This window comes from Schistocerca gregaria, chromosome 3, assembly GCF_023897955.1.
Source record: "Schistocerca gregaria isolate iqSchGreg1 chromosome 3, iqSchGreg1.2, whole genome shotgun sequence".
In the NCBI taxonomy this organism is placed as follows: Eukaryota; Metazoa; Arthropoda; class Insecta; order Orthoptera; family Acrididae; genus Schistocerca; species Schistocerca gregaria.
The window spans coordinates 816,950,520-817,238,877 of NC_064922.1; the positions used below are offsets into that span (position 1 = coordinate 816,950,520).

A 288,358-nucleotide genomic window follows, 5' to 3' on the forward strand; every position below is an offset into this window, starting at 1 on the left:
CAGACACACAGCAATGAAAATTCTGGCAGTTACAAAGGCGAGTGCAAGGATATCATCCACATTTCGCTCGAGCACACCATTAGAGCGAAATTACGAATATTCTGGAATTTTTTGAACAGACCTCGTATGTGAACCAATGTAAGGAGTGTCAATGACGGAAGCACATACACCTCTGGAGCACCTGGTACCAATTCCAAATGCAGTGGCGACATTCCACTGAATTTGAATTGACCTCTTCGAGAGATTTCCAAATTCGTGAAATGAAAATGATAGATTATAATCTGTACTGTCTACACAACCTACTATGCTGTTGTGGGAATAGGTGATGCCAATTCAGACATGTATGTGCTTTGTAAGTGATTAACACTATATTTATATCAAATACACTTTGCATGGAGTAACCCCCCTGCGTGTTTGGGGGTGAGAATAGGCCTGCGGTATTCCTGCCTGTCGTAAGAGGCGACTAAAAGGAGTCTCAAACGTTTCGGCCTTAATGTGATGATCCCCTAAGGGGTTTGACCACTACCTTTCAAAATTTTCTGTTAGTGCGTACCATTTGGGGAAGGACGCCTTACGTGGCGTATTATATATCCATCTTACCCTAAGATCTGGCCCACCCGATATTGTCATGGAGTTGGACTTCCATCGAGCTTCCGGCCACATCTGCTGCAGTGTGTTCTGGGTAGCGTACATTCCCTCCATAGTGCACTTCCATCTTTGCCCTCATGATATACATGGATATTTTGACACCCGACATCCAGCATGGTAGCCTGTCCGTTGTGGTGGGGTTATCATGTACCCTCTTGGTGGTAGCCCCCTGACTACACAGGGCTCGCACTGCTGATGCCTGAGCTGCTACCTCCCCACGTATGCCGAGGAGTAGATGCCTATCCCTCTGGGGCATCAGGACTACCGGCAAAGGCCATCCTGCCAGGTGGTCTTTGCTGCGGCTGGGTGGCGCCCATGGGGAGAGCCCCATGGAGTGGGTGGCATCAGGGCAGATGACCCACAATGAAGCGTGGTACATCATCTCTCGCTGGTGGGCCTGCACCAGCAGTCTCTAAGCGATCGAGGTCTAACCTCAACCGGAAGAAATTTGATCAGAGATGGTTTCCCTCCCTGGCCACTCCATGGGAGGAACGTATGGCTAAAAAAGGCAGTGGAGATTATTCATCCCGGTACCTCATGTGTATGCAAGTTGATGGGGAATCATTTATGTCGACCAAGCTCCAGTTTTTTGTGTAGCGTTTAGAGGACAAGTTTGGGGAGGGGAGGGCTTGTCCAAAATGCGCTCTGAGTCAGTTCTCATCAAAACAGCATCCTCTGCCCAGTCACGGAAGTTGCTCACTTGTGACAAGTTGGGGGATGTTTCTGTCACCATCACTCCCCATAAAAGTCTAAACATGGTCCAGGGTATTATATTCCACAGGGATCTTCTACTGCAGTCCGACGATGAACTATGGGCCAATCTAGAACGACGGGGTGTTCACTTTGTCCGGCGCGTCCATCGGGGTCCGAGGGATAATCAGGTAGCCACCGGTGCCTTCATCTTGGCCTTTGAAGGTGATGTTTTACCCGAAAAGGTCAAGTGATGGTTTACCGCTGTGATGTGAAGCCATATATTCCTCCTCCGATGCGGTGTTTTAAATGCTGGAAGTTTGGGCACATGTCATCCCGCTGTACTTCCGGCATCACATGTCGAGATTGTGGACGTCCTTTGCATCCCAATACTCCATGTGCTCCACCTCCCATCTGTGTTAACTGCGGAGAACACCATTCCCCCTGCTCGCCGGACTGTAGGATCTTCCAGAAAGAACGGAAGTTAATGGAATATAAAACCTTGGACCGCGTGACCTACTCAGAGGCTAGACAGAAATATGAGAGGCTCCATCCTGTGCCAATGACGTCAACGTATGCCGCTGCTGCAACGACGGTTCTTCCATCTCCTGTGTCGTCCCATACGGTTGGTTCTCTGATTGGTCAGAATCCAACAGCCCCCTTGGTTGTGGGGGGTTTACTTCACACCCTGTTGCTCCTGCTCCATCTTCTTCAGGAGCAACACCCTCCCAACCATCGGGGACATCAGCTCCCCCTTCCCAGCCAGAGAAGTGTAAAAGTTCTTCGGCTACTCTCGCCAGGAAGGGGTCCCTTGGGGACCTCCCTTCGCAAGTTCCGACCAGTGGAAAAGCGGACACCTGCAAGTGGCTAAAACAACTACCAGTCCCTGATCGTCGGGCATCACGGTCGTCGTCCGTCCCTGAGACTGACCCAGTGAAGCCCGTGAAGCCTGAACCACCGAAGGCACAGCGAGAGAAACGGAAGAAGAAATTCCCCAAGGCTACTGACATTGCGGTGGCACCTGTCCCACCGCTTCCCACAAGCTCTGCGTCTGAGGACGAGGTGGAGATTCTGGCGTCCGCTGAGGACCTCGATCTTGCCGGTCCCTCAGACGCCATGGAAAGCATTATCACAGGTGCTCAATCGGAGGCAGCAGGTGACCCAGTCCCGTCACGCCTTTCTCAGCCATGGACAACACCATCCCACAGTGGAACTGCAGCGGTTTCTTCCACCATCTAGCTGAGCTCCGCCAACTTATCAGCCATCACCCTTTCCTCTGCATTGCTCTGCAGGAAACTTGGTTTCCGGCAATGCAAACCCTCGCCCTCCGTGGCTACTGGGGTTATTATACGAACTGGGCAGCTTATGAAAGGGTGTCTGGTGGCATCTGCATATATGTCCTGAACTCTCTTCACAGCGAGTCTGTCCCTCTTCAAACACCTTTAGAGGCTGTCGCTGTTCGGGTGTGGACGCCACAGTCTATTACCATCTGCAGTCTTTATCTTCCACCGGATGGTGATGTCGCGCAGCATGTCCTGGCTGCTCTGATAGCCCAATTGCCGCCATCTTTCTTGCTACTGGGCGACTTGAACGCCCATAACCATCTGTGGGGTGGGTCAGTGGCAACAGGTCGAGGCGCCATCATTGAGCATTTATTGGCGCAGCTCAATCTCTCGATATTAAATGATGGTGCCTTCACACACTTCAGTGTGGCGCATGGCACATACTCCGCCATTGACCTTTCGATCTGTAGCCCTAGCCTCTTACCGTCTGTCCAATGGAGAGTGCATGACGACCTGTGTGGTAGTGACCACTTTCCGATCTTTCTGTCACTGCAACAGCGTCAGTCTTCTGGGCGCCCTAGCAGATGGGCTCTGAATAAGGCTGACTGGGACTTGTTTTCCTCCACTGCCGCTATTGCGCCTCTCTCTAACGATGACCTTGATGCAGTAGTTCAATCGGTCACCACCGGCATCGTTACTGCCGTCGAATCTGCCATTCCCCGTTCTTCTGGGTCCCCTCGGCGGCGGACTGTGCCTTGGTGGTCGCCTGGGATCGCTGAAGCGATTAAAGCTCGCCGGCGGGCGCTCCAGCGTCACAAGCGACATCCCTCAATCGATCACCTTATCGCCTTCAAACGGCTGCTTGCGCGAGCCCGCCGCATTATCCGCCAACGCAAGCAGGAGTGCTGGGAGCGGTATGTGTCCACCATTGGCCTCCATGTCACTCCATCGCAGGTCTGGGCCAAAATTCGACGCCTCTATGGCTATCGGACCCCTGTCAGCGTCCCTGCGCTCTCACTGAATGGAGCAGTTTGTACTGACTCCGACGTCATTGCAAACCACTTGGCAGAGCACTTTGCTCTGAATTCCGCTTCTGCCAACTACTCCTTGCGCTTCCGCTCCATTAAAGAGCGGATAGAACGTCGGAGTCTTTCTTTTCGATCCACCATCCTGAATTGTACAATGTTCCATTCAGTGAGTGGGAATTTCGCAGTGCCCTCGCCGCTTGTCCTGATACCGCTCCTGGGCCAGATAGCATCCACTCTCACATGCTGAAACACCTTTCAGTGGACTGCCAGCGACGCCTCCTCGACCTTTACAACCGTATTTGGGTCGAGGGTGAGTTTCCGTCGCACTGGTGGGAAAGTATTGTTGTCCCCATTCTGAAACCAGGGAAGAACCCTTTGGAGGTGGACAGCTACCGTCCCATTAGCCTCACCAACGTTCTTTGCCAGTTGCTTGAACGGATGGTGAGCCGGTGCTTGAACTGGGTACTGGAGTCTCGGGGCCTTCTGGCTCCATCTCAGGGTGGGTTCCGTAAAGGCCGCTCCGCCGCCGACAATCTGGTGAGCCTGGAGTCGGCCATCCGTACTGCCTTTGCCCGCCGTCACCATCTGGTCGCTGTCTTTTTCGACATGCGGAAGGCGTATGATACGACATGGCGTCATCACATCCTTTCTACGCTTCATGGATGGGGTATTCGGAGCCCTCTGCCGATCTACATCCGCAATTTTCTGTCGTATCGTACCTTCCGCGTGCACGTCGCGGCCTCATATAGTTCCTCCCAAGTCCAGGAGAACGGTGTTCCACAGGGTTCTTTTCTAAGTGTCTGTCTGCTTTTAATAGCCATTAACAGGCTCGCTGCGGCCGTGGGAAATTCTGTCTCCGCTTCCCTGTATGCTGACGACTTCTGCCTGTACTACAGCTCTATTGGCATTGCAGCTGCTGAACGTCAGCTACAGGGCGCAATCCGCAAGGCGCAGTCTTGGGCTGCAGCGCATGGTTTTCAGTTTTCGGCAGCCAAGACCTGCGTTATGCGTTTCTGCCGGCGACGCACTGTTCACCCGGAGCCGCGGCTTTATCTTGACGGCGAGCTTCTTACAGTGGTGGAGTTCCATAGGTTTTTGGGGTGGTTTTTGATGCCCGGTTGACTTGGCTGCCTCATATTCGACAGCTTAAACAGGCGTATTGGCGGCATCTAAATGCTCTGCTATGCCTGAGCCACACCAGTTGGAGCGCCGACCGATTTACTCTCCTACGGCTTTACCAGGCGTTAATCCAGTCCCGTCTGGACTATGGGAGTCTGGCTTATGGCTCAGCATCCCCATCTGCGTTGCGGGTGCTGGACCCAATCCTCCACAGCGGGATACGCCTTGCCACTGGTGCCTTCCGGACTAGCCCTGTGGACAGCATTCTTGTGGAGGCAGGTGGCCCTCCACTGCGGTTACGACGCCAACAATTACTGGCTGCTTATGCTGCCCATGTTTTTAGTTTGCGCGGGCATCCAAATTATCATGTCCTGTTCCCGCAGTCAGTCGTCCATCTGCCAGAACGTCGGCGCCGGTCGGGTTGTTCACCGTATGCGTCAAACAGCTTCTCTGCGGGCTTGGGTGTTTCCCTGTTCCACCTCCTTTCCCGGGAATCTCTCCATACACCCCTGTGGTGTGTGCCTCGCCCTTGCCTTCGGCTCGACTTGGCACAGCGCCCTAAGACTCAGTCCCTCGGGAGGCCTTCCGACGCCACTTTTATTCCATCCTGGCCACGTATCAGGGCTCTGGCGTTGTCTACACCGACGGCTCGATGGTTGCTGTTCGTGTCGGTTATGCACTGACTCTAGGGGACCATTTGAACAACGTTCGTTGCCGGCTGGCTGCAGTGTTTACACTGCTGATCTGGTCGCCATCTTTCGTGCCCTAGAGTATATCCGCTCCTGCTCAGGTGAGTCCTTCGTTATCTGTAGCGATTCCCTGAGCGGTTTACGAGCTCTCGACCAGTGTTTCCCTCGTTCTCGACTGGTGATGGCTATCCAGGAGTCCCTGCATACTCTTGCCCATTGCGGCAGATCTGTGGTCTTTGTTTGGACCCTGGGCCATGTTGGGATACCCGGAAATGAAACTGTTGACCGCCTGGCGAAAGAGGCCACCAGTGCACCACCTCTGGAGATTAGCCTCCCGGCGACTGATTTGCGGGCACTATTACGCCGCAAAGTTTTCGATTTATGGGACACTGATTGGCGCAACCTGCCCGTGCCAAACAAACTCCGCCGTATCAAGGAGACGACTACTGTGTGGCGGTCATCCATGCGAGCCAGCCGCAGGGACTCAGTCGTCCTTTGTCGGCTCCGCATTGGCCACACCTGACTCACGCACAGTTATTTACTGTGTCGTGAGGATCCCCCTCTTTGTCGTTGTGAGGCATCCTTGGCGGTGGTCCATATTCTGTTTTAACTGTGCTCAGGCAGACTTTTGCGCTGCCTGATACGCTCTCTGCGCTTTTATCTGACGACTCTTCCATAGCAGACATAGTTCTGCGTTTTATTCGAGCAGGGGGATTTTATCGCTTAATGTAAGTGTGTGTGTTTTTGTGTTGATTATGGCCTATGGCCTACGATTTGTCTGATTTTTTTTCATGTGTTTCTCGGTGGTTGGCTTTTCCCTTTTTGTTTGTATGGTCGGCCAACCACCGTCACACTCTGTGTGATTTTAGTTCGTCTTGTCTGGTCTTTGTCTACGTTTCTCTTGTTCTGTGTCATCTGTCTTATCGTCTGTTGATCATTTTTATACTCTGTGGGTGTTTTTAGTATTTGGAAAAAGGGACCGATGACTGTAGCAATCTGGTCCTTTTAACCCCTCACAAACCAACCAACCAACCATGGAGTAAAATACTTTAACCACATAACACATCATGACCCACATACAAGTGCCAAAGAAAATAACATACAAAGACAATTCTGCGTGTATCTTGATATTTCAGACTTTTTCTATCAAGGCAGTCACATTAAACCCCCTACCAGCCCTCCACTTTTTGGAGAGCTGTAGCTCTGAAGGTCTTGCACCACATTACAAATTTGGCCAGTGCAGTTGAGGTCCTTAAACTGAACAGAATTATAAAACCCAGGAGCTCCTCTAAACAGCAGGTACCTAGCCTACACGTTACCTGTCTGCCAAACTAAGTGTGTGCTAACTGGTTTTTCGAAGAATCTGGAATAGGAAACCATAATGTCATGTCTGATGCATCGCTCAGTGGCTGAGGTACAGGTCTGATTGGGTTGTTCAGTGTTTTCGACAGATTGTCTTCTGTGTAAGCAGGCTTGAGTTTCTCAACAGATACAGTACCTCCTTTTCCATTTTTCTCAATTACGAATGCATTTATCATTGTGGCCTGTGACCCTTTTTGGAGAGAGTGGTGGTTTAAAGGTGTCATCTCCAATCCACACAAAATCACATCTGAATAAATATTGGTCAAAGAAAATGGCTCTGTCACTGTGTCAAATTGGATTCTTTGGCAAGAAATCGTGCATGTGCAGTTGCAATTTGTGGATGAATGCATTGCATTCCCCCACAGATAGCACAGGCTCAGGTGTGGGTGCCAAAAATTCTTCTGTAACCTGCAATTGCTCACCATAGACTACCTAAGCAGATGATCATGCCAAGTCTTCTTTTAGGACAGTTCATATCCCTAACAGCACTGAAAGCAACATGTCCGGCCAGGCTTCCATATGGCAGACCAAGACTGCCTTCAGTATGCATTGCACATGCTCTACCATGCTGTTACTAGTGGGATGGTAGCTCATGGTTCGAATATGTCTGTAATTGCACATAATCATAGGCTCCTCAAGCAATAGACACAGGAATTTCTTACCCCCGTCCATGGCAATAACTTATGGAATGTCAAATCTCAAGAACCAGCAACTGAGTAACGCCAGGACGACACAGACAGCAGAAATATCAGGTACCACCACGGCCTCAGGCTACATAGTGAATCTGTCTACCATCCTGACAACACTGTGACCAGTGCCAACAATCTTTTTGCATTCCTGGCCCAACCACATTTCTGCAGAAGCTTTGAAGTCAGCATGTGATAAGTTGCAAAATGCATCGAAGACAGGGCATCACCATCTCATGAGAATGAAGGGACAAATCTTGTTGGTTGAAGTGTTTAATCATATCTAGTTGACTCATATCATACATTGGCACACACTCGAGACAGAAGTCTGTCAGTTCAGGATTTGCATGGCAGCATAGAAGGAAAGTAACTGTTTCCTGTTCTACCACTACTGCTACCCGAACAGTTGGAGTGACAGCCACACAGTTTCGGAACAATCAGTCAGCCACAATATTATCCTGACCCATGATGTGCTGAGTGTCCATTGAGAAATGAGCATCTACATTGGCATGGTAAATTAAATTCCATAATATGCTGGAACTTGGACTTGTCCCTCTAGTGCCTGACAGAAATGCTTTACAGCCAAATATGTTCAAAGAAGCTGCCCATAATCCATGTTGTTGCTGAGTAGATAGGTTCTCTGAAAAGAAAACCAAAGGATGCCAGGTCGCAGATATATACCGTTTGGCTCGTGTCAACTATCAAAGCAATTAGGACAGCAGAAACAGGGTCTACAAACATGGTGGCATTAGTAATGTAGTTTTTAGGTCTTGAAATGCATTTTGAGCTTCATGATGAGTCTGAGGAATCTTTTTTTCTGGCAAATGTGTTTTTGCCAGTTATCAGTTTACTTATTAGTTCTTGTACCTTGACTAAAAGTGGTAAGTGCCGCCTATATCTTAACATTCCAAGGAATCTTGTAAGGCTTTCAAATGCTGGAGGTCGAGGTATTTGCACAATGTCATTGACACTCCTAGAAAAAGCTGAAATGCCTGTGTGAGAGACTGTGTAACCTAGAAACTGTACCTCCTCCTTGGCAAAGATATATTTTTCCCAATTACCGTAACTTCATAGCATTCCAACCAGCCTTTTGAATGGTTTACTGTTTATCTTTGGTTTTAGAAAATACCAGGATATGATCCACATAACAGAACATGAACAAAAATCGCTGTAGCACTTCATGCATGAAACATTGCCAAGTCTGGGTAACATTTTGTGCTCCTAAAGACATTGTGCTATATTCAAAGAGCCCAGAATGAGGTAGTCACCACAGTTTTATGCGTATCGTTTCTAGCAATTAGAATTTGTGAGAAAGCCTTTGCACAATCTGTTACACTGAAAAAACATGCATCCATCATGCTGGTTTTAAAGTCAGCAGTCTTAGAAACCAGCTATCTGTCCAGAATGATGTGAGCATTTAGGCCTCTATAATTACCACATATTCTCCACAAGTTTTCCTTCTCCTTTACCATATGTCAAGGTAATGCCCATACACTGTGAGTTATTGTCATAGATTCATCAGAAGAATCAGAATTTTTACTGTCCCGTAACATACAAAGTCAAATCACAGATCTGATGTACTGTGGACTCAATGAACATTACATTTATAGTTCAATTAAATTTGTATATAAAGTATTACAGAAACAATATGTCAACACTCCAGTTTACATGTATTACAAAGTAATATATAACAACAGCATTTATGTAGTGAACATATTTTTACAATCATTTATGTGACACAAAACTTAACACAAGCTTAATTTACAGGTGATGTTTCCTTGCTCAGACTTCCACATCATCATTCATAAATTCTTCTACAGAGTAATAACATTTGTCCACCAACAACTTCTGCAGCTTTGGTTTCGCTCAGACTTCCACATCATCATTCATAAATTCTTCTACAGAGTAATAACATTTGTCCACTAATAACTTCTGCAGCTTTGGTTTCAGTTGCCCTAGCTCCATGCTGTTTATTTGTTTCTTTTTTAGAATGTTGTAGATTTTCATGCCCATATATTCTGCGGTTTGTGCATATAACTTTAACCAATGAGTAGGAAGCATGAAGTTTGTCTTATTCCTAATGCTGTATTGATGCTTAAAATTGTTGTCTGTGAATAACGAAGGGTTACTGTATACAAAAATAATCAGTTCATAGATGTACAAACAGGGAGCACTTAATATTTTTAGATTCCTTTACAGTGGGCGACACAAGATTCTTTTGGTCTTCCGTTACACATATTTCTAACAACTGATTTTTGTAATTTTAATATTCTAATGATTTTGCTTGTATTACCCCAAAAGATCATGCCATACCTTATAACAGCTTCTAAATAGCTGTGATAAACTATGTATCTCATCTTCATGCTAGTTGAATATGACAAAATATTCATAGCAAAGGTCAGGCTGTTTAACTTATTTGCTAAGTATTCTATATGTGAAGACCAGGATAAATTTTAGTCCAAATGTATTCCTAAAAATTTAACACAATCTGTTTCTTTCAGTTCCTGGTTTCTGCAGATACTATGAATTTCATTTATCTCAGAGTTTTTAGTTTTAAACCGTAGTAAATATGTTTTCCTAATATTAAGTTTTAACCCATTTAGTTGGAACCAGTTTTCTACTCTAGTAGATTTGTGACAGTTGAGGCAATTTGTTCTGAGTGATTGCTTTCGATGAGGGTAGACGTATCATCAGCAAATAAATTTATGTTTAGTGGCAAGTCATTTATGTAAAGTAAGAATAAAATTGGACCCAGAATTGAGCCTTGTAGAACGCCTTGTGAAATAATCATCCATTCTGAGAAGAAATTTCCCTTGCTTGATGATATAACTATCTTTGTTTTCTCTTTGTGAGGTATGACTTAAACCACTCTAAAACACGACCTCCAATTCCATACTTTTCCATTTTATACTGGCGCAATTGATGGTTTACACAATCAAATGCTTTTGTGAGGTCACAGAACAATCCTGCAACTTTGCTAGACTTGTCTAAGGCAGAACAATTTTTTTTTTCACAAATTCATTTATAGCGTCTGTTAAACGTTGGACAACTGGAGTTTGAGATGATAATCTCGAACTCTAGTTGTGCAACATATAATGTATCAGGAGATAATAGCCAAGATTTGGCAGCCTCCGGTTGCCCTGGTGTTGTGTGGCTTTGACACTGAGATGAATGGCTTCTTTTGCTCTTCACCAGTACTGGGTCCGTTAGCGCTGTGAATCCTCGCAACAGCTGTTGGGCGAGCTCATTGCCCGCCATTGCCGCAGCGTTGACATCAGTAGCTGCTCGTTCAAGTCTCGTGAAACAGCAGTACAGTGTAATCAGCTCGAAAGTTTTGTTCATCTCATTTTGTGTAGTGGACACTCTACTCTACAGCAGCATCGCTAACTTGTGGCGCTATTAAGGCAAACTGCTCCTCAGCACATAACACATTGTCTTCCATATCATTTCTTTAAGTACTCTGCACAGCCTTAACTCTGAAGCTTTCACAACTCCACACAATGCAGAATGCAAGGTCTTCACACATAACATTAGCATGTGCATTCCACATTTGTTGTTGTGACGCCAAGTATCCTACACCTGTTGCAGAAAATGCAGACAGCTCATAAATCCTCATGCAATGCATATCAGCAGTATCACACAACATATGGCCCGACATGGTAGAGAGGAGGGAGAGGCGTTTTGATTAAACAACAGTTTCACAGAACCTGCGTCACAGAAAAACGACAGAGAAAGTTGGCGCACAGAATCAGACCACTTGTATCCACAATAATAAATGTCCAAGTAGGGCAGAAGTCGTCATCCAACTGTAAAATTAACTCCTCCCCAAATGTCTTAATGACTGAATTGTTAACAGCCATGAGAAGTGGAATTGTTGTAGAGGGGTGGTCGTTTGACCTCTTTAGATATACACTTTTTTCGGATCAGCTGTTGATTAAGAGTCAGTCACCGGATATCCTGTGCTTCACAAATCGTCTAGTTGAGTCTGAAACTGCTGACACCTCTGCATTTCCGCTGCACTTGAAGCACTTTGAGTGTTCTGAATGAGTGTGTGCACCTTCAGACACTCGTCATTTGAGTTTGGGTAAAGTCATGGACTTGTGTATTGTTTTGCTGCATCGCTAAAGTGTCTGTGGTATCAACACAATTTTATAATTTGTCGTTTGCTACTATGGTCTCAAAAACTGCTGTTATCTTCCAGTCTCTGAGCACAGTACTCAGCCTAGTTAATTTGTTCATCAGTTGACTCACAGAAGGCTCTGTCTAACCGCTTACATTTTGGCTGAAGCAAGTCTAGGTTCCCTGCCGCTACAATTGTGTGGATACACTGTTCAGGGCCTCCCATCATAACTTCTTCAATATCTTCACTGGTATGAGTGTGTGTACACATACTGCTACGCCGTCCCCCAGGTGTGCGCTGCTTGGGTTTTCCTACAATGCTATGGACATCGGAATGTGTCCTGAGCCACCGACCTCTCACTGTTGTGGAGAGTTACTTTCATATATCAGTGAATAAAACGGTTTCGAGTAATTATCATACTACTTATTCTGATAAGCCAAAATATTGTGACCACTGTCCACCACAATGTTGGAAACCACCTGGTGGCATTGCGGGCTCATTACATGGTAACAAAAGTATGTAAGCAGAGCAGACACAGATGGGGGTCCACGCTAATGAAGATATGGGCTGCAAATGGGGAAATACATTGAGATAAAGGACAGATTATTATTACACAGAGCCTGTGAACGAATATCTTGAAAACTGCGAAGTTGATTGAAAGTTCATGTGATCCTGTCATTAGCATCTATCGAAAGAGGTAGGACGGTGAAATTACCACTAGGCGCTAAATGGTAGGACATCCATGACTCTTCACATAATATGGGGTTCAGAGGCTTGCCTGTTTGTTGAAGTAGGATAAATGGTGATCTGTGGCATTTCTGCTGAAAGGGCACAATGCTGGTGCATCCACAAGTGTTTCAGAGCAAACCTTTTATCATACATTGTTGATTATGGAGCTCTGCAGCAGACCACCGCTACATGTTCACGTCTTGACCCGATGAGATGGTCAATTACAATTGCAGTGAGTATGGGACCATTGGAATTGACCATCGATCAATGGATATGTGTCGGCTCTTCAAGTGACTCACATTTTTGCTACACTAGGTCTATGGTCGTCTCCATAAATGCTGTCATTGAGGTGCACAGCAGCTTGAGACATGCAGTGCACCACAGACATGGGCTAGTGGGAGTAGTATTATGGTATGGGAGACATTCTTCAGCACTTGGATTGGATTGGATTGTTTGGAGGAAGAGACCAAACAGCGAGGTCATCGGTCTCATCGGATTAGGGAAAGAAGTCGTCCGTGCCCTTTCAAAGGAACCATCCCAGCATTTGCCTGGAGTGATTTAGGGAAATCACGAAAAACCTAATTCAGGATGGCCGGACGCAGGATTGATCTTCAGCACTTGCATGGGACCTGCAGTAGTAGCTGAAGACGTGCTAAAAGCTATGAACCACCTGTATCCCTTCAAGCTTGATGTTTTCCCTGACGGTGATGTCATTTTTCAGCACTATAATTATCCATGTCTCGGAGACAGAACCGTGCTACAGCGATCTGAGGAGCATTGTTGTGAACTCACATTGATGACTTGGCAACTAAATTGGCCTGATGTAAATCCTACGGAATCCGTCTGATTCGCTATCAGGCACCATCACCACTTACGGAAATCAGTGGCCCGTTATTTACGTGAATCACGTGACCTGTGCATAAACATCTAATTTCACAGAAGTGCTGCTACATTTGGTCATTTGATGCTGTCACATTCATAAGCAACCCGGTAATTGACGACATTGTTGAGGAAGTAATTTTCAAAGATTTGTGTGAAATCATAGGTAACGAGTAAAAAATGATAATATGCATATTTAATGATTTTTTTATTTGCTTAACTAAACTTAATTCTTCAGGACTTCTAACAATGCTCCACAAACTTCATGTACCATATGAAATATAGTTTGATTCGAAATCTAAAAAAAATGCGCAAGGCTCTGAAATGAATCTCCCACTTCCAAAAAACCAAGAGTAACAGGAAATCTTTGGCTAACTGGTATTGCTTTCCTGAAAGTTGTTGACTTTTCCTAAAAAAAAAAAAAAAAAAAAAAGCGCAAGCAAATGGTGCTTCTATATTTGGCAGAAATTCAAAATGAGTGTGTGGCACCGAGCAGAAATGTTTGTCATCAGTGTGGGCAGAGACAGAGAACTCGGAAACATGTTGCAAAACGCCGAAGGAAACATGATTGCAACAGAAACATGTTTTCAGTGGTACTGTGTACATTGCCTACTCAACAGTGACGTTGAAATGAGGTGTCAATCGATGCAGCATACGCCATACTGATTGTGCCATATTTCGATGTTTTTCTATTATACCCTGAAGTACGCCATTTTAAGGCAACAGCGCACTGAAGATATATTACGAACACTTCATTCTTTGTCGATGTATCAGCTCATGATGGATCGACAGTAAAAGCCTTCAAGAGATCTAAGATGAGCAACAGTGAAGTTGAGAGTCATATGTCTGTGGTGTAGTATGGTGGTTAAAGACAAAGTTTACGGAATCAGAGAAAGCAGGCTTTTGTTCTTCTACATGCAAGTACTTTCCTTTGATCTTAGACTTTCTAGGACTTTCTTGTGAATGTGAGACAAGTATGTACCATGATGTACGGCATTGACGTATCTCATGTGCTATAATCCATTCACCATAAGAATAAATCTGTTCAATACCGCGTCCGGCCATCCTGATTTAGGTTTTCCGTGATTTCCCTAAATCGCTCCAGGCAAATGCCGGGATGGTTCCTGTGAAAGGGCACGGCCGACTTCCTTCCCCGTCCTTCCTTAATCCGATGAGACCGATGACATCGCTGTCTGGTCTCCTGCCCCAACCAACCAACCAACCAACCAATAAATCTGATGTAAATATTGCATTATGTATTCTTCCGCGTTTGTTGGAACCTAAATTGGATTTCCGTTTCACATGGGACTGCAGCCAAGCTGTCTAGAGTACTGTCAAGTACGATAATAAGGGTACGTTTTATGCTCTGCTTTACTCGCACATCGACTTAGCGATAATACGGGGCAACAGCTTTACCGGCACATTTAACTTGGAGAGCACTGGCCGTTCAGCTGATACAGCTAGCATGCAGTGACGTGGCCAGCTGCAGTTCACGCGGTTCAAATGGCTCTGAGCACTATGGGACTTAACATCTGTGGTCATCAGTCCCCTAGAACTTAGAACTACTTAAACCTAACTAACCTAAGGACATCACACACATCCATGCCCGAGGCAGGATTCGAACCTGCGACCGTAGCAGTCGCGCGGTTCCGGACTGAGCGCCTAGAACCGCTAGACCACCACGGCCGGCAGTTCACACGTAAAAAGAGACGAGCAGAGGAGCAATACAGCTTCGAATGTCATTTAATTTTTTTAAGCAGAATGAAATAATACACTGCGAATCGCCCACAATACGCTCCTTACACAGATAGACGAAAACCGCAACACGTTATCGTTTTTAGCTAATGTACTATTGTAATTAAAATAAGAATGATGAAAATTCCTGACCTAACCACAGGGTAATTTTTCTGCATAAGCTGTGGGTAACGTAAGAAAGTTTTGAAGGATTTCGCCTCATAGTTAAATATTGAAGCCACTGAAAGTATTACTTACAGTCAGTCGTCTGGTAATCTCTTAGCTCCTTCCCTATCCGAAACAAAGAAATACATTTCAGTTCTGGAAGTGTCATTTGCTACGTTGTTAACGAGCCTATCAACAACAGAATCCATGACGAGCTGTTCCCGCCAGCGTTCGGCAGTAACATGTGAAAAAGCTGCGTGCGTTAGTTCCAGTACGTCTGGCAGCGCAACAGTCTTGTTACTTCTCGGGCCAAATCCCACAGCTTGACTTCAGATCAGTTCTGTTGGGTTCATATTGCAATGGTGCAGTAGCAAATGTTAAAATGCACCGTTTGTACAATGTATTCGATGCTGTGGAAATGATTGTTTTTCATGTTTCTACGATACCTCTGTGGTATAAAACGATGGTCATAGTCCAAATAAAGAGGATTTGATTTTTCATTTTTGCTTTAAAAATTAAACGGTTATGTTTTCTTAATTTCAACAACTTTTATGAAAAATCTTTCATAAAACATCGATAATTAAGAATTTGTATTGAAAATGGAAACAGGAATTTCGTCTGCAATATGTAAATAGAAACAAGAAGTCGTGCATTATTCATTAAAAATGATGATGAGTTTTGTAATTATGAGATGCAAGTATTTCAAATTGAACGAGAAAAAAAAGTATTCGGTGGAAGTTTGAACCACAGCACGAACAACCACATTTGGTTTACATTCCATTTCACTACTTACTGCACTGCACTTTCAATGAGAGTTTGATTATCAAGTGCAGTATATACGGCACTGGAAAAACTTCAAAGCTATTATTTTCGTAAACTGATTAAGAGCAGCCTAGCCGGCCGCGGTGGTCTCGCGGTTGTAGGCGCGCAGTCCGGAACCGTGCGACTGCTACGGTCGCAGGTTCGAATCCTGCCTCGGGCATGGATGTGTGTGATGTCCTTAGATTAGTTAGGTTTAAGTAGTTCTAAGTTCTAGGGGACTAATGAGCACAGCAGTTGAGTCCCATAGTGCTCAGAGCCATTTGAACCTTTTTTTTTTTTTTTTTTAAGAACAGCCTATTTCTCGGCACTTTTTGACTGTGTTCCTCGCGCGTGTTTCACTACGGAACAGAAAGAAGCACAGCCATTTCCATACTGTGCATTATCAGCGCGGCCATCAGTGCCCAACGCTGCACAGGCTGTGGCTATACACAATTTTTGAAATAAAAACTATGTAGCTAAAGCGCGATAAGAAAAAAGTTGATGGATGTTAATACATTTGAATATCTTTAAGATTCACTTAATGTAACTTAGTAATAAGATATCTAACACATAAGTAGGATCTACTTCCAAGAGCGTAACAACACCAGTGTACGTGTGCTACGGCTTCTGACCAATCATCGCATTTGTGTTTGTTTACGTCAGATTTATTCTTATGCTGAACGGATTATAGTCATAATTTGATTTATAATTACTACTATCTGAAGTTAATTCCTGTTACTTAGTAAATAGTTAACAATTGTAAAGGTTGGCTGCAGTTACTAACAGGACTAAGCTGTTTGCCTCTATATTCCTCCTCTTTACTGGTGGAGGTTTCACTTGTAATTATCTCCTAGCTCAGTTTAGTGCATGATGAGCCAACCTGGACTGGTCTGACCAGTGACCCTACGATCCCCGTCAGGGTTGCAGCTCAATTCTTCAGAGGACAGCGCAAGACGCAGTGACTGCTAGAAGAAGGTACTGGATGCCAATTATGCTATTGTCAGGGCACGTGATGGGCAGAAACTTCCTGCTGGTTTCTTATAATGCTTCGTCCTCTGCACAAAATGCATCTAGGACTCCTTTCAAGGAAATAGTTGTCAAAGACTGATGAACGCCTATACTCAGTAGAAAGTAGCAGTTTTTACAAGCAGTGGCATCCGAGCCGGAAATACTTCAAAGGAACTTTGTTTCGCATTGAGAACTCGCCTTCTGGGAATGCTATGTGAGGGACAGTTAGTGACAGATACACATTTTGGCATGCCATGTGGATCGCTGGCCTGCTTTGTGGACATGATTTTTTTGTCTCTATGTAGAACGCAAGGTTGACTGTCACCACTCCACATGAGATAGATGACCTCTGACCTAAAAAGTTATAAGAAGCCTCCTCGTTGGCTAACCAAAACAAATAGCACAGTAGGGGAAGTCAAGATGGCACCTCTCGAGAAGTGTGTGCTTGTAGGTGACTGCCTTGGCTAAAACACTGAAATGGCTGAAGGATGGGAGAGGAACTGGCTTGTCAGAAATGTTTAAGAGCTGCTAGGTCAAGTGTGTAATAATTGGTTAATGCTGCAAAAATTTTATATGATGGGGAGATTGTTGATTTGCTGACAAATGTACCACTGGCAACTTCGCGGGTCATTTCCACTGGCACGTGAGAACTGCGCAGACTTACAGAGTGAAGAACAAACTCAGTTTCGATAGAGAGAACACTTCTGGTCAAGGCACAGTACAGGAGAGTTTGGGGTGAGAAGCACAGGAGAAGACATGGATTTGGGAGACAGAAGAGAACTCTTGACTTATAGATTCAACTGGATATTGCAATATGCGGCAGATCACGGCGCCCACTTCACTTCACGCACTGAAGAAATGAATATGGTGAGAGAGCGCACCATAAGCGAGCAGGGAGCGAGAATTCAAGTACGTATATCAGTACTAGCCACAGTTTGGAATCCAATACTTTCACGAGTGTCAGCAGGCTCATTACGAATAAATCGGAAGTGTTAGTTACATGTGCAGTTCTTTCATTCTTTTGGTAGACAGAAGCAATCACTATAGATTTTTTTCTTCATAAATAATTTGTTGATTACAGTCTTGTCCATCCACCTGTATTACCCAATCTTTCCCAAATTATTCACGTTTTAGGTTTGTGTTGATCCATGTTTTCAATTGATGGTTTTCTTAATATCCACATTGCTTTTAATCGAAATGATCTGTTAACGAAGTGTTATTCATATATGACATCAGAGAATTTTGAATTAAGGGGGATCAGTGTGGACAACTGTTTGTTATCTTTTACAAGGTACAGTACCCACTTCTCAGTTTTTCTGTGGCCATCCCTGTCCCTCTAGTTATCTGATGCATGGCACCTTTTTCTTTAAATGATTGTTAGCCCATGGAGAGCGATCTGACTATTGATCAGTCTAACCAGTGCTGAGCATTCTGACATTCACAGAGGTATGTCGAATGCTCGGCTGCCCCTCACACCTGCAATATTCAGTGTTACATATATATGCAGACTCTTTCAGGAATGAGTTTCTTAGATTTTGTGACTTCTGTCTGATTAGAAAACGAAGGAGGAAACTGCTATGTGTGAATCGATCATCAATGACATTCACATTTTTGCTCGACCCAAATATTTAGCCGTTTTCTCCGTATATGTCGAGATTTCGGAGGGTGCAGCTCGACAGGAGCCTGGGAGTACAGCTTAAGGGGACCACACCCTGCAGTAGGAAGGCAGTTCCAAATTATGCTGTTGAAACATTCATAATCCATGTTAATTTAGGTAAGTATTTCACCGATTTTTGAAAAAAAAAACTATTTGATGCAGGACATTAATATTTTTACTCTATGTTACATGATGCCAATAGAGTCAACTGTACTAAAATCTACTTTATCCATTTTATAGTTTTTCAGAAATACTTTTTCAAATTTATTAACAAAAAATATTAAGTTTTTTCCTGCAGAAGATATTTTTTGTGAACTTCCTAACGGGGGAATATTAATGAATGTATTAACAGAGGTGGCTTTTTATGTTATGCAGAGTCTGAAAATTTCATTCACTTAACTATGATAGTTTCTGATATAATGGGGCATATGTACTGAAAATTTTAGTTTGCAGAAAATTGACTTAATGAAAAAAATTTTGAAATTTGTTACTTGCAGTTAATTAAAACTATCCTGCTGCGTTTGATGGCCCTTCTTTGACCTCTAGCAGGTCTTCCAGCTTCTTTTTCACCTTCCTGGGTGTTTGTCTTGCTTTTTTGGCCATATTATATGCAGACCTGTCTGCATCGGCTATCCTCATTTTGTCACAGTGTTGCAGCCCAGTGATCATATTTTCACCAGGATTCATTCCCAGCTTTTTCAGTACCCAACACTTTCCAATATTACCGCAATTGAATGTAATAACAGCATCATGAACTCCTAGTTTCAATGTATGCATGCCTACAAATACAGTTTTAGGAAGGTGGTTCAAAATTATGCTGTTAAAACATTCATTTGGGTTCTGTGTTTGCCCATGTAGACATTTCCTTAGAAGGCAAGAATGAACCAAGTGTCTGAAAATAGGTTTAATTGCTGTAATAATAGCAGCAGGAAGAGAATGCTGGTGAGAATAATATTCTCCAGTTGCCTGAGTCCTATTGTATTTCCACCACGAATTTTCTTCTGATGGACACAATCCATGACATGGCTTATCATCAGTAGAGGACTTATGGAAGAATATGGCCCAAACATCTCTCTTCATTGCTTCCAGATTTTCTTTATTTCTCCTAACTGCCTGCCCGTAGTATTCCTGCAAGTTTGCTGTTTCAGTTTTAGTTAACCAACCCTGTCGATCAACAATTTTCCATCTTCTAATTTTTTTCCTCTCATATCAACAGTTTGTTTTCTCAGCCTTGTTCCCAAACGTTTTTGAACATGGCCTACACATTCTATTTTGCTAATAATGGCACCTCCATATGGCTTAGAGTTGACCACATCGTTGTATGTGTTACTGTCACCATCGCCCAAATATTTGGTATACCATATGCCTCTTGTTTCTACGGAGCAATGAAATATTTGTTGTACTCCATGAACTTCCATACCACCACTTGTTCCTCTAAAATTAGCCACACAGTTGTGTTCTTTATGTTCATTGACTTTACAACATATGCAATATTTAGACATTATCTCCACATCTAACACTTTACCAGTGTCTACACTCGCAGCAGTCACTACTTAATTCAGAGAAGCATGTCCTCTTTTCTGCCAACTTCCATCAAGTGCAACTCAAACATCCGAACATCCATCATTTTCTTCAACTGCTTCCCTAGCAGCCAGTTTCATGCTTTCCTCACTGACCTCACATACGGCTTTCTCTAATATTGCAGTCAGTTTTTCAAATTTATTTGGTGGTTGGTGTAAGTTCATCTCTGAACAAAATGTTCTCCCTGCAGCCATGCTCTTGCCAATGGATCGTAAGGCATGAACTAATGTAGTATTGATTTCATAAGGGCCACTTGCATCTGGTTTTGAAGAACTCACAAATGAATTCACAGCTGAGCATTTAGTGCAAATTCAATCCAAAGCAATTGCTACACCTCTTCTCCCACTGCCACTCTCACAAATTTTCACACTCTGTGACTCACCACAGTGTCTACATTGTACAAATTTAGAAATTACATCTGATAATATTCTTAAATTTATAATAATGTTACTGCACCCCTTGTCATTTACAGTTTATTCGTTGTAACTCTCTTCAAATGGTGAGAGTTTCTTTGATGGTGCACTTGTTGAAGAATTACAATTAGAAACATCTTTGCCAGGTGACATAACCTCTTGTACAGAAAGCTTTCTTAACTTGTTTTCTCTAAATTGTCATTCCTCGAAAATGCCTTTACGTTTCGTCATCTTCAATAAACACGACAAAACACACGTAAACAAGCACTGCAGACTAAGTATAACAGCTACTCGCAATCGCATTTGAACAAAACCAACCGTGTGTTTGAAAGCGTGTTGTTTACAAACAGCAGAAACAAAAGAATACCGACTATTGCATTCCAAGGATAGCCAACACACTCGGGAGTAAAAAAAAACCCTAATGTGCAATGTAGGGGATATAAAGATCTAAAATATAAGCAGAAAAGTGTGTGTGACATATAAACACTTGTGGTAGGAAAATGCTCTTTAAATGCTCGAAAAAAAAGTTTTCAGCAAAATCCTTTTCAGAGTACTTAAATAAAACCTTAATCTATCGAAATATGATGAAAACCGAAACTCGATTTTTTTCGACCTGAACCACCGTGTGGTCCCATTAAATTGCTATGAGTGAAACAAGCAGCAATGATATTTACATTCTTAGTTTGTCACAAATATTTGATTGTTTATTTCTGTATACTGGTGTGTCGCGATTTCCGAGGGTGTGGTTAGGCAGGAATCTTGGCGGATAGCTCAAATTGCTGCAACTGATATATGAAGCTGCTGTTTCTGCAATTTCTGAGGTCTGCTCACCCATGGAAGAATTTGGTTTCACTGTCAAAGTAGCAGTCAATAGCTTAGCTGCATATTCGTGATGCACACACATGGCTTACTCATGATGTCATTTTGATGTCACTTCTGAGTCAGATGTGTGTGTATATGATGGGTACACACATTTCACAAGAGTTCACACAGGGGCCACGAAATATGGGTCTTGCAACGAAATTCTGTCGCCACTCTAGTCGGCTTGTCCAGCACACCTTGTGAGTGCTGCACTCCGTGTGGGGTGCATGGAAAATCCTTAAAGATCATGTTTCCTGATGACAGCAGCATTTTTCAACCACATAATGCGCCGTGTCACAAGGCCAGGAGTGTGACGGAGTGGTCTGAGGAACACAGTGGTGAGTTGCAATTGATGCGCTGGCCCCCCCAACTCTCCAGATCTGAACCCGATAAACCACATCTGGGATATGGCTGAAGGTGGCTCACAGCTTGTTGGTCCCCTCCCCGGAATTTACGAGAATTAGGTGTCTTATGTGTGCAGACGTGGTGCCAACTCCCTCCAGCGACCTACCAGTGCCTCACTGCTTGCATGCCATGATGCATAGCTGCTGTTATCCATGCTAAAGGTTGACATATCGGCTACTAGATAGGTGGTCATAATTTTCTGGCTGATTAGTGTGTTCTCCTTGGCAGTGTTTGTGTGGCACAATGAAGACCAATATACCATTAACTTGTACATCTCGGTGGGAGGTAACAATGTACGATTGGTGTTACAATAAAGCATACACAATCCAGGATGATTTAAAAAGAAATATGACTAATGCATTCAAGGTACACTACAGAAAACTGGTAAAGCTGATGTTCATCAGTACGCATTTGCTTTTGACTGTGTAGCTTGTAGGGGTACTGATATATATACTGATATTTGGGCGAGGTGCCCCTCTCATACATTATAAGGATCAGTACAAGAAAAATCTGAAAAACTTGAACATCGATCCGAGTAAGTGGTCCACAATAGCACAAGATCGAAGTCGCTGGCGCTCAGTTACCTCAAATGCTCTTCAAAACTTTGAGCTGGAACGTCGAAGAATGGAGAATGACAAACGCCGGAGACGTAAATTCCTCCAGGCTCAACCACGTCCTCCACCTTCCATCAGCTGTAATGTCTGTGGCCGCCTGTTCACGCTAGGATTGGATTGCTAAGCCATCAACGACACTTCCACACCTGAACTTTGACGAAGGAAATCTCAGGAGAGAAATGAAAACTCAGATACGAGTTTCAGCCGACGAAGATTTAAGGGGCACTACAGAAAACTGATGAAGCTGATTTCCATCAAAAAGCATTTGCTTTTCACTGTATATCATGTAAGGGTACTGATGTCAGTCCTGTAAGTTACGTATTGAATTTACCCTTACTTATCTCGATCAGGTAATAACAGCACAGATGGAACAAGGATGCCCCCTATTACAAGTGAGGTATGGCTTTGGCGCTTGCCAGTTTTGGTGAACTTGAATGAGTCACTCAGCAGCAAGCAGCTTGTCGCGTCAGGTCGAGATGTCTGTGATATGCTTAATTGATCACAAAAATGTATTAATTGTGAATTGAGATTAATTTTGGACTTGACAGAAGAATATTCAGTACATATCGAACCAAAGGGTGACAGTTAACTCAAAAGAACTGTGAAACCGTGTGAGTGGAACGAATATTTGAATGAAAGTTGGACAGAGTAGGGTCAGCTTTCTTTGAAATTAAAGCACAATAAATTCGTGTTCTTTTAAACTGAGTATAATTTCAAGAGACCTTTTCCCTCATTTGCAGTGTCTTTTTGGGGAATGAGATACAGGAATAATACGAGTTGAAATAGTGCAGCACCATTAGATGCGTGGCTAGAGGCTTTATGGTGTGATATGTGTACCTTGAGTATAAGTCTGTCCTCCAACAATATCAGATGCCAAGTAATGTCGACAGCAAAGTAATGAGAACAAACTTTTAATAAACAATATTTGGGGAGCCTCACAATCATAATATATAGATTTACATATACACTTCGCAAACCACCTTACAATGTGTTGCACAGTGTGCTTGGTGTCTCAGTGTCACCCCCCCCCCCCCCCTGCCCCCTTTCTGTTCCAGCCGTGAATGGTTCGTGGTAAGAATGACTGCTGGTAAGACTGTGTGAGCTTCAATCTTTTCACGAGATATAAGTCGGAGGACGGAACGGGAGGAATGGGAAGGGAAGCTGTATAATAGCCTAGTGTAGCCTAGTGACAGCAGCCAGTCTTTCGGTCTGAATGTCAGTAGGCAGTGGTGAAGTAGTGTTTCAAGATGTTTCACCTTAAAAAAAAAGAAGAAACTCAGTAGACTCTCCACGTTAAAACCACCGCAACACACTTTAACCCAACCAGAAGGCGATTATATGGAATTATTGTTGAAAACTGGACTTACATGTTAAAAGCAAATCGACCTAGCCTGCTGTTTACGTGACTACAACGATGTTGTTGGGTGTGTGACGGGAGTAAGAGCTTCACCAACACCTTAGACTTCAGTGTTCAACAACATCAAAGGGTTACCTTGATAAGTACACCTATGCACTGTTAGGTCATTATACTGTTTTGTGTAAATGTACTTAATCCAATCCTGATAACTGAGGCTCCTCATTAAAAAAAGGTGCATCAGTGACAGGGCTGATACGTTCGTAATGACTGGATACTGGATGTCCATAGCTGCAGAGGTAGAAAGGCTACAGCAGTGTTTGTAAAAATTGCAAGACCAGAAAGAGATTAGGTATACATACCTAAATGATCAGTATTACTGAATTTGGAACGTAATGGACTTTTACATAACTACCATTTTTTCTTGAATAATGTAAATTTTCTTAAATACTAGACCGGTACTTGGAGTGGTCTTACACTTTAACTCGATGTCTGTGTCCAGGAACTTGATTGCTATCTCTACTGCCGGCGAAGGTAGCATATCAACAGGATCAGACAAAAATACCGTCAGGTCTATTTCTGGACTTACGAACTCTAATAACCTCCTGCAGACCACTTTTTAAAGACTTAACGGTATTGACAGCCTTTTTACTTTTTATATACTGTTGCCTCCTTCCCAAGCGACACTGCCTTATCAAAGGTACCTTCAGTACCGTACAGGAGGGTTTGTGTGCTCCAGTGAAGTTGAGGGCTATGCCGGCGCTAGCGTAGCTACTGGCAGGGTCACCGAAGCCAGACAGGCCGCAACGGAAGAGCCAGACGAGATGTGTACCACATCGGGAAGTGGGTCTCTAAGGGCGTCTGAAACCAACCCTCCTAGGGGAGTAAACCCTGATATCAAATCCTGGTCCTCCAAGCTGGGGTTTGGGTCAATATGCCAGTACTCCATTAGCCATAAAAAAGTTCTAGAAGCTTGAGAATCTAAAGCGGACCCTCGGAAATAGTACAGAAACTCTTTACGACAATTATTGGCAAGGAAAAGGAGTCGGTCGGTGTGGCCGAGCGTTTCTAGGCGCTACAGTCTGGAACCGCGCGACCGCTACGGTCGCAGGTTCGAATCCTGCCTCGGGCATGGCTGTGTGTGATGTCCTTAGGTTAGTTAGGTTTAAGTAGTTCTAAGTTCTAGGGGACTGATGACCTCAGAAGTTAAATCCCTTAGTGCTCAGAGCCACTTGAACTAAGGAAAAGGACATTGATAGTTGGTACATGAAATGCTCGAATCCTGATAAATAAACACGCCGAAATCGAGAATGAAATTAGTCAACTGCAAGTGGAGATAATTATTCTGTCAGAAACAAAAAAGAAGTGACAAGGGAATGAGAAATACGGAAATTTCATCCATTTTTGGTCTGGAGTTGATAAACATAAACGAGCAAAAGCAGGCGTTTCCATTCTAAATAACAAAGCTTACATCAAAGGCTCATGCATTTGTATGCGAAAGAATTGTCACTATTACCATCAAGTTATATGGCATTGAAACAGTTATAATAGGGGTCTATTCACCAAACGACGATGCAGCACAGAAAACCAAAGACCATTTCTACCAGAAATTAGACCATCTACTCAACCAAGTCAAAAAGCACCAAGAAGTAATAATAGCAGGAGATTTTAATGTGAGGGTTGGCTCACAAATAAATGATGCAGTAGTAGGAAGATATGGAGAAAATGTCATTATTAGTTCTGGAGAAAATCTTCTAGAATTCTGTAACCAATATGAAAATTCTGAACACACACTATTCACATAAAGATATCCGCAGATATAGATGGGAAAGACCATCATCGCAGCAGAAATCAATAATTGATTATAGCATTACCAAGCAATGGCCAAAAATGGTAGTTCAGGACTCTAGAGCCATGCGGGGATCCAACTGTGGGTCTGATCACTGCTTAGTTTTAGCACAGCTGACATACCCATTTAGGAGAAAACCATCAACAACTGGGCAAGTGGCTGACCACAGCAATCATGAGAAATTAGAGCAGGCAAGGAGTAAGCTCTTTCTCCTAAAGCAGTTCAGCATCAAGGATTTATTTCAACGTGGATTAGAAAACCACTAAAAGCGATTCCAGAAGATGACAATGTTGAAGTAGAATATGAAAATATTAAAAAAGCACTTACAGAAATTTCTCTAGAGGCACTAGAAGCTGAGAGTAAGAGTCTAGGTAAATGGGATACTCCATGGATGTCTGATGACCTGAAGATGTTGATTAAGGAAAAGAAAAATCTCTACAAAAAATGGTTATCAACTAAATCACTACAGGACAGGCAAAACTACCAGACAACAAATTACGAATTAATAAACAGAATTAAATTAGAAAAGAACAAGATGTGTGAACAGAAATGTATTGAAATTGAATGTCTAATAGGTGGATCACAAACAACAGGAGTGTGGAGGACAATTACCAGTATGAAGAAAACACAAGTAAACAAAGCAGTAGCCAACCTAATTCCCTTAAAGGAATGGAAAAAGCATTATGCAGACCTTTTAATGTAAGATAGGCCATATTACACGCAAGGGAATGAAGATAAGATGGAAGTAACTGATTGAAATGTAAACATTACAATAGAGGGAATATTGTGCATTAATTAAAATGAAGAACCGCCGACTACCTGGTCCAGGAAACATTCCTGTTGAGTTATTGATGCTGGAGGAAGATATCTTAAGAAACGAATAACCTGTCTGATGAACAACTGTTGTAAAAGGACTGAATTTCCCTCAGAATGGTAAAAGTCATATATGGTTTCCATTTTCAAGAAAGGGAATAGAAAAGACACAAACTGCTATAGAGCCATTAGTGTCAACTGTACAATGAGCCGGTTATTTGGCAAGATAATGTTTGAAAAAATTAAACAAAATGTGGGCCACCATATTGGGAAAGACAAGATCGGTGTTAGGCAGAACAGATAATGTACAGATAACCTATTTATTTTACAACAACTAATGGAGAAATTTATAGCAGTAGGGAAGGAGCTACACATTGTCTTTGTAGATTTAGCAGAAGCTTACGATACAGTTCGTAGATCTAACGTGCAGGAAGCTATGAAAGATATAGGTATGGATGATCACCTTTTACAAATTGTTATTGAAATGTACAGAGATAATGTGGTACAGATTAAACGAGGTACAAAATTTTCAGAACCTATTACTGTCACTAAAGGTTTGCAGTAAGGCTCTCTGAAATTTGAGGAACAGCTCCAGAGAAATGGGAATCACTGTCAACGATGTACAGGTATTTTCATTAAGTTTTGCTGACAACCAAGCTATTATAGAATAAGGTGAGTATGACCTTGAGTTCATGATACAACGATTATATCAGAAATACAACAGGTGGATACTAAAAAATAAGTCTAACAAAAACAGAGTATCTGGTGGAGAATAGTGATGCTAAGTTTGAAGTACAAATCAATGACAAAGCAGTTATGGGACAGGTAGAGAAATTTAAATATCTCGGGACACATATTGATAAAAATGGCTTGGGCCATACAGAAGTAAAATGTAGAATACAGCAAAGCAGAAAAGTGTTAGGGTGTATGAATTCTTTGTTTTGGGATAAGAATATTTCCAACACTAATAAGAAAAGAGTAGGTAAGACAATGGTTGAATCAGTGCTGAGCTAGGGATCAGAACTATGGATCTTAAATACGTTTCTCAAAAGAAGACTAATAGCTGTGGAAATGGTTGGAGTGCCTTAAGATCAAGAATTGAAAAAAAAACTACTGATGAAGTAAGAGCTAGAATGAAGGAAAATGATACAGTGATAGATAGAATTGAAAGAAAATCATTAAAATGGTATAGACATATGACGAGAATGCCAGATCATCGGTGGCCAAAGAAGGTTTATGAATGGAAACCACTCAGCAGACATAAGCATGGAAGACCTCGACGTTCTTGGACAGCCCACATAAATGGAATACTGGAACATCACAGCATCGACAAGGAAGATGCGCTGGATAAAGAGGCTTGGCGGAGGATAAGAGGAATATAACAAGATGTTGTTATTAATTAATCATTGTATTGATTAATCCTGTAATAATAATAATAATATACTGACGCCTACAAAAGATTAAAGAAAAATTGAACAACTACATGTTAAGTGAAACTGTTCACCAATATAAAACTAGGCAAATGAAGCAGGCAGATATGCCCACAGCTGGAGTAAAGACAATACAATCTAGTTATGAACGCCAGGCATAATATTATGTAATACTTTACCTTTACAATATCATCATGTCTCACTTAATGACCTTCAAAAAAAAAATTGGAAAATAGTTGAAAGAAAAGGTTTTCTACAATATTTCAAAAACTGTTTTAAGGATGACCTGAGATACAAAATTATTTGCAACTGTAAACTATTTTGTTTTTACCTTACTATGTCAATAGTTTGTTTGACGCTTCTGTATATTAATTCTGTGTACTGCAAAATTAAGAAATTGTTCTCTAATGTATATTCTAATGCCTTCTACTATTATTAGTATGTGCACTGTAACTATGTCAGCAGAATGTATTTGTACAGTAACGTAAACTCCCTATGACGACATCGATTGGATAAAAACGCTCAAAGATGGAGCAAAATAAACAAATAAATAAAACCACCACTGTCTTCAAGGTTCTGTGAGGACCTCAACACTGTTCGAGTAGCACTTAACTATTGCAGTAGAAACGAAGCGCAGCGGTGCAACTCCGCCCTCACTTACACATGATTTAATCAGCATTAAACAAATATCGCATAAGATTGGGCCAGGAAAGGGAACAGTTTAGCACTGAATGCCAAAATTAGCAACAAATATCGGTTTTTTACTGGTAAGGCGAGCACTCCTCTCAAAACTGATACATATAAATATAAGAATTTTGCTGTTACAGGTATATTCGACATCTGAGCGCATGAAAGACGTTGATCTCACACATCCAGCATCCCAACGTAGTGTAAAGACATAGTCGAATGCTATGCTTGTAGAATAAAGCATATGGAGCTAAAATAAATGGAGGAAGAGTTAATGTTAGATAGAATTCTAAGGAAAAACTAATGGTACCCTTAACTTGAAATGAACCTGACGCTCAGGACGTTCACTGTTCCAAAAGAATGGAACATGCACATAAGCATTCTACAAGAAGCTTAGGCCCCTCTGCGTATCGTAAAAATATTATCACAATGGGAAACTTAACTTTATCACCTATCCAATAGCTTATCAGCAAATTTGATAACTGACAAATGCAAAGTCAGTCGCAAAAATCGCTCACCAATACTGTCGCTGCAGTGTCGTAATTTAGAAAATGTACTACCGTGATTCTGAATATCTACACTGGTAAAACGGTACTGTATTCCCGTGCAGAAGTCCAATGACCAGTCGACATGTTAAGGACGTGTGTACAGTAGGATCTAATTTCTGTCACTAATCGCAATATGTACAGATCACTTGGCATAAGCTTTGAAGAGTGTTGTAACTCCTCATAACTACCCAGCGATGGGATCAAATGTACATTAAGCATGCAATGATTAGTGCTAGAAGGGGAACCCCCCCATCGCACCCCCTCAGATTTAGTGGTAAGATGTCCCAGGCGACAGCCCCTCAAAAACTGAACACAGAACAAGCATGAAAACAGGAAGAGTATGTATGGTATTGTGTAAAAGAGCGAAATAGAAATAGTGAACGGTCTGACAAGAAGAAGTGCACTATAGAGCACCTGGAGAGACCGTTGACGTGGTTAAGTGCTTACCCTGTTGACCTCCCAAGCAGGATAGTCATGTTCAAATCTTGTTTACACCGATTTTTTTTTTTCGCTGCTTCTCATATTTCAAATTTGTGCCTGTGTCGTCGTGGTGTAACTTCCGTTTGCAACCGCGAGGTTGTAATATGATGACAGTTGATTCTGTACAACTACTGTAATAGCAGCCGAAAAGAAAGTGACTTTCGGATGGGAATTGCAAACATTTGATAAGGCGACAATTCAACCGAATCCTCCACCGAGAAACATGTTTGGTGTGTCACACACGGCATTAGTGACAGTATGTGTGTCATATGATAGGAATCTCTTGTCGACGCACTTAATTTGTATGACTGGTAAGTGAGTGAGATATGCCTCCTCGCCCGATACAGGTGTTCATACGAATGTGATCTCCCCCAAACATAATTGTTTGCCACACAAGCTGCAACAAATGAACGCAACAGTTTCTCAATCTCGCACTTTCTCTGCGTTCTATCAAAACATATGTTTTTAACGTTTCTGAAGTTGTGTTCCACTTTGGAAGTCTTGACTCTTAAATTACTTCGTTGTAACATAGTTCATACCCATTTTTTGTTGTTTTCATCTCTGTGAGACGTCTATGCGGTACCTTGCCTCCTCTCACTGCTCATCACGTTTACTTGTGGACTCATATTCTATAACCAATGTATAGTGCGACAATTGTCAAGACTACAGAAAGAGAAGAGACATTCCAATGACAGGACGGACAGTTCATAATGTTGTGGGGGACAAAAATATATAAATAGCACGACAAAGTGCTATATAAATAGCACGAATATATATATATATATATATATATATATATATATATATATATATATATATATATATATATATATATATCACGAATACGGCTCGAGCGCTTGCCAGACCGACACCTTAACCACTTACTCAAGACGTCGTTGCTGTTCCATCCTACTCTTTGTTGCAGTTCTTGTTCTTGGACCGTCCACTCTGTTTCTATTTTTTTTTTTCATATTTCAATACATCTCCTTCCGATTTTCACGCTTGATCTGTGTTCAGTTTTTGACGGCATATCCACTGGGCCATATTAGCACTAAATCGGAGGGGGTGCGATGAGGAGTTTCCCTTATTAGAGGAGCATAACTCAACACGTCCGTTCGCTGCGATAGCCGTCGAGTTCTCACACCCAGCGCGCCCAAGTATTATCATCCATACCCTCATAACTTCACATTAAGTATTAAAGTGCAGTTGACCTAAGGCACTTGTCCAGATTTCTTGACTTACTATGGATTTACAGAAATGCTAAATTACAGAGCTAGTGAAACAAGAACACTTCTTTATAACATCATTCAGTGACTTGATACCTCACACAGTAGACCTCCAAAAGTGGACGTCCCTATGACTATTCCTTCTCTTGCATCTCTGCTGCTACGAAAGGACCACATTAGCCACGAAGCTTCTAGGACGTTATCGTAACACACAGCTTCCTGCACACTGGACGCTTTACTTCGCCTACCTGGCATGTGTTCCTATGAAGGGCTTGCCGGTCCAAAGTGTCCTACTGCCGTCTCTAGACAAAAGTTCACTGTATGTTTGTCTTACTCAACTGTCCTGTCCATTATGCTGCTCTCTTTGGAGTGAATAAAATCAGACTAAGCTACAACGCTACAATATACTGTTTTAAATTTAGGTGAAGCTTTTTCGAAGACTAGCATTGACAACAAGTCAAGTTAAAGAAAATTATTTAAGCACGTTTGCGGCATAGTAATGTGTAATTCAGTTTTAGTGACAGTTTTGTGCCACTGTAGGTGCTGCCTTGAGAGGGGCTCAGGTGACTGGTTACCACGCAACGCAATACGTGGCCTAGTATGCTGCAGTGAGCAAGAAGCTAAATCACACCCCAAAAATTGAATCTAATTTTATCTCTCTACATAAACTAATGTTATGAAATTTGGTATATATAAATTTCAAGTCCATTCTTTCATAGTTTCGGAGATATGGCAGTCGCCTTGAAACACAAGATTGTCACTAGTTAAAAGCAAATTACAGTTTGCATGTTACTGGAATATGTGTGGAGTGAATGCAAAGTGTATGTGAAGGAAGTAAGAATGTCTGAGCTTGCAAAATAATGTTACACAGTAGTGGAGTGAGTTATGTACACTGAGTGAAAGGAAAAATATGAAAATAGCTTGTGATTATATTGGAGAAGCTATATTTTTATTCCGGTCCTTATGACTAGAAAAGATGTTGTTATTTGAAATTTGTTTGTGATTTTGTAAATAATATTTCGGCAGTTAGCATAATTTCCATTTAAGAGTTATGATTGGTCAGTTAAAAAAAATCCGAGCTTGTGCTTCATCTCTAATTACCTCGTTTTTGACGGGACGCTAACAGCTGCAAAAGTGCGTTCTGATGAGGACAATGAGATCACGGCTAGTCACCAGAGGACATGTTTATGATACGGAGTTTAACTGCCAGTTCTGATAAGTTGTTTTAATGAAAGAAACGGAACTCTCTAACTACATTTCGTAAATCCTCGAGCATAGCAACGTATTGCATATCGAGTGAAATGTAGGCTGTTTGAGACATAACATATCGATGCGCGCCCCGAATTAGCGATAGGCGAGCGCCCAGTGAAAGCGGGCGTGGCTGATTAGCCCAGCAAAGCGTGACGCTGGGAAGTGGAGTGGGTGAGCCTGCGCTGGCAAAGCGCGAGCCGGGCCAGCATGTCCGGTGGAATTCCCAGAAGATTGCCTGACGCGTCATATGGGTAACATTCATTTCACAAGACAAATGACGTCACACACTGTATCGAAGACAGAAAGAGCTGTCTACCGACTTTCGCGATCCTTCGGTTTACAACACGTCAGGTGAACATGACGTTCAAAACAGTAATATTCACCTCAATTAGAGAGAACTGGAGGTTACACTTTTTCTTTACTGCAGAGCGCGTTAGTCTCCAAGTTACGTTATCTACAAATGTATAAAGTTCTGCATTCACATGGACTGGGGTGTGAGTAAGGGAAAGATTGAAGTGTTTGCAAGAATTAATTCAAATGGCTCTGAGCACTATCGGACTTAACATCTGAGGTCATCAGTCCCCTAGAACTTCGAACTACTTAAACCTAACTAACCTAAGGACATCACACACATCCATGCCCGAGGCAGGATTCGAATCTGCGACCGTAGCGGTCTTGCGGTTCCACACTGCAGCGCCTAGAACCGCACGGCCACTTCGGCCGGCTAAGAATTAATTCCGAGACTTATTGAGAAAATTGTAATAACTATTTTTCCTAACACGTCTTCGTCAACCCCGAACGTGAAATGACTTGCTGATTTACCAGCAATATACACTCCTGGAAATGGAAAAAAGAACACATTGACACCGGTGTGTCAGATCCACCATACTTGCTCAGGACACTGCGAGAGAGCTGTACAAGCAATGATCACACGCACGCCACAGCGGACACACCAGGAACCGCGGTGTTGGCCGTCGAATGGCGCTAGCTGCGCAGAATTTGGGCACCGCCGCCGTCAGTGTCAGCCAGTTTGCTGTGGCATACGGAGCTCCATCGCAGTCTTTAACACTGGTAGCATGCCACGACAGCGTGGACGTGAACCGTATGTGCAGTTGACGGACTTTGAGCGAGGGCGTATAGTGGGCATGCGGGAGGCCGGGTGGACGTACCGCCGAATTGCTCAACACGTGGGGCGTGAGGTCTCCACAGTACATCGATGTTGTCGCCAGTGGTCGGCGGAAGGTGCACGTGCCCGTCGACCTGGGACCGGACCGCAGCGACGCACGGATGCACGCCAAGACCGTAGGATCCTACGCAGTGCCGTAGGGGACCGCACCGCCACTTCCCAGCAAATTAGAGACACTGTTGCTCCTGGGGTATCGGTGAGGACCATTCGCAACCGTCTCCATGAAGCTGGGCTACGGTCCCGCACACCGTTAGTCCGTCTTCCGCTCACGCCCCAATATCGTGCAGCCCGCCTCCAGTGGTGTCGCGACAGGCGTGAATGGAGGGACGAATGGAGACGTGTCGTCTTCAGCGATGAGAGTCGCTTCTGCCTTGGTGCCAATTATGGCCGTATGCGTGTTTGGCGCCGTGCAGGTGAGCGCCACAATCAGGACTGCATAAGACCGAGGCACACAGGGCCAACACCCGGCATCATGGTGTGGGGAGCCATCTCCTACACTGGCCGTACACCTCTGGTGATCGTCGAGGGGACACTGAATAGTGCACGGTACATCCAAACCGTCATCGAACCCATCGTTCTACCATTCCTAGACCGGCAAGGGAACTTGCTGTTCCAATAGGACAATGCACGTCCGCATGTATCCCGTGCCACCCAACGTGCTCTAGAAGGTGTAAGTCAACTACCCTGGCCAGCAAGATCTCCGGATCTGTCCCCCATTGAGCATGTTTGGGACTGGATGAAGCGTCGTCTCACGCGGTCTGCACGTCCAGCACGAACGCTGGTCCAACAGAGGCGCCAGGTGGAAATGGCATGGCAAGCCGTTCCACAGGACTACATCCAGCATCTCTACGATCGCCTCAATGGGAGAATAGCAGCCTGCATTGTTGCGAAAGGTGGATATACACTGTACTAGTGCCGACATTGTGCATGCTCTGTTGCCTGTGTCTATGTGCCTGTGGTTCTGTCAGTGTGATCATGTGATGTATCTGGCCCCAGGAATGTGTCAATAAAGTTTCCCCTTCCTGGGACAATGAATTCACGGTGTTCTTATTTCAATTTCCAGGAGTGTACATGGCGAAGACAATCAGCATTGAATCCATTTAACGTACAATATAGATTCAACATCGTTCATTAAGGTGTCTCAACAACGGAAGTTTATTTTTAGAGACTCTCAAGGAGATGTTTCTTAATTAAAAAGTGTGAATAGCCATTTTAGCAGGCGAGTTAAAGCGATAGGTCATTTAATTTAAATACCATGAATAAATTCCGTTTCAAAACACCATCATGTTGACGATCTCTCGAAAATACGTCGGCATTGGTACAATTTGATGTAATAAAATGATGAAAAATGTCATACTGGTGGTTAAAGACGTACTGTAATTGAAGACTTTCTTGGTTGCCCTAAAAGAACTAGCTCGAAAATTTTCCTTCATAATTTATAGATGCCTGAGACTAACTTCCCTTTTAATTCTTTTACAAATGTGTCGGTTTGTTTATGCCTTTTAATCTGAATGGTAGTTTGTTTTACCAAACGATCTACTTGCTTCCAATATTTTCTCAAATTTTCGTTTTTCATGTTTCGTTTGTAAATTATTGACAACTCATGGCTGAGGTATTTGTCTTGCATGAACGCGAGTATAACATCAAATCTTACAGAACACAATTCTGTTGAATTAATAAGGAAGTTACAGCATCTTTCAGAAATGAGAAGGCGAAGAAAAACGGCTCGACGTCATCACGCTACTTTTTACTTAACTACGTTTACAACTCTACACATATTACCACTATACCACGATGAACTCATGCAACTTCAGATTTTATTCTGCAACTTGGATCTCATGACAGTTTTAGCTGCCAATATGTTATTATGTGATGTTTAATGTTGTACAATTCATACCAAGATTGAAGTGTTTTTTATAACTTTTCAATGTGCCATTGCCTTTACTCGGCATACCTTCATAACACGCAAGTTATGATCCGAAATGCAATATGGCACGCCACATGGAACGCTAGGAAAAGTCCACAGCAGTTCCAACAAACATCGCGCGTAAGGACCACGAAGATAAGATACGAGATATTAGGGCCCATATGGAGGCGTACAGCCAGTCGTTTTTCCCTCAATCTATTTGCGAGTGGAACAGTAGTGGTACGTCACAGCACGTGACGCTGCAGGTCTTACGACTGCCAGCAGCAATCTCCGGCGGGGAGCGACTACATACACTCCTGGAAATGGAAAAAAGAACACATTGACACCGGTGTGTCAGACCCACCATACTTGTTCCAGACACTGCGAGAGGGCTGTACAAGCAATGATCACACGCACGGCACAGCGGACACACCAGGAACCGCGGTGTTGGCCGTCGAATGGCGCTAGCTGCGCAGCATTTGTGCACCGCCGCCGTCAGTGTCAGCCAGTTTGCCGTGGCATACGGAGCTCCATCGCAGTCTTTAACACTGGTAGGATGCCGCGACAGCGTGGACGTGAACCGTATGTGCAGTTGACGGACTTTGAGCGAGGGCGTATAGTGGGCATGCGGGAGGCCAGGTGGACGTACCGCCGAATTGCTCAACACGTGGGGCGTGAGGTCTCCACAGTACATCGATGTTGTCGCCAGTGGTCGGCGGAAGGTGCACGTGCCCGTAGACCTGGGACCGGACTGCAGCAACGCACGGATGCACGCCAAGACCGTAGGATCCTAAGCAGTGCCGTAGGGGACCGCACCGCCACTTCCCAGCAAATTAGGGACACTGTTGCTCCTGGGGTATCAGCGAGGACCATTCGCAACCGTCTCCATGAAGCTGGGCTACGGTCCCGCACACCGTTAGGCCGTCTTCCGCTCACGCCCCAACATCGTGCAGCCCGCCTCCAGTGGTGTCGCGACAGGCGTGAATGGAGGGACGAATGGAGACGTGTCTTCTTCAGCGATGAGAGTCGCTTCTGCCTTGGTGCCAATGATGGTCGTATGCGTGTTTGGCGCCGTGCAGGTGAGCGCCACAATCAGGACTGCATACGACCGAGGCACACAGGGCCAACACCCGGCATCATGGTGTGGGGAGCGATCTCCTACACTGGCCGTACACCTCTGGTGATCGTCGAGGGGACACTGAGTAGTGCACGGTACATCCAAACCGTCATCGAACCCATCGTTCTACCATTCCTAGACCGGCAAGGGAACTTGCTGTTCCACCAGGACAATGCACGTCCGCATGTATCCCGTGCCACCCAACGTGCTCTAGAAGGTGTAAGTCAACTACCCTGGCCAGCAAGATCTCCGGATCTGTCCCCCATTGAGCATGTTTGGGACTGGATGAAGCGTCATCTCACGCGGTCTGCACGACCAGCACGAACGCTGGTCCAACTGAGGCGCCAGGTGGAAATGGCATGGCAAGCCGTTCCACAGGACTACATCCAGCATCTCTACGATCGTCTCCATGGGAGAATAGCAGCCTGCATTGCTGCGAAAGGTGGATATACACTGTACTAGTGCCAGCATTGTGCATGCTCTGTTGCCTGTGTCTATGTGCCTGTGGTTCTGTCAGTGTGATCATGTGATATATCTGACCCCAGGAATGTGTCAATAAAGTTTCCCCTTCCTGGGACAATGAATTCACGGTGTTCTTATTTCAATTTCCAGGAGTGTATTTCAGACGAGTTTAGTAATTCTTGACTGCACGTTTAAATGCGTGCAAGCTCTCTATAACACACAACAAAGTTAAGACCTTTTAGTGGGTACCTTCTCAATTACATGTGTACGTCTTCTCCAACCAGTGTACTACACTACTTCACCATGATGGCGCTTTGTATCAGCTCCATTGGACCCATGGATGCCCACGAGGACGTTCCCCAGAACAGAATGGAGCCGCCGCCAGCTTGTCTCCATCCCACAGTACACGTATCAGGGAGCTGTTCAGCTGAAAGACGACATTTTCGTGTCCTTCCATCGACATGATGAACAAGGTACCAGGATTCGTTAGACCATGCAAGGCTCTGCTACTATGGCAACGTCCAGTGCAGATTGCCATGTGCCCAAAATGGTTCAAATGGCTCTGAGCACTATGGGACTTAACTTATGAGGTCATCAGTCCCCTAGAACTTTGAACTACTTAAACCTAACTAACCTAAAGACATCATACACGTCCATGCCCGAGGCAGGATTCGAACCTGCGACCGTAGCGGTCGCGCGGTTCCAGACTGTAGCGCCTAGAACCGTCATCTGCCCATTTCAGTCGCACTAGCCAATGTCATCATGTTAACACTGGCACATGCAAGGGTCACTGGCTGCGGGGTTCGCTCGTTAGGAGCATTCGGTGCACTGTTTGTTCATACATACTTGTAATCTGCTCAGCATTAAAGTCTGACGTTAGTTCCGCCACAGTTTGCCATCTGCCGTGTTTTACCAGTCTGCCAGCACATGACGTCCGACATCTGTAATCAGGGATGGCTGCCCAACCCTATGATGTTTGGACGTGGTTTCGCCTCGAGTGGAAGACACTCACCACACCACTCCTTGAACTCCTCATAAGTTGTCCAGTTTCTGGAATGCTCGTGCTGCACCTCCAGGCCATCACAACCTGTCCTTGGTCAAACTCAAATAGATGCGTCTTCCCCAATCTACACTTGAACAGCATGCTAACTGATACTACATTCACCTTCGCCTGTGTCAGACTATAAGTTAGCCGGCCGTGCTGGCCGAGCGGTTCTAGGCGCTTCAGCCCGGAACCGCGGGACTGCTACGGTCGCAGGTTCGAATCCTGCCTCGGACATGGATGTGTGTGATGTCCTTAGGTTAGTTAGGTTTAAGTAGTTCTAAGTTCTAGGGGCCTGATGACCTCAGATGTTAAGTCCCATAGTGCTCAGAGCCATTTGAACCATTTAGACTATAAGTTATTGTTCGCCTGGTGACGCTGCTATCGCCTAGATGGGTTTATATCGATATAGTTCTGTACCATAATGTTGTGGCTTATCAGTGTAAGCTACATTTTGAATGCTATTAAATGTTCCCCATTTTGTACGGTTTGTTGTAAAATGCTGTATATAGGAAATGTGACCAGCCTGCCAGCGGCCGCCATTTTGATCCCATTACAGTTCTGCTCATGTGATGTATTTAGCTATTTCTGTTAAAGAAGGACCTCAACTACCTCATGTATTGTTAAGATAGGGCACTAGCTTCAACCGGAACAAAACATCAGCAACAAAAAATTTAAGCAAAATATGTCAAGAAATATAAGTAGCGATGAAGAAGGTTCCATTCAAAGGCCGCACAGTCCAGAGTCGGTATCCCAATCAGGCAAAATCGCCGTGAACGTTGAGGCAATCATTCCACTGATGCGCCATGTTGAAGATATCCTTTTGGTAAAACACCATGTCCTGCTGTTTGAAGAAGTCGGTAATTTGCTGCTACACATCCTCATATGACGGAAATCGTCCATCCTCCAAGGCATTTTTTAAGGGACCGAAGGTATGGGGAGAGGCTTGGACTGTAGGATGGCTGCTCGATGGCTGGGGACGTGCATTATCGTGGAGCACCAGTACGGAACTTGGCGCATCATTCCATAATGGTGGTTTTTGACAAACATGCTGTCCCATACACATTCCTCACACTCTGATGGATGTCTACTGGTATTTGTACATTGGCAGCTAAGAAAAGAATAACAGCACGGTGGTCCTGTTTAGACGCATCTGGTAACAATATTGTCGCCATTAGTTCACGTTTCCGTATTTACAGAAAGTACATTGGAAAGGCACAAATACCACACTAATCCCTTGCTTTACATGTCGGTGCATGTATAGACACACCAGAGTCGCGCTTCATTTCACACAAGCGGAAACTTTTGATCGCACTTACATCTTCTTGATGATTTCAAACATCAGTTTTCATGCCATTTAATAACGGCAGTGGTAGGCACATAAGTTCCTCTTACGGTAGCGAGACCAAGAAAACAGTGTTGACGTTAAGTAGCTTTAAAATGACCGATTCGAAACCTCAACAACAGCAGCAGAAAAACGTAACCAATGTTGGGTCACAAAACATCGTTTTTACAAATAAAAATACAAGTTACAGGGCAATGACCAGAATTCTGGAACAATTTTCACTAACAAAACTTAAAATAAATTTACTATAACAGACTATTTACCAGAAAAAACACCGCTTCTCCGGCAGCAAGGTTTATTTACCAAATCAGATTAAAAGCTGTTCCCCAGCGCAGCCTCTTACTGCAGTACTTTTATCAGCCCTCGCGTATTACTGAAGCATTTACGCAGCATGTTGTATGAAGGTTGGGCGAAGAAAATCTGGTCCGGAAAATATTTCATGCACGTTAAATAGAAAACCCAAATGTACACCATCTGTTCCGTGTGTGAATGGTGTAATTTGGGTTGTCTGCTTAAGGTGCTTGATGTTTGGGGTCAAGTTTTATTTTGCTCAACCTGTACTGCATGTGTAGTAACATTGTTGCAGTTTTGCCACAGAATCTTTACTGGAGCAAATTATTGTGCAAAACATAAATGCCTTACAGGCAATAGGCGTGCAATGAACAATGTCTTCTGTACAGTTGCATTACCTCAGAGTGAAACATTGATAATATACTTACTTAACAGTTAACATCGCACAGATGCATATCTCGACTACATGTTATGTCCAGATCACTGTATTTCGGTTCCGAACGTGCTGCAAAATATAGCCGGCCAGAGTGGCCGTGCGGTTCTAGGCGCTGCAGTCTGGAGCCGCGTGACCGCTACGGTCGCAGGTTCGAATCCTGCCTCGGGCATGGATGTGTGTGTTGTCCTTAGGTTAGTTAGGTTTAAGTAGTTCTGACACACATGCTGTACATAGTAACTTCATTTGAAATTGTTTAGTGTGGTACAGAAACAGCTGTAAAACACTGTGGATTAAAAAAGTAGACAGCCCTGTCCAGAGTTCATTTGCATGCCTTTTATGGTTAATAACGTATTGTACTTCTTTGCTCGCTGTAATGATACGCTCAAAGAACATAGAGTAGAAGTCGTAAAGAAAAGGCAAGAAACCGAACGAGAAAAGCGAGCAGCTGTGTTCAAGGCAAGTTAGGTGCTGTACGAGTCGAAACAAAACCATATGGCCAGAACTGCCATTTGACAAGATCTCAGGCACTCATTAATTTCAAACGGTGGCAAGCGTAGAGGAAAAGAATAGCCATATTTACTTTCCCTACACAGAGCTTTACACAGTTGTACAATGCAGCACACTCTCTGTCACAGACTGATCATTTCATGTTCAGATGCGCTTTTTGTTTACAAAACAGAGTTCCCACGGGCGCTCTCCCGCTAGGTAAACAGAATGTGACGTAGCACGTCTATGAGTCACTTCTCTACTCGCGTCACAGCAAAGAGTGTTCCGGTCCCGCGGCCCGCTACGGTTACGCAAGGCGCAAACTGAGGTACCCTTTGGGAGGTCTGCCGCACTCGAGAGGCCTCTAGCGGCTGCGTGTAAAAAAAAGAAAAAAAATGCAAGATGTGCATAGCGTCGTTTACTGTTAGCCGCTATGAATAATGATAACTCGCAAGTAATTTTTCTGAGGATCTTCCTATTCACAAAGACAAAATTGTCGTTGCAGTATCACACATACGTTTTTGCAATGTGGGCCACTGTCATTAAGTTTTATTCCATTGTTTCTGCATTCAGCTTCGAAATTTTGGCACAACGTAAACGAGTTATAATTCATCAAAGAATATTTTATCTAATTTTTCCTCCCTTTCTCGCTGTGTTTGTAGAATTTCTTTTTGTTTGTTGGAAACTAGTACACTCACTGCCTTTTGCTGTTTGGTGATACTTTTCCGTTTCCATGATGTTATGCTGTTCACTGAGGTGACAGGTGTAATACCTCCTAATATCGTGTCGGGCAATTGCGGAAGTGTTGCCGATGCAGGATTTTCTGCACGAACTGACCTCTCTTATTATGTCCCACGAATGTTCGATGGGATTCATGTCGGGCGATTCGGGTGGCCAAATCATTCTCTCGAACTGTCCTGAGTGGTCTTCAAACCAATCGTGAGTATTTGTGGCCCAGTGAAATGGCGCATTGTCATCCATAAAAATCCCATCATGAAGTCCATGGATCGCTGCAAATCTTCTCCAAGTAGCGGAACGTAAATAGATCAGAGAACCTCAACCTCTCCATGGAAACACAGTCACACCATTATGGAGCCACTACAGCTTACACAGTGCCTTGTTGACAACCTGAGTCCATGGTATCGTGCCGTCTGCGCCACACTCGAACCCTACCATCAGCTCTTTCTTACCAGCTGAAATTTGGACACATCTGTACAGTTCGTAGTTTTCCAGTCGCCTAGGGTTCAACCGATATGTTCACGAGCCCAGGGAAGACGCTGCAGGCGATGTCGTGCTGTTAGCAGAGGCGCTCGTGTTGGTTGTCTGCTGCCATAGCCCGTTAACGCTAAATTTCGTAGCACTGTCTTAGTGGATACGTTCGTCGTACGTCTCACATTGATTTCTGCGATTATTTCACGTAGTGTTGCTTGTCTATTAGCAGTGACAGCTTCGCACAAAAGCCATTGCTCTCGGTTATTAAGTGAAGGGCGTCGGTCACTGCGTTGTCCATGGTGAGGTGTAATGCCTGAAATCTGGCGCAGTGGACCTCGGAATGCTGAATTGCCAAATGCTTTTCCAAATGGAATGTCCCATACATCTAGCTAATCTTTTAGTTTCCATCATGCGGTCATAATCACATCAGACACCTTTTTATGTGAATGACCTGAGTAGAAATGACAGAATGTCTTGCTTAGGCGCTGATCAACAGCATGTACAAATTTTAAAAAATGCATGACAATGTGCTGTCTGTAAAAATATAATTTTATTTTGCTATCGGTTTCGGTTCTGAACCATCATCAATGGCAGGAAATTTATCACATATGTATCACACGTCATACAAACTTTAAAATAAGTTATCGCAGGAAACTATAATTGTCAAGATAATATAAAATAGAGAATTGTAACAAGATAACATTATGACGGCACATTGAGACAATGGCAAGTGATGAACAGAAAAACAAGAAAACGAACTTAAAGGTCAAAGATGGCAGTAATCTTTGACTTCGAAGTTCCTTGACTTATTTTGCTATACATCACTTGTTGACCTTGTCTCAGTGTGCCATCATATTTTTATCTTGTTACGGTTCTCGGTTTCATATATCTGGACAATTATGGTTTCCTGTGATAACTTACTTTAAAGCATGTATGACATGTGATACATCTGTGATAAATTTCCTGCCAGTGATGATGGTTTAGAAACGAAACCAGCAACAAAATAAAACAACAGACAGCACAGCGTTATACATTATAAAAGGACAGCTCCACGAATGTACAGCCTTTTGTATATCGTGTACACCATGTTGCCGGCCTCTGTATATGTGCATGTCACTATCCCATGACATTTCTCATCTCATTGTGTGTTCAGATTAGTGTGGCTTGTTGGTTCAGTAGTACTGGGTCTCTTCTGCGACACTTCATTTCTCACCCCGAGAGTTTTGTGTTACTCAGACATAAACACGGAGTTCAGGCATTTGCAGATAATGTCAGCGTCATCCTTGCTGGCAGAGAAGATCTTTGTATCAAACAACCGCTCACACAGGAATGGGAAGAGTATAGTGGCGCCACCCTCAGTAAGCAAAAAATCAGCCCTGCTCCAGGTGGACCATGAACAAGTCATGCACCAATCTCACTGGCTCCGAAATGTCACTCTCTGTAAGCATCTGGCTTCATGCATCTCAGCCAGACACAAGGATATTTTACATAACAAGTGTATGAACAAAATGCAGACCATTTGCTTAACCTTACGTGAGCACCATCTCAGTCATTTTGACAGATTGTAAATGGCATCAACACCTATTCTTTACTTGAGTTGACCACGTCTCGTCAGTATATCCCATCCTGATCAACATGGGGTAACAAATTTGGCAGCCGGTGCTTGGGCAGTATGATCGTCTAACATCTGTGAGTTATCGTTTCTAACGACCGCCACACCCATATCCGAAGGCGGTTTGTGTCTGCACAATCCTCTAATCCATTTCAATATTATTTACGCCACATCTGTTGTTAGTTCCTTATCAGCTACTAGAAATTATATAACTAAAATCTCCTCCGGTGCCTCTAGGCCAGACGACATGCCTCCGTCAGTATTCATGCCTGAAGCAGAATCCCCACTGTGTTATGTGCGGTCGTATTTCATTATGGCAAGTCACATGGAGGAGGAATTATTCCACCGTTCCACAGATTTATTATGACAACACAGATTTCAGCATCCTCCAGTACACCCCCTTTACATAAGATACCCATCGACAGACTAGAGCAAAATCTGGCGAAATATTCCTAAAAGATTCCCACCGTTAGACGTCAAATCCATATGGTTGTATGTAATCTATGGGAAGGTTCCAACTAGAGTGAAGTTGCCCAACATCAATTTAACACCAAATCATCCCTGCAGAAAGTGTCGGTTGTAGGATATCCTCTCACATAGATTCATTTGTTCAGATCAAAATGCAGTTTGGTCTTGGACAAAGAATAAACTGGATTTAGAAACCAGAACGAGCCCAGCACCGCTGACTTGAATGTCATTCTCCAAGAGAATCGGCACATGTTCCCAGAGACGAAACAGTGGTTGTATATTTGGTACGTTGCTCATTTCACTCACCATTCGGTTACCATAGTTACTTCGGACATATTATACTGCCACTATTATCTGCAATAGCAACTTTGTATCATACGACAAAGGTGTGGAATAAAATATTTTGAGCAGTTCCAGAAGTTTCTAATCATCTATTTTGGTTTGCATTGACGAAGAATACAAGTTGGAATTCCCGACCACGCTCTTGGAGTGCTAATGGTCGGTTCTGGTCCAGAACGAGTATTAGAATCCCGGAGAAGGTACTTTTTTTGATTAATTTTTTTCCATTTTTAACATGAAGAATTTTAATTTCCAGAGTTAGGATTAAATAAAGAAAAAGAAGAGGAGAAAAAACGTAAAAATACAGTGGAAAAATATGGCGTGAGAAACTAACCAAAGAAGACAATTTTGGAAGAGACAGGATGGGCTACAAGTGGGGATGGGAAGCCCAATTAAAGAAATAAAGGGTTAAGTTGCACATATGGAATTGAAAGATTCGATCCTCAGTCACTTCCATGTTTTTTTATAAGTCACTTATCGCTTCGTTTACATCGGGTGCCCTTTGTTAAAGTGATAAACGACGAGTTCCACCACGGTTAGGAATCCAAATCAAACTGTAGGAAGCAATGGTACATCACCTCCAATAGAACCATGCATAGCACAGACGTCCACTGAAATTTATTCAGAGGGAGGAGGGGGGGGGAGGGGGCAAGGGCAGCACTCTAAAATTACCATGTATTTATGTAAATGCGGTGGTCAGTATAGGGATGCGTCATACCACAATAACTAAATTTAATAGGTGACATAAAAAAGTTATTATATCCCCGAGAAATGTTCGTTGTCCGTGGTATATAAGACTTATGCCATGAATAAAAACTCTGCATTCCGAATCTAGGCCCTGGGTAGGCAACTAACCCCTCTTGCTCCATCCCTCTCTTCCTTACAGATGCCTACGATGCTTAGTCAAACACTGTACTGTTCAAGCCAAACTTCAAGTTTATGACGGCTTTACCTTTACATTCATAATATAAAAACTTGTTCTTACTGCATCTTCAACTGTCTTGGTCAAGCTATATGATAATCTTATCTGCTGCAATATCTAATCTATGAAATGTTTCGCTGTTAACGTTAGAAAACACTCACTGATCAAAATGTTAACGAGGTCAGACAGGGTATTACACGTGAGCTAGAGATTAGCTTTTAATGCTGTCTGATATCATATCAAATATTTTCAGATTTATCATGCAATAGCACATGCTACACAGGTGCTATGTAGTTCTTACCTTCATAATTCAAAAAATGAAAGAACATTTTTACACCAGTGTATTAGCTCACAAACAGAAAAAGGAATAATAATTACTTGCTCTTAACACAGAGTGCTTGCCTTGTACTATTTTAAGGAACTGAGTTGTTAGGGGCATTATTGTCCATAAAAGGGAAGGAAAAGAATCACAGTTTCCACCACCACGTTGGGTTACGAAACATTAACAGTCTCATACCTGTACTTTGAAAGACTATTTTACATTTCCATGAAGGCGTGGATGTAGATGGCCCATATGTCCACCAATGTTGAGTCCCACTGACACCATCAAACCATTAGCAGAATATTCGCATGGTTCAGGTTCTATTCCGTCCCGGTTGCCCGAATGAGAGATGCACAATGAGGCCCCTTCAATGCTATGTCAGGTGCTGATAACGCTGCCTCATAAAGAGTACACTGCACCTTCCTGTCTCTCACAATGATCACTCAATATCTGACACTATTCACGCCCCTTGTACATCCTACCAGGCCTGGAAATAACACTAAACACGAAAAACACTAAAGCACTCTAGTGTCAGTTCTGCCTGTCCCAGAGAATTCCAATTCTTCCCATTTGCATATGCATGGATGGTGTGTACTGTGTACTTATACGAAGTTGCATTGACATCAGACCATATCTTCTGGGTCTTTTTGTCAGAGATTATGAAATGACAGTACCTTGTCTTTGTCAAAAAGGTATGTAAGACCTAAGGAGGACAATTCACGACCATGAGACAAGAAGTAAGCACATAATTAATGTGGCATATGCCAGGCTGGCAAAGATCCATAAGAGTTGCTAATATCTTTGTCTTGTTTTCCCCACCACATTACGTGAAAACGTCCACACAATGGTAGTAAATAGTTTAGAATTAGTTTTGCGAATTGGATGAAAAGTAATGGATTTTACACTGTTCAAGATTTCCTAAGTGTGTTTCAGATGACTCACATTTCTTATGGGAATGATCTACACTGACAAAAAAAAAAAAAAAATCACGTTACCAAGAAGGCGCTGTGCGACATAAATGAAAGTTGGTAGGCGTGCTTCTGGGAGATGTCTTTTCGCGCCAGTCGCGTAAGAGAGGTTCTAGCAGCGCCACTGTGAAGGTGCAAGTCAGGTTTGTTTAGTTATACGCTATAACAGTCGTGAAGGTTAGTTATCACTGGATATGGTGAGTTGCAAGAATGCCTTTAAGGCGACAAAGACGTCAATGACGACATCTCATTGAGTTTGAACGATGTCGTTTAATAGGGCTACGAGGAACTGGATGTTCCTTCTGCAGAAAGAATTGGCAGGAATGTACCTACTGTACATGATTACTGGCAGCGGTGGTCACAAGACCATTCTGTCCCAAGAAGATTGGGCTTCGGACGCCACTTGGCACTACCGAGAGGGAAGACTGTCGTCGTGTTCAGCGTATGGATGTGGCGCACCGCACTGCTTCTGCAGCAGCAGCAGCTGGAGCGGCACTTGGCACCACACTGGCACAACGAACTGTTACAAACCGATTACTCCTTGAAGCTCCGAGCCAGACACCCTGTAGCGTGCATTCCACTGACACCAAACCACCGCCATCTGCGACTTCGGTGGTGTCAAGCGAAAGCTAATTGGATGGCAGAGTTGTGTTTTCTGACGGAAGCTGGTTCTGTCTCGGTGCCACTGATGGCCGTGTGTTGGTTAGGAGGAGGCCAATTGAGTGCCTGCAAACAACCTGTCTGCGTGCCAGACACACTGGACCTACATCTAGAGTTACAGTCTGGGGTGCAATTTTGTATGACAGCAAGAGCACTCTAGTGATTACACCACGCACCCTGTCTCCAAATTTGTTCGTCAATCTGATGATTCGACTTGTTGTGCTATCATTCATGAACAGCATTCCAAGGAGCGTTGTTGTGACCCAGAATGCTGTACAGGGTATCAGCATTTTGCCTTGGCCCGCTCGGTCACCACATCTGCGTCCAATCAAGCACATATCGGACATCAACGGTCGACAACCCCAGAGTCATTAACAAACAGCATTAACTGCCCCTGTATTGACAAACCAAGTGCAACTGAAATGGAACTCCATGCCACAAACTGACATCCAACATCTGTACAACACAGTTCATGCACGTTTGCATGCTAGCGTTCAACATTCTGGCTGTTACACTGGTTATTAACGTACCGGCGTTTCATATTTGCACTGGCTTTTCTCGCGCTTACATTAACGTGTGATCCTGTTATGCAAAATCACTTAAATATGTTACCTAGACAAATGTGTCCCCGAAATTTCATCACTGTGCATTAATTATGATTTGGTGTTGCAATTTTTTCCATCGGTACATAAATAACCAACAGACTTTACTTTATAAACAAATATATCATGCTCTGTAACTATTTTATTAGTGTCTTGTACTTATTGTCATTTATCTGTTTAATTATTTATTGTCTTCGTCATTCACCCAACTTTGTTCACTTATATTACAATTGCTCTACTCTTTAATTATTTATTGCTATTGTAATTTTCGTAATAATGCCATGTATCTATGTTTCTTGGATTATTTTCTTGTACTTAGAGACATTCATATAAGTCTTTTTTATAATTTAACATTTGACGACACCAACCGTATGTTAAGATGCTCAAAAATTAATAAAGCACTTGTATTTATATTTGGATCTTTCAAGCCTTCAGTCGACAATTATAGAAGCACACCAGCTATAACAAATTCCACTGCTATTAATCCTTTGTAAGGGTGCATAAACAGACTGAAGCGGTGAATGAGAATTTGTGCCAAGGTCTCCTCTTCACTAGACAGACGTGCTAACCTCTTCGCAACCTTCGCACAATGACTTGGCACAACTTCAAGAGCTACCCTAGCATGCCTCCTTCCTCAACCCAAATTCCCATTCACACCTCAGACCACTTGGTATTCCCCCTTCACTCAAACAGCATTGCAAAGGCTCTTCAATTGTATTGCAATGGCTCCTCAACATCGAACGAAACAGGAGATACCGATTGAAACAAATTTTCATTTGTTGCTTCATTCGCTTATTTTAATTATAGATGTTCGAGACTTGAAAAGGCCTCTAGAACCACGTACTTTCATTTGACCATTGTTCAGTGACTGTATGGAAGAATTCCTCGATGGTGTGACTGTAGTCGGTTATAACTTCATAATCATGATATTACAGCGGCCGTCCACACATAAATAAATTGACTTTATGATTGGAGACTGCAAAAATTCTTTTAATAACTTCATACCTTAACGTCACTGCTTCTAAGTAAATTAAATGCAAATATCTTCAGTTTTATATTTGCTTTAATAACCTTTCCTAGTTACTTATATCCCTTGTAGACAAAAGAATCGTTAACCATGGGATTGTCCTATTTGATGTTTTACATCGAGCATTTCATTTCAGCTGCGTGGTTCGATGTCTTACAGCCCTTAACATTCCTCTCGCATCGTGTATTTTCTTCATTAACTCATAACGTTGTCACTATCACGCAAGGGTCTTTGTTGGCATCAGAGGTCACATCACAATCGATTTGCATATGATTTTACAATTTATTTCGGTGTGATCACTCCCAGGTGAAACATCACAACAGTACACTTGCGTGAAGAATTAAAATAATAAGGAGTAATAAAAACACACGTTACGTCTTACTGAATCATTGTGATGCCTCTTGTTACCATTTTATTATACTACATCCATTCAAATGTGGTGCCTTTAGTTCTGCTTTTATTATACTAAATACATTTCTCCAAAATCTCTTTCGAAAAGTTAATGGGTGTGATTCAGCGACGGCAGGGCTTCCCAACGTGTGGTCCGCGGGCCACTTAGGGGTCCGCCGGCTCATTCTAGGAGGTCCGCAGCCACCTTTCACCAAATCGTGTAAAATAATGAGTAAAATTATTGAATAAAAATGTGAAAATAAAATTCATCACTATTTTCTTTCGTGCTTTTACTTCAGGTCGTATTCCCAAGCAGCCTTTGCGGTTCCTAAGTGAAAACGCATACACAGTTTTGTGCCAGAGAGTGCGGCTTCTCTGATCGATTGTTTCGCAACAATACGGGAATCGTCTTCCCCCCATGAACCATGGACCTTGCCGTTGGTGGGGAGGCTTGCGTGCCTCAGCGATACAGATAGCCGTACCTTAGGTTCAACCACAACGGAGGGGTCTCTGTTGAGAGGCCAGACAAACGTGCGATTCCTGAAGAGGGGCAGCAGCCTTTTCAGTAGTTGTAGGGGCAACAGTCTGGATGATTGACTGATCTGACCTTGTAACAATAACCAAAACGGCCTTGCTGCGCTAGTACTGCGAACGGCTGAAAGCAAGGGGAAATTACGGCCGTAATTTTTCCCGGGGGCATGCAGCTTTACTGTATGATTAAATGATGATGACGTCCTCTTGGGTAAAATATTCCGGAGGTAAAATAGTCCCCCATTCGAATCTCCGGGCGGGGACTACTTAAGAGGATGTCGTTATCAGGAGAAAGAAACTGGCGTTCTACGGATCGGAGCGTGGAATGTCAGATCCTTTAATCGGGCAGGTAGGTTAGAAAATTTAAAAAGGGAAATGGACAGGCTAAAGTTAGATATAGTGGGAATTAGTGAAGTTCGGTGACAGGAGAAAAAAGACTTCTGGTCAGGTGACTACAGGATTATAAACACAAAATCAAATAGGGGTAATGCCGGAGTAGGTTTAATAATGAATATGAAAATAGGAATGCGGGAAAGTTACTACAAACAGCATAGTGAACGCATTATTGTGGCCGAGATAGATACGAAGCTCACACCTACTACAGTGGTACAAGTTTATATGCCAACTAGCTCTGCAGATAACGAAGAAATTGAAGAAATGTATGATCAAATAAAAGAAATTATTCAGATAGTGAAGGGTGACGAAAATTTAATAGTCATGGGTGACTGGAATTCGGTAGTAGGAAAAGGGAGAGAAGGAAACGTAGTAGGTGAATATGGACTGGGGCAAAGAAATGAAAGAGGAAGCCACCTGGTAGAATTTTGCACAGAGCACAACTTAATCATAGCTAACACTTGGTTCAAGAATCATAAAAGAAGGCTGTGTACATGGAAGAAGCCTGGAGATACTGACAGGTTTCAGATAGATTATGTAATGGTAAGACAGAGATTTAGGAACCAGGTTTTAAATTGTAAGACATTTCCAGGGGCAGATGTGGACTCTAACCACAATCTATTGGTTATGACCAATAGATTAAAACTGAAGAAACTGCGAAAAGGTGGGAATTTAAGGAGATGGGACCTGGATAAACTAAAAGAACCAGAGGTTGTACATAGTTTCAGGGAGAGCATAAGGGAGCAATTGACAGGAATGGGGGAAAGAAATACAGTAGAAGAAGAATGGGTAGCTTTGAGGGATGAAGGAGTGAAGGCAGCAGGGGATCAAGTAGGTAAAAAGACGAGGGCTAGTAGAAATCCTTGGGTAACAGAAGAAATATTGAATTTAATTGATGAAAGGAGAAAATATAAAAATGCAGTAAATGAAGCAGACAAAAAGGAATACTGACGTCTCAAAAATGAGATCGACAGGAAGTGCAAAATGGCTAAGCAGGGATGGCTAGAGGACAAATGTAAGGATGTAGAGGCTTATCTCACTAGGGGTAAGATAGATACAGCCTACAGGAAAATTAAAGAGACCTTTGGAGATAAGAGAACCACTTGTATGAACATCAAGAGCTCTCATGGAAACCCAGTTCTAAGCAAAGAAGGGAAAGCAGAAAGGTGGAAGGAGTATATAGAGGGTCTATACAAGGGCGATGTACTTGAGGAGAATATTATGGAAATGGAAGAGGATGTAGATGAAGATGAAATGGGAGATACGATACTGCGTGAAGAGTTTGACAGAGCACTGAAAGACCTGAGTCGAAACAAGGTCCCCGGAGTGGACAACATTCCATTGGAACTAGTGACGGCCTTGGGAGAGCCAGTCCTGACAAAACTCTACCATCTGGTGAGCAAGATGTATGAGACAGGCGAAATACCCTCAGACTTCAAGAAGAATATAATAATCCCAATCCCAAAGAAAGCAGGTGTTGACAGGTGTGAAAATTACCGAACTATCAGTTTCATAAACCACAGCTGCAAAATACTAACGCGAATTCTTTACCGACGAATGGAAAAACTAGTAGAAGCCGACCTCGGGGAAGATCAGTTTGGATTCCGTAGAAATATTGGAACATGTGAGGCAATACTGACCCTACAACTTATCTTAGAAGCTAGATTAAGGAAGGGCAAACCTACGTTTCTAGCATTTGTAGACTTAGAGAAAGCTTTTGACAATTTTGACTGAAATACTCTCTTTCAAATTCAGAAGGTGGCAGGGGTAAAATACAGGGAGCGAAAGGCTATTTACAATTTTTGTACAGAAACCAGATGGCAGTTATAAGAGTCGAGGGGACATGAAAGGGAAGCAGTGGTTGGGAAGGGAGTGAGACAGGGTTGTAGTCTCTCCCCGATGTTATTCCATTTGTATATTGAGCAAGCAATAAAGGAAAGAAAAGAAAAGTTCGGAGTAGGAATTAAAATCCACGGAGAAGAAATAAAAACTTTGAGGTTCGCCGATGACATTATAATTCTATCAGAGACAGCAAAGGACTTGGGAGAGCAGTTGAATGGAATGGATAGTGTCTTGAAAGAAGGATATAAGATGAACATCAACAAAAGCAAAACGAGGACAATGGAATGTAGTCGAATTAAGTCGGATGATGCTGAGGGAATTATATTACTAAATGAGACACTTAAAGTAGTAAAGGAGTTTTGCTATTTCGGGAGCAAAATAACTGATGATGGTCGAAGTAGAGAGGATATAAAATGTAGACTGGCAATGGCACGGAAAGCGTTTCTGAAAAAGTGAAATTTGTTAACATCGCGTATAGATTTAAGTGTCAGGAAGTCATTTCTGAAAGTACTTGTATGGAGTGTAGCCATGTATGGAAGTGAAACATGGACGATAAATAGTTTGGACAAGAAGAGAATAGAAGATTTTGAAATGTGGTGCTACAGAAGTATGCTGAAGATTAGATGGGTGGATCACATAACTAATGTGGAAGTATTGAATAGGATTGGGGAGAAGAGAAGTTTGTGGCACAACTTGACCAGAAGAAGGGATTGGTTGGTAGGACATGTTCTGAGGCATCAAGGGATCACCAATTTAGTACAGGAGGGCAGTGTGGAGGGTAAAAATCGTAGAGGGAGACAAAGAGATGAATACAGTAAGCAGATTCAGAAGGATGTAGGTTGCCGTAGGTACTGGGAGATGAAGAAGCTTGCACAGGATAGAGTAGCATGGAGAGCTGCATCAAACCAGTCTCAGGACTGAAGACCACAACAACAAACAAAGGGAATCGTTTGTGCGCCGGCTCACGGCGCTAGATGCGCTGAAGTGCGCGGAGCGAGCTTTGTCGACCAAACTACGCTCGCTGGCACTTATGCGGCCCCAGGCATCATTAAATGTTAAACTTGCTTTGTCAGTGCACTACCTATTTCATAAGTCGATTTTTGACCAGTTTATTACTTCTAACATGAATCGGTGGCTGAAGTCAGGATCATTGAAGAAGGGTGCAGTTTCTCCATCGCCTTCACAACAAGAGAAGTTTCCAGTTGTAATGAAAGAGGAGGAAGGACGACCAAAGGAAGAACAATCACTAGAAGCTCCACCGCCGGATTTATTATGTGAAAACGCTGCAAGTACTCCACTGGCTGCAAAATCCTGTGGAAGTGAAATAACCAAGAAGTATAAGTACAACGAAAGCTATTTAGAAATTGGCTTTATGGAGACGAAGGAGGGTAAAGTTCGGTGTGTAATTTGTGCGCGAGTCCTTCCGAACAGTTCAATGGTTCCAGTTAAATTGCGCCCTCATTTTGAAGGTACTCACCCGGGTTTCCAGGCTAAAGACATCAATTTTTTCAGAAGGAAGAGTGCTGAACTAGCTCCTTCTCAGCATTGCATGAAAACTCTTGAAAAAACAATTAATGAAAATTCATTAAAAGCTTCTTTCTTGGTTAGTTAATGAGTGGATACAACAGGCGAAGCTCATACCATTGCAGAAAATCTCATAAAGCCGTGTGTTAATGATATTGTTTCTTGCATGCTAGACGAAAAGGCCAGCTTGTATCTTCGGTGCCATTATCAAACAATACTGTCAAGAGACGCATTGTTGACATGTCAAGTGATGTGAAAGACTCTTGTTTCTCTCATCCAACACAATTCATTTTCTCTGCAGATAGATTAATCCACTGATGTTGCAGGATTAGCGATTTTATTGGCTTTTGTCCGTTATGAATATTCTGGATGTTTTGAGGAGGACCTCTTATTGCGCTGACAACTACCTTACAACACAACACATCTATTTGATGATTTTTTAAGGACTAACGAAGTTTCATGGTCTAATTGCATAGATGTGTGCGCAAATTGTGCAAAAGCTATGACGGGTCCTACAGTCGGAGCAATACCGAAAATAAAAGAAAACGCCAAGAATTGCAGCAGTAGTCACTGTGCTCTCCACAGATACGCTTTAGCTCTGAAACAAATGCCTGTGTCGTTCAATAAAGTTTTAGACGAATCCATTCAAATTATTAACTACATAAAATCAAGGCCGTTGAAGTAAAGAATTTTCACAATAGTTTGTGAAGATATGGGAAGCCTTCGTCGTTCCCTGCTTCTCCACACAGAAGTGAGGTGGAGGTGGCTTCTCGTGGGAATGCAATCTCTCGGTTGTACGAATTAAGATTGGAAGTCTTAGCTTTCCTTTTACAGCATAACACCAAATTAGCAGACCTTATTAATGACAAAAATTGGCAGTTTATACTTGCCTATTTGTCAGATATTTTCTCCAAAATGAACGAAATGAGTATTTCACTCCAAGGGCAAAGTGAAACAAAGGTCACTGCTATCGACAAAGTTCGAGTATTCAAGACGAAAATCAGTTTTTGGGCAGAGAGTGTCGAGGACGGGGAGGTCGAGTGTTTTTCTCTTCTCAAGGAGTTTTTGAAAAACAAAACATTGGCGCTTGGGAAGAATTTGTTTCATCATATCCTGGAACATCTCCGAAGCTTGGTGTCATTGTTGGAGCATTATTTACCAACAGCGGAAGATGAGAAGCTGCAGAAATGCGAATGGCTGGTCAACCCATTCACTGTATCCAAAAAGTCGAACATTCTATCATCAAATGAAAATGAGTTGTTGATAGAAATTACCATAGACCCTACCTTGAAATCAAGTTTTGACATTGACAGTTACTCTCACTTTTGGATCCGTTTGGATAACAAGAAATACTATCCCCTTGTTGAAAAGGCAAAGTGTGTACTTCTTCCGTTTGCCATAACATACATGTGTGAATCTGGATTCTCGATCTATGCTGCCCACAAAACTAAGTACCGAAGCTGTCTAGATGCGGAACCAGACATCCGTCTCCAGTTGTCAAGAATTGAACCCAACTTTTCAAAATTGTGTCAGGAGAAGCACCCTCGACCATCATATTAGGATTCCATTATTATTCCTACAGGCTCATCTCTAGTAAAGAAGAAAGCATTTTTCTTCGTAGATGCTCAGTGAACGTACCTGAACTATAACTCTGTAGGAATTTTGTTTTCTGTCTTTTGTCATTTACAAAATAATTATTAACTGAATTCTGTTGGCATTGATATTTTTGTTACAAAAATTGAAATGATCTCTAAAGCTAATTTCTTTTCTTTATAATATATTCCGTCCTCTCAGTTAAAAATATGGCCTACCTATACTTCGATTACAATTACTTGCTATAACTCTGACCCATGTTGTGGCAACTGGCTGCGAACGTAAACAAATGAGGACTTTTCACGTGCCACCTTGTAAAAGGTAAAGCACCTCTGCCAGAATTGTTTCCCTTGAGAAAAAAGTCTTACTTTCTGTGAAATGGTTTTTCTTCTTAGATTGAAATAAGAGTATCTGTTTGTTTGTTTTGACTGGCACGATATAGTGCCCAAGTAGTAGTTGAAGTTGTCAGTTGTGACTAAACTGTTGCCACGCCGCCTGCCAGTTGCCATCTACCAACTGACAGTAACACTGCTGCAACGCCGCCTGCTAACTGCCGGCTATGGACTGACAGCTGCCGTTTAGTAGATACGCAACGACGTAAAAATAACTAGACTTTCCGAGCTGTTTACATGGCCACGAAAATCGATTGTGGGATTGGAAAACGGCTTTATAAAAGCAGATTTCCAGAATCGACAGACGACAGACGTCACAATAGTCCTTTAAAGGCAATTCCTTGGCCTCTTTCCTTTCGTGATGTGTGTGTATCCCGAATCTTGGGACTGCCTCTTTTCTTCACAACCGCGTGAAATGGCCGCGCAGTCTAGGGCGCCATGTCGTCGTGAATTGCGCGGCCGCTCCCGTCGTAAGTTCGAGTCCTCCCTCGGGCATGTGTGTGTGTGTGTGTGTGTGTGTGTGTGTGTGTGTGTTGTCCATAGTGGAAGTTAAACTTAGGTTTATAGTGTGTAAGACTAGGGACTGATGACCTCAGCAATTAAGTCCCATAGACTTAATGTACATTTGAACATTTTTCTTCGTATTTAACGAAAACCACACGCACACACACACACACGCACACACACACACACACACACACACACACACACACACACACACACACACACACGACTGTTACGAAATATGCATGCTCCTTACACAACAGTAGCCAAACAGTGGAAGAGAACAGACCACAAACGGCAGCTTGTCAACAGCGAACAGTTTGGATGTGACGTTGATTGCTCTTGGAGGAAGGCAGCTGCAACGTGTGAAATGTCAATTACCAAGTAATTTTAATCAGGCTGTAGTGTGTTGAACAAAGGGAGTAAATCCACCAGTAAGTGTCTGTATACAGTGGGAATTCAAATTGGATCGTTAATTTCAAGTTGTTTACGTTCATCTTTGAACCAAAGACTATTGATACTTCGGGGAGTGTGTGTGTGTGTGTGTGTGTGGGGGGGGGGGGGGCTCATTGAGAACATGGCACTTGTATTAAGAAGCTTTCAACAAAGTTACTGTGATCTTGCCTAACTAGGGGTCCGCCATGGATTTTCGATTGATGAAGGGGTCCGCCAGCTGAAAAGGTTGGGAAGCCCTGAGTACGGTACTGGAAATACACTTTGACGCAAAACGAACGTGAACTGTATGTAAGGAGAAACCTTATACTAAGCTGTCAGTTTCCTCATTACACCCCCAGTCAGTAACCAGTAACACCTTTTCTGCTGCCATGTCTTCTTTCGTTTTCATTTAGCAAACGAAATTATATTGTGGGGCATCTCTTCTGGTGCACAACGTTTATATGGCAAGTAAGAGTAGTTAGGACAATTTCAGAACTAAAGATACTAACAGTCTCTTTCCTGTTTTTCGAAGCCTGTCTTCTTGAATAGAAATTTTGCCTTGCAGAAGCACTGTGATGGCATGAACCCAAACAAAACTTACCACTGACAGGAAGAACTTCAGTTTTCAAATTCTTTTATATGTATCTACAGTACTTGCTAAATAACGTTTGCATGTATAACGTAGAAGAATTTTCTGACACTATGGATTAAATTCACTTGTATTGTAGATCTAACTTTTTACGTCTAGCATAAAAGTCTGCTTGCAAAACCATGCCAATAATCGTTGACAGAGTACTAATAAAGATAATCTTAACTGCTGTTTGTCGTGAAAATAAAATGGTTAAGGTAACTGTCGCGGGAAGACTGTGGTACTGTACCTGCGATAGTTTGGAGAACTGTCTAACGGAAGAGGAGAAACGTTGTTCAAATCAGATAGCGACACCAACCAATGGCATTGTTCGCAAGTGTCACAGTGCTCAAGTAGTTGAAGGTCCAGGAACCGCAAGTGTTGGGAAATAGTGCTCACTTCGATAAGAACGAGATAGAAGGGTCGTTGTCACCGACATAGATGGCAAATGCCATTGAGGTATCCCAAAAAGTGATTTGATTGCTGAGGTATCGTTTCAAAACTAAGACATATATTTGGATATTCTAAGAAGTATGCAGCGAAGTATTATTCGACAACAACAGCCTGAGACGATTGGTATCTTCTGATCACATTCCCTGGAAACAGGTAAGAACCTTAAATGTAGTCAGATTTGCACACATTAACACCTGGTAGAATGTAAATGTAAATCGTCTGCAATTTTCCTCATGAAGGTGGCTTTTATGCGCTTAGGCCCATAACACATCTGACTAACAACTTAAAACTGTAGTTCTCAAAACTTCGCCCAGAGCATGGCGTATGAATTCATAAAGAAGACAGTTGTATTTCTCTCGACCGAACGTAATTTAGTATAGAGTCTCAAAACCGATTTGCTTACATCTGCATGAAGCGAGGAAGGACCTGAATCATGCAGTATCCAAATTTGTAGGGCATTTCGATGTGACAGCAGTCCGATGTTGGACTGCATGGGAATATGAGGACAGACATACTCATCGGCAAGGTTTAAGTCGACTACGTCTGAGCACCATGAGGGAGGATCGCCGTTTTGTGCGTCAAGCACATTGTAATCCTGTCACATGTGCGCCGGCCATCTGTGTCATCTCACACCATTGATCGGAGACAAGCAGGAGCTGGGCTACAGAATTAATGTTCTTGAATAAGCTGCCATTAACATCACAACACTAATGGCTGCATTTGGAGTGTTGCGTTGCCTGGAAAGCTTGGACTACTGCTGAATGGCGTCGCACTGCGTTCTCCGATGAATCGCGATCCTGCACTCCCTGGATGACGGCCGTCAGCGAGTATGGTGGCGGCCAGGGGAGAGATCCGATTATGACAATGTTAAAGAGAGGCACAGTGGTGTTACTCCCGTCGTCATGGTGTGGGGAGCCATCGAATGCGACTTCAATTCTCAACAGGACAATGCTCTTCCACAATGGCACTTGCCTCTATGAACTGCCTGCGTGATGTTAAGGTACTTCCGTGACCAGAAAGATCTTCAGTGCTGTTCCCAATAAATCATATGTGGAGCCATCACGGAGGTAAAGATAGCAAGGACCAATTACAGCAGTTGTGTGGCACCATGCCTCGGGAGATAATACAGTGGCCTATGAACCCTTCCCAACAAAACTAGTCCATGCATCCAGGCCGGAGGTGGTACAACGTCGTAATGATAAGTAGGCTCATACTGCTAACTACTCTCTAAATTTGACTTTGTTTTATACTCACTGCAGTAACATCATAAAAACTCTACCTGTGAAGTTTCATTCCGAGACGACATGTTGATGTGACGATATTCCTTTACTCTCATAACATGACATACAGCACATCCGCACAGTTCAAGCTTCTAAACCAAACGGACTTCTCTCGAGTCCACCCACATATTCCACTCAGCGACGTGTGCCCTCTCGCCAGAGGCGTTATTCGCGCTAGTGTCTCCACAAGACCTTATTCAGAGTAAACAACTTTTTTCTGAAATTTAGAACATGGGAGAATATAGACACTCTGTCGACATTGCCCCATATTGGTCTGGACATATTAATCCACTCAGACATCATGGTGGAGAGTAAACTTCAGTGGCTTTGCTAATGGTCGAAAAGTTACAAAACCTGTGCTAAAAAGTCGCATCAGAAAAAGGACGTTTTGCTTACATTATAATTATTACCGTTGAAAACGTACTGATACGCTTACCTCAATTTAAGCATATACGAAAAGTAACATAAAAATTCAGTTAAAATAAATTTTAGCATGACAGTAAGACTGTCGTTTACAAGCACTCGTCATCTCTGCACCCTACTACTGCCATCATCCGCTTTGCTGCAGCACTATCTTCTACTGGCTACAGCGCAAGTCAACTGAGAAAACGATCGTGCTGGTATTACTTGGTTAGTTGGTATTCCCATCGAGCCTCGTCCGAAATGTGAATCCTGTTAAGGACTGGACAACACGGTTCGTAGGGAGGGAAATAGCCGGTTGGCCTATGTAAGAGGGAGTCCTGATCAACTTCCCCTCACTACGAAAGGCAGTAACTGAAATAATTTCAACAAGAAATGCTTCACACCTAACTTTATGCAGAACCTGTCTCAAATCTTACTCTGCTTGCCCATAGCAAATTGCACCCGCGAAGAGGCCAATTTTTAGTACAGGGATTGTGAATTGGTGACACTGTCCGTCTGCTTTGAAATGAAACTATCCGTATCAACAAATCTCGTGCACACGCTACGACACATACAGTCCCTCAACAATACACTTATGGACTGTAAATTGCACCCGCGAAGAGGCCAATTTTTAGTACAGGGACTGTGAATTGGTGACACTGTCCGTCTGCTTTGAAATGAAACTATCCGTATTAACAAATCTCGTGCACACGCTACGACACATACAGTCCCTCAACAATACACTTATGGACTGTGCGGCTGGTCCTGGCGGAGGTTCGAGTCCTCCCACGGGCATGGGTGTGTGCGTTTGTCCTTAGGATAATTTAGGTTAAGTAGTGTGTAAGCTTAGGGACTGATGACCTTAGCAGTAAAGTCACATAAGATGTTTTTTTTATTTTTTTTATTTTAGATACACTTATGAATTCGTCAACAGTGCCACTAAGGCAGCGACTACTAGCCCTGCCTGGATTCTTCTAACTGATTCCGACTTCTTCTTACATTTGCCCATTTGTGCACTTCTCCGTTCACTCTTCACTCTTCTATACTACTCTGGGAGCTCCTCAGTATTGTTCGGACTTCCACTTCGCCTCCGCTGACATGATGTGCTACCGAAGACGTGTTGCCACCTGACTGGCTCTGATTGTGCACTGTCCTCGATATTTTTCCAGATGCTGAGTGGAGGGAGAGAGGTATATTTCATTACATGGTCATGATCTGCATCCTAATCCAGTCACTGGCTTCTCGTGACGTAAAAATGTCCCTTCCAAAGACTGGAAAACCATGCTGGCCACAGCAACAGTCGAGCGTTTTCTGTACTGAGATAAATCAGGACAACACAGGCAACATATCTTGCGTTATCTTGTTCACAGAAAACGTCTAGTAGGCCTTGAAGGTAGGGCACAGCCACTGGCCTTAACACGTCTGAAATGTAACTGCTGCTGTCGTAATCAACTGTTATGCTACGCAAAGACGACTGTGTTGTGTACCGAGAGAAATCAGATATCATCACGCTGGTTGTTGGGCCTGTATGATGATGACAACTGCAGTCTGGCAACACAGAGCGCGACGGTGCGGTGGCTAGCACAATGGATCGCATTCGGGAGGAAATGTTCTTTTACAACGGTAAATCCAAGAGAACTGCCCTAATTTAATCCATATACCGTTGAAAAGATGAGTGAAGTAAGTGTTAGTGTCAATGGTGCTGAGAAACAATTGAAATAGTTAAACCTGAACAAAGCTCCAGGGCCTAATGGAATCCCTGTCAGATTTTATACTGAATTTTCGGCTGAATTAGCCCTTTTTTAAACTGTAATTGGGAGAAAGCACACGTCACGCCTGTTTGCAAAAAGGTTTGTGGAAGTGGTCCAGAAAACTGCCGTCCAATGTCCTTGAGTGATTTGTGATAGACTCTTAGAATATACTCTGAGCTCAAACATACAGAGATGTCGCGTACAGAATGACTTCCTCCATGCCAGCCAACATAGATTCCGAAAACGTCGCTCATGTGAACGATTTCGCACTTTTCTCACATGACATGTTGAAAGCTGTGGATCAAGGCAATCAAGTGGGTGCAGTATTTCTTGATTTCCGAAAAGCATTTGCCTCAGTCCCACATCAATCCTTATTATAAGAAGTGTGAAAGCGAAATTTGTGACCGGATTAAGGATCTTTTGGCAGGGAGGACACAGCAAGTTACGTTGGATGGAGAGCCAAATAGTTCAAATGGCTCTGAGCACTATGGGACTTAACTACTGTGGTCATCAGTTCCCTAGAACTTAGAACTACTTAAACCTAACTAACCTAAGGACATCACACACATCCATGCCCAAGGCAGGATTAGTACCTGCGACCGTAGCGGTGACGCGGTTCCAGACTGTAGCGCCTAGAACCGCATGGAGAGCCATCGTGAGATGTAGAAGTAACTTAGGGTGTGCCACAAGGAAGTGTGTTAAGACCCTTGCTGTTAAGCTTTCGACTAGTTGGTGAAGCGCTTCTTTGACAAAATTGAGGCAAGCACCCTGCAATTTTTTCAAACGCTGTTACAGAAACTGTTTGGTAAAACAATTTCGTTTTTGCATTCCTTGTAGCTCGACATATCAGATTCAGGATAAAAGTGTCCATCATTTTGTTAGTGGTCATAATTATTGTAATATTTGCATTTATGCAAGACACCGTACAAAATTCAAAGCAGTTCACAAAGAAAAATGGGGATCGCTATGATTTTGTGTTTGGTGTACTGATTATTGTTTTACACTCAGGTTGAGATCTCCATCTGTCACCAGTCTCAAGAAAATTGATTTTATGTAGCGCACTCATTTCCGATTGCGAGCACCAGGGATAAAGTCAGAAATAAATTTCCATAACATTCCTCATAGCTCATAAACAGTTTGAGATATCAGAACGAGATTTTGACAAATGACAGTATGCAAAGAAGATACTGCTTTGCCATATGGGTCATATGCAGGACTTAATTGTCTACTGCGGTATTTAACTAACTACAGAATTTTTTCAATGAAACAATTTAATTTTTAAGGGCCATCGAAACTAGAATTGCTGTGGATTTTGGGACAATGTAAGTGAAGACATTACACATTTATTTTTGTACCAAGGATGTGCTTGACCCTACTTGTCCCGAGTTTCTCACTTAATAAAGTTAATAAACCACTGTCTCTGGATTCTGTCGCAATTCCGTTTGCGCAATATGTTAGTGAGGTGACAGCATGAAACACCACTGCATTTTGACGAAATAAGCAGATTTTAACTTGGTAACAAGAGAAATACAGGTTTTACTAAGAACTCAAAAAAAAATGGTTCAAATGGCTCTGAGCTCTATGGGACTTAACTTCTAAGGTCATCAGTCCCCTAGAACTTAGAACTACTTAAACCTAACTAACCTAAGGACATCACACACATCCATGTCCGAGGCAAGATTCGAACCTGCGACCGTAGCAATCACGCGGTTCCAGACTGTGGGGCCTAGAACCGCTCGGCCACTCCGGCCGGCACTAAGAATTCGCCACTCATGGTGCATCTCGGAAAATTACTAGTGTTTAACAAGTCAGGAGATAATAAATCGTTGCTTTTATTGCGTTTTTAGCGGAGTTCTTTCTAGATACTAACCAAAGCAAAGGTGACAATAAATCTTTGTGGATGGCCACCATTCTGGTGTGGGCGTGGGAGGGTCTCCACCTAATAATCGCAGAAAAATTTGAGAATATGCTTCAGTTTAGAACGGCAATTCCCTCTAGCACTCAGCATTTCCCACACAGTGCACTGACAGCCCACCCTCAACCCCTCGCCACTACCACTCTCCCCGCAATTGCTCAGTTGCTGGCCACATTGTTTTGTGTGCCCTATCATCATATGGCTACACTGCTGAGTAATAATACAGGGTGTCAAAAAAAAGTCCCAGATTCAGTGGTATATTAGAACAGTTTACTTTAGACTATTTACAACAGATAATAAATCAAATCGAAGATACACTAACTTGGTCTTTCTTAAAAATATTCAATATGTGCAGTTTTAGTCATACAGCACACATACAACCTGAAGTCTAATAGTTCCCACTCTTTGGTGAATTATGGAACCAATAGCCTCTTCGATCTTGCGTCAGCTGTGGGATATCATTAGGTAGTACGAAAACGTGGACACGATCTTTCATAAAGCCTAAAAGGGAAGAATTGCGTGGTGTGAGATCAGGTGAACGTGGAGGCCAGCGGAAAACATCTCTTTTGTATTGGACAATCCAACGGTCAGGGACTTGACTTTCAACCACTCTACCACAAAGAGATACCAATGGAGAGGGGCTCCATCTTGTTGCCAAATAAAGTTTTCAGGTTCACATTTTATTTCAGGAAAGGGCCATTCCGGCAGCATATCCAGATAAGCCAACCCTGTTACAGTAGCTTCAGTGAAACAAATGGTCTGTACACTTGACGACGCGACACAGCGCAGACAATGTTTATTTTGGGGAATATCTTTGATATTATATGAGTTCATGAAGATTTTATGAGCCCTGGAGACAGATATTTGCACTTACCTTGCTAAGTTATAACGTACACCACAGTCGTCTGTGCATGTACCAACTGGGTAACCAGTATGGATGCATGTGTAAACGTTTTCTTAAAACTTTCCACAATGCCGTCTCCTTCTGAACAGACTTCTTAAGACTACGAAGGTAAGATTTTCTGACATGGTCAACATCCTCTTCAGATACTACTGGTCGTCTTGCGCTTTTCTCTTCACGGGCACATCCTGTCATTTCAAATTCACTATACCACGTGGGGGATCACAATTAACCTTCAAATTGAAACTTCCTGGCAGATTAAAACTGTGTGCCCGACCGAGACTCGAACTCGGGACCTTTGCCTTTCGCGGGCAAGTGCTCTACCATCTGAGCTACCGAAGCACGACTCACGCCCGGTCTTCACAGCTTTACTTCTACCAGTATCTCGTCTCCTGCCTTCCAAACTTTACAGAAGCTCTCCTGCGAACCTTGCAGAACTAGCACTCCTGAAAGAAAGGATACTGCGGAGACATGGCTTAGCCACAGCCTGGGGGATGTTTCCAGAATGAGATTTTCACTCTGCAGCGGAGTGTGCGCTGATATGAAACTTCCTGACAGATTACAACTGTGTGCCCGACCGAGACTCGAACTCGGGACCTTTGCCTTTCGCGGGCAAGTGCTCTACCATCTGAGCTACCGAAGCACGACTCACGCCCGGTCCTCACAGCGTCCTCACAGGGACCTCACAAGAGTGTCGAAGGGGTTGCCTAACCATCAGGTGCTAGAGCAGCCGCCAGGCTCATTTGGTGGCGAAGTTTCTGGCAGATACATTTGTAATGTGCACAGTAAAGTTTGGTGGGAGGATAGAGGATGCTGCCGAAGAGGGGGGGGGGGGGGTCTAAGAGGGACTCTTTGCCATTTTATTCATGCACATATTAATATTGCACTCCCGTGTGGTCACACCACAGGAGGGTGGGTGGAAAACAGGATATTTGAATAACGTACATAACGTAAGTACCATTTACTGCTTTGGATCACGTTCACATTTCGACGAATGGTTGTGAAAGGTCTCAAGTGGTTCCAACTGCGGTCACACTGCACTCGAAAGTGGTGCGATCACGTTAGATGGGGATGTGGCCTCACAATGCCGTTAGAGAAGTGTGGAAAGATCTGGGGGTGTTAGCAGTGTTAGAGGATGTCAAGAACATCTTCCTGTTGCTCATCACACTGTGAACTGTCGTTTTCAACCAGGAAATGTGTCAGAATCAACGACCCAGGGGCTCTTTATGCCACCCCCTGAAGCCTTTTCGTGTCGATTCTGAAGGGCAGTGTGGCTGGAATGTTTTCCACGGCCACCCATAAGAAAACCGAGTGATTTCAACGCTGGGTGTCGCGGTTCTAACCTCAACGCAGGGATGTCAAAAGAAGGGGTGAAATGTGGGTAAAAGAGGCTGTGATGGCCTTCTCATCGTGTAACACGTCCACGGTGGCGTTGGGCAGAGTTGTGGTGAGATTTGGTGCCACTGAGACATCATTAACCCAACTTACAGCTGGGGCCTTTTTTTCGCATGTGCCGCCACCTTGCTGTTTGAAGCATCCCTGAGCCCGAGGATGACACCACAGGGCGCCACAATTTTGCACAGTTACAGAGGAAGGCTACAAACATGAATATGTCGCAATTGGAAGCAATTATAGCGTTTCGAAATATTGATACTTTAAAACTGTTGTGCAGTGTATTTTACGCGATGTTCCCATTGAGACCCCTTCCCGCATCTTACCCCAGAGTGTGGAGCACTGGAAGACGTGGTACGAGGTCGACATCTTCGAGGAATGGGGGTGCTGGTCGCCGTCATTGACTGTTGCCTGGATATCACGTACAGGTGGTACAGCGAGTTGTGGTAGGAGGCGATGACGTCGGTCGTAGCGTGAGGTAGTGGTGGCTGGAGTTAATACTGAATGTACTGTTGACAGTGATGGATCGTCTGTGGGCGGTGGTGAAGTGGTGGTGTAGTTGCAGCTGATAAGCTGCTTAAAGACGTAGCTGTCAGGATGATTGTGGGTTCACCTGCCAGGGAACACATGAGAACACCACTGGAAAATCCAGTATTGTCAATAGGGAGAACTTCCGGACTAGGCTCGTAGTGATTGTCGTGGTCCTCGAGGTCGGGGTCGCACGTATGGTCTCCACCCAGAGGTTCATGTCAACCAGTTTGACCGCGACTTCGTCTGGTTGAAAGTTGTGTCGGAAAATGTTTTTTTGTGACGAGGTTACGCCCCATTCCCCACACTTTTATGTTGGTCATTCAAGTGTCACCCCTGCTTTGGTTAGTATCTAAAAAGAAATTCGCCGAAAATGCGGCGATTTATTTTCGCCTGGCTTCTTGATCGTATGTAAATTTCAGAGAAACATTATGAGAGGCGAATTTTGAGTAAAACCTACACATTTCTCTGGTTGTCAAGTTAAGAGTTTACACAGTGTCCCTTCACTAACATGTGCAGATGCAGTAGCCAAATAATTTGGAAAAAGTGCTTAAGTTTATTAAGTGACGAACTGAGGAAAGGTAAGGTTAGTAACATCAGAAGCAAAATCATAGATACTTCTATTTTTCGTTGCAAACTTTTTCGGACGCGCAGTGTTTCTTTTCTATGTAAATATCACAATAACTGTGACCATTAACAATATGATGGACACGTCATCATGAACCTGACATATCAAGCTACAAGTAAAGCAAAAATGATTTTTTTACTGAATAGTTTCTGTAAAATCGGTTGAGAAAGATTGCATGCCCCTCGATTCTGTCATCGCCGACCAGCCGAAAGGTTTTAGACACTGTCGGCCTCCCCTTCCGAACAAACGAATGAACTCGCCCAGCGCTTCAGACGAAAATTGGTCACTGTACATTGGCCACAATATTCTGTGTGGGCTTAACGTACGTATTCGCACTTTCTGCTATATTGAACTAGCAGCAAACATTTTACATTGTGTTTTAGCATCAAGAGCTATCCCATGAAAAGTGAAGAGGAAGAATTAATGATACATGGTGTTTCATTAATAATGATTGACGAAATTAACAGACAAAGAAAGCATCGTACTTGTCGCTGGCGGACCGAAACATACTATAGAAGAAGTGGTGGGAACGATATGCTGTACTAGCTGAATTTGGAAGACGGTTATGGTTTTCGTAACTTTACTAGGATGTCGCTGTCAGATTTTGAAATGTTAAGGAACATTATAGGGACAACTGTATCAAAGAAAGACACACATTTTAGATGGGAAGATGTTGCTGTTACTCTTTGTCTTTTGGCGACAGGAGACTCCTAGAAAAGCGTTGCATATTTATTCCAATTTCAAAGCCAGCCATATATGAAATATTTCCTGTAGTTGAACGGCTGAAGGATTGTGTGTAGGTAATTCAGTTAGGTTAAAAGCACTGAAAAATATATTTTATTATATACTTATTTTCATATTCTTGTTATAACTAATTTACATTCTTATTTGAAATAAAGATAATTTTTTCAGCCTCAGCGTCAGTAAGACATCCATCGTATGTGACAGGGTAACATGAAGTTTGTAACCTTACGAGTATGTGGGAGAATTATTCGCCCACCTAGGCCTCCTATTGAGGAGAGATGAATTTGTTGTGCGGCTAAATGTTAGTGGGCCCAGGGCACAAGGTACGCCACGGCCAGCCTGGCCAGTTGACTGTTTCCACCCCAGGCGAGCTCAGGTGCAGAGACAATGAATGAGTCGCCACAAACAAGTAGATCCCAGAGCAGGGAATTTAGATGGTTGATGTTCACATTGCCTTTGCGCGGAATATGCTCCAAACAATGGTGGAGTTTCAGAGACTCTTAAAGATAGCAATAACTCCATCAAATATTAATGCAAATCTGAGTACATTTGTGATCTCAGAAAAATGATGTGCATATAGTGATACAAAAATGCCTCTATATTTTTAAAACCGCAGAAGTTAATATCTCACAGTGAATAAACATTTCACAACAATCCTATGAATTAACAATTTTTAATCGCTTCACCGATTTTAACAAACCATATCTCACATGATAGCATTGTGCTATAGCTATCATCCCTGAAAGCTACTATCTGTATCTATTTTATTCATTGATTATGACGTCTTATACAACTTTATCATTGTGCAAATGTATGTCAGCACATCATATTCTCAACTTTTGCACAGCAAATGAATGCAGCATGAATTCCCCATATTTTGTCATACTTTGTAGTTATTTAATGCATAGTTTACTATTTTGCCAGTAACTTTATTTAAATGTTGATGCAAGTGCTACTAAGAAAATGTGCTGATTTAAAAGTGGTCAATCGCATATGTTAGTGGAAACCACCTTTGTAAAGGAACGCTAAAAGACACTTCTGACAAGCAGGCCTAAATAATTGTTTAAACTATATTTAACGACAATTCGTTGTCATTTAACATGAGAACTCGTGCCCAAAAATGCTGGTTTATTTATTTATGAACCAACTATTACTTAAATTTATTGTAAATGGTCTGAATACAGCTGAATGTTTATAACCTTTCTTTTATTTAAATATTGTAGGAATATATTAGTTAGTGTGGGAAAGTGGCCAAGTGAGTCAAATCATGTCTGTAGAGATTGAGAACGATATACTTTGGATGGAGACTGCCTTCAGCCAACGATAGTTTGACAGTGGTGGAAATCTGCTGGTGTTACTTATGTGTTCCATTGATCAATCTCAGGGTAACAGTTATGTTGTGAAGGGTGTCAAGTGCATAAGAAATACACTCATAAATGCAGTATTTTTTTAAAAAAGCTTTAATTTTTTGTTGCCTACCCCATGCCCTTAAATGGCATTCCATAAAATACATATATTATACCTATAGATTTATTAATTCCTACTCAAAAATCCATCTATGGTATAGAAGGAGTTGTCAAGGAGATATGATTTCAATTAATCGTTCCATCTGGTACTTTATCAAAGAGTTTTACAGCAGCATATTTTACCCCTTTCTGGGCCATATATAGGTTAGGTAGAGGATAGTGTAAGTCTTTCTTTCTTCTGGTATTGTAATCTTGAATGTCACTGTTGTTTTTAAACTGGTCCATGTTGTTGGGAACAAATTTCATTACTGAGTAAATGTACTGTGAAGCTGTTGTAAGAATTCCTAACCTTTTAAATGGGCAACTACTAGGTACACACATTATTCTAACCACTTTCTTTTGGGCAGTGAATACTTTTTGTCTAAGAGTAGAGTTGTCCCAAAATATTATTCTGTATGACGTCAGAGATTGACAATATGCAAATTAAGTTAGGTTTCTAATTTCTATGTCTTCAAAATTAGCAATTATTTTGATTGCAAAAGTTGCTGAACCTAGTCGCTTTAGGAGATCCAAAACATGAATTTTCCAATTAAGATTCTCATCTACACTCCTGGAAATGGAAAAAAGAACACATTGTCACAGGTGTGTCAGACCCACCATACTTGCTCCGGACACTGCGAGAGGGCTGTACAAGCAATGATCACACGCACGGCACAGCGGACACACCAGGAACCGCGGTGTTGGCCGTCGAATGGCGCTAGCTGCGCAGCATTTGTGCACCGCCGCCGTCAGTGTCAGCCAGTTTGCCGTGGCATATGGAGCTCCATCGCAGTCTTTAACACTGGTAGCATGCCGCGACAGCGTGGACGTGAACCGTATGTGCAGTTGACGGACTTTGAGCGAGGGCGTATAGTGGGCATGCGGGAGGCCGGGTGGACGTACCGCCGAATTGTTCAACACGTGGGGCGTGAGGTCACCACAGTACATCGATGTTGTCGCCAGTGGTCGGCGGAAGGTGCACGTGCCCGTCGACCTGGGACCGGACCGCAGCGACGCACGGATGCACGCCAAGACCGTAGGATCCTACGCAGTGCCGTAGGGGACCGCTCCGCCACTTCCCAGCAAATTAGGGACACTGTTGCTCCTGGGGTATCGGCGAGGACCATTCGCAACCGTCTCCATGAAGCTGGGCTACGGTCCCGCACACCGTTAGGCCGTCTTCCGCTCACGCCCCAACATCGTGCAGCCCGCCTCCAGTGGTGTCGCGACAGGCGTGAATGGAGGGACGAATGGAGACGTGTCGTCTTCAGCGATGAGAGTCGCTTCTGCCTTGGTGCCTATGATGGTCGTATGCGTGTTTGGCGCCGTGCAGGTGAGCGCCACAATCAGGACTGCATACGACCGATGCACACAGGGCCAACACCCGGCATCATAGTGTGGGGAGCGATATCCTACACTGGCCGTACACCTCTGGTGATCGTCGAGCGGACACTGGATAGTGCATGGTACATCCAAACCGTCATCGAACCCATCGTTCTACCATTCCTAGACCGGCAAGGGAACTTGCTGTTCCAACAGGACAATGCACGTCCGCATGTATCCCGTGCCACCCAACGTGCTCTAGAAGGTGTAAGTCAACTACCCTGGCCAGCAAGATCTCCGGATCTGTCCCCCATTGAGCATGTTTGGGACTGGATGAATCGTCGTCTCAAGCGGTCTGCACGTCCAGCACGAACACTGGTCCAACTGAGGCGCCAGGTGGAAGTGGCATGGCAAGCCGTTCCACAGGACTACATCCAGCATCTCTACGATCGTCTCCATGGGAGAATAGCAGCCTGCATTGCTGCGAAAGGTGGATATACACTGTACTAGTGCCGACATTGTGCATGCTCTGTTGCCTGTGTCTATGTGCCTGTGGTTCTGTCAGTGTGATCATGTGATGTATCTGACCCCAGGAATGTGTCAATAAAGTTTCTCCTTCCTGGGACAATGAATTCATGGTGTTCTTATTTCAATTTCCAGGAGTGTATATCTACACCTAAAAACTTAGTAATCTCTCCCCTGGCTATTTACTTCTGTTGATATATTTATTGAAGGAACTGTACTCCTTGCAGTAAAAAATTGGAAGAACTGTGTTTTTTCAAAGTTCAGAGTGAGCCCAGTGGCAGAAAACCAAAGACATTATTTGTATCACTTTCTATTGCAGTTTCTTTCACTGGATTAATAATTATGCTTGTATCTCAGCAGTGTCAGTTTAGCTTCTTGTTTCACATAAGAAGGAAGTCATTCACATATATCAAGAACAGAAGGGGACCCATGATCAAATCCTGTGGAACACCTAATGCAAGTTCACCCCAGTTAGATGAAGTGGAAAACTTTCTTAAATCACTTAAACCATGTAAAGAAACTTTTTGCTTCCTGTTCTGTAGATATGACTTAAACCACTCATATGCTGTTCCATTTATACCATAGAATTGTAATTTCTGTAAATAATGATGGTTCACACAGTGAAACACTTAGGATAAGTCACAGAAAATTCCTATTGGTGACATTTTACTGTTTAAAGACTCTATTATATGGGCTGTGAAAATGTATATTGCTGTCTCAGTGGAACAGCATTTTTGAAATCCAAGCTGTGACTGACTAAGGATCCCATTACTGTTGAGTTGACTTTACCTTCTTGACAATCTTCGAAAATGCTGTGAGCAAGGATACTGGCCAATAGTTATTGACATCTGTGGTGTCCCCTTTTTTGTAGAGAGGCTTGACAAAAGCATATTTTAACCTATTTGGAAAATACCTTGAGTTAGTGATACATTACAGATGTGACTCAGAACAACAGCTGTAGCTGCTCCATATTGTTTTAATATCTGGTTGGGGATGTCATCTACTCCAACAGAACATTTACTTTTCAAAGATTTTATGATTTTTCCTTATTTCACAAGAGGTTATTAGAAGAAAATTAATCTGACTAGAATTTCTCAAAACCGACTCTTCCATGCACTGCATGGCTTTTTCTTTTGAACTATTCTCACCAATTTTTTCACCTACACTTAATAAATGGCTGTTAAATACATTAGCTACTTGTGTACTGTTGGTTAAGATGGTCTCATTATCTTTTATAGCAATACTATTTTTATAGTGTAAAATTACTTCTGGGTCTTTACTTATTCTTGGTGCCTCATACAATTTTCTTTTCCTTTCTGAAGACACTTTAATACCTGTAGTGAACCAAGGTTTCTTTGAAAACTGTTTGTTGTTACATTTGGTAATTTTTTGAGGCAGCAGTGTTTAACAATGGATATAAATTTATCAAGAAATATGTTGATTTATCATTGGCATTTGATTCATTATATATAGAGTGGTCCATTGGTCGTGACTGGGCTAATTATCTCACAAAATAAGAGTCAAACGAAAAAACTTCAAAGAACGAGACTTGTCTAGCTTGAAGGGAGAAACCAGATGGTGCTATGGTTGGCCAGCTAGATGGCGCTGCCATAGGTCAAACAGATATCAACTGCGTTTTTTTTAAAAAAAAAAGGAACCCCTTTTTTATTACAATGTAGTACATAAAGAAATATGAATGTTTTACTTGGACCACTTTTTTCACTTTGTGATAGATGGCGCTGTGATAGTCACAAACATATGGTTCACAATTGTAGATGAACAGTTGGTAACAGGTAGGTTTTTTAATTAAAATACAGAACATTTTATTTCGGTTGCTCCAATGTGATACATGTACCTTTGTGAACTTATCATTTCTGAGAACACATTCTGTTACACTGTGATTACCTGTAAATACCACATTAATCCAATAAATGCTCAAAATGATGCCCGTCAACCTCAATGCATTTGGCAATATGTGTATGACATTCCTCTCAACAGCGAGTAGTTCGCCTTCCGTAATGTTCACACATGCATTGACAATGCGCTGACACATGTTGTCAGGCGTTTTCAGTGGATCAAGAAAAAAAATATCCTTCAACTTTCCACACAGAAAGAAATCTGGGGACGTCAGATCCGGTGAACTTGCAGGCCACGATATAGTGCTTCGATGACCAATCCACTTGTCATGAAATATGCTGTACTGCTTTAACTGCATTATGTTGCAAGTACATCGCCATTCTGTCATACATGGAAACATCTTGTAGTAACATCAGTAGAACATTACGTAGGAAATCAGCATACATTGCACCATTTAGATTGCCATAGATAAAATGGGGGCCAATTATCCTTCCTCCCATAATGATCACAGTAGCCATACACCAACACGATATCGACCTATTCTGCAACTGATAAATGGTACATTTTAACATGGTTAATGTATCACGAAGCAAATACCATCAGCATTGGCGGAATGTTACGTGATACCACGTACTTATACGTTTGTGGCTATTACAGCGCCACCTATCACAAAGCGAAAAAAGTGGTCCAACTAAAACATTCATATTTCTTTACGCACTGCACGAATATGTAATAAAAACGGGGGTTCCTATTTTAAAAAACGCAGTTGATATCTGTTTGACCCATGGCAGCGCCATCTAGCAGGCTAAGCATAGCGCCATCTGGTTTCCCCCTTCAAGATAGACAAGTTTCGTTCTTTGTAGTTTTTTCGTTTGACGCTTATTTCGTGAGATATTTGGCCCGGTCACGATCAATGGAACACCCTGTATTTATCACCCCAATTAACAGATAATCGGTTGACCAGCCTTACACTTTCACTTAATGGTTTCTGAACTGTACACCCTGCTAAACTTTGTTAAGTTAATCAGTTGCGCATTATGGTCTGATAATCCATATATCACAGAGAAAGCATGTGTTAGTTTTACATCCTCTTGCTGCATAAATACATTATCTATTAGAGGGCTACTGTCTTGAGCTATACTTGTATGGTAATTGATCACTGATTCTAAGTTATATGTCATCAATAACACTTCTAGCTCACTTTTCCTATCAAAATTGCTTTGAAAGTTTACCTTAAAATCACCACAGATTAATAACTTGTTCTGGGATTTTTCGAATGAAGAATTCTAGGGAGCGATTCTTGACATTTTTATGCAAGTTTTAGAAGGAGGCAGGCCTGACTGTTCTAATGAGTGGTATTTGTTGTCCTGAATTGTTCCAGTTTAGCACTCTTAACTTTGGCTGCTTGATTTTTGGAACTGAGAATAGACACGGTATGAGTTACTATTCTGTGAATCGTATGAATATCTGTTATCTAATAACTATTTTGAGCTCATGAATATTTCGTTTATTGTGAGCACGAAATAGACTTAGTTTTAGCGTATCTTTGATGACTATTTAGTCTGGGAATTTTGCTACCATTCTTGTAACGCTCTGAATGTTACTCCACTGCGTTTGATAAGCATATTTTCTGTCTGTATTTTAACTGAATATTGTAGGACCACTTGCCATTTATTTGAATTGTTTTTCTTGAACAAACTGTGGTATCGATAGCTACGATGCCACGGCATAGACACAAGTTCTTAGGTTGGCACTACAATACAGACACGACATCAGCGCCCTCTAGCCAGCGCTATGCAGCTCTACGAGCGCCGCTCCAGATTCTGCCCATTTGATTCCGAGTAGACGACCAAGCAACATCGTTTCTATTTCATAGTAGGTGAGCCACTACAGATTTTGCCTTTGTAACTTCTGGCCAATGTTAGAGTTGATCGATGTACGACTTTGCACCTGCGTGCTCATCTCAGCCAGAGTTAAGTATTATCAGTTGTATATACCCATACACCAGTAAAAGAGCTATAACCTATATGCAGTACCAAAGCATTTCATCTTTTCCTGCTCCTACTCACTTCCTACATTCGGCCTACCCTTCAGTTTACAGGTGTAGAACCACGCGTCACCTTCCAAGTATGATACAATATAAACATTATTTAGCATAATTCTCTGTCATTGTCATCAATTACAGACGTTAGAATAGAACCCTTTTTATTAAATTATTCGTTTATCTTTTATTTTACCTATCTGTGTACTGTGTCTCACTGTTCAGAGGCACAAAACTCGTGGGTGTTTTATCTAGTTACTAAATGCAATTAAGTAGGAGGCCGAGTTGATAGGAGCTGAAGGAGCCCAGGTTGTACTAATATGGGGTATGGCACACTGTTAGAGAGAAGAATTATTATTCAAGAAACACATAGTACAATGAAAATTACTTATCTTCAGTAGTTTGTAGGACTCCAGCGGTGCCTATGAACTAACACAACATATTCTCAGTGACTAGGCCTGATGGGTCTGTGCAGCTGCGGGTGGAATTAATTGTTATTAAATGTTATTAATGTTCCTATTATTTATTTAACGCTGTTGTTTGCCATTCTCAACACTGGCTCTCTAACTACAATATTGGCAACCAGAAAGTGATTAGCAAAACGTGAAGCCTGTAATTAGAATTCCTAGTGCCCACTTCATCTGAGAAATACATTTATAGCTAGAGCTTATAGCTCTGGGGAATTAGGAGATTGTCTGGGATTCATAATCAAAAACTATTCTCTCTATAATGTTCACTATATTCTGAAAGTCACAGACCAAAAAGAATCCACACAATCCAACTACCAGAGCAGTTCAGAGTCTAATGCAGTGTTGCAACTATAACTGATCAAATTAAATGTTTAAGTGAATGCTCGCCATAATTAGATGACAATTTCATCAAACGCCACGCTAAATAATGGTAGAATGTCTGTCCTGGGGCGGCACGTGAAAATACGATATATGCAAACTGAAGATAGATAATTAAACTCATCCCAGAATTAACACTTCACTATAAAACGATTTCATGGTTACGCATATCACTAGTAACTTATTACGGCATCCGAGGCTGTTTATAGCAATGATACCGACATGACGCGACGCGACTCCAGGCACAGGTGGTGCGCTAATCAGCATCTGGAGAGAACTGGGGCATTTCTTTCTCACGCAGCGTACTTATATATAAAGCTGCGGTGCGGACGGCTAAGGGAACGCCTGATCAAATCCGCTCTCCCGACTAGCCGCTTGGCTAGTAATGCATCACTTTAAGTTATTGAATAAATCATTGCTTCCTTTGCTGATGGCCGGTGAAGCTCTCAATTTAAATGTGCAATCAGCCCACAGGTAAGTAATCATAATAAAAGTCTGACGTGGCTAAGTCATATATTTTGGGTGAGAGAATTAATTTAATTACACTTCATGCAGTAATGAGCTCTGAACTTGCCCTTTGGAGATACGCTATCGCTATAGTTTTATAGATATTCATTTGAAACTTCTCACATATTTATGATTATAGCGGATCTACCTTCTACTTAAATTTAAACATCCTAGCCTTATTTATTCGCCTACTTAATCTATCTTGCTTCCTTAATTTTTAAGACAAAACCAGAAAATCATAAATTTCAACAAAAATTTTAATTTGTGAGATCCAGAATACTGCTTCTACTAAATTATTATGCAAAAGGAATCTAAATATAAATTTTTAAGTTTCTAGCTCTTTTCTGTTGCGCCAATGATTTTTACAGAAAAACGTCCAAATTTCGAAAATGGTTAAAGTTATTGAACTGATATTCAACACATATTGATTTAGTATTACTCCTGACATGCTAGAAACGTTTCAGGTTATTTACTTGATTTTTAAAGTATTGCGCAACATGTATGACGTCAGAGCTAGTTACAGCGGACTAGGCTGGCACACAATGGAAAGAGTAATGTGAATTTTATAAGGCGTGAGTAGGTTGCTTCCCTACAGGCCCCACCTCAGAGAATCAATGCAAACAGAACTAGCTCAGGGCCTATTATGAATTTGTGTCTGCCTAGGTTGAAATATAGCTAAGAACTCAACGAGGCACACTCCAGCTCCATCGAGCTGCACAACCCACTAGAGTACATTGTGCTAGGCAGACGATGGGCTGCCAACCTTACGTTGGCTCGGCGTTGTAGTAGTACCTGTACTAAACTGTGTACTTTATTAACTCGCAATTCTAGCCAACACATAGACTATTTGACTGCAGGACCTCAGCTACAAGTTATTATTTGCAGCGAATTAGCTGTAGAGCATGAAAGAAGATGTGCACGGCTCGACTATATGACTACATCGAGCTATTTTTTTTTTTTTTTTTTTTTTTTTTTTGTAACAGAGCCTTGCATAGCCACAGTCAATATCAGGCAAAGTCACAAGTGATTTCCTCTTTTGGGATGCTGTTTGGAAGAGTGGACACTCAGTTACTGCTCTCTGTTGCCTCCTAATAGCATTTATTTTGGCTTCATATAGTGTACCACGAATTTTTTCCGATCACTGCTCTTTCGTAGTTTGGACGCTCCCATAGTTTGGTGGCAACAGATTTTCCAAACTCACATGCTGAGACTCGTTGTTGTTGTTGTTGTTGCTCAGCATATACTGCAACATTTCTGAGGTCTTGTTTAATAAACAGGGTCTTACACCCCCTTCTCCCTCTTCGCCCGCTTTTGTGAAGGTGGTGTACTTCACCTTTCATCTTCATTTGCAGAATCTTCCACATCTTCTGCAGGTTGTGGTAGCTCTTGTGGAACTTGAAGTCAAATTTACTTGTTTCAGATGTTACGACTGAAAATGAATGACATGCACAAGAAAGTGTTTTCAGCCATGTAGTCCCACTTCCGCCACTGATGGTAGCAGTTGATGGGAAGCATATTGTTCTACAGCGCCCTGTTGCTAGTAGGAGAGAATTTTAGGATTGTAAAGGGCCATTATCATTGTGTTGCTGTTGCTGATGTTAACTGCAGCTTCTTATATGTTGATGTTGATTGTCGAAGATGGATTTCAGATGGAGCAGTTTTTAAGAATGCCTCTATAAGTGAACCTAATTCACAAAAACACAGAATTTGCCACCTCACGAATGTTTTCCTGGAGGTGCAAAGCCGCTACCCTATATACTCTGAGTAGATGATGCTTTTCCGTTACAGAAAAACATAATGAAGCCATATCCAGAGAGGCACACAATAAAGAATTTTTGATTACCAACTGTGTAGGGCAAAGATGGTGGTAAAATATACTTTTAGAATTAGGGCCTCATTGTTTTGTGTGTTACAAAGACAATATTTTTAAGGAGAAATGCCGAGTCAAGGATCTATGACAGCCAACAAGGGAGCTACGATTATTACTGGCAACATACAGGTGAGGTGATCTCAAGTGCATGGGGACGATAATATGCTGCTGCATCATCTATTTCTGCACTTGCAAATACACCATGGGGAACTTCAACACATACAAAAAAATATTTGACAAATTTGCAGAATAGTTTGTAAATCCATCTCGATCTGCACCATTGCAAAATAATTACAGCTAAAAACTGTTGTAGAGCACTGAATGAAAATAAACATAAGTAAGCAAAACCTTATTTATCTCTTCACCCGTGTCTCTTGTTTCGTTTGGTTCCTGAATATCGTTCAGGAAACTCATACATCGAAAAGAAAATCACTTCGATTTGCAAATAAAATCTCTGCTACTCCCAGATCCCTTAATTTCGTCAGTTTTACGTTTCTCGTGTCTATGCTGCAAGGATTCACAATATCCCCACTTGATAGGTATCAGTGTACAAAAGAATATCTGGACTATATGTCAAGTAATCATCGCCATACTTACTTTCTGAACTTCCTGAAAAGTATACAACGAACATTGTTTGACATATACAGTATACGTAGTAACTGGATTTGAAATTGTTTATTGTGGCATAGAAACAGCAATAAAACATTGTGGATTAAAAAAGTCGACAGCACTGTTCCAGTTGCTTTCGCATGCGTTTTCTGTTTTTTATCTTATTTTATTTCCTTGTTCACTGTAATGAGACGCGCACAGTGCATAGAATACATTATATGCAAGTGTATCAGCGAGAAAAAACGCGCATCTACGTTAACACCAATATTATCTATGTGTCGAAATAAAACAATGTGGTCATAAGTGGCACTTGACGAGACTTCGGCCAACCACTAACTGCAAAAGACGGCAAGTGTGGAGGATAAGAACCACTATTTTTTTCCATACACAGTGCTTCAACACAGTTTACAACTAAAATTAACAGCCTTGAAACACTATAAGGCAAACAAATGCAACTTTTTGGTAGCAGTAGCAATGCTAAAACTCCAAGCAACTAACCTGCAGTAACAGAAGAACGACACCACACATAATGAGAATTTTCTATTTTTTATACTGTTATTTGCAGATTTCCTAGACAATAAACGTAGTAGAGATTTTTATAATACTGGAACATAGCTGACTCCCTTTCGACAATGAAATTTATATGGTTTACCAGCCTGATGTTAATTAGAATAAAACCTGCCAAAAACAAACCTTCATGAATAGTCAAACAGACAGTGTTTTGAGTGATGCAGTGGGGGCTGTATACATCGCAGGACGCTGAAACATAAATTCATTAATTAATTAGTATGCTCATGGAGTATGCTACCAAACTTTGTAGTTCCACTTTCCTCCACAATGTGAAAATATGGCACTGTAAGCAATCAGAATGTGGTGTAGGTGCATGATAAAGGGAGAAACGATCAAACACATGATGTGGTACTGGTAATTTCATTAGGATAGGATCACATGTTACAACATGTGTTCCATATGGTCTCCTGCCTCAGCAACAGGCTGTGTCCTTTACATGGCACGGCCAACTGGTGCTTGCAGCATGACCAGTGTAATCAGAGCGATTGTCATCATATGCTACCCTTCAGATCAGGAAGAGCCCAGATACAGCCCTGATGAACACGATCTTTCATATATCCTCACAATCAGAAGTCACAAGGATTTCGGTCTGGAGGATGAGGAAGACCAAACATCACAAAATTGCCTAGAGATGACACAGTCGTTTCCAAATTTTTCTTGAAGCAAATCTTTCACCTGACAAGCGGCAAATGGTGTTGTCCCATCTTGTATGAAAATAGTGGCCTGGACAGAGTTGCGTTCTTGCAAAGCTGGAATCACATGTTGCACAGGGAGATCCTTATAACATGCAGAGAATATATAAGATTGTGAAACCACACTACACAGCCACATAAATTGAATGTAATGGATGTTTCGGCACAATATGTGCTGGTTCAGAAGCCCATATGCAGCAGTTCTGTGCACTCACGGCACTGTCTGTAGTAAAATGTGTCATGTTTGTCCAAAGAGTATTCCCCAGCCACATGTCATCCATTTCCACGTGTTCCAACAAATGAAGGGCAAAGTCATAGCATTGTAGCCTATCTTGGGGCAAAATTTGTTGCACAATGTCATTCTTATAGGGATATCAGAGTAAGATGTGCCGCAAGGTCTTTTGAACTGTTGACTATGAGAGAGACAATTGCCATGACACAGCCGGAGCACTGGCTGCAGATTTTGAGGTATGTATTACATGGTCGTCTACAGCTACAGCAACTTCATCAACAGCTACCTCCCTCTCCTTGGTGCACCTGTTTCTTCAAATTTCTTGATAATATTCTTTTACCCCGTTTATTAAAATGGGGCCTCTTCTTCTCAGCTGTTTCTGTCAGTGAGTTTTCCACAGTGAAGCACTGCTACTGCTTCTGTTCTCATACAAGAACTTTCAAGTAGTGTACAGTGTTTATTCTCAATAGGCATTGCATTTCATACGGAAAACTTAAAACTGTCTTAACCCTTTAACCAACAGTCATTTCACACAAACAATCAACATGTGACATCAAGTGACAAACATCATACTGACATCGAAACAGGACACTTCACATTCTCAGTGTTTACAGCGCCATATCTTCGTCTGGTGGCAGAAAATGGAACTATCATTTTTTTCAGCATATTCTGTGAGTGCACAATTAGTGTAGATACCTACGACATTTCAGCATCCTGCGATGTATGCAGCCCACACTGCGCCATTCAGAACACCATCAGCTTAGTTATAATCACATGGTACATCGGTTTACACCACGAGGAAGAACCACTCAAAAACTCAGTTCTGCAATGTAATATTAAACAAACTGGGACTGTAAGAAGTGATTATATTAAATTAGATTAGTACTTGTTCCATAGATCATGAGTGCGACACTTTGTAAAGATGTGGAACATGTCAGGTTAATGAAAGGTATACTAGATATTACATTACACAAAATATTACACGCCATTCAATTTTTTTAATATTTTTATATTATATTATTTTACCTTTTTTATTTTTTTGTGAGGGTTGGGAAATTACTTACTTACTACACTCCTGGAAATTGAAATAAGAACACCGTGAATTCATTGTCCCAGGAAGGGGAAACTTTATTGACACATTCCTGGGGTCAGATACATCACATGATCACACTGACAGAACCACAGGCACATAGACACAGGCAACAGAGCATGCACAATGTCGGCACTAGTACAGTGTATATCCACCTTTCGCAGCAATGCAGGCTGCTATTCTCCCATGGAGACGATCGTAGAGATGCTAGATGTAGTCCTGTGGAACGGCTTGCCATGCCATTTCCACCTGGCGCCTCAGTTGGACCAGCGTTCGTGCTGGACGTGCAGACCGCTTGAGACGACGATTCATCCAGTCCCAAAAATGCTCAATGGGGGACAGATTCGGAGATCTTGCTGGCCAGGGTCGTTGACTTACACCTTCTAGAGCACGTTGGGTGGCACGGGATACATGCGGACGTGCATTGTCCTGTTGGAACAGCAAGTTCCCTTGCCGGTCTAGGAATGGTAGAACGATGGGTTCGATGACGGTTTGGATGTACCGTGCACTATTCAGTGTCCGCTCGACGATCACCAGAGGTGTACGGCCAGTGTAGGAGATCGCTCCCCACACCATGATGCCGGGTGTTGGCCCTGTGTGCCTCGGTCGTATGCAGTCCTGATTGTGGCGCTCACCTGCACGGCGCCAAACTCGCATACGACCATCATTGGCACCAAGGCAGAAGCGACTCTCATCGCTGAAGAAGACACCTCTCCATTCGTCCCTCCATTCACGCCTGTCGCGACACCACTGGAGACGGGCTGCACGATGTTGGGGCGTGAGCGGAAGACGGCCTAACGGTGTGCGCGACCGTAGCCCAGCTTCATGGAGACGGTTGCGAATGGTCCTCGCCGATACCCCAGGAGCAACAGTGTCCCTAATTTGCTGGGAAGTGGCGGTGTGGTCCCCTACGGCACTGCTTAGGATCCTACGGTCTTCGCGTGCATCCGTGCATCGCTGCGGTCAGGTCCCAGGTCGACGGGCACGTGCACCTTCCGCCGACCACTGGCGACAACATCGATGTACTGTGGAGACCTCACGCCCCACGTGTTGAGCAATTGAGCAATTCGGCGGTACGTCCACCTGGCCTCCCGCATGCCCACTATACGCCCTCGCTCAAAGTCCGTCAACTGCACATACGGTTCACGTCCACGCTGTCGCGGCATGCTACCACTGTTAAAGACTGCGATGGAGCTCCGTATGCCACGGCAAACTGGCTGACACTGACGGCGGCGGTGCACAAATGCTGCGCAGCTAGCGCCATTCGACGGCCAACACCGCGGTTCCTGGTGTGTCCACTGTGCCGTGCGTGTGATCATTGCTTGTACAACCCTCTCGCAGTGTCCGGAGCAAGTATGGTGGGTCTGACACCCCGGTGTCAATGCGTTCTTTTTTCCATTTCCAGGAGTGTATATACAAATATTCATCTAATGAGTAGAAGGAGTTGCCATTAAGAAATTCTTTAATTTCCTTTTAAATGCTATATGGCTATCTGTCAGACTTTTGATGCTATTAGGTAAGTGACCAAAGACTTTGTGGCAGGATAATTTACCCCTTCTGAGCCAAAGTTAGATTTAACCTTCAGTAGTGAAGATCATCCTTTACTCCTCGTGTTGTAGCAATGTACACTGCTATTACTTTTGAATTCGTTCAGATTGTTAATAATAAATTTCATAAGTGAATATATATATATTGTGAGGCCACAGTGAATATTTCTAGCTCTGTAAATAAGTGTCTAAGAATGATTTTGGATGAGCTCCAGCAATTATTATGATTACACACTTTTGTGCAATGAACACTCTTTTACTCAATGATGAGTTACCCAACAATATCATGCCATACGAAAACAGAGAATGAAAATACGCATGGTACGCTAATTTACTCAGATGTATATCGCCAAAATTTGCAATGGCCCTAATAGCATAAGAAGCTGAACTCAAACGTTACAGCAGATCTTCAGTGTGTTTTTTCCAGTTCAACCCCTCATCAATGCTTACACCTAGAAATTTTGAATAGCCTACCTTAGCTACCGATTTCTGATCGAAGTCTATGTTTATTAATGGTGTCATTCCATTTACTATGTGGAACTGTATGTACTGTGTTTTGTCAAAATTTAATGAGAGCCCATTTGCAGAGAACAACTTAATGATCTTCTGAAAAACATCGTTTACAATTTAACCAGTTAATTCTTGTCTGTTGGGTGTGATAACTATACTTGTATCATCAGCAAAAAGTACCAGATTTGCATCTTCGTGAATATATTATGGCAAGTCATTAATATATATTAAGAACAGCAGAGGACCCAAGACTGAACCTTGCGCCACCCCATTCTTGGTTGTTCCCCAGTTTGAGAAATCAGCAGTTTTTTGCCTATTATCTAAACTGTTTCTTTCAACTTTCTGCAGTCTTCCATTTAGGTATGATTTAAACTATTTCAGCTCTGTCCCATTCATACCACAGTACTTGAGCTTACCTAGAAGTATTCCATACTTTACACAATCAAAAGCCTTTGATAGATCACAAAAAATCCCAACATGTGACTTCCGGTTACTTACAGCATATAATATTTCATTAGTGAAAGTATATATAGCATTTTCCATTGAAAAACCCTTCTGGAAACCAAACTGACATATTGTTAAAACTTTACTTTTACAGACGTGTGAAGCTACTCTACAATACATTACTTTTTCAGGAATTTTGGATAAGACAGTCAGAAAGAGATTGCGCGGTAGTTGTTGACATCAGACGTATCCTCTTTTTTATGTAGTGGTTTAACAATGGCATACTTCAGTCTATCTGGGAAAATACCCTGCTTCAGAGAGCTATTACATATGTGGCTAAGAATCCCACTTATTTCTTGGGAACAAGCTTTTATTATCCTGCTGGAAATATCATCAATTCCATGTGATCTTTTATTCTTGAGAGAGTAGATCATGAATACGACACTTCGTAATGATGTGGAACGTGTCAGGTTAATGAAAGATGTCTGTACAAGATATTACTTTACACAAAATATTGCATGACACTAATGCTTAAGTTAGTTCTTTCCCCTCCCTTAATTTATATCTAAAAATTCAGCCAATGAGTAGAAGGAGTTGTCATCTAGAAATTCTTTTAATTTATTTTTAAATGTTGGTTGACTATCTGTCAGGCTTTTGATACTGTTTGGTAGGTGACCAAAGACTTTTGTGGCAGCATAATTTACCCCCTTCTGTGCCAAAGTCAGATTTAACCCTGCATAGTGAAGATCATCCTTTCTCCTTGTGTTATAGCTATGCACACTGCTATTACTTTTGAACTAGGCTGGATTATTAACAACAAATTTCATAAGTGAATATATATACTGTGAGGTTACTGTGAGGCTCCCTAGATCCTTAAATAGATGTCTGCAAGATGACCGTGGGTTATCTTCCTAATTTCAGAAGGAGAGGTGGGTGGAATTTCAGTTGTATCAAATGGTGTGGGTAAGGCCTCTTCCATTAACTGCCTTTTTTCTTCTAATGAACATTTAGATCTAATTTTCTCTACAACATTTAAAAAATGATTATTCAAAATGTTTTCGACTTCCAGCTTGTTGTTTATCAAGTTTTCATTTGCTTTGATGGTGTTCATCCTGTACTCTTGGTTGCCCTGTCTCCCTTGTAATAATATTCCAAATTGTTTTTATTTTATTATCAGAGGTATTAATCTCAGACATGATGAACATGCTTCTGGACTTTTTAATAACCTTTCTTAATGTAGCACATTAGTTTTTACAATATTTGGCTGTTGCTCCGTCATTACTTTTTCTTGTTGTTAGATACAGTTACCTTTTGTGGTTACAAGATATTTTTATTCCTTTAGTAAGCCAAGGTTTCTTGCACAGTTTCTTGTAATTAGATTTAACTACTTTCTTGGGTAAACAGTTTTCAAATTCTCTTACCGGCATATCAGGAAATATGTTATATTTTTAATTAGCGTCGGGTTCCTTGTACACCTCATCCCAATCTAACTGCTGAAGATTTTCTGTGAAATTTCTAATTGTTGAGACATTAATTGAACACACAACTTTGGAGGGTAGTTTTGAATTACTGAATGGAGCTATGTCGTATACTGTAACTAGCTGAGCATCATGATCAGAAAGCCCATTCTCAACAGGACAAGAATTTATGTTTTTAAACCTATCTTGGTCCATAAAAGTGTTATCTACCAATGTGCTGCTTTCCTTTACTACTCGAGTAGGTAAATTAATGCTTCTATATGTTGCTCTAGACAAAACTTTTTTGTATCTAATCATTCTACGGTGATAACTTTTGACGTATATGGCAACTCCTGCTCCCACCTTATCTTCTCTACTCATATGTGCAGCTAGTTTATAACCACTGATATTTACCTTTCCCATATCAGATGCAATGTGATGCTCAGACAGGAATAGTATATCTATTACAGTATCAGATTAGTGTCATCTAAACAAACCAGGAGCTCATCTACTTTATTCTTCAATTTCGGAATGTTTTGATGAAAAATAGTAACATAATTTTTTACTTTACTTTTGTGAGAATCTACTTATTTCTTTAATCCACTAATATTTTGGTTAATTATGGTAACATGATTATTTACCTTCCTATTGTCAGAATCTTGTGAGTTTTGGCACTCTTTAGCACCTGCCTGCCTGAACTTCTCATTGGATACTGATATTAGTCTAAAAAAGAGGTACATACATGAGTACTAGTGTGCCCCCTTCTGGAATTCGCTAAGAACCCTGCCAGTTTACCCTTCCATTTCTTATTGAGATGTAAGCCATGCCTTGTGAAATCCCCCCTATCAATGGCCTCTAAAGGCACCAATCCAATGCCTGACAGAGTTGCCGCCCTACACAACTGATCCAACTCCATATTTACCCTCGTGACAGAGCGGTGCAACTGGGGCTGATCATGCTACACCAAAGCAGGCACCAGCCCAACATTGGTATAGGTAGTTGCCGAGGCTATTTTCACTAGGTCACACTCAATACTGTAGCCCTGATTCCTATCAATACTGTTTCCCACTCCACCCACTATCATCACATGATCCTGCTTTGTGAATCCCTTGCACAAGGAACCTATATCCTCTACCACCTGGCTAAGACTTGCACTTGGCTAACAGAGATGCATGACTTAGCTACAGCACAGACCTACCTCCAAATGCTGTGTACATGAAGTATAGCCACACATTCTAGACCTCTTAGACCTACTTGTCCTTACTTATAATGCAGTTGTGCTTATGATACACTCCAATATGTGCATGTAATTGAACCCTGCATGACTACAAAGACACTTAAAAAGGGGTCAATATACCATTCAAGAAAGAACAAACTGATGTGGTAAAATGAAATATATTGTCAAGGCCCTTTATCCTCAAATTAAGCTGGTGTACATATGTTACAAGATTTATGCAAAGTTGACTATAACACCTATCAGAACTTAGGAAGCTTACAAGACAGTAACTAATTCCGTCTGCCAAGACAAATCCGCCATACCAAATTAGCTACTCACACATAACCTTACAATCACTTTGTGCTCTGGCTTGTGGAACTTTAATACGAACTGTCAGAATGGTTTTGGAATTTGGCAGCAGTAAGACACTTGATTTCTGCGAGACATATGCTATACTAATCCCACAGTCACGACTAGAAGGCCATAATCAAGAATCTGTAGCAATGCAGTGCCAGTATACAAATGTATAATTAGCCTCATCCACCTTACCAACATTTGGATGAGTCATGACACATGACATTCCATAAGCATTGTGCAGTTAACCTATGTTTTCTAAGTCTGTAGATATTGTCATATCTCAGATATTGCCACATTTCAGTACAAATAAGAAACTGCAATTAAACCAATATCCCACCTGCTACTCGTGTTAACATATAATAATAAAATCTGAGAAATGACCTTTTACCAGACGTGTTTAAGACAAAAAGGAACTGATTTCGTGTATATTTGTGTGTTAGTTATGTACTTTATAATGTTTTGCGCTGATTATACTTCGTTTCACGAGTTCCTTTCCAGATTTCAGATGTACCCATTCAAAAGTATGTGTAGTCTTTACATTGTTGGACTGTAGATGCTCTTTATTGTTATAAAAACTCTTTTGCCCTTCTACTTCATCATATGCCTTGTGTGTGCCTTTGATGTTTCATCTATCCGCTCTTAAAATATATCTTTCATGATTGTAACATTTAGTCCTCCAAAAAGTCCACCAGTGCAATTTTTTTCTTCTTTATATTCACATCTTAGCCTGCAGGTAGGGCATGTTCCATTACATTTAGCACAAAACCAAATTCCTGTTCACTTTCAGCTGACACTCTGCATCATCAATGAATCAATGCTAATTTTCTGTCTCTGACAAACTTCCGTCATTTTCTTTTCAAAGTACAATATAAACATCAATGGTGACAATGAACTTGTCTATAATATATTTCCTGATTTTGACTTCTTACACAAATCACTCAGTACAGATTATTCTAATTCGCTTTGAAGAAAGAGAGTGGGTTTCATCTCTCTATGTTATTGATACCACAATGGTTAAAAACATTATTTCATCCCATATTATAATACGAGTTTACAAATTTATAGCGCCGTAATAAATCGGGAATACCAGTACCTCATTTGTATTTTGAATGAGCTTCTCCACTCAGTATACACAATTGTTTTGCAGCGTTTTTATAAATGACAAGCTGCTTGGAGGTACTGCAGTAGCGAAGGTGCAGGAAAGCAGTGCTTGTTTCGTGACTCCTTGTCTTGGACCCCGCCTTACGCTAGTTGTATACAGGAGAGTGAAACACATACATAGACTTTCTGTAACACGTCCTTGGTTCGTTGTCAGACCACATGGAGCACTGCAAGTTCATCCTTTCTCAAGTCATTTTGTGGGCGATTTAAAGTCTTCTATACTGGTTTTCGTTTTGTTGACGGGAGGAGCTGGTTTCATCGTACCATGTTCCTGATTCCGACTTCGTGTGTGTTTTGCACTCTCTGAATTGCAATGAATAATGTTGATCAGTTTCTGCTTGATTTTTGCTCACATTCGTAATATTGAGTGTAGTAAATGATTTCATATTTGTTTTTGTTTCGTATAAACCAGAAGCTGGTTTCATCACATGGTGCTTTCTTCCTGCTTGTGGATGCATGTGTGATCTGCTCGATTTAAATACATTGTAAGTATATTGTCTATACTCTACCTTTTTTGCATGTTTCCCGACTTTCTAGCATTTTATGGAGAACCCTATGTTAACAGCTTCTGCAGAATTGGTATGCAACTTTATTACATCATGTCCATTGTAATTTTGCTTAGAACGATGTTGTTCCTTGCCACTGACTAGGCTTAATAGTCTTAGTGACTAGAGCGTTCTTTCTTGCAAATACTGAAAATACAACAAGAGTTAACAAAATGTGTTTCACAGCATTACAAGTACTACAAACAAAACATTTTAGCAGGAATCAATGTGCTCATCCTCCTACACCAATGAAAATTCGAAGTTCTCCATTAAATGCGAGAAAATACTGAAAGCAGGTGCGAACAAAAATAAAGTAGAATTTGGGAATTATGCTTACATCATATTTAAATCAAGCTGGATTCGTAATCAGGGCAATATAAGCGTTAAGTACACAGAACACCATGTGATGAAACCAGCTTCTGTTTTCTGTGTAACGAAAACAAATACATACCAATGTACTACACTCAATATTACAGATGCAAGTAAAAATTGAGCAGAATATGAGCAACATACTGACAGTCCAATGCAGGGACTGACATACACGCAAAGGGTCTTAAAGTGGAACACTAATGCGCTGAAACCAGCTACTGCATCATGTAATGGCAGATGTTTCTAGTTTGGAGATGTATTAAAATGCAACTATTTCACTTGATAATGATCACAACGTCGAAAATTGCAGTATTGGGTTTTACAAATAAACTATTTTACAGGTGACCATGACGTCATTTATAAAACTCCACATTAATGTGAACCCCAGCTATTCTTAGTTTTTGATCGAGATTTCTAGGATCTTACTTTGCAGGGTCACAAAAACGATTCCAGCCACTTTACAACTAGCTTGTAAGGCCCACCTGTAAAGTACAAATGGAAAATGTTGTCATCTGATACTCGAATTTCGTTAAGCAATAATATGGATTTTCGCGCTATATTTGTTGCATTCAGGATTTACTGCCAGGCAACTAGAAGCGCTACTGTATTTCTCTGCTCCCATTAACATAAACAATGCAGTACTTATATTTTGGTGTTCTGTGGTTGAACATTGCGCGCACTCTGAGTCGCAGAGTGGAAGTTTGATTCTCATAACGAGTTCTGTTTACAAATAAAGTTTCTCCCTGACTCAGGCACGTTACGTAAACACGATGTGACGCACCACGCCGACGTGTCACTTCTATACGCCTCACAACAAAGGTAATTCCGGTTCGGTGGCCGGCTGCACTTGCGCAAGACGCCGTGTCCTGATCTCGCCCCGTTGAAGGGTTGTGTGAATGCTGCCATTTGAAATGTATTGTGGAATGTTTTGACGTTCCATTCGGTTCCGTCAAGTGTGAATAGATCGTTATAGCAAAAAATATTCAAGTCGTCGTTTGATCATAGTAGCGTGTCACGAAAACAAATCAAGCAATAAAATAAAGATTAAGAAGAAAAAAAACACAAAATCCAGTGCTATACATGAGTGAGTGCGGCAAAATTAGTTTTAAGTTCCGGTATAGGTGGCACCCCATCAACATCAACGTCAAAATTTTTGTCTCGTTTAACACTGACGTACGGTTCTTTTAATAGCCTTTGTGAATTCCGCTGTAGAGCACTATGAAAGTTTTTGACGTTCCGTTCAGTCAGTTAGGAATTCGCCCTTCTTCTACCGAAAGTGATGAGGTTGCCTGAAAGGTGGATCGAATGCTAATCGATCTGAAGATGTACATAAAATTTTATTTGTTTTTAATTTTTCTCGTCTTTCGAAATATTGTAAGTTATGTTGACGACAAGTAAAATATATGTTGTTTTGTTTCACCGATGAACAGTCATGTTTCATTGTTAAAAATTTATTCCTGGTCATACTTGACATAAGTGCGAACTAAATTGTTTCAGTGGAGTAGTGTGTGCTTTTGTTAACGATGCACGATGAAGACGATAGACATTCTAAATAAGAAAGTAGCCTATAAGAAGTGAATCTAACTGCAAGGTTCGGAACTGAAGACTACCAAAATCAGTGAGATGGTATGGCTTATTCAGTACCTTTTTTCTATTTTTGTAATACTCATGAAAGGAGTCGATATGGAAACAGCACTCTGGAAATGATACCAATCGCTTTGTTATACTACACTCGAATAGTTTAATGTAGAAAGAACCCGAACGAGCCTTACCCGTTAATGAAATTACAGTGTACCGGCCCTCAAATATTATCTACAAAACTTTTTTCATATAGATTTCAGTTTTTGGACTGGACATCTGAATTTATCACTAACCTGGTATTTGCTTTCCAATAATGCCGCTATCACGGTACTTAGATGAATTAGCAAGTTTTATGCACCAAATGCCTAGCCACTTCTCATTTTTTTTAATTTAGTAGATTAATTACTGATAGTGTTCTAAGTTACTTTGTAATGAACAAAGCAACTATTGTTGAATTGCATGCATGAACAATGTCTTTTGATGTCTTTTGGTGTCAAGTTATTAATTTAACATATTGTTGGAACGACTTAACTTCTAAACGAGAGACTATTTGATGAGAATCCAGAACCAAAGTTATTTATTCAAGAAAAATAGTAGTAACGTACAATGTATATGATGAATCTACCAAAAACTGAAATCATTTACAACATACATTTACATAACATTATAGCACTGCTTATTTTTGTTTGTATATAGGCATCGGGCATTTCAGTAATAACAACAGATTTGAGGTGCTGTATTGAGGTGTTGTGCACCATCCCCTATTTGGCGTTTTCCGATTAGAGGCAGTTGTATATAATTATTCTCATCAGTCAATGCCAAGGGTTCACATCCGCGAAATAGCCTTCTGGAGGGCTTGAATATATTGTACGCAAAATACTTAGTGATACAGCTTTCAAGAGATCATTTATCCTGCAGCTAGCGTGCTTCCTAAATCATTTGTTATATTATGACATTCGTTTTTACCATTTTCCATGTGCCGTTGACACAGCACTATTTTCGCTCGTGGGCCGCGAGACGTACTGATATGAGCTTTCCCGAGCTGCTGCAGGAGGAGGCAATTGAGAAAGTCAAACTCCCTAGAGAACTATTTTTGAGATAAGTAAATACTTGCCCAAGGTACCATAGCACTTCACGTATTGCTATTAAATGCATATTATATTGTGGTAGTGCAGAATGACACAATAGTATGTAATTTCCTGTACTTATTGTGCAAGACCGAGCGTTCGTTTTATAAGGTTGGCAGTACTGTGTGTTTCGCATATAGCCTTGACTGTTTACTGACTCTACGCAGTGGATTGAAAGGTTTTGTGTTTACGTTGGTGGAGAAGTAAATCGATTTCAATGTTTGGTGAGTACCGAATTACTTTTTTTATGTGACAGTTTGTTTACGTCATTTAATAACGTATCGAACACGGAGTTACCGTTTTAACCCTCGCCACATTCGAATTGTTTTCTGACCTCTAGTTAACATGTCCAGAAGACATTAGATATGGCTTGTGCATAAATGCTATTGCGGTTGTTTCAGTAATTAAACTTCTTATTTACTCTGAATAGCCATTATATGTGTAGTTACGCCCCACTGAAGACTTTCGTCGCTACGTTGAACGTATTAAGAATGTCCAGTTAAGTATTAGTTGTCGGGTATCTCGTGTCCTACAATTTTAGGGGTTGTGGAAGTATGTTTTTGGAGAAAGGCACAAAGAATTTAGCACTACCAATATCTTACTACTTTGCCGTGCCCTGCGTATATGTGATACAAACGAACCGAAAATACCTGAACTCTTTCAACAGCGCCAGGTTTCAAAATATGATCCAGTGCTAGAGTGTCTTAGTTTTCTTTTGTAATATTAGTTGAGTTGCCCATTATCGAAAACACACACACACACGGTTAAATCATTAACATTGAATTGCAGGATCTTTCATATGAAGACCTGGTTGCTGTGTTACCTTGCTTGCTTTGTTTGTCTGTACATTTCATCTCTAATGTTAAAAACGACGGGCCCGTCTAAACCGCTAGTGCGGAGTTGTGAGGGCAGTATCTATTTAAGTAAACTGTCGAATTGCCTAGTTGAGTTTTACAAAACCATCAGCCAAAAATTTCTTGTCACTGTGCGTTATTTCACATATAACCATATAATGAATTCAAAACTTCAGCATTGCACACTGTCAGTTCTTGCCGAGCAACTGATAAGGGTCACCAATGTGCTATCATTTTTGTGTATTTTTGCAGGTGCATGTTGTAAGTTCAGGTGGTCCCATTGAACACAGGCCACAAAAGATTTACAATATTTCCTCTAGTAATGATATTGCTCAGGTACTTTTTTACTGGCTGGAATATGGTTTCCAGAATCCTTCCTAATTTTGATCCTTGCCAGAGAGCTATTCCTTTTGTGGATCTATCACATTGGCTTCTGATGTTCCTAATACCTCTGTTTATTCAAATTTGTGACACAGAACCACTGACTTGGCTGAGGTGCGATTATTTATGTGCCTTTATGATGTAGATGCCCATACTGTGTGTACATCCACAACAGAGGTGTATCTGCAGAGTGGCAAGACAAACATCAGGTTCCTGAAGAGGGCAGCAGCTTCTTTGATAGTTGCAGGGTGCAACAGTGTGGCTGATAGACTGATTTGGCCTCGGAACATAAGTCAACGGGGTCGATTTGTGCTGGTACTGGAGATTGCTGAAACAAGGGAGGCATGCAGGTTTACTGTATGGTTAAATCATGGTGACATTCTCATGGGGAAAAATATATTCTGGGGATAAAATAGTCCCACATTCTGATCTCCAGGCTGGCACTACCCAGGAGTATGTGTCACCAGGAAAAATAAAACAACATTCTACAGGTCTGAAAGTGGAATGATAGATCCCTTGTTTGGGGAAGCAGATTGGAAAAGTTAAAAAGAGAAATGGGTAGGTTGATGTTAGTTATAAGGGAATTAGTGATTTTTGGTGGCAGGAGGAACAGGTAAGTGCAGGGTGATAACTAGAAATTCAGATGGGGTAATTGAATTTTATTTGATTCTTTAGGATGACAGGGTTCACAGTAGGCGTAGATGTAAATGTAACATAGAAAATGTCAAAAACAGAGAGCATTTATTATCATGTACTCCGTTGCCATATCTCTTACGTTTGATCATAATTGATTATAAATAATAATATATACAAATTTAATGCAATAAGTACTCTTCAAAAGTGTAAAGTTCCTTTTCCAACAGATAGTCTTTGAGGCTCTTTGGAAAATTGGTGTCATATACACTCGTGCATGCTTTTAGGGAGACTTCTTAGTAATTTGATACCAGAGAACTGAGGTTCTTTTTCAGGTATTGTTAGTCAGTGGAGTATGCTTTGTACGTCATTCTTCCTCTGTGTGTTCTGAGTGTGTACACTGTAGCATTTGTAATCCACACCACATTGTATTTTGTGATGTGTATTATTGTTTTGTATCTGTCCCAAGTTGTAATAGTTAAGATGCTTAGATTTTTGAAGCAGTTTCTGCATGTTTCAAAAGTCTTTCTTCATAAAATAATAGCTTATTTTGTAACGTGAATACTCTTTTTGTTTCTTGAATGTGAATTTCCTCAAACTGTCTCTCCATACTGCAGGTATTGTTAAGAGTATGCACGTAAGCCGTTTGTCTGCATACTGTGATAGCTGGATCATTATGAACATGGTGCAGTTTAGTTTCTTATATATAGAATTAATGTTTTTCCATTTCATTATCCACAGTAATACCTAAGAAACTAGTGGGTTCTACTCCTCCAGCCTTGTTTCACGCCCCCCCCCCCCCAATAAACCCATGTGCACACCCTTCTCTCTTTTTTCTGAACACTGCATATGTAGCCTTTTTTAGCTTATAGCCAGTCAAGTTTCCAAGAGCCGTTGATCTGTGATGCTTGCACCAATGTATGCTCTTCTTTCAAGCTGTTCTCCATTTTGGTCACTGTTCAATTAAATAGCAGAGGCCCTCTTACCAGCCTCTGTGACACTCCATATTTGATGGCTTTCGTTTCTTACTGATAACATTCCCTATTGATAATATATTGTTTCCTGTTTGCTCATTTCATTTAAAATCACCCAAAATAAAGAAATCTCATTGCCATCATGTCACCGATATTTTGAAACTTTGGTGTAAGAAGGCACATAAATAGAAAGTGATAAAATAATTACTTTCAGATTTTTTTAGAGCGAAACTGTAGTCAGGGGGCTATTTTGAAATGTCTAGATTTTTCTCCATCTGGTGTCAGTACGAAAGGTAGGTTGAAAGTTCTTAACTACTGTAACTCACCTTATTTGTAAATAAATTTTATTCACTTTGGTATCATTAGAAAGATAAAATGACCAACTACATCATTAAACTATAAAAATGCTGCCAACTGTGCATATAAATATGTGTGAATCTGTAATTAAAGTCATTTTTCAATTTTTTTTTACTTCATGATTTTTTTTCATCAAAATCACAAATTCACCATTTTAAATTTTGTCTCAAAGAATTCCTCTTGTCATTCATTTCAACATTAAAAAAATCAGAAAAGTGTTTGTTCTGTTTAATCATTTCAAACAGAAAGAACATTTAAAAATAATAATAATAATAATAATAATAATAATATTATACACATTTCATTCTGGAACTCTTACCTACTGGTCACAAGTGATGATCAGTTCTCACAAAACACGTTCATAAAATTCTAAAAAGCATTCATTCTTTCAAACAAGTTTTCAATGGACAATATATGTCTGATTCAAAAGTATATAAACGACCATTACTTTTGTTTGCACTAGGAGTAGGCAAAGTCATTAAAATGTTTTCATAAGGTATCCAGAAAACATGAGTGTGAAGTGGCCATGAATAACTTGAAGGGCCACTTGGACTCATGAACTTAACTTTTGCATCTCCATGTTCTTCACTTATCTCTAGAATTTTTCCAAGCCACCACTGGTTATCGTAGATGGCTGCGACAAATGTTTCTTCTTTAATTGTGTTAGAGGCAATGTTTTGAATTCCAAGAGGAAATTCAATGAATTTAGTAGATGATGAAACATCCTTTATTAGCAACTTGTTTTCATTCAGTGGTTTGAAAAAATGATTCACTCTTGCCCCAGGAATGGTGGAACCAGTCTCATATCGTTTTTGTAACATGTTTGTGAACTTTATCTCCTCTGTTGTAAAATAGAATGTTTCTATTCCTGGAACATGGGTTTTGGCAAATGTAAACAGATCTTTTGGACTTGAGTCTGATTATCATATGGACACTGTAAACTTGCTCTTGTTGCTAAGCATTCAATGGTACCATCAACATGCATTTTTGCCTTGACTAATAGCAAAAAAATTCCATTCTGTAGTTCGTCCATGATCTTGCTTGTGATGGCACAAATTTAAAAAGTTCTTAAAGTTTTTATATTGTGCAGAACTGCAATCACTGAAGTACGTAACATGATGGATGTGTGGTAATTGTTCCAGTATATAAGTGAAAGCAGTTTTCTGGAAATTATAGAATGTGTTTGTATCATGCTGCAACCAGTCACTCATACAACACAGTGACATTGACTTAAAGCAATAATCTGTTTTAAAGTACACCACAAAAAGATGTAGGGCGACTTGAAAGTTCTCTGCAAAATCCACTATGGTGATGCATGTAGTATCATGGAGGGCTTTTTTGCTTGATTTGAAGTAGTGACTGTTAGATTTTGATACATAGTGATGTTGTATTAAGTTTTGAAGTTTTTGCATGAGATACTCAACAAATTCATTGGTCGTCTTCATTAATGTCTCCAATGTAGGTCGATCAGTTTGCATCCACTGTTTGTATACAACATTTTCACAGTTTTGTAAGGAATCCAGCTCCATTAAAAAATTGCACAGTGCATATTTGTAAGAACACCGAGAACAGCAATGAAGCATGCACTCCTCATTTTCCAGATTGCACACAAGTTTCTCTATAAGTTCAGTGTGCTGTTCTTTCACATGTGCAGCATGCATTAACAGTTTTACGTTTTGGTGATACGTGCTTACACATGTTACATATTCCACGACTGTTTACAGCAACAAATTCTTTTGTCTTAAGTTCACAAAATTTAGTAAAACTAATTTTATCTTCAGGGTATTTTTCTCTTAAAGCTAAGTATACATCTTTCAGATTATGTAAAATTAGTCTTTTTCTTTTATGCACTCTTTTGCCATTTTCTGAAGGGGCAGACCGGCAGTCTTTTTTAATAGCTGAAATGCGACTTATATCATCTTCCCAGTAAAAATTCTGGACACACTTTTCCACATCCTTACCTATTCTGTTTCCCACTTTGTAACTCCCTTTTGACAAAATACCATCTTCTTTTAGCAATACTCTCAATTTCTTTACCATGTATTTGGTAGTGTTAAAAAAGTTTGGATTTTTTTTTTTTCTTTACTCCATGAAGCTGGTGCTAAAGTAAGTATTTGTAATTTATCTTGAACAGAACTTCTGCTGAATTTCTCTTTATATAAGTTTTTGCTTTAAAATATTACAGTCTGTACACTCAGCACTGCCAGTTTCTTCAGGCACATTTTTCACTGGAACATGTAGCACTTCTGATGCTGTTTGCTGGAATTTTAAAGCTAAGCAAAGGGACTTGGATCGATTGTATTCCGGACGCCTGTCTTGTGCTTTCTTAAATGGTGAAATTTCAAGTAATTCACAACTTTCATCAAGTTTTTGAAGAGCTGTAGACGGATCTGGTGTACATTCTTGATCTTCAACTTCACATTCATCCATCCGCCATAGGAGATACAATGTCCATACGGCATGTTATGCACAGCTTGGTACTTAGTATAAGGGTTTTATATTTCCTTGCAATGGTTAAAGAAATAGGTTTCAAAGATGTCTTAGCAGTCTTTTTACCATGCTTCTTAAAAGGGTCACAGCAAATTCTTTGTCTATCTTCAAATGTTCCCAAATAGAACCTTTTGTGAGAAAAACAAACACTCTTAATATTTTCACAGGTGCTTCTTAGCTTCTTAGCTTCAATAATTCAATATCAGCTTGATTCAGGCTTGAAATATCTATTAAGTCAATCTCTTCACTGCTACTACTTTTATTCTGACACACAACCTAAAGAACATTTGTTTTCCATTGTGATTTTTTAATCAACTGCGTATGTTGTTGAAAAGAACTGTATGGTTTGACACTTTTTCTTGTTCTCTAATTAGTCAAGAATGTACTATGAAGAATTGTAAGGGGGAAATGAGAAAGAGCTAATGACCACTTTATTAAATGATCCCTAATATTCACATTATGGAACAACTTTGTATTACAGTCGGATCCCTCAGTATGTAACCCCTCGATATGATATTCTGAAACCCCTCAACGTGATAGTGTGACGTATTTTATAACAATCAGATGCTACTATAGGGCCGTAATAAGATTCATAATACATAAAACCTCCTATTGTGGCATTGAATTATGTTTGTTATAATTTGTTTTATTTATTTTATTGAAATTATCGTACGTAAGTAATAAATATTGTATAAGTAAAGAAAATATTTGTTTTGTTTAAATTCTGTGAAAATGTGTAAAACACCTATAACCTTAAAAATGTTGTATTGATAATGTCTTAACAGCCTTTAAAATGAAATACCTAAAAATTAACTTACAACTGTCAAGAACAAAATCAGTGGCAAAAGTAATTAATAATTATTTATATATTACTTGGTTATATATTGTTAAAATTGAGTGGATTAGTGATTGGTTTGAAGGTAGTATATATATATTTCAAGTATATAAATTATGTTTAGTAAATAAATTAATATACAAATCTCGAATTTTTAAAAAAAAAATTATAATTAAATTGATGATATCATACAGTGGATAAATAATAATTTAAAGAGTAATAACTAATTATAAAATATGTATAATGATAATTGATATGAAATGTGACAAAAACAATGTTAAATAAATTGTGATCTTTGTTTGCTCATTATAATATTTGATAAATAAAATTCACTAAAGCATCTGATAGAAAGTCTTAATTAAACAAAGCATATACTGCAACAACCGTTTGTAGGTCATAATATGATTGGGTGGTCTAGCGTTGCTTTATAAAAATTATACATCAGAGGGCACTGTAACTGTTGAAAAAATACAACCCATTGCGCTTATGGAAGTTAAATTAAGTCTCCCTGGTTATACATTACTTCACAACTTCGCATGGATTAGATGAATTCTTTCACTTTAATAATTTTTATGTTATAGCTCTATTCTTTTACTTTCCAGTGAAACCAAATTAAATAAAATTAATTCATAAATAAAAAAGTTATAATGGTTACAAACTTACAAGGCACTTTGTTTCTCGACGCCAGTTGGTAGAAGGGACCCACATTTCAAAATGGTATCCTAATTACAATTTTGGTCAAATTCCAGAAAAAATAACTCATTATGTACATTCTTATGCCAAATTTTCAGAAAAATCTGTGACATAAGGGCAACGGCCACTGGATGATTTCACATGAAATTACTCTGTTGCATAAATATGATTGTCAACTCCTCTGTTTTGCCTCGAGTACATTAGTGTCCCAATTTCAGTAGCAGTATTTCTTGGTCTGTGGCGTCAATTGCTCTGGATAGGTCCAGAAAAATTGCAGTTACAACTTTTTTTTTTCTTCATCTAAGGACTGAGTAATGTATTGTCAGGCAGACAGTTGCTGAGTCTGTAGATTTGTCCTTTCTGAAACCATGCTGTTATGGTAAGAATGTTCTCTTTGTGCTGGAAAATCAACAAATGTGTTATATGTAAGCCTTTCCAGGATTTTTGAGAAACCCGATATCAGTGAAATGTGTCTGTAGTTGTTAGGGCCATCCTTATCTCCTTTCTTGCTCACTGGCACCACCCAGCTTATCTTCAGATTTTCGGGAAAAATTCTTTTTGTGAAAGAGCTGTCGGCTGTGTCCAGCAATGGTCTGATTATTTGCTCACTTGCTAGTTTTATTATGTAATTCAATATTGCATCACCACCATCTGGTTTCTTGGACTTTAGTTTGCGCTCAGTTTTTCTCAGTTCATCTTCTGTTTTAGTATCAAGAACATGTTTCAGCTTCTTCTTCTTCTTCTTCTTCTTCTTCTCCCCTCTTCTTCTATCTTTTAACCTCTCTCTCTCTCTCTCTCTCTCTCTCTCTCTCATAAACCTTCTTTTGAGTATGATTTCATTCCAGTTTTAAATTCTATACCATGTGTAACCCTATTTTCATGGACCTGATCTGTTCCTTTCTTTCACCAGTTAGACTCCAGTCTGTCTGTATGTTGTTTTTTTGAGATTCTTATGGTGGTAATTACCCCCTTGCTTATGCCTCTCTTCTGACCTTTCTGTACTTCTTTTTACTATCATATGATTTTCGGCTGTGCCCCTCTACCTCAGAACCTGCAACTTCTTATGCAGTTCAGTTATTTCACTGGTAATCTTTTGTATTTGATCCTGTGTTGATTGCTCAACACAAGTTTTGTCTCAAGTACAGATAGTGTTGAGGATCCGTGTACAAAGTTCAAAACCATCGTACAATATGTGTTAGATGAGTAAGTGCCAAGCAAGATCGTAAGAGATAGAAAAGATCCACCGTGGTACAACAACCGAGTTAGAAAACTGCTGGGGAAGCAAAGGGAACTTCACAGCAAACATAATCATAGCCAAAGCCTTGCAGACAAACAAAAATTATGCCGAGCGAAATGTAGTGTGAGGGGGGGGGGGGGGGGTTTATGCAGAGGCATTCAATGAATTCGAAAGTAAAGTTCTATGTACTGACTTAGCAGAAAATCCTAAGAAATTTTGCTCTTACGTCAAGGTGGTAGGTGGATCAAAACAGAATGTCCAGACACTGTGAGACCAAAAAGATACTGAAACAGAGGATGACAGACTAAAGGCTGAAATACTAAATGTCTTTTTCCAAAGCTGTTTCACAGAGGAAGACTGCACTGCAGTTCCTTCTCTAGATTGTCGCACAGATGAAAAAATGGTAGATATCGAAATAAACGACAGAGGGATAGAGAAACGATTAAAATCACTCAAAAGAGGAAAGGCCGCTGGACTTGATGGGATACCAGTTCGATTTTACACAGAGTACGCGAAGGAACTTGCCCCCATTCATGCAGCAGTGTACCGTAGGTCCTTAAAAGAGCATAGCGTTCCAAAGGATTGGAAAAGGGCACAGGTCATCCCTGTTTTCAAGAAGGGACATCGAACAGATCTGCAGAACTATAGACCTATATCTGTAACATCTGTCAGTTGTAGAATTTTGGAACACTTATTATGTTAGAATATAATGACTTTTCTGGAGACTACTCTGTAGGAATCAGCATGGGTTTCGAAAAGGACGATTGTGTGAAACCCAGCTCCCGCTATTCGTCCACGAGACGCAGAGGGCCATAGATACGGGTTCCCAGGTAGATGCCGTGTTTCTTGACTTCCGCAAGGCGTTCGATACAGTTCCCCACAGTCGTTTAGTGAGCTAAGTGAGAGCATATGGACTATCAGACCAATTGTGTGATTGGATTGAAGAGTTCGTAGATAACAGAATGCAGCATGTCATTCTCAGTGGAGAGAAGTCTTCCAAAGTCAAAGTGATTTCAGGTGTGCTGCAGGGGAATGTCGTAGGACCGTTGCTATTCACAATATACATAAATGACCTTGTGGATGACATCAGAAGTTCACTGAGGCTTTTTTATCGAGAGGTTGTAACAGTGGAAAATTGTACTGAAATGCAAGAGGATCTGCAGCGAATTGACGCATGGTGCAGGGAATGGCAATTGAATCTCAGTGTACACAAGTGTAATGTGCTGCAAATACATAGAAAGAAAGATCCCTTATCATTTAGCTACAACATAGCAGGTCAGCAACTGGAAGCAGTTAATTTCATAAATTGTCTGGGAGTACACATTAGGAGTGATTTAAAATGGAATGATCATATAAAGTTGATCGTCGGTAAAGTGGATGCTAGACTGAGATTCATTGGAAGAATCCTAAGGAAATGCAATCCGAAAACAAAGGAAGTAGGTTACAGTACACTTGTTCGCCCACTGCTTGAATACTGCTCAGCAGTGTGGGATGCGTACCAGATAGGGTTGATAGAAGAGAGAGAGAAGATCCAACAGAGAGCAGCGCTCTTTTACAGGATCATTTAGTAATCGAGGAAGCGTTACGGAGATGATAGATAAACTCCAGTGGAAGACTCTGTAGGAGAGATGTTCAGTAGCTCGGTACTGGCTTTTGTTGAAGTTTCGAGAACATACCTTCACCGAGGAGTCAAGCAGTATATTGCTCCCTTCTACCTATCTCTCGCAGAGAGACCATGAGGATAAAATCAGAGATATTAGAGCCCACACAGATGCATAGCGACAATCCTTGTTTCCATGAACAATACAAGACTGGAATAGAACGGAGAACCGATAGAGGTACTCAAGGTACCCTCCGCCACGGAGCATGGATGTAGATGTAAATGAAGCTGTGTTGTGTCTTTCCTTTGGGAAAGTGCTACATTACATTGGTATTTAATTGTTGCAATAAATGAATCATTGTTTACATTATGCACCTGTAAGGTTTCATTCCAGGTTTCCCTACTTAACCCATGCTATACCAATGAGGGGGTGGGTTACTTTATGCTCACCTTTTGAAAATATTGCAATATAGCTAGATACTTCATATTTTAAAATATCAAAAAACTATTTTTAATGAGTTCTTTTACCAGATTCCAGAATTTTTTTAAATTTTCTGTTAAACTTAACCAAAAATTTTTAGTCTTAGTAAATGTCATTTTTCACAGTTAATGTCGTATTCAGTATTTTCAGGTTCAGGACTGTACTTACACATCAGTATTTCTTTAAAAAGTATGTTGTGAGTAAATGTTAACAACAGTTAATGAAAATAGCATTGAATTTTTTTGAGATCGTAAAGTATCTCCCCCCTCCTCACCACTTGGTTCTGCGTATTAAGGAAAATGTGTTGGTATTGGTAAGGTTAATATTCTTTTAAAGATGTTAATATTTTGCCCTCTGATGGTCCTGATTTCTTTGGTTGTTCATTTTGATTCTAATACTATGTCATTACTTCTGCAGAAGCAATCAGCTATGTGTGATGATCAATATGTCCGTTTAGGCTACATGTGACACATACTCCTCCTATCATCAGTAATGATGTTATTAGTAACTGTTTTTAAGAACTCACTGTTGTTCTTGCAGATATTGTTGCCTTCATGTTATATTCTAATGACAATTCTTCAAAATCTTGAAACTTCATGGCAGATTAAAACTGTGTGCCGGACCGAGACTTGAACTCGGGACCTATGCCTTTCGCGGGCAAGTGCTCTACCAACGGAGCTACCCAAGCACTACACATGCCCCGTCCTCGCAGCTTTACTTCTGCCAGTACCTTGTCTCCTACCTTCCAAACTTTACAGAAGCTCTCCTGCGAACCTAGCAGAACTAGCACTCCTGAAAGAAAGGATATTGCGGAGACATGGCTTAGCCACAGCCTGGGGGATGTTTCCAGAATGAGATTTTCACTCTGCAGCGGAATGTGCGCTGATATGAATAAGAGATTGAAAAAAATGTATGCTGAGATACAAGAAACTATTCATAGAAATAATGCAGAGGAAAATTTAATTTTAATGGGGGTGGGAATTCAACAGTGGGAAAATATAGAGAAGGAAAAATAGTAGAGGAAATAAACTGGGTGGAGAGGGTGGGTTGGGGGGAGGGGAGGGCAGAGCATCATGTGTGACACTGGGGCTGAGAATTGTGAAAGAAAGAGCCCTGTATATGGAACAGACCTGGAGACGATAATTTATAGGCTATGATCTTTAGATTAAAACTGAAGAAACTGCAAAAAGATATGGTTAGTTAAAAGATCCAGATGTTGCCGAGAGTTTAAAAGCGAGCGTGAGACAACGATTGAATGAATGAATAGGTAAAGATACAAGGCCTAGTAGAAATCCTTGGATATTACTGTAGGTACTGAATTTAATTGGTAAAGCATGTATAATCAGGGAAAAGATAGATACTGCCTATAAAAAAAATTAAAAAGACCTTCGGAGGAAAGAGAAGCAGTTGTATTAATATCAACATCTCAGACAGAAAACCTCTACTAAGCAAACAAGAGAAATGAAAGGTGGAAGGAATATATAGAGGGGCTCTGCAAGGAAACAATCTTGAAGGCAATATTATAGAAAAGGAAAAGGGTGTAGATGAAGATGAGATGGAAGATATAATACTGTAAGAAGAATTTCACAGAACACTGAAAGTCCTATGTCGAAACAAGGCACCTGCAACAGATGACATTCCCGGGGCGCCTCCACGTCCGAAGTATGTATCCTTCAGAGAGTTAGCTATGGTGAAACTGTTACGCCCATTGCACACAATGTGATACAGGTGAAGTACCATTAGACTTAAAGTAAAATGCAATAATTCCAGTTTCTGAGAAAACAGGTGCTGCCAGTTGTGAATATTACTGAAATATCTGTTTAATAAGTCATGGTTGCAAAATAGTGACGTGAATTATTTGCAGAAGAATGGAAAAACTGGTAGAAGTCGACCTCGGGAAAGGTCGTGAGACAATGATGACACTGACTTCTTAAAGAAATAGGTTACAGAAAGGCAAATCTACATTTATAGCATTTGTACACTTAGCGAAAGCTAGTAATGATGATCACTGGATTCCACTCTTTGAAATTCTGAAAGTAACTGGGTGATAAACAAGAAGTGAAAGATTATTTACAACTTGTGCAGAATCCTGATGGCAGTTACATATGTTACAGGATATGAAAGGGAACCAGTGGTTGAGAAGAGTGAGACAGGGTTGTAGCCTATTCTTTATGATGATCAGTGTGTACATTGAGTGAGCAGTAAAGAAAACTAGACAAAAATTTGGAGACTGAAATAAAGTTTAGGGAGGAGGAATAAAAACTTTGATCTTTGCTGATGACATTGTAATTTTGTCAGAGACAACGAAGGACTTGGAAGACCAGTTGGATGGAATGAACAGTGTCTTGAAGGGAGATATAAGATGAATACCAATAAAAGCAAAGCAGTGGTAATGGAATGTTTTTGAACTAATTTGGGTGATGCTTTGGGAATTAGATTAGGAAATGTAACATTAAAAGTAGTAAATGAGTTTTGCTATTTAGGCAGTAAAATAACTTATGGTTACTGAAGTAGACAGGATAAAATGTAGACTGGCAGTGCTAGAGGAGAGTTTCTGAAGAAGAGAAATTTGTTAACATTGATTATATTCTATATGTTAGGAAGTCTTTTCTGAAGGTATTTGTATGGAGCGTGGCGTGTGCGTGCAAGTGAAACGTGGATGGTAAGCAGTTCAGACAAGAAGAGAAAAGAAACTTTTGAAATGTGGTGCTACAGAATAATACCGAAGATCAGATGGATGTAACTTATGATGAGGTACTGAATAGAACTGGGGAGAAAAGGAATTTATGGCACAGTGTGACTAAAAGGTGTTAGTTGATAAGACATCAAAGAATCATAATTTAGTATTAGAGGAGAGTGTGGTGGATAAAAATTGTAGATTAAGTAGAAGAGATGAATACAGTAAATAGGTTCAGATGGGTGTAGGTTATACAAGTTATTTGGAGATGAAGAGGCTTCCACAGGGTAGAGCAGAGTGGAGAGTTTACCCAGAAAAGTCTTTTGACTGAAGACAGCAACGATACACATGTTAGGCTTCTGAATTACTTTGATAGTTTTCACTTAAAACGAATGAAACTATGGTTGAATGACACTAGTGACACTGGAAGGTGTCAGCTGTGTTAGAAAAATACTTCAGGAACCATATGATAGTCAGAAAATCATATAACCAAAATTCCATCTGAAAAATGCTTCTTTTCTTTTATCTCTTCTTTGTTTATTTTCTGTCCACAACTTTCCATTGACATTCTCTCTCTCTCTCTCTCTCTCTCTCTCTCTCTCTCTCTCTCTCTCTTCCCCCTCCCCCTTTCTTTTTTCTTTTTATGCAGATATTAACTTGTCTATTTTGTGTCAGTATGACAGATATATGGGTTCATCTGTTTCCTTTTTGGAAGGAAAAAAAAAGTATGGTTAGCGCCATGCTGTAGCTCCCCTATATGTTTCAAGACATTAACATACTGTATATGTGGATAATATGCACAAAAATACTCATCAGTGATTTGTCCCTGTAACATAGCTCTCCCTTCCCTTCCCTTGAAATCAAGATTGTGATGGCAGAATAATCTGTAACATAGTCAGAGATTTAGGGTAAGTAAAAAAAGTGATAGTGTGATGTGTGTTTGCAAAACCAACAAATGTGCATAAGAAATATGGATCATGGTATCCGATTGATCTGTGGCATAGGTAAAGGTCTAAATTGGCTCAATATTTTAATGCACTTTCTCTTAAAAGTACCAAATACTGTGAGGGAATGGACTTTCAGAAAATTATTATTATACCCAAGTTTCTGATGAGGGTTTTGGTGCACATTGTGTAGATAAATTACACATTGAGTGTGAAGGACTTAGTGGGGAAACGTGCTGTGGAATTCTTACGTCCGAAGTGCACATTAACTTCTTGTGGTTGGGGTTCACAACGACGTGGAATTTTGTCATATTCGTCATTTACTGTGGGAATATTTATTTCACAATTGAAATTTCAGCATTTGGGCCATTTTAAAGTGGTACTGCCAAAACTTTTGCAGTACCACTTGAAAATAGCTCAATGGCTGAAACTGCAATTGTGAATTACTTAATTTCTTCAGTCAATGGTGAATACAAAAAAATACATTTTGTACAACAGCCTTAACATGTCAGAATTTGTGGGAGCTGTTTTGGATAACATGCTTTAAGACCTTCCTACATCTGCAGATTATCCACAAGGGTCTATTATCAGAAGAGAATCGAAGCATTTGAGATGTGGTGCTATAGACGAATGTTGAAAATTAGGTGGACTGATAGGGTAAGGAATTAGGAGATTCTACGCAGCATTGGCGAGGAAAGGAATATGTGGAAAACACTGATAAGTAGAAGGGACAGTATGATAGGACATCTGCTAAGACATGAGGGAATGACTTCCATGGTACTAGAGGGAGCTGTAGAGGGCAAAAACTGTGGAGGAAGACAGAGATTGGAATACGTCAAGAAAATAATTGAGGACGTAGGTTGCAAGTGTTACTCTGAGATGAAGAGGTTAGCACAGGAAAGGAATTCATGGCGGCCCTCATCAAACCAGTCAGTAGATTGATGACAAAAAAAAAAAAAAAGACCTCATAAAGCCATTGCATGTCAGAACATAGGTGCTAAAATGGAAGAAAACTCAACTTAAATTATGGTTGCCAATACTGATGTTGACAACCTTTAATGCTCACTACATGCATAAACACCTTTTTCCAAAGCTGTTTCACAGAGGAAGACCGCGCTGCAGTTCCTTCTCTAAATCCTAACACAAATGAAAAATGGCTGAAATGGAAAGCGTTCAAGGAATAGAAAAGCAACTGAAATCGCTCAACAGAGGAAAGTCCACTGGACCTGACGGTATACCGGTTCGACTCTACACAGAGTACACGAAAGAACTTGCCTCCCCCCCCCCCCTCCCCCTCTACTAACAGCCGTATACCGCAAGTCGCTAGAGGAACGGAAGGTTCACCGAGCGAGGTGGCGCAGTGGTTAGCACACTGGACTCTCATTCGGGAGGATGACGGTTCAATCCCGCGTCCAGCCATCCTGATTTAGGTTTTCCGTTATTTCCCTAAATCGCTCCAAGCAAATGCTGGGATGGTTCCTCTCAAAGGGCGCGGCCGACTACCTTCCCTAATCCGATGAGACTGATGACCTCGCTGTTTGGTCTCTTCCCCCCAAAACCAACCAACCGACGGAAGGTTCCAAATGATTGGAAAAGAGCACAGGTAGTTCCAGTCTTCAAGAAGGGTCGTTGAGCAGATGCGCAAAACTATAGACCTATATCTCTGACATCGATCTGTTGTAGAATTTTAGAACATGTTTTTTGCTTGTGTATCATATCATTTCTGGAAACCCGGAATCTACTCTGTAGGAATCAACATGGATTCCGGAAACAGCGATCGTGAGAGACCCAACTCGCTTTATTTGTTCATGAGACCCAGAAAATATTAGATATAGGCTCCCAGGTGGATGCCATTTTCCTGGACTTCCGGAAGGCGTTCAATACAGTTCCGCACTGTCGCCTGATAAACAAAGTAAGAGCCTACGGAATATTAGACCTGCTGTGTGGCTGGATTGAGGAGTTTTTAGCAAACAGGACACAGCATGTTGTTGTCAATGGAGAGATGTCTACAGACATTACAGTAGCCTCTGGCATGCCACAGGGGAGTGTTACGGGAATTGCTTTTCACAATATATATATAAATGACCTAGTAGATAGTGTCGGAAGCTCAATGCGGCTTTTTGTGGATGATGCTGTAGTATACAGAGAGGTTGCAGCATTAGGGGATTGCAGCGAAATGCAGGAAGATCTGCAGCGGATGGGCACGTGGTGCAGCGAGTGGCAACTGACCCTTAACATAGTCAAATGTAATGTATTGTGAATACATAGAAAGAAGAGTACTTTATCGTATGATTATATGATAGCGAAACAAACACTGGTAGCAGTTACTTCTGTAAAATATCTGGGAGTATGTGTGCGGAATGATTTGAAGTGGAATGATTATATAAAATTAATTGTTGGTAAGGGTGGCGCCAGGTTGAGATTCATTGGGAGAGTCCTTAGAAAATGTAGTCCATCAACAAAGGAGGTGGCTTACAAAACACTCGTTTGACCTATACTTGAGTACTGCTTATCAGTGTGGGATCTGTACCAGGTCGGGTTGACGGAGAAGATAGAGAAGATCCAAAGAATAGCGGCGTGTTTCGTCTCAGGGTTATTTGGTAAGCGTGATAGTATTACGGAGATGTTTAGCAAACTCAAGTGGCAGACTCTGCAAGAGAGGCGCTCTGCATCGCGGTGTAGCTTGCTGTCCAGGTTTCTAGAGGGTGTGTTTCTGGATGAGGTGTCGAATATATTGCTTCCCCCTACTTACACCTCCCGAGGAGATCACGAATGTAAAATTAGAGAGAGATTCGAGTGCGCACGGAGGCTTTCAGCAGTCGTTCTTCCTGCGAACAATACACGACTGGAACAGGAAAGGGAGGTAATGACAGTGGCACGTAAAGTGCCCTCCGCCACACACCATTGGGTGGCTTGCGGAGTATGGATGTAGATGTAGATGAAACATATGCTTTCTATTTAAGACATTACAGGAATTTTAGCTCTCCATTTTGTTTACCAATACAATGAATTTCCATCCTTCCTGAAGCAGAAAGTAGTTTCAGAATGGAAAACTGTGCAGAAATTAAAGTGTAGCACTGCTGCTCTGAATGAGAGAAAAGGTGGAAATGGGAGTTACTTGATGTTAAAACAATTTTATTTGAGTTCCCATCTGTGAAGTTCAGACCTCAAAAGTACCAATCGTATTGAAATATAAAGATATCTTCATGAGAGACTAGTGAGTCAAATGAAAGGGAACTTTAATGTTGACTGCTGACATATCTAGTAATAGTTTTTAATGATGATGCAATTTGTTGGGAGGTAGTGTTGAAACTGCTGAAGGGAGACAGAAGAAAGACCAGTGTTTGGAATACACTGCAATAAGAGACTTTTAATTCAAACAATCTAATGATTAAAAGAATACATTTTCCTTGGATGGGAGAAGAGAAATAATGAATAGAGACATGTATTTCCAATGGACCATGTGTTGCAGACTTGAGCAAAATGAAGAGAAAGTAACCAGCTCAAAACTGAAGACCATATTAAACCAGAGTAAAAACAAGAAGGTGACAGTCTTAGTCTTGGTCTTGTCATACTCTGGCTTGAAGAAATTGTTTGCAGATGCTAATTCGTATGCCAGTGTTAATAGTTACCAGAATCATTATTATGTATTAGTCCAATCAGAAGGGCAGATGCTGAGGCGACCATTACTGTCACAGGAAGGGAAAAATTATAGAATTCTTAAGTCCATTAAAAAAAAAATCTGTTGTCATCTTTTATGTTATCACCATTCTATAGATTCAGTATGTGGCCAAGTCTGATTTGCATCTCTCAGCTCTTCCTTTTAGCAGGCTGTTTTCAAATTTAATTGTCAGCAACCACGGAAAACATTGTTTCATTAATCAAAATTTCGGGCATTTGCAAGTGCCTGAATGTGTGTCTGCAAAAGTGGAAGATCCAGCATATCGTGAAAATGTGTTAGTGATTCTGATACAGCTTTGTGCAGTAATATATCTTAGAATGAGATGATGTGGATGTAGTTACAAGGAAATTAATTTATTTTCTACAAAAGCTTCACAAGATGTTGAGAACATTTATGATCCTCAGTATCTGCCAGGTTAGGATGTTTTACTCTCTATTGGTCTTTCAAACTGTGATCTCTCTTTTTAGGATATTGATAAGAAGAAGAAGAAATGTTCCAGAATATAAAACCAACTTTTGGTGAGTCTATTATTTGCATTTTGTAGTGGGATCAGTTCTTAGTGAATAACACTTGGGTGCAATGAGTTTGTTAATCTCATGTGATTTTGTAGCTCTCCTGAACCATGTATACATACCTTTATGTTGCACATTATTTTACTATGGACGAATGTCTTGTGATATAGTGTGGACTGTCTCACTTGTTGAAATAGCTGCACTTACAAACATTAAAGGGGGGTAAGTGAAGTGCCAGGAATTCTTTGGGTTGGTGAATTGAAATTTCCAGTTATACACAAATTGAAAAATGTGTAGTCAGGGAAAAGATCCATAAAATGTTAGGAAGAAGTGTTAGGCTAATGAGACCTTAGGTTAAGACCAGAAAAAGCACACTGTTAAGGTGTAAATTAATAGTTCATTGTGTTTGCAGCAAGAGTGATTGTAATTCTTGAGAGCTTAACGAAGTTCTGCACAGAAAGCATTTGTTACGTCAGAAAATTAAGACATGTATTGTGGCAAGAAGTGAGCACAGAACATGAGTGCAAGGTATGTAAGTGAAATTAGAGGTAATGTTTAGCCCTCTCGTGTGAAAGTTGATGTATGAAGTGTAGCAGCGTACAGTCCCTTTAGATTTCATTACATAATAAGCCATGAAAGCTATTGTCAGTTGTTTGTATCACAAAAGAGATGGACCATGCTGTGAATGATAAACCAGTATTCAGGTAGTGACTATGGTGTCCATGGTTACTAAATAGTTCCTTGAAGTAAGTCAAATCGTCTTTGTAATATGTTTTACTTGACTATATATGTTTTGTTTTATTCATTTAAAACACCAAAAATGTTTTAAATGAATAAAATGAAATGCATGCAGTAAACTGCAAAGTAGTTGCAGAGGCAGATTTGAAATACAGTATCTTATTTTTACGTAACATTGTTACTGTCCTCATTGAGCTGATTGAAGCAGTGATGAAAATTAGATCATCGTATTGCTTATCTGGAAAATGGCTCGGGAATAAGCCACCAGCAGCTACAAACATACATAAACTGATTCACTGTGCCGTGCAGAGTGAAGAATACTTCTTAGTTATGCTCGTCCCTGGTCCATGTATGAATGGATCATTTGAAGAACAACTATATGATTTCTCAGGTGACATGGTCTCACTTATTTTGCTCTATGGTTCTTAGTGAAACGCCTAGTTAAGACAGGAGACACAAAATTTGTACCTGTTGTCGTCTTTGTTTCATGATCTCCTTTCTTCCTACAGTTGCAGTTATACAAATTATATGGGTTATTGCTGTCTTTTGTGACTGTAACAAAGGTCTTATTAAGACCAGACACATTTCATGTATTTTAAATCCTCTTTAGTGGTCACTGAAACAATGTGGCTTTCCGTAATTTTTTTGGTGCTAGGATCATGAACAGTTCTCATGCTTTCACTTACAGAGTGAAAGCATGCAAACTGTTCATGATACTAGCAAACAAAATTGTAAGAAAAGCCATGTTGTTATAGTGGCCATTGGAGATACTTTAAAATAGGAGCAATCTGACGAATTCAAGACTTGTACACACACACACACACACACACACACACACACACACACACACACACACACACACACACATACACACACACACAATAAGTAATATCACCGCTTTGTAATTTAACACTCTGTAATATTATTGAAGAAGGATAACAAAATTATCACTGAATGTGTTTCTTGATGATAAATGTATTAAATGTTCAAGCTTTTTCAGTGGAAAAAGGGAGAACGAAAGCTTTATTGTCAGATGTAGTACCATTTGGGACAGGCTATAGTTTTCTATTCTGCTCCTTTCTTTATCTACTTGCACATGACTGCATTACTATGAACATAAAATTGACTTAATTAAAGATGTAAGAAGTTATATTTACAATCAAATTTATTCCTTCCCTGATAACTCTCTCCTAACTCTCAAGTAGCTTTTTCATTCTGGTTACCCAACCACTAAAGAAGCAATGTTGCAATACATCTTCTCCAATACAAAATATCAACTTAAATTTTTTTTTATGGAGAAAATATATAAATGTCTGGACATTTATGAATCTTGGCCATTTGCCCAGTCATTTATCTTGCCCATTTGCCTTGACTTATAAATGCCCTGGCATTTTACACCACTAGATGTCGATCAGATAGGATTGATGGAGGACATTGAAAAAGTCGAAAGAAAGGAAGCTCGTTTCGTATTATTGTGAAATAGGAGAAACAGTGATGGATTTGATAAGCAAGTTGGAGTGGTAGTCAATTAAAACTAAGGCCTTTTTCTTTGGAGTGAGATCTTTTCACAAAATTTCTGTAGTATTGTACATAGATACCACCCCACTGCTATTCCACAGTAAGTAATGGAATAGCAAGTTTCCATTTGATGGTGATAACCACCTTGTGGGATCTGGCAGATCCAGTGGAGCATGCCTGCTGAGCCACAGCTCTAGTAGCCCTGCAGTTAGTGTCCTCTGCCACAACAATATAGGATGGCCAGATGCAGTGGCTCATCCCCCTTCACACTCAAGAGCCACATCGCTGCACAAAGCTACGCATATGGCGCGTAGTTGTGGTTCCATTGTCACTGTTGTTGCTGTTGTATGGGCTGTACTCTAGTTCTTGCTGCTTTTTGTATTAAGTCTTTGTTCGTTTGGAGAAGTACAAGTTAAGTAAATCTTCTGTTTTTCTGTTTGCTGTGTTACTTGTTTCCTAATCTTTTCTGCACCTGTCCACCTTTTCTAAGACGTCAGTTGCTGCACCACTCTGTAGCCCACCTCTTCTTGCCGTTCATATTAAGTTGTACACAATTTTGATCATATCGTTTCTCCCCTGAATGCGCAAATATTTTGTTGCAGCTGGCCTATGTAGGAGGAAATGATCGTCATAATCAAATAAGAAATCAGAGCTCATAAGGAAGGATTTTTGTGTTCGTTTTTCCCACATGCTTTAGAGAGTAGAAAGGTAGAGTAGTAGTCTGAAGGTGGTTTGAAGAATCATCTGACAGGCATTTAAGTTCAAATTGTGGAATGGTCATGAATATGAAGTGAAATGAGTTTGGTCTTAATAAGACTTTCTACAGATGCAAAAGATGTTATTAACCTATATAATTTGTCAAAATTTCTTTCTCCCAGTGATTATTATTCAGAATCCATGACCGTCTATGTAAAACCAAAGTTAGGTCTTGTCTACATGTTCAAAATTACTGCAGCATTTATTATTGAATTCTTGTACTGGTAACGGAACGGTTTACTACTACAAATTGTGAAACCTCTGAACAATGTGTACTTAATCATTTGTACAGATACTTGATGCATTCCTGGTTTCCATTCCTGGTTATTTCTCTTTCTCGCAACCATTATTTTTGTACTGGAAGCTAATCAGTTGACACTGACACCAAAGCATAGGAAGTAGATCACCACTTGCTGAAGTAAATTTTTACAATTGTATATGAGACAAAGGAAAAAAAAAATTGTTTCATGGGAGATACATTCTGTGTATTCATGGGAAAGTTTTTATCAACTAATATGAAGTACTGGAAAAACACAACTAATGTTAACCAAGCAGCTGATAAATATATGGAACTACATTACAGTTTATAATGGCTCACTTTGTGACTGAAAGAACACAAAGACTTACCAAAGTGCTTAGCTTGAAAAAAAATCACCTGAACTGTAGAATTGATATTTCTTTGTGGATTTGTTTTGAATCTTCTCCTTGACTCTTGATTAAGTGTGGGTGATGGAACATTTTCTTGTAAAGTTATTCCTTTGGCCACAAAATACCAAATGGAAAAGGTTGTATGGTAAGCTGTGTAAAATAAGGGACCACGATGATTTGTGAGATTCGCGCTGAGCAGCAATGCTTCAATTTTGTTCCATAGGCAGTGGTGGCTTCAGCAGTGGCACAACGGCGACGCCTTTTGGGCAGTCCCCGTTTGGAAAACCAGCTGGCGGTGGGTTTGCCACCCCTGCATTTGGTTCAACGCCATCCTCGTTGTTTGGCAGTACTGCAACATCTGCTGGAGGTGGTGTGTTTGGTGCTGCAACAACTACCCCTGTATTTGGCCAGGCTGCTACCACACAGTCTACAGGATTTGGTAAGTTGGGTGAAATTATCTCAGGTTCATACATTATTGTAATTTGGAAGCTGTATATTTAATACTTAGTACAATACAGAGAAGTATTTCTTTTCTTTTCATGATTGTTTTGTGGCTGTGAAAATGATTTCTGTGTTTTAACGAATAAATTTTGTCTGCCTGACTAAAATTTCCAATTTTTAAATAGATGAAAAAGAGAAAAAGATATGCTGTTGCTTTCACTTTAGGTTTTGGCGCAAATACTACAGGTACTACAAACCTCTTTGGCAGTCCACAGACATCTGTGGGTGGGACTGGTCTTTTTGGTTCCACATCATCTTCTGCTTTTGGTCAGAATAAACCCTCAGCATTTGGTGGCTTTGGTACATCAACAGGCACCACAGGGGGTGGGTTGTTTGGACAGACACAACCCAGCCTCTTTTCACAACCTGCATCAACTGGGAACACCCTCTTCAGTTCAGGTAAATAAGGAATGGTCGAAGACTGATATTGTTTGCCTTCTTGTTGTTTTGTCCTCTCTCACTGAGCCCTGATTATTGATACATCTGTTCTCATAACTATCATGCTGGTACTAGTAGTAGTAGTAGTAGTAGTAGTAGTGAAATTGTGAATATCTTGTGTACCATCAGTGTGCATTAAAATGTTTCTTAGATCTGAAACTCATAGCCAAAATGTGAATCAAAAGTTCAAGGATAAACGGGGCAGCTGTGCCCATAGAAATGTGTTTTAAATAGAATAATTTATACAATCTTGTGATGTGATACAAATTTCCCACTTACGACAATCGAGGAGAAAGGGGAGTTATTGGCAGTACAGTAATCGGTAAAAAAGGAGGAGGTGGAAAATAACTGAATAAATCATGTGGCCAGCTAAAGAAATGCACAAGATAAAGGTTGAAACAAATGTCATTGCTCTGTGCTAATTTTTTTTGTTTGTGCATTGTTTATTGGTATTGACCAGAGGTTCTGAGTGATATCATCTTTGTGTTTCATCTCTGACTGCTTCAGTCTGTCATGATTAACTTTTTTAAGAGCATGGTGAACCAATTTTTAGTTCCAAACTTGGATCAATACTTAACTGTTCTTGGATTAATACTTAATTACTTTCCATTGATTGTAGTCTTATTTCAGTATGTAAAAACCATCATGTTCTGTTAATATGAACTTCAGGACAGTTTCTTGTTTAGATTTTCATAGATTATGAATGCTTCAAAAGAATTGTTTCATGGCTTTCATACACCATGTGTTATATGAATAAGGAAAGTAAGGAGAGTGGTGTTATTTTTCTACATTCTCCATTGCAGTTCATTCTCTTCTTATTGATTCTTTACACAGTATTAGTTTTTTTTAATAATCGCGTGTCATTATTTGTTCATGTGTAACATTCACACATTAGTCATCTGAATTTGATGGACTTTTGATGTTGCATTCTTGTCATTCCATTAAAAAGGCCCTTCCCCAGGTTATTTTTCTCTTTCGGTGTCAGTGTAAGTTTTATTTGTTCTTCTTGTGTCTCATTTTATTTGTTGGGCACATTTTGACATTGGTACTATGTTTGCTCCATTCACTCAACACCTCCAGTATTCTAGTCTCTTCCTTCTTAGTTCAGGAACATCCTCAGTTTTTGTTTTAATGTTGCAGTTATAGAAATTATCAAAGCCCTTTGATTTGCTGACACGAGATTATACATGCATTTTATCTCCAGAATCTGTGACTTTTTTTAATAGTTGTGTGTTAGCTATATTGATTTTCTTAAATTACTTTTTTATGTCTGCTTTATTTGTGGTGTGCAGGGAATATCAACCAGAAATGGTAATCCCATATCTCAATTTCATTGGAATGATTGCTTGATATTTACTTCAGTTAAGTTAACTATTTTAGCTTGCCTAATTTGTCTTTATAGTTATAGTATATCGGTCTTTGTGGAACTTGATTCACACTTTCTGTTTTCTCCCAAAATTCCTTTTTGAAGAAATTTATCAATTATAAAATTTAATGATACTTTAGTACTTATACTGACAAATTTGTCTTCTTGACAGACTTGACATTCAGCATGGTGTAACAAACAGAAAATATATGGTGATAATTAGCAAAATTATCTGTTACCATAATATTAATTTAAATGTCGGCTAAGTGTTTTAACAAGGCAGTCCCATGTTTTCTTTATTGTGTTCTAATTACTGTTGTAGATGCCTCATTTTTTCATCATGAACTGTAATTTGCAGGGTTTGGCAGTTCGACTTCAAATACTGGAACTGCCATGGTGAAGTTCACTCCTGTTACTGGTTCTGATACCATGATGAAAGGTGGAGTAACTCAAACCATCAACACGAGGCATCATTGTATCACATTTATGAAGGAGTATGAGAACAAAAGCTTGGAGGAACTGCGTTATGAAGATTACATAGCAGGTCGTAAAGGTCCTCAAGGCACTGGAACAGGTGTAGCAACTGGCGGTGGGCTCTTCCAGCAGCCAGGAACAGCCTGGGGAAATGCCGGTGCAACAGCTACAGGAACAGGCATATTTGGGTCACAGACTGACAAGCCATCTCTCTTCTCTGCTCCGTCTACAGGTACCTTTTTGATCAGACACCCATCAGTTGATGACTATTGTGCTTCTGCAGTCACGGATTTTGTAACTTGAAGAGACATGCTCTTGATATTCAGTTGTAATTCCAGTGTAGTGTACAAGATTTTTCCTTAGGCCAAGTATCTTAATTGTAGCAATCTTTGTCTCTCACATGTGTACTTGCGTGTCCCACTCTGAAATTAAAGTAGTTAGTAAGAGGGAGATAAAAGTCCTTATGAGATTTCATCAGGCAGGGACTATGTTACATTGTACATATAAATATGTATACACTCAGGTCACTTACATTGCACAGTGGAATACATTTTGTACCATTATTAGTGGTTTTCTGCCTTACTTCATTATCATATGGAGAGGAGGGTCTTCCTTGGCTATCATTTCACAGATTTACCCAGTAATGTTTCACTAGAACAGTATCAGCTTTTTGAAAAGAACATTTTCTCACTATTTCGTCAGGCCTGTACTCACCCTTTTTGTGAGTCTATTAATCTATGCCTGAATTAATTTGATGTCTGTTTTCGTACCTTATTCGTAAGTGTGCTAAATACTGAGCAGTACAGGAGAATTGCACATTTTAACCTCCTGTGTGTGGTTTCATTTACAGATACCCACACTTTCCTAGAACCCTCCCACCGAATTAGTGTTTTGTTTGCCTTCCCTACTACTGGTTTTAAACTTTTATCTTATTTCATATTGCTTTTTAGTGATTGTGTGACCCACAATTAATGTCCGTTGCTATTCATTATACCAAGTGAAAGCAGTGTAAAACCTACCTCCCCCTCCCCCCCCCCCCCCTCTCTCTCTCTCTCTCTCTCTCTCTCACACACACACACACACACACACACACACACACACACACATTTTTAGTATTTCTGAATATCTTCCTTTGTTTTGCAGGTTTTGGTACTGGTACAGGTATTTTTGGTGCCCAACCAGCGCAGCAGACTGGACTCTTCGGCAAACCAACAGGTTTTGGTGCTGCTACTACTAGCTCGGGAACGGGTTTTGGATTTAATACCACTACCAGCTCAAATCCATTTGTATCCCAATCAAAACCATTTGGCTGTGAGTATATTTAATTTTTTGCAAATATCTTGCAGTTTAAGAAGTGATGGGCAGTGACATATTTGTGATGTGGCGAAATGTATTTTTTTCTTACTATGTATTCATGAAGATACCTCTAGGCAGATTTAATTTTAATAACACTTACTACAGGACTGACTGTTCATAATTGCCATTCTTACATGTGCCTCCAAAGTATTTTTCCGACTCTCAGGCTCTGGTAGCTCCTGCCCTAATGCTGCCTTTGTGTGTCATTGTGACACTCTTCCCACATTCGTGTATCAGTCTTATTTCATTTTAAATTGTAAATGGTTAGTAGCATATGTAAATCTAATTTTCTGTCAGACTGTGTAAACATATTTGGTGATTCTCATAACAGACTGACTTGAGACATCTTGAAGTATAAAACAACTTGTAAGGCTCTTTGCTGTTTGTCAAGGGTAACAAGATAAACAGGCTCAAATTTGGTACTTTTTTTTTTTTTTTTTTTTTTTTTTTTTTTTTTTTTTTTTTAAAGTCTTTGTTTGGCAACAAATGCTTTGTTTACAGTTCATAAAGGCTTACATGACTGAGGGCCATAGGCTCTTTCACTTTATATGTGATTAGACTGTAAACTGAATTTCATAAGTTGCCACATACCTGTTGGGAATAAATTGTTGTTTTATTATTGACCACGTCTGTTCATCATTTCATACAGTCCACAAATCTTTCCTCTGGTAGGACACTTGCGTAAGTAATGGGCAGGCTTAGTGGTGTTATTTGTGCCAGAAATTTAAATTCCTATCTGGTCTGTTGCACGGTACTAGTATAATTTTTAAGAGAATGATACATTCTGTAGGTGTCTTAAGATTGCAAGGATAGCTTTACTCATTGTTGTTGTAAATATATCCATGTTTTATGCATCCATGTAAAAATTTCCTGGGCACTTGGCTCCCTTATTTTAAATATGTAGCAGTTTGTGAAGACATTGGGCTGCTAATATTTTGAGTCTGCCATCATTCAATACAGTGAGCACTAACACTGTAGTGCTGTCGTTAAATGCAGTGTTTTATTTTACTTTGCTGTATTTGGGCTGGTTGTACTAGAATGAATGGTTTAGCAGGTACTGGTCTTGCAAATCCTTCAAAAGAGATTGCAATCCACAGGAACAATAGATATTAGGTGCAAAACATGAGACATGTATTTTGTAGCTACCTTGCATGATGGAGCAGGGTTTGTTTGTGTGCACTTACCATCCACAAAGTAGTCAAGATGATAGGCATATTTGCTACTACTACTACCTGTAATCCCTGTCTTTTTTATATGTTTTTGTAGGAAGTCTTTTCTGGGGTTCAGGATGGGTGTTTAGCTCTTGTGGAAGATATATATTGTGAACTCACATTGCTATTAAGCTATTCTTTTAATACCAGAGTATTCTCCAGCACGTTCACTACAATAGAACAGGTTTACTTTAGATACTTCCATTTTTTTGAAGTCGCATGGTGCAACGTAGTTTTGGCACAAAAGATAATTCCCATTCAAAAGTGTGCCATTCGCAACGTGTTTTTTTAATTTACAGATATCATGTAAACAATAATTTAATAAGCTCATAATTATTTGTCACACAGCATTTCTAATTGAACACCACATATGATCTGTCAGTAGATTTGTTGATTTGACAACGTTCCCTTGTTTGAAAGGGTTAGCCGCATAAATCCAACCATTCAGAAAAACAGAGTTTAACTTCGTAGTGTACATATTCAATGGGCTTCTACTAGAATTTTGGTGGTAAGGGAGCAATCGATTTATTTACAAGCTCAAACTGAGGTTTTCTCTCTTTGCAAACTTCATATACCTAACGTGAATAAGAATACCTAACGTGTATTAAGACGATGGAAAGTTCAGGATGGAATAACAACAATATTATGAAAATATAGATTGCTACACACCACTAAGAGGAAACATTGAGTAACAGACAGGGACAACAAAAAGAATGCTGCACGTGCCTGAGACCCTGGTCATTTGTGTATGATTTTTGCTTTGTGTGTGTGTGTGTGTGTGTGTGTGTGCGCGTGTGTGTGCGTGCTTCTCTATTTCGGAAGAAGACCCTTGGCCTAAAACTTAAATGTGTAGCAGTCTTTTCCGTGAGCCTATTTGAAAATCTAAAGCCATCATTTATATGATGAGTAGCAATCAATACTTTGTAGTATTATTGTTAAGATCTATTAAACAGGCAGTTACCAAGAAGAGTGAACTATAGAGAAATGTAGGGTTTGTGACGAAAACTCAGGATTAGCTGGATCTTAATCCTCCATTGCTAGTGTGGAGATGCTCGTCACTACATGATTTTCACACACTATTTTGTCTCATTGGGCTGGAGTGAGTTGGTGTCATTTTCAGTACCTTTCCGTTAGCTCTCCATCCCTTAGATTCAGTCATTATTGGCTTTCAGTTACACAGGGTTGCATTGTTTATAAAACATTATTATAGCTTGGAGGACTCTGCTCATCTGCACAAGCACTACTGCTGGAATCTGAAACAAAGTTGATGTGAGTGTTACTTTACTGCTTTCCTATTTTCAGACTAACTTTCATGTGCATGATTTTAGGCATATTGAAACAAATTGCAATTAATTTGCTTTTTACCTAGAAGATTTACCTACAAGAAGCTAATATTCCCTGCACTTTAGTTATGGAATAAATGTCAAAGGTGGAGAAAAGCTTAGGACAAAATTTAGCAGAGCTCTTGATGTATGCTGGAATGGTTCCATGAGCTGAGTGATGAAGAACCTGATAATGATATTGCTGACTCGGAGAATGAGAATTGTGTACATGAAAGTGGTCATGATTCAGGAACGAAACAAGAAGTGTCAGAAAATGATGAATGTCAGCCACAGGAAGAAGTAATTTAAGAGGATGTGTATCTCTTAGGAAAAATAGAATAGCTAAATGGAGGAAAAGTGTGAGGCATGTTTTTTAAGGAAGGTCCGTTTGAACATAAGTACACAACGAAAGGTTATTTCAAAAAAGTAAATTTATTTTCACTCTATTTTTCGACATGGTTGACAAGTTTGTTGAAACACGTATCATACCTCTCAACCAATTTTAACATACCCTCTTCATAAAAACTTGCCGCCTGCTCCGATAACTAAGAGTTCACTGCCGTTTTCACATTGTCATCTTTGTGATGGTTACCACTGAGGTGTTTTTTGAGATAGAGGAACAGATGGTAATCGCCCGGCGCAAGTTCAGGACTGTAGGGTGGGTGGTCTAAAACTTCCCAGCTAAAATTGTCCAGTAAATCGCGGGTCTGACCTGCCGTGTGAGGTCTCACATTGTCGTGGAGAAGGACAATTCCCTTTGCCAGCAAGCCATGTCTTTTGTTTTGAATTGCTCTGCGTAGGTTTCTCAGGGTTTGACAGTGTGCTTCTACATTGATAGTGGTTCCTCAATGCATGAAGTTGACCAACAAACCACCATACCTATCCAAAAACGACGACGCCACGATTTTGTGCTGGGACGGAGTCTGTTTGGCCTTCCCCTTTACAGACGTGTGTGTGTGTGTGTGTGTGTGTGTGTGTGTGTGTGTGTGTTCATTCCATGCTCCGTTGCTTTGATACAGGCATGATATGCAAAACCATATTTTATCAAACCCACGTTTCATCTCCAGTTATGATCTGACTCTAGAAGCCATCACTTTCGTGATAACGAATCAAGAACTTCATCACTCACTCAGGTCTTTGGTTTTTGTGGTCCTCTGTTAAGAGTTTTGGGATCCAATGGGAGCACAGTTTCCTAAACTTTAGGTGTTCAGAAACAATGTTGTAAAGCACTGATTTTGACACTTCAGGAAATTCGTTTGAGATACCTGTTGTTGTGAAGTGCTTCTTCTCACGAATCCTTGCTTCAACTGAAGCCACCAAATAGTCTGTAGTCAAAGAAGGGCGACTGGAGTGGTCCTCATCATGGGCGTTGTCATGGCAATTTTTGAATTCTCATACCCACTTCGCATTTGGCGTTCAACCATAACAGTATCACTGTACACTTCACAATGAATTTCTGCAGCAGACAGGTGCCTTGCTGACAAAAAACGTATCACTGAGCGAACCTCACACGCAGCGGGCGAGTTGATAATCTTAAACATTTTGAAAGCACAGAACAAAACCGTACAGGTTAGCTACAGAGCTGAAACTCATTAAAAAATCAACTCTTTGATGATGAACCATTTAGAAGAATTTCGAGCCCAGAAGATCAGAGTGATTTATGTCAGTTTTAAAAATTTTACTTGCATATTTGTGTGAAGTATCTTAAAGTGTAACATGCGCTAAACAGATCAACATTATGTGTGAAAGCTTAGCTTCTCTTGTAGCTTATTAATCTCTGAGACAAATATTGTATGTGAAAGCTTTTGTTTTCTTGTAACAACACTATGTATATTAACTTAAACCATTAACTTTTCCTGTTGGTGCGATTCGAATTTATACTTTCGTAATACGAAAATATTCAGCGTAGATGTTGCTGCACATGAAAGATATTTCCAAAACGTGTTTTTTTCCCCCCTGAATTTTGTTTTCTAAAGTGCTGAGAAACTCTACGCTGCTGTATAAAATCATATCTGTTCAAAGGATTGATAAGTTTTACAGTTCTGATGGAAAGTATGCTGTCACTTAACATGCAAAAAGTTTATATTCACTTAGGAGAAAAGGTATTTTTAACTGGGAGGTCTGGGAAAAGTCCGGGAATTTTTTTTCCTTGTCTGTGTATACACCCTGACATGTCAAATATACATGGCAAATAGGGCTAAAAACTAATATCCAACTATTCATCATTTTGATGTGCAGCTCCTTGTATTGGCCGTGTTTGCAGTTAAAAATATTTTGGATTTGAGGTCCGCCAGTTATGCAAAAACACCGTTTTTCTTTAACACCCAAACATGTTTCGGTACCACTGTGCCATCATCAGTGGGTTTCCTTTTTATTTTGCACTGTAATATGAACATTTATGTTAGAAGTTTGTAAGGTTATGTTAATATTTAGTAGAAACAATCGATCGCTTTTTTGTATATACCTTTACATTTGATGAATGTGAAATTTACAGATCCTTTTTATGTTGTAGCTTGTCATCTGTAACCAAACAATGTTGTTTAGAACGTTTTTTGGTGGGAATTAACCTATCTTCTAGAATGTAATTTAGTTACTCGCGATGTTTTCGCGCCTATATTCGGTTATTACTTACAGTTTTCTGTGGCCAGCACTCTCATTTCCCGCATTATGTTGACGTGTAGTGATGCACACGCAAGTATAGCCGGTTTTATCACAAATATCTTGATGAAAACACTTTTCCACCTCGCCAAAACACAGTATGATCGCGGTTTGTTGTGTGTCCCAGCCCAGTCGATGTTCATTTGTTCACTAAAGAGTTCGGCGCTAAATTTGAATCTTGTTTGTGTTTTATCTTTGTGTGTGCGTGCGTGCGTGCGTGCGTGTGTGTGTGTGTGTGTGTGTGTGTGTGTGTGTGTTTTCTGTACGCTTCTTTAGCTTTTTTGCGTTGTCATTTTTATGTGGTATTTCTTTTGTGTGTGAATGGTGCGTCTTTGTGATTTTTTTTTTGGTCTACTTTTCGTGTGTGTGTGTGTGTGTGTGTGTGTGTGTGTGTGTGTGTGTGGACTTTATCTGTTTGTGCAGTCTTTATTTGTAAAGTTCCTTTAATGTGTTGAATAGTGTGCCCTTGCAGAGTGTAGTGTATTCGTTTAAGACCTGTTTTCCCTCTGCTATTGCCTTTTGTATATGGAAGTTTTCTTCAATGGTCAGTTTGCTGTATAGGCTGTGGCTGGGTTTTAGTATTCTTAAGTCTGTTTCTATTGTGGTTGGGTGGTGATTGTGGGCTACAAGGTGGTCAGCGAATGTACTATGGGAGCTGTTGCTTTTTAAAGCTCTGAGATGTTCTGAATATCTAGTTTTGAAGTTTCTGCATGTTTGTCCTATGTACACTGACTGGCAAGTGTTGCATGTGAGTTCATATATTCCTGATCTGCTGAATTTATCCATGGGTGTTTCTTGTGTTCTGATCTTTTTCTGTGTTGTGTTCTCCGTCCGGTATCCTAATATCCAACATTTGCTATTAGGAAACCTGTTAAATACCGCATAGCAAAAATGACTGAAGAAGAGGCTTGCCTAAATGCACACAAAGTTTATGCTCATATCCTGAAAGAACATATTGCGCTGTATAAGAGAGAGCATCATACCGATTAATCTTACCTCTCCATTGCTGACTCTGTGGACAGATTTCTTGCCATGTGCTATGCAGCTCTCAAAGTGTTCCCAAAAATGGACAATTTTCGTAATGTCTCCTCATTGAGCAATGTGCAATTAAGAGATTTCAAAGTGCAGAAAGTCTCAATTTCCTCAAGGAGATTGAGATATCTGCCTTTTTCTTCCTGTGCGGCAATTTAAGTTGTGATGTCAAGTGAGGAGGAGCATGACCCGTATCAATCAAATGTGCCGCAGAGTTGGATCTATTGGTAATATCTCTCCTATCCAGTGCAACATGCTCATGATATCCTACTTAAAGTTTCATATCTGTCTGCCCAACATAAATTACATTATAACTGGCACACTGTAATCTGTAACCCCCAAACTCTTAGAAAAAATTAAATTTATGTATATTATTAAGTTTACGGAGCGTACCTTCAGTTAAAAATCACACCCACACCAAATTTTTCGATAATCATAGCAATTCTCATACTAAAAAACCCAGGGTAAATTAAAGAAAAAAATTTTTTTGTGTCCATTACTGTTCGTGACTGGCACACGTTTCCTACTCAGTGGTCTTCATCGTTTTGTTACAAATATTTCTCACAATATTATCATAGTACTTATTCACTCTAGCTATGTACAATGTAGTTAGAAGACCAGTTCTGAAATCTGCTTGTGATAATGGCAATCTAGGCATTATAATGAGACATCTAAAAATTTAGGTAGTGGCATTTGTTTGTAGTACTTATACCTTAATGTGCTTTGTATCCCTCTTTGTCTTTTTCTTGTGCCTTTGTCTCACACCAGTGCAGGATCGGCATGGATATGAACAGATTTGGCATGGTTAGTTAAAGTGGTGGCTGAATGCATTTCCTGTCACCACCGTATTACCCCAGACTGGAATAAGTGCACCCCAACTGTACGTGTGTGGTGTTACTCATGTGTAAGTGAGTGAATATTTTCTAAATATTTGCGAATGTGTAACTGATGTGGGACGTGGATACCATCCTCTGTATTCAGCTAGTGGGGGGTGTGAAAAGTGCCTCAAAAGCACATTCAGACAAGATGCCAAACAGATCCTCATCGTTAATCTGCTGGGTGGCAGATGCCCAGGGCTGGCATGGCACCCCCCCCCCCCCCCTCCCCCAATCCTGGAAGTGGCACTTCCATACACATGACTATCTGAATGGGTGTGCTTTGTCTTCCTCCCACTTCCTCTCATCTCAGAAAATGATATGAAGTATTGTTATACCAGTAAAATTAAAAAAAAAAAAATCTGTGTAGACTTCAAGGAATTATTGTTAAATGCAGAAAGGAATCACACGTGAGTCTACATAAATCCGTAAGTTTTGTAGTGCATATTTTCTTGTGGGGAAATATATTGAAATAGAACTGGAGTTAACAAGCCTATTGCTCTGCAATTGTTTCTCTCATCACTTTGCTAGTATCTGCCGTAATTCACTGAAAGATCTTCAGAACTGTCCACAACAGCTGCTTTCAGTTGAAGCTGCCGCTTCTGTTATTGTGGCTTTTGACATCATTCTTACAAACCCTTCATCAAGAATTATAGAATACCTTATGACTCATATTATAATTTAACTAATTAATGGAAAATCTCATATAAAGATATGAAACAATTACTAACAAAGAGATAGAGGGGCTGGCCAGTACTTACCTCAGCTCAGTACAGCCGATAGAAACACAAAAAACAACCGAAAATTTAAATTCCTAGCTTTCGGAATAAATGTTCCTTCATCAGGGAGGAGAGAGGGGAAAGAAAGGGAAGAAGGGAAAGTGGATTTAGTTACTCACAACCCAGGTTATGAAGCAACAGGGAAAGGAAAACAGGGAAGGTAGCAAGGATGGAGGCATGGTTGTCAGAGGGAAGCCAAAGATATTCTACTGCAGGTACTGTGCCAGCTTCAAACCAAAGAGGATGCATACAGAAGTAAATAGGTGTATAGTATAAAGAAGTAGGATGGAAAGATGCATGAATGGCTAAAGAGGAAAGGGAAAGAGGAGAAGACTGAAAAGTAAATGGGAGTGAGGTTGTTTAACGTAGGTTCAGTCCAGGGGGATGGCGGGATGAAAGGATGTGCTGGAGTGCAAGTTCCCATCTCCGCAGTTCAGAGGGACTGGTGTTGGGTGGGAGAAGCCAAATGGCACATACAGTGTAGCAGGTTCCTAGGTCCCTAGAATTATGCTGGAGGGCATGCTCCGCTACTGGGTATTGGACATCCCCTAGGCGGACAGTTCGTCTGTGTCCGTTCATGCGCGCAGCCAGTTTAGTTGTTGTCATACCAATGTAAAAGGCTGTGCAGTGCAGGCATGTCAGCTGATAAATGACATGTGTAGTCTCACACGTGGCCCTGCCTTGAATTGTGTATGTTTTCCTAGTAGCGGGGCTGGAGTAGGTGGTTGTGGCGGGATGCATGGGGCAGGTTTTGCAGCGGGGTCGGTTACAGGGGTAGGAACCGCTGGGTGGAGAAGGTAGTCTGGGAATATTGCAGGGTTTAACAAGGATGTTGCGGAGGTTAGGGGGACGACGAAAGGCAACTTTGGGTGGTGTGGGGAGAATTTTGTCAAGGGAAGATCTCATTTCAGGGGTTGACTTGAGAAAGTCATATCCCTGGCGGAGTAATTTATTGATGTATGGATGGGGAGGAATCAACAATATTCCTACCCTCAGACCACACAGAAGCATCCCCCTTGTCACCCAATATTATCCTGGCCTCGAATACATCAATAAATTACTCCGCCAGGGATATGACTTTCTCAAGTCAACCCCTGAAATGAGATCATCCCTTGACAAAATTCTCCCCACACCACCCAAAGTTGCCTTTCGTCGTCCCCCTAACCTCCGCAACATCCTTGTTAAACCCTGCAATATTCCCAGACTACCTTCTCTACCCAGCGGTTCCTACCCCTGTAACCGACCCCGCTGCAAAACCTGCCCCATGCATCCCCCCACAACCACCTACTCCAGCCCCGCTACTAGGAAACCATACACAATTCAAGGCAGGGCCACGTGTGAGACTACACATGTCATTTATCAGCTGACATGCCTGCACTGCACAGCCTTTTACATTGGTATGACAACAACTAAACTGGCTGAGCGCACGAACGGACACAGACGAACTGTCCGCCTAGGAGATGTCCAATACCCAGTAGCGGAGCATGCCCTCCAGCATAATTCTAGGGACCTAGGAACCTGCTACACTGTATGTGCCATTTGGCTTCTCCCACCCAACACCAGTCCCTCTGAACTGCGGAGATGGGAACTTGCACTCCAGCACATCCTTTCATCCCGCCATCCCCCTGGACTGAACCTACGTTAAACAACCTCACTCCCATTTACTTTTCAGTCTTCTTCTCTTTCCCTTTCCTCTTTAGCCATTCATGCATCTTTCCATCCTACTTCTTTATACTATACACCTATTTACTTCTGTATGCATCCTCTTTGGTTTGAAGCTGGCACAGTACCTGCAGTAGAATATCTTTGGCTTCCCTCTGACAACCATGCCTCCATCCTTGCTACCTTCCCTGTTTTCCTTTCCCTGTTGCTTCATAACCTGGGTTGTGAGTAACTAAATCCACTTTCCCTTCTTCCCTTTCTTTCCCCTCTCTCCTCCCTGATGAAGGAACATTTATTCCGAAAGCTAGGAATTTAAATTTTCGGTTGTTTTTTGTGTTTCTATCGGCTGTACTGAGCTGAGGTAAGTACTGGCCAGCCCCTCTATCTCTTTGTTAGTAATTGTTTCACATCATATTATAATTTGTACAATTGACATAAACAGGCGCACAGTTAACATGTCATATAGCCTTTGACCAAAATTTGGCCACTTCCTGTCCATTTTCTGCTGCTTGATCGAGGTCTTCTGCGCTACAGACGGCTGGAATGTTCAACAGTGAAGCATTTGCTGGACGGTCTGGAATTCTCCACAATCACACTTAATATTGTTTTCTCTGCTGTAGCCCCACCTTGCTAGATGAAACCTTGATACACCCTCTCCTGATCTCAGACTATTCAGAGATCTCCAGGTCATCCATTCCTCATCATGCCCTGGAGGCAGAGTTTCAGAAACTCTTTTCCAACCAGAGGGAAGGGAAGTCTTCTTACTTCAAAGCTGACCCTTAGGTTTCCAGCAGTAGTAGTAAGTATTGTTGATGTTCTAAGGAACTCTTCCTTGACCTCAATTGCTGTGAATGCGGTTTATGCCCTTACAGGGGATGGGTTTGTTCTTGTTCAACTTTCTTTCATTTCTTATTCGCCGCAGTTTCTCTATGAATAGGAGGTGGTTGCTACGCCTACAAGGTGGCAAATCCATTTGACAGGATTAGATTTCGGACAACCTGGTGTAATTGTGCAGGTGTTGTTGAGAGTTACTCTACCTGTCCGGCATGTGATGAACTATACCAAACAGGACAAGTGTACTCTGCTTCAGAATAGACTAATGAAAAGTGCAGAGGTTTGAATGGTTTCAGGGTGACTGCCCCACTGCTATCCAGCCAATTTTCTTAACAGATTATTTCTGGAGGAAACTTTCAACTCGTGATTCATGCAGTTTCTCTTGGAAGTAAGAGGTGTGTCCAGCATCACTCCTAGGTATTTCGGAGTGTAGCAGTGTTGTAACTCAACTCCTGACCATAGTTTCATCAAATAATGACTAGCTTTCTTAGGTCTCAAATGAAAAGCACACACTTGAGTCTTTTTAGGAGTTTGCTTTAAGCTGATTTGTGCTATAGTATCTTGATCTTCAAGCAGTTCAAAATGAAATTGGAAGATGTTTACGGACTATGGGATATTTTGCATGCAAATCATGGCTAGAAGAGCTAAAAAAGAAAATCGGTGCAAAAAGCTTGAATATCCCCTAAAGAGGTAAAGGAAATAATCAATTCTTTGAAGAACAAAAAGTCTCCAGGGGAAGATGAAATCATAGCAGAAGTATGGAAATTAAATGACAATAATCTCACACAAGCAACCTACAGAATTATATCAAATATTTGGGAAACTGAACAAATACCTGCAGAGTGGAAATGTGCATTAATTCACCCTCTCCACAAAAAAAGGGGCACAAACTGATCCAAATAATTACAGGGGAATTGCACTGCTCCCTGTAATGTACAAAATTCTTTCAAAGGCCCTGTTGAACAGACTAAAAGGAACCAGCAGACCAGTTAATAGGGGTGTATCAGGCAGGGTTTTGCAAAGGTCGATCTTGCATCGAACAGATATGGAACTTAAAAACAATTTTGCAAATGAGATGATGTAGAAGTACTGTGGTAACTTTTGTCGATTTTAAAAAGGCTTGTGATTCAATAGATAGACAAACGTTATTTCACACCTTAGAGGAGTTCAGGATTGACAGGAAAACAAGGTCAATTATTCAGCAGGCATTAACAGACACAACCTCCAAAGTTAAATTCATGGGAGAAACATCAGAAGCATTTCATATCAATACTGGTGTTTGCCAGGGAGATGAAATGTCCCCCCCCCCCCCCCTCCCTTCTGTTTAACATGGTTCTGAAAAAAATTGTGAGGATATGGAAAAAAGAAATAAAAGGAATTCAGCTTGGGATTAAAAAAGAGCAGAGAATTAGGGTGAAGTGTCTGGCTTTTGCAGACGATCTTACCATTTTAACAAACAATAGAGTGGAACCCAGTCTTGCATTGGAAAAACTACACGAAATCTCACAGAAAACTGGGCTACATTGATGAAGAGGCCAACTAGAGAGATTTACAAAGACATAGAAACAATAACAGACACCATTAGAAAGAGAAGGATGAAATTTTATGGATATATCAGCAGGATGAACAAAAGCAGGCTCACAAGACAAATCTCTGGAGATAGTAAACAAGAGCAAACACAAGACAAAGTGGATCACTGAAGCAGAAGAAGACATTAAAGATCTGGGGATCACACAGGACAACAAAACAACAGAACAGTTTAGAAACATCATACAGAAACACACACTTAAACAAGAACATACTGAGAACAGAATGGGAGAAAGATGGTCGGAAGAACGCAAGAGAGAACACAGTGAATGTATGAAGAGAATTTGGGAAGAACGAAGAAAGAAGAAGAAATCATGGCTACTCAATTTCAATCACCCTCTCAAAATGAAATAATTGAAAATAATAATAATAATAATAAATGTAGCAAAATGATGAACTTATGTCATAGTTGTAATCAGTTAATATTGATTAAAAAATTGCCTTGTATCTGAAACAAGTTAAGCGTACTAAGGTTAGCTGTGCTATAATATCAGGTTTTGTGGGGTTAGTTTGCAGAAGCTATCCACCATAAAACCCGTTTTGTCAGTACGGTTGTTCCAATTCACAATAAATGTCAATAATACTGAGGATAATTTCTTCAAGGGAATCCAAATGCAAAAATCTGAATCTTGCGAAGAATGCTGATAAAGTAGATAGAAATGAAAGAAATGGGCAACTTTGTTATAGCCAAAAGTGTCTGTTGTGGTACAGCAGCAACAATGTTTATTGCACAGAAATTTAGGTTATGATGAACAAAGAGTTTTCCTTCTGGAACAGTCAATTAGGTATAGGTGCATTGCTAGTGCTCTCAGTAACACTCTCTCTCACTCACTCTCTCTCTCTCTCTCTCTCTCTCTCTCTCTCTCTCTCTCTCTCTCTCTCTCTCTCAGCATGTATTTTTCATGCAAATGTTTGCCATCTTATAGACAAATTGAAAATTTCTGTTATTACAGCTGTTGCTCCACAAACTGGTTTATTTGGCACTGCTACCTCACAGCCATCTACAGGATTTGGAACTCCAGCAGCTACTGGTTTTGGAGCCTTCGGAACACAGCAGAATCAAGGACAGGTAAGACTTGAAGTTAACTGAAGAGTGCGTGAAGTTTAGTAAATAAATTGTTACAACCTAACAACATGCTATTAAATAAATGGTGTCCACCAACTTCCATATACATTTATAGACAGAATTATAAATTGTTAAGGACAGAGGGTTATAATATAGGCAATTCTTCTTCGCATATGTCTTTACAAAAAATATTAATGCTTTATATCAGAGATTTGCCACTGCCTTTGTGCACAGTCCAGCAGAATAAAGCCCAGTGTGCATGGTGCTCTGTTCGACATCTCCTCTGTTGTCAGTTCAGTAAATGCAGTAGATATAGTTTTATACACTGTGGGCATAGTGGAATGAGGCATCATTGAACACGAACAATGGGCATAGTGGAATTAGGCATCATTGAACACGAACAATGAGTCTATGTTGTCCAGTTCGTTTATCAGTCAGTCACTCAGCCGTATCAGATTATCAGATACTTTAGACCATCCATACCCTATTATATAAAGTACAGAACAATGATATGGTTATTTCACATACTGCACTGCAACATAACTTGCTGAGGGCTTCTGTAATAAATTCATAGTAGTGGAGGCTATCTTTGGACCAATAATGCAAATTATTTCTATTGGCCTTATAGCCTCATGACAAAACAGTATATCTGAGAAAATGTAGAACCCCTTTGCATCTTCTTGCAGAGTGAAGCAGATAGTATTTATTGAAGCACAAGAATCTTATTGTCTTTCCACAAAGATATGGGGCTGATAACAAAATGTCAAATATACAGTAAAACAGGTACATAAAGCTAAGGCACATGCAGCAGCAGCAGCAGCAGCAGCAGCAGCAGCAGCAATGGCAAAAAAGATTTAGTATTTGCAAGAATAAAACTACCATTTACCTTAAACAGCACTGGTTATCTGGTCACTATACGTGAAATGATGTCGATTGTGTAAATTTTATTAAAATGCTTTCACTAATGTTTACTCCGAAATACTTATTACGTGGTCAGTCAGGCAGCAGAAGCTTAGTAATGTTTACTCCGACGTATTTATTACGTGATTCCACAGGCAGCAGAAGCTTGGGAACTCGCACCTCTCAGATAGCCAGTGTCCAGTGTTGTCATCCAGAATGTGCTTCACAGACGGAATGAAACATTGGGCCCCTGACAATGCAAAATCATTAAATGCAGGTCCATTGAATTCAACTAAGCAGTCTTAGCCAGATGGTAAAGACAGTCAGAATTTCACTTTACCTGGGCTACAGACTTCAGGTTTTCAGCTAACATTACAACAGACATGAAGTGCCAATTCATTGCAATCTCTTAGCTTTCTTTTCTGATTTAAAGTGTGAAAGCTACAACTATTGATGAAATTTTTCTTCCTACATAGAAATTGTAGCAAATACCAATATGCTCAATAGCCATTTTTTAAAAATTTTCGGTCATACTAGACATTTTTAAATTTCTACCGTCTTTCCAAATGAGATTGTTTGGCTTTGGTGGCAACATTTCACTGTAAGTAATATTAACCCCCAAATATTCCCCCTGGAAAGTAATGTTTTATTCCTGGCATGCTGCCCTCCCCTTCGCTCCCACACTTATGTGATGAGTGGATTGTACTTTCACTTTATTCATTTGAATGATATGCTTTTGTAATACAGGGTGATTCAAAAAGAATACCACAACTTTAAAAATGTGTATTTAATGAAAGAAACATAATATAAACTTCTGTTATACATCATTACAAAGAGTATTTAAAAAGGTTTTTTTTTTTTCACTCAAAAACAAGTTCAGAGATGTTCAATATGGCCCCCTCCAGACACTCGAGCAATATCAACCGATACTCCAACTCGTTCCACACTCTCTGTAGCATATCAGGTGTAACAGTTTGGATAGCTGCTGTTATTTCTTGTTTCAAATCATAAATGGTGGCTGGGAGAGGTGGCCAAAACACCATATCCTTAACATGCCCCCATAAGAAAAAATCGCAGGGGGTAAAATCAGGGCTTCTTGGAGGCCAGTGATGAAGTGCTCTGTCACGGGCTGCCTGGCGGCCGATCCATCGCCTCGGGTAGTTAACGTTCAGGTAGTTACGGACAGATAAGTGCCAATGTGGTGGCGCTCCATCCTGCTGAAATATGAATTGTTGTGCTTCTTGTTCGAGCTGAGGGAACAGCCAATTCTCTAACATCTCCAGATACTGTAGTCCAGTTACAGTAGCACCTTCGAAGAAAAAGGGACCAAAAACTTTATTGGCTGAAATGGCACAGAAAACGTTCACCTTAGGCGAGTCACGTTCATACTGAGTTGTTTCCCGCGGATTCTCAGTGCCCCATATACAGACATTGTGACGGTTGACTTTCCCGTTAGTGTGGAAAGTTGCTTCATCACTAAACACAATCTTTGAAACGAAAGATTCATCTGTTTCCATTTGAGCAAGGATAAAATCACAGAAATCGATTCTTTTAATCTTATCAGCTGCAGACAGTGCTTGAACCAATTTCAGACGATAAGGTTTCATAACTAACCTTTTTGTAGGACTCTCCATACAGTTGATTGTGGAATTTGCAGCTCTCTGCTAGCTCTGCGAGTCAATTTTCCTGGGCTGCGAACAAATGCTTGCTGGATGCGTGCTACATTTTTTTCATCACTCGTTCTCAGCCGTCCAGAACTTTTCCCTTTGCACAAACACCCATTCTCTGTAAACTGTTTATACCAACGTTTAATACACCACCTATCAGGAGGTTTAACACCGTACTTCATTCGAAATGCACGCTGAACATTTGTTATTGAGTACGGCAGAAGTGAATCAACAACACAAAAAGGTTTCTGTTGAGCGGTCGCCATCTTAGCATCAACTGACGCTGACGCCTAGTCAACAGCGCCTCAAGCGAAGAAATGTATAACTAAATGAAACTTTATAGCTCCCTTAATTCGCCGGCAAATAGTGCTTAGCTCTGCCTTTTGTTGTTGCAGAGTTCTAAATTCCTAAAGTTGTGGTATTCTTTTTGAATCACCCTGTATAACAATATCATGAAAAGGATAGTTGCTACCTATCCTATAGTGGAGATGCCAAGCTGCAGATAGACACAACAAAAAAACGGGCAGAAAATGAGCTTTCGCCCCACAAGGCCTTTGTTGGAAAACACACACACACACACACACACACACACACACACACACACACACAAATGACAGTGTCAATCTTATTAAAAATATTATTAGCTGTGTGTGCTTTTCTTTTGTGTCAAGTTTTAATCATCAAAACAATTTTTACTATCACCATTCAGACAGGCTAGTTTTGGTATAAGCATCACTTTACTTTTACTACTAGACTCATAACAGATGTTTGTTGTGCGCAGTGAAAAATATTTGCTAAAAAATGAATGATTTTAGATTGAATTGTGACTGAATTCATAACAGGTTCCAAGTATTTATTAGTGAGTTTTTTTGCCATAAGTATCAGTTTTTAAAATAGTTCACTTTACTTTTGTTTTCTTTTAGGGTATTGGCATCTTCAGTCAGAACAAAGCTCCATTTAATACTGCTCCTACAAGCACTGGCTTTTCATTTGGTCAAAATACAACACAGTCAAATCTCTTTGCAAAACCTGCTGTGCAGACTTTCGGGGGGTTTGGCACATCAACATCCAATTTTGGTAATGCTGGCAGTACAGGACTTTTTAACAACACCAGCACTACGGGATCTACACCTCTATTTGGCCAGGGCAACACTTTCAAGCCCAGTACAACAGGATTTGGATTTCCAACGTCTACAAGCAACGCACTAGGTAAGTTTGGTGTGAGTAATATGTGTGCAATAATTGCTTGGAAATGAAACTGCTGATGTTCATTAACTGACAGTCTCACCCTCTATTATTTGCAAGTTGTAATCCAAACTGGACTTGCCTTATTAAGAATGTGGAAACCTACCAACGTTTATGGTTTATCTGTAAAATTTCTAGAAATTGCAGTATTTTACGGGTTTACAGATGGACGGTGTCATTTTACGTCTTTGTGGACCAAAATTTGAAACATGTTCAATCGATAATCAACCCCCCTGCCGTACAGTCGATTGTTTGTGTGGGTCAGAGGCAAGTCTACTATAGTCAATAATTCGTTTTTTGATATGATTGGCACTTTTAACTGTCTGATGTTTGTGTCGTCATTGGGACTGAATTTAAAGCTGGGTTGACAGTTCTTCCATATGAATCTTACATGTCGACAGGTTATGCATCACAATTTCTTTGTTCCCCTCTGTTCACTTGTGATTTAACCCATATTCTTTGACAACATGTGGACTAACTGCTTTCGTTCCAGGTGTGTGTGTGTGTGTGTGTGTGTGTGTGTGTGTGTGTGTGTGTGTGTGTGTTTTTTTGAAAAGACAATACCATGTACATATTCTTTGTTCAGAAGGTTGACATTGTGTTCATTCAGTCGCTGACATTGTGTTCATTCAGTCATTTAAGACTTTTTGTGTTTTGACATTTTTCAACGAAGTGTTTGACTGTCTTGCATATTTGTATAACAATTTCATGAGACGTTCAGTGATCCAGTTTCCTTTCAGTGTTTCAATACATATAGAGACATTTGTTCTCGGACATTTTGATACACTGTATTCCTATTGTAAGATCCGTGAATAAATCCAACAAGAAACAGTACTTCCAGACATTTAAAGAATCATATTCTGCTGATTTTCCATGCATTCTAAAAAATAGAAAGGAAGAAAAATTTGCCTTCTGCATGGTATGTGGGTGTGATATTAATATTGCACATGGTGGAAGACACAATTTAAATAATGATGTGAAGTGCATAAGTTATGTTAAATCAAAGGAAGATAACAAGAAAACACCATTTCTACCAAGTTTGGAAACATTGACAGTTATGTAATTAGGGCCGAGTCTTCTGTTTATATCCATTTTGGTGGAACACAGTGTGCCCGCAAGTGTTAGTGATCGTGCTGGTGCTTTATTTAAGAAGATATTTCCCACATCAGAAGTTGCAAAGAAATATAGTTGTGGTCGCAGGAAAATGACATGCATTGCAGAAAAAACAGCATGATATGAAGCTGTTAAGTGCCTTCAGAAGGGACCAGGGGGGCAACATATGGAAGCAATGATATGAATGCCATGTTGTAACCTATTGTTACATTCTATGATAATCTGCAGGGAAAAGTAGTGAGCACATAGGTAACTTGGTGTTGTCTCAGCTGAATTCTCATAACATACCAATTGAAAACGGTGTGTCTTTCTGCTCTGACAATGCTCCTATTATGATAGGACACACAAATGAGGTTTCAGCAGTTCTGAAGCAAGTTCAGCCAGATACTGCGATCATAGGTTGCAGTTGCCATCTGATTAATCTAGCAGCTGAGGAAGGTGCTGGAAGATTACCACTTAAAGTGGATGAGATCCTATTGATATATGCTATTTCTTAGAGAAGGGTGTGAAAAGAAAAGAACTCCTTCAGAATTTTCAGAACTTTCACAATAGAGGCAAAGAAAATTCTGTAGCTTGTATGTACTAAGTGGTTATCTTTAGGCAGATGTTTGAATAGACTACTGGAGCAGTGGGATCCACTTCTTTCTTTCTTCAAGGAGGAAGTAATATTATGTAACCAAAACATTTCCACAATCGTTCAGAATACCTTGAGATGAACAAAGTGGATCCAAAGAGTATCAGAAGGAGAGAATTCTTGATTTTGCTACTACACATGCCCATAAAAGAATAGCATAGTCTTTCAAATGTGACAAACCCATTCTAAAAAGTAAGACTTCTGCTACAACATGGGAGGAAAAATGGTTTGTGTTCCTGTCTTCAAACTTGAACAATGCCTTTTGCTCTTTTCTTCATCTGATTATAACCGTGTTTGACAAATTCAGTGTTGCCTTACCTGTGTTTCACAAATTGAATGTTGCCCTTCAGACTTCTTCCCCACAAGTTCACTTTTTATTAGAACTTCTAATGGATTTGCTAAAGCACTTGTTCGCTAAGTTTGTTAAGTTCAAAATCGAGAAAAGCTTCTCATTGCTTGAAGTTGAGCACAACATGATTCAAAATCAAAGAAATGATGATGGATTAGTTGTTGGCATTCAGAGTTCGAACATAGTAAATGATTTCCAGGATACAGATAAATCCCTTTTCTTTTCTTCAGTGAGAAACTATGTTTGTACTGCATGTGACTGCATCAGCAACAAGTTTCCACTCAAGGATGATGTGTTAAAGCATGCCGAGGTTGCTGGGTTAGACAAAATGAAAGATGCACAGTTTCCTTTCATTCATTTTTTCTTAGAAAAGTGTTCTATCATGTTATGCAAGGAAGAGAATCAAATTATAGATGAGTTGGTGAATGAGCTTCAGAGCTCTTTAGGTAAATGACACTTTGGTTGCAAATCAAGATGCTGCAAATGATTCCAGTTGGGCACAAATATCAAGAATTCATGGAACCGATCTGTAGAGTAATGCTGTCTATTCTCACCATACCCCATACCAATGCAGAATGTGAACTTGTTTTCAGAAAAGAAAAAGGGAGCAGAGTTCAGATCATCCATGTCCAGTGAATCTCTGGAGTCTTATTTCTATTTTGAAGGCCAGGAGTTCTGGTCCCTGTCATGACAAAACATTTTCTCAAGACTTTATAAGAAAGCTTAAAAGGCTACAACTATGACTTAGAAACTGAACTAGACAGTGATTTGCAGTATGTATTAAATTGTTTCTTGTCCATATTAAATTAAACAAGTTTTACTGTATAAAGCCGTTTCCAGTTATTGCATTTCTGCTTAATTTGTCAAGGAAGTCATGTTATGTACACTCAAAACCAATATTCACCAAGCCTGCTGCTGTTTAACGTGGATTTCTTCTTGATTATTGTGTTCCTCTACAAATCATTGGCCTATGATGTAAGGAGATGTGATTTCATTGAAGTATCCTGTGTAAAGCATTAATTATTTTGTAGCCCAGAAGTATTATTATTTTCATGATGTCAGGGTATATTGAAAATCATTAGATTTTTTGTTGTGCGCAAGTTTGACTGATTAGACCTTTTCAAAAGTTGGCAGGTATGCATGTGATATTAGATACCTTACCACAGTTGTACCACATCTGATAAGCTTACATATCTGACGACAGTGAAATCATTTGGATCCAAAGAACATCGAACTTCATCTAATATTGCATAAAATGCAGCCATAACATTTTATACCTACAACATTGCACCATGTATAGTATTGAAATTTGAAATTGCTAATTTCTGCTGAGATTTTAAGATGGTGTTATAGGTTGAGGTTACAATATTTCTCAGATATAATATTATTTCATCTGTATCCATATCAGGCATGCTCAGTCAAAGTGTGTGGCAGAAGATAACTCTTACAGATTACTATATTTACCGGGCTGTAAGACAAGATCTTTATCCACGAATTCGCCATCAGAAAATATAAGATTGTCTTACATTCTCAGATTAGATTATTGCTACTGAGGTCACTTTTATGTTGCGTAATAAATTAATATAGTGGTCATCTGAGATGAAGCTTTGGCAGTTGAAATGTTGTGTAGATTCAGTTTGAAGAATTTGGAGTGATTGGAGGAGTTTCGGTGAAATCAGCTTAGCCGAACAGTATGACAAACATGGTGAGAGGCGTTGTGAGGGACAGCAAAATTCATTGTGCTGCCAGCCATTGGAATGTATAGCACATCACGAATGTCATGCAGTTTTCCTGAATCTGAATGTGATCGAACTGAATTGACTTTAAAAATGGACATTTCTACATGATTATTATTATTTCTTTCTTTGCTCAGACATTATGTCTGGTCAAAAATGGAAAGTGACGTGGACCTTGATCAAGCGTGACTTCCTTTTAACTGTATGGTATGTGTTACATTGCATTTAGGAACTTTCGGGTAATTGAACATGTATCAATAATTACAGATTTCTGTAGTTGTATATATAAGTTTGGATGTAGCTGTATTGAATTGACGTACTGGTGGATATTGTGTGGTATGACTCCTGTAGTTGACAGTATAATTGGTATAATGTCAGCTTTATCCTGATGCCACATATCCTTGACTTCCTCAGCCAGTTGGATGTATTTTTCAATTTTTTCTCCTGTTTTCTTTTGTATATTTGTTGTATTGGGTATGGATATTTCGATTAGTTGTGTTAATTTCTTCTTTTTATTGGTGAGTATGATGTCAGGTTTGTTATGTGATGTTGTTTTATCTGTTGTTATGGTTCTGTTCCAGTATAATTTGTATTCATCACTCTCCAGTAAATTTTGTGGTGCATACTTGTATGTGGGAACTTGTTTTATAAGTTTATGTTCTAAGGCAAGCTGTTGATGTATTATTTTTGCTACATTGTCATGTCGTCTGGGGTATTCTGTATTTGCTAATATTGTACATCCACTTGTGATGTGATCTACTGTTTCTATTTGTTGTTTGCAAAGTCTGCATTTATCTGTTGTGGTATTGGGATCTTTAATAATATGCTTGCTGTAATATCTGGTGTTTATTGTTTGATTCTGTATTGCAATCATGAATCCTTCCGTCTCACTGTATATATTGCCTTTTCTTAGCCATGTGTTGGATGCGTCTTGATCGATGAGTGGCTGTGTTAGATGATACGGGTGCTTGCCATGTAGTGTTTTCTTTTTCCAATTTACTTTCTTTGTATCTGCTGATGTTACGTGATCTAAAGGGTCGTAGAAGTGGTTATGAAATTGCAGTGGTGTAGCCGATGTATTTATATGAGCGATTGCTTTGTGTATTTTGTTAGTTTCTGCTCGTTCTAGAAAGAATTTTCTTAAATTGTCTACCTGTCCATAATATAGATAAAATAGAAAGAAACTTCCACATGGGAAAAATATATTAAAAACAAAGATTCCAAGACTTACGAAGCGGGAAAGCGCTGGCAGACAGGCACATGAACAAAAAACACACACACACACACACACACACACACACAGAATTACTAGCTTTCGCAACTGGCGGTTACTTTGTCAGGAAAGAGGGAAGGAGAAGGAAAGATGAAAGGATGTGGGTTTTAAGGGAGAGGGTAAGGAGCCATTCCAATCCTGGGAGCGGAAAGACTTACCTTAGGGGGAAAAAAGGATAGGTGTACACTCGCGCGCGCGCGCGCACACACACACACACACACACACACGCACACACACACACACACACACACACACACCTGCACATACCTGTGTGTGTGTGTGTGTGTGTGTGTGTGTGTGTGTGTGTGTGTGTGTGTGTGTGCGCGCGCACCTGTCCCGACCTGGTACAGAAGCAAATAACCAGAGCCACTTCCTCATCCCCTCAAACCCAGAACCTCTCACAGAAGAACCCCAAAAGTGCCCCACTTGTGACAGGATACTTCCCGGGACTGGATCAGACTCTGAATGTGGCTCTCCAGCAGGGATACGACTTCCTAAAATCCCGCCCCGAAATGAGATCCATCCTTCATGAAATCCTCCCCACTCCACCAAGAGTGTCCTTCCGCCGTCCACCTAACCTTTGTAACCTCTTGGTTCATCCCTATGAAATCTCCAAACCACCTTCCCTACCCTCTGGTTCCTACCCTTGTAACTGCCCCCGGTGTAAAACTTGTCCTGTGCACCCTCCCACCACCACCTACTCCAGTCCTGTAACCCGGAAGGTGTACACGATCAAAGGCAGAGCCACGTGTGAAAGCACCCACGTGATTTACCAACTGACCTGGCTACACTGTGACGCTTTCTATATGGGAATGACCAGCAACAAACTGTCCATTCGCATGAATGGACACAGGCAGACAGTGTTTGTTGGTAATGAGGATCACCCTGTGGCTAAACTTGCCTTGGTGCACGGCCAGCACATCTTGGCACAGTGTTACACCGTCCGGGTTATCTGGATACTTCCCACCAACACCAACCTATCCGAACTCCGAAGATGGGAACTTGCCCTTCAATATATCCTCTCTTCTCGTTATCCACCAGGCCTCAATCTCCGCTAATTTCAAGTTGCTGCCACTCATACCTCACCTGTCATTCAACATCATCTTTGCCTCTGCACTTCCGCCTCGACTGACATCTCTGCCCAAACTCTTTGCCTTTAAGTGTGTGTGTGTGTGTGTGTGTGTGTGTGTGTGTGTGTGTGTGTGTGTGTGCGCGTGCGTGCGTGTGTGTGAGTATATACCCATCCTTTTTTCCCCCTAAGGTAAGTCTTTCCGCTCCGGGGATTGGAATGGCTCCTTACCCTCTCCGTTAAAACCCACATCCTTTCATCTTTCCTTCTCCTTCCCTCTTTCCTGACAAAGCAACCGCCAGTTGCGAAAGTTCGTAATTTTGTGTGTGTGTTTGTGCGTTATTTTATTGTGCCTGTCTACCGGCACTTTCCCACTTGGTAAGTCTTGGAATCTTTATTTTTAATTTGTTCATAATGTAGGTTTTTTATGTCGATAAATTCCCTTCCTCCTTCGTTTCTGCTTAATGTGAATCTTTCTGTTGCTGGATGTATTCTATATTTGTGGCATTGTGATCGTGTAAGAGTATTGAGTGCTTCTAGGTATGTGTTACTCCATTTCACTACTCCAAATGAGTAGGTCAGTATTGGTATAGCATAAGTATTTATAGCTTTTGTTTTGTTTCTTGCTGTCAATTCTGTTTCCAGTATTTTTGTTAGTCTTTTTCTATATTTTTCTTTTGGTTCTTCTTTAATATTTGTATTATCTATTTCCATTTTTTGTCTGTATCCTAGATATTTATAGGCATCTGTTTTTTCCATCGCTTCTATGCAGTCGGTGTGGTTATCCAATATGTAATCTTCTTGTTTAGTGTGTTTTCCCTTGACTATGCTATTTTTCTTAAATTTGTCTGTTCCAAAAGCCATATTTATATCATTGCTGAATACTTCTGTTATCTTAAGTAATTGGCTGAGATGCTGATTTGTTGCTGCCAGTAGTTTTAGATCATCTATGTATAGCAAATGTGTGATTTTGTATGGGTATGTTCCAGTAATATTGTATCGATAATTTGTATTATTTAGCATGTTGGATAGTGGGTTCAGAGCAAGGCAGAACCAGAAAGGACTTAATCAGTCTCCGTGGTATATTCTACGCTTAATCTGTATTGGCTGTGATGTGATATTATTTGAATTTGTTTGGATATTAAGTGTGGTTTTCCAATTTTTCATTACTATGTTTAGGAACTGTATCAATTTAGGATCTACTTTGTATATTTACAATATTTGTAGTAACCATGAGTGGGGTACACTATCAAAAGCTTTTCGGTAATCAATGTATGCGTAGTGTAGCGACCTTTCTTTAGTTTTAGCTTGATATGTTACCTTTGCATCTATTATCAGTTGCTCTTTACATCCTCGTGCTCCTTTGCAACAGCCTTTTTGTTCTTCATTTATAATTTTGTTCTGTGTTGTATGTGTTATTAATTTCTGTGTAATGACTGAAGTTAATATTTTGTATATTGTTGGTAGGCATGTTATGGGGCGGTATTGAGCTGGGTTTGCTGTGTCTGCTTGATCTTTAGGTTTCATATAAGTTATTCCATGTGTAAGTGTATCGGGGAATGTGTATGGGTCTGCAATGTAACTGTTAAATAATTTAGTTAGATGTGAATGTGTTGAGACGAACTTCTTTAGCCAGAAATTTGCTATTTTATCTTTTCCAGGGGCTTTCCAATTGTGAGTAGAATTAATTGCTTTGGTGACTTCATGCTGCAAAATTATCACTTCAGGCATTTGTGGTATCATCTTGTATGTGTCTGTTTCTGCTGCTATCCACCGTGCATACCTGTTATGTTGTACCAGGTTTGACCATATGTTGCTCCAGAAGTGTTCCATGTCTGTTATGTTTGGTGGATTGTCTATTTTAATGTGTGTGTTATCTATTGTCTGGTAAAATTTATTTTGGTTTGTGTTGAGTGTTTGGTTTTGTTTCCTTCTATTTTCACTTTTTTTGTATCTTCTAAGTCGTTTGGCCAATGCTTGTAATTTCTGCTTCTTTTCATCTAATTGCTGTATCACTTCTTGTTGCGAGATTTTACTTAACCCTTTTTTTCCCCTGCCATTTAATGTCTTATAAATTGTGTTAGCTGTCCAATGTCTTTTCTCAGTTTTTCTATTCTGATCTGTAGCCTGTGTTGCCATGCTGGTTTTCTGGATTTCTTCTGTGTGTTGGTTGGTTCTGATCTCTGCCTAGTGTGTATATTTAGTGTAGTGAGTGCTGCTCTATAAACCAGTAGTTGTAACTCTTCCATAGTTGTGTTTTCATTTATTTTGTTGTGTATGATTGTGTTGTTAGTTTTTATTGTTGTTTCGACTTGTGGGTTATTTGGCGGTCTATGCAAGAATGGTCTAATGTCTGTATTTGTGTCTTTGTATTCTATATATGTCAGCTGAAAATTTTCTTCTATATCTGACATGTGTCTCACTTGGTGTTCTATTTGTACTTGTTCTGGTGGCAGTCTTAAGATATCATTTTCCTCTGATTGTTTAATTGATGCGTGTTGTTCTTTGTCTGTTTGCTCTGGGATGTGTGAGTCCATTACTGTATTTTCTTCTTCTTCTGATTGCACATTATTTTGTTCCAGTATTTGTTGTATTTGTTGTTTGATGTTTTCTAATTCTGACTGGGGTATCCTGTTATTTTTGATTAGTACACGGATCTGATCAGATAGTCGTTGTTCTGTTAAAAATTTTAATTCTGGGTATCTGGTAATAAATGTTGTGTATACTTGTGATCTGTATCCAGTTGTGTTGGTTCCCAGGTTTGTTGCTTGGTAATAACAGAACATGAGGTGTCGATTAACTTCATCTGACCATCTCATCCTCTGTCTTTGTTTTCCTTCTAGGGTGGTTGCAGGAAGCATATCCTGCAAAACACCTCTATTTGGATTTAAATCATTTTCCAGTTGGCTGGCAGTGTCGTTACCATTGTGGGCGGGGATAGGGTTCAAGCGTCGTCCCCGACCATGACGGCGCTTGTCCGAGGCTTCTTTAGTTGTGTCCTGAACCAACTAATAACACTAAAAGGGGGGTTAGCCCTATCAGTGGTTTGTTCTTTTCGTCGCCTTTTAAGACTGGCAGAACATACCGGAGGCCTATTCTTTTCCCTGGCCTCCATGGGGAAATTATTATTATTATTCATGTATGGGGCCAGTGTGTGTGTGTGTGTGTGTGTGTGTGTGTGTGTGTGTGTGTGTGTGTGTGCCAGTAGGACTACGTGAGGTACAATCTATCAATTTCTGTTTTGATGGTTGGCCTTCCTTTGTGCCCAAATTTGTTTTATGCTTTCAGAATGAAGTTCCTTTCTTTCATCAGACCATGGTGTTTCAGTCTGTTTTCTAATTTCCCTCTGACCAACTTTGCAAGCAAATATCTTTGGCCTGAATGTTTCTCTATCTGTAACATGTGCCTGAGTTACCGTATTTACTCAAATCTAAGCCGCACTTTTTTTACGGTTTATGTAATCCATAAAACCGCCTGCGGCTTAGAATAGAGTGCAAAGTAAATGGAAGTTCTGAAAAATATTGGTAGGTACCACCACAACTAACTTCTGCCGTCGAATATATGTAGCGCTTCACAGACATGCTTTGCACTGCAGGCACAATGTTAAATACTGGCGCCAAAACCTCTGCGTCAGTAAATAAATTGAAAAAAAGAAAGGTGGAAGACGAGCTTTTTTTCTCTGCCCCGAGTTTCGACCACTGCATTTTCATACATTATCCAATGAAGTAAATACAAATTCCTTATTGTCCATCTTCGAATGTAGCAGCATTTCAATGTACTACGAAAATCCGCCTGGAAAGACTGTTTGGGATGTTTGTCAATATGGCCAACTCTACGTTCTGAATTTTTTCCTACCTGTGAGAAGAGATGGTTGCTAATCAGAACTTTTATGAATTGTGAATCATATGCAGTATTTTCTTCACCATAAGAATTATACGAATATAAACATTTTGCCATGTATTCTTTTGTGTTTGCTGCTATCTCATTTAAATCCTGTCTGCCTAATAAACTGCAAAACTAGTGTGAGAAAACAGCAAACGCGGAATAGTATACATATCATGTCATGTTATGACTCTAATTTCTGTGCAGAGTGTAATGTACAAAAGAGGTGTCTGCAAAGATTTTCAAACAGAGTAAAATTTTAGCTAAACTCTCGTTCAGAACATCTTCTGTCATACGCAGTCTGTTATTTGGTTCTTGTTGATCATTATCAAAGCAAGCAGCAGTGTAAGTAACAACAAATAGCAGTATCTTGCCATTGTTTTGCTAATGAGACAATTCCTCTCTCTTTTTTTTTTTTTAAATTTTAAACGACGGTAGCGCACACAAAAGCAACCCATGCCGCGAGCAGTGACAGGTTGTAAACACACAATATCAGAATGCGTCAAACAATGCCCGACACAGTACAATAATGCATTTTCTGCTTAGAGTGACGTGAACACCTATAGCAAGGAGAACGACACTTGTCAGATCAAAGAAAAATAAGCAACTGATTCAAATTAGACAAAGCACGTGAAAAAGGAAGGGTACCGTATAAATACGGACAGAGCGCCTGACGCATAGCAATGGCTACCTGGTAAAGCTTAAATGCTAAGCTTACAACTCGAACTAAACTGCTGTAGCTGTATCGTCATTCATTCGACCTAAATTGTGTTTCATCTTACAATGGACCTACTTTGTTTCGATTTGGAGGTGCGGCCTAATACTTTTCTCTCCCTTGAATTTAGAGTATCAAATTTCAGTTCCAGCTTAGATTCGGGAAAATTTTTTTTCTTGATTTCGAGTCTCATTTTTTCAGGTGCGGTTTAGATTTGAGTAAATACGGTATAGCGGATTTGTTAAGATTCACCTTAATCACAGTGATACATTTAATTGGCTCAGTTTTCACCTTACTTATGTTTTCATAGAATTCTGCTATTTCTTTTCTCAACCTCGTGGGTGCCATTCCTTTAATGTGCCCATAAAATTTAAATATTCATTTTCTCATGTCACCATGTATGTCCATATATTCTTTTATTTCCTTGTTATTTCGTGGCCTATAAGTTTCTCCATCAGTAATTTTGGGGTCTAATATTTTCCAAATCATCTTTCTTTTTTTCTTTCTTTCTTTCTTTCCAATTTCTTCAGTATCCCTCTTTCCATTTAAAAGTAAAGTTTTTGCTCCATAAAGACCTTAGGGTTTGATTACAGAGCTATAATGCCTAAGTTGACTGAATTTAGGAAGTGATTTTTTATTGTAAATATTGTGTTTTAATCTGAATGCAGTTGTCATTTTTTATAGCAATCTTTGTTTGCAGCTTTTTCCAGACCAATTTCTTGTATGATTTCCCCCAAGTATTTAAGCTGAGGAACCCTTTCTGTTTTTCCGTGTTTTGTGTTCAGAAACTTTGGTGCTTGTTTGTTGCATGTCATATATTCAATTTCTTTGAATGGGATTTGTAGTCCTATTTTGGCTGCAACTTCTTTAAGAATTTCAATTTGCTTTTGAGCTGTGGTAATATCCCTAGTTAAAATTGCCATATCATGTGCAAAGGCGAGGCAATCTTCTCTAATATTACAACAACTTCATTGATCGATCGATCTGTATTTTGACTCTACATCTGCTCTCGCCATTCTTAATCACCTTTTCCAAAACACAGTTAAACATTAATGGGTAGAGTCCATCTCCCTGTCTAACGCCAGCCTGTATATCAAATTTAGAACTAGTGTCAGTTAATATTTCCTTAATCAGTGTTAGAATTTCATTATCTAGCCCTTGCTTCTTTAAAATTTGGAAAAGATCCATGATCAACTGGGTTGTAGGCCTTTTTAAAATCCACAGGTGTCCATACAACATTGTTACCAGAAATCTTATGGTGTGTAAGGATTAGTTTTAATTTAAGGATTTGTTATGGACAGGATTGTTGTGGTGTAAGTCTGCTTGGTATTCACCAATTTTAGGTTCTAACTGTTCTTGGGGTCAATCAAGTAAACGCTGCAAGAAGATTTTGCGTGTGACTGGGAGAGGGGGGATTCCTTGGTAATAAACATATGTTCTATCCCCGTTTTTATGCAATAGACAAATTAAGGCCGTTTTCCAGTCCTCATGTGTTTTCTCAGTTTGCCATGTATGTCCTCTTAGTTGAGTGATCTCTTTGATAGTGTTTGGACCAGCTGAGTTTAGTTGTTCTGCAGTTACACTGTCTTCTCCGAATGCTCTACTGTTTTTATGTCTGTTAATTTGTTTAGTTATTGCAATTTTGTCAGGTTCTTTAGAGTTAGGTTTGGTGTTATTAGTTTGGTGTGGTTGGAATTTATTTTCGGTTCTGGGCAGTTTAATAGTTTTTCAAAATAATTAGCAAGTACCTTAAAATTTTCTTGGTTGTTAAGATTCAAATAGCCATTTTCATTTTTGAAGCAAAGACTTTGAAGTTGATAACCAGTTATTTTTGTTTTGAATGCTTTATAAAAGTTTTTTGTATTGTTCTTTTGGAAGTCTTTTTCAATTTCTACAAGTTGGGCATTTTCATAGTTTCTTTTAGTCTCTCGGATTAATTTAGATGTTTCTTTTCTTACTGTTATGTATTCTTACTGTTGTACGTATTTTCAGTTTTGTTGCTATTCCAATTTTTGAATGCCTCATGTCTAGACTTAACTGCTGTTTCACAATTCGCTTTCCACATAGGGTGTTTTTGTTTCTCTTGAAGCGGGATTAAATTTTATGCTGTTGTAATGAACTTTTCATTTTGGATTTGCCAATTGTTGGATTGTTTCTTGTCAAGTTCACTTTTTAGAGTTGGGGTTATTTTAGCAGTGTCAAATTTTGGTATAATTTTTTATTTTTATTTTGAAGAGTTTTTGAGGTTGAAGTTTTAATTTTATTCACATTAAATAATGGTTAGAATCTTTATTAGACCTTTTCTTAACTTTGACATTTAAAATTTCTTTGTAGTTAAGGTATGAAATTGCTACATGATTGATTTGAAATTACCATTAAATGTGTTGGGTGCACGCCAAGATTTTTTGTTTAGAAGGGTTCTTTTTCAAATGTATTGGCATGATTTTAAGATTAAAGTTTTTGCATGTTTCAACAAGTCTTTAGCCATTTTGGTTTGTTGATTATGTTTAGGAAATCCACCCACCATTTTCTTATACTTTTTCTCTTTACCTAATTGAACATTAAAATAACCCATTAAAATTTTAACATCTTTTGAGGGAATTTTTGAGATAATGCTTTATAACGTTTCCCATGCTTCATTACCTATTTCAGGTTTTTTGGTGGTTATTCTCATTGATTAAAGTGTATGCTTTATTTGTGCATTTAAGAGAAGTTGTCATTTGTCTATTATTAATGGGTTTTACCTCAGTTACTGAATTTAAAATATTTTTAGAGACTGCAAAAGAAGCTCCCAGATGTGGTGTATTATTAAGTATCCTTTTATCAATTTTATTTTTATTAAGATGATAATTGCAGAGATTGATGGTGTTATTTCTGTCATTCATGTTTCTTGAAGTGCCAAAATTTGAATCTTCCATTCTTTTAATGTATTTTCCAGTTTATGAAGTTTACTTGGTTGCAAAAATGTTTGTATGCTAAGTGTTACAAAAAAGGAATTTGTTTTGGTTTTAAGTTGGCCAGAGGACTCAAGACGTCATTTGTTGAATCACACTGCATTTTAACCTGGCTGCCCCAGAATCCGAAAGACCAGTTGCACCAGTAATATTGGTGATGGATTGACTAACTGGGGTAATATTGTGATTATCAAAATGGTCCATGATGATTGTACCTGGAATCAGATGGGGTTGAGTAGACTCATTGAGTGAACTCCAGTGTTAAGACTGGAAGGGTTAGTTCCAGAATATAAATTTCAGCTGCACCGGTGATGAACACACACTGACCACTTCGCCGTTTGCTACAAGAGAGAGGCAAAGTGGATTTGGTTTTATTTTTCCTTGGTCCGGGACCGCTTATTCTGTATTCGCCATCCAATTCCCCTAGGCTAGGTCATCTTTTTAGACATTTAGTTACAATGTCTTGAAGCCTGGAGGAGAAAAATTAATACTAACAAAATGAATTCTCACGAAACACTCGAAACAGTATAACAAAAGAAATTGGAGCTTCAACTATGACACTAAAGCTGCTACTGCTCCTAGAGCACTTTTGATTTTCACGATTGGCTACAGTGTCAGCCTGAAGTGGTAAGATTTCTGCCAGTTCATATGTAGAGAACTTCAAGGACAATGTCTTATCATTCAGCTTGTAACCCTCCCACACCATTTGGTACTTCCAGTAAACATTGTTAAGTGTACCTACTTATTGGGAAAGGCATGAGTTCAGAAGAACATAAACTGCAGTATTTTGAAAAGTGTTCAACAAACCCTTAGTACAACACATGGGTATGTTGACCTAATAACAATTTAGTGCAACATGAGTAATTCCAAAGATTAATTTTGATCAGGTAGGTGAATTGTTATTCATTAAGAAACTGCAATTTTAGTGAAGTTTGGTCATAGAAGTAAATAATAGTCACCATTCCTAAAATGGGCAATAATTTTTTGTACTAATTTGGTCAGTTTGAATTTTAACTTGTGTAACAGTTAAGGATATGTGCACGGATGATAATGGTCATTACTTATGTGGGAGCTCAGTTGAATATGCAAGCTGTTACAAAATGTGATTGATAAATTACCATTATATTTAACATATTAGGAATATTTAAATTAAATAGAGATTAATTTATTGTTTCACGCAATGTGGTGATAAATACATAGCTTGACCTCGCGGAAATATTCACTATTCCTGAGTTTAATAACCACTTTCTCCAAATAGCCACAATTCATCACCAAAAACATAAATATTTAAGTATAAATGACATCAGAAATAACTATAATATACTAAGGCAACACGGAAATACAACAGCTTTGAAGGCAATACATGAAATTACTGAACACACAGAATGAGTAATATATTTAACTGAAATGATAAATCACTATTGGTTTGCCAGATTCAGTAATTTCAAAAGTTAATAAACCTTACTTTCAGAAGTTAATGAAGATCATTGCTGTAAAAAAAAAAAGTGCATAATGACTTCGATTAAGGAGCCAGAAGGGCTTGTGCTTACTCCTTCCATTCGCCTTCACTGGTAGCAGTAGACAACAGACTGCGCTCACCAAAAACCAGCGATCAGTGAAGTGCCTGCTGGACAAGGTACCACTGTATTCCCCTAGCACTCTGCTGATCACTTCTGCCAGAGGTAGAGCTTAGACTGCCACACTTTATGGCCACCACACACACCAAACCATCGATCGAGCAGTCTCTTCTGCTCCAACCTCATATTCCGCTCCATCATCATCATCCTCCATCTCCCAGCTGCACTCTCGGCAGCTTGTGTTCCACTACATCACGTGGCTCTTGTCTTCATCTGCTGCACTTTGTTCGAGTACATGTGGACAGCAGGATTTTGTTCTGCATCCAGTGTAAGTGTCTTGTCATGGTACAGTTAACGAGAGGAGTGCTGCCGTGTCTTCTGCGCCGACTTGCCGAGCCATGTTCCCTCGAGGGGTTTCCCTTGACTGGAACTGTACCAGGCCTGATATCGGCTGCCTGGTACATCCCTCCCCAGTATCAGCACCGAGAGTACTGTATGCAGTGTGTTGTAAATAGTGTGGTGAAGTGCAGTGTACCCAAGGAGTACCAGGTGGGTTAATTACTGCTCCATTTCCAGCCGTTTTGGCAGCTCATTCCCACCAAGCACACCACAGAAGTTAGTTTCCCTGCCCTGCCCGATGCTTCTGAACAAAATATTGTGAACCATTGATTGTCCACCCTTTTCAGAGACTCCACCATGAGCAAGGACCCCCCTTGATTAAGAGGTAATAACTCATTAAACTTTATTGTAGTTGCTAGCTTTTAGGAATAATGTCTCCAAACCAGCTCATATGCCTCTACCAGAACGCCCCATTATTTATTGTTGTATTTATTAATTAGCATGTCTCTATTGACATGTATGACCATGAGGAGCATAGAATGTAACCTAAATCATTCCTTCACTGGTGACCCCCTCTTAACCAAAGTGTCGAGTCTGGTTTTTCTTTATTATTCTAATTAGCACACCGCCATGTGTTCACAAAATCAGTTTCTGTTAGCTGGGCTCGACGCACCCCGCTTGTGTCTCCACTAGCCCCGTGCCTCCTCAATTCCCATCCCACATTACTCCATGTGTGCCCTCCCTCCACATGCACCACCGCTCCCATCCTCGCATGCGTTCCACCTTGTGCACCCATACCTCTCAACCCATACCATCTCTCCATGCGCAGCACTGCTCACCTCCACACATGCTCTCCCTTCGCGTGCACCACCATGTACCTTTGCACCCCACCCGCAGCTGACGGCCAGGCGCCCAGACAAGTCATAGTTTTACCATGTGGCACACTGAGTAGTCCTTTCCATAGCAACACACAACAGTGATTATATAGTAGGCCTGACTGTCAGCACTACAGAACTGCTTGACTCAGCTGACCACTGGAACACAATGCTCAGCAAGCAGGCCCCTAACCTACACCAGATTCTGCTGTGCTTGAGCTCTGCAATTGCAGCACTTACCACCAGCTTCACCCGCCTTGCACGTCACACATCTGCCGCCAGGTGCTGACCACCCTCACCCAGGTTAAAACAGCCACCTCTGCAGAACTCTTGTTTCCTGGTACCAAAAGCCCGGCAGCCTTTACCAGTTGGGGTGTTCAGTTTCTGTACCACTTCACAGCGCCAATTCATGTGACATTTGAGTGATACTAGTTCCCCTGTCCACTACCTCATTGACATCAGCTCTGATTTATCCATATTTTCCCCTCCCCTTCTCTCCTCATCACTGCTGCCAACAATTCGGCCATCCCTACTTATGGGGTGCAATACCTGCTTGCTTGATTTAGGCCTTCAGTGCAAACTTGTGTGGATCTTCATTGTTATAGAAATTATTGACCCCATTCTGGGTGCCAACTTCCTTGTTTATTACTGTCTACTGGCTGATGTAGTGAAGTATTGTTTAGTTGATGCCACCTCTGGTAGGTCATTTGCTGCAGCACCCATCCTGCCATGTGTTTTGCTGTGAAACAGATGGCGTTTTCAGGCCCATATGCTCAGCTCCTTGCAGGATTCCCACTCCTCATCCAGCCATTTAGCACTTCCTGGAATTTTCAGTATGGTATTCTGCATTACATTGCAGCTACCCCTGGGCCCCTGGTTTTCTGCTGTGCCTGCCCCCTAACAAGCACAAAATCACAAAGGAGTTCGAAGAGCTGCTCATTGCCGACATATTTGCCCTTCCAAAACCCCTGGGCTCCAGCTCTTCACCTCACCCCAAGAAGGATGGTTCTCGGCGCCCTTACAGCGATTACTGTAAACTCAATGCCTGCACCATCCCTGATTACTGTCCTGTCCCACTAATCTGCTATTCAGTAAGATTGATTATGCCAAAGTCTACACACAAATCCCAGTCACCTTGTAGGACATTGAGAAAAACAGCCATTCTGGGGGCAACTGCTCGCCTTATTTTCAACCAAGCTATCAGATGCACGACACCACTGGGGCGCACATGATCGTGAGCTGCTCGTATGCCACGGAGTTGTCCTTTCTTTCTGACCTTTACAGATGACCGCCTCCTTGCCTCTGGTTTTTGCAGGAAAGATATAGACCAGATCTCATCCCGACAGCTTCAAGGTCGGACAGCACACTCACACTCTTGCCCCTGCAGCCACCTTCACTCGAACCCCCACAACTCTGGTTCAGGCACGAACACCTTGACATTTTTGGTTCACTACCCTCCTGCAATGGATGACAATACCTGCTGACAATTACTGACAAATTTATGCACTGGCCAGAAACCACTCGTTTCATTTACATCTACATCATACCCTGCAAGCCACCTAATGGAGTGTGGCAGAGGATACCTTGGACCACTAACTGAGCCTTGCAACACTTTTTTACTAGCCAATAGTGCGAGGGAAGGATGATTGCTTGTAAGCCTCTGTATTGGCTCCAACTTCTTGAATTTTCTCGTCGTCGTCATTATGCGAGATGTATGTGGGGGGAAGTAATATGCTGTCTGATGCCTCCTGGAAAGTGTTCTCTTGAAGTTTCAAAAGTAAATGTCTCCATATTGCACAGTGCCTCTCTTGTAATGTGTGCCAATTGGGCATCTCTATAACACTCTCGCACCAGCTAAACAATCCCGTTACGAAACACGCCACTCTTTGTTGGATCTTCCCTATCTCTTTTATCAGTCTTACCCCCTAGGGATCCCAGATAGATAAACAGTACTTTTATGCAGTCATTCCACTTGAGTTACTCATAGATATTTTACGTTACATACTGTTTCCAACAGTTTATTAGCAGTAGTGTAGCTATACAGTAGTGGATTTCTTTTCCCATATCTGCACAGTATGTTACATTTATTTACGTTCAGGATCAACTGCCAGAGCCTGCACCATTCATTGATTCTCTGGAGGTCATTCTGCAAATTGTTATTATCTTCTGGCAGCCACATCATCTGCGAACAGCCTTAAAGAGGAGCGAACTCTATTAAATTGTTAATATTTATTTTGTAGACACTAATGGTCCTTTTGCACTTCCTTGGGATACTCCATGAATCACTTTTACATCTGTCGACTGATCAACCTCCCGTATGTTGTCATTGTGAGCCGGGTGCGATAACCTTCTATCCTCTCCTTGCACATGTGCAGGAATTTTTGGGCAAGACATACAGAACAGTGTCACACAAATCCCTGTCTCTGGCATCAGTTTTGATAGCATGATACTTTTGATATATACTTGGCAAATTGAAGTCTTCTCCTATTACAACAGCGTGATCAGGAAAACTATTAACAGTATTCTGTAAATTCTGTCTCAAGCGCATTACCACAAGAGCTCCTGACCCAGGCAATCCCTAAAAGCACCAGATTACCAGTTTTGACCTATCTTTGATACTTTGACTTCACCCAGATTAATTCACAATTGGAATCCGTGATAACATCACTAGATTCTATCAAATTCTTTCCTTCAATAAACATGCCACTACCATTGGCGAATAACCCATCATTATGATAAGTATTCCAATCTGAACTTAGAATTTGTCATTAAAATCTGGTTTCAACCCTTACAGCCATTACTACATTACAAACTTCTGTAAGCGATGCTAATTCTGGGACCTTTTCTCGGATGCTCCTGCAATTTACCAAAATCATGTTAGCCTTTTCTATTTCTGATCTGTGATAATGAACATTCTCTGAGGACATTGTGTCTTATTTGTGAAGCAAATGGTCTTTGATCCCAAGGTAGGGTTTCAAATTCCCGACACTTCAGTCAAAACTGTGGTGGCAGCCTCCAGACGGACCTGGGTGTCCTGCTTTTGATGCCCCTGTGACATCGCCTCAGATTGCGGGTGCGTTTCCTTCGGCTCTCTTCTGATCTGTGACAGCCAGCTATGGCTCCAGTTTCCACTATACCACCAGCTACTTTCCTGCAGCTAATGGCATGGTGGAGCAATTCCACTCCACACTTCAAACTGCCAGTACGTGCCATTCTTCCAAGTGGTCTGCTGCTCTACCCCCAGTACTTCTAGTCCTGTGGATCACACGCAAAACCGACCTGCTAGCTGACTGCTAGCTCTCTATAGTCATGTGCCGTGCACGCTTGCCCTCTAGCGCTGGGCTGTGAACTTCCACAATCTGGTCGGAACCACACGTTATTACACAGGCAATGATATTACCCTCCTGTCGCCAGTTTGTGCACTCCAGCTCTTTTCTTTTTGAACACCCCATATAGTTGTAAAAGGCACCCTCTGCCATATACCATATTGAGGCTGGTGGAGTCTGTATGTAGATGTAGAGATGTGAGTGGCCAGCACCACACGTGAAACTGATCCCATCACATGCACTCATTGCCTTGATTAAATTTATTACAGTTTGAAAAATCAGGACCTTAATAATAAAAAATCCAGTATAGAATAATCACATTATTAGGAAAACAATAGATTCATGCTCACCATACAACAGAGATGTTGAGTCACAGACAGGCATAACAGATATGCTATTAAACGCACCAAGTTTCAGCCAGAAGGCCTTCTTTAGAAAGAGGCAACATACACCCACACATTCACGCAAACACAGCTCACTGATACCTGACCACTGTCTCTGGCTGTCGAGGTCGGACTGCAAGCAACAATACATGCTGTGAGAAGCAATCTGGAGCAGTGGCGGTAAGGAGGTGGCTGGGGCAGTTACGAAGAGGGAGAGCAGGGTATGGGTGAGAGATGGTAGAGTGTTCTTTGTGGGAGCATTTGGGGACTAAGTTAAGAGGGTAGTGCAGCTAGGTGCAGTCAGTAGGTTAGGCAGAGGGCAGGGTGGCGGTGGGAAAGGAGAGACGTAAAAAGACTGTGGGTGTGTTTATGGAACAGAAGGCTGTGGTGTGGGAACAGGAATAGGTGGGTGAAGGAGAATGACTGACAAAGGTTGAGACCAGGAGAGTTAAGAGAAAGTAGCACAAATTGCAGGGAGAGGTCCCACCTGTGCAATTCAGAAAGGCTGGTGTTGGTGGGAAGGATACAGATGGCACAGTCAGTGAAGCAGCCATTAGACTGAAGAACATTGTGATAGGCAGTGTGCTCAGTAACTGGGTGGTCTGGTTGTTTCTTGGCCACAATTTGTCAGTGGTCATTCATGTGGAGACAGACAGATTGCTGGGTGTCATGCTCATACAGAACAAAGCACAGTGGTTGCAGCTTAGCTTGTAGGCACATGACTGATTTCACTGGTAGCCCTGCCTTTGATGGGATGGGTGACACTTGTGACCAGACTGGAGCAGATGGTGGTGGCAGGATGTATGGGACCAGTCTTGCATCTAGGTCTATTATAGTGCTATGAGCGATGAGGCAAGGGGATTGGGAGCAGGGGTTGTGTAGGGATGGATGAGGATATTGTGATAGGCAAAATATCATTATGGGGGGGGGAAGAAGAATGGTGGGTAGTGGTATTCCGCCACCCACCAAACCTACACAATATCTTCATCTGTCCGTACACAACCCTTGCTCCCAACCCCTGGCCTCATGGCTCATATTCCTGTAATAGATGTAGATGCAAGACCTGTCCCATCAATGCTCCCACCACCAATCACTCCAGTCCAATCACAAGTGTCACCTATCCCAGCAAAGGCAGGGCTATCTGTGAAATCAGACATGTGATCTACAAGCTGAGGTGCAGTGACTGTGCTTTGTTCTGTGTGGTCATAACAATCAGCAAGCTGTCTGCCTGCATGAATGGCCATCAACAAACTGTGGGGCAAGAAGCACCTGGACCACACAGTTACTGAGCATGCAGCCCATCACAACATTCTTCATTTTAATCATTGTTTCACGTGCTGTGCCATCTGGATTCTTCCTACCAACACCAGCATTTCTGAATTGTGCAGGTGGGAATTCTCCCTGCAATTTATTCTACTTTCTCTAACCTCCCTGGTAATAACCTTCATTAGCCATTGTCCTTCACTCACCTATTTCATTCCCTGTCCCCACTGCACAGCCTTCTATTCCGCAAGCTCACCCACAGTCTTTTTACTTCTCTCCTTTTTTACTACCTCCCCGTTCTCTGTCTAACCTTCTGATTGCACCTAGCTGCACTACCCTGTCTCAGCCTCGTCCCTGTTTGCTCCCACAAACAACACTCCACCATCCACCATCTGTACCCTGATCTCTCTGCCTCAGCCTTTTCCTTGCTCCCACCTGTCAGATTGCGTCTCCCATCGTGCGCAGTTGCTCGCAGTCTGGCCTTGGCAGTGAGAGACAGTGGCCGTGTGTGTGTGTGTGTGTGTGTGTGTGTGTGTGTGTGTGTGTGTGATGAAGGCCTTCTGGCTGAAAACTTGCATAGTCTCTGTGTTGTCCTGTGTGACTCAACATTTCCAGTATATGGTCAGTAGCAACCTATCCTTTTTATGATATTGTAATTAAATTATAATAATTTAAGTGCTATTAATCAGGCATTTAAAATGCAGCACAGTCAGTAGCATTGGCACATCATCTGTCTTTCAACTATTGTTACCATGTATTGAAGCTGTTTGCTTGGTAACAGTGTTGCTGTCATGGATGTTGTTCTGCCATTGTTAATGGGGTCTTTTGATGATAGTTTTTAGGTGGAGGACCCTTACTAAACATTTTCATTTTGGGTAAGAAGTCCTACATTATATGCACGTTAATCCTGTGGGTTTGTGGAGGTGTGCTGATCACAATTGAATCAGCTTGGCAGATTAACGACGGAGGCCAATGTGCTGGCCTGCCTGGATGTGGTTTTTAAGTGGTTTCACACATCTGACTAAGTGAATATCAGGGGGTCCTCAGTTACATGATACGCCAACATTTTGAAAACTTTCTCGCACTCATATGTAGAGCAGTAGACACTAAACAGGTAGGGTACACAGTTGATCCTGTGAAGATGTGGGATAAAGGCCGGGAAGAACAACAATAAATGTTACGCATGTTCCCTTTGTCACTTTTAGAAAAGGGAAATGGGGAGTGGTGCAAAATGGGATCAGAATACTATTATTTGTACTTGTAGCTTAACTTAAATTTGTGAGTTTCTTCCATGTAGAACGCACATACTGATACCTGAGGTAGACCAGAAATCACTTAATAACTATTTTTGCACACAGTGCTCAATATAGAACTCGAAAGATGGAACACAATATTTAATAACATAACTAAATCTTTATTTGATTGCAAAGATTAGGAGAAAGTTGAAGAAAACATATTGTTGGTCTAATTTCTTTGCTTGGAGGTGGGTTATTATTCCTTATGCTTGTGACCAAGGAGCTGCAGAGGAAAATGAAAGTGTGAGAATGGCAGTGGCAGAAAGAAGCTCTGGTCGGATGTAGCAAGGTTTACCCTATATGAACAGTGTTCTGCCTACCAGGAAATCTGAAAGTGAGTCTTAATTTAAGTCAGGTCTACCAAGTAAAAGGTTTTCCACTCCATGGCATGATGGTGTAGCAACCAGTATGTACAGTGAGGAGGAGAAAACAGTCTGGGTCGTGTTGAAATTACGATTTATTTAATTACCAATGATACGTGCTTCGCCTAATTCAAGACATTCTCAGATTGGCTTACATTAAAAAAAAAATCGAATTAAAAAGGCTTGACCCTACCTTGAGATTGGACGCAGTTAGAAAAATTAAAAATGGGATTACTGATAAATGTTGATAACGAAGTATATCAATGATAAAACACCTGCAAAAATAAATTGCCCTCATCATGTGCAAGAAAGTTGGTTGAGGCAATATATGATCCTGTCGTGTATTAAAAGCATAACATAACCTTGACATAAACAGAATGATTTTAAAAAGAGGCAAAAAACAGCAACTGGTTATTCTCATGAAATTTTGGTGCACAAAGTGAAGGCCTATACAGTCTGTCAGATGTAAACATGGTGGAAGCATCGTTCTACATCCTGTGACCACATACACAATACTGAATGCCAAGGCACTTCATGCCTGTGGTGAGTGTGCTTTGACCACAGTAGATAGTGTTAGTTGACTGATTTATGAAGTGTTATTTTTAAGAAAACTATTGAGAAATTTTTACAAATAACTAGCCACATCATGTTGAAATAAAGAGTTTGGAGAACATAAGTTATTTACAGAATGAATTTTCTTAGTAAAAATGTGTAAAAGTGGAAACACAGAAGTTAAAATTATGTGAAAGTAACTAAGGACTTAGTTATTGGGAATTTCTCACCAAAAAACAGACACTAGATAAAAACGGAAGATAAATACTAGGTGCAAATGGTCATATAGTATAGAAGCTGGTCCTTATGTTAAATGTGTTAAATGATAGTGCTAAAACAAGGGCACACAAATTAAAATCTATCATAAAGTTATGCTAAAAGCAAACTACTTTATAATAAACTAATGAAATTGTGAGATGTAGCCTAGGGACATTTATATCATGGATGCTTTTTCTATCAAAACAGCAGAAGATGGATACAAAGTACAGTTAGAATGGGTACACGGTACAGTTAGAATTGTGTATGGAAGGGCACACACCATAGAAACTAGTCCATGAATAAACGTATTTAAATGCTCGATAACTAGCAGTATATATACAGAAGCACATAGATTTAGATATATGGGGCTGTCTTGTAGTGCTGATAAAGAGGCACACTGAATTAATCCTGGATTACTCTGAAATAGTGTAATTTGTGCTAGAGGCCAGACATGTATAATAGTTGCTAGGGGCCTGACATATGCAGAACATACAATTGACACGACTTGCATAGCACAGTATGAGAGAATGAGAACTAGTCAAATAAGTGGCAGAACTAGTTAAATGCTTATTAAGCAAGTATCTTATAGCATCAAGCAGTACAAACTTAGCTTTTTTAAAATGTGTGATTCACTGAAGAGCCAAAGAAACTGGTACTGTTGCCTAATATCGTGTAGGACCGCCACGAGCAGGCAGAGGTGCTGCAACACAGTGTGGAACGGTCTCAACTAATGCCTGAAGTGCTGGAGGGAATTGACACTATGTTTCCTGTAGTGCAACCCAGAAGAGTGTTCCTGGAACCCCTCTGTCGCAGTTCTGGACTTGTTGGGTGTTGCACTGCCCTGCTGGAATTCCCCAAGTCCATCAGAATGCATAATGGACATGAGTGGATGCAGGTGATCAGACTGGGTGCTTATGTTTCACCTGCCAGAGTCATATTTAGACATATCAGAGATCACATATCACTCCAACTGCACACACCCCATACCATTACAGAGCCTCCACCATCTTGGACAGTCCCCTGCCGACATGGAGGTCCTTGGATTGATGACGTTATCTCCATACCTGTACATATCCATATGCTCGATACAATTTGAAATGGGATTCGTCCAACCAGCCATCAGTAGTCCAATGTCAGTGTTGATGGGCTCAGGCGAGGTGTAAAGCTTTGTGTCATGCAGTCATCACAGGTACACAAGTGGGCCTTCAGCTGTGAAAACAACTACTCACCACACTCCAGTTCTACAGAATTTGAAAATCCTACATAAACTTAATATGCTCAAGGAAACTGAAATTGTAAAGCACGCAGGAGGAACAAACAAATGTGTCCTAAATGATCGGCTTTTTAGTACAAACATAAGTGTCTTTTGATGCTGTAATATCCTTGTTTAATGATGTGGAACAAAATTTATGATGCCATGTTCTTGATAGTATTGTCCTGTACCAGAAGAGACACACTAATTGCCCCAAAGCAGCATTGTTAGCTTACTCTGTGTTCATCCATTGTCAGTTCCATAAAAATAACCCCTATACATATTTAACTAGTATCGATTCACTCATATTGTACTATGCAAGTCCTCTCAGTCTTTTGTTTTGTATATGTCTGCCTCTAGAGCCTCTTAAACCATTTCAGCATAAACCAGGATTTAATTTGTGAGCCTCCGTATCAGCACTATGAGTCGGCCGATGAATCTGTATCTAGATCTGTGTGCCCCTGACACTATATTGCCAATTATCTGGCATTTAAATACTATAGTTTTATTCATGGACTAGTTTCTACTGTGTGTGCCCTTCTGTACACAATTCTAACTGTACTCTGCATTTATTCTTCTGGTGTTTCAATTTTTTTTTTTAATGTGACTATTTGCATTTAGTATTTATCTTCTGTTTTTTACCTGTTTTCTGTTTTTTGATAAGAAATTCCCAATAACTTTATGCCCTTATGACTTTATGCCCTTAATTAGCTTTTACATTATTTTATCTTGCTGTATTTCAGCTTTTACACATTTTTACTATGAAAACTCTTGCTTTGAATAACATACATTCTCCAGACACTCAGTTTCAATGTGATGTTGTTAGTTATTTACAAAAGTATCCAAATAATATTCTTAAAAATAACACTTCATATTTCATGTATGTTGTCACAGGATTTAGAATGATGCTTCTGGCATGTTTACTCTTTGACTGATTGTATGGATCTGATCCTCCCTTGTATTTACTGGACCAGATTGTGTGATAATTACTTCACATCACTTTCCATGTTTTTTTTCCCCCTCCTTCATTTTATGGACTATAACTTTCATGGAAATGACCAATTGCAATTCTTGTGCTTTCTTAAATTCATGCCATTCATATCAAGATTATCATACGTTATGCTTTTAATACATGACAGGAGTGTGTACTTGCCTCTCCTAATTTTATTGCACATAATGTGGGCAATTTATTTTTGCTGGTGTTACATAACTGATATCGTCCACTTCCTTATCAACATTTATCAGGACCTGCAATTTTTAATTTTGATACTTTCATCCAGTCCCAAGGTAGGGTTTGTATTTTGATGTAGGCCAGCCTGAAGATTGCTGAATTACATGTACATACGTACTCCGCAATCCACCATATGGTGCGTGGCGGAGAGTACCAAACAGAATGAGGGAAAAATGACTGCCTATATGCATGTGTACGAGCCCTAATCTCTCTTATATTTCATGGAAAGACCACAAAGATAAGATAAGTTGGCGGCAGTAAAATTGTACTGCAGTCAGCCTCAAATGCTGGTTCTCTAAATTTACTCAGTAGCGATTCAGAAAAAGAATGCATCCTTTCCTCCAGAGACTCCCACCCGAGATCCTGAAGCGTTTCCGTAACACTCGCATGATGATCAAACCCACCAGTAACAAATCGAGCAGCCCACCTCTGAATTGCTTCTATGTCCTCCCTCAATCCAACCTGATAGGGATCCCAAACGCTCGAGCAGCACTCAAGAATAGGTTGTATTAGTGCTTTGTAAGCGGTCTCCTTTACAGATGAACATCTCCCCCAAATTCTACCAATGAACCGAAGACGACTATCAGCCTTCCCCACAACTGCCATTACATGCTTGTCCCACTTCATATCGCTCTGCAATGTTACGCCCAAATATTTAATCAACGTGACTGTGTCAAGCGCTACACTACTAATGGAGTATTCAAACATTACGCGATTCTTTTTCCTATTCATCTGCATTAACTATATTTAGAGTTAACTGCCATTCTTTACACCAATCACAAATCCTGTCCAAGTCATCTTCAATCCTCCTACAGTCACTCAACGATGACACCTTCCCGTAGACCACAGCATCATCAGCAAACAGCCACACATTGCGATCCACCCTATCCAAAAGATCATTTATGTAGACAGAAAACAGCGGACCTACCACACTTACCTGGGGCACTCCAGATGATACCCTCCGATGAACACTCACCATAGAGGACAACATACTGGGTTCTATTACTTAAGAAGTCAGGTGAAACATGCATCATTAATAATTAAATAAACAGTAATTTAACATTGCAAATAAGCCTGTTTTCTTCTCCTCAAGCATACTAAGTAGTTCTAAACAGCAGTAATTTTTTTTACCTAGCAAATATAGCAATAAAAAAGGTCCCGAGTTCGAGTCTCGGTCGGGCACACAGTTTTAATCTGCCAGGAAGTTTCATATCGGCGCACACTCCGCTGCAGAGTGAAAATCTCATTCTGGAAATATAGCAATATCTTATAAAATAATAATAAACACACACACACACAAAAACACACACACACACACACACACACACACACACACACACACGCCTCTCTCATTTCGTGATAGTCTTTTTGTTGTGCCTATCTGCGACTTTGCATCTCTGCTTTATGGTGAGTAGCAACTGTCCTTTTCATAATATCGTTACATTCCAGTTGTTTATAAGAAATTTGGCTGCTCTTGTTTAGGATTTGAGAGAGATGTATAATTTTTGTGTTGCAGGTACTGGTCTAGGTCTTGGGACGGGACAGTCTCTATTTGGACAGTCAACCAAACCAACAGGTCTGTTTGGTTCTGGCACAGGAACATTTGGATCTTCTGGTTTTGGCAGCAACACTGGCATTGGACTTGGATCAGCATTGTCTAATCCTCTGCTCAGTGGCGCCAACAATACAACGTAAGTAGCATTGTGAGTTACTTCTAATTCACGGGTTAGTTGACTCCTGTATTTGTCAAAATATGAAAGATCTTTCATACAGCCACTGAAATGCCAAGTGCAACTTTTTTCCCGATATGCTGAAGATCTGTTTGATGCAACTGAAGAAATTGTGTAGAAATAAAAAGCATTAGCTTCTGTCCCAGAATAATGTTAAAGGGGAATGTGTGTGTAAGTATGTTAAATATAAACTATGTGATCAAAAGTATCCAGACACCCCCAAAAACATATGCTTTTCATATTAGGTGCATTGTGGTGCCACCTACTGCCAGGTACTCCACATCAGCCACCTCAGTAGTCATTAGACATCGTGAGAGAGCAGAATGGGGCACTCTATGTAACTCAGACTTTCAAACACGGTCAGGTGATTGGGTGTCACTTGTGTCATACATCTGTACTGGCGATTACCACACTCGTAAACATTCATAGGTCCCAGAATGAGATTTTCACTCTGCAGCGGAGTGTGCGCTGATATGAAACTTCCTGGTAGATTAAAACTGTGTGCCGGACCGAGACTCGAACTTGGGACCTTTGCCTAGAGCACTTGCCCGCGAAAGGCAAAGGTCCTGAGTTCGAGTCTCGGTTTGGCACACAGTTTTAATCTGCCAGGAAGTTTCATCCATAGGTCCACTGTTTCCAATGTGATAGTGAAATGGAGACATGAAGGGACACGTACAGCACAGAAGGGTACAGGCCGACCTCGTCTGTTGAGTGACAGAGACCGCTGACAGTTGAGGATTATCGTAATATGTAATAGGCAAATATCTATACAGATCATCACACAGGAATTCCAAACTTCATCAGGATCCACTGCTAGTACTATGACAGTTAGGTGGGAGGTGAGAAAACTTGCGTTTCATGGTTGAGCAGCTGCTCATAAGCCACACATCACGCCGGTAAAGGCCAAACGACACCTCACTTGTTGTAAGGAGCATAAACATTTGAAGATTGAACAGTGGCAAAATGTTGTGCGGAGTGATGATTCACATGCGGAGTGATGAATCTTGGTGCACAAAGTGGTGATCCTATGGCAGTGTGTGGGTATAGCAAATGTCCAGTGAAAATTATCTGCCAGCCTGTGTAGTGCCCACAGTAAAATTTGGAGGTGGTAGTGTTATGGTGTGGTCATGTTTTTCATGGAGTGGGCTTGCACCCCTTGTGGTTTTGTGTGGCACTATCACAGCAGAGGCCTACATTGATAATTTAAGAACCTTCTTGCTTCCCTCTGTTGAAGAGCAATTTGAGGATGGTGTTGCATCTTTCAACACGATCGAGCACCTGCTCATAATGCACGGCCTGTAGCGGAGTGGTTACACAATAGTAACGTTCCTGTAACGGACTGGCACAGAGTCCTGACCTGAATCCTGTAGAACACCTTTGGGGTGTTTTGGAACGCCGACTTCAGGCCAGGCCTCACCTACGACATTGATACCTCTCAGTGCAACACACTGTAAAGAATAGGCTGCCATCCCCCAAGAAACCTTCTAGCACCTGATTGAATGTATGCTTGCGAGAGTGGAAGCTGTCATCTAGGCTAAGGGTGGGCCAACACCATATGGAATTCCAGCATTACCAATGGAGGGTGCCACACACTTGTAAGTCATTTTTAGTCAGGTGTCCAGATACTTCTGATCACACAGTGTATAACATAGGTATGAAGAGGAAGTTGAATTGTGTTTGCAGTAACTTTAGTGCTGGAAATATGTGATGAATGGGAGAAGCATCAAGAAATGGGAGCTAATATTGTTGTATATGCTCTGATTGAAGATCTAAAAGCTGCATAAATATTCAGTCAGCTCTTGATAAGATTTCAATATGATGCAGAGATCGACAATTTGCTCTAAATAGAAATGTAAAATTTTGTTCTTAACAAAATGAAAAAAATGTAGTATCCTATTACTATAATATTAATGAGTCACAGTTGGAATCAGCCAGTTAATACAAATACCCAGGTGCAACATTTTGTAGGGATATGAACTGGAATGATCATGTGGGTTCAGTTTTCTGTAAAGCACGTGATAGACTACGGTTTACTGGTAGAATGTTGGGCAAGTGCAGTCAGTCTACAAATGGAATTGCTCACAAATCAATGGTGCGACAGTTTTAGAATATTTGAGCAATATTCTCGAACTCTGAGGGACCTGTGTCAGGTAGGACTAAAAGGGGATATTGAACATATACACAGAGAAGGGCAGCATGAGTGGTCACAGGTTTGCTTAATCATGGGAGAGTGTGACAGAGATACTGAAGGAGTTGGACTAGAATACTTTTGAAGATAGTTGTAAACTATCCCTAGAAAGTGTATGAACAAAGTTTCAAGAATCCCCTTTAAATGATAACTCAAGGAATATACTACAACCTCCTATGTATTCAAATGGGGATTGTGATGATAAGATTAGGTTAATTATTGCATGTGTAGAGGCATTCAGACATTCATTCTTCCTGCACTCCATATGTGAATGGAATTGGAAGGAGCCGTTACAATGGGACATATCTTCTGCCAGCGCGCGCGCGCGCGCGCACACACACACACACACACACACACACACACACACACACACACACACACACACACACACACACATCTGCACATACCTGAGGATGGATATGTGTGTGTGTGTGTGCGCGAGTGTACACCTGTCCTCTTTTCCCCCCAAGGTAAGTCTTTCCGCTCCCGGGATTGGAATGACTCCTTATCCTTTCCCTTAAAACCCACATCCTTACGTCTTTCCCTCTCCTTCCCTCTTTCCTGAAGAAGCAACCGTCGGTTGCGAAAGCAGAAATTCTGTGTGTGTGTTTTATTTATTGTGCCTGTCTACCGGCGCTTTCCCGCTTGGTAAGTCTTGGAATCTTTGTTTTTAATATATTTTTCCCGTGTGAAAGTTTCTTTCTATTATATATATATCCTGCAGAGCAACTGGAGAAATAGAACTCTGCTGCTTTGATAGTATTCTTGAAAACCTTCCAATATTAATTCCATCCAAGTTGAGAAATGTGGTTTTGCGCACTTAAACTATACTGGACCCTAGAGTAAAAAAATACCAGCAAAACTAAATAACATACTGGTAATACCATTTCATATGATCACAGATGAAACTTGACTGTAAACCAGTGTCTGGCTTTTGAAGCAGTTGCTAAATTCATTGAGAGAGATTCCATATTGAAATAATTGTTGTTTATAAATTTTTAGTCTTCAAAATATTTGTAAATTTATGCTATTTGCCTTTAATTTGATATAATAAACATGTGACTTTTGTTTATGACATTCTTCTTAATTAGTAATTCCATAATCTTATCTTTTGTATTTGTTACATGAACCATTCCTGAAAAATGTCCATTTTGCTGGTTAAAATTACCGGTGGACCAGAATGTGCTGTGCGCATTTCATTCGCATTGCGCAAACGTTCTAAATATTGCAAAGCCGCATTGATGTTCTTCTCTGTGTGTATTGTGATGTACTTTTGACTCTCATTTCTTTTCCTTTTTCTAGTATTTTTTGTACACTGGTTACTGTTCTACAGAAGTTTCCTTGTTTTTTCTTATATGTCAGCAATATTGAATGTTTACATCATGTGGTATGAGTCGTTCCTTGTGATTGGCTGCTTGGATATGGCCCACTACAGCTCTTAAGGAAACTGTAATTTGATAGTTTTTTTACTCTTTTGTTTTATCGCATTATGAGGGATTTTGACCAAACCAACCTTTTTGGGAAGTACGTAATTCAGATACTGTCCACATACGGACTCCGCTCCAAAAACATGAAAACTGAATTCGGCCACTGTGGCTCTCAGCCCTAGTTCATTCTAAGTGACAGTCACAGTCAAATGCTGTAAGGAGAAAACTCCTCAAGTTTTAATCTTGTTGAAATTAAGTGGGGTTCACTTAGAAAACATATAGAGCTAGGTCATTACCTCTCATGACTGCCACAGTCAGAGATCCTCTTTTGAGGAGTGGCAGTATGTAACTTAGGTACTTCTCAGTAATCTCATTGAATTTGTCCTGAGCAGATGATAGTAGTAGTGGTTGTTAAAATGAATGCACAATAGTGCAGCTGTCCCTCTTGGTGGGAATTATAGAATCAAGAAACACCAAAAATCTGAATTGACAAATCCCAGCACCTTACATTAAATTTCTAATACCTTCAGTCTGTTACTATACAACAGAGTGAATTACAGCATTATCTCCACATATTAGTGTCCCTAATCTTTTGATCAGTGTATATTACTTGTCATGATCATAGAGGTGGCTGTAGCTGTTACTGTCTTCGGTTTCAAAGACTGGGTTGTTGCAGCTCTCCACCCTATTCTGTTTAGTGTAAACCACTTAATCTTGGTGTAACTGCTGCGACCATCACCAAGTTGATCATGACTTAATGTTTTAGGATGTATCTTGTCAACTAATTCCTTCATTTAGTGAAGTTGAACCATAAATTTTAGTTTTTCATTGGTTTGTTTCAGTACCTCTTCATTATCTTATCTATCCACATAATCACTAGCACTCTCCTCTATGCTATTCTAGTCTATTATATTCTTGTTGGAACTGTTTGTCGTCTATATTTCACTTCCGCACAAGGCTGCACTCCAGTCTAGACATGTCTTAAAAAAACTTTAACATTTGAATTTATATTCAATGTTAATGAATTTCCTGTCTTTCAGAAATCATTTCACACTATTGTCAGTTTGCATTTTATATCCCTTCTCCTTCAGCCATTGTAAGTTATTTTATTCCCAAAATAACAAAACTGCTGTACCACTTTTAGTGCCTCATTTTGTTTTTCAGTATTGCCAACTGATACGTTCTGTGACTAGTCTCTGGCTGCTGAGACTGGTCTGGCCTCAGCAGCCAGGGACTGTGTGTGTGTGTGTGTGTGTGTGTGTGTGTGTGTGTGTGTGTGTTTCTATTTCCTACTAAGGCCTTGTTGGCCGGAAGCTCACTATCTGATAATCTTTTCGTTGTGCCTGCATTTCCGCTATTTGATAAGTAGCAGCTATCCTCTTTAGAATATTGTTACATTCCATCCTGGATTTTCAATTGTTCATGACTAGTATATAATATTTTTCAAGCTTCTACAAATAATATTCTTGAATGTTAATGGATGTTTTTAGATATTCTATAATATTCTATATATAATGCAGTAAATGGAGCAGGCAAAAAGGAATACAAAAGTCTCAAAAATAAGATCAACAGGAAGTGCAAAATGGCTAAGCAGGGATGGCTAGAAGACAAATGTAAGGATGTAGAGGCTTATCTCACTAGGGGGTAAGATAGATACTGCCTACAGGAAAGTTAAAGAGACCTTTGGAGAAAAGAGAACGACTTGTATGAACATCAAGAGCTCAGATGGAAACCCAGTTCTAACCAAAGAAGGGAAAGCAGAAAGATGGAAGGAGTATATAGAGGATCTCTACAAGGGTGATGTACTTGAGGACAATATTATAGAAATGGAAGAGGATGTGGATGAAGATGAAATGGGAGATTGACAGAGCACTGAAAGACCTGACCCGAAACAAGGCCCTGGGAGAAATCAACATTCCATTATAATTACTGACAGCCTTGGGAGAGCCAGTCCTGACAAAACTCTACCATCTGGTGAGCAAGATGTATGACACAGGCCATGTACCCTCAGACTTCAAGAAGAGTATAATAATTCCAATCCCAAAGAAAGCAGGTGTTGACAGATGTGAAAATTACTGAACTATCAGTTAAGTAAGTCACAGCTGCAATATACTAACACGAATTCTTTACAGACAAATGGAAAAAGTGGTAGAAGCCGACATCAGGGAAGATCAGTTTGGATTCTGTAGAAATATTGGAACATGTGAGGCAATACTGACCTTAAGACTTATCTTAGAAGAAAGATTAAGGAAAGGCAAACCTACGTTTCTAGCATTTGTAGACTTAGAGAAAGCTTTTGACAATGTTGACTAGAATACTCTCTTTCAAATTCTAAAGGTGGCAGGGGTAAAATACAGGAAGCGAAAGTCTATTTACAATTTGTACAGAAACCAGATGGCAGTTATAAGAGTCGAGGGGCATGAAAGGGTAAACAGTGATTGGGAAGGGAGTGAGACAGGGCTGTATTCTCTCCCCGATGTTATTCAATGTATATTGAGCAAGCAGTAGAGGAGACAAAAGAAATATTTGGAGTAGGTATTAAAATCCATGGAGAAGAAATAAAAACTTTAAGGTTCGCTGATAACATTGTAATTCTGTTAGAGATAGCAAAGGACTTGGAAGAGCAGTTGAACGGAATGGACATTGTCTTGAAAGGAGGATACAAGATAAACATCAACCAAAGCAAAATGAGGATAATGGAAAGGATTCAAATTAAATCGGGTGATGCTGAGGTAATTAGATTAGCAAATGAGACACTTAAAGTAGTAAAGGAGTTTTGCTATTTGGGGAGCAAAATAATTGATGATGATTGAAGTAGAGAAGATATAAAATGTAAACTGGCAATGGCAAGGAAAGTGTTTCTGAAGAAGAGAAATTTGTTAACATCGAGTATGGATTTAAGTGTCAGGAAGTCGTTTCTGAAAGTATTTGTATGGAGTTTGTATGGAAGTGAAACTTGGACGATAAATAGTTTGGACAGGAAGAGAATAGAAGCTTTCGAAATGTGGTGCTACAGAAGAATGCTGTAGATTAGATGGGTAGATCACGTAACTAGTGAGGAGGTATTGAATAGGATTGGGGAGAAGAGAAGTTTGTGGCACAACTTGACCAGAAGAAGGGATCAGTTGGTAGGAGATGTTCTGAGGCATCAAGGGATCACTAGTTTAGTATTGGAGGGCAGCGTGGAGGGTAAAAATCGTAGAGGGAGACCAAGAGATGAATATACTAAGCAGATTCAGAAGGACGTAGGTTGCAGAAGGTACTGGGAGATGAAGAAACTTGCACAGGATAGGGTAGCATGGAGAGCTGCATCAAAGCAGTCTCAGGACTGAAGACCATAACAACAAACATAATATTCTTGATGTTCTAGAAAGCAACGTACAAATGGCATGTATCACATTGATCAGCACTTTCTGCAAATAGACTATCAATGAGTTTAGGTAAAATGCAATACATTCATTCTGGTACTACTTGATGCCTGACCACATCATTTGTAATAATGCATGAGGGTAAATTAATAAATGGAAAAAATATTCAAATTTATTAAACGATGGAAATCCGGGATGGAATAATGACAGTGTTATGAAAAGGGTAAATTGGTTCTCACCCTATAGAGGAGATATTGAGTCACAGATAAGTACAACAAAAAGGCTGCTATTCACACCAGCTTTCTGACAAAAGGTTTCCTTTAAAAATAGAAGAGACACACACACACACACACACACACACACACACACACACACACACACACACACACATATTCATGCAGTCACAACTCGCACACATATGAGCACTGTCTCTGGGCAATGAGTCTGGCTACAGTGACTGAAGACATTGGTCATAAGTGTGAGGTGTGATTGCATGAATGTGTGTGTGTGTTTTTTTAGAAGATGGTCTTTTGGTGGAAGCTCACTTGTATTTGTCTGTGACTCAATGTCTCCTCTACATGGTGAGTTGCAATCTATCCGTTTCATAATATTGTTGTTATTCCATTCTGAATTTGTTAATTGTTTTTAGTTTTCCTTCTTAGTATTGAAGATGCTAGAAGTTGTTGTATTGGGTAGTAGACTCTGTTATCATTTTGAATTCTTATTTTCACTTGTATGTGTCTTGGTTTTTGTTTACCAATCATTGCACCCATAAATTGGAACTGTTCGGTGCTTTTGGGCTTGTGTTTGCTGATTATTATTAGATGCAATTAATTGTCTTGTTTTGTCCTTATCTGTGAATTATCATGCCTTTTGTCTTCTAAATGTTTACTTTTAGGCTACATATTTTGTATTATGTATAATATTTTGGAGATGAAAATGTCAAAAAGTCTATTTGTTTTTCCTATTTTCATTCCCTAATACCTTGTAGTATCATATTCTGGGGTTACTCATCATTGATGGAAAAAACTGATCGTTGCACAGAAGCGTGTAAGAAAGATGATATGCAGTGTCCACTGTAGAATCTCATTCAACTGGTTTTCCAAGTGCTTTGCTTTCTCTGACTGAATTAGTGTCATTGCAAACCTCAAAGTATTAACTTTTTCTTCCTAAAAATTAATACATTTTCCGACTTTCTCCTTAGTTTCCTTCACAGCTTACTCAATGTAGTGATTGAACAACATTGGGAATAGGTTACAACTCTTTTGGGGTAAGAGTGTGGAAAGGGATCTTGCTGTACTGTTAATTTACAATTTTTATTGCAGTTTCGGGCAAACACCAGCTGCGCGGGAGTTTCCAGATCTTCAGGATAAGATACTGGCTTTAACACAAATGCCGTATGGTAATCAGCCACTGTTCAGAAACACAATGCCGGTAAGTATTATTGCTTATGATGTTGTTGTTTTGTGTAGTGTTGTGTTGGAAAGGGTGGAAGGAAATTAACTAATAAACTTTGCAAGTGTGACATATGATAACAGAAAATTTCGGACAGGCTTGTGGAACTATGACAGCTTTATATCCTTGGCCACCTGTGCTAGGTTTTTTGGTTGAGGATCCCAGGTGCAACTAGCCTGATCGAGGTGGTCCCACAGATTCTTGATTGAGTTTACATCCGAGGATTTTGGTTGCCATAGGAGTATAGTAAACTCGTTTAGCGCTCTTTGAAACATGCACATACAGTGCGAACTGTGTGACATGTTGCATTGTTCTGCTGGTAGATGCTATCGTGCCGAGGAAAAACAAACTACATGTAGAGGTGGTCATGGTCCCAAAGGATAGAAGCATACTTGTGTTGATCGATTGTGCCTTCCTGAATGACTAGATCATTCAGGGAATGCCAGAAAATCATTCATAGACCCTAATTCTCCTTGCTCCAGCCTGAGCTTTCTGATGTTGTTGAAATGTGTTTGCCTTCATATTGAAATGTGTTTGCCTTCATATGGCCATCTGTCCAGTGGAACATAAAATATGATTATTCTGAAAAGGCTACCGGTTGATGCACAGTGAATGTCCAGTTGCAATATTCGTGTGCAAACTGTCATTGATTAACAGTGGTCAGCATGGGTGCATGAACTGGGTGCCTGTTGCACAGGTCCATAAGCAGCAATGTTTACTGGTCAGTCACTGAGGAGACACTGTTGGTAGCCCTTTGGTTCATCTGGGCAGTCAGTTGCTCAACAGTTGGATGTCTATTTGCCCATACACATCTGCACAGCTTTTCATTAGCCCTTGTCATCTACATCTTGTGGTGCACCACACTTGCCTCTGCCCTGGTTTTAGATAGCACCTTTTTGCCATCCATTGTATTCTTTAACCACAGTGGCATGCTAACAGTATACAAATTTAACCATTTTGGAGATGCTTCCTCCCTTGGCCTGAAGGCTAATGATTTTGTTGTTTTGAACATCAGATAAATCACTCCATTTGTGCATTATGAAAATGACTGCACTATTCTCAGGATCCCCTGGTCACGCTCTATACAGTTTCCACTGCTAGTGGTGCTACCTATAGTCTGCGAGTGATTATTGCATGTTGACATCAAACACAGGTGGTGGTCACATTAATATGAGTGGACCATGTAACTTACTTACGCACATCTTATCACCACCCCTGAACAGTATGCATTTATTGGTGGATGTCTTGCTTTATTATTATTTGATATCGGTTGAAGGAGTGAACATTTGGAAGGGGACTGATGGCGGTTCTTAATTGACTTGCTGGTGGAAATGTTGATGACAATACTTTGCTATGAGTTGAGTCTGCGTATAAAGTCAGACCAAAGACGAGCAGAAATAGAACTGATGCCTTCGATAGATGAGTTGTTTATGTGAATTAAAATGTGTAAGCGATTGTGCAGTAGATGTTAGTACAATCTTGAAGATCAGGGCGTAACCCACCAAAGGTATACCTACCTTGTGAAACTTCATGGCAGATTAAAACTGTATGCCGGACCGAGAATCTAACTCGGGACCTTTGCCTTATATCTACCTTAGTTGATCAACAACTGCAATCTGTAGTACAGAGGCTCCCGTCCTACATTAAAGACAGTAACCGTTTCCTAAGATTGTTTGAAATCCAAGTCCGTTCCACTCCCATCACCCACTTTGCTTGTCACCATTGATGGTACCTCCCTCTGCACTAACAGTCCCCATGTACGTGGTCGATCTGCTGCTGAACATAACCTCAGCCAGTGCCCACCTGATTCCAGCCCTATGGCTTCCTTGCTCTCACCTTCACCAATTTTTATACTTACCAGTACCTGCTTTACCTTGGAGGGGCAGACTTACAAACAGATGAGGGGCATAGCCATGGGAACCAGGATGGCTTCGTCGTATGCCAACCTTTTCGTGGATCCCTTGGAGGGAGCCTTTCTGGGATCCATAAGCCGTCAGCCCCCGCTTTGGTTTAGACACCTTGATGACATCTGTGCCGTATGACTCATGATGAGGCTGACCTGTTAAATTGGGATCTCTTAACGGGTTCTTCCAATTAAATTTCCCATGGTCCTATTCTGAATATCATGCCAGTTTCCTCGATGTTGGTTTCATCCTGACTGAGGATCAACTACACACTTCTCTTCATATTAAACCTACTAACAAACAACAGTACTTACATTTTGACAGTTTCCATCCTTTCCATGTCAAACAATCCTTCCTGTGCAGCCTTGGCATTTGAGGCAAATGTATTTGTTGAGGTGCAAACTATATGCAGCAATGCACCATCATTCTCATTTCTGCCTGTACTGGTCATGATTGCCTCGCCAGTCTAGTTCAAAAGCAGATTTCCCATACCATCACGTCCAATTCATGTATTGCTGATCCCTCCAAAACACAATTCAGGAGTACACCTCTTGTCACTCAGTTTTATCCTTGTCTTGAATATATTAATCAGCTACTTAGACAAGGATGTAGGTTGCAGTAGGTACTGGGAGATGAATAAGCTTGCACAGGATAGAGTAGCATGGAGAGCTGCATCAAACCAGTCTCAGGACTGAAGACAACAACAACTTAGACAAGGCTATGACTTTCTAAAATTGTTCCCTGAAATCAGTCCCACTGTGTCAGACATTTTGTTTTCCACACCAAGAATAGTTTTTTGCCCCCCACCCAACCTCAAGAAAATCAAAAGGAGAGCCAAGTGTGAAAAAATGTTTCCTGTACCAGCTTTTATGTAAACACTGTTTGGCCTCTTTACATTGTCATGACTACCACCACCAAGTTATCAATTAGGATAATGGGCATAGACAGAAAGTGTATATGGGCACTCACACTATCCTTTTGCAGAGCATGCTGTACAACATAATGTCATGACCTTGGTGCTTGTTTCACCACACACGCCATCTGGATTCTTCCTCCAGACACCAGTTTCTCATACTCGGCAGGCGGGAACTGGCGTTACTGTTTCATGAACCAGTGGGTAATTCAGTTCGTGGATCATGACCTGTATAAGGTATAGACTTGTGTAGGAGATATAGATAACAATAAACATTAAAAATTGAAGTGCTGTAAGAAAAAAATTCAGTAGTAGTGAACTGGAAATGTGTTGTTTCTTAATAGATGCCAATTGTGCTGTTCAGCTCTTAATGTGAACAGTTATTCAGAACAAGATGGAGTTCATTTTGCTCTTGGCAAAATACACCTTTTTTTGTTATGTAACTATTTACTTGGAATGTTATGTGGTGTTAAGATTCCAGAAAAACGGACATTTTTAAGGACAGGTTGAACTATCTTAATTTGCAAATGAAGTAAATGGTGGTGACTTCAAACCTCAGCCATATTAAGAAAATTGCCTCCAACTTCTTCCTGAATAACTCTCATACATGCAATTGTCATTTGGTTCTTGGTGCTTTTATCATCATTTCTATGCCCAGACTAAAAATTATATTTTACCTATTCTGTGTGTATGCACTTCTGAAAGGGTGAACAAAAGATATTCATCTAGCAGCTGATCTGCTAAAAGAAAAAATGCTGGAGAGAAACTGCACAGTTTTAAACCTCAGAGAAGCTGTATTTTCCTACTGTAACTCTGTTTCCCCCATTTATGTTTGGTAAAGGAATCCATTATATTGTTAACATTTGTGTTGCTCTATAGTAAAATGTCATTACTTGATTTTTGTTTTGCAGGCCACTGGAAAAGCTGATGAAATTTTGAAGCCTATAAAGCACAATCCAGAACGTGAGGCACAGTTTAATCAATTCAAGGTTGGAGGAGCAAACAAAATACGTGTTAGACCTTGGGGCCAGGCTAAGGTAAGCCATGTGTTTGTTTATAGAAGTAATTTATTTGTTTCTGATCCCTGTTGACCTATCCCACACTTCCCCTCGCGCGTGCGCGTGTGTGTGCAGCTTTGCATGGCCATTGTCATAGTAGGTAAAATCTGAGTTAGGCCACAACATATATCTTCTACATGATCGATATTTCAAGACCTCAGCCAGGGATTTTTTTCAGAATCCTGTGGTGTTCATGGTTAACTGAATCCTTGGATCACTTTCTTCTTCTTCTTCCTCCTCTTCTTTTTTTCTGTTCAACTAATGGTGAACACCAGAAGATCCTGATGAAGATCCATAACATGACCTAACAACCTATTGAGCAAGCAGTAAAGAAAACAAAAGAAAAATTTGGAGTAGGTATTAAAATCCATGGAGAAGAAATAAAAACTTTAAGGTTCACTGATGACATTGTAATTCTGTCAGAGATAGCAAAGGACTTGGAAGAGCAGTTGAACGGAATGGACATTGTCTTGAAAGGAGGATACAAGATGAACATCAACCAAAGCAAAATGAGGATAATGGAATGTAGTCAAATTAAATCGGGTGATGCTGAAGGAATTAGATTAGGAAATGAGACACTTAAAGTAGTAAAGGAGTTTTGCTATTTGGGGAGCAGAATAACTGATGATGGTCGAAGTAGAGAGGATATGAAATGTAGACTGGCAACGTCAAGGAAAGCCTTCCTGAAGAAGAGAAATTTGTTAACATCGAGTATAGATTTAAATGTTAGGAAGCCGTTTCTGAAAGTATTTGTATGGAGTGTAGCCATGTATGGAAGTGAAACATGGATGATAAATAGTTTGGACAGGAAGACAATAGAACCTTTCGAAATGTGGTGCTACAGAAGAATGCTGATGGGTAGATCACATAACTAATGTGGAGGTACTGAATAAAATTGGGGAGAAGAGGAGTTTGTGGCACAACTTGACAAGAACAACATATGGTGTTTGAATAAGTATTATTACATGTCTCTTGCACTGTACTTGTCTTTTTGAGGTTATCAAGTACTGTTCCTCGTCAGTTATGTAGAAAACCACACACACGCAAACTGTCACTCACATTGTTTGTTTGTGTAACAGCACAAAAAATACATAATAAATATTGCACTTGACAACGAGAATAAATTCTCGAAACATGTTTTGCTCAGCATGAATAAAACATGTTACCGACACTGTGTTTAAACTAAAAAACGTTTGAGCAATGCAAAGTAAATGACTGTGTCAACTAGCTCTCCAAGTGGCCACACTAAATATGGTTTGACGAAGGTGTCATGATGATCACAACAATCGCGAAACTGTGTTTGCGCAATAGAGACAGTTTGGAAATGGTTGTGATTGGTCATGATGTCTTCATTCAAATGAACCTGATACCCACATTCTGGGCATAGGAAATTTGGTGTGACTGAGAAAAAATGTCGTAAATGGTGGGAAAGCATTAATTCTGGGAACGTAAAAGCAGGGTTCTACTATGTTAAGTGGGGTGTCCTTATCACTGGAATTTTTCCATTTGAGTAGAAATGTTTTACAGAAGTTATTTTACCCTAAGGACTAGAAATGGTACAGACATTCTCTTCACAGCACCAGAGTCCTACATCTTCAAGCACTTCATTCGTTAGTTCACTGGGCACATCACCCTTTGCTAAACCCTTTCTGGCTCCCTCACCTGTTCATAGTGTAGGCCTAGCCAATGTAATAGTTCCATCCAAACAGCAAGATGATGTCTTGGATTCAAGGACACAATTGCATGCCATACATCAAAAGCAGCCTATCAAAGACAAGTCCATTTTCACTCCTAAAAGTCTTGTAGATTTGTTACACGAAACTGTTCAAAGTGCCACAAAATCAACTTCCACTCACACTGCAAGAAAAGTCAGTCTTCATTTGTGACAGCTTTATTCTGGAGAAGTGTTAATAAATGAAACAATTGCCTTTTGGCTGAAGGAAACCAAACAGAAGAAACGGGAAAAAAAGGAGTACAAGGCCAGCAAGAAGAGAAATGAAGATTAGGAGCAATTGCATTGCACGATGACTATGAACTTATGACCAGGATCAGATTGATTATTCTGTCCCAACTCAATCTTCAATTAAAGCTGGAGCATATGTACCAGTCAGTTAGTTCTCAAAATGGCAATCTGTCAACTACTGTGGTGCGAGAGGTGAAGCACCAGGAAATCAAAGTTATGGTCTGCAGATCTGTGAACAGAATTGAGCACAGCAAGAGGATGTATTTGGTGTTGATAGGAACAATATTTTAGCAATTTTGCCAGAAGTAGCTCTCCAAAAATGAGGATGCTGAATGAAATACTTTTTGCAGAAATCCATTGATGTCTCTGAGGCTTAGCCACATATTTTTGTGTTTATGTGAACTGACAAGGAACATGTTACCTACTTCCTCAATTTTAATATTATTTGATAGATTCCTTACATAAATTGCTTATTTTGTGGCTTGAACAGTCCACAGGTATACTGCCGGTTCATAGTGTCTAACGGGTACAATATTTTGGCGATCAGACATTTCGCCATCTTCAGGTGCGCTGATGAACTGAGCTCCTGAGGGCGGGCGGCTGATTTAATCCCCTTCCCCAGTGGGCCACTCTCTTCTCTGTCTACGCCCGCGGTCGCTAAGACGTGGGCGTCGGAATCTGTCGTAGTGTCGATGTGCTTGATATGTCTGCCCTGGTCACCAGTTTGTACTTCTTGCTGAGAGTCTTCTTAATTACATTCAATGCCGGGTCCCAAGCCTTGCTGAGATTGTAGCCGCAATTTTGGTTGATAAGATCTTCCCTGGTGCAAATTTTGATAGCCTTCCTTACAACGCTGTCTTAATATTTAGAGTTATGAGCCAGGATCTTGGTACGCTCATAATCCATCTCGTGGTTCGTGGACAGACAGTGCTCTGCTACCACCGACTTATTTGGATATTTCAGTCGAGTGTGCCTTTGATGTTCTCGGCATAGATCCTCGATGGTGCATACTGTATGTCAGATATAAGTCTTCCCACACTCGCAGGGAATTCGGTATATGCCGGCCTTCCTCAAACCGAGGTAATGCCCGTGTTTTATTGGGCAGGCAGAAGACGTTTTGAACTCGGTGTTTCTTTAATATATGGCTGATTTTCCCTGATAGTGCGCCATTGTATGGAATAAAGGCAGTGGCTACCTCTTCTTCCGTGACTGCATCCATTTCCACAGGTAATGCTGTGGTGGTGGGACGGAGAGCGCGTCTAATCTGCCACTCCGAGTACCCGTTTTTTCGGAACACTGTTTTGAGGTTTTTCAATTCCTGGGGCAGATTCCCTGTGTCTGAAATTGTATGTTCACTCTCAGGAGCTCAATTCGTCAGTGCACCTGACAATGACGACATGTCTGATGCCGAAATATTGTGTCCGTTGGACACTATGAACTGGCAGTATACCCGTGGACTGTTCGAGCAACAAATACGCTGGGAGAAACTGAAGAATCGCAACTGCTTACTTTGTGATTTTCCTACATGTTGATTGGGGATAGCTGTAAACACTGTTACAATCACTCAGGAAAATGTTTATGGTTTACTGTTACCTCTGCTGACAAACTGTTACTCAGTCCACACTTTGAGATTGCAGTTTCCGCTTACACCTGACCTAAAAGGGTAAATATAAACACATGGGTAAATGTAAACTTGATGTCAGGTAGAATCAACATATAAATTAATCCTGGAGCAGAGTTTGTAAAATTACAAAAATAACTGATTTAAATTAAGCAAGCTAGCAATTGCTGAGTCGCAGTCAGAACTTTTAGACTGTTTCCAATTATCCCACTTGACCAACCTTGTTATGTACTGACTTCCACCTAACGATACCTCAGTCTACACACACCTTGTTCATTGTCTTTTCAAAATTATTTTCTTTAAGGACAATTACGGCTCCTTATGTGCATGCAATTGTTAATCTTAAACAACTTGAACCTGACACAACTTCCTTCACAACTTGTTATTCTGTTACCTTTTACTGGTATTATTCAATTAATTTTTTAATCGCACCTCCACTTTTTACTTTCCATTCACATTATCCTACTTTTAGTGAGTGTTCTACATGTTTCACTGTCAGTTCTCACTGCTTACTCTTGTGTAACACTTCTATACTTGATGCCTGGCTCCTATTTTCTGAGTCATACTGACTACATGAAAATGAGAGTAAAACACACAGAACTAGCATTGTCAACACGACAATACACAATGGATGTCCATCTGGCAAAAACTGAGTACTCTGGTTGTTGTGGTATCCTTACAGTACATTATTACACAAACTCCCTCTCCCCACTTTTTCCGTTTCTCCCTTACACATTCACCTCTCCCTGACACAGGAAAAATGTGTAAGCAAATTCAATTGTTCAAAGGCCTTTTTCTGTGTAAATTATTAATATATTTCAGTCCATATTGCAACTCTTCATTGTTTACAACTGCTCTGGAGATAAGTTTCTGTCTTTTTTTCTTGTCGTTTTCAGACCCGTACAAAACTGCAGTATGAACACTATGTTTGCTGTCCCTTCAGTTGATGCAATGTGTGTAACTGTGGATTCTGATTAAATCTCTTTAGGTGAACTTATTATTAGTGAAATGTCTTTAACATTTTGCGTGTATTATTAACACATAGTAGTAGTTCCCCAGTGTGCAGACAAATAATCAACATGAGAAAAATGGAACTTTTGACAACTAATGAGAAGTCATTGTACACCAGTGATATATATTGTATTTGAAGACTATGATGCAAGATGTGTTAGAATGCGCAGTTGCAAAAGTATAGCAGGTTAGCCCAAATCTTTATGGTGTGCTGTGCTCTTGGTATTTTTATCCATTTTTAACCTGATTTGAAGTTATTTTTGCCTCAGCATTGATGAATTTTCAGTTTCTGTATCATAAAAAGTAACTAGATTACATTCTATTACTCTATTTATTTTGTTGCTTTCTTATGCTCTCCATGTGGGAAGCTATAAGGAGTACAGGGTTTATCATCATTGAATATTGAGTAGTCATAGCACAGCCAACTGCAAAACATTTAAATAAGATAATTTTTCTTTTTTGTTTCAGGCACTACTACAATTAATTATTAATTAGCAGCAGACATTCACCACTCACTCACTCACACCCTCCCCAACATTTCACTGCTGGTTTAGTCCATAAGTTTTGTTTGATACATAATGTCTCTCCCCTACCCTCCTTCCCCCCACATTTTACTGCAACTTTAGTCCATAAGTGTTGTTTGATCCATAACGTTACAATATACATGTTGTTAACAGTAGTATGTTTTGAACTTTTTACAGAAGTCACTTTTTGAAGGACTGGATGATGATTCTGGAAACTTATCATTCACACTTCGACCATCACCAAAAAGATTGTTGCTGAGTGAGAAATTGCTCGAGACACAAGTGACGTCCACAACAGAGCATGGACCTCTTTTTGACAGATCAGGAAATGATAATGTTGGTAACAGATCAGACAGACATTCTGATGTTGCCTCACCTATTATCACTGCAGGAAATCGTGATAGTTCAAGTTCAGACAAGGAAAATGTACCCCGGTAACTATAATTTTTAATTTTAATTAAAGCTTATGCACTTAAAGCATATGCAAGTAAGGAGCTATCATTTCTGCAGTCCATGAGTGATCACTCATCTAAATTCAGCAAATGTTGTTACACAAAACAAACCTAGTTTGGAATTTACCATCTAGTTGCTCAAGTGCTATTATTTTCTGAAGGTATGCTCTGAAAAGAGGCCTTTCCACCTGATATAATTCTGGAACTGGTGAGAGTCACTTTACATCAGCTTTCCAGCTTGGACAGTATTGACCAGATTCTATACCATTAATGATAATCCTTTCTTGCAAATGTGATTTGCATTTTCTTGCCTGACATTGCAAAACTTGTTATAAGCATCCTACTACTCCAGTTCCACTTCTGGTAAACTGTTTCATCTCCTGTGAGGCAGTCCACAATAGTATTCCAGCTCACTTCCAACCAAAATTTAAATTTCTGTGGAAATTAAATGATTACTGTATTTACCCAATTATAAGATGTGGTTTTCTCCCAGATTTGCAGGGTCATGTTATATCCTCAGATTAAACTTTTGCTGCTGAGGTCAGTGTTTTTATGTTGTTTAATAGATTAATAAACAGGTCGTCTTACATTTACAGATAAAGCTTTGGCTATTGAGGTTACATAAAATTTATTTTGAATAATCACGACAGGTAAGGTAGTCAAACAACACTTAGCGTTCGAATAGGCTTGAGATTTCCTGCTACGTTAAAGCGTTTGATACAATATCGATCTTGCTCTTAAGTGATATTTGACTTGCAGTGTTATGGTAAGAGATACAGTGAGAAACTGTGAACTGGCCACTACAACAGTCTAATGTTCTGCTTAAAAATTGACAGTTTTGTGAAACATAGGAGGAAGTAATAATGATTCTAAACCAAAGTCAGTATTTTATTCGATTATGAGAAACTAATGATTCACCATGTGGGTTGCAGATGAGAAATTTGGTCTCTCTTTACATATTAGAATACTGGAGAAAATCGTTACCAGCTTTTAATTAACTTTAGAACAAGATGAAGACATTCAGATGAAATAAGAAAGAAAGTTAATCCAGAATGAAATATGTAATAAATGAGATAAATGATATTAAACAGAATGTACTTGTTGTCGCTACAAAAAAATTACGGCGAAAATACCCATTGTGGAGACAATACAAACAGACGTCACTAGACCGAAGTACACGCGAAAGTTCAAGAATTTGACTGAATAGTGACTGTGATCTTTTATGTGTTGGTTTCTATTTTTACTATGACCTGCACGTAAGAAAATATTAGTGTCCAAGTTTCACTGATGCTGAAGGATAGCACTACGGAAAGTTGGATGTGTAACAGTGATCCAGCTTGGCTGAGAACTACAGTGAGTGCAGGGAGAGGAACGTTGGAACAGGGAGAAATTTTGCCATACAGTTGACCATGGGAATGTAGACAGCACTTTTTAGGAACGTCTGCCATGGCCATTTCTATTTGGAATCAAACTGACTTTAAAATTGGACTAATGCTCAACACAGCATCCATTGCTGCAGGAGATACCAGCTATAAGTCAACACAACCCATTCCGCCTCAACAGGACTTACTCTCCCTCCCTTTCCCACCTCACATTTCCTTATGTACCCCCCCCCCCCCCCCCCTCTCTCTATCTGCCTTTCTTACCACACCCACCTTTTCCCAACAACTATTAGTCACCAATCCCCCCTCCCCCCACCAGTCTATTCACCCCCCTCTTCTGTCCCAACAGCCACTCCGACCTCATTGTTGCCGTAACTCATTGCTGCCATGCACCAGTCCTCCATTTTTATACCACCAGTCTTATACTCCTCACTGGCCAACCTTCCTTCATTCAACAGGCTCCCTGTCTCAGGGCAAGTGCTTCCAGTTTTTAGTGACACAAAAGTGCTTCTTGTAAATATCAGTGTTTTGACATAATGTTTTAAATGTAGTCCTATTGCTTTTGATTTTAACTTTTATCATTATTGTTTCTAATTACCAGTGCAAGAAGTTAAATCTATAGTATATTTAAAAATCTCCCCTATCTGTTCATATCATTTAATTTTTGTTCTTAATTGTCTTTTTAATTTTCATTGTCAATGGCTTGAAGAGTGGGTGGCTTGAACCGCTGACAGCCCCCCCCCCCCCCCCCCACCAGCTCAATCCCCCCCGCTATCCGTATGGGGTGCAGGGGGATTAAATAACAATAAATAGAAACAAAAAGTTCTGCAGGACAGGAGACACTAAAAGTTTAGATGGGGTTCAGTGTTATATTTATGTTCATGCAGCAATGTGCTCACTGTGAGAAGCCCTGGGAGCGTATTCATGCTGACTTTAAGGAACCTTTTTTTAGGTACTTATTGGCTTCTCGTTATTGACATCTACTCTAACTTTCCTTTCATTGTCCGTTGCACGTCGCCTCCCACTGCTTCAACCACCAATGCTCTAGCTCGCATTTTCTCTTTGGGAGCCCTTCCCTCTAGTTACTGATAATGGTCCGCAATTTGCCTCTTCCGATTTCGCGGATTTTTGTGCCTGTCACGGCGTCGTGCATGTCACGGCCCCTCCATTCCATCTGCACTCAAATGGTAAGGCTGAACGACTGGTCCGCACATTTAAGGCTCAGATGAGGAAACTCCTGACTTCTGCTGCTGATGATGCGCTTCTCCAATTTCTGGCTTCTTTCCATTTCACCCCCATGGGCGACCACAGCCCGACTGAGCTCTTACATGGCTGACAGCCCTGCACGCTACTTCATCTTCTGCGGCCTTTCACCTCACGGCCGCTGGTGCCTTGGCTTGGTCAGTTCACTGCCGACGACCTTGTATGGGTACAAGGATATGGCAGGCGGCCAAAATGGAGTCCTGGCCACATCTTACGACACTGTGGCCAATGCCTGTATGAAATCCAGATGGACAAAGGTGTTGCAGTGCGTCATTTGGACCAGCTTCGGCTTCGTGTGCCTGCAACGCCTGTTCCGGATGCTGCTGCACCATCTTTGGCTCTACCTGACGCTTGGGATACTGGAATCTCTCATTCCTCACAACGCAGTCCTCTCACTATGATGTCGGTGCCAGCACAAGAACTGACGCCACCAGGAGACGTGCCCATGCAGGAACCGGATGACCATCATCTGTCGGAGCAACTCTACTCGCCTCCTTCTCCTACGGATGCGAACACATTGCCCATGTCTCCTGTTATAACAACTGGACTTGCCGCAATGGGCAGATTGGTGCATGCGGCCCCAGCAGATTCGACCCCCACGTCTCCTGTCATCTCGACCCGTTATCATCGGGGACACTTCAGTACGTACGGGAAGCCTCCTGCTCGAGACTTTACGGCCAGTCAATCAACACCTATGGACATTAGCAATCTACAGGCCACCTCCATCAAGACCTGTGCAAAAAATGCAAAGGGGGGAAAGGTGTTATGACTCACCAATCTTTCAAAGTGCTGCTGCGCAGTTACGTGCATCCTCTACATGCGGCGTTGTCTGCCAGCCACGCAGCAGCAGCGCCACCTAAGTGGCCAGCCAACCAGCGGCTCGGCTGCTAGACTTGGACTCAGTTATGATTTTACTGTTAAAGTGTGCACACATCTTACTCTGTTTATATGACCTGTGACTTTCATGTATTGTGTCTTCCTTGAAATATATTTGTTCAACTTGAAGTTATAACAATTCTCATGTCAGTATCGAAGTGAAATCTGCTGTGTGTTCAGGGGGAGGGGGGCACAAACAGCTGTGTTCTTGGATCTCAAAGTAACCCCACAACCTCAATATTCAGAAGAAACAACCAAATATTTGTGATAACAAAGATGATAATTCAACACCTGTGTCATCAGGATGATGGTGATGATTAAAAATAATGATGCCACAGACAGGCTTAGTAAGCAAGAAAGGTAGTGAAGATAAAAATTAATTTAAACCCTTTCTTTTGGTTTATTTTGTTTCTCTTTGCATTATCAAAATGTTAACAATCAATAAATGGTACAAAATTTACAATAGGTGCAATGTTAACCTTTTAGACATATGCTGTACATCAATAAAAGTTTATAATTTTAGCTAGTCAGAATGTGTTAAAAAATAAAAAATAAAAAAAAACAAAAAAATATGGGCTCATCTTACATCCAGAATATACTTACGCACATACGGTAGTAAGAATGAAGGGTCATGATTTTTGCTGTTATTTCGTAGTAATCTGTTGAAAAGTCTGGAAATTAGTTGTGGCTCAGAACTTTGTAGATAGAAATTTGCTTTAGAGTGAGTGAGAGCTTGCTTGTTGTCACCCATCTGGGTCCCGCGTGCATTTGTATCTCCTGTTTTGGACACCTAGTGATTGCGAGTATACTCAGGGAAGGTTTTGTCGCTAGTAACATTGAGTTTAATTAGCTAATAAAGTTTGTTTGTTTGGTTTGTTTAATCTGCATATTTTAACACTGTTGCCAGTGAGAATGATAATGGTAAACAAAATTGCTGGTTACTAGACTAGATACAGAATTATTGGTGCATGTGCTCAGCAGTGAACTGAATCATGACACACGCTGATTGTTGGTGTCCTCCCCCCCCCCCCCCCCCCCCCCAAAACAAGTTTTTTTGATTGTGATTTGTGCTGTCTCCCAAATCATCTGCAACATGATCTTCGTCATTGTCATGAGAACTCTTCATTTTCATGTCATCTGGATGCTATTGAGCCTGCAGAAATTTGCCATTGAAAAGATTTTCAAAAAGGACAAAATACACCATTTCCAGCATACACACACATGTCGTGAAGAATACTAAAATCACATTCTTCATGGTATAATTCAAAAATGCTTTAATTGGTAGATCCTATAAAAGAACAAAGCAGACGTGTAGTAATAAAATTATGCAGGACAGGTTGTAACTTTCAGGAAGGCCAACAGTGCCCAGGTTTTACAGATGATTTACCCAAAGTGTTAATGGCGAAAGCAAGGAGAATTGCTGGGACACAGAATTTCTCACTTTATTGTAATATGTGCTTTAAAATTATTGGCATTCCTCAGTTTGGAATGAAAGAAGTACAAGCAACTGATAGGTCGTCATAATTTTCTAGGTCTTCGTGATAATGGATTCACTGCAACTGAAAGTTTGTCAAGCACTTGTAAAGGATTATTTTTGAAATTCTGTATATGGAGTCCTCAATTAGAAATCCAGATAATATAATAATAACAAGACAAAATATGTTGATTTACACCTATTGTGTGAGAAATTATCATGGTGTTGACTACAGCAATCTAGATCTAAATCTTGTCAGTGGTAGTTTGTACGACAGCACTAAAAGACCCTCCTGTTTGGGTTGTATGGTCCCTTCTTCTTCACTATGATGAGCATTGAAAGTAACCCCACCCATGAAGCTGTATGATCATTAAGCAGATCTTCAGTTAAAAAGTTATAAGCTCCAACATCGATCTGTGCCTCAGGCCTGTAGTAGGACTTCATACAGGGGGCATGGATGATGATCCCATGCTTTGCCTTTCTTATGTGACATCCAATGAACAACAAAGGTAGTTACGATACGGCCCAAAGTAGCCTTTTAGTAACTATTTAAAGTCTCCACACATGTATGAAAATCCATACAAAGTCTCCTGGTGCTTGTCGTAACACTCTGTCCTTCTCTTGTATGTCCAGGTACCATATGTGAGCCAGCTGTTCCTCATGATGAGATGTTTCAAATTGCCATCCTAAGTAAATTTTGTTACATGTGCTTATTGGAATAGCTTGGTCACTCCGGAGCTCTAATCTTCCCCAGTCGGACTACTTGTGATTCCTGCAAGAGTTGATGGTACCTCTGTATAGCAATGGGAGTGGCTAAGGCGTGTTGGGGAGCAATCTCATTCAAGGTAAAGTGTCGAGCTTTATCCCATAGGTAGACTATAACTGTCCGCAGTCGACTGGCACGAATAGGACCATTGCTATGGTTGACATTTTGCAGCATAGTAGTCATCAGACATGACAGTAGCATAAAATGTGTCCAGGGCGCCCACATTTGAAACGTACCGGAATGTATTTCTGGCTGGCATAAACTGCTCTCTCTTTTCTTTCTACGTACATACAGGGTGTTTCAAAAATGACCGGTGTATTTGAAACGGCAATAAAAACTAAACGAGCAGCGATAGAAATACACCGTTTGTTGCAATATGCTTGGGACAACAGTACATTTTCAGGCGGACTAACTTACGAAATTACAGTAGTTACAATTTTCAACAACAGATGGTGCTGCAAGTGATGTGAAAGATATAGAAGACAACGTAGTCTGTGGGTGCGCCATTCTGTAGGTCGTCTTTCTGCTGTAAGCGTGTGCTGTTCACAACGTGCAAGTGTGCTGTGGACAACATGGTTTATTCCTTAGAACAGAGGATTTTTCTGGTGTTGTAATTCCACCGCCTAGAACACAGTGTTGTTGCAACAAGACAAAGTTTTCAAAGGAGGTTTAATGTAACCAAAGGACCGAAAAGCGATACAATAAAGGATCTGTTTGAAAAATTTCAACGGACTGGGAATGTGACGGATGAACGTGCTGGAAAGGTAGGGCGACCGCGTACGGCAACCACAGAGGACAACACGCAGCTAGTGCAGCAGGTGATCCAACAGCGGCCTCGGGTTTCCGTTCGCCGTGTTGCAGCTGCGGTCCAAATGATGCCAACGTCCACGTATCGTCTCATGTGCCAGAGTTTACACCTCTATCCATACAAAATTCAAACACGGCAACCCCTCAGCGCTGCTACCATTTCTGCACGAGAGACATTCGCTAACGATATAGTGCACAGGATTGATGACGGCGATATGCATGTGGGCAGCATTTGGTTTACTGACGATGCTTATTTTTACCTGGACGGCTTCGTCAATAAACAGAACTGGCGCATATGGGGAACCGAAAAGCCCCATGTTGCAGTCCCATCGTCCCTGCATCCTCAAAAAGTACTAGTCTGGGCCGCCATTTCTTCTAAAGGAATCATTGGCCCATTTTTCAGATCCGAAACGATTACTGCATCACGCTACCAGGACATTCTTCGTGAATTTGTGGAGGTACAAACTGCCTTAGACGACACTGCGAACACCTTGTGGTTTAGCAAGATGGTGTCCAGCCACATCGCACGGCCGACGTCTTTAATTTCCTGAATGAATATTTCGATGATCGTGTGATTGCTTTGGGCTATCCGAAACATACAGGAGGCGGCGTGGATTGGCCTCCCTATTCGCCAGACATGAACCCCTGTGACTTTTTTCTCTGGGGACACTTGAAAGACCAGGTGTACCGCCAGAATCCAGAAACAATTGAACAGCTGAAGCAGTACATCTCATCTGCATGTGAAGCCATTCCGCCAAACACATTGTCAAAGGTTTCGGGTAATTTCATTCAGAGACTATGCCATATTATTGCTACGCATGGTCGATATGTGGAAAATATCGTACTATAGAGTTTCCCAGACCGCAGCGCCATCTGTTGTTGACAATTGTAACTACTGTAATTTCGAAAGTTTGTCTGCCTGAAAATGTACTCTTCTCCCAAGCATATTGCAACAAACGGTGTATTTCTATCGCTGCTCGTTTAGTTTGTATTGCCGTTTCAAATATACCGGTCATTTTTGAAACACCCTGTATGAACAACAGTGTAGGAAAAGATAGATTGTCCCTGGCTGTAAATATGACATGTTAAGTTGCAGACAGCCACGATTAAAATACACTTACACAAAGCTTTCGATCACAGCCTTCATCAGAAAAAGAAACGCACACCATTTGTACACACAAGCAAGTACACCTCACGTGCTCATGACCGCCAACTCTGGCATCTCAGACCAGAATGCTGGAATGTTGGCCCGACTTGCTATAGTTTGCAGTCCTGTGTGTGTGTTTTTCCGTGATTATTTGTGTGAATGGAGTGTGTTTCTCTTTTTCTGATGAAGGCTGTGGCTGAAAGCTTTGTGTAAGGGTCTTTTAATTGTGCCTTTCTACAATTTAACGTGTCACCTTTTCGGTAAGTAGCAATCAATCTTTTCCTATATTGTTCAGATTCCTACCTGGGGTTTATATTACACGGCATATGAGAGAGGTAAGGGTGTGGTGATCTTCCACAAATGGCATGGGGAGCACATTTAGTGAAGGTTGCCGGATGTGCAGTTGACTGACTACTGTTTTGGTATCAACTGGGCTCCTGAATGTACGAACATTAGAAATGATGTACTGCTTGCATTCCATTTTGTGTCTATGTAGAAGATAGCTTTTATGTTGCATAATTGGAGCCATGGTGCTTAGATGGTTTCAGGTGCCTGGTGTCTCAAGTACCACCAGTGTTGTCATAATTATGATCAAGCCCAAATCCAAAAGCAGAGGGCACTTAGCTCTGAAAGTGTGTTTATTTCATACATCAACTAGCAGACAGAGTAGAAGTACACTCTGACCAAGTGTGCCGTTACTTATACAGATATTAATTATTCCAGAATATGTAAACATTAAAGACACTTCTAGAAGTGATAAATTCTAAATAACAAATTTCTGGTGGTGATTAGATTTGAAATGGTGTCACGTAGCGTGCCAACCACAGACACTAACTGTTACTCCACCTTGCATGCTACACAACTTGTGGCATGATCTTAAACTGGTATTTTTAAACTAAGAGTTGTGCATGTTATATATGGCAGATAGTGGATGTTATGTGTTTTAAAACTGATGAAAGTAAAGGACCTGACACTGTTCATGCAAAAATGAGTAGGAGTGTCATGTATGAGGATGTAACAAGTGTTGGTGAGTGTACTGCTGAGGACAGCTGTATCTGTATATACTCCTTTGGCATAAGTGGATTCCCATGTAGGCTTGGATGTGTATAGGGACAACTTGGACCATCATACTATGGTAAAAAATTTAGTAGCAAAGGTGGCAGTTCTCAAATAGTGGAGATGGTGTTGTTCACTGCGACAGAAACAAAACAAGATTGTTTATTCACCTGGTGTGTTGTAGCTGTACAGGTGTGCTTGCATGTAGGAAGACACATTCAGAATGGCCATCATTGAATTTTTCTCTGCTGATCTGTTGTACTGACTAGTATATTTTTGCACGGTGTTGTCCTCGCTTCCATAGTGTCCTATTCTGTTGCACATACTGAATCAGTATTTTAGCATCAGGTTCAGGTTCATATATCATAAAACTGACTTTAAATGGTGTAATTGTTAAGGTATAGAGAACAAAGAAATCCTGATTTTTGCTTAATGTTAGAATAGCAGCAGTTTTGTTTTAGTCGACTATGCACCCCGCAGGCAGTAGTAATATTGTAATACAGACCTAGCCAACATTTGCACTTGTGGTGCACAATTGTGCCATGGCAGCACAGCTGCATCTTGGCATCATTCTGACTTAACTATTCTGGAGACAGTGGGACTATTTCTAGGAGAGACACGTTACAGCTCATATTTGTAACTGCGTTTTACTATTGTGTTAATCTTTCTGGGAAAGCAATAAACCTATTTCTTAATTGACTAAATATATTTGTTGTTTGTTAATGGTAATACGATGAGCAGAACTAGAAAATTTATTTGTTAGACAAAACACTTTAAATACAGACATCCAAAATTGAGACAGGATGTCGAAAAGTACATAATTTAGAAAATCAACCAGATAAGGCCAGAGCAGTGTAGGAGACCATAGGATGTTGAAAAGTAGAAGACATCGAAATAAGCAAAATTTACTGGACATCCCTGGATTGGAAATGCAACATTATGGAGCTATGACCATAAAACATAAGCCAATAGTGGCAAGCATATGGAAGTATGTGCATTTAAACCAACTTACCCCAGCTAATAACTGTTATGGTAAAGAACGTTGTTAGTAATTAAGACGGTTGTTTCAGCTAAATAGTCAAAGACAGGCAATCTTTGAATTCCCATCTAGGCTGATTATGTTAGGTGCAAATTTTCTGTGATAAAGCTCAATTATTAAATCAACTACGCCATTATCTTATTGATAGAATTAGCTTTACTTTGCGAACAGCACTGCAGTAAGACAGTACACACATGATACTGTAAGGAGCAATATTGTTAATAATTAAATGACCCCTGTTTTAATGAACTTCTATGCTAAAAAGTATAGTACATCAATAAGGATGAAGAAAGACAGTGGTAAAAAAGAACACAAATTTTTAAGTGTATCGTGACAAATGCTCAAAATTGTGCACCACAAAATTGTCATTGTTGAAGAAATGATTGGCACACCCTCTTAAAAATTGCTGGCATTTTGCAAATGGTTATCATGACCTCAAAAATTTTTGCAGCCAGCTCTTCGTGAGAGTTGACCGATGCCTGGTAGATGTGGATTTTCAAAAAAAAAACCTCACAACAGAACCTTCCCATCGCGTCCTTTCAGATTTAATGGTAAGATGACCCATTGAATAACTGTAAAGCTGAACATAGGTAAAGCATGAAAACAGGAAGAAGGTGTACTGAACTACAAAAAAGCAAAATAGAGACAATGGACAGTCCAAGCTTAAAAGTGCAACATTGAGGAGACTTATAAGAACCATGGTGTTGGACTGTGAAGCAGTCGAGCCAGGTTCTGAATCCCTTGTGCCACTTATTTTTATTAACTGTTTGTCCAGTCATTGACATGTTTGATCTCTTGTAGTCTTGGCAGTTGTCATACTATACACTGATAATAAAATAAAACTCATGTAAGAAGACATTACTGTCGCAAGTAAACGTGATGAATAGTGAGAGCAGGTGAGATACCACATAGATGTCTCTCAGCAATGAAAACAACAAATAAACGGATGTGAACTATGTTACAACAAAGGAATTCAAGAGCCAAATCTTCCAAAATGGAATGCAACTTCAAAAACATTAAAGACATATGTTTTGACAGAGCGTAGAGGAACTACGTGATTTTGAAGCTGTTGTTGCAGCGTATGTAACAAATTATTTTGTATTCATAATTTCCTTGAGAGTGACCACATTCACGTTCGTATGAACACCTATATCAGGCGAGGAGACATATCTCACTCACTCACTCACTCACCAGATGTACGAATTAGGTGTGTCGATAAGAGATTCGTATGTTATGACACATATATTGTCACGAATGCTGTGTTTGACACACCATATATATTTTCTGGTGAAGGATTCGGTTGACTTGCCGCCTTGTCATCTTGTCATCAAACGTTTGAAGTTCCTATTAGGAAGCCACTTTTTTTTTGGCTGCTAATAAAACAGTTGTGCAGAATCAACTTTCATTATACCTGTCCCTTAACTACACGTTGCTTTTTCTAACAGTCGCTACACAACAACAACAACAACAACAACAACAACAACTACTACTACTACTACTACTACTACTCACACACACACACACACACACACACACACACACACACACACACGAGAGAGAGCTTTTAACATGGCTTGCCCACTTTGCAATCCAACACCATGACCACCCCACCACGACATTGTCACTTCTCTTCTTAATTCAATGTTGCACTTGGTAAGCTTGGACTGTTCACTGTTTCTATTTTGGTTATTTTCGCAGTTCAGTATACCTTCTTCCTGTTCAATCTTGATCTGTGTTCCCTTTTTCGACAAGAGAGTGACAACAACCACACACACACACACACACACACACACACACACACACACACACACACACACACACACGCTGGGCCCTCTTGTCACTAAATCTGAGAGAGGTACGATGGGGAGTTTCCCTTGTCAGTAAAAAAGATCAATCTGATAATCAGGGCGGCCACTGTTGCGGTGTGCCGTTTCCAAACCTGCCTCCAAACATCTTATTGAAATGTTACTTAACTGCCAGAGCAATTCCACTTGCAAAAATTGTAAAAAAAATGTTTTGAGTTGCTCAAAGTCTTGGAACTTCTTTGAAAACTCTTCATGAATTTTTTCTCTGTCTTCTCCCTGGGCTATGGAACATTTCCTGGTTTGAATATGGAACTGATGTTTTTAAACAAAAATTAAATCTAGGAAGAATTGTGTCTGCAGTATATGTGATTGAATTCTCTTGCATTGAGGGGTTTAAGGAACTGAAATACCAGAGCCAGTGATCACCGTGGGTCATGGAAATACTTCTCTTCTGTCAATCTGCAGGAGTCTTCCAACACTGTCAGAAGAAAAGTGCATCATTTCATCTTTGTGGCAGGTATTCTCATGAGATTCCAGTCATAGTGTTTTTCCCAGTACATAATTCTAGTGACATATTAAGCACTTTTTATGGCCCTCAAAAGATATGAAAAAATAAAGCAACTTGTGCTCTGCATCAAACAGTGTGGTTTCTTCATTTCTTTGCTTTTCAATAAGTGCGTACACAATATAGTGAATCTAATGCAGAATCTTCAGTAAAACAATTCATGTTCTGGCCAAACTAGTGTGTGTGATAAGGCTGGGAAGTCTCATTTGTCAGACTGACACATTGAATGTGCTACTCTTGCCAGAACCAGCTGAAACCTGCCGTTTCCTCCTAGCTGCTACGCCCCACTCTCCTCTGCTTTTGATACATTAGCAGGAGTACGCTGACAGTACGTGTATCCGCAGAGGGCTGTTTGGACAGGTTTCCTATAACATGTAACATTCCTCATGATGTTGTAGCTTTCTGTTCCTCACATATATCTCTTATTCTGCCCTTAATGTGACAGCTCAGGGCCCTTACCAGTTCCTTTTGTATGGAAATCTGTTTGAGATACTTAACGTGCACTGATGTGTAAACATTGTAGTTCACTGATGTGTAAACATTGTAGTTCGTCAGTTAGTATGTAAGGCATTTCTCTTCAAAACTTTTGGTTATTTTTTCAGATAACGTGCTTCTTGCCTGGTGTATATGTTCAGCATGATTATAGATCAGCCAAATGGTATTTGAAATGTTAGGTTTTTTCATGTTTGTTAGTGTATGATGTAGTACTAACAATAACACATATTTTTCTTTCAGATTAATTAATACCAACGTGAATGTTGCTGAAACTCCCAATAGAAGCAGTTCATTGGATAGAGAAAGGTAATGAGCTGTAGGTTCATAAGAAAATTTTTACATTTGTGTCATCAGTTTTACATACATTTTCACTTTTGTCTTCAATCTTAAAGAGTTAAAATTTTTAGAGTTTTGCTCTCTTTGAACATGTAGCTGTCATAGCAGTGCCTGAAGAACTTGTTTACTTTGTGAAACAGAAGTGAACTTACATTTTATAGTAATGGGTGAAGACTCTGCTATTTCAGAAAGGCTATAAAAATATATAACTTATATTGTAGACATGCTGTTAATATCTAATAGCCAAACAACTTTGTGCAGGGGGTATTATTGGAAGGTAATCTGCTGATTTACAACTTCCACTCTTAAAGACTTTAGGCGTAATGTCTTGAGAATTTAAGTGACTGAACATCAGACACTAATCTCGACATAGTCCAGGTCACTTTGTCATTATTGGCAAATCCGTATCACTTCAGGCAGGGGCTTAGTCTCGGATGTTATTGAATTAAACATATGTTAAAATTCAGGAGTAAGTAAGAAACACTCATTTTTTTGCTTTCTCCAAAAAAAATTCCTGCCCCAAGGTACAGGCCTCCAAAGACGACACTGCGAACACCATTTTGAAGATGTGAATTTTGGAATTTTTTTTAAAATGCTGTATCTCTGTAACAGTTCTAGATATTTTGTTACAGTTTTTTTATTTGAAAGATAATTGCTTTATGATTACAATGGCATCCTGCCTTTGGAAATATCTGTCAAAATTCTTTTACTGTTGCCTTTTGAATTTTTTAAAGTAATTTACAGCAACTTCTTTTTTTCAAAAATGCCATAGCAGAAAAGTTAGATATCTCTCCTGTTGATTAGTACCATGTGGTACTATATTGTCTGTAAAGGAGAGCTTCCACTGTTAAATTGGACAGGTTTTGTTTTAAAAAATCATTTTTTTAAACTTTCAAGGGTAATGTGTGTCTTCGCTGAAGCTGTTTCTTACTAATTTCTTTGTTACAATGTTTATTTTTATTGTCTTTGTTGCAGATATTTTTCACTTTGTTGTAGTTTCTTGTCAGTTTTTTTGTCATGGGTGTTCATTTCACGTTTCTGTATTGTAGTTGTTCAGTGCTAATTTGTGTACTGAAGAGGCTTCTAAGAAATCAGAGACCATCCAGCGAGTTCTGTGTTTTCGTGAGGAATTTGCTAGCTGACACAGTTGCAGTGTGTTTTGTGAAAAGGACTGTTTGAAATGGCTTGTGACTGAGGCTACAGGAGAGTGAAGTGTGCTGACTATTTGCATATATATATATATATATATATATATATATATATATATATATATATATATATATATATATATATTAAAAATAAAGATTCCAAGACTTACCAAGCGGGAAAGCGCCGGCAGACAGGCACATGAACAAAACACACAAACACACACACAAAATTACTAGCTTTCGCAACCGGCGGCTGCTTCGTCAGGAAAGAGGGAAGGAAAAGGGAAAGATGAAAGGATGTGGGTTTTAAGGGAGAGGGTAAGGAGTCAATCCAGTCCCGGGAGCGGAAAGACTTACCTTGGGGGAAAAAAGGATAGGTATATACTCGCGCGCGCGCGCGCACACACACACACACACACACACACACACACACACACACACACACACACACACACATATCCATTCATACATACACAGACACAAGCAGACATATTTAAAGGCAAAGAGTATGGGCAGAGATGTAAGTCGAAGCGGAAGTGTGGAGGCAAAGATGATGTTGAATGACAGGTGAGGTATGAGTGGCGGCAACTTGAAATTAGTGGAGATTGAGGCCCGGTGGATAACGAGAAGAGAGGATATATTGAAGGGCAAGTTCCCATCTCCGGAGTTCGGATAGGTTGGTGTTGGTGGGAAGTATCCAGATAACTCGGACGGTGTAACACTGTGCCAAGATGTGCTGGCCGTGCACCAAGGCATGTTTAGCCACAGGGTGATCCTCATTACCAACAAACACTGTCTGCCTGTGTCCATTCATGCGAATGGACAGTTTGTTGCTGGTCATTCCCACATAGAAAGCATCACAGTGTAGGCAGGTCAGTTGGTAAATCACGTGGGTGCTTTCACACGTGGTTCTGCCTTTGATCGTGTACACCTTCCGGGTTACAGGACTGGAGTAGGTGGTGGTGGGAGGGTGCATAGGACAGGTTTTACAGGTTTTACACCGGTGCTTTCCCGCTTGGCAAGTCCTGGAATCCCTGTTCCAATATATTTTTCCCATGTGGAATTACCAAGCGGGAAAGCGCCGGCAGACAGGCACAATGATTTGCGGATGGATATGTGCGTGTGTGCAAGTGCACACCCGTCCCCCTCCTCCCCCAAGGGAAGTCTTTCCGCTCCCGGGACCGGAACGACTCCCCACCCTCCACCTCAAAACCCACATCCCCTCACTCCCCCCCCCCCCCGCCCCCCCCCCCCCCCCCCCCGACGAAGCAACCGCCAGCCGCGAAAGCCCGCAATTCCGTGTGTGCGCCCGTGCGCCCCGCTCATGCGCCCGTCCGCCGGCGCCCCCCCCGCCTGGCAAGCCCCGGAATCCCCGCCTCTAATATACCTTTCCCATGTGGAAGCCTCCCTCTGCCTCACACATATATATATATATATATGAAACAGAAAGAAACCTCCACATGGGAAAAACATATTAAAATATATTAAAATATATATTAAAATATATTAATATATATATATATATATATATATATATATACAAAACAGAAAGAAACCTCCACATGGGAAAAATATATCAAAAACAAAGATTCCAAGACCCACCAAGCGGGAAAGCGCCGGCAGACAGGCACACGAACAAAACACACAAACACACACACAAAACCACGAGCCCTCGCAACCGGCAGCCGCCCCGTCAGGAAGGAAGGAAGGAGAGGGAAAAATGAAAGGGTGTGGGCTCCAAGGGAGAGGGCAAGGAGTCACTCCAATCCCGGGAGCAGAAAGACCTCCCTTAGGGGAAAAAAAGGACAGGTGCACACTCGCACACACACACACATATCCATCCGCACATACACAGACACAAGCAGACATATTTACAGGCAAAGAGTTAAGGGCAGAGATGTCAGTCGAGGCGGAAGTACAGAGGCAAAGAAGTTGTTGAAAGACAGGTGAGGTATGAGCGGCGGCAACTTGAAATTAGCGGAGGTTGAGGCCTGGCGGATATCGAGAAGAGAGGATATACTGAAGGGCGAGTTCCCATCTCCGGAGTTCGGATAGGTTGGTGTTGGTGGGAAGTATCCAGATAACTCGGACGGTGTAACACTGTGCTAAGATGTGCTGGCCGTGCATCAAGGCATGTTTAGCCACAGGGTGATCCTCATTACCAACAAACACTGTCTGCCTGTGTCCATTCATGCGAATGGACAGTTTGTTGCTGGTCATTCCCACATAGAAAGCATCACAGTGCAGGCAGGTCAGTTGGTAAATCACGTGGGTGCTTTCACATGTGGCTCTCCCTTTGATTGTGTACACCTTCCGGGTTACAGGACTGGAGTAGGTGGTGGTGGGAGGGTGCATAGTACAGGTTTTACACCGGGGGCGGTTGCAAGGGTAGGAGCCAGAGGGTAGGGGAGGTGGTTTGGGGATTTCATAGGGATGAACCAAGAGGTTACGAAGGTTAGGTGGATGGCGGAAAGACACTCTTGGTGGAGTGGGGAGGATTTCATGAAGGATGGATCTCATTTCCCTTTAATTTATATATTATATATTATATATTATGGACACAGGCAGACAGTGTTTGTTGGTAATGAGGATCACCCTGTGGCTAAACATATTATATATATATATATATAAAGAAACTTCCACATGGGAAAAATATATTAAAAACAAAGATTCCAAGACTTACCAAGCGGGAAAGCGCTGGCAGACAGGCACATGAACAAAACACACAAACACACACACACAGAATTACTAGCTTTCGCAACCGATGGTTGCTTCTTCAGGAAGGAGAGGGAAAGACGAAAGGATGTGGGTTTTAAGGGAGAGGGTAAGGAGTCATTCCAATCCCGGGAGCGGAAAGACTTCCCTTAGGGGAAAAAAAGGACAGGTGTACACTCGCACACACACACACACACACACACACACACACACACACACACACACACATCCATCCGCACATACACAGACACAAGCAGACCAGTATATATAAATATATATATATATATATATAATATATATATATATATATATATATATATATATATGGGGGGGGGGGGGGCAGACTTTGTTCAGGTTGGGAATAAGTGTTCTCATTTGAAGACTCTGAAAGTGAAGATGTGAAGATGTTTCTGGTACGACTTTTTGTGTTTTAAATTTTTTTGACTGCATAACAATGTTAGTATCTGAACAAAGTGAAGCCTCCCATGGTGCAGATGTTGCAGATTTTGCATCAACAGAGGAAGAATTAAATACCCTAAACCAGTCAACTACAGAGGTAGGTGTTAGTCTGGTTAAGAAACCGTGGTCAGTGAAATCAAGACATAAGCTCTATGCATCAAGAAAGAACAGACAAATTGCTAAAGCTATGGATGAATACACTGCAGCAAAACTGACCACTCTCTTCAAAGTAGAAATTCCACCTTCAGAAGAAAATGAACCAAAGCACTCTTGCACCTCTTGCCAGGAATTTTTCACAAATATCAATTCAGCTGTTGAATATTTGCATCTTACAGAGAAAAGGTGTAAGTTGTAACTATCATTCCCAGTGACATTTCAAAGAAAACAATTTTGAACCACATTCCATTGGTATCAAAGTGCATAGTAGACAAATCAAGAAATGTGAGGTCTGTAAAAGGAGTCTTTCGAAGGTCAGATTCCTGTTATAGTCATCCTGTAGAAGCAGCTCAAGTTTAAATAGTGCAGTCATTTTATCTGGAAGATAAATAGGACTGTTCTCGCCAGAGTGCCAACAAAAAAAGACACTATAACTAACAGTTTTTTTGAAGGTCAAAAAGTATTAAAGAAACATTCGCAATTTATAAGTGCAACTATACAACTTCGCACATTGGAAGATTAAAATTTTATGCACTATGACCTAAGTGGATAGTTCCACACCTATCTAGAGATATCTGTTCGTGTATGTACTGTGCGAATTTTGTACTTCGTGTGGTAACTTTGAAGAACTTACTGGGGCACTTGACATGTGACACCTTGGTTGGGTGTATGAAGTCATTGGTACTCTGTCATGTAAAGTGAGAGACTTGTTTGTTTCAAGAATGTAATGACTGCCCTGGAAAGGGAAGACTGTCTTTACAGACACTTGGTCTGGAAGACATAGCAGATAACTCTGCAGAAATTACATATGCGACATGGGAGGAAAATAAACTAATTAAGAAAACTGTTGCCTTTGACAGTTTCATTGATGGCCTTGTTAAATGGTCAGGGAAAGCAGTAACACACCAGCATCTGAAGAAATTGCAATAACAACACATTTGAGAAGTGAAAGGGTGTGTACTGGCTGAGGAACTATGTTTAGTGCTTCGCTGTTATTTTGTTGAGAATTGGTCTGCAATTCTCCCACAAGAAGTACAAGTGTATCACTGGAATAATGACCAGGTTTCAATTTTTGCAGGAGTGACATATTTTCAAAACAAGACCACAAGTGTTGCAGTTGTAAGTGATGACACAGGACATGACTCAGCTTATGCTTTGCTAGCAATGTGCAAAATTCTTCAAATGCAAAAGGGTAGAAAGATCACCATCATTTTTGATGGTGCTCTTAGTCATTTTAAAATTCGTTACCAGCTGTTTGAATTGAGTACATTACTTGTGCCAGCTGACTGGGTATGCTGTGCTACTGGTCACAGGAAGGAGCCTTGTGATGGTCTAGGAGGCCTGCTGAAGCACCACGCTACAAAACGTAATCTTTCCAGACCAAATACAGCTGCAATGCAGAATGCTGAGGATTTTATGAGAGTTGCGAAATCTTACGTATTTTTCATAAATTATAAAGTAAGTTCAGAACACTATAGTAAAAGAACTTTGACAGATAAGTCCAAATGGAGGATTTCTTTGTAATTATAAAGCAATTATCTTTCAAATGAGAGAGAGAGAGAGAGAGAGAGAGAGAGAGAGAGAGAGAGAGAGAGAGAGAGAGAGAGAGAGAGAGAGAATATCTAGAACTGTTCCTGATATACAGCATGTTAAATTTTTTTCCAAAATTCACATTTTCAAAAAGGTTTGCACAGTGTCATCTTTGGAGGACTGTATCTCAGAACAGTTTTTTTTTTTTTTTAGACAACAAAAAATACTTGTTTCTTACTTAGTCCTTCATTTTAACATATGCTAAATTCAATAACATCTGATAGTATGAAGGTAAGATTCTTTCCTAGCCTGTGTGAATTGATATGGACTATGCCTATTTAATATTTTATTTTCTGGTAACCAGTTGAAGTTATGCTGTCTACAGATAAGTCTGTTGTTGCAGTGATGTGCAGATGACATAGAAGTAGTAATGCCCAGTATAGGACATTTCTGCCTCAATGTTGCCTGCACTATCACTGTAATAATAGTGTTGTGTAAAAGTGGCATAACGTAAACTGGTTACCGGAAAATAATAAAATAATGAAAAATTGTTTTAGACTTTGTCATTGTTAGTGTCTCCCCATTAAATTTGGAAGAGAAATAAATATTCGATTTTAACATTTACCCTCCTAGCTTAACTAAACACAATAGTTTGCATAGAAGTACTGTAATTCCCTGGTCTGGCTGCTGATAGTCCCTCTCCAGTGGTTCGAGGCAACACACAGTGTTGCAGGGAGTCTTACTATTTGTTCTCGGATGACATGCGCAGATGAGAAGGGGTTGCAATGTTTTTGGTGCACAATATGGCAATTGTCCCATGTGGTGGTCTTAGGTGGTAGCTGGAACCTAGACAATCTTTTTGTGAGCCATGTGCAGGAAACCTTCATAGTGTCCCAAAACCCGAAACCAGAGTTCATTGATGATACCTTCATGACCTGGACTCGTGGCTAAGCCATACTACCCTTATTCTTCTACATCTTCAACACTTCCGTTTCTATCAGCTTCACCTGGTCCTCATAAACCCAACTTGCCATCTTCCTGGACCTCTCTGATGGCTCCATTTACACCTCCTTAGGAGTTATTAGACATGGTGAGACAGCAGAATGGGGTACTACGCGAAACTAGTGGACTTCAAACTTGGTCAGGTGATTGGGTGTCACTTGTGTCATACATCTGGGCGCAAGATTTCCACACTCTTTAACATCCCTAGGTCCATTGTTTCCGATGTGTGAAGTGGAAATGTACAGGGGCGCGTATAGGCCGATCTTGTCTGTTGACTGACAGAGACTGCTGACAAAGGAATTCCAAACTGCATCAGGATCCACTGCAAGTATAATGACGTTTAGGCGGGAGATGGAAAAAAACTCAGATTTCATGGTTGAGCAGCTGCTCAAAGCCACACATCGCACCGGTAAATGCGAAATGATGCCTTGCCTTGTGTAAGAATGTAAACATTGGACAATTGAACAGTGGAGAAACGTGTGGAGTGATGCATCAGAGCACACAGTGTGACGATTCGGTGGCAGGGTGTGGGTATGGCGAATGCCAGGTGAACGTCATCTGCCAGCCTGCATAGTGCCCACAGTAAAAATAGGAGGCTATGGTGATATCGGGTGGTGCGTTTTTCATGGAGGGGGCTTGCATCCTTTGTGGTTTTGCGTGGCGTGATCACAGCACAGGCCTACATTGATGTTGAGCATCTTTCAACATGATCGAGCACCTGTCCGCAATGCATGACCTGTGTAATGGACTGGTCTACACAGAGTCCTGACCTGAATCCTATGGAACTCCTTTGGGATGTTTTGGAACACCGGCTTCGCTCCAGGCCTCACAGACCAACATTGACACCTCTCCTCAGTGCAGCACTCTGTGAAGAATGGGCTGCCATTCCCCAAGAAATGTTCCAGCACCTGATTGATCATATGTCTGCGAGAGTGGAAGCTATCATCAGGGTTAAGGGTGGGCCAACACCATATTGAATTCCAGCATTACAAATGGTGGTGCCATGAACTTGTAAGTCATTTTCAGCCAGGTGCCCCAACACTTTTCATCTCACAGTTTATTAAACCCACTAACCACCAACAGTAACTGCGTTTTGACAACTGTCATCCTTTCCACACCAAAAAATCCCTAGAATATGATCTTGCCATCAGTAGAGGTTATATCTGTAGTGGTGAGAACTATGCTGAGACAGTCACTACCACCCCCTTTCAAACCTAATCTGCAAACAGATTTCCTGCGCCGTACCCTCATACACGCCTTATCCTCCCAACACCCTCAAGAATCAACTACATAGGAGTGCCCCCAGTAGCCACCCAATATCACCCTGGACTGGAACAAATGAACCATGTTTTTAGTCGGGTTTCAATTGTCTATCATTGTTTCCTGAAGTGAGGGACATCCTATGCAAGATTATTCCCACCCCTCCTTAAGTGGTATTCTGTCACCCAACTAATCTACACAACATCCTAGTTCATCCCTATGCCACTCCAACTCCCGTCTTCTTGCTTTGGGATTCATATCCCTGTAGAACACCCAGATACAAGACCTGCCCAATCCATCCACCCAGCACTTTGTTCTCTACATCTATATACGTACACTGCAAGCCACTTCACAATTCATGGTGGAGGGCACCCTGTAGAACTGTTATTTTGTTTCGTGTTCCATTCACAAATCGAGCAAGGGAAAAGCGAAGCCTATATGCCTCCGCATGAGGCCTAATTTCTCTTCTCTTCTCTTGTCTTGGTTTGCTGGGCCTTAAGTGAAATGTGTGTTGGTGGCAGTAGAAACATTCTGGAATTGGCTTCAAATGCCTGTCCTCTAAATTTTCATAGCTCAGAATCATCATCATCATCTCTCCAAGGATTCCCATTGGAATTCTCAAAGCACCTGTGTAACACGTGCATGCTGTTTGAATCTACCAGTAAGAAATCTAGCAGATGCTTCTTAATTTGCTTCAATCTGACCCGGTGCCAATCTGAAACATTTGAGTAGTACTCAAGTAAGGGTCACGCTAGTGTCCTGTTGCAGTCTCCTTTACAGATGAGTCACACTTACTAAAATTTTCCCAATAAACTGAAGTCAGCCATTTGCCTTGCCTACTACAATCCTTACGTGCTCATTCCATTTCATATTGCTTTGCAATATTACACCTAGATATTTTATCGAGATGACTGTGTGAAGTGACACATGACTAATGCTGTATTCAAACGTTACAGACTTGTTTTTCCCATCATCTGTATTAACTTATATTTTTCTCTTTTTAGAGCTAGGTGTCATACATTACACCAACTAGAAATTTTGTCTGTCATTTTGTATCCTCCTACAGTCACTCGGTGACAATGGCTTCCTGTACACCACTACAAACCACTACAAATCACTGCTTACCCTGTCTGCCAGATCATTTAAATACATAGAAAATAACAGCAATCCTATCGCACTTCCCTGGGTCACTCCTGACAACACTCCTGTCTCTGATGTACACTTGCCATAGAGAGCAACATACTGGGTTCTGTTACTTCAGAAGTCTTCCCCAGCATAGTACAGTCCTATCCCATCAGAGGCAGGACCACCTGTGAGAACAGCCAAGCCATATACCAACTCTTGCTGCAATCACTGCACAGCTTTTTATGTTGGTATGACAACAAACCAACTGTCATCAGAATGAATGGCCACCCTCGAACTGAGGGCAGAAACAAAGTTGATCACCCAGTGACTCAACATGCAGCTGAGCACAATGTGCTAGATTTCAGTGGCTGCTTCACAACCCGGCCATCTGGATCCTTACCTCTACTACAAGCCTTTCTGAACTACACAGATGGAAGTTTACCTTCCAACGTACCAATCGTTTCCATAAACGTCCTGGCCTCTGTCTCTGTTAACCCTCTGCACGCACACTCTCCACCCAACAGCTCTTCCTTGCTCTGTCCTGTCATCCACTCCCAGTTCACATAAGCTGTATAAATGAACTATTGCATAGATCAAGTTGACACTTAATTTATTGTGTTATTTATTAGTATGTCAATAACTTGTCAGTTCCAGGTTGAGAAATTTCCTTCTTGATTACCTATGTTTATGCTACACTCTTTTTAATCAATCTTAGTGTATGTAAAATCCTTCCTTAAACTGACTGTGAAATGCAGCTTAGTGACTAAGACTCTGGACTCACATTTTGGAGGGGGAGGGTTCAAATCCCTGAGTGACTAGGGGGAATTAGATTAGTTTTTGTGATAAGCGTATGGTGAATGCTGGTATTACTATTAAAAAGGTGACTGGCAGTTTCTTTCCCCTCCTTGGCCAGTCTGAGCTGGTGCTCAGTCTCTATTGACCTCATCATCAGCTAGACTAACATTTCATTCCTTATTTCCTCTCCAAACTAAAATCCAGATCTGATGATTCACTACTTTGTAAACTTATCTGTGCAGTGCTCAAAATCAATACATTATGTTTGGTGTGGTAATGTTTGTGTTAACACAGTTACTTCTTTGCAACATTTTGGAATAGACCATATCCGTTGACAAAATTGCCCCCACCCTCTCCCCCCAGTATATTGTGCATTTTTCCCTAAATCGCCTTTAGTGTGAATGTGACATTTGGAGATACTGTCTTGCACAACTGTGTAAAAAGAAATAAATAAATTGGAATCTTGTTATTTAGCACTCCTGTTCGGCCACGGAATAGTGCAGAAATGGAAGCAAGAGAACAACAGCCAGTGGAGCCATTGAGTGATAGGTTGCAACAATCTTCTATATCTGCAGGGACTGGAGCTAATGAAGAATTACCTGGTATGTATTATGCTTGTAATGATTAACATTAAGTGTTTCATAGTCGTTTACTTCCTCCTGTATTGGTTAAGAACTAGTAATTTGTAAGAGCTGTAAATAAGTGCTATATGGTCTTTCCTGTATTGAAGTGTTTGCTTAGAGCGTTTTTGTGAAGTATGTTGATTTATGTTAATTAGTTTGCTAAAAATAATAGTGATGTATATCGGGGCAACTGAAACATGTAACTTAAAGGTAATTCGCCAAATGCCATAATGTTGGCAGTATGATTGATAAAGAAATGAGGAATGTGAGATGAGATGTGGCAACTTCTGAACCAGTTACAGCACAGCAACATGCGTTAGTTCCAACATTGATTTTCCTCTATAGCTATTGGTGTGTATGCATTGGGAGCAAGAGTGTGACCACTTGCTTCTGTATAGTTGTGTTATATTACTGCTTGACAAAGTTTTTGTTTGTTGAAAAATGACATCAAAGAGATGTCATTTACCTAGTGATAATCCATTGTGTTGTGGATTTCCTTTAAATAGTCAGGCTACGAAGGACGTGTGAGTTTCACCAACAAGAAAAAGAATTTGTTTCTGTTCATGAGCATCCATCAGTTCCTGCTGATAAAGTTTTAGGGCATACCTTGACAACTCTAGGACTCAATAAAAGTACTGTAATAAGGGAAGGGGTGTTGTTTCGAGACTTACGAAACACTGTAATAAATCGTGTGGAGCCAAACCCCTGTGGGGAAAACTGTATTTTTCAGTACCTGTGGGGGAGGAGCCTTGCCTATTTGCAGACCCCAATTTATCCAAAACCGATGCAATTTGTTGGCACGTTTATGGAGATTTTATATAGGAAAGAATCCCCCACAATAACAAAGTTGTTACAAGGTATAGGCTTTTACTTTTAAAAGTTAGATGGACAAAAACTGTTGTGTGAAAAAGCTCGTGTTGTTATGGTTCATTAAATCTTTGTACATAAAATTATAGGAACAGATTTCCTTTCAATTATATGATTAAGGAAATGTCGTTCAGCTCTAAAGAAGCAGTTGATAAGTGGTGGACAGATGATATACCAAAGAGCAGCAGTCATCAGCCAATATGAAGAGGAGCCTGGTTAGTTGCTGCCGATGTAGGTTCCTCAAATGAGCATGTGCATGAAGAACTTTTAGTTTGTCAGTAAGAAAACATGACTGCAATGAGGACATGGACCACCCACGATTTCTGCAGTGGTTAAAATTCTTTTGCTTTAGTTCAGTGTTCAGGCAATATTTGTAGTGGATAATGCATGTTACCATTCAGTGATATTAGATAAAAACTCCTACAACTAATGACAACAGGGTAACTGTTGCAGTGGTTGCTGGTCTGACAGAGCTGTTGGTATATTCACTTGTGAGGCTAAGTAAGCCTGTGATGTGTACGTATGTTGTGGATGAAGTTACAAGGGAACAGGGTCAAATAGTTATTTTGTCTGCCACCTTATCGCTCCCATTTCAACCCAACGGAATTGGCTGGGAGTGATGTTAAGACCTACATTAGAAATAATAATAAGTCTTTTACCATAACACAAGCAGAAAGCCTATCCCGTCAAGGTCTTACATCTGTAGGTGCCATCTTACGGAGGAAGAAAGTAGACCATATTGATAAGCTTATGAGATAAGCAAGGACTACAGATGATGATATAAATGACAATGAACAATTAACGATTTCTCATGATGATGGCGGTTTTCTCACCATTTCAGATGATGGTAGAGAACTGTATGAACTTGCACCATTGACTTTGTAAATTGTATAATGTAAATGTTTCCAGAATTAATTATTTTACTCTGCAGCAGAGTATGTACCTGTTTTCTAATTGTTGATAGTGTGTTCTTTTTAATGCTTAGGTTTACATTATTATGGGATATTTTATATGCAGCTCTTACAACAACAATTTGGAACAACTTCTCATGGACACTCATTAATATTGGTTGTAATGTATTTATTTCACAGTTTCATATATTATCAAACTCTCTTTCTCTGTATCTGTTTTCTCCATAATCCAAAATATGTGCAATGTACATTTACAAAATATATTTGGGGTAATCAGTGGTGGTGTGTGCAGTGGCAACCACACAAATGCAGTACAGCCAACTACACGTGCACTGTCAACTGACATGTTTCAGCGGCTCAGGTATACCTACTGGCATGAGCTAAATGTTTAATTATAGTGAAAGGTACATCACCTTAAAATCCTTTTGCTGTAGTTTACAATTCCAGCAAATATGACAAATGTCTGCTTGTGTCTGTGTATGTGCGGATGGATATATGTGTGTGTATACGCGAGTGTATACCTGTCCTTTTTCCCCCTTAAGGTAAGTCTTTCTGCTCCCGGGATTGGAATGACTCCTTACCCTCTCCCTTAAAACCCACATCCTTTCGTCTCTCCCTCTCCTTCCCTCTTTCCTGAAGAAGCAACCGTTGGTTGCGAAAGCTTGAATTTTGTGTGTGTGTTTGTGTCATCTGCCAGCACTTTTGTTTGGTAAGGCACATCAACTTTGTTTATATAAAAACAAAGATGATGTGACTTACCAAATGAAAGCGCTGGCAGGTCAATAGACACACAAACAAATAGATTAGATTAGATTAATACTTGTTCCATAGATCATGAATACGACACTTCGTAATGATGTGGAACGTGTCAGGTTAATGAAAGATGTCTGTACAAGATATTACATTACACAAAATATTGCATGACACTAATGCTTAAGTTAGATTTTTCCCTCCCTTAATTTATATCTAAAAATTCAGCCAATGAGTAAAAGGAGTTGTCATCTAGAAATTCTTTTAATTTATTTTTAAATGTTGGTTGACTATCTGTCAGGCTTTTGATGCTGTTTGGTAGGTGACCAAAGACTTTTGTGGCAGCATAATTTACCCCCTTCTGTGCCAAAGTCAGATTTAACCCTGCATAGTGAAGATCATTCTTTTTCCTGGTGTTACAGCTATGCGCACTGCTATTACTTTTGAATTGGGCTGGATTATTAACTACAAATTTCATAAGTGAATATATATACTGTTAGGTTACTGTGAGGATCCCTAGATCCTTAAATAGATGTCTGCAAGATGACCGTGGGTGGGCTCCAGCAATTATTCTGATTACACGTTTTTGAGCAATGAATACTTTTCTACTCAACGATGAATTACCCCAGAATATGATACCATACGAAAGCAGTGAATGAAAGTAGGCATAGTAAGCTAATTTACTGAGATTCTTATCACCAAAATTTGCAATAACCCTAATAGCATACGTAGCCGAACTCAGACGTTTCAGCAGACCATCAATGTGTTGCTTCCAGTTTAACCTCTCATCAATGGACACACCTAAAAATTTTGAAAATTCTACCTTAGCTACAGACTTCTGTTCAAAGTCTATATTTATTACTGGAGTTGTGCCATTTACTGTACGGAACTGTATATACTGTGTTTTATCAAAATTTAGAGAGAGTCCGTTTGCTGAGAACCACTTAATAATTTTGTGAGAAACATCATTTACAATTACATCACTTAATTCTTGGTTTTTGGATGTTATTACTATTACATCAGCAAAAAGAACTAACTTTGCATCTTCATCAATATGGAATGATAAGTCATTAATGTATATCAAGAACAGTAAAGAACCTAAGCCCGAACCATGTGGGACCCCGTGCTTGATAGCCCCCCCCCCCCCCCCCCTCCCAGTTTGAGGAATCAGAGGAATCAGCTGTATTATTAACATAACATGAACCACTTATTTCAACTTTCTGCATTCTTCCAGTTAAGTATGAATTAAACCATTTGTGCACTGCCCCCCTCAAACCATAATGATTTAGCTTATCTAAAAGAATTCCATGATTTACACAGTCAAAGGCCTTTGAGAGATCACAAAAAATACCAATGGGTGATGTCCGGTTATTCAGAGCATTTAATATTTGATCAGTGAAAGCGTATATAGCATTTTCTGTTGAAAAGCCTTTCTGAAAACCAAACTGACATTTTGTTAGTACTTTATTTTTACAAATATGGGAGGCTACTCTTGAATACATTACTTTCTCAAAAATTTTTGATAGAGCTGTCAGAAGAGAGATTGGGTGATAGTTGTTGACATCCGACGTATCCCCCTTTTTATGCAATGGTTTTACAATGGCATATTTCAGTCTATAAGGGAAAACACCCTGCTCCAAAGAGGTATTACATACGTGGCTGAGAATCCTAGTTATCTGTGGGGAACAAGCTTTAAGTATCTTGCTGGAAATAAAAACATACACACGAAATTCAAGCTTTCGCAACCAACAGTTGCTTCATCAGGAAGAGGGAAGGAGAGGGAAAGACGAAAGGATGTGGGTTTTAAGGGAGAGGGTAAGGAGTCATTCCAGTCCCGGGAGCAGAAAGACTTACCTTAGGGGAAAAACAAAGATGAAAGTGCTGGCAGGTCGATAGACACACAAACGCACACACAAAATTCAAGCTTTCGCAAGCAACAGTTGCTTCATCAGGAAAGAGGGAAGGAGGTGTGTGTGTGTGTGTGTGTGTGTGTGTGTGTACCTGTCCTTTTTTTCCCCGTAAGGTAAGTCTTTCCGCTCTCGGGATTGGAATGACTCCTTACCCTCTCCTTCCCTCTTTCCTGATGAAGCAACCGTTGGTTGCGAAAGCTTGAATTTTGTGTGTATGTTTGTGTTCGTTGGTGTGTCTATTGACCTGCCAGCGCTTTCGTTTGGTAAGTCACATCATCTTTGTTTTTAGATATATTTTTCCCACGTGGAATGTTTCCCTCTAGTATTATGAAAAGGATAGATTGCCACCCACCATATAGAGGAGACATTGAGTCACAGGCAGGCACAAGGAAGAGACTGCTTTAGAATAAAGCTTTTGGACAAAAGACATCCTTTTGAAGTAGAAAAATGCACACCTTCAAACAAGCACATGACCACTGTCTGTATCTACATCTATGTATAGATAGTTAAATACTATACATAAGTTACATTTTGTTGTTGTAAGGAGACTGTGATTGGTTTGCCAGTTTGTTTAGCATTGAGTAAATCAATTTCCTTCCTTCATGTGGTGCCAGGTGGAGACTGCTTAGCTCTTGAACTGATCAGTTACTTAGTGACAAGGATATATCTTAGGAGGGATTTGTTCCGAAACTGGTTATACTTGAAAAAACTTCTCTATTCCTGACTGCTTAAAGAAAGAAAGAGAGAGAGAGAGAGAGAGAGAGAGAGAGAGAGAGAGAGAGGTGTTATGGGTACATTGGTTGGTAGTTTTAAAATTTTGCGTTCCAGATGTGTTACATTTTAAACGATTATTGTAAATTATCTTCCAGATTTACACTTCATCAACCTTGTTTTAAGATAAAATCAAACAATGGAAGCTCTATGTGGAAATGTCAGCTATGTAGGAAAAGCTGGATTGCTACTTACTGTAAAGAAGACACGTAAACATTAATGGTACTGAAACACTAAATTTGCACTAATAAAGTAGTTAATCTGAGGCATTAAATAATAATTCTAATTGAAGTACTACTTAGGGAGCACACTTATTCCAAGAATAAAACAGCATTTGGCGTGCTTATTACTTCAGAAAAGTGTTCTGTAGAAGATGTTATCAACGGAACTGTTGCAAAACACACACACACACACACACACACACACACACACACACACACACACACTATCTCCGGTTGCTCTAACAGGACTGAAACTGTTGTGTTGAACAAAAGCAGCCATCAGGAGTGGGGCAGGGAAGGGGGAGGGATAGCAAAGTGTAGGACGAGGGAGAGAATAATGCAGTCTAGCAGAGCATGCAGGGACTAGGAGGAGGCAAGACAACACTAACCCCCCCCCCCCCCCCCCCCCCCCCCGGAGGTGGCAGAAAAGATCAGCAGAGAGGGGAAATGATTAGTGGTTGGTGGATGCATTGGCAGAGAGTGAACACAGTGAGGGTAAGGAGATGTAAATTGGAAGGAGGTTATAGGACAGAGAGGACGAAACAGTTCGATGGAGGGTACAGAGACAGTAGATTATCATAGGTTTGAGGCTGGGATAATATCGTGAGTAGAGAATGTGTTGTAAGGCTAACTCCCATCTTTGCAGTTCAGAAAAGTAGATGATGGAGAGGAGGATCCAGATGGCTCAGGTTGTGAAACAGCCATTAAAATCAAATGTGTTATGTTCATCTGGATGTTGTGCCACAGGGTAGTCCACTCTGCACTTGGCCACAGTATGGCAGCAGCCGTTTATCCTGGTGGGCAACTGATTGGTAGTCATACCAATTAAAAAGCTGTGCAGTGAAAGCAGAAGAGCTAGTACATGACATCTGCTATTGCAGATGGCCCGGCTTCTGCTGGGGTGGGATAAGCCTGTGACAGGACTGGGATAGCAAGTGCTATGTGGGGGGGGGGGAATGGGTAAGTGGGTCTTCCACAGGGATGGGCTAGGATATTGTGAAGGTTAAGTGGGTGACAGAACACCGCTTTAGGAGGGGTGCGAAGGATCTTGGGTGGGATGTCCCTCATTTCGGGGCATGATGATAGGTCATCAATGCCCTGATGAAGGATGTAATTTAGTTGTTCCAGTCCAGACAGGTATTGGGTGACAAAGAGCGCGCTTCTTTACAGCTGGTTCTTGGGGATGTGTAGGGATATCTCCCCCCCCCCCCCCCCCCCCCCCCCCCCCCGGACATTCTTGGCTCCCAAAATTATCCCAGCCTCAGCGTATGATAACCTACTGCCCCACACCCTCCACCCAACAGTTTCCACCCCCTCTGTCCTATAACCTGCACTCAATTCATGTCTCCTTGCCCACACTGTGCTTGCTCTCTGCCAGTGCACCCACTGGAGTCTTCTCCTTTCTGATCCTCTCCTTATCCACCTATCTCCCCCAACCCCTCCCAAAAAAAGGAAAAAAAAACACACACACACACAGTGTCCTGACACTGCCCCTGGCAGCCTTGTCTTCTGGTCCCTGCAGGCTGCATGTTACTCTCTCCCCCTGTACTGTGCTATCCTTACTCTGCTATCCTTCCCCTTTCACTGTCCCAAAAGTGGGATTGCTGCTTTCATACAACACAACAGTTACAGTCCGACTGGAGTGGTGTGACATGTGCCTGCTTGTGTGAATGTGTGCTTTTTTTCTCCTTTGTCTTCTGAAAAAGGCTTTGGCTGAAAGCTTAGTGTGTAACATTCTTTCCATTGTGCCTGTCTGTAACTAGTGTCATCGTTATGTTGAGTAGAAGTCTATCCTTTTCATTACTGTCAATGTTAATATTAGAGTGCAGCACTGTACTTTCCAGTTTTTATTTATTCAAAAGACTGAAACTACGTTTCTTGGTTTAATCTTTGTTTTAACTAGCTTATCATCTGATAATTAGTTTCTGTCTTGACACAGTTTTTGTGAATTTTGTGTTTATATTGGGATTACCAATTTAATATACATGTATGTGTCTCCATAACTTTACAAGTGTCATCGTAACATTAATTCTTTTTTCTGTTTGTTTCTCAAAATTACATCTGTTTGTCTTTGCTTGCCTTCTGTGAATTTTAACTGGCAAACTGTGTTGATTGCGGGCCAGCACACACAACAGTTATTCTCCTAGGGTTCATATTTTGTCTAGCCTTTGGATATTAATGAGTTAAACTTTGTAACGATGTTGTTATGGTTAACACTGCCCTTAGATACCAATTAAAGTGTAAACATGGTAGGTTTTTAATGTGGAACAGTGCAACTTCTGATCTCTCTTCGCAGTCTTGGCTCAGGTCTTTGTAATAATCTGGCATGTTTTTGCACCAACTTGGATATTTGTTAAAGAGAAATTGTGGTATAATCTTGGAGAGTTTGTCTGCTGGGGAGTGGTTACTTGTCCTTATGAGTTTCAACAGAATGGTTGCCTACCTCATATGAGTTATAGGGCAGTAGTTCTTTCTGTTGGATTTAATACTTCACAAACTTGTTACAGGAGAGAGGAATAATGATGCAGAAACAGGTGGTCCTGTGGAACCGCACCCTGCAAAAATTGTCTTGACACGTGCTGGATATTATACAATTCCCTCACTAGATGAACTGGCAAGTTGTGTCGAGTCTGATGGTAGCTGTATTGTTGATAACTTTACTGTTGGGCGAGAAGGTTACGGAAACGTGTTCTTCCCAGATCAGATGGATGTTGCTGGTCTCAATTTAGATGAAATAGGTAAGTATTTCATTGGAAAAGATGTATTATTCTTCATGAGGCTGTGTTTGCTTCAGCATTAAGAAACTTTTCTTTTAAGTGACTTGCTGCTGGCAAATTTTGGATTGGCCTTTTTTTGTTTTCATTGGTAAAAATAAATGTTGCATATTGCTTCATTATCAATACTGAATGTAACAGGAAACAGAACTGATTGTGTTCAGCCAGGTACAGTCATCAGAAAACAAAAATTAAGAAGATAAACACTTTTCCACTTGATGGACACCAAAAAACCCTTACAAACGATTCCACTGCAAATACTAGTTTCCTCTCATTGTCAGCTTGCATGATGCATTGTTTATGAATTTATTGGCTCTCATAACAATGGCCAACAGTGAAAATGTAACTGGTATGAAGTAAGTGTTTGTTTACTATATTGACAACACTGATAATGAAAATGGCAGCTTCCAAGGTGAAGGGTGGACATTTAATTGTAATTATATTTTATTAGCATTCATTGTCAATCCCTTCCCATACAGGTTTTAAAATACCAATAATGGCAGACAGAGTGATGAAGTTTCACGCAACAATACCTGTGTCTTTTTGGTACTATTTTTAGCCTGGGCTCCTAGTGAGAAGAGAAGGGGAAGGGGAAGAGAGGAACAGAACATGTTTCATTTAAGCATAGATTCAATCTGTACAAGCTGTGTTCTGTTCTTGTGCTGGGTGAACATTTTACTGAAGTGTAGTTAGTGTAAATAGTGCCAACAACTTACACTTCGTTTGCAGACAGGCTACACTGAGATCGCAAAGGAGGCCAGTCATGCCATGTATTAGGAAGGCATACAGACTGTACTTTGGATGTGAAATTGGGCAAGGACAAGCTTCATTCATGGTTGAATTGTAAAAGATTTTCCATGGGTTGTGTTATACCCATGATCTGGGGAGAACCATCGAACCGTGTGAATGATTGTTACTTTTGTATGAGAACTCCATTAACACATAGTATTTCCAAGAGGAAAGTCTTCCTTGACGTATATCATAACATCCTGCCGAACATGGGACCTGAGCCTCATGGAAACGGACTGCCTGTTTCAACTTATTGTGATAGTGATGAGGGCAGTAGTGAAACTAGTGCTACACCATCACCTGCAAAATCAGTTCTTTGAAAGATCCTGATTTTGTGTGTAATGATGAGTCTACAGAGACTTACAAAATAACTCTGTGTAAACATAATGAACTAGTGGGAGATCTGGAATTGCTGAAAGGTAAAGCCAAACTGTTGGTGTCAGAACTGGAAGAGTAGAACTGTCTCGATAAGACGGTAAATGTGACTGCATGCCATTGCTTCTGTTTTTCAAAAATGAAAAGGACTTAATATTTTGTAGTGATGCACAGGGACTAAAGACAGCTATGGGTGTTGGATATAAAAGTGATTAGTGGAGATCATTCATCGACTCCTCCATTGTAAGTCTCAAGTGTGTACTACTGCATAACGGCAATGTGTTAAGATTGATTCCAATTGCGTATGCATGTTACATGAAAGAAACATATGATAAGATGAAACAGTTGCCACTGCTATTGAACTGTGATCAGTTTAAATGACAGATTTCTTAGGGTCTGAAAGTAATAGGCGCATTATGTGGACTACAACATGGCTACACCAAATTCTGTTGCATCCGCGTCTCTGGGACAGCCATGCCAAAACACTTCATTATAAAGAGAAAGAAAGATTTGTCTAAGGTGCAGTCTCTTGAACCAGAATCTCTCAATATTATGCATGAAATACTAGTCAAATCCAATAACATAATTCTCCTCGCTCTTCATGTAAAATTGGGCCTAATGAAAAAAAAATGTTAAGGCTATGGACAATACTGGAAAAGCATTTGTTTGTCTGTGCAAGAAATTTCCATATCTCAGCGAGGCGAGAATAAAAGAGGGGATTTTCATGGGTCTCCAGATATGCAGACTATACAAAAATAAACATCCCAGCACCATCGTGACAGATGATGAAAAGTTAGTATGGGATACCTTTGTTCAAGTGTAACAAACTAGGGGCATAACTTCAAAACAAGAGCTAATCTTGCATTTTCATTATCAGTGCACCCAAAAACATAAAGATCATCTTTTTTCATGCCAGTTACAGAAAAGAAGTAAACTTTGTTGACTAATGGCCCCTCATGGGAAAGGATGATTGCAAACCTCTGGTTTTAGCATGGCCTATGCATTCTCAGTGCAGTTAAGATGTGGAGAGTACGGAGGCCATTCCTTCCAACTGATTCTGTGCTTTACCAGGAAAGTATTCACAGGGTTGTGACAGTGGTGGCACACATTGCCATCCATCAGCTTGAATTGCAGTCCAGTACTCCCACCAAATGGAGCCACAATGCACACAAGGATGTGATTCCAGTTCTTCACACTCCAAAACTCCAACAGAGACCTGGCCCCCCTACCTAATGCAGAAGTACATGAACATGATAGCATTCAGAACTGAACACTCAAAGAATCAACTTCATTTATTGACAGCTTCTCCTAGGAGATGTCAGCTACCTTTTCTCTCTTGTTTCAGCAGGTATTTCAAATATCATTTTTGCAGTGTTTGGCTGGGGCTAGCCCATACAAATACTGCTCATCATGTCTATTATGCGATGGCCGGTGTCAATGGAAAGTGATGATATGTTTCCAGTTACAAACAAAATGATTTCTTAAAGTGGAATTTTACGTAACAGTTTGATAGAGTAGTCCCAAATAAGTCGAGAGCGATATTTCTTTTATTGATATGTATTAAGAGTGACAGTAAAATTAGAATAACCTGTATTCCATTAGTAACTGAACAGTGCTGCATTGTAGTAACAGTCAATGCAAGGCATCTTGATACGTGTGGCGGTCTGCGATACCATTAGGTTATAAAAGTGATCCATGTTGCCACCACACATGAATATCAGTATTGTCAGGGTTGAGACTGATATTTTCATCAGAAAAGAGCGTTGTATCACACTGCTGCCTAGTCACCTGCAAGTGGTTTCGTGCACATGCGACACAAGACCCCCCCCCCCCCCCCCCTCCCTACTTACCTTCCAGACTCGATTTACAGGAAGAGCTGTGAGTGGAGTCTGTTCCGTATCATTTGTGTTAACACCTGCACTTCTTTGGCTGTTTGCACTGCTTCCGTAAAGATGTAGCATTGTGTAGAGGGTTTCTGCTTGCTGTTAAATGCACATATCGGTCCTTAAAACCTATTCCATTTTCTTCCACAGCCATTTCTGTGACGATCTTCAACTGATTGTGTCGCTAGAAACTTGTTCCAGATACTGGACACATCGCTTTGATTCACAGCAACATTCACTGCATTGTCCACTTGTCTCATTCCCTTCACCATTAGAGTGACTATAAATAGTTTCTGATCATACATTGTTGTTATCTGAACTATTCTAAAGCAACACAACTATTGTAATGACACACAGCACTAGTACTGCAGGCCTTCCAGGTGAAACAGTTGCCATAGATTGCTTGTACTGCACCCCCGTGGTAGAGAAAAGGACTGTTTCTGATAGAACTACATTTGAAACAAACTAATGTATTGCTATCATATTTTTGAATCAGAACATTCAATATTAAAATTTCCTCAGTATGCAACATTTATTTTGGCTGCTGTATTTACAGGTAAAGTTTGTAATAATTGTGTAATATGAGTCCAAGAAATGTGTTGTTTCTGTAATGACACCAAAGCTAAAGCTCTGGTTGCTCGTTACCTAGTAGTGAAATAAATCTGCTGCAAAAACATTTGCAGCCTTTCAGCTGAACGAAACACACATATTTAGTTCAGGAAATGCTTTCTGAGGATGACCTTTTGATGACTAGAATTTAAATACAATTAGGAAAAAAAAAATACTGTAAATGTAGTGCAGTGTTTGAACATATTCCAGGAATTTGTACAGAATGAAAGGAAACAGTTGCATTGGGCACTTTACAGTATACCTAATTTTCATTATTTAAAAGCATGGGGCAGTAATTTCCAAAAATGGCTTTTTCACTCATTGGCATAAGAAGAAAGAAATAATGAAGGGAATGCAATCTCTGGGATTAAATACATTGTTCTAATCTAATGAATACCACATTTAACAGAAAATTCATTAGAGATGGAGTATCCCGTGGGTGTCATTTTTGTGAATCAAATGAATCTTAAGATTTAGTTTTGTGCGAGATTGAAAGAGATGTTAAAAATATATTTTGAGTTCACTTTATGTGATGATTGCCTTTACTGAATATTTCAGTCCATTTTCGCCATAAGGAAGTACTGCTTTATCCTGATGACAACGTCAAGCCACCTTTTGGTGAGGGACTGAACCGGCGTGCTCAAGTGACTTTGGATCGTGTGTGGCCTCAAGACAAGTCCAGCCATGAGCTAATACGTGATCCAGACACTCTTGTTGCTCTTGGGTTTGAAGAGAAACTAAGGCGTGTTTGCTCTCGCATGGGCGCTAGATTTGTCGAATATCGTCCACAAACTGGGTCGTGGGTGTTCAAGGTATGTATAAATATTGATTCTAGGAAGTGTTTGTGTGTTCTTACTTCTCATGATGTATCATTGTATCATACAAATGTTGTGTTGCTTGTTTATATTGATTTTTTTGACATCAGAATGAATTAAGTTATTGTTTCTGTGTACATATTAATTACAGATTGTTTACTTTACAATACGAGGATTGTAAAATTTTACAGAACTAAAGTTTTGCTTCTTTTCATGTCATATATCTTACTGATGACTGTTAATTTAAAAAAATTGTTTAACTGGTTACATTTCTAATAGATGAATCTGCACTGGTTATTGTTCATAAACTATTGCCAAGTTTAGATATGAACCATTAAAATTCAACAACAGTATGTAAAGGATAGATTGCTACTCACCACATAGAGGTGGTGCTGAGTCACAGACAAGTAGAGGTGGTGCTGAGTCACAGACAAGCCCAAAGAATGTTGTCTGTACACACATTATAGTATTCTTTTTCTGTGTGTCTGTCTTTGACTTGATGCCTCCAGTTTGTGGTGAGTAGCAATCTTTCCTTTTTCTATTGCTGTTATTCCATCCAGGATTTTCCATTGTTTAGTTGTTAGAATTCTGCACACTAGTGTCACTGAAGCTTAATGTTTTGTGTTGATCCATCAAACATGTAAGTATCTGGATCTGTTATCATACCGTAAGACTATAATGCAAATTACCGACTGCACAAAGTCAGTACTGCTATAACTTATACAGAAGAGGAAGATTAAATGTGAAAGAGCTTTTTTGTAGAAACATTTTATTTTTTACATTGGATTGAAACTTAGATTTGGCTCAACAAGTTAGTATAAGCTCCAAGTTTGACAGTGTGACAAATGAGGGAAATTAAACTGTGGGAACCACTCACCAACTACATTTCTTTGATGGGCTAAATTTCACTATGCCAATACCTTTTAATTTCCAGTATTGCTGTGATACTGTAATTCCCCGTACTTTCATTTTTTATTTCTTTTAAAATCCATAATTCCTTCATAGTATATCTACAGTTCTTGAAAGTATTTTAATCAATTTATTTTATCCTTGAAATGAATACCTTTCTTGAAATGAATACCTTGGCAAGTCCGTAAACAGTCATTGTTGATACTGCCACTTATGGTAATCTTTTTTTGAAGAGACCTGGCCCCCCTACCTAATGCAGAAGTACATGAACATGATAGCATTCAGAACTGAACACTCAAAAAATCAACTTCATTTATTGACAGCTCCTCCTAGGAGATGTCAGCTGCCTTTTCTCTCTTGTTTCAGCAGGTATTTCAAATATCATTTTTGCAGTGTTTGGCTGGAGCTAGCCCATACAAATACTGCTCATCATGTCTATTATGCGATAGCCGGTGTCAACGGAAAGTGATGATATGTTTCCAGTTACAAATAAAATGATTTTTTAAAGTGGAATTTTACATAACAGTTTGATAGAGTAGTCCCAAATAAGTCGAGAGCGATATTTCTTTTATTGATATGTATTAAGAGTGACAGTAAAATTAGAATAACCTGTATTCCAGTAGTAACTGAACAGTGCTGCATTGTAGTAACAGTCAATGCAGGCCAGGGCAGTACTGTTGCTGCTGGAGTACTGGTTATTCTTAATGTTTTACTGCCCCTGTTAATATATATTACCATCATACTTATTACGCTAGGGACTGCTCTATCAGAAGGGTGTGTAAAATACCATTATCAAAACTATTTTGTTTGTAATGGGTAAACATATACTTTCTATTGACACTTGCACATTGCTTGAAAGACATGAGCACTGTTTGTTTGGACAGGCTCCAGTTACACGCTCTCAGAATGAAATTGGAAATATTTTCCGAAACACCAGAAAAAATGCGTATGACGACTCGTAGGAGGGACACACTGTATATTGTACTCCTGTAATTTACCTCATTATCTGTCCACTACTGTCATTTTAATAGGTGAACCTAATCACTGACTTGATCACAGAAATTAAGAGGAACTATTACTGTAGGATTCAATGTATGTAATTTCAAATTCTTGCCAAATTTTGAGAGAATGGCATAGTCCAGATACCATTTTACATTGTTTTAATCTGCTCTCACATTGATGACATCTGTCTCCTCTGCACGGAAGAAGATGATCATATTGTGTGTATACACGTTAAGAGCACTGATTCTTAGACTTATGTATGTGTATGTGCAGGTGCTTTGATATAAATATCCTTAGTAGGAAGTGCAAAGTTTGTCACATCCAAACTGCAGTAAAATTGCCTTCATTGTACTTCAACAGAATTGAGAAGCAATTTGAACCCTGAAATATGTTTCCCATTATGTGAGAGAACAAAAATGTACTGATGGACAGGAACAGACAAACAAAACAATAAAAACAGATGATTCACTTATGATTATTTGACTTGAGCAACAACTTCCCCAGCAACAACCAAAAGAATTTGCCAAAATTTGCCATTGGCTTTGTAGTGAAGTCGACTATATTTGAGTTGTGTATATGTATGTCACTACTTACCACAATAGTACTGATATATGTGCCTGCTAACTCCACGAATGAAGAAGGAATTGGACAAATATGTAATGACGTAAAAGAAATTATTCAGTATTTTCAGACAGAAATTTAGTAGGAAATGGAATTTGATAGTAGGGACAGGAGGTGAAGGAAAAGTAGTTGAACACAGACTAGGAGAAGAGAATGAGAAGGTAAATGAACAAGTAGAAGTTTGCCCAGAACACAAGTTGATGCTTGCTATCACACTTGGTTTAGAAATCATGAAAGATAGTTGTAAATGTGAAAGAGGCATGGAGACACTGGAAGGTTCCACCCAAATAGAGATTTTGAACTGAAAAATATTTCAGTGGGAAAATATGCACTCTGATCATAATTTACTAGTTATGAACTGCAGGACAAAATTTGAGAAGTAGCAGAAAGTGAACAAATTTTGGAAATTGGATCTGGATAAGTTCAAACAGCCAGAAGTTGTTGAGAGTTTCAAAGAGAGCATTGGGTAACAATTGACTGAAATACATGAAATTAATATAAGAAAAGATGAAAGAGTGAAGGCATCAGAGGAACAATAGACAATGTCTTAGTAAACTGTCTACATTCAGGTTCCATCTTCTTGTCTGGAGTCAATTCTACATACTGCTAGAATAGCATCAGATTTAAGAGAAGAGTAAGAGACTGCAGTTGAATTCAATTTTGTGATACTGAGGGAGTTAATTCAGGAAATGAGACACTGGAAATAGTAGCTAAGCTTTGCTATTTGAGCAGCAAAATAACTGACATTAGCAGAAGTAAGGATGGTATAAAATCCAGACTTGAAATAGCAAGAAAACCATTCCTGAAAAAGAAAAATGTTTGGGTGAAAGGTACAAATTTTAAGTGTTCAGAAGTATTTGTTTTTAAAAGCATTTGTCTGGAGTGTAGCCTTAATAATAGTGGAACTCGGATGTTTACCAAAAATGCAAGAGAAAAATAGAAAGGATTTGAAATGGTGCTACTGAAGAACGCTGAATATGAAGTGATTAGATTGGATAACTAATTATGAGGGAGGACATTAATTTATGGCACAACTAGACTGAAATAGGAGATTGGTTGTTAGGACATGTGAGGCATCAACAGGTAGTAAATTAGGTATTGGAGAGACTGTGTGTGTGTGTGTGTGTGTGTGTGTGTGTGTGTGTGTGTGTGTGTGTGTGGTAGGGGGTATTGACTGCAGTAAGTCGGTTCTAATGGATGCAGTTTGCAACATAACAGACAAATGCCCCCAAAATACTGTTATGTTGCTTGATGATATGGGAAAAGAGAGCAGTGACCTGCAGGTTTAAAACTAACTGTTACGTAGGTAAGCTTCCTACTTTTGCACTACAAAAGGAAGAGCTATAAAAGGCCAAGGAGAATTTATGAAATTCATTAATTGCTTCATTCCACATGAAAAATGGGGCAGTTTCAAATCTGTTTCTGTTTTTGAAAAATCATATAGTAGTAGTGTTCACGTGACCACCCATGAAAGCACTGACTATAGCTGAGAAATTTTCTAAGATATCGTCTCTTTGAAGGATAGGACACTGCATTTCAGCTCTGTTGCAAAGATGGCAGCTGCATTTTGAATGTGTGTACTCCTTAATGTATATACATACAAACATAAAAAAAAAAATGCATCACCTCGGTTCTGAGAGTTCCAGAACATGTACAGAAAATTAGAATAGAGATGCACATAAACACCATTTCTGCCCTTTTTATTGCTCATGAAAACCACACATTGTATGTTGTACCACCATACAGCGAAACCTTCAAAGTTGGTGGTCCAGATTGCTGTACAGACCAGTACCTCTTATACCCCGTAGAACGCCCTCTTGCATAGATGCATGCCTGTATTCATCATAGCATACTATTCACAAGTTCATCAATGCACTGCTGGTTCAGATTGTCCCACTCCTCAACAGTGATTCGTCGTAGATCCCTCAGATTGGTTAGTGGGTCACGTTGTCCATAAACAGTCCTTTTCGATCTATGCCAGATATGTTAGATAGGCTTCATGTCTGGAGAACATTCTGGCGACTCTAGGCGAGCGATGTCGTTATTGTGAAGGAAGACATTCACAAGATGTGCATGATGGGGTCATGAATTGTCATCCATGAAGACTAATGCCTCACCAATATACTGCCGATACAGTTGCACTGTTGGTTGGAGGGTGGCATTCATGTATCGTATAGCCATTACAGCGCCTTCCATGACCATCAGCGGTGTATGCCGGCCCCACATAATGCCGCCCCAAAGCAGCAGAGAACCTAGACATTGCTGCACTCGCTGGACAGTGTGTCCAAGGCATGTAGCCTGACCGGGTTGCCTCCAAACATGTCTCCGACAATTGTCTGGTTGAAGGTATATGCGACACTCATTGGTGAAGAGAACCTGATGCCAATCCTGAACGATCAATTTGGCATGTTGTTGGGCCCATCTATACGGCACTGCGTGGAGTCGTTGCAAAGATGCCATGGACATCGGGAGTGAAGTTGCACATCGTGCAGCCTATTGCGCACAGTTTGAGTCGTAACATGATGTCCTGTGGCTGCACGAAAAGCATTATTCAACATGATGATGTTGCTGTCAGGGTTGTGCAAAGTATTTCAACAGTTTGGAACCAATCTTTGAATGTGACTTTACTGAACCACCCAGACTTCGACCAGTTATATCTCGTTCCTGGAAGCTGTCCTTGTGTCCAGTATCCCACAGATGTTTGCATTTATAAATGAGGTATGCAGGCAGGGTTTTGTCATAGGCTGTACGAGCAAACATCATAGTACCTGGTGTAGAAGAGTTAATTTTTCTCTCTTGGATAATTGGTTCCTCTTTGGAAAATACAAACTTTTCCGCCAAGTGCATCAGCTATACTGGCTTTGCTGTAATTTTGGATGTTGGAAGGCCTGTTGCCCTTTTGAATCTTTTTCAAGGGTTGCAAAACAGTTCTTAACTGTGTTGATATCAATAAAAAAACATAAATAACAGTAAAAAACAATGTTGAACAGAGAAAATAAAAATTAAGTCATAAAACAGAAAAAAAACATAAAAATGTGTTACCAGCTTTTTAAAATTACTGTATCTTTATCTCATAGCAGAGAAATTTCTTAAAATTCTTGTTGACAGCATGGCATTTTGAGGGAAATTGTTTTTGAACACTTCTGCATTTGGTTGACTTTAATCAAGATAATGTTTTGCTAATACCTGAAAGTCAGATTTTGAAAATGGAATTCTCCACTTACACGGTATTCTAATACATGAACAGCAACTGAATTTCTTCTTTGCAACTGACTTGGTAAGTTAATACAGTGTCTCATAACCAAATAAAATCTTGACTTATGCTCAGAGTTAAATAATGTTTTTTGAAAGATAACATTTTCGCCTTTGAATGTTAAATGTCAGATTTCAGACTTCAAGCAGAGCAGTAGATTATTGTAGTGGCTGATTCATAGTTCTTCTCATGTATCCCTTGCACGAATGCTAAGAGTCAAATGTCACATGATTGTTCGAGCAAGGTCAATACTGTGTCGAGTGCTTCAGTGTATCAGGAAAACATATCGAACCTCTTAAAGCACGAGTACATTTGCTCTACCAACCCTTCTGAATTCTACAAAATAAATCTATATGTGACCTCAATAGCCCAAATTTCACCTGTAAAAGTAATGCAATCTGTGTCTCAACCTATTAAACAAAGTAGCAGTATTTCAGTGTGCGAGTGTAAGATGACCTTGTACTTTTTGAATGAGAAATTTGGGATGGAACCTGGTCTTATAATCAAGTAAATAAGGTGTATAGGATGTCCCAGGAGGAATGGTCGATATTCAGTGATATGACAGGAATGATAATTTGAAGATAAAAAGTGTAGTTAACATGGGGTATAAAATGGATACCTTAAGAGCTATGAGCATTTTGTTTTCAAAACTGTGAAACACACCTCTTTTGTTGAATGATTGCTCATAGCTCTTAAAGTATGTTTTCAGGAGACAATGTTTACTAGAATTTTTTTATTTTGAATTGTCGTTCCTGGTTTATCACTGAATAATAGCTTTTTCTCCTGGGACACGGTATAAAAAATTTATGGCTTGGCCGTGGGCACTCATATGGCAGCCTCCTATGCCAAGCCATTTATGAGCCAGCTAGAAGAAACCTTCATAACCTCCAAAAAACCCAAACTCCTTGTCTGACTCCTTGGTTAATTATGTCTTCATGATCTGGACACAGAGCCAAGACACCCTAGTATCATTCCTCAACACCTTCTCTCCCATCTGCTTCATATGGTCCTCCTCAGCCCAACATGCCACCTTATCGGACGTTGACCTCCATCTTTCTATCTTTGTACATTAAATAAATGAAGCTAATGACAATAAAACCTTCAATTTAAAAATGCAAATATTTTAACTGTATCTGTTCAGTGAGTGCATGCCACATTCCATCATCGTAGAATCATTAGATGTGTAAGCATATTCATTGTTCTGAAACGTAGTACATACATTTCTTGAGACACATCCTTGAAAACGCAATTTTAAACGTAATTATTTGAAAACTATTGTGAACGCAAGGGAGGTATTTTTAATGCAAAGGTAGACCGTGTAAACCAACATATACCTGTATACCACATTTAAGTAAAATATGACACTTAGTTGCCACAGTCTATTTTGACGTAGAATGAGCCTACATTCAAGTTTCTCAAGGACACACACTCAACACAAGTCAGTTGCAATTTGATAGCAGTTACATCTCCACATCAGTGAGCACAAATCAGTGCAGGCCTTGTTGCTGAAAATTTTAGATTCAGTCACTAGACATATACTATAACGATTATCTGTGCTGGTGATGCAGTCACCAATAGCCATGTATGACAATTCTTCATGACATTGCATGCCCAAAAGTTTCAGTTGCTGCAACCATCACCTGATATTTGAATCTGTTGCATGTCTACCAGTGGAGTGTGTATACTGAACTACCTGAGAATGACCGGGTCGTTTGGTATATAATCAAGCAGTATCTAATGGATTTAGGCATGATAAACCTAGCTGAATTGACTTGGGCAGGAGCAATCTTCACACTCTCAGAATTTGTTGGTACCATGGTCGTAGTAGTTGAGTTCAAATTGTGACATTTTTAATGAATCTTGTGATTTAAAGGATGTGTTTACAAACAATTTTAAGTGAAGGGTTTGGAGTTGTCTTTCCGGGTTACATTTTCAAGACCTATCTACCAAGTGAATTTATTTATCTTTGATAATGAATATGAGCAATTCTGAAAGTACAAAGTTCTGTAACCACAACAGCAGAGGAAGGTAATATCATTGATTGCTGCACCACCAAGATACACAATAGCTGAGAAAGCTTGCAGGAAAGTACGACAGTGGCAATTATTTCAGTGTTAAGTGCAAGTGTCTTCTTGTCTGCAGAACATTGAGCTACAGGATGTGAGAGGAGCTAAACGATTTTACTGAATTTACTCTTGTGAAATCTCAAAGACCTTTGTTGTCTGAACATTTTTGTCACAGATTAGTTTTCATTTGCTTTTCCTCATGCAAATGAATACTTTTAATTTTATTATGTTGCTTGCAAGTTGATCTTTGTGCTGTCAGCTTTTATTTCATGATTCTGTTGTCACATTTCAAAACATGGTCTTCTAGTGTAAGCCGAATTATTTTATATCTGTAATGTGATGTTATCACTTATATTTCACCCACTGGCACCAAAGGAGTGTTTTTCATGTATGTTGTGTTTATAGTAATGTTGTATTAGACATGTCAGATTGTTTCTAAGGATTAGCATTCAGTGTGACTGATTAATTACCTACTTTCCTTCTAGTTTCCTATATTTGTATATTAAGAGAAGTCATATATGAGATATTTTATGTAGTGATGCCTTTCACATAGCTTTCTAATGCGGCATGTAAAATTTGTCCTTTCAGGTTGATCATTTCTGAGCAGAATTAAAGTGTCAGTTGCAACTTGGAGTTTCAACTAACAAGAAGTATTCAGCAAGCAACTTGTGATGTCTTACAGCATGGAAAATAAATGTACGTAGCAGGATCTCATGCTGTTAGTTACCTTTCCTCCAGCATTAAACTGATATTGCTTTAAAAATTTTCTAAGAAATGTATCCATCCATAAGAGATGTATCTAGATGTGAAAGTGCTTAAGAAATTCAGACTTTTATTGTAACTTTCTGATATTGATTTCTGAATCAGTTGTTTCTAGCAACCATGTCATCCCTGTAGTATTCTGAAGCATGGCAATGAGGCTCATCAGACTATTTTATAATGCCTTGTGCTTGAGTTCTTGCAGCCTGCACTGTTAATGTGTAACTGTATTATCAACAGTTGATTAGCACATATATAGTTTGTCAGTAATGTATGCATCATTGTCATTTGAAGATTTAAAAAAAAATGAAATTTATTGTGTATTACAGCTTTCTTATTTCTGCTATAGGACAAGGTCAGATAATTTGCAGCCCATTAATGGCTTACCTGTTATCATTGTATTGAAAACAATTGTTTAACACATGCTGAAAATGAAGCATACAGGCACTGACAATTTTATGGACAAAGCTGTTATTATTACTGTATGAATCATTATTTAGGACTGACGTGATAGAAATAGAAATAATAATGGTAGTTTCTGGGTATGTTGTACTTTACTGTGTAATTTTTTCCCCCTATGATAAGTGTATTTAAGCTGTACATTATTGTTATTCAAGTTTGTTTATAATATCTGTTCAAATAACTCATTATTACTGTTAAATAAATCTTTTTTGAAGAACATTTTAGTTTATAGATCAGTTCATATAGGTAAATGAGAGAAATACATGTTTTTCTGTTTTACTGTAGTTTTAAATATGTCTTGTGCAACATAATACAGCTAAGTTAGAATGCACATTGTTGTTTCATTCCTCTTTCATTAATTGTAAATCATTAGCTAAGTTTTAGGATCTTGTTCCTGGCTTGAGTTTGCTGATTTTATTCTGAACGACTGAGCGTGTTCACCATTCTGGTATTATGTTCATTTTTAGACTGTGTTTTTTTTTTTCAGTACCGGATGTGACAATTTAAAAAACTTATTCACGCCATATAATTTGTGACATGTTTGCATTTCATTTTCATGCTTTCCAGAAGCCGCAGCAATATCAAAATTCTGTTAAAGTGACCTGTGGGTCTTCCAAGTGTACAATTTGAATAATATTCTTGCTTTGGATGTCAAATCTTTGTATATGCTTTACTTTATTATTATGATTATTAGTGTTGTTGCTCTTTTGTTAATTGTCATTTAGGAATGACGAGAAACTTAATTTAGCACTCTTGACAGTTCTCTCTTCTGGACCCAGCTTCTTTCCATAAACAGTGTGTATAGCATTTATTATTATTATTATTATTATTATAAATCTCTTGTGCAGAGGAATGCTGTTTTCCCACCGTATGTGGTGCTGTATCAGTACTTCTAAGGATTTGTCTCAGGTGTGACAATCACATGTGGCATCTGTTTTAAACAGCTGTGTTTGCTCACATCTTATCTCTAAAGTGATAGACATCTTCATTCTTCTTTGCAGTTGTTGCAAGTGCCCAGTTTCGCCTTTCTAAATCGATGATTTTCATAGATATTTGATTCTTTATTTTGTGTGTGTGTGTGTGTGTGTGTGTGTGTGTGTGTGTGTGTGTGATAGGGAGACTGACTGATCTTTAGCTAAAATTTCTAGATGCAATAATTTACCAACAGCCGTATGTCAGTACATGCAGCTGTTGGTAAATTATTGCATCAAGAAGTTCATGCCAACCAACGTCCCGTGATCCATAATGGATCAACGAAGATTTAGCGAAAATGTTTATTTTGTTACATTTTAGGGTTTATTTACAATTTTAATTTAATAAGAACCATTGTATCAGTGGATTTTGTGATATATGAGGATTTTACTAGTTGCTTGGTGCAGCATTTGTGTGTTGATGCTATTGAATTCAAAGGTATCTTGTAATTTTTTTTTGTGTTGTGTGCGTGCTGCAACTTTTATGCATAGGAATATTACCTTTGCTGGAAAAGCTAAATGTTATTTAGACCCGTACTGTTTCTGTAATGAAATTAAACAGTTGCTGAAAAAAATACGAGAATTCTATTAATAAGCACAATTACATAGTGCATAAGTTACCAAAAAATTATCAATTTTTTGTAGATATCATTTGGTATTTTCTTATTTGGTGAATGTTCTCCTACCCATATACAGCAATTAATGTGAGTGAAACTAAATTTTTGTTTATGAACATGCAGTGAAGAATAACTCAACACAGCTGATTTTGAGTTTGCCATTAGTTAATATTTCAGTGTTGCGGATAATATTTTATTAGTTGTTGTGTCTGGGTAACTTGAGCTTTATGGTATCATTGTGTAGTTTAGAATTGAGATAAAAGTAAGTTAAGCTCCTAATTAAGTGATGTGTAATGACACATGTTTTATTGGTTGTGTAAAGTAAAAATTAAATTACCTAGATTTGAAGAAGTTAAGTGAATTGCAGTTATAGACCTGTAATAACTCATAATGTATGTAAATATTTTTAAAAAAATGGGCATCAAGGTGGTGTTGCTATTAAGAAACAGTAAGTTTACTACTCATTTTACGTATTGATTAGTTGCAGTAAAATGGTCTGGTTGAAATACCTGTATGGCTCATTGTTTACTATACTGTTTTATAAAACATACAACCATTTTTCCCTTCTTCTGAAGTAACTTTACAATTAAAAGTTTTCATGTATTTTGCTTGTCTTCAAAATTTTAGTGTAACTTTTAAATTAGTGTGTCTGTGCTGTGCAGTTGATAGCCCAGAAGCAGTGAAAAGAACATCATGTGAATACATGCTGAATGTGAGTATTAAAACATATATCAGTGGACTGCAGAGACAAATTGTTGATTTAAAAATTAAAAAGTAGAGTAACGGGATGATGTATTAAAATTTTTAAATTTGTTTATGGTTATTTACAAGATAAAAATGATAGATATGTTGTACAGCTGTTTGCATACATACACAACTAGATAAAGACCCTCTGTTATTCCAGCCTTGAATTAAATTAATTCGTGTGCTTTAAGTGTTGGGAGAATAATTCGGTGCTTGATTTGAACCATGGCCCCAGCATTGTCAGTGTACAAAAGTAGCTCGGAACTAAATTGTGCTACATTTGTGTTAACAATCTCCTCCAAGCGATGGTTATCCAAAAATTGTCTGTTGTACATCCATTGTAAACTTTCTTATATTGTTCTTTTTCGGTTATTATAAAAACAAATTTTTATTAATGATTCTGACTAGCTCTGGATGGCAGATGTAAAATGTGGGGTGGAAAGCGAAAATTTAGGAATTTGAGTTTTTGTAGTTTCTACATTCAGCATTAAATTCTGAACAACTTGTAAAAAAAAAAAAAATTATTTCCATCTCTAAATTTGAGGAAGTTATGGCAAGTTGAATATTTATGACATAAAAAAGGTGTTTTGAGATACAGGCTTTTAAAGTTTCACTTTATTATCATTGCTTAACTTTTCATATTTAAGAAACAAATTCTGGATATATATTACACTTAAAATGTCCTTTGTCAAGTTGTTTGGAGTTTTTTAAATTAACAAGTCGCAATAAGTGGATTACTCCCTCAGACCTATATCACATCAGTGTGTAAATACATTTGAAACCAAATAAATTTGCCCCTTGTTGAGAAGAATATAGCAAGCCCTGTGCTTATTTTTTTGGCCTAATATTTATATTTTTACAGTATGTTATGGCATCTTTTGGATCAAATTTTGATCCTGGAGCAATTAATGGGACTAGAACCACAAGAAATTGGGATTCACAAATCCTCCAAAATAGATTACTGAGATCCCATATTTTGTAGTTGCCAAAGAGCATTTTCGCCTCTTCTTTGGTTCTGGAATATTTGTTTGGTCAGGTTCTTCTTCAGGATCTTCACTGTCGCTGACTTGAGTTTCTGGTTCACGTTCTGAGCCTACTTCAGGACACAGAATGTCTTTGTAGTTCTCTTTGCAATGGGTTCCGATGTTTTTAAAAAAGGTACTCTTTTCGTTGTCTTGTCATCTCCAGATTACTGCAGCAGGAAACCCAGTGGGTGCATTGTCATTGGGGAAGATGCGGTACACAAATTCATTTCTGTCAATTTCCAGTTTGCAATATACCTCAATGCAGTCAGCGAATTCTTGTATGGAAGAGATATAGGTGACCATAAATCTTTTCTTTAAAAGTCCAAATGCCCAGTCACATGCAAATTTCGTGTGACCTATTGGCATGAATGACAAAACAATTCTCTTATTTTTGTTATTACTGATTCTCCAAGCAGGATATCCTAATAAGATATTGTTCTTGTTCTGAGCTACACAATTGTCAGCATGAATGAACATTGTGTCTTCTCCATAACTGTAGTTTTCCAAGTAATTGTGGAAAAGACTGACAAGAACGTTGGATCCCTTTTGTTGTTCCTACACTTTCTGGGAGTATATAGGTTACTTGTTTGTTCACAGTCTCACACATAACCCCAAATATTCCTATTCTTAATGGTACCAAGAAATAAATAGGTCCAGGCTTCAACGGGTTACTGGGTATGTGAACCTGCTGGGCCATGTCAAAACTGTGGTGTACAGAACTTCTATCACCGTCATTTTGATAATTCCCTTATAAAACTCTTTCTTTTGCAACAAGTTGTAGATGGGACCTCATTTTTTTTTCGGTAGTTTCCATTTTAGTTTCTTCAGGCACTGAAGCCATTGCAGTTCCTGAAGTGAAATGCCTTTGGCAAAATGCACAAAGATCTGATTTGGGCTTCATGACAACTATTTCTGGGCATATCTCCTTCCAAATATTACAAAACATTCTACTTGATACTGGCATTATGGGCATAACATTTGTAAAGGAAGCTATGTAAGTTTCAAAAATTTTAGCTTTATTATCACTTGAAGGTAGAAGTTTGAAATTTGCATTATACTGAGTGCTACGTCTCCCAGGTAGAAGTATGGCATGTTGTTCTGTGTAATTGTGTAAAAACCTTACAATAAACTCTGAATCAGAAAAAGAAGTCACATTCTTAGGAAGTGTTCTTCCAGTACCATGAGCTTTGACAATCAATCCTGTACCATTATACATTTTTGTTAGGCACTTTAGTCTTTTAATTTTAATATTGTTGGTAAACATGTAAGTGTTTTTATAAACATGTTGACCTTTAACTAAGTATTTACTTCGTGGTTTTTTCCTCTCAGTTTGTACTTCATATTTATGAGCTGTCAAAGAAGAATCTGAAGTTACACACTGCAATTGGCCTAAAATTTCTTGATCTAATGTGTTGACATTGTTCTCATAATGATCAATCTCAGCACATTCATGACACATTTCCAAATATTCATCGACTGAATAGTAATTGCAACATTCTACTTTGCACCCGCAACCTGCTTTTAAAAACTCTGAAACAAGAGCATGGTCTCTGTCAGCATCAAGAGAGTCAATTAAATTAATGCAGGTCAAAGTCTTCAACACCATCATTCTCATCTACAACTTGATCACTGTTAACATTTCGTTCTGTTTCAATAATAACATTATCGTTGTTACCTAAGGCTTCATAAAACCTCAGAATGTCTTGTAATAAAGAAATATCAGATAGGTTAACTGACTCATCACCTTGCGGTTCCAGTCCCTCATCACTTGATTTGTCACTACTTGGCATTCCTTCAGAAAAATAATCTTGAAATACTTCAGAATCTATATCGTTTAGTGCTTTCACAATCCTATCTTCACACATTGCGTACTTTAAACTGAGCAAGCTGTATACGCGAATTTGTAATGTCAGCTGTTCTTTAAGAGCTACCAACTATACACTGGCAACATCTGTAGGCATTCGCAAAAATAGGACCATGTGTGGTGTTTGGCATTATTGAAATCACAAAACGGTTTTCTTTTATATGAAATTACTCTGACCTCCTTAAAATGCTTCTAAAATTTAAGAGATGCTATTTTGAGTAGTACTGTATGTATAGCTGCGACATTTAGAAAAGGGACCTCTTGTCGAACCAATGTTATTTCCCCATAATGGCAAGAGGTCCCTTTTCCGAAAACTGACATTGATTGCTTTTAATGATATAATTGACTTTTGTTCATATATATAGAAAGAAACTTCCACATGGGGAAAATGTATTAAAAACAAAGATACCAAGACTTACCAAGCGGGAAAGCGCCGGCAGACAGGCACAATGAACAAAACACACAAACACACACACAGAATTACTAGCTTTCGCAACCGATGGTTGCTTCTTCAGGAAGGAGAGGGAAAGACGAAAGGAAGTGGGTTTTAAGGGAGAGGGTAAGGAGTCATTCCAATCCCGGGAGCGGAAAGACTTCCCTTGGGGGGAAAAAAAGGACAGGTGTACACACACACACACACACACACACACACACACACACACACACACACACACACACACACACACATATCCATTCGCACATACACAGACACAAGCAGACATATTTAAAGGCAAAGAGTAAGGGCAGAGATGTCAGTCGAGGCGGAAGTACAGAGGCAAAGAGGTTGTTGAAAGACAGGTGAGGTATGAGCGGCGGCAACTTGAAATTAGCGGAGGTTGAGGCCTGGCGGATATCGAGAAGAGAGGATATACTGAAGAGCGAGTTCCCATCTCCGGAGTTCGGATAGGTTGGTGTTGGTGGGAAGTATCCAGATAACACGGACGGTGTAACACTGTGCCAAGATGTGCTGGCCGTGCACCAAGGCATGTTTAGCCACAGGGTGATCCTCATTACCAACAAACACTGTCTGTCTGTGTCCATTCATGCGAATGGACAGTTTGTTGCTGGTCATTCCCACATGTGGGAATGACACCTTACCCTCTCCCTTAAAACCCACTTCCTTTCGTCTTTCCCTCTCCTTCCTGAAGAAGCAACCATCGGTTGCGAAAGCTAGTAATTCTGTGTGTGTGTGTTTGTGTGTTTTGTTCATTGTGCCTGTCTGCCGGCGCTTTCCCGCTTGGTAAGTCTTGGAATCTTTGTTTTTAATATATTTTTCCCATGTGGAAATATATAAGAAACGAAAATCAATATTTTACACATTATTGAATGTTTTTGCTTGTACTAAATTTACTCTTCCTACAAGAGGTCCCTTTTCGCTTTCCGCCTCACAAATAGAAACGAAAATAAAATGATCATATGGCATTTTTTTTTTTTTAATGTTGATGCCATTTCAGCAATTTGCATGTCAATGAGGATGAAAATGATGGACACACAACACCCAGTCCCCTGCCGGGAGTCGAACGTGGGCTGCCTTGCGTGGTAGGTGATAATGCTACTGCTGCACTATGGAGGTGGACTATGAAATAGAGAGCATGGTTATTTCAGTGCTTCTGTGAGTGTAATGTAGCTGGTTTTGTTGCAACTGAGTTAGTGTAGAAGTCTTCGATGAAACTAACCAGCAAGCATAACAATGTGAAAGTGATTGTTTTGTGATAACAAAACAGTTTAGGTTGTACTGTTACAACCACTGCTCTTTAGTGAAACTTTCAGTTAATTTTATAATTATGCACAGATGTTACAGGCATTGTGCAATGTTGCTTATTTAAGCTGATAATAGAGTACCAATGCTAAACAAAATGTAAATTATCTGTGAAATAGACATACTGAGTTATATGATTTTCTCTTGTTTTGTAGCCGAGGAACCAAATTTAGCTTTCAGAAATACTAGGTACGTACACACACACACACACACACACACACACACACACACACACACACACACACATTACATTGTGCTGGCAGTGCGCCTCAGCTGGAGTGAGGGGCTGTTTCGGGTGGAATGGGTGAGGGGAGAAAGGAGGCAAGTTATGTTAATTTGTTTGAAACCATTTAAATTCTCGATTTCGCAAACAGCTTCTAACTTATCACGTCATTACTGAAAAACTATTGGTGTTACAACAAAATATTTTTTTCCATTCATTACCAAAATAATGCACTCGGCAAAGAATCCTTAAAAGTTTTGGTAGTGCATCACGTTTCCTGTATATAAATTTCTGAAAACAGCATTTTTAAGCAACCTTATCAGTACTGAACTTGAAACAAGTATGACGTTGAAAATCTCTATCTCCTATAAATATTATGTAAATATTTTCAAATTTACGTATAGTATCGGTCTCAGTGGTATCTATAAGCAAATCAAATATCTTTTCTTAATTTTAATTAGGGCCGTTGTTACATTAACTATTGAAGTGTGAGAAATTTTCGCATCCGGAAAAGTTTTCTTCTTTAGATTGAAAATCTCGAAAACTATTACACACATTGAATAACATCTTGGTGTATATACAAAATGAAATAGAATTAAAATTCAGTCTAACTTACCGTAAGGAGATGACGAGAGCTGGCCAAACAGTATTTCTTAGTCTCACAATAAAAATAATTAATCGAAATAAATTCGCAAACACAATATTTAATGGCAGTAAGAACACTACACACTAATCAGACAATGCGAAAACACCGCTTAATTCAGTCAGAGTCAGTGGAACTATCCATCTCGCTGCTCGTATTGACAGATATAATCAAATCTTCGACACTTCGTTGTAAGATACCTTCATTGTTCCATGCGTCCTGTATCACTCCTTTCACGTGATGCACTACCTCCTGCCAGTCTTCTGAGGTCACAATTTCAACTTCAAAAGGCGTTCCACTTCGGTTAATGTGAATTTCTTATTTTCTGCAGCAATATGCCGTTTAACCTGAGCCCAAATCAGCTCTATTGCGTTGATATGGCAATGGTAAGGAGGCAATCTGAGCACTTTATGCCTCTCTCTCTCTCTATCTCTCTCTCTCTCTCTATCTCTCTCTCTCTCTCTCTCTCTCTCTCTCTCTCTCTCTCTCTCTCTCTCTCTCTCTCTCCTTTTTTTTTTTTTTCTCTTCATCCACAATATCAATCGGGTTCTTCAGCTTGTGATGCGATACATGTTCTAATAATTCTGCCCTTGTGAAATTACTGCACCTTACGTTTCTGTAAGGCCTTTGTGAGTGCCTTGTCTTGTATTACTGAATGATAAGGAACATTATCCATAACAATGATAGAATTTTTTGTTAAGTTCTGGAGCACACAGTCTTCAACCCATTTCACAAAAGTATTGTGGTTCATCTCTTCGTGGTAGCGGAGGTCTTGTTTGAACTGAATAGCAGCAGACAATTTGGAATGAAACCTTTTGAATTTCCGGCATGTGCTACAATTATCCTTTTTCCTCTGCCGATAGGAGCTGCCATACTTCCGCTGATGGTGCCGTCTGTCCAGCCTTTTTTTAATTGTATCCTCCATTCACCCATGTTTCATCAAGCCAAACGAATCAAAATTTGTCCCCACTAATTCTCTAAGAAAGCGGCATCGCCAGGCTGCAATATCTTGGCGTTCCATTAGTAACTTTCTGCCAGAGACGGATTTATAGCGGAATCCTAACATTTTAACGACTCATAACAAAGACGATTTACTACCCTGAAACAGGTCAGCCGCTGTGAGGGTAGCATGTAGTTTTTTGAGTGTTGGATACTCCTTCCTCAAATAAAATGCGTATATTTGGCGACGGATGGCATCTTCCTGAAAAGAGTCAAGTTTTGTGACTCTCTTCTCTAGTTGCCTCTTTTTCCCAGGTGTATCCAATTTAGATGATTCACTTTAGCCTTCTTTCATGAATTTCTCCTTGCAGATTCTTCTAACTTGCAGAGCAGCTGCGGTTCGCTTCACCACCTTATCCAAAGGAACGAGAGGCCCTCCTGCATCCCTCTCTCTCTCTCTCTCTCTCTCTCTCTCTCTCTCTCTCTCTCTCTCTCTCTCTCTCTCTCTCAAAATACTCCCTTAAGGAACACACGTCTTCACGCACCTGACTGCGTATAACGACACCATGTCTGCCACTTTTGGAGCTTTCCGAGGAGTGTGCAGCCTCGGCCTCCCTCTCTTGCGACTGCTTTCATCAGACATCGTAAACACGCGAAGTTAAGTCACTCAAATCTCTCACCCGCACGTCTACAATGGCTCGCTGAAGACTGGCGGGCACAATGCCTTAGTCAACTCAGCAGAGCGAAGTGGCAACACAGTGGCAGCCGACAGCGCCGGCTGCCATTGGTTTATTGGTGGCGGGAGCCCTGCAGCCTGTTGCCTGTCAAGTGACAACTACTTTAAATCAGACTCTAACAGTACTGGAGCATCACTCTGGAATGACACTATAATACCTGGTGTAAGTTTTCAGCATGAGATCCTTAAAGTGTAAACTTTTTCAGTTGCTTGCACCACATTTTATGTTTATTTCAACACACAAAAATGTAGACACACACAAATATTAGTTAAGAGGTGCCATAAGGACAGAGACTACTGTGGGCATACATCTTTATTAGACAGGCTTTGTAAGAGTGATTCTCATGATAAAAACAAAAAGGCAGTGACTCACTTTAATGTATTTTAAGCTTAATTATACCATTGATATTGATAGCAAAAAAAGGTACCATTGTGAGGTAATACATACATCCAGATGAACATTTGGCAGCCAAGCTCAATTATCTGGCAACTCTGTGTACACTTCAAAACTTAACTGGTCTCTACTTGAATTTCCGCAGTATCACTGTGTTATACCACAAACATACTAGGCAGATGAAACTCCACTAAATGGACGGTTTATAAAGCTAAGGTGACATGTATTTACAAACAATTATTGTACAGCTGTAAGTAAATAATGCATATTTATTTTTTAAACAAGAGTAGCACTTTTTTTAAAAAAAGAGTAGCACTTTTTTAGAGTTGTGAACACATTTTTCACAGGCTTGATTTTTCAGCTTTTTTTTTGTTTTACCCTCCACGGATGTAGGTGACTTCTGTGTAATTATATAAATTTTTTTCTTGTTCAAGACATAAAATATCTATCACATTCTGGAGTACTGCAGTGTTAGAACAACTTCTCAACAGTTTCAGGTGGATCGAGAGTTTCCTCCTGGCATATTTCACTTCGTACATTTACATACATGGCATTTGTGTGCACATTCTAAAAGAGTTTGAAGAGTTGTCAATCTAAATGGGGCTCTTCTACACCATAGCCTAGTCCATCCTTACATACCATCCACTCCCAATGACCTCGCCTTAATGGAAGATCCTGGTATAAGATCTGTCTGGTACAGCCACCCAACACATCCATCACCCGTCTCATCACAGGCATATCCTATCCTACTTAGAGACAAGACCACCTGTGAGAGAAATTGTGTCACATACCAGCCCTTCTGTAATTTCTGCACAGAATAATATGTGGGCATGTCCACCAACCAGCTGTCCACCCAAATGAATTGCCACTACGAAACTGTGGCCAGGAGTAGAGTTGACCACACATTGGTGGGACCTGCTGTTGAATATGAAATTCTAGATATCACTGGCTGCTTCACAATCAATGCCATTTTGATTCTTTCAATCAACCCCATCTTCTCTGGATTACCTGGATGGGAGGTGCCCTTGTTACATGGATGTAGTAAACCACCTGATCTCAATCTCTACTAACACCACACCCACCACCACTTCTACCTCAGAACACTTAACTTCACTCATCTTCCACCCAAACCCTCTTACTCACAGTACCTCTTTCCTCTGTTCTATCTCCCCCTCTCTCCACTGACATATATTGTACCTTGTGAACAAGTTCCCTGCCTGCACCTAGAATGAGTGATATCACTGGCACTCTTGCCAGTGCCACATTCCTTTCCTGTGCCCCCTGCTGCATCGCCCTCCCAGCTGTCAGCCACCATTCCCCAATCCTCTGTCCCACATCCCACCTCCTTTCTCCCCTTGTCTACTTGCCTCGGTGTAACCCCTCACCACAGTTAAGCTGCAGTGTTGGCGCAATGTGTTCAGCAGACACATTGTACAAATAAGTTAGGGGAATGCAGCCAGCTTACATTGTTGAAAACTGCTGATATTTCGACAGGTGACCACCTTGTCATTTTCAAGGATAAACTGCAGCAAGTAAGTGCTGTGTAAAATTTGATTCTTTGTTTGCAGAGCTGAGAACTTATTCGCTGTGTGTGTGTGTGTGTGTGTGTGTGTGTGTGTGTGTGTGTGTGTGTGTGTGTGTGTTTACTTACTGTTTTTGGAGGTAAGTGCACAGTAGCCAAATTAAAAAGATTTTGTTGAAACTCTTCAAATATCGGAATTCTAGGTTTGTGGGGTGAGGTGATGCTCTACATTGGAAAGCTCCAGCAGCTGTAATGGTAAAGTAGAATTGCTGAAAAATTGTGGCTTCTTAAAGATTTTCATCTTTAAGGTGGTGCGTTACAAGATTTTAAATATATTAACTTTCTTATAACAGTTTATACTTTCTGCATCTGTTAAAATAAAATGTTTCATAAAATGATGTCCCATTGACATCGAGTCATGGTGTGCTGAACCATATTTTGTGACATGTAATTTCTACCACAAATTGAGACCTTATTTATTCCCATCACTATTATTCTGTTCAAAAGATGCAGAATTTCTCCAGCACCATTTGAATTATATGGGGAATTTCACTACGTGATATCTAAATTGTGTCTTCTGCAATCACCAGTCAGACAAACCAGCAACTAAGGTTTGTTATAATCCACCACTTACATTTAGTTTGACTTTGTCCCCTCTTAATATAAACATAACCATCTCTGTAGAATGCTTTGTGCTAATTATTTGACTGTTGTGATTGCTCTTCCAGCTCAGACCCACCTGTCTGAAAATTCTCTGTTGTGAGCTTGCGATAAATACAGCCTTGGACAGTTGTGGGTTTTTTTTTTTTTTTTTTTTTTTTTTTTTTTTTTTTTTTTTTTTTTTGTAACGGTTTTTACAGCTCCCAGTTCTGCAGCAAGGAATGGAATGTGTAAACGCTATCTCCAATGATTATCACAATTTCTAAATCAATGGGTGTTTTTACCTGCTCCTGTGTCAGAGCTCTTATTTGTGCAATATTGATGTAGGTGATGTGTGTTATAACAAAGTTATTTGGTTTTTGTGGCGTGTGTGAAATAATCATGCGTGTCTTGATAAGTACAAAATATTAACCATAAATTGGATGACACGAAAACATCCTGGAATCAGAATTCCTAAAGAAAAGTTTCCACACTAATCTTCATAAAGGTCCTCATACCCAGAAAGTACCATACTCCAAACAAAGGAAGTCCCTCCCATTTTATTATTATGCTTGTACATGAGACAGGTCTTGTGCTCTGTGGATATCTTTTACTCTGGTGGGCATGCAATTGTTTGTTCCTTTGTGTTATTTCAAAAAATATATAAAAAATCCAGACACACACTATTTTCAGCTGAAGCTTTTATGTCATAGCACAAGATTTTTAAAAATTTATGAAGAAGATATCAGTATCTGCCATAAGTCATTGTTAGGTTTGTCCCTCGGAACTGATCTCTAACATTTGGCTTAAAAGTTTTCACTGTTAATCGCACTTGCTATTCAGGTGTAATTTCCATATGGAATGACCTAGGTATTGTTGAAGTCACTATTTTTCATGTTAATTATAAATGAAGTTACATTATACAGGTTTTTTCATAAGAATCAAAATACAGTTTGTGGAGAATTTAATAATCTTGCAAAACGAAATGGCGCCACTGCTGAACTACAGAGCCCACATTGCAAATTATTTTGATACACAGATACAAAGGGAGAACAAAATAAACGCACAGCATTTTGCACAACTATACAATTTAGCAGCTGTTGCTAATACGAGGTGCTATCCAAAATTTTTAGGGACTGGTGCTGCCATCTATCGAAAATCTCACCTTTGGACTAATGGTCACCATCATCCTCGAAAAACATTTTCTGGAAGTCCTGTTCTTTGAGGGTGTTCACCACCGCCAGCGATGCTTCTTGAATCCTCTCTCGTGTTGAACCAACAGCCTTTCAACTTCAAGTTTTGGTTTTCGGAATAGCACGAAGTCGCAAGGTGCCAAATCTGGCAAGTACAATGGGTGGGGTACAACCGCCATGTTGTTTTTTGCCAAAAAAGGTCCTGGTGAGCAAGGACGTGTCATAAGGTGTGTTGTCGTGATGCAGCAGCCAGTTCCTTTGACGCCAGAGCTTGAGCTATCGTCACCACACGTTTTCATGAAGCCATCCCAAAACATCACAGTAGTACAAGGAATTCACGGTTTGGTTGGGTGGGATGAATTGTTTGTGCACAATTCACTTTGCTCTTCACCTGTCTAGCTGTTTTGACACTCTAAGACCTAAGAGCCTGGGCTCTTCCACTGGGACGATTGTTGCTTTGTCTCTGGGTTGTGAGCCCTGTCCCCCAAACACTTGCTGAATCATTGCAAGGGTCTTTGAAGCACTTTACTTGAGATTCGTACAGCATTTGATACACACATGCTGTTCTGTTCGCAGATCCATCGAAAAATCTCCACACACCAAACACAGAGTATTACGGAAATCACTGTGGACACGCAACACATCCTCCCAGCTGAATGCCAGATTTGCAGCTCTCGCCACCTAGCGGTGCAAATATCTACTACTTCTACTTCCAGATAGCAGCACCAGTCGCGAAAATTTTGGATTCCACATCATATGGAAAATGAAAGTGTAATGTCATGGCATAAGACATAAAACAGGGTGGGACTCTGCGTTATATAAATCTTAGACTGATAATTGTGAAGTTTGAATATTATAGGCAAAGGTCAGAATGAGGAAGAACCTAGAAAGTCATATCTGATGATATGTGAGGATCTTGCTTCTGAAAGATTAAAATATTTGAGAACCACTGTCTCCAAGTTTGTGTTATACAACACATTGTCGGATGATGGCAGGATAATGGCGAGTGCAATCGTTTATTTTTATCTGTGTGTTTATATCATTAGGTGTAATTAACTAACATTAATTGATCCACTACACTAAATTAGTCTTATAATTGGTGTAACGTATCATTAGTGCTGCTAACATTAATAGTACACACTGTTCTGATGGCATGCACATGCATGTGTGAGAAAAGTAGTGAGACTGACAACACAGCAATTTGGCAGTGCTGTGTTGTTCTACTTGTGTATACTAATATGTTCATCCCTTCCAAATGCTCCGTCAGAGTTCAGCTCCAAACAGCCATCATTATGAAACTTCCTGGCAGATTAAAACTGTGTGCCGGACCGAGACTTGAACTCGGGACATTTGCCTTTTGCGGGCAAGTGCTCTACCATCTGCGCCGTATGATCATGCCAGACAGTCCTCACAGCTTTACTTCCACCAGTAACTCGTCTCCTACCGTCTAATGTTCACAGAAGCTCTTTTGCGAATCTCGCAGAACTAACATGCTTGGAAGAATGGATAGCCTGGGGGACGTTTCCACGATGATTTTTGAGAGTGCCATCAGTGAAGTTTTGTTTTTGTTGTCTGTTATGAAAATGAAACACCAGAATTTAGAGCAACATTATGCTATCAAGTTTTGCATTAAACTTAGGGAATCCACAAGTGTGACCTTTGAAAAGTTGAAACAGGCCTATGGGGAACATTCTTCTCAAGTGCACAAGTTTTTCAGTGGTACAAATCATATTTGGAAGGCCGGTGTACATTGAAGGTGAACCTCACTCAAAAACCGAAGAATAAGTCAAACGTAAGCATGCTCTTGTTAGATCAGACGAAAGTTTAACGATAAGGATGATTGGTGATCTGATAAACACTTTAATCATATACCAAATTTTGACTGATGTTTAGCCCATGCAAAAGGTTTATGCCAAGATGATGTCAAAAAACCTCACAATGACAAAAGAAACGTGTGTTGATCGTTTCGAACTGATTGCCAATGACAATGAGCGATTTAAACATTTGACCACAGGTGATGAATCGTGGAGTTTTTAGAATGATCTTGAGACAAAGTGGCAAAGTGAGCAGTGGCACACTGAGTCATCTCCTTGACTGAAAAAAGCTCAAATGAGCAAATTTAAGATAAAAACCGTATGATGATTGGCTTTTTTGACAGTAAGGGTACTATGTATAAATAATTTGTTTCTCCTGAACAAACTGTCAATCAAGTGTTTTACAAAGATGTCCTTGAAAGGCTGGTGAAAAGGGTGACTCAAGTGAGGCCAGACATTGCAGACTAGTGGATACTGCATCATGACAATATGCCATGCCACAACCACTTCCATCATGGAATTTTTAACCTATAAAGGCATTCCTATTGTTCCATAGCTCCTGCTATTCACCTGATCTGAGCCCATGTAACTTTTTCTGAAATTGAAAAATATCTTAAAAGGATGTCATTTTGGGACTCCGGAGACCATTCAAAAGAACGTACCAGGCCCTACCACTTGAAGCCTTTCGGTGGTGCTAACAAGACTGGAAATGGTGACTCATCCAGGTTATATGCCCCAAAGGAAACTATTTTGAAGGGGACAATATTGCTTGCAAAAATTAAAACTTTGATTGATCAATAGTCAGTCTCATTATTTTTCTCGCACACCTTGTGTTATTTTTCTTGTATTTAGCAAGATTGGTGTACCCTCCACTCCTTCATTTGTGGTATGGCCATTGCAAAAACCAACTAGTGCTAGTGGCAACATCCCACTTGCTACCTGCATCAGTTTGATCTACTTCGACCTTTTACACCCATCAGAGCATTCCATATGCATTGTTACTGGGCAGGTGTTGACCCAGGTGTTGTTCCTACCAGTGATTTCCTCACACAAACTGCACTGAGTAAATGTTATGCTTCCTCTAGAGACCTGGGTCAAGCCAATCATTCCCTTCTGTTGTGTAAATCTAAATGCTATGTCTTTCCAAGGCATGGCTGTGTAGCAGAAAAGGGGTTCACAAACAACTGTAATGAAGATAAGTTGAATGTTTTTTCATGAAGATCAAAGCCCTTAACAGATGTTCCAGACTTTTATCCCCAAAATAGGTGGAATGGCCTGTTTAGAACCTGCACTGTAAAGTCCTCAATTGACCTGTGTGTATGTGATTGTTGCCAGCAACACTGACCTAAATTTTCTGTACAACAGTCTCTTTGCCCGATCTATAATGGTAAACCCCTCCCCTGTCTAAAAAAACTACATCATCACAAGGAAGCCTACCAATTTCATAAAGGTGGAGGGAGATAAATTCTTCTCCAGAGCAATGATTAAAGACATGTTACTGCTGTACCTTTGATTATAGTGTGCTTAGTAGTGCCTGCATGGTATCAAATTTTGAACGGAGTAGAGTATACCTCACTCCAACATGGAAACTACACAAACTCGTCCACCTTTCGTTGCTTGGTAGTGCACTGTGCGATTTGCGGTATAGATGTTTTGTTTGCTCAAAAGTACCTAGATACCTATGTACGTTTTGTAGGAACTGAAACAGGACCATAGAAGAAATACATCAGCTTTGTGAGATGTTCTTAGTGTCTTATACGGAGACTATATTGAGAAATCAAATCCGTACCACCCAAATTTCATCTTATGGTGTGTGGTGGAGGAGTTTTTTCTCAACAGTAGAATCCTCTCCATGATGCACAACACCTGTATGTCTACCACAGAGGTCATTGCTGACACTGAGTTCTGCTGAATGATCCTGTAACACTGGATGCACTGCCGAAACTGTGGTCCCTGAAGTGATGGACTTCATATCCAGATATCTAATGGCCCTTCATCTTATGATTTCATCACGACTTGCAGAAGATTCAGAGACTTGAGTTGATAGCACCACTTGGGCATGACTGGAAGAGAGAGAATGACACATCATATGTGACTGGAAAATTTCATCACTTCAGAGGACAGTTTCCACAAGAAGAAATTTTAGAAGATAAACTTCATAGACGGCTTTGTGCACCGTTATGGTCAAACACCACCCTGATGTGGTGGTTTAAGTTTAGGAGAAGGGGCTGAACTTCATGCTCACTCTGAGGGCTCCAACCATTTTGAAAATAATTATCTCTGGTGAACAGGGAATCCTGAAATTGGCCAAGAATTCTGTCAAGAAAACTAGGTGGGAGACTTGCCATGCTCTGATGTGGGCACCAGTGCCTCAGAATATCATCTTGGCTGCAGAGAGGTCAGTGCTGTGATCTCTACATGATGATCCTAATATTGTGATGTTTCCAGCAGGTAAAGACAGTGAAACTGTCATCCACCCAAGACCAATGTACTTGGGCATGATGAATCATTTATTGAAAGACACTGCATATCATTGTCTGAACAAGGGCCCCTGTGACCAAAATACAATGAACAACTTTAGAGCTTCTGAAAATTAGACTAGTTTAGATTAAATTAGATTAGATTCAGTTTTCATTCCATAGACCCAAGTTTTCATTCCATAGACCCAAAAATGAGATGATTCTTATGAGTGTGGAACATGTCGGAGAGTATAACATAAAAAACATAAAATATTTGGATATAATAATCACTACCCTGATTATTTGTCAGGAGATTCTCAAAATAGGTGGATATGTTACAGTAAACTGGAACTGCTAATATTTAGAGAATTAATGCAATCTCGGAATGAAAAACTCTGTTTAACCTGTGGTGTACCTGAAACCAAGTTTTTAATGGTTGCTGGAAATTTATTGAAAATGTGTGTTCCTGAATGTTGGACGCCTTTTTGGACCAAGGAAAGTGGTTTTAGGTCTTTGTGCAGACTTGTTATTCCTAGTATTGATTGTTCTTATTCCTAGTATTGATTGTTCTTATTCCTAGTATTGATACTAGGTACTGAATTGTTGATTGGAATTAAAGATATATTACGTGAAACAAATTTCATTAAGAAAGAAATACACTGAGAAGCAGTGGTTAGAATACAAAATTCCTTGAACAGATTTGTACATGATATTCTTAAATATACGCCACAAATGATTCTTATTACACAGTGTGCATGTAAAAACTTTTGGTCATTTTGATGAGCTACCCCAAAATGTGAATCTGTATGACATAATAGAATGAAAGTAAGCAAAGTATGCAAGTTTTTTAAATATGTATATCTCCTACATTTGACATCATTCCCAATGCAATTACAGACTTATTTATGCACTTCAGCAATTCTGTGGTATACCTTTCCCAACTGAATGTATTATCGTTGTAATCCCAGAAATGTAACACTGTCAATCTCTTCAATCTGCAAGTGTTCACATATTATACACATGCTGGAAGGAAATTTTGTTATAAGTTCTGAAGTGCATATGGTGGGTCTTTTCAAAGTTTAATGATAGGGAATTGATCCTAGATGGAACCTTAAGGAACGCCACATGTCATTAATTTCAAATCAGATGAAGACTTACTGATTATTGCACAGATATTTTGCAATGGCACCCTTTTTTCCTGTTAGATAAGACTCAAACCATTTCACAGCACTGCTTGTGACCTAATAGTATTGTAATTTACTTAAAAGGCTACTGTGATTCACACAGTCAAAGGCTTATGATAGGCAACAAAAAATACCAGTAGCCTCTAATTTGTTGTCTAATGAATTAAGTACATTCTCACTGCATATGTAAATAGCATCCTCTATATCAGAAACCTTAGGAATCCCATAAGAAACCCAAATTGTGACTTGTACAATATATTATTTGCAGTCAGATGCTTAAGTAGACACCTGAATATGTTTGAAAAGGCTAGCAAAAGGGAAATTGGTGAATAGTTTGATAGTATCTCTTTATCCCCCTTCTTGTAAAGAGGCTTAACTTGCATATATTAGGCAGTCTGGAAATGTTCCACTGATAACTATGCAAATAACATACAAGGGAACTCAACTCGCATGAGCACTCATTGGTTAAGTTCGTTGATATGTGATCATAACTACTAGAATACTTAGATTTTGAGGATTTTATGGATTATTTGCTTCAGTTTTGCAGTATTCTTTGTAAAGCATTACAATGCTAACATCAGATCTGATCCTAGAGAGTAGACACAGTCTCCTTTTTGTCACACATGATATCTTTATTCTTTGTGTAATCCATTGTTTATTTTTAGACTTCGTTTGATTTGCATTACCTTTAGAGGAAAACCATCTTCAAAAGAGGAAGTAAACATCCATCCAGTCCATGTTTCTGAGAAATCTCCTAAAATCTCAATTTTTGACTGATTTATTATCACTCTGAGCACAGATTTAATAGGTTTTTCTATCCTGACAAGGTTCAAGATTTAACACAAGATGCTGCATGTCGTGATCAGATAGTCCATTTACTATTGGTTTTGTGATAAGACTCTTTTTTTCCCAAGAATTATCTACAGATACTATCAGTAGCAGCCGCAGAGCATTTGCATACCCTAGTTGCAAAATTGACAGTAGCAATTAAATTGAATGACATTCTTACTGAATGCAAGAACAGCATGATCTTTGATGTTTTGGCCAAGAGAGTTCATACACAGGCACCTATTTCTCCCAGAATACATCAATTTCCCTGAGGTTGGACAATTGTTTATAATATTGGTGAATCAACATACAATCTGGCAGAGCATCTAGCAGTGCAGTTGAGCCATTTAGTGGTAAAATGTGAGCACCACATTTGCATCTCGGAACTTTTTGTCCATTGGCTTAAGAGTTTTTGACTTAAACCAGCATTCTCATTAGTTTCAACAAGGTCTCACTTTTCACTCGAGTGTCGTAGTAGGAATCACTATTGCTCATTGGCAAGTAGCTGGAAGGGTAACTTTTTGATGTGTTTGAGCATCTACTCACCTTAACTTATTTTGAATGAATGACCAATACTTTGCACATACTTGCAGTGTCACAGTTGTTAGTTCCTTGTCATCCATTGCAGCCAATCTATGTATGGAGGATTTTGAGGAGAGAGCACTCCAGTCAGTAGAGTTGAAACCTACATACTTTTGGCAATATGTGGATGACATTTTTGTTACCTGGCCCATGGCACTGCATTGATGAATGTTACAACTTCTAAATTCTCCTAATTTAAACGTCAGGTTTACAATGGTGATGGAGAGAGATGGCGAATTACTGTTCCTGGACTTGGTGTGGAGGAAAGAGGATGGATGTTATCTTCGGTCGTGTAACATGTAAACCTACACTCAAGAACTTTTACTTGCAAGCCACCATTTGTCACCATGCTTCACAATGAAGTGGCATCCTTAGAACAATGGGCCACGGAGCATGAGACACATCAGATTCAGACAGTTTATCTGATTAACTACACCATCTCCATATCATATTTTCAGAGTAGATATTCTGAACAAAAGATTCACTGTGCCTTAAGGCCATATATGTTAGACAAAGTAACGAGATGGAAGAAAGTGAAGTACAAAGAGGAATGGTCATACTGCCATATGTCAGCAGTGTTTCTCTGAAGATAGGAAGGTTATTGGAGAAACATAGTTAAATATGTCTTTCATATTGTTGAAGTTGAATATGGATAAGACAAAATACCTCGTAGTTAGCAGAGAAAATGAGACAGACCCCTAAAGGTGGAGGGCAAAGTCTTTGAAACAGTAAAGTACTAAATGTCTTGAGGTTATACTCCATGAAAGGAATGAGATAGACAAGGAAATTACCGCACAAATACAAGCAGGAAACAGGTCAAGATTTGCTCTAGGAAAGCTGTTTGTCTTGGCTTCTATCGAGATCCTCAAAGACCAAGATCTACAAGGCCACAATACAACCTGTAGTCTCATATGGAGCAGAGACCTGGACCATCACCCAAAAGAGCGAAAGAAAACATGACATTTGAGAGTGCCTTCCTCAGACAATTCCTGGGCCAGTGAAGGATGGAGATGAATGGAGGAAAAGAAATAGCTGTGAATTGCAGGAGCTGTACAAGTCGATGGACATTGTGGCAGTGATCAAAGAAAGAAGACTGAAGTGGTATGGACATGTAATGCATCGAGAAGGCCAGATCATTAGGCAGGTAGTGGAAGAAGATATTAGCAAAAGACGATGACTGATGGACAGATCATGTCAGAGAGGATATGAGTACGCTGGGGCTGTCGGAAGAAGAATACGTCGACCGAGGAGGTTGATTGGTGAGGTCAAAGAATAACTGCGGTTTGTGTGGCCAAAGCAGTAAGTATGTATCTGCCAATGAAACTCGTAGCTCTTTTAGGCTCAGTGAAAGATTATCTTAGTTTAAAAAGTCCTGATGTTTATAAGATCCTGTTTAGCTGTGGGATGTATATTGGACAAACTTGTCGCACCATGGAAGACGGATGCGTCTTGGTACAGGGGACAGTATGGAATACAAAAACACTAAAATTCTCTTGTTGACATTTTCGTAATGGGACAGCATTATTAAAGAAACAGTAGCAATTCACAGCTCAACTAACATGTTATCAGGAACACAGGATACCAACTTAACACAATACGGGATCCAGTGCTGCCCATGTCAAAATCACAGCGACCATAAACAGGAAGTGTTGGTCCTACAAAGGATGACACTGCGATGGTGACATAGGTATTCTGATGACAATGGCAGGAATGGGGACATGCCAGTGCAGACATGTATATTGGCAGGTGTCTCCCTGACAGGGCACTCGGGTGGCCGATGGCAATGCACAACATAATGAACAGCAACTGCGTTTATCGAAGTTGTTTGTTCGTTACCTGGCTGGCATAAATATGAGTCTTTGGTCAGAGCCTCAGCAGTGTGTTTGCTGCACCTGAAGACGTTGGTTAACTGCACTGGTGGAAAAATTGTGGAGTCTGGAGATGGTGCCCCTGGCCCTCTGCCGCTGAGGAGGGTCAGTGAGATGGTGCAGGACCTGTTCCACTGCTGCCACTGCCATGCCCCCTCACTGCTGTGATCACATCAGAAGCCCATGGCTCCACCTGATGCTGTAGGACCAAGCAAGACTGTAGTGTATTCCAGTAATGCCAGTGCAGCTACAGTCGCCACAGCGGATGCACATGTGAGCATCTGCAAGCCATCTTAGTTGCTGCCAAGAATGTTAAGAGGAAAGCAAACCTTGCCCAGATGGCCAAGATCAATGTATAGCAGTCGATCAATAAATTTTGCTATTCTGTTATCAGGAGCCATTTGTGGACACATCACCACTATCCTCTTTCTCACACCTAGCAGAGACCCCCCTGCAGGTCCGGGGGTTAGAATAGGCCTTAGGTATTCCTCCCTGTCGTAAGAGGTGACTAAAAGAAGTCTCACACGTTTAGGGCCTTATGTGAGTTTCCCCTGTCAGGTTTACCTCCATCTTCCTAAATTTTCCCGAAGAGCGAGCCAATTGTGGAAGGGCGCCTCACATGGTGAATGTCCATTGTGCATTGAGATATTAAGCCCACTTTCTCAGTGGCGCATTGCAATCCCACTCATTCTCCATCTCTTGAGTGAGAACACCTTCCTGGGTGTGTTTTCCACACTACACCATGCAGTGTTGCCTTCTGTGCTGACAATGACCATTGACTTCTTAGCACCTCGTATGCAGCACGGTAGCCAGCCCATTGTGGGGCCACCATGTACCCTGTTGGTTGTAGCCCCCGACAACACAAGGATCCCTCTGCTGATGCGTGCACCATCAACTCGCCACTTATGCCATGGAGTAGATGCCTATCTCCCTGGGGCATTGAGACTCACAGCAATGACCACCCTGCCTGGTGGCCCTTGCTGAGGCTGGGTGGCGCCCATGGGGAGGGCCCCTGGTTGGAGTGGGTGGCATCAGGGCTGATCACACGCCATGAAGTGTTGTACATCTCTTGCTGGTAGTCCGCCATCAGCAGTCTCTAAGCAGTCAAAGTCTGACTTCAGTGCTAAGAAATATGATCCCAAGTCGTTCTCCCTGGTCATACCATGGGAGAAACATCAGTCCAAGGATGGCAGTGATGCTTATTCGCCCCAGTACCTCGTATGTACAAGAGTTGATAGGGAATCTTTCATGTCCATGAAGCCTCAGTTTTTTGTGGAGTATTTGGAGGACAAGTTTGGGCAGGTGGAGCTCTTGTCCAAAATGTGCTCTGGGTCAGTCTTGATGAAAACAGAATCCTCTGCCCAGTCACGGGCATTTCTTGCTTGTGACAAATTGGGGGATGTTACTGTTACCATCCCGTCCCATAAGAGCTTAAATATGGTCCAGGGTATTATATTCCACAGGGACCTTCATTTGCAATCTGACGATGAGCTGCGGGCCAATTTCGAGTTGCGATGTGTTCATTTCGTCTTGTGCGCCCACCAGGGTCTGAAGGATAATCAGGTTTCCATCAATGCCTTCATGTTGGCCTTTGAGGTCAAAGTGGTGGTGTACAGTTGTGACATCAAGCCATAAATCCCTCCCCTGATGCGGTACTTTTAAGTGATGGAAGTTCGGGCATACGTCTTCCTGCTGTACTTCCAGCATCACATACTGAGATTGTGGACACTCATCCCTTTCCAATACTCCATGTGCCCTGCCTCCCATCTGTGTCAGCTGCAGAGAGCATCATTCTCCTTGCTTGCCAGACTTGAGGATTTTACAGAAAGGGGGGAAAATCATGGAATATAAGACCCTGGACTGACTGACCTACACTGAGGCTGAGATTAAATTTGAGCGCCTACATCCTGTGGCTAAGACCACCTCTTACGCCCCCACTACGAGAACAGTTGTCGCCCCCATCAGTTCCTCACATTCCTGTCGCCTCTCAGAACCAGAAGACTACACCTGCCCCCTTGATAGTGGGGACATTTCCCTCCCTGTTGCTCCTGCACCACCTACTTCAGGAGCAACACGCCCCCAACCATCGGGGATATTGGTCTCCACTTCTGAGCCGGAGAAGTGTAAGTCTTCTTCAGCTACTCTCGCTATGAAGGTGTCCTTTGGGTCACTCCCTTCCCAGGTTTCTGTTAGTGGGAGAGATGACACCAAGCAGTGGCTGAAGAGCTCAAAAGCAGCGTTTTGTAGGGCTTCACGCTCATCCTTGGTCCCAGAGACTGAAACAGTGAAGTCCTCTCAGCAGGCGAAACCCAAGGAGCAACGAGAGAAATCCAAAAATAAGGTCCCCCAAGAACAAGAGAATTGCGGTGGTACCCACACAATCACTACTTACAAGCTCTGTGTCTGCGGTTGAGCTTGAGATTCTGGCATCCACAGAAGATCTAGATCTCTCTGGACCCTCAGACAAAATGGATATAGATTGCTCAGGCAAAAAGTCGGTGGCAGTAGGTCACCATGAGGCGCAAAATGCCTCATTGAATGTTCCATGCCTTTCCAGTCCCACAAACCCCTCAGGGGACTCAGAATTTAGTTGCTGGGTATGGGCTTCGTGACCCCGGGGTCCCTGAGCTGGGGACTGGGAAGTGCCACCGGGCCTCAGTACTGTAAGCTCTGACCGTGCTTCAACGACTGCCGTAAGGCTCGACGGTTGAATTTTGTATGGCATAGAGCCCGGGGATCTTGGCTTAACTGCCTGAGGGCGCGAGGATGGTATAAACCGCTATAAAAAAGACCTTAATTTCAAGGTGTGCTGTGTGCCGAGGAGACGCATGGCTGTTGAGGTAGGACAGTTGCTAGCGGGCGACCTCTTAGGAACCTGCCGCCTCCCAGTTGTATTAGGCTTACTGAGGGAAACAGGGCTCTGTCTAGGTGGACATTCCTTTCCCTAGCTGCTTGTGGGACCATGAAACGAAATACGAATAGTGCGCAAGCACGAGTCTAAGAAAGGATAGTTTAATGCTTTAAAGTATGGCCCCCAATCGTTCCCTTCCCTGCCCACACCAGGGGAGGAACAGCAGTCTAAATTACCTGGTGAGACGTATTCTCCTCGATTTCTGGTTTGCAGCCGAACAGATGGGGACTCATTTCTGACCACAAAGCCTCAGTTTTTTGTGGAAATTTAGAGGACAAGTTTGGAGAAATTGAGGGCATGTCTAAAATGAGGTCTGGAGCAGTCATACAGACAGCATCCCCAGCACAGTCACGGACGTTGCTTGCTTGTGACAAGCTCGGTGATGTTGCAGTCTCCATTACGGCTCATAAGAGCCTCAATATGGTTCACGAACTTATTTTTCCTCGTGGCTTGTTGTTGCAGTCTTACGACAAGCACCGTTCAAATCTGAAACGCCGTGGTGTCCACTTTGTACAACATGTTTTCAGGGGACCTAAAGATAGTAGGGTCGCCACTGGCGCCTTCATCTTGGCTTTTGAGGATGACACCCTGCCTGAGAAGGTCAAGGGGATGATACATCAATGTCATGTTAAGCCTAAGGTCCCTCCTCCCATGTGCTGCTTTAAGTGCTGGAGGTTTGGTCATATGTCATCGAGATGTGATGCCAACCTTACCTGTCAGGATAGTGAACGTACCTCCCACCCCAACATTCCATGTTTGCCACCCCGTTTGTGTCATCTGTGGACAGAAAGATTTACCTTGCTCGTCAGACTGCGCGATTTATGAAAAAGTACAGAAGATTGTGGAGTATTAAACCTTGGACTGGCTCACTTACACAGAGGCTAAACGCAAGTATGATCGACTTCACCCTGTGCACATTTCATCGCCGTATGCTGCAGCATCTTCGATGTCGCCATTCCTGGCAAAGTGCCCCCAAGCTCGCTGCTTTTTGTGGGCCCTCCAGCCCGGTCGTCTATTCCTGCCCCCCTGACAGTTAGGGGACACCCTCTTCCATTGCTCCACTGTTTTCAACATCTGGAGTAACCACCCCTCCTCCATTGGGGACTTCAGTCCCATCTCTGCGCCGGAGAAGTGCCCGCCCCCTCCAGCTACCCTCGTGGGGAAGGGATCGCTTGGTGCCCTCCCTTCCACGATTACTGCCACTCCAGATGTCAGCCAGTGGCTGGGAAAGCCACAGCACAGAATTCTATGCCATTAAAGAGCAGGCTGAGCATATGAAGTTGCGTTCCACACGCACCATTGGGAATGATACAATGCCCCGTTTAGTGAGTGGGAGTTCCAGACTTGCCTTACAGCTCGCACTGATACTTCTCCAGGTCCAGACCGAATTCACAATCAGTTTCTTTGCCATATCTCGGCGCACTGTCAGGGTGAATTACTCGCCCTGTTTAACCGCATCTGGATGGAGGGCATTTTCCCCGACTCGTTGGCAGGATAGTGTTACCATCCCGATGCTGAAACCTGGTGCACATCAGCTGGTGGTTGATAGCTATCGCCCTATCAGCCTTACCAACGTTATGTGCAAACTTCTGGAATGGATGGTGAGTCGGCGGCTCATGTGGATCCTCGAAGCTTGGGGCCTACTAGCGCAGCAACAGGGGGCCTTCCATCAGGGCCACTCAGCGATCGACAATTTAGTCGCGCTAGAGTCGGCTATTTGTACAGCTTTTACTTGGCGAGAACATCTAGTTGCTGTTTTCTTTGATCTTCGGAAGGCATACGAAACCACCTGTCGCCATCATATCCTTTTTATGCTGCTCGAATGGGGCTTACAGGGTCCACTTCCGATTTTTCTACGGAATTTTCTCTCCAATCGCTCCTTTCGGGTTAGAGTTGGCACTTATTTTAGCTCTGCTCATATTCAGGAGAACGGTGTCCTGTAGGGCTCAGTTCTCAGTGTTCCCCTATTTTGGTGGCGATTAATGGTGTTGCGACTGCGGTGGGCTCATCAGTCTGTCTTTATTATATTTACCCAAGCATCAGTGTCGCTGAATGGCGGCTGCAGGGAGCTATCCATAAGGCACATTTTTGGGCATCCAACCATGAGTTTTAGTTCTCAGCCTCTAAGACCCAAGTGATGCACCTCTGTCGTCGTCAAATGACCCACCTCCATCCAGAGCTCTACCTTGCCAATGATCTCCGTATTGAGGAGACGCATTGCTTTCTTGGCATGCTGTTTGATGCTCAGCTCACTTGGGCACCTCATCTACATGAGCTTAAACAATGGTGCTGGTGGCACCTCAACATCCTTCAGTGCTTCAGCCACACCGTTTGGGGTACTGCACGAACCCTCCTACAGCTCTATAAGGCTTTAGTCCAGTCCCATCTCGGCTACGGGAACGTGGTGTATGACTCAGCAGCACCTTCAGCGTTGCAAATTTTTGACCTGATTCTCCATTGTGGCGTCAGACTGGCGACAGGTGCCTTCTGTACTAGTCTGGTGACTAGTCTTCTTGTGGAAGCTGGAATCCCTCCCCTATGTTTCTGCCGACAATAGTTGCTTGCGCCATACATCGCTTGCGTCCATGCCTTGCCTGACCACCCAAACTGCAGGCTCCTTTTTCCATCTTTGCACTCCCCTCCCCACGACAGCGGCTTAGGTTGGGTCTCCCGATCGTGGTCCTGGTTCGTTCCCTTCTCTCCTCACTCGAGTCCTTTCTCCTTCCTCCATGCTTCCGACCCTCTTCTTCTACCCCTCCTTGGTCCCTCCCTCGCTTTCAGCTTTGCTTGGATTTGTCCTGTGGCTCCAAGTCCTCCATTCTACCTGCCTAGTCTTCGTCAATAATTCCTGGCTCTTCTTGCCTCGTTTCGGGATGCAGATGTAGTCTACACCGATAGTTCTGTGGTCGATGGACGCACTGGGTTTGCTTTCATCCACAGCGACTATGTTGAGCAGCATTCCCGTCCTTGTGGGAGCCGTGTTTTCACTGCGGAGCTGGCTGCTCTTTATTGTGCACTCGCTCACCTTTCCTCCTGCCCTGCGGAGTCATTTGTCACATGCAGTGATTCCCTGAGTGGATTGCACGCACTCGTCCAGTGTTTTTCTTGGGACTCTTTGGTGTGCAGTATTCGAGATGCTGTTTTTGCTCTCGCCGAGTGTGGGCGTTCAGCGACCTTTGTGGTGACCCCGGGCCACATCAGCATTCCAGGAAACGAACGTGTCTATCGGTTGGCCGAGAGCAGACCACCCCTGGAGCTTGGTCTCGTGGAAAGAGACCTCTGGTCGGCCCTACATCGCAAGGTCCGCGATGTCTGGAGCTCTGAATGGTCTGTATTGAACACGCCAAAAAAGCGCTGCATGGTAAAGTCGTCCACGGCCGTATGGAACTCATCCTTGAGGAGAACGCATAGGGACTCAGTTGTTCTCTGCCGTCTCCGAATTGGACATACACGGTTGACCCACAGCTATCTCCTTCGCCATGAGAAACCACCCAAGTGTTGCTGTGATGCAGGGCTGATAGTGGTCCATCTTCTGATGGACTGCCGCCTTTCAGCACCTTGCGGCAGTCCTTTAATTTACCAGCTGCACTTCCTTCACTTCTAGGTGTCGATGCCTCTATCGCTGACTCAGTTTTACGTCTTATCCGTGCAGCTGGGTTTTATCACTCACTCTAGTGTGAGCGCTCTCGCATGATTTCTCAGGCTACACCCACTCCAGCGACTTTTAATTGTGACGTGGATACCAAAATAGTTCTTTTATGGTAACAAGTTGTTACCATCCAGCTGGAGGTTCTTTGTTTGTAGTTCAGGTGTTGACCTTTTACCTCACGCATCAACCACTGTAGTCTGTTTTACTCTAGTCAACTATTTGCTCTGCTCCTTTAAAGTGTCCTCAATTTTGTGTTATTGTGGTGTTCATTTTAGCTCTGTATCCTTGGTGTTCCACTCTCCCACTGGGTGCAGAGGTTACGCTTTTACTATATAGGCCTTTTACGAGTTTGTCTGTTTGGAACAGGGGACTGATGACCTCGATGTTTAGCCCCCATCAAATCCAAAAACCAACCGAAAAGCCTTACAAAGACGTTCTCCTCCAGTGGAATTGTGGCTTTTTTTTTCCACCGCCTGGCTGTGCTATGGCAACTGTTTAACTGTACACCTGCTTTTTCCATTACCTTTCAGGAAACCTGGTTCCTGGCAATGTGGACCTCTGCCCTCTGTGGCTATAAGGGGTACTACAGGAACCATAGCGACTATAATCGAGCATCAGGTGGAGTTTGCATTTAGGTCCTGAACTCAGTCTGTAGTGAATGACACAGGAAATAATTGTCTGCAATGTATATCTTCCCCCAGATGGTGCAGTATCCCAGATTGTATTAACTGCACTGATTGATCAACTCCCTAAACCTAATACTTTAATGCCCATAACCCCTTGTGGGGTGGTACCGCGCTTACTGGCAGAGGCAGAGATGTCGAAATTTTACTGTATCAGTTCGCCCTATGCCTCTTAAATACTGGGGCGCCACACATTTCAGTGTGGCTTGTGGTAGTTACTTAGCCATTGATTTATTGATTTTCAGCCCAGGACTTGTCCCATCTATCCACTGGAGAGCACATGACGACCCTTGTGGTAGTGACCACTTCCCCATCTTCCTGTCATTGCCCCGGCGTCAGGCCCACAGACGCATACCCAGATGGGCTTTCAACAAACGGACTGGGAAACTTTCACCTCTGCTGTCATTATTGAATCTCCCCCACACGGTAACATCGATGTGATGATTGAGCAGGTGACTACAACAATCGTTTCTGTGGCAGAAAACACGATCCCTCGCTCTTTGGGGTGCCCCTGGCGGTCTCAAGCGATTAAGGAGCGTTGGTGAGCTCTACAGCAGCATAAGCGGCACCTTCCCTGGAGCACCTGACAGCCTTTAAATGGCTCCGTGCCTGCGTTCGCCAACTTATCAAACAACGGAAGCAGTAGTGTTGGGAGAGATAAGTCTCGACCATTGGGTGCCATATGTCACTTTCCCAAGTCTGGACAAAGATCAAACGTGTTTTTGGGTACCAAATCCCAACAGATGTTCCCAGTGTTAACATAAATGGCGTGTTATCTACTGATGCAAACGAAATTGCTGAGCACTTTCATGATCACTATACTCGAGCCTCTGCATCGAAGTATAACCCCCCCCCCCCCCCCCCCCCCAGCCTTTTGCACTCTCAGACGGCAGCTGAAAGGGAAAGTCCTCTCGTTCGCCACATGCCACAGTGAACTCCTCAGTGCCCTTGCACATTAACCTGACACAGCTCCAGGTCAAGATTGGATCCACAGTCAGATGATTAAACACCTCTCATCTGACTGAAAGTGACATCTCGTCTTCTTCAGCCGGATCTGGTGCGATGGAGTCTTTCGATCGCAATGGTGGGAGAGCACCATCATTCCAGTGCTCAAACCCAGTAAAAACCCATTTTATGTGGATAGATATCGGCCCATCAAGCTCACCAACCTTCTTTGTAAGCTGCTGGAATGTGTGGTGAGTCAACAGTTGGGTTGGGCCCTGGAGTCACATGACCTACTGGCTCCATGTCAGGGCGGCTACCGCCATGGTCACTCTGAAACAGATAATCTTGTGTCCCTCGAGTCTGCCATCCGAACAGCCTTTTCCAAACGCCAACACTTGGTTACCATCTTTTTTGATTTACGAAAAGTGTATGAAACGACCTGGTGACATATCCTCTCTGAGGCCCACTCCCAATTTTTATCCAAAATTTCCTGTCACTTCATACTTTCCGTGTCCAAGTTGGTGCCTCCCATAGTTCCCCCCACATCCAGGAGAATGAGGTCCGACATGGCTCTATATTGAGTGTTTCTCTATTTTTAGTGGTCATTAATAGTCTAGCCGCAGCTGTAGAGCCGTCTGTCTCACCTTCTCTGCATGCAGACGACTGCTGCGTTTTGTACTGCTCCAACAGTACTGGTGTTGCTGAGGGGCGCCTACAGGGAGCCATCCACAAGGCGCAGTCCTGGGCTCTAGCCCACAGTTTCCAGTTTTCTACTCACTGTAGTGGAGACATATCGATTCTTAGGACTGGTTTTTGACGCCCAATTGACTTGGCTTCCTCACCTTCATCAGCTTAAGTGGAAGTGCTAGCAGCACATCAATGCCCTCTGCTGCCTGAGCAACACCAACTGGGGTGCAGATCGCTCTACACTACTGCAGCTCCACAGAGCCCTTGTTCAATCCTGCATTGGCTAAAAGTCTGGTGGCCATCATCCTTGTGGCGGTTGGAGTCCCTCCATTGCAGGTTAGATGTGCACAACTGCTGGCCAGTTACATTGTGCACACATTCGTAGTTCTCATGTGCATCCAAATCACCATCTCCTTTTGCACCCACGGCGATTCATCTCCGGCATTGGAGGCCCAGGTCAGGGCTTCCAATTCCAGGTCATGTCCAATCCCTTTCTTCCGAACTGAAGTCCTTGCCTTTACCACCTATACGTGAGGTCCAATTACGTACACCTCCATGGTGTACACCTAGTCCGTGGCTTCACCTGGACCTTTGACATGGCCCTAAGGGCTCAGTTAACTTGCAGCTCTCCACTCCCCTTCCTCCTTATTCTTGAGATGTACCAAGGCCATGAAGTGGTTTACACTGATGGCTCGATAGCTTATGGTCACGTCGGCTTCGTGTATGTCCTTGGAGGACAAACTGAATAGCATTTCTTGCCCAATGGCGGCAGTGTTTTCACTGCCGAGCTGGTGGCTATGTCTCCTACTCTTGAGCACATTCGTTCATGCTCTAGGGAGTCGTTTCCTGTATGTACTGATTCCTTGACCAGCCTACAAGCTATAGACCAGTCCTAACCTCGTCATCCTTTGGTAGCGACCATCCAGGAGTCTATTTATGCCCTGGAATGGTCTGGTCGTTCAGTCGTGTTTATTTTGTCCCCAGGTCACGTCGGAATCCCAGGCTACATGGAAACTGGTTATGGAGATCGGCTTCTGTGCAACTGACATGTGTTCAGTACTATGCCACAAGGTTTTGCAGCTTTGGGAGATGAAACAGAATAACGTCAGCATGCACAACAAACTGCGTGCCATTAAGAAGACTAAGAGTGTGTGGCAGTTCTCCATGCGGGCCTCTCGTAGGGATTCTGTGGTTCTCTGCCGGCTCTGCATTGGTCACGCTTGGTTGACACACGGCTACCTCCTGTGCTGTGATGGCCCACCTCAGGGCCAGTGCAGCGCCTGGCTGACAGTGGCCCTTATCTTGGTAAGCTATCCTTATTTGGCTGCCCTGTAATGGACTCTTCAGTAACTGAGCTTGTTGCCATTAATTTTAGCTGACAATGCCTCATCGGCTAATTTAGTTTTATGTTTTATACATGTCAGTGGGTTTTATCCTTTGATATAAGCCTTAGCACATGTCCTTTGTCCCCCAGTGTTCTCCACTCGAATGGTTTTAGGGTGGATGTTTTAATGTGTCGCAGAGTTAGTGGCTTCTCCTTTTTATTCTCGTGGTCAGCAAGCCACAGTCATCTGCTCTCTTGTTTTGACCACTTCCAGCTGTTTCTCGCTGTGGTTTTCTTTTCCTCTTTTGTCCATAGAAGTGCTGGTTGTTCTTTCTCCTGTTATTGTGCTGTATGTCTTCTTTTCTTGTTTCCCTTGTGTACTTATTTTACCAGGAACAAGGAACCAATGACCTCCCAGTTTGGTCCCTCCCCCTCCCCCCCCCCCCCGTTTTTAAACCAACCAACCTAGCAGAGAACCCATGTTCAAATCTGGTGATGGGCAGTGGAGTCTTGTGCCTGATTACAATGGTGCCGGGAAGACTGCTGAGGCATCATGGAGGTCAGACCTGGTGAAGTTAGGAGTCAGCAGTATGGAGCACCTACAGCAGTGGTGTGCCATGTGGCCAAGGAAGTAAGTGCTGATTTCTGTTATTTTGGTTTTGAGCCTGTTTGGTAGCCCTATTTCCTGTCTTTTTCCTGGATCATAATCGTCGTCTTTGGTATAATTTGCTGTTGATTAAATTGTAATCACGGTGTTGGAACATTCAGCTGCTGAGGCTACTGAGCAACTTTGGGATCAGGTAGATATATTACAGGTAGAAGTAAATGTGTTCAGAGCAGCAGAGGGGGAACAATTATATCCACAGACCCTGTTTTCCACTCGACACGTGCCCAGGACCCTGCAATCGATACGGGCTCCAGATCACCAAACGATAATCGATATTTTTTATATTGAAAAAGATTTATTTTGAAAAAAATCGAATGATAATGACTGACTATAACACACATGTGCTTATTAACTTTGCGCAGTGCACTGTTCTGCACACAATGAATAGCAACGAAAAATTAAATGTGACCGACCGACTTAAATAAACCAATTCGACGGTCGGGAATTCCCCTGTATTTGTCTGTGGTGTTGTGACGTTTGTTTTGTTTGTAGTTGTTACTGACTATGCTCTGAGATATTCTTTGATTAAATCGTCGTTTGCCTGTTTTGTTTTACATTAATGACTATTTTCGGTGTAAAAATAAGTACTGAATTGTAATATAAAATACTGAAACAGTCGTATCCTAGTGGATCTGCAAAAAGGGTAATAGCTGTACATCAGAAGAAAGTAATTGAAAACTTACCAAAATTAACATCATGTTTTACTACTACTACAATTACTACTACTGGAGAAGGTCTGTATGCAGCAATCAAAAATAAATCTTTCACATAATGAATCGTGTCGATCACAAATTGGGGGAATTTCTGAATGTTCATTCTCTACATCAGTTTCAGGTTTTTGTCAATTTAGGAAAAAGAGATTGAATCAGAAAGTGACCGTCCCTATGACGAAAGTGCAACAACTTCGGTGACTTCACCAACACTGACAGCTGTATCAGTTGAACAAAAGTTTTCCAACCCAGAAGAAATATCAGACGATCCTGCAGATAATTTTCATGAACATTTTACAGAAATTAGTCGCAAAATCTAGATTCGTAAGGGACCTGTATCTTTTCAAAATAAAGATTCTGACTTTCCTGAGGCATCCAGAACCTAGAAAGATGATGATGAATCAGTAACTAGGTATTTCAACAAAGCATTATTTATTCACAAATTAAAGAACAGTGAAAGTATCGAAATAAAATGGTTGTTGTACTTGCCTTCCAAAAACATTATATTTTGTTTTTATGCTGCTTATTTAACCCTTCTGATGTAAATCTATGCTCTCAGAGTGAATATAATGATTGGAAGCACATTAATCACATAATTTTAACACATGGAAACAGCCCTGCACATACGTAATCTATGACGAGTTAACATCAAAACGAAGTGGATTATTGGAGAAATGTACTTAAACGGATTGTAGCTGTTGTAAAATTTTTGATGTCAAGAGGGTTTACATTTCACTGTGACAATGAAGTCCTAGGATCTCCCAACAGTGGAAATTACTTGAGATGTGTGGAGTCATTGAATGAATTTGATCCATTTATGGCAGATCACTTACAAAAATTTGGGAATCCTCGAAAAGGTAACACTTGTTATCAGCAAATATCTGTAATGAGTTTATTGATGTAATGGGATTCTGTTCCTAAAATTATTCTAAATGAAGTTAAAAAGTGTTGACATTACGCCCAATCCGCCTCCTGTTAACCAGATAACTTTTATAATTCGATATGTAAAAGACAATGTTCCTGTTTAAAGGTTCCTGAAATTTATACCTATTAGTGACCACAAATCAGCATTTTTCCAGAAACCATCTTGAATTTTTTAGAGATCCATGATATTGCCACAAGAGATTGCAGAGGACAAAGCTATGACAATGCTTCAAATATGTTGGGGAAGTATACTGGTGTAGAACCAAGGAGAAATGTGAATTTGCTACATTTGTAACTTGCGCAGGAGATTCAGTTAACTTGGTAGGTGTCGGAGCTGCTGGGTGTGTATAAGAGGCAACAAGGTTTTTTTGAAATAGTTCCGAAAGAATAAAACTTATTTGTAGAGCTATACCCACTGATGGAATTTATTGACAGAAAAGTTTGGTCCAAAAAATGTTAAAAGCTTTTCAGAAACCAGATGGATAGCCTGAACTGATGCAATAAGCGCCTTGCATGAAGGTCATAAACAAATTATTGAAACTCCGATGTCCATTGCAGAAGATACAGAACAGGCAAGAGATATCTCCATCCAGAAAAATGGGAAGCTAGAATTTATTGTACTAACGGAAATTTGGTGCTCTGTATTGGAAATAATAGACATAAGTATCTTCAGGAAGAAACAGTAACACTGCACATTGCAACTAATTTGTTCGCTTCACTTGATGATTGTATCATTAACCTCAGGGATAAATTTGATGGACTTCAAATCATCTGCCAAAGAAAGAAATCCGGAAACTGATTACAAAGGACCTGTGTTAAAGACCAGAACATAGCTCACGCCAGAGTTTTTCCTGATAGCTCTGCACTGTCAGTCCAACTGAATGGAAAAGAGAAATTCAAAGTACAAACCTTTATTCCCATAATTGATACCCTGAGCGTTAATCTAAAACAGTGATAAAGTTTGTATGACAACATTAGTGTACGTTTTGGTTTAGTTTTTCGCTTGAAAACTCTGAATTCTGAAGAGGTGAGACGAGGTTGTAAAGAAATTGCTGAATTTTGTTATGAAGACGTTAACGAGCAAGAGTTGGGAACGGAATGTCTGCATTTAACAGAATACTTGAAAACTGTTCATAGTAAAAATGGGAGAACTAACAGTATACTCGAAATGTGTCACCCTTTCAAAGGAAATAAAATTAAGACACTTTTCCGAATATATAAATTGCGTTTAGAATGTGAATCTTTAAGCATTGGGAATCTTTTTAAGCATGAGGGTAACCAACTGCAGTGTGGGATACTCCTCTAAACGTAAAACAATAAAAAATGAATTAATAAGTACAGTGCTTCCAGAGAGACTAACCTGTTTATCGCTGATGTCCAAAAAAATGTGAGATGCTGAAAAAATACAGATTTTGAGAGAGTGATAACGATTTTGCCCATCTCAAATCCAGAAGGGTACCTCTTCAATCAACATAGACTTTAAGACAACTAATCTATGAATGCTAAGAGAGGTACTTTCTTGGGTTATGTTATACACTACTGGCCATTAAAATTGCTACACCGAGAAGAAATGCGGATGATAAATGGGTATTCATTGGACAAATATATTATACTAGAACTGACATGTGATTACATTTTCACGCAGTTTTGGTGCATGGATGCTGAGAAATCAGTACCCAGAACAACCACCTCTGGCCGTAATAACGGTCTTGATACGCCTGGGCATTGAGTCAAACAGAGCTTGGATGGCATGTACGGTACAGCTGCCCATGCGCCTTCCACACGATATCACAGTTCATCAACAGTAGTGAAAGCATATTGTGACGAGCCAGTTGCTCGGCCACCACTGACCAGACGTTTTCAACTGGTGAGAGATCTGGAGAATGTGCTGGCCAGGGCAGCAGTCGAACTTTTTCTGTATTCAGAAAGGCCCGTATCGGACGTGCAATATGCGGTCGTGCATTATCCTGCTCAAATGTAGGGTTTCGCAGGGATTGAATGAAGAGTAGATCCACGGGTCGTAACACAACTGAAATGAAATGAAACGACCACTGTTCAAAGTGCCGTCAATGCGAACAAGAGGTGACCGAGACGTGTAACCAATGGCACCCCATACAATCACTCCGGGTGATACGCTAGTATGGCGATAACGAATACATGCTTCCAATGTGCGTTCACCGCGATGTCGACAAACACGGGTGTGACCATCATGACGCTATAAACAGAACCTGGATTCATCCAAAAAAAATGAAGTTTCGCCATTTGTTCACCCAGGTTCGTCGTTGAGTACACTATTGCAGGCGCTCCTGTCTGTGATGCAGCGTCAAGGGTAACTGCAGCCATGCTCTCCGAGCTTATAGTGCATGCTGCTGCAAACGTCGTCGAAGTGTTCGTGCAGATGGTTGTCGTCTTGCAAACGTCCCCATCTGTTGACTCAGGAATCGAGACGTGGCTGCACGATCCGTTACAGCCATGCGGATAAGATGCCTGTTATATCGACTGCTAGTGATACGAGGCCAGCACTGCGTTCCGTATTACCCTCCTGAACTCACTGATTCCATATTCTGGTAACAGTCATTGGATCTCGACCAACGCGAGCACCAATGTCGCGATACGATAAACCGAAATCGCGATTAGCTACAATCCGACCTTTATCAAAGTCGGAAACGTGATGGTACGCATTTCTTCTCCTTACACAAGGCATCGCAACAACGTTTTACCAGACAACGCCGGTCAACTGCTGTTTGTGTATGAGAAATCGGTTGGACACGTTGTAGGTGTCGCCACTGGCGCCAACCTTGTGTGAATGCTCTGAAAAGCTAATCATTTGTACATCACAGCATCTTCTTCCTGTTGGTTAAATTTCGCGTCTGTAGCAAGTCATCTTCGTGGTGTAGCAATTATAATGGCCAGTAGTGTAATATCTATTTATTTGATGAGACTGTAAAGAAATGAAAATGTCTAGAAACTCGCTTATCCACTTCCTTAGCCTGTTCAAACAAAATAGTGATCTGTAAAGTTCATAGGGCCCCCATTATCTTAATGTGCTCAGGACCTACAATAGGTTAAAGATGGCCCTGCATGTCCAAACCCACTCACTGTGGATGGCACTGCTGTTGGATTGATTACCCCATTTTCAGGGAAACAAGGAGAAGATTTAATTATTTTTTTGACTATTTGGCTACAGTTGCCAAATTGTTGGCATGGAGTAAGGAGCATTTATTACGTCTTGCTAGACTGAAGTTAATGGAGGATGCCAGACACATGTTATGGATAATGAGAATCTGAGGGTGGCTAAAACATTTGATTTTCAGGAAGATTTAATACAGAGTTATCGGAAGAACAACAACTAACTAGAGTTTTTCGTAAGCAGGATGAATCGATTGAAAGTTTCACTGATCATATTCGTAAAAATCGATGTAGGTACCTATGAGCTCATAGGTGATAATGATAGGGCTAACGCAGTAATTTTGCTTGAAGCAGGGCAGAGGGCTCTTGACGCATTTTTGAGGGGTTTGCAACTGGAAATATGAAGGAAGCTTTGTTTAGAATTTCGTAAGTGTTTAAGAAAAGCAATGGATGTTGCATCATCATTAGAGGAAATCAAGTCACCGGCTAGGTCATGTGAATGCCAGGCACTGTTTAGTATGTACATAAATTGTTTTCTGTATGGACGAAATGGTCATGCACAAAGAGACTGCAGACAGCAATGTTGCAGGTACCATAAGAAGTTTGGTCACTCCAATCCCAATTCCATAACAGAAATCAGCAGCACTGGAAGTTTCAGTCACAGAGTAGATCTTATGGGTAGCAGTTAAATGGCGCAGTGGCCTGGGTTTCAACTGTGCCATGCTCCCAATAACAGTTAGCACATGTAACAAAGCAGTAACAACTTTTTCCTGACCAGCTACATGTTGGACAAATTACGTAAAATGTTGTTAGATACCTGTTGTCATGTACTGGTTGCAAGTGAGCGAATATTTGTGCCAAATAGGTTAAGTGCACCACCCTGGACTTTAATTAGCACAAGTGGAGGGTGTGTAAATCCACTCAGTGCTGAAGTTCAAAGTAGGGGAGGTTAAATTCCAAGTGGATGCTGCAGTTCTTCCGTGATTAGCAGTAGATATAACTTTATTCTCAGACTCGATTTTCTGGTTTCTTACGTCAATTGATCTGGGATGGGATACAGTAGAACTTTGTTTGAGCTAGGTTCTGCAGACTGAATACTTTTCTTGTCGCGAGGTCTGCCCCACGGCCAGGGGAAACCAATTGAACTGTGTACATCGTCCCTTACGGAAAATTCGCGGGATCACATACTGAAAGGTATAAGAGAGGTAGTCTGCAATGATGTTGGTACTGACCTGCCACTGAACTCGTGTATCATTGAACCTATGACAGGTAACAAAGTACTAAATGCAGTTATTTGCTTTATATGACATAGTGTGTCCTTTGTTCAGGAGGTAGATGGCACGAGTGTAGTGCCTGAGGGTATTGATAATTTTGGCCATGAGGAAGTAAAGTTGCCGCATTGTAGCCTGGTTGCAAATTTAGAAGTGTTAATTGAGGATGAATTAGACTTACAGCAAGAACCTAGTCGTAGCCTTTGGTCTGATACTATTGTAATCATAAGCAAAATGTCACCAGATGGTGGCAAAGCATGTAGTTTATGTCGTGCCTACCAGTTCCTCTACCAGATAATGGTGTCGGATGCATATCCTATGCTTAATTTAAAATTGGACAACATGGGTCAATGTTGGTACTTCATGACAATGGATTTGAGTAGTCATTACCATCAGTTCTAAATGATGCTGGAGGACCAACCCAAAATTGAGTTCTCAACACCGACTGGACACACTATTTCACCGCATGGTTTTTGAACTTAAAAAAAAAACCACGCCAGCAACCATTCAATGTTTATTGGATATTATGTTGCATGGATTAAAACCAAAACAGTGCATGGCGTAATTGGACGACATAATCGTGTATGCAAAGCATATTCCATAATATTTGGAGCAGTTGTGTGAGGTGTTTGATCATCTGTGTGTAGCATAGTTAAAGTTGAGTTTTTAGCGGTTTTGTGCTGCAACAAGTTTGGTTCTCATTATAGGGTAGGATGGAATTTGTACCAATCTGAAGTCAGTTGAGGCCATTCAGAATTTTCTATCACTCACCAAGATAAAGGAATTGTAATCAGCGCCTCCGGTGCACTGCGACTCTCTTTGTGTCAGGGGACAGTAGGAAAGACTGAGCGTGTATGCACTGTACCTAGCGCATATAAAGGTGCAATCATTTTCGAGTGGAATCAGTTATCGACGAAGGCAGTGTAGCTTTTCTCACCTGATGATGGCGGCCAGGTGGACCGCTGAAATATTCTGCTCAGATGAAAGTTTAATCCAGCTAGAAACCCGACGAGAATTTGATATACACTGGGAAAGTCTACATAGTCGAATTGTAATCTTATTTTGGGCTTGCGAATTTTTACCATAGTTATGTTCCAAAATTTCATTGGACAGCTGACTGTCAGGTAATATTCCAGAAGTTAAACGATCTATTGACATCTAGTCCCATTTTGATCTATCTGGATTTTAAAAAACTTTGTTTCTTGCGAGATATTTTCTGCTAGATATTGAGTTGGATATTGATTGACAGGAGCTCCCTACTGCATACGTATCACAGCAGCTCAGTAATACTGAACAAAATTATTTCACTATGGAGAAAGGAAATGCTTGCAGTGATTTTTGGAATTGGGTACTTTAGATATTACCTGTATGATAGGCGATTTAAAATGGCAATTGATTATGCAGTGCTCAGTTAGCTTTTAGGACTTAAATATCCAACAAGTAGATTGTCGAGTTGGGTGGTGTGGTCAAGCGAGTTTTATTACGAAGTAGTACATCAGTCAGGAAGGTTGCAAGCTAACATGGACGGAGTCAGCCATAAAGTATGTGCTAAACATTGCACAGGCATTGACATAAGTCAATGGAGGGCAGTACGAATGTCAGTAGTTCGCTAAACAGCGGCAGTTCTGCACAGAGAATGGACTATTGTATCGAATGATGTGAAATGGGCCATGGTTAGTGGTATTGCAGAGCTTGCATGACGAAGTATTGAGACAAGTGCATAATTAGATTGTAGTGGGACATTCAGATCGGAGAGCAAACGAGTGAAACGCAGTGCAGCACTATTAGTAGATGACGAAAGGCCGAACATGGACTGTCACATGAAAAATTGTGTGGTGTGTGCTCAAAGAGCAGAATTTAACCACCAGAAAATTAAACCAGAGAGTTTACCAGAAGCTGTCAAGCCCTTCCAAATGGCAGGATTGGACATCCTAGGACTTCTAGCACAAACACTAGCAAGGAATTGTAACATATTAACCATTACTGACCATTCTTCTTGTCACATTTCCATGACAGCTTCACTGGAGCAGCAAGCCACAACAGTGGCTCGGGTACTAGTGAGACAGTGGATACCTAAAACCATAATCACAAACAAGGACGCAAATTTGATGTCAGTATTAATGTAGCAGCTATGCTGGCCTTGCACATTAAGAAATTACAGACGTGCACTCTGCATCATCAGGCTGATGATGGTCCCACAGAGCCCAAAGGACAATTGTAAAAATGTTGAATTTTTAAATAAATTTCTAGCGTAACAAATGGGAAGTCCTATTGCCTACGGTTTCACTGCACACAACTCTAAAGTTCTCCAGACCACACGATTATCATGAATGAAGTAACGTTTTGGTGGAGGATGTTGTCGCCTTTTAGTTTCGCAAAACTCCACTGCAAGGAACAGTGAAGGAGAGTGAAACGTAACCTGGAGCAAGTACAAAAAATGAATATGAAGGCTTTAGAGAAACGAAAGGTTGCATGTTGTGAAAGCAGTATTACCTAAGTACCATTGGGTCATTAGGTTATATTAGCGAATCCTTATATGCCAAAGGGGGAAGCAGTTACAGTGCGTTCTGTGTCGAGAGATGCTGTGTTTTCCAAGCAGACACACGTGATTGTCAGATCACTAGTGGACATTAAGGGTAAATTTCAACATTAGGCCACTTGGAAATGAGATTCGGAGACTGGAAGACACATGTGGGAAATTGCACAGTATGATGAGTAATTAGTCAGGGTATAATGGCACTCGAGGAGAGTATCATCTATTAAAACTGGAGTTTGGAAAGCTACACATCAACTACAACAAAGTAAAGAGTCGATCCCATGGGGTAGGTGGAAAAGAGGATGGGTGGACGCAGGTGGTAGGATCCTAAAGACCATGTTTGGTACAGCTGATGTGGATGACGTAGCTAACACCAAGGAAATTCCGGAGGAGGTGGAAATGAACCAGGATGCAGAGAATTCGTATGCAACCCAGCTTGATAGTTTGGAAAGCGATTTGCTGAACAACTCTCGGTACCTTCGTGAGTTGCCGCTGCTTTAATGTCACATATTAGGTCATCCGCTGAAACCAGCCAGCTGGGGTGGCAGAGCGGTTCTAGGGGCTACAGTCTGGATTCGCGCGACCGCTACGGTCGCAGGTTCGAATCCTGCCTTGGGCACGGATGTGTGTGATGTCCTTAGGTTAGTTAGGTTTAAGTAGCTCTAAGTCTAGGGGACTGATGACCTCAGGTGTTAAGTCGCATAGTGATCAGTGCCATCTGAACCCCTTTAAAAATGCTGCTGCGCAGTATGTGGCACAACGTGAAATATTCCTGCTTCAGCCTCTATAGTTCTATGAAGTTCCGACAGGTGGCGGGGATATACATAGCCTTCAAAATGGCGTCTTTAACGGAGTTGCGTTCCTAGTAGAGAGCTCTCATAGAACAAGAGATGAGCTAAATAGGAGACGAAACCTAATTATATCTGAGACTAATTTGTTAGAATCCTACAAAACCTTATTGACAGCTGTGCAACGCACTCAGGCTGTTATAGCTGAAGTATATAGGCTGTAGACTTCATAAATCTCGAGGAACTATAACTTCTAGCAAGAATAGGAAGACTCACTAAGTGATACCATCATTATAGAACTTATAAAATGTGCAACAAATATTTCACGATGAAGAATATTCGCTTTTAAGAATCTGTGCTGGCAAAGTAGTTGCCCACACGAAGAATAGAATATAGCTGATATCTGCTCAATCTATAAGAAACAAAGTAGACATAAGTGTCAGAGCTATAGAGCTATTGGAGTTCTAAATATATGCTACAAATTATATGCTCTAATTTTAACAAAATGACTATTGCCAATCGCTGAAACTGTATTATCGAGATTTGCAACATTGTTTTCACAACGGTATTTTCACTATGACACTGCTAGTAGGAAATAACTATGAAGTCGATTTACCAGTTTTTCTTGCTTTCATTGAGTACAAAAATGCATTTGGTACTGTAAATCGAAACAAACGGGAAATTTTAGAAAACAGAAGCTATGGCGGCTCTAGCACATATTTCATAAATGGGTCAGTTTATAAAATGGTTGGACCTAGCCTTGATTTTACATGGATAAATATGGAAGTGAAAATACAGTTTAAAACACCAATTTATTAACCTTACATAATTCCATTATACGTTTTCTTGGTTTTTCAAATAAATCAGTACAAAAAGGAAATAATTTTTCACCATTAGTGCAAGTTTTTTTGTTCGGCAAAGACATGGGTAGAAAAAGGAAATATTTCTTTTAATGGTTTTGTTTCATTATTTTGTAACAAGGTAATTGTTACCAAACACTTACACCTTGTGTTAGATGATGTCTTATAGTAAATAGAATTAGAGCAGCTTTATGTCATTTAATATAAGCTTGTAAATTATTTCTTTTACAATAATCATGAGGTTGAAGAACTGTGAATATCCCAATTGCTCTTAATATTTATATAAAATGAAACTTAATAGATTTGTAAAAAATAACTTTCAAAATTCGGTCAGTATGAATCCTTACTTGATAGATATTTTAATATCAAATATGAGATATTTCTCTTTTATTATTTTTCATATATTCCAATTTACATTTTTTACATTTATTATTATGTTTATAATTGTGATGGATTAACATAGAAACAATTCAAATTTGGAATCTTTTGACAAGGTTTACATTTTTTTGCAATGGTATCAGTTTCTTAATATTATTCTCGTATGTTCTCTCGGAATTCGTTGTGCATGATTTTTGTAATCCTATTTAGAAACATTTTTTCCACATACTCAAGGAATTCATTTATTGTAGTAATTTTTTACATGATATTCATTCACAAATTGTGAAGTAATATTATCAGTCGACTTCTCAGGTTGCAGTATTTACATGCCTTAGGTTTGATATAAGACTGCTCTGGTTTTTGTTGAACCTGCTCCATTTGTATAGACAAAAATACCAGAAAAACTAAAATCCAATAAATTTTTCAATTGAATGGTGTTGATTGTAGGCCTGATCAACATTAAACTTACATATAATAATAAGGAAATATTTCTGATTATTAATGAAAAGAATAGTCAATGGTTTAGACTGAAAAAGAATTATGATGTTTTAGGATATTCTGTAGAGATGCAATTGTAAAAAATATTATTTCTTAGATACTGAACACAGCAACATACGAAGTATTTTTATAACAGACTGTGGCCTCTATGATTTAGTTAAAAGTTGAAAACAACCAGCTCCAAAACAATTACAAATGGTTTACTCACAAGTTTTATCTTTAGTTCGAAAATTTGGGGAATATAAAATTAGAAAAGAAGTAAAAACTTTTTGTAAAGATCAGATAAATCATAAAAATTATTGTATAGAACAACTAGAAAAAGAGAGGCAAAAAGTGAAGGAATCATTAAATTAGAGGATGAATGAGCAGAAAAATTTTGAGAAACAGTTGATGTTCTTCACAGATAATAAAAAAAGAAATGACGAAAAAATACATTAGTACCTTATGTTATTACTCAAAGAGTTAGTGAAAATTTAAGACCAAAATCTGCGCTTTTAAAATTATTTGTCAATGATTGCGAATATTCTGTACTTGGAACACAACAAAACAAATTACAAAAACAGTTAACCAAAAGCAGAGAGAGACATCCTAATTACGAAGGAATGTTAAGACTTAATTATGATCTGAGTTCAGTGAATTTATATCAATGAATGAGAGAAACTTAAAGAATTATTTGATGACACAATTATTTCAAAATTTTAAAAGATTACACTCAAGATCAATGGAATAATGATGTAATTATTCTTCATTCAAATTATTTGATTGCATCTAACTATATTCTTTATTAATAATATAATTACAGTTTGGTTTAAAAATTAATTTTCGTTCCTTACACATATACAGCAATCATTGCTTGAAATTCTATTTTTTGTAAACTTTAGATAATTTTTGATTAAATGATTCAGATACATTTTGATATTCTATAACATACTCCGTATTTAATTTGTCTTGAAATTCACCAATAAAATCTTCAGAGAACTCTGATTAATTGATATAACTCTCCAATGTACTCTATTTTGAAATTCTCTCATAAAATTTTCAGATAATGTTTTATATTTAGACAAAAGATCCCAATTCAGTTTATACTTAATTTCTCTAATAAAATCTATAGACAAATTTCGTTCTGGTATCGATATAGTTTTACAAGTAAAATTATCTTCCAATTTTGTTATAAAATCTACAAATTCAGCAAATGTATCATTATTTTTAATATACTCAGCAATTTTTCCTTTGTTTGTTTCAATTGGTGTCAAATACAATTTATGGAAGTCATTTAAATGTAAATTTTCAAAATAATAATTAATCAATGAAATAAGTGTCCCCTTCCCCAGTTTAGAATGTTCTTTAATTCAAAGTTTTTGACTTATCGTTTAATTCTTTTACAGTATAAATTTTCTCTTCCTTGGTTTTATTCATTTAATTGTCAATATTATGCTTTAGTAAGAAGTGTAAGTTGTTGTTTTTTAAGTTTAAAATAAGTTTCAAGTCCTAATTCTTTTGCTCTACATTTCAAATTCGTTTACTTTCACAAGACTTTGACTCGTTTATTAAGGAATAACTTCTATTAAATATAAAATATTTCAAAAGTCATTTCCCTTTTAAAAAAATCACTTCATTCTTTGAAAGACGAAAAAATTATTAATTACATCAAATTTACTTATTTTTCTGGGATTTCTTAAAGAATGTCAGAGTAGGAAAACTCAGACACTGAAATAAGTCTGAGATAGGTCAATTTTGTTGAATTCTTAAACAAAACGAAATTCCAGAATGAGATGTTCACTCTGCAGTGGAGTGTGCGCTGATATGAAACTTCCTGGCAGATTAAAACTGTGTGCCCGACCGAGACTCGAACCTGGGACCTTTGCCTTTTGCGGGCAAGTGCTCTACCATCTGAGCTACCGAAGCACGACTCACGCCCGCTACTCACAGCTTTACTTCTGCCAGTATCCGTCTCCTACTTTCCAAACTTTACAGAAGCTCTCCTGCGAATGGTAGAGCACTTGCTGCGAAAGGCAAAGGTCCCGAGTTTGAGTCTCGGTCGGGCACACAGTTTTAATCTGCCAGGAAGTTTCAAAACGAAATTCGATATACAGAAATTAAACATGATAATGTTGTAGTTCTAGAATACAACTGTATGTATCTGTTTATCTATATTATATTCTTTAGTATAACAATAAAAAATCTAGTAAAAATTCCTTTTAATAAATGACGACTATTGTCAGATCATCTGTGGTGAATATTATTGAACTTATTCAGAATAAGGAATATCAACTAGATTTAGAATGTTGATTTAAAGATATTTGATTTCCTTTGAGTGAAGAGAAAATGATATTTTATATTTTCTGCAAGGAATTCCTGAGGGTTAAGAACTACTCTTGACAAATATCAAACAAAATGAGGAGGATTATGTTCAATTGCTGCAACGCAATGTAATTCCGTTTACAGAAATAACATATGGTAATAAATAAGTTTTAGGATATGAATATAATCCAAATGAAATAAAAGCTTTAAGATCTGTTAAGATTGTTTAAAAGAAATGGATTTTGCTAACAGTTGAGAATTTTAAACAGGAAAAACATTTTATAGCGTTTTTAAAGGAAGGTCAGTGATTGAATACTGTGATCATTGAAATTTGGAATCTGTTAATTTGAGAGATGCTCTAAAGGATAATGTTAAAATTAAATATATAAAAATATAAAGAGTTGAAACTATATTTATCAGTGAATTGGGATTGTATTTTTAATATAAATAATAATTTAATATAAATAATAATTTAATATAAATAATAATTTTAAAATTGAAAATACAAGAAGCTAAACAATTTAGAAAATGGGTTACACCACAAGTTTTAACATCAATTAGAAAATGTGGGGAATGTAAACTACAAAATACGTTAATTATTTAGAAAATAATGTCAAAGATTTAGTAAATAAAAGTAGAAAATAGATAGTAACAGGATTATGTTCAATCTTGCTAGAGATATAATTCAACGGAAAATAAAATTACTGAAAATTATGCTTCTCCTCCAACCATTAATCGTGATAAACATAATGAATTTGTTTTAATGAAGAAAAACCATGTGTGGGCATATCCATATTATGTTATAAGAAATCAAAATATTTTTGTGAATTCTAGACTGAATGAATTATGAGAAGGTTATACGGAAATGGAAATAATTTTAAGGATCAGAAATGCAAACTAAGGGTATCTATTTAATTTAATCAAAGAAAAATTAGCAATGATTTCTCAAGGAAATCATTTTGAAAGTAGTCTAAATAAAGATATTCTTATAAGAGAAATAATGACTATTAACATAGATAATTAAATAATCACATTTTCTTTATTTACCAAATATTATGTGAATTTTCAATTCCTAACCATGTAACATAAACTTTATTTTCTTTTTTCTGTTTTCCATCTTTCTTTAGTTGTTGTAAAATTCATGGTGATATGTTCCATCTGTGAAACAAATTGAATGCAGCTTGTGTATTGCTATATGCGTTTCAGTTTTTTAATTTGTGAGCCATCTACAGTGGCGATTTTCAGCACTGAAACTATTACATGTGGTCCATCCACATTTGATGGAAATGGGAAGTGCCAGTGATATATGCGATGTGTGAACCAAATGTCGTTGAAAGAACGCGGGAAATCGCCAGCTGGAGCATGGCAACTAATGAATATGTCTCGAGAACCTATTCCAATCGGAGGTTCAAGGCCCCTCTCTGGCGTAGGTGTGTGTGTTGTCCTTAGCGTAAGTTAGTTTAAGTATATTAAGTAGTGCGTGAGCTTAGGAACCGATGAACTCAGCAGTTTGGTCTATAACAACTTACCACAAATATTCAGTTTTTCTCAAACACCACACGCAAGAATTAATAGTGCTGGAAATCGCTTCTGAAGATGCTTCACAAATAAAAGAAATGAAACGTGTAAGTCAAGAAACAAACTACCTTCAGTTGGCTACATAGATACACCTCTACGAATTTATTTCCTTTCTTTTTTAAAACCTTTTCAGCATAAAAGATCAGGATATTTTGTTTTCTGTAATTCATACTCATAAAAATTAACTTTTATTCCAAAACGATTGCAATCTCGTAAATTTATGTGTTACTGAATTAGAATGAATAACAGACTCAATTTCACAAATTTCTCTTAACCTGTTAGTAGTATAAATGTCTTCAAAAATTCATTTAATGTTACTGCATTTAACTTTATCTCCTCTTTTTAATTTCACTTTTTCATTAGATATGGCAGTAGTTGGTCTATAATTAATTTCATTTTCTATTGTTTTCATTTTTGTTGTTGAATGTTTAGTGTTGTTATATTCATCAACTAAGAGAGTAGACCAGTCAATTTATAATTTACCTGTAAGTAAAATTTTTTCCATATCTTTAGTTTAAGTGTTTTAGTAAATCTTTCAACAACAGATGCTTTTAATGGTGAGTAATGATTAATGTTGTATTTTTCATCAATTCTTGAAAGTCTTTGTTATAAAATTCTTTACCATTATCTCCTTGTAAATCTACTGGATTTGTTTGCTTTAAATTTTGTTTCCAAAGCTTGAACTTCATTCTTACCTGTTTTATCTCTAAGTGGAACAGTTCAAGCAAGTCATGAAAAACATCTATAACAGTTAATAAATATTTATATCTTCTATTTATTTTTAAAATTTCTTTCAAATTACCTGAATTAATTTCAACTGGATCTGCTTGTCATAAATCACCGATACAAAGAGAAATTACGTTTCTTCTTTTAACATTTTTTCTCATTCGTTTACATAATTCATTTATAATTTCGTGACGAATATCTAGAAATTCACCTACAAAAGTTTTTCATCAAACTCACTCTTTTGTTTGTTTTAGATACTGTACAAAGACCTTTGATTCTATGTCTTCCATTTTTCGTTTTAATTCAGTGTGGATTGTGTGTTCCAGTGAATTTTCCATTTATATAAAAAGTTAATATGATTTAAAGTATGGTTCAATTCTGATATCTTTTGATTCTAAAATAAGATCACCAAACTTGAGTAATTCACCTGAACCAGGTACAGTTTAAACCGTTTGATTTAGGAATATAAATATTTTATCTTTTATTTTCAAATGGATATTTCAGTATTTCATCACCCCTAACAACATCTTATTTCAGTTTTTGTTTGTCACACATTCTTTTCTGAAAATTACTTACGTGATGTAGTTTTGGTGCTATGTCTGCCTTTGAGAATTAATCTTTAAAAGCTTTTTCTATTTCTTTTTTTGTAAAGTAATTAGTTAGATCATTTTTAATAAGGTGATTAATTTTTTCAATAAGTTGTTTATTGGTGACATAATTACTGATTTGTGTTACAATAATTGTGTATACAGGTTTTGTAACAAGATTGGTTAACTCATTTTTCTAATTACTGTTTTGTGACTATATCATAATCATTTATTGGATCTTGTATATCTACTATGCTTCTACCTATAAAATCAATATATACTTTAGTTACTTTAAAAATGTTACGTAATTTCTTACGAAACTGTTTAGTTGAAATTTCTATTTTTGGACCAATTTTTGCTTCAACTTATTATCTGTGTTTTCTAAATTTATTTAGCCATTAATTGTATGACTCTTAGGCTGCATGTTATTTCGAAAAATGGCCATTGTTTAGATTCAAAATATCATTTCATTCATAATTATCTGAATACAGTTTTAAAACAATTTGAGGCACCTGGCCACAAATTACTTCATCAAAGTTTTGTATTCTCTCGATATTGTAATTCAATTAATTTTTCCCAAGTAGTTGATTAGCGTTTTTGGTGTGTTACCACCAAATGAATCGAAAATATATTTTACATCTTTATTCTCATAATAACAAATACAATGGGTACCAGGATGATCAGATGTATTTAAATTTACTATTCCAGATTCAATTTTTTGTTCATCTATCATACATACTCCAAAAAAGCGTTTAATAATTTGTTTTTCTAGATCAAAATTACTTAATGGATTAGGATACATATGGATTATTTTCTGCAATTTTTATTACTACATTCCTTCCTTTTCCATTGCGAAATTATGTCTTCTTTGATTTGTAATTCTTTATCAGCTTTTTTGATTGTTTATTACTGCATTTACGATTGATGCAGAACCACCAATGCATAAACTAATAGTTGCTAGATATAGTAATGCAGCTAATAGCAAAGGTAAATATCCACCTTCATAATTTTTAAATACAGAACCTTCTTTCTTTTTGATAGGTATTCAATAATTTTTTTCACGACAGGAATACCTAGTGTAACGAGTACACTACCAACAGTGTCTTTCTCTCTTTTTCTTGTCTGTGCATCACTTAAAAATTGATAAATACTTTTTAACTGATCATTATTTAGCTTAATTTTGTTTTTGCAGCAATCTTGTCACTTGGCAGCAAAGTATAATCAATGCTGAAGTTATCCATTTATACAGATAAAATTTTTTGCAAAGATTAATATTTTTATATTTCTATCGTACGTAACTCCATAACAGCTTCTTTTAATTGCTTTTACTTACTTTGGTATATTCTCATTCTCAATTTATTTCTATTTTTCATTTTTATGCTATTCTGGATCTTGCATATGTCTGATAATAATGTCTTCTGACTTTTCATTTCTTTATCTTGGTCTCTTGTTTTTTAATGATTGTAAGAATATATTAAAAGTATATTCAATAAAATTAATTTACCATAATTTTCTTTTTCATTCTACTTTTAAGTCCTGAGTTGTTTCCTTGGTGAAACTACAACAGATTTCATAGGTTCAATTCAAACACATAACATTGTTGTTGCACTTGCAATATTTATTTTACTGTCAATACTGTTTGAAATCTTGTAGATGGTACCATGTATTATATTCATTTATATACAATAACTTTTATTAGCATAAATATAAAAAATTCCTACCCATTGTTGTCTGCATCAAAACCCATTCCTAATTTTCGTTTTCCAAAGATTATACCAGCAACTACAACAGAAGCAAGTCTAATTTTGCTTATTTACAAAATAATCTTAGTTTTGCTGTATCCTGTAGTACTTTATCAACTTCATGTCACTTCTGTAGATCTTGATTATCACAGTATGCAATACTGTGCTGTTTATGTGCTGCTTGTAATGGATTTTTACTGCGAACTCCTCCAGCAAATTGTTTATTAAGTGGATTACTCAGACCACAGTACTGGTTGTAGGAAGTGTTAAATTGATATTATGCTGTCCAATTTGATTAATCACCCAGTTTACCAAACGTTTTCTGCATTTTACGATTTTCCAATATATGTGTTATAAATTATTCAAAAACCTAATTAAATATGGAATCCCTTTTGGACTATCGGTTATGAAATCATTAAATTTATTTGTTAATATGTCTGCTATGCCAACTTCCTCATTAAAATAAATTTTTATTTCCAGCGACTTCTCCTCCATGAATTACTGCTAATCTGTCGATTAAACCTGTAACGTCATTCATACAAACGTATTCAACTCCCTTCTTTTTATATTTCTTTATTAAACGTTCAACAAATTTTTCATCTGAACTTTAATGTGTGTCAAATAAAGTTATCTTTTTAAGTCTGGAAAATAGTCATCAACAATTTGTTTCGTTGAATCTATATATTTTTACCTGCACTTGATTTTATGTTGTTTGTGTTTGAGATAAATCAATCCATATCACACATAGTAATAAGTTTTTTAAATAAAAGATTCATTAAGTCATCTGTACTTTCATATTGTCCATGACCAAGAGATATTTTATCATAACTGAAATTAACTGGTAAACTATGAACATATTTAAATCCACCAATTGGTCTTAATCCCAAACTTTTATCTTCAGAATTGTTGAAATATTTTATCACTCTTCACTTATATTTTTTAGATCAACGTCTTTTATTTTTCAATAGCACTTTTTTTCTCGTTGACATAATTTTTAAGTGCATCTTGTATTTCTGATTCACTTAATGGCTTGGTTCAAATGATTCTGAGCCCTTTGGGACTTAACTTCTGAGGTCATTAGTCCCCTAGAACTCAGAACTAACCTAAGAACATCACACACATCCATGCCCAAAGCAGGCTTCGAACCTGCGACCAAAGTGGTTGCGCAGTTCCATACTGTAGCACCTAGAACTGCTTGGCCACCTTGGCCAGTGAGTCACTTAAAGTACAGTCATATTACCAGTATCTCTTCAGACCAATTGTATAATCACCTAATTGGTGATAAATCTCCAAAATCTTCTGTATAATGGTGATACAGAATCATTTGTTTTTAAACATCTCTAGCTTTTAATACATTATCACCTAATTCTTCTCTCCCTTGTGTTACTTGTCTCATAGCATTGGTAACTAGTTGACCTTTTTAAATTTTTCATCTTCTGTTCTTGGTTGTTATTTCCAAAGCTTGAATTGTTCTTTTAGTTTTTCAGTTTTCTTTTGGTTTTGTTTACCATTTTTAACAACTCCATGTAGTATTTTTCAAACATTTAACAGAGATTAAAAAACTTTTCTACATTTAATGGTTTACATTTATCTTTCTTCTTTAATGTTTAAGTTATGTTTAAGCTTCTTGTTTAGTTTATGAAATATTGTATTCAATTTCTAAACTTACTTTCATTTGGTATTCTAATCATGTCTATCATAAAATATCCAAATTGATCATTCCAACATTTACTACACATTTCTTAATATTCATCAAATTTTAAATTACCACCAACAAACTCATGATAAATATGATTTAAATTTGTGTTATGTTGTCTGTAAATCTTTAAGCAATTAAGATTATGTTTATCTAATTGTTTTGGTATTTTTGAGTAAGTCTGAAGTGAATAAGAGCGACCTATTGATTTATGTCTTCCTCCTGTAAAATATTCTCTAACTGTATTCTGATTTTTAAGTAATGAAGTCATCAAATACCACTACTTCTGATCTGTCTAGAATTTGATCTAATGGAATAATTTCATTATTATTTCTGGCAAAAGTAGCAATTTTTTGTTTCACTTGTCTTCAATTTTTAAAACCTTTTCATAATTACTTGATATCTTAGTTGTTGTAAACTTCTAGAATAAATATAAAATCGATTAATTTTGTCCCAATTCAACCATCCTGCAGTGACAATATAAATATCAATAATTATTGTAGTTTTTCAATGTCACTTGGTCCTGTGAGTGCACATCAAATGGAATTTGGTAAAAGTTTACCATGTTACTTTTCGATTTTTTTGTAAGCCTTATTTTTGGTACCCAGTCCATCATTTACTTAAATAAATTTATATTGGTATATTTCTGGTGAGTGATAGATCATTTGTTCTTAAATAAATTCTCTCTTCCATTAAGAAAAACTGATAAAAATGTTAAATTAATCGGTTTTGATACAACTTTAATTTTACATCAATAAATAATAAAGTATACTGCAATGGAGAAACGATAGAAATTCCTGTAGTTCAGTATAGTTTTAAACATTTATAAAAATTAATTCATTAGAAAAAGCCAAATATTGACACTAAAGCTCATGAAATTTTGAAGAGCGTTTTTCTTGAATGGGATTTTAAGTTGTATATTGATATAAAAGAAGATAATATTGCAAGTATGCTCAGATTTAATAAGCAGACTATTGAAGCTAATAAAAAGGCTGTTGCTAATAATGTTACTAAAATTATTCCATTTGAATTTATTAATAGTACTTTTAATCTAGCTAATGAAATGTCTGTTAATAATACTGATCAGTTTTTTAAAATGTTGCTTCCCTTAGACGAAATGCTGAATTTGGTTGACCAATAATTTATGAATCACATTATTCTGTATGTATTCCAGTTCACGACAAAATTCAAGGCTTATAAATAACTATAACTGATGAAAATGACAATTTGACTGACTTTAATGGCGTTCATGTAACAGTTGTTTCAGAATTACCTTAATAAATTTTATCCTTAATAAATGATGTATAAAATTGAGAGTTAGCAGATCTACTCATTCCCTGTGAATTAGAAAAGTAAAAATAATTTAAATGCACCCATCAAGAGTACAGAGATTAAAATAAATATTGATGGATGGCTTCATCCAAATCGTGCACAATTATATCTGAATTTTATAGTTTTATAGCTAACTCTGATGGATCAGAATCAGATTATCCAACATACATTGGAAAATTGAATAACAAGTTAATTGGTAAGTATATGGAAAACTGTTTTCTTTTGTGTCCTTTAAGAAAGGAAAGAATATTTTATGTAGAATCGAACATCCTTTCATTTTATCAACAGGTATGTTATATTTGAATTCATTTGTTACTGATAATATACATAATGTAGGTCATATACTTAATGATGGGAAAATAAAGAGTAAGAAAGATGAAGTGGTTTATCCATTAGCAGTGCTTGGTTGAGATTTTGAAGATTATGAAAAAGTATACGGGAATGTGATTTAACTGTGATTTTTACAAGCTCTTCTGGGAAGAAGGAAAAATCATAGTAGAATCAATGGAAGTGCGCATACCAATTGTTAAATATGAACCAAATGACGAGTTAGACCAACGAGAAAATGTTTGGGGAAATCCAAAAATTCTGATATATTTTTAGAAGCTGCAGGATGGAGTGGCAAAACAATTTTGATCTTGATATGAAAACTATTGTAGCTCAGTAGAATCTGATATGTCAATTTCGTATTTGTTACATTTCACACAAATAGTAAAAATAATCAGTTACTTGGCTTTTCATTATCCGATCATGTTAATCTACAGAATATATACTTTAAAACGGAAAAACGAATTTTTTTCCAAAAGAGGTATGGAATTTTAATATTCCAAATAATATTCTCAAAGCATACAGTGTTATCTCTCGGTTTAAAAAACGAGTTACACTACTCAAATCAGACACTGACATAGCTCAATATAATTTCATAACGAACAATCCTAGCTATGTGATTAATATGACTTGTAGAAAGAATATTATAACCTCACAGAAAATAACTATGACACTTTGTGCAACTTTTAATGAAAAAATTCCTTCTGATACTTTAGCTTATATAACAATAGAAGGTAAGAAAAACTTAACTTATGAAGCACAACACAGACTACTTACTGAAAATTTTAGCTATATAAATTAAGAAAAAATCAGTAAAGTTATAGGAGTGTTAACTTCATGCTTATATACATTGTTGAAATATTTAAAAGAAAGTTAGAATAAATACAAACTCAAACATTTAGTATGTCAATTGGCAGATGATATCTATTTTTTTCTTTATGTTTTTTTCCAGAATGTTCTATGTATGTAGGTTATGTTACCGTTTGAATTTTCAAAATTGGTTAATATTTAGCTGTGAAATTAACAAAAAGATTTATCCCCTTACCCCTGCGATCTATTCTACGCAATGTACTTCCAGTGTTTGGGTAGTCGTTTTTCAGGGCAATGGTTCTATCCAAAACCGCAATCTGAATTCAGTTATCTCTAAAAATAAGAGATTATTAATAAAAACCAGTATAGTAGCGCATTGTACATGTGTTAACTGTACAACTGTTGCATATTACAGGTGTCAGCTGTACAGTTAATTCAATTTACGTGTTTCAAAGTATACATTAGTTAGAAACTCTGTTAACAGATGGCATAGATGTTTTTTTTCCATTTGAATTAATAAAGGAACATTCTCGACTTTTAAATTTTAATTTTTTTCCCTAATGTTAATCTGAGTATTGTAATTATCATTAATGTTATTTACATTGCACCCCATCAAATAAATTACAGAAATGTGAGGAAAATTATTTACATCCAAAATTAAACATGAAAATAACTAAATTTGAATCTACTTTTTTCTCGAATACCAACTATACAGGGTGTTCCAGCTATCTTGCCTACCCAAAATATCTCTGGAACAATAACAGCTATTTGAAAACGACTTTCACCGGTGTCAATGTAGGGCTGGGGCCCATGAATGTACATATTTGGAAACATTCTAAAACGAAAGCATATGTGTTTTTTAACACAAACTTACGTTTTTTTTAAATGGACCTCCTATATTTTTTCTTCAGCAATCCATAACAAGACAAAGCACATACACAATGGTGTTGATTGCATCACAATATTCCCATTTAATCCAGAGATATTAAGACGCGAAGTTGATGCTTGAAACACCGGACATGCGCTGTTAGCGCATGTCCTGAGGCTCAGGCATGAACCCCATGCTGCCCGTAATCGCGATGTGGTTGACATGTGTAATCACACCTCCATACTTATCAAGAGGTCTGAAACGAATAATACGGTCTGCTGCCATCAACTCTCATAAGCACATAATGGTTTCCCTCTTGCACGTTTTACGTATCTACATACACAATATGAACCAGTACCGATCGGTGTACACCCGTCAGGTTGTCTTATTTATCCTGTACACCCATAATAAGGTTTATCTAATGCGTTATGTGACCCATTGTGCCTGTCGGGCCCGGCTCTACTTAGTCAAGTGTCCAATGTAGTTCCCACTACTACCACCGTTACCCTCAGAGCATCCCATTTGTTGTTGTTTTGGCGTGCAGTACACCACTTGCCTGTGTAGTCGTGCATCAGAGTAATCTAGTGATGGCATGGAGGTTGTACACATTGTGCATAAACGTTGTGTTGCGGAAGTTATACTGTACAGTATAATGTACACGCATGCAGATATGGTAGAAATGCTGCTGATCTATGGAGAATGTATGTTGACGGGAAATACGTTATGAGATTGCTTATTTGTTGATAGTACTGTTAGCGAACATTATGATTATTAAGTTAATATGTCTGTTTTCTACCCTACTCTACATACCTGTACTGTACTGTGTTGTAGGTGGACGAAATGCTGTTTAGGCAGAACGACTATACAGAAAACGATTCCCTGACAAGCCGGATGTTTGGTCGTCTCACATCTCGTCTACGTGAAACGGGAAGCTTAAATCCAAGACCTCGACATCGTCCTAGAACACACACAGATCAACGTGCTCCAGTTGCTGTGCTCGATACCATAGCTGTGAATCCTCAAAGCAGCACACGTCAAATTGAACGTGAAGTTGGTGTGTCGAAATCAAGTGCACAGCGTATTCTTGAACGTCATAAATTTCATCCTTAACATTTTCATGTACACCAGGATCTTCATGGAAATGACTTCCACAATAGGGTAACATTTTGTCGGTGGGCTCAGCAAAAACTTCTGACTAATCAAAATTTTTTTGCAGATGTTCTCTTTACCGATGAGGCATCATTCTCCAACAAAGGAATTGTCAATATGAGGAATATGCATTATTGGTCCGTAGACAATCCAAAATGGCTCCGTCAGATAGAACATAACGTATGTGGAAAGTTAATGTTTGGTGTGGGATTATTGGAGATACCATTATCAGACCTTTCTTTATAAATGACATCCAAAATGGCAGACAATACTCTAGATTTATACGACACAATCTTCCTGTTCTCTTGGACATCATACCTCTGAACCGGAGAATAGTCACGTGGTATCAGCATGACGGATGCCCTGCTCGTAACGCCTTATGAGCACGACGACTTCTGAACCATAAGTTCCTGGTAGGTGAGTTGGACGAGGTGGCCCAGTTAGGTGGCCTGCCCGATCTCCGGACCGTACACCACTGGATTATTTTTTTGGGGAGCAGTGAAGGATGCTGTTTACCAACATGAACAGTAGCATGAAGTAGGGCAACCTTCATCCTCAGCGTGACTTTATGTATGCAAGCCCATGGGCATCACTTTGAGCATGAGGTGTGAACGCTATGTTTAGTGTGTAGTGCTGGTAGCACAGTGGAAGTTTCTACAAAGGGCCATTTTACCCGGTGATGTTAACAATTTGTCATTTAATGCGTTAGATAATCATAACATTGATAATTATGTGATAATAAAACTAATTGGTTAAACATGTTTACATTCATTTTCTATGTCCTACCTGAACTTCGCAAATCAAAACATTTTTACCTAAGCAACGGTAAAACTTTTAGTCCACTTGCTCGTTTCACTAAAACCATCAACATGAATTTTACTATTACAAGTGAATGATTAATTGTCACATGCGCTAGATCTACAGTAAAGTAAAGTTTTAACGTTGAATGGCATTACCGTTTTAGTAACGGATTACCGATAAGTGAAGTTAACTTTGTGACTAATGTTGCGGTACACGGATATGTTACACAACCACATCATCCCTAGCCTATGGGATAAATACCTGCTGGAATGTACGACGTTAATGCAGGGTGGCAGAAGACCATATTATTCGTTTCGGACCTCATGATAAGTATGGAAGTGTGATTACACATGTCAATCACATCGCGATTGCGGGCAGCATGGGGTTCACGCCTGAGCCTCAGGACGTGCGCTAGCAGTGCATGTCCGGTTTTCAAGCATCAACTTCGGATCTTAATATCTCGGGATGTAATGAGAATATTGCGATGCAATCAATGCCATTGTGTATGTGATTTGTCATGCTATGGATTGCTGAAGAAAAAATATAGGAGGTACATTAAAAAAAACACAAGTTTGTGTTAAAAAACACATATGCTTTCGTTTTAGAATGTTTCCAGATATGTACATTCATGGGCCCCAGTTCTATATTGATACCGGTGAAAGCTGTTTTTCAATAGCTATTATTGTTCCAGAGATATTTTGGGTGGACAAGATAGCTGGGACACCCTGTATATATGGTATTCAAATGCATGAGCCAGACTTCAGACAAGTGTTGACCAAAGGAAGTGCGCATAACCAGAGATCAGTAAAACACAAATATGTGAAGAGAGCTTGTCATTTGACATCAGCACACTCTTCTGTGTACTTAATAACAGCCCAAATGCCGGCCACGGTGGTCTCGAGGTTCTAGGTGCGCAGTCCGGAACCTCGCGACTGCTACGGTCGCAGGTTCAAATCCTGCCTTGGTCATGGATGCGTGTGATGTCCTTAGGTTAGTTAGGTTTAACTGGTTCTAAGTTCTAGGGGACTGATGACCTAAGATGTTAAGTCCCATAGTGCTCAGAGCCATTTGAACCATTTTTGAACAGCCCAAATAAATGAAGGAGTTTTGTTAATTCAGAAATTAGTCTTCTTGTAGTGCTGTGAGCATAGGGTCACAGGGGTAAAAAGAAAAAAAAACACAAGTTGTGTTAAGGACAATATCGGTTTGTTTTGCTGTTTTTGATGTTGTTGTTGTTTTTTCTTCAGTCCTGAGACTGGTTTGATGCAGCTCTCCATGCTACTCTATCCTGTTCAAGCTTCTTCATCTCCCAGTACCTACTGCAACCTACATCCTTCTGAATCTGCTTAGTGTATTCATCTCTTGGTCTCCCTCTACGATTTTTACTCTCCACACTGCCCTCTAATACTGAATTCGTTATCCCTTGATGCCTCAGAACATGTCCTACCAACCGATTCCTTCTTCTGGTCAAGTTGTGCCACAAACTTCTCTTCTCCCCAATCCTATTCAGTACTTCCTCATTAGTTATGTGATCCACCCATCTGATCTTCAGCATTCTTCTGTAGCACCACTTTTCGAAACCTTCTATTCTCTTCTTGTCCAAACTATTTATCGTCCATGTTTCGCTTCCATACATGGCTACACTCCATACAAATACTTTCAGAAATGACATCCTCACACTTAAATCAATACTCGATGTTAACAAATTTCTCTTCTTCAGAAACGCTTTCCTTGCCAGTCTACATTTTATATCCTTTCTACTTCGACCATCATCAGTTATTGTGCTCCCCAAATAGCAAAACTCCTTTACTACTTGAAGTGTCTCATTTCCTAATCTAATTCCCTCATCATCACCCGACTTAATTCGACTACATTCCATTGTCCTCGTTTTGCTTTTGTTGATGTTCATCCTATATCCTCCTTTCAAGACACTATCCATTCCGTTCAACTGCTCTTCCAAGTCCTTTACTGTCTCTGACAGAATTACAATGTCATCGGCGAACCTCAAAGTTTTTGTTTCTTCTCCATGGACTTTAATACCTACTCCGAATTTTTCTTTTGTTTCCTTTACTGCTTGCTCAATATACAGATTGAATAACATTGGGGATAGGCTACAACCCTGTCTCACTCCCTTAACAACCACTGCCTCCCTCTCATGCCCCTCGACTCTTATAACTGCCATCTGGTTCCTGTACAAATTGTAAATAGCCTTTCGCTCCCTGTTTTTTACCCCTGCCACCTTTAGAATTTGAAAGAAAGTCTACAAATGCTAGAAACGTAGGATTGCCTTTCCATAATCTTTCTTCTAAGATAAGTCGTAAGGTCAGTATTGCCTCACGTGTTCCAGTATTTCTACGGAATCCAAACTGATCTTCCCTGAGATCGGCTTCTACCAGTTTTTCCATTCGTCTGAAAAGAATTCGTGTTAGTATTTTGCAGTTGTGGCTTATTAAACTGATTGTTCGGTAATTTTCACATCTGTCAACACCTGGTTTCTTTGGGATTGGAATTATTATATTCTTCTTGAAGTCTGAGGGTATTTCGCCTGTTTCATACATCTTGCTCACCAGATGGTAGAGTTTTGTCAGGACTGGCTCTCCCAAGGACGTAAGTAGTTCCAATGGAATGTTGTCTACTCCGGGGGCCTTGTTTCAACTCAGGTCTTTCAGTGCTCAGTCAAATTCTACACGCTGTATCGTATCTCCCATTTCATCTTCATCTACAACCTCTTCCATTTCCATAATATTGTCCTCAAGTACATCGCCCTTGTATAGACCCTCTATATACTCCTTTCACCTTTCTGCTTTCCCTTCTTTGCTTAGAACTGGGTTTCCATCTGAGCTCTTGATGTTCATACAAGTGGTTCTCTTCTCTCCAAAGGTCCCTTTAATTTTCCTGTAGGCAGTATCTATCTTACCCCTATTGAGATAAGCCTCTACATCCTTACATTTGTCCTCTAGCCATCCCTGCTTAGCCATTTTGCACTTCCTGTCGATCTCTTTTTTGAGCCGTCTGTATTCCTTTTTGCCTGCTTCATTTACTGCATTTTTATATTTTCTCCTTTCATCAATTAAATTCAATATCTCTTCTGTTACCCAAGGATTTCTACTAGCCCTCGTCTTTTTACCTACTTGATCCTCTGCTGCCTTCACTACTTCATCCCTCAAAGCTACCCATTCTTCTTCTACTGTATTTCTTTCCCCCATTCCTGTCAATTGCTCCCTTATGCTCTCCCTCAAACTCTGTACAACCTCTGGTTTTTTCAGTTTATCCAGGTCCCATCTCCTTAAATGCCCACCTTTTTGCAGTTTCTTCAGTTTTAACCTACAGGTCATAACCAATAGATTGTGGTCAGAGTCCACATCTGCCCCTGGAAATGTCTTACAATTTAAAACCTGGTTCCTAAATCTCTGTCTTACCATTATATAATCTATCTGATACCTTTTAGTATCTCCAGGGTTCTTCCATGTATACAGCCTTCTTTTATGATTCTTGAACCAAGTGTTAGCTATGATTAAGTTGTGCTCTGTGCAAAATTCTACCAGGCGGCTTCCTCTTTCATTTCTTAGCCCCAATACATAATCACCTACTACGTTTCCTTCTCTCCGTTTTCCTACACTTGAATTCCAGTCACCCATGACTATTAAATGTTCATCTCCCTTCACTATCTGAATAATTTCTTTTATTTCATCATACATTTCTTCAATTTCTTTGTCACCTGCAGAGCTAGTTGACACATAAACTTATGCTACTGTAGTAGGTGTGGGCTTCGTATGTATCTTGGCCACAATAATGCGTTCACTGTGCTGTTTGTAGTAGGTTACCCGCATTCCTATTTTCCTATTCATTATTAAACCTACTCCCGCATTACCCCTATTTGATTTTGTATTTATAACCCTGTATTCGCCTGACCAAAAGTCTTGTTAATCCTGCCACCGAACTTCACTAATTCCCACTATATCTAACTTTAACCTATCCATTTCCCTTTTTAAATTTTCTAACCTACCTGCCCGATTAAGGGATCTGACATTCCACACTCCGATCCATAGAACGCCAGTTTTCTTTCTCCTAATAACGACGTCCTCTTGAGTAGTCCCCGCCCGGAGATCCGAATGGGGGACTATTTTACCTCCGGAATATTTTACCCAAGAGGACGCCATCATCATTTAATCATACAGTAAAGCTGCATGCCCTCGAGAAAAATGACGGCCGTAGTTTCCCCTTGCTTTCAGCCGTTCGCAGTACCAGCACAGCAAGGGTGAATTAATTTTTTCTTACATTCACTTTTTATAATAAAATACACTGACCTAGTGAGCCAGTAAAAATTTAATATTGTAAGGGTACCGCAGTTTAAGATAGGGAAGTTAGATTTTGTGCAATATTTCAGAGCACAAGTTACAGCCTGATGCGGGCTGGATTGCAGTAAGTTACATTGACCAGCGGTTGCGAAGTGGAATTTAGGCCACAGGGGACATCGAACCACTGAAAAGAGTAAACGGAGCGGTTCGCATGTCGCAAGCTATAGGCAGAAGGTTCCCACTGGCACAACCGGGGTGTGGGGCGTACGTGACTTCGAGTGATGCATTAGCAAAACAGAGGTGTGCAGCCAAGTATAAATAGGTGTTGTTTTCTAACAAGAGTCATTTGAGTGTGGCAGCTCTCCTGGTCGGCGGCGCGTGTCACACTGCATGGCTGCACGCAGTAACAGATGGTGCGACAACATCCTAATCCATAGTGGGTCATTGGTTCGACTCTCTGGGGCTGACACGGAGACTGCAGCCTGCCAGGGCTGGCCACTCTTCCGCTCGCTACCGCGGGCAGTCGTCTCTTCGGTGACACACGCCGGAGACTTACAAGGCAAGGGCCGCAGGTTTGGACGCCAGAACGGGGGCAGTCGCTGCCACCGCATTTCCAGGTACACCAGTCAAGGAAGAAGCAGCAGCAGGGCCGGTCTACAGCTCCCGGTGGAGCAGCGCGGAGTCAACGGGGATAGTGGACGCTGAGTCCGCTGCTGGCACAGCCATCCTGACGTAATTGGAACTCTCCATCTGGCGTACAAGGCCGACTCAACACAGTGTGTTGCACAGGCCGCTGGGGTTCTACCTCAGCAATGTGGGGGCCTCTGACGCAGACCGAGGTGAACGGGTCT

General features: G+C 40.2%; 1 protein-coding gene across 2 annotated transcripts; it reads left to right on the forward strand.

Moving 5' to 3' along the window:
• Positions 1-90,401: 90,401 nt before the first annotated feature.
• LOC126354428 (nuclear pore complex protein Nup98-Nup96) lies at positions 90,402-228,471 on the forward strand. 2 transcript variants are annotated; one of them, XM_050004066.1, is made up of 17 exons: positions 90,402-90,462; positions 90,587-90,946; positions 112,956-113,171; positions 113,399-113,632; positions 115,396-115,743; positions 116,655-116,822; positions 129,781-129,896; positions 133,384-133,669; positions 161,660-161,834; positions 170,182-170,290; positions 174,040-174,165; positions 179,483-179,739; positions 192,673-192,738; positions 203,433-203,560; positions 211,519-211,749; positions 216,000-216,253; positions 224,696-228,471. In XM_050004066.1, the coding sequence occupies exons 2-17, from the start codon at positions 90,940-90,942 to the stop codon at positions 224,708-224,710; spliced, it is 2,736 nt and encodes a 911-aa protein (XP_049860023.1). In that variant the 5' UTR covers positions 90,402-90,462; positions 90,587-90,939; the 3' UTR covers positions 224,711-228,471. The 2 variants fall into 2 exon arrangements, with proteins under 2 accessions (XP_049860023.1, XP_049860022.1); XM_050004065.1 differs by lacking the exon at positions 90,402-90,462 and adding an exon at positions 109,028-109,078 and having other exon boundaries at positions 90,842-90,946.
• The last annotated feature ends 59,887 nt before the right edge of the window (positions 228,472-288,358 follow it).

What these genes read in the sequence shown, in the direction of transcription:
- LOC126354428 (XM_050004065.1), top strand. Translation starts at nt 109,051, where the DNA reads ATGTTCCAGAATATAAAACCAACTTTTG. An exon ending in TGTTCAGAAACACAATGCCG is followed by an intron (nt 170,291 to 174,039) that starts GTAAGTATTATT and finishes TTTGTTTTGCAG; the next exon opens with GCCACTGGAAAAGCTGATGA. An exon ending in GACAAGGAAAATGTACCCCG is followed by an intron (nt 179,740 to 192,672) that starts GTAACTATAATT and finishes TTTTTCTTTCAG; the next exon opens with ATTAATTAATACCAACGTGA.